The sequence below is a fragment of the Sciurus carolinensis genome, chromosome 8, assembly GCF_902686445.1.
Source record: "Sciurus carolinensis chromosome 8, mSciCar1.2, whole genome shotgun sequence".
In the NCBI taxonomy this organism is placed as follows: Eukaryota; Metazoa; Chordata; class Mammalia; order Rodentia; family Sciuridae; genus Sciurus; species Sciurus carolinensis.
In genome coordinates this window covers 68263467-68471326 of record NC_062220.1, presented here as the reverse complement: position 1 = coordinate 68471326, position 207860 = coordinate 68263467, and the positions used below count along the sequence as shown (strand labels likewise).

At 38.2% G+C, this 207860-nt stretch overlaps 3 protein-coding genes and 1 pseudogene across 6 annotated transcripts; 2 read left to right on the top strand and 2 right to left on the bottom strand.

The window, feature by feature from the left end:
* The first annotated feature begins 40990 nt into the window (after nt 1-40990).
* Slc26a3 (solute carrier family 26 member 3) lies at nt 40991-109072 on the top strand. Its single transcript, XM_047560059.1, has 21 exons — nt 40991-41269; nt 81211-81428; nt 81934-82073; nt 83568-83678; nt 83885-84054; nt 85360-85524; nt 87650-87802; nt 88251-88333; nt 91271-91418; nt 91536-91649; nt 91755-91832; nt 95195-95290; nt 96520-96626; nt 97768-97837; nt 97929-98021; nt 99469-99564; nt 99878-100111; nt 101607-101661; nt 104427-104569; nt 104695-104760; nt 106777-109072. The coding sequence occupies exons 2-21, from the start codon at nt 81298-81300 to the stop codon at nt 106798-106800; spliced, it is 2277 nt and encodes a 758-aa protein (XP_047416015.1). The 5' UTR covers nt 40991-41269; nt 81211-81297; the 3' UTR covers nt 106801-109072.
* A 3835-nt stretch (nt 109073-112907) lies between these two features.
* Cbll1 (Cbl proto-oncogene like 1) lies at nt 112908-128581 on the bottom strand. 4 transcript variants are annotated; one of them, XM_047560055.1, is made up of 6 exons: nt 128521-128581; nt 122954-123121; nt 118563-118663; nt 118130-118213; nt 117478-117551; nt 112908-114922 (listed from the first exon to the last, which is right to left on the bottom strand). In XM_047560055.1, the coding sequence occupies exons 1-6, from the start codon at nt 128564-128566 to the stop codon at nt 113887-113889; spliced, it is 1509 nt and encodes a 502-aa protein (XP_047416011.1). In that variant the 5' UTR covers nt 128567-128581; the 3' UTR covers nt 112908-113886. The 4 variants fall into 4 exon arrangements, with proteins under 4 accessions (XP_047416011.1, XP_047416012.1, XP_047416014.1 ...); XM_047560056.1 differs by having other exon boundaries at nt 118563-118660; XM_047560058.1 differs by lacking the exon at nt 128521-128581 and adding an exon at nt 127487-127808 and having other exon boundaries at nt 118563-118660.
* Nucleotides 128582-146661: 18080 nt separating this feature from the next.
* Slc26a4 (solute carrier family 26 member 4) lies at nt 146662-203742 on the bottom strand. Its single transcript, XM_047561604.1, has 21 exons — nt 203661-203742; nt 202750-202916; nt 200279-200418; nt 185074-185184; nt 183097-183281; nt 182212-182376; nt 175262-175414; nt 175082-175164; nt 169938-170085; nt 168945-169058; nt 165046-165123; nt 164809-164904; nt 163726-163832; nt 161373-161442; nt 159707-159799; nt 158251-158346; nt 156838-157068; nt 154098-154152; nt 152874-153019; nt 150537-150620; nt 146662-148042 (listed from the first exon to the last, which is right to left on the bottom strand). Exons 2-21 carry the CDS (start codon nt 202911-202913, stop codon nt 148019-148021), a joined length of 2343 nt encoding a protein of 780 aa, XP_047417560.1. The 5' UTR covers nt 202914-202916; nt 203661-203742; the 3' UTR covers nt 146662-148018.
* On the top strand, nt 189336-189678 carry LOC124990992 (eukaryotic translation initiation factor 1-like; annotated as a pseudogene).
* Nucleotides 203743-207860: the final 4118 nt, after the last annotated feature.

The window sequence follows — 207860 nt, the reverse complement described above, 5'->3', positions numbered from 1 at the left end:
AGACTAATAGTTTCCGTGGTCAACTAAATGGCCACAGTTAAATGCTATGTCCAGGGACAGAGCACAATGTGTATTCTTTATCCTTTAAGTTTCCTTCTGTGGCTCTTCCTCTACTTTCTTAAACAATGATGTTTCATGGAAACCTATTTTTAACTTCCTGCTGTTTGCATTGTACATAAGCATTTTGGCCATCTTATCCATTTTAATGGTTTTAGCTTCTACCTACATACACTTTTAACTTCTGTAGGCTTATCTCCACTCTACTTCTCTCCTAATCTTCAGTTCCACATTTTCAACTCTCTAGTGGACATGTGTAGCAGGCATCTAGTTTCAGTTAGGTAACATCTAAACATAAAATATATTTCCCCTTACAGTCATGATTAATGTTATCGCTAAACAGTCTATCATCTGCAATAAGAATTTTATAGCCATTCTCAACTTCTCCATTTATCTCAATATCTAAGTAATCACTGGTTAAATTGAGTTCTCCTAGAAGGGAATTGAAACTCAGATTCACTGGAGACCTTGTGAGACAGCAGAGAACATGCTGTAGAGATGTCCTACCCAAAATATATTTATCACCTTCTATTAATCATTGGTCTATACTTCATTGAATATTTTGGAACAAAATTACCAGGGGTTTCAACTACCTGGCACTTTTGGCCTGCCCGATAGGTGAATTGAGTGAGTACTCACAACCAGGGAAATCCCTCATGCAAGTCTTTGGTGCTTCCAGCAGGAAAGCTTTGGATGAGCATGCAGAAGAAAAGTGAATGCTGAGTGGATACAGGAAAGACACCAATAAGATCACCTATCATCTTGTCCTATCAGATTGTATAGTCTAATTCAAGTCCCAGAAAGAGAAGAAAGGAAATGTTGAAAATGACTCTACAGTTTGTAGAGTGAAACCCAATACAAAAATAGGCAACATAGGAGAAAGAGCAGCATTGAGGAAAGGTAATGAGTGAAGTTCATCGAATTTGAGAGGCCAGCTGGACAGTCTAATGGAGAAAAGTTATGGTAAACACATATCTAGAGCTTAGAAACATTAGACATGGAGTTAGAAATTCACTGACATATGGCACACGTGATATGTGTAGTAATAGATGACTTCACTAAGGATAACCTGTAAAAAAGGAGTTTATGAGGGAGAGTGAAAAGGTGCTGGGAAATTGTATACCCAGCATAGAGCAAGTGCCAATCACCATTTGTGAAATTATTTTCAGTTGGGCTTCATGGCCTTCTAGAAAAGGCTGTTCTGCAAACTGCCTCAGCAAGGGAAGAACTGATGATACCCATTCTGTGGGTCCCTAAATGGACCTCTGACCAAAATAGTTCTACTCTACTCATCTGCTACCCTAACTCCTGGCCTGAAAATTTCCCATTAAGATATTTGTTCCTATAGTTCCTTTTCCAAACATTCTCTATTAAACTAAACTATTAATTGCTGTCTATAATTCTCCCCTTAGGGAAAAGAAGCTATAAGAATTAACATCTTTTGAGCAGATGTGCTAAACCCTGTGCTGAGGGTTTGCATTCTTTCTCCATTTAACCCTCACCACAGCCCTGTGAACTAGTTTAGTGGCAGATTTCCTTTGGATGGTTGACCAAGGAAACAAGATCCTTAGGGTGAAGGAATTGTTCTGAGAGGTAAGAACCAGACTTCTGATGAGGGGGGTCTCATCAAGCAAAGAGCAAAGGCATAAAGGAAAACAGAAGCCAAAATAGATGAGAAGTCAAAGATAACAGGCTTGGTGAGATGCTGTCATGCCCAGAGCAGCCCAACACTTGCCTTGAGTTTGAGTACTGACCACTGCAGTAATGGTAATAACAACTATAATAATAACCTGTATTTTCTTTGTAATTTGCAAGCTCTCTATGCACTCCTTCACTGGTCCAATAATCACTTGGTGACCCCTATGTATTTGTCCTTGTGCTAAAAGCTGGGGGAAAAAATAGAGAGCTAAATCAGAGCCAGTCCCTGACCTTGTAGGGTTTGAATCCTAACGAGGGCATAGCATTAATTAACTAGTTCCATAATAAGATAGTTCCATGATAAGTTCTGTGAAGGGGTATGTATTCTAGTTGGGAAAGTGGAGACTGGCAGGCTATCCTGAAGAAGTGGTGCTTGAGATAATATCCAAACAAAAAGATTTAGCTGGGCAAAGAGGATGAAATGAGTGTTCAGTCAGTAAATGTTATCTTCATATTCATTTTACAGATAGGAAAGAATATTGTAAAGATGAACTGATAATTAAGAAACCTAAGTTCCAGACCTAACAGCTACTTCACTCTCTTGGCTTCCCAGACTTTAAGATACCTTCCAGCTGTAAAGCCTATTTATCTGAGTTGCTTATGAGCTGGCTTATGAATAAGTACATAATAGTCATAGAGCTGCATACCTATTAAAATGGTTATTATCAAAAAAGCTAAGACATAAGGAGCATTGCTGAGGGTGTGGAGAAAAGAGAAACCTTGTGTACTATTGGTGGAGATGTAAATTGGTATAGCTATTATGGAAAACAGTATGGGGATTCCTCAAAAATTGAAAACAGAACTATCATTGCACAGGGGTTCAAGTGACAAAAACAGGTAGACATGAGCAGTGGAAACATTGAGATTAAGGGGTTAATTCTACAGACTGAGACTATGTAATAACCCTGGATATGTTTTTAAAGAAAAAACTTATGCAAAGTCATTCTGGACCTGCTCTGACTTAAGATAATAGCCCATAACTAACAAAATATTATTCACAGCCAAGACTCCTCCTTTGATAAGAGGAGGACTGATTTCTCTGGCCTAAGACTACCATAAAATCTATAAAAAACAACTTTCCAGATAAAACTGGAATAGCACAAACCAAAATTACCTTTAGGTCCTTGGCATATTATTTAATTTTATTATAATTATAAATTTTCATGACTATGGGTTTCACATAGACACTTATGAGTGACATATATTCAGTAGGGAGTTTGAAACCTGATACAATTCAACTATCAATCAAAAGCTAGAGGGAGTGCTCTGGCGGGATCCTCTGGAAATTGCCAGTTAACCTCAATTAAAGCTGGGACACAAAGAAGGAAGTTTTCCATGTCTTCTTTGAGACAGCCCACTATCTCACTTGAGGGTAACTTCCTCCTCTTCTTCTTTCCCTCCTAGTAAACTTTGTTATACTTTTACTAAGTCTTGTGTCTTGCTTGAAATCTTCTATTGAAAAGACACAAGAGCCCAGAACACAATTCCAGTAACACAAGGTCTCCAAGAACAGAGAAAACCTCTATTGGGAACTTTCAGTTTCCTGACTGCATTGAACAAAAGAATTTAAGAATGGGTCATGTATGAGTAACTGTGCAAGAGACTTATGTGAAAGGGAAAGGGCACACTCAAGACTGGGAATATAGGTGATCTCAGAGATAAAGACTGAGCCTCCTCACCTTGGTCTTGGGTTTTAACATTTATAAAGGGACAATAGCTAGAGAACGGAACTAAAAGTGGAGTCAGTGCGAGGTGATACAATTTCTTATCAGTTTTTTCACATTACCCTGGCATGTTCTAATCATATTACTTCCTATATCACGTGTCCCATTAGCATCTTAAATCTCCACCCAGGGGTGTTGCCTTACTATTATAATGAAGCTTAAAGTCCGTTCTTGGGTATCGGTCTTTAATGTTCATGCTTCCTAAAGAGTGTTTCCTCCACATACCTTATGATTATCTTACAGTTTTGTTGCCTTTTCAGCCAATCAGTAAACCACAGGCAAGGTACAAGGACATGGATTGGGTTGTTCACAGGTTGTTCTGCATTTCACAGCTCATAAGTGTTTCTCTTTTTGAAACTCAGTGCTCTTTCTTTGTGTCTTTCATTCCTATCTCAAAACCACCATATGACCTAGCAATCAAACTATTGAATACACACACACACACACACGAAATGAAATCAGTATCTTGATGAGATATCTATGCTGCCCCCACATTCATTACAGCATTATTTATAATAGTCAATTTGTGGAAACACCTAAGTGTCCATTGGTAGGTCTTGTGGTTTAGATATGAGGTGTACCACCCTCAAACCTGTGTTAAGATAAGCGTCTTTGGAGGTGAAATGATTGGCAGGTGGAGCATACCCGAAACAGATGAGTCACGGGGGATATGCCCTAGAAGGCTTCCTCTTCCTGTGGCCCCTTGCCCTTCTTCTTCTTTCTCTACTTGCTGGATGCCACGAGGGGAGCAGCTTCCTCCATCCTGCCCTTCTGCCATGATGTGCTGCCTTATCTTGGGCTCAGAGCTATGGACATGGCCAACCATGGACTAAACCTCTGGAACCATGGGCCAAAATAAATTTTCCCTCCTCTAAATTGTTCTTGTTAGGTATTTTGGTCACAGTGATGCACATTTAACTAACACAGATGGTAAAGAAAATGTGGTATACACAAAAACATACACACAAAGGCATATTATTCAGCTATAAATAGAAGTAAATGCTGTCACATGTGAAAATCTGTATGAATCTGGAGGATATGATGCTAAGTGAAATAAGTTAGACACACAAAGACAAATATTATATGATCTCATTTATACATAGACTCCAAAAACATTTAATTCATTGTGATGGTTAATCTGGATTGTTGTTTATAGAAACAAGAATTGCCTAAGATTAAGAGATTTCTGGGTGGGATGAGGGTCTTTTCAGGAATGACTGGCATGTGGGACAGCAAACTAAGAGGTGAATCCACCCTAAATATGGGCAGCACAGTCCAATAGGTTGGGGGCCTGGATGAAACAAGAAAGTAGAAGAATGAAGAAGGATGGAGGTGTATCCTCAATTCTTGAGCAGGTGCTGAAGAAGAGAACTCTGACCAGTGAGTTTCCAGGCCTTCAAACCCAGACTGGAGCTGCTTCATTGGTCCTTCTGCTGAAGCTCCAGCTTCTTAGACTGAACAGCTGCTGGTTCCTCCAGCTCTATAGCCTGATGATGGCCATTGTGGGACTATCCAGCTTCTGATCCTGTAAGCCAACCTAACGAATAATGTGTGTGTGTGTGTGTGTGTGTGTGTGTGTGTGTGTGAAGAGAGAGAGAGAGGGAGAGAGAGAGAGCAAGGTATAATAGCACAAGGAAGGCATGGAAGAATGGTGAGATGTTAATCAAAAGGTACAAAGTTTCTGCTATAAGATGAACAATTCTAGAGCTCTAATGTACAGCATGGTGACCATAGTTAGTAACATGTTTGGTATAGTACACTCCAAATTTGCTGAGAATGGATCTCACCATGTTATCACAATCAAATGGAGTTGCCCATTGCTGGATATTCAGAAGATGAGTGTTGGTAGCAAGGAGTCTTATTTATTCAAGTCTGGCCCTGAAGAAAATAGAGAAAATGGTTTCTCGGAGCGCTGTCTTCCCTCTCTCATCGGGGGCACAAAGAGTTTTAGTGGGGAGGGGAGGAGGCTGAGACTGCAGGTTAAGAGAGGCACGTCTTTGCCAACAAGAAGTTGTCTTCTCCAAAATACCACAATGAATTTTGACCTCCTTGGGCTAATTATTGAAGGAGGGTGTTACAAAGACATCTGAGCTCTGTGAAAGCTTTAGCAGTTAACATCTTGCTGGGGCTTCTCTTTAGCTAAAGGAGTTGGGAGGGGTGGAAGGGCAAAAGGAAAGGGGAAGCAAAAGACAATTTCAAAGGAACACCTGGTACAACCACACATAAACAATGGCAACTATATGACAAGATAGGTGTTTTAATTATCTTGAATGTGGTCATTTCACATTGTCTACATATATCAAATCACATTGTACACTTTGAAAAAAAAAAATATATATATATAACTTTGTCAGTTACACCTCAACAAAAAGATATAATTTTTCTTGAGAGGGGAAATATAGTCACAATAGCTATAGCAGATATCTGTTACTTTGGGGTCTGTTCTCTATTGGAACCCCCTTTCCATATTTAAGAACTGTGTGAAACCAGCCTCCATTAGACTCCACTTCAGCTCTCCTGGTCTCCAGTAGATAGAACAGGAACAAAACCTAAGCTTTAGCTGGGCGTGGTCATGCATGCCTGTAACCTCAGTGACTTGGGAGGCTGAGGCAGGGGAATCATGAGTTCAAGGCCAGCCTCAACAACATAGCAAGACCCTGAGCAACTCAAGGAGACCTTGTCTCTAAATAAAAATATAAAAAGGGCTGGGAATGTGACTCAGTGGTTAAGCACCCCTGGGTACAATTCCCAGCATGAAAAACAAAGAAAGCAAAGCAAAACAACAACAAAAACAACCCTAAGCTTTGCAATCAGATACACTCACCAGGACTTGAATCAATAGTGGCACACAGAAACCATAACTATTTAGAATTAATGCCACTGGCAGCAGTAGTGACTCTAGAGTATGTGCCAGAGGTGGCAACAGCAGTATCCTGTTCAAACCCTCCTGTGAAAAATCTCAGCTGGGTTCATCTAGCTTCCTGCTAGTTTACCTAGCCTACTTCCCAAAACTTCACTGATTCTGTAGCTATCAGATAGCCTGCCAAATTCTGAGTAGGTAAACTGGAAATGATCTCTCAAAGGTTATTTGCTACCCAGAATTCTGACTGGTACCCTTATTGAAAAACTACTACATACCAGACACTTTAAATGAAATATTAATTTTTAAACCTTATCACACTGTGAGACAGAGATGATTAATGCCTTTTCATCGGAAAGGAAACAGAAGCCCCACATTTAAATACCTAACGTAATTAATATCTAAGGTAATTCATACCTAAAGCATACCTAAAGCAATTTAGTCAATAAGTGGCAAATTCCCCTCCATCTGCCCAAATTTCCTACAGTTCTATGCTACTCTTCATGACAGACACATTACTAATTGGTAAGCAATAGAGTCACTTGGCTTTTTCTCTCTATTATGTTTTTGTGACTGAAAACCTCATCTCTAGCATTGAACTGCTATAATTATAACACAGATTAACTTGGGTTATTTCCCCATCTATTAGGAAAAAGCTCAGCCCCAGTGGTTTTGGAGTTATTGCACAAGCCCACTCTTCTGGTGAGTGGTTTTATTGAGGGAATAACTACTTCATATCCTACGCAAGTGTTCTACCACTGAGCTATGTTCCCACCCTTGTGCTTCATATCCTAATCATCTTCTTTTTCCCAGAGAAATTTCATTTTCTTCGATGGTGCTTAAACAACAACATTATATCAAACTGCTAATCTAAGCAGTTGAGTAAATAAAGAGATATAGTTTAATAATATTTCATCATGTAAGTGAGATGAGAATTTAGTCAAAAGTCACTAGTACTATCTTCCCAGAAGGGGGCAGTATTTCCCCATTTAGTCATTCATTCTATGGCTATTGCAGGAAAAGCAGGCAACGCCAAAAAGGGAACATAAATGTTGGTAGGGATGGAAAGATTTACCATGAATGTTTCAAAATGATTCTAAATACAAAGATACAAAGCTACCAATGTGCCATAATTAATGAATCAACAATTACTAAGTACTGTTTGCCAAGTAACCCCTGGGTACTAAATATCGTGCAAGACCCTGAAGGAACACAAAAATGTTTTTAGCAGATCTCCCTGATTTCAGAGAGCCCCCAATTTAGTTAAGACAGACATCTATACAAGCAGTAAAGAAGCATCGCAGAGTGGGCCAGCCTAGGCTGGGCCTTGTGTGACGCATACCCATTCTTATCTCCTCCCCCAGAGAGCAAAAACCAAGTGAGTCACTCCTTTGCCTCCAGTAAGTCCTCACCCAAAAGTCACTTTCTCCAGGAGGCTGGTCCTGATCAGTCTAATTAAAATCACAACACACCCCATCTCTGACCTGAGTTCTTATTCTCCCTGGCCTGGTTTTATTTGTTTCCACAGCATCATTACTTTGATCTCCTATCATCTTCTACTGGCATCATTACTTTGTTATATTTATATCATCACATTTTCTGCTGCCAGTAGGATCTAAGCTCCATGAAGGCTAAGATTCCTATTTCGTTCACTGATACATCTCCAGTGCCTAGGAGAATGTCTTACACATGACATGCACTAAAAAAATTTTTTGTTCTGTGAATGAAAGTGAGTAGAAAAGATAAGTGCCTTGTGAATGAGAAGGTGGAGACATAATAGTGGTCTGGGGACCTGGGGGAAGTCCCATACTGTTGTACCTCCTTATCCGTGGGAGACTGTTTCCAGATCAACCCTCCTTCTCACAAACACACAGATGCCCAAATCCTAGGATGTTCGTAAATAAAATGGGCATGTAAAAATGGCATAGTGGTTGCATATAACCTATGCACACCTTCCTATATACTTTAACTCGCCCTTTGTCATTAATAATACCTAATACACTATGAATGCTATGTAATTAGTTGTTATTCTATATTGTTTAGGGAATAGTAATAAGAAAAAGATCTGCATGAGTTTAATAGAGATACAATTTTTTCCAGGTATTTTCTCTCTGCCATTGGTTGATTCCACAAATGCAGAGCCTGCGGAGATGGAAACCCAAACCTATGCTCAAGATATAATTACTTAAACTGTTTTCGAAAGGTGGCGTATTGAGCGGAGCTAAATTTATCGTGATTCAAGCTGTCGCAGGAACCCCGAGGTGGAGCCCCACATAACAAGATGACCCGAAGTTGCTCTGCAGTGGGCTGTAGCACCCAAGACACCGTGCTGAGCCGAGAGCGCAGCCTCTCCTTCCACCAAAGTTTCCAAACATTAATTTGGCTGGGATTAAAAACAGAGAAATGCAAGATTTCCAACTGATACCATACAGCGCTCAAAATGGATCAGAGCTGTTAATCGTGTGGACCCCAGAAGCAAAAAGATCTGGATTCCAGGACCAGGTGCTATACTGTGTTCCAAACATTTTCAAGAAAGTGACTTTGAGTCCTATGGCATAAGAAGAAAGCTGAAAAAAGGAGCTGTGCCTTCTGTTTCTCTATACAAGATGAGGACACAAGGGATTGTGGAGTTTAAATGACAGCTAATGAGTAAGGGAACTGGGATTCAAATCAAGATTCCTCAGGGTGTCCACCTTAAAGGTAAAGCAAGACAGAAAATCCTAAAACAACCACTTCCAGACAACTCTCAAGAAGTTGCTACTGAGGACCATAACTATAGTTTAAGGAGGCCCTTGACAGGAGGTGCTGAGAAACTGGCCGAGGTGCAACAAATGTTACAAGTGTCTAAAAGAAGACTTATCTCTGTGAAAAACTACAGGATGATCAAGAAGAGAAAGGGCTTACAGTTAATTGATTCACTTGTAGAAGAAAAACTACTTTCTGAAGAAACAGAGTGTCTGCTAAGAGCACAATTTTCAGATTTTAATTGGGAGATGTATAACTGGAGAGAAACAGCTGAGTACTCCACCGAAATGAAACAATTTGCATGTACACTCTACTTGTGTAGTAGCAAAGTCTATGATTATGTGAGAAAGATTCTTAAGCTGCCTCATTCTTCTATCCTCAGAACGAGCGGCCAGTGAGGCAGGAGGAAAACCAGGAGATTGTGATGGCCTGGAAGCCAAGTGTAGAAAGTATTTCAAGGAGGGAGTAGTCCACTATGTCAAATGCTGCTGGGAGATCAGATCAGGTGGTTATCCAAATGCAAACCCAGTCCAGGTTTCAACAGCAATATTTTTTCTTTTCTTCAACGAAGAGTAGAGAATGGAGACCAGCTATATCAGTATTGTTCACTGATCATAAAAGGTATCTCTCTCAAGGAACAACTTCAGTGGGATCCCAGCAGTAACAGTTTGCAAGGGTTCATGGACTTTGGTCTTGGAAAACTTGATGCTGATGAAACTCCACTTGCCTCAGAAACCATTTTGTTAATGGCAGTGGGTATTTTTGGTCATTGGAGAACCCCTCTTGGTTACTTTTTTGTAAACAGAGCATCTAGATACTTGCAAGCTCAGCTGCTTCGCCTGACTATTGGCAAACTGAGTGACATAGGGATCACGGTTCTGGCTGTTACATCTGATGCTACAGCTCACAGTGTTCAAATGGCAAAAGCATTGGGGATACATATCGATGGAGACAACATGAAGTGTACATTTCGGCATCCTTCATCTTCTAGTCAACAGATTGCATACTTCTTTGATTCTTGCCATTTGCTGAGATTAATAAGAAATGCATTTCAGAATTTTAAAAGCATTCAGTTTATTAATGGTAGAGCACATTGGCAGCACCTTGTGGAATTAGTAGCACTAGGAGAACAGGAATTATCATATATGAAGGGAATCCCAAGGAAACATGCATATTTGAAAAATCATGTATTGAAAATGAATTGTGCTGCTCAACTCTTTAGTGAGAGTGTAGCGAGCGCATTAGAATATTTGCTATCATTAGGCCTACCTCCTTTTCAAAACTGTATTGGTACTATCCATTTTTTACGTTTAATTAACAATCTGTTTGATGTTTTTAATAGCAGAAACTGTTACGGAAAGGAACTTAAAGGACCTCTATTACCTGAAACTTTTAGTAAAATAACAGGGTATTTATTAGATTGGATTACAGGATCCAAAGCCAAATAGTCCCACATTGGCTGTCTGCAGACTGGAAAGGTGGAAGAATCAGTAGCTGCTCAGTCCAGGAAGCTGGAGCTTCAGAGGGAAATGGACCAATGATGCAACCTCAGTCCAAGACTGAAGGACTGGAAACTCCTGTAGAATCGCTGGTCAGAGTGCACTGTGCAAGAGTGAAGGAGCCGGAGTTGGATCTCCTCAGGAAATTGCAGCAGCAATTCAAACACCCACTCAAGAAGAAGTGAGCTTGCATCTGCCTCGGCTTCCTCCTTCTTCCACCTTTCTTCAGTCCAGGCCCTCGGTCTAGTAGACTGTGCCACCCATATTCGGGGCAGGTCCCCCCTCCTGAGTTTGCTGTCCCACTTTCCAGTGATTCCTGGAAAGATTCTCATCAACAACAACCCCAGAAGTCTCTTAATCTTAGGCATCTCTTAATCCAATCAAATTGACAATCCAGATGAACAATTACAATTTTGTTGGAGAAGGAAAAACAGGAAGAATCTGATTTCTGAGGCAGGGGAACATTTGAACAAAAGTAATAATGAACAAAGGCATAATAATTGATAGCATGGTATATAGGAAGAGGTATGGTCTTTAGAGTCAGACCTACTGGTTGGAATTCTAGTTCTGCAATTTCTTTGCTTATACCCTGGGATAAATTTGCTGATCTCTGTAATTTGCTTCTCATCTATAAAAAAAAGATAATAATACTTCCATTGAAGAATGTAAGAAGGAATAGAAAAAACTTACACATAACATACCTGATACAGAGTAGGATCTTAAAAAGGAAAATTGTTATACTGCTATAACACACCTGACACTTATAAAAACTGTTGCTGAATTTATCTTCAAATGCATTTTAAGTCTCTTGACCTGAGTTTCTGCAAGTGTTTTATAGTGAATCTTCCATAAAATGGATTAAGGCAGTGGTTATGAAGTGTGTCTATGTGAGTGGCATTTGACAGTACACAAAATTCTGTCAAACACACTAGCACAGGTCTACATAGTGATCCTGATGTCAGTATGGTCACATCATAATTTCTGATAAAAAAGCAGGAAATTTTGGCTTTAATGAGATTAAGTTACTGGTCTAAACTCACAAGTCTAATAAGTGATTAAGGTAGGACTCAGATTCAGGATTTTGGATTCCAAGCATTGCTCTTTTCATGAACTGATTCTCTGCCACTAACCATTTTTATGGGGTTTGAACCAACACAATTATATTGTTGATCTGTTCAGTCAATTGAAAAAAATCCCATTGCCTCTCAAACCTGCAGCTGCCTCCTCTTCTCTCTGTCTCGCTCTTTCTGTCTCAGACTGAGATAAGAGGAACTGGAGAACTGGAGTGTATCTCAAGGCCACTTTCTGCCAGCTTATGAAAGAGTTCCTCTTCACAGTCTTTGTTCTCACAGATTTAAACTCCTTTAGGTGGAAATGGCACTTGAGGGAAATTCCCTTCTCTTCACCATTCAACATATTTCATTTGCTACTTCCAGTTAAGAAGGAATGCATTCCAGCCATTCATAAGTTGAAAGAAAGAAAAAAAAAAGCAAAATGACCCAAATGCTTAGGGTACACAAATAAATACACATTGATATGGGAGTTATTGCTATATGCAGGGATTAACAGAGCAAGAAATAATGTAGGAGGAAATTGTGGTATTAGAAAAACTATTAGCTTGCTCTTAGCTTGACAGTGTATGGAGAGAGATGGAGCGGCCATTTTTTTTTTTTTGCTGTTGTTGTTCTTTTTATAATACATGACAGTATTTGACATGTTATACATACATGAGTATCCTTGTATGTATTCAATTTTTGTGATTGTACATGATGGGAGTTATACTGGTCATGTATTCATATGTGAACATTGGAATGTTATGTCCAATTCATTCAACTGTCTTTCTCATTCCCATCCCCATTCCTTCCCTTTATTTCCCTTTGTGTAATTCAGTGAACTTCTGTTCTTCAGAGGGGTAGGTTTGAAAAAGAACTAGATGTAACAGAATTAAATGAAGATTGCATATAAGAGATAAAACTTCTGTAGAACTATAGCTATCCTTACTAATAGTAAGCAGGTTTTCTAATACACTATAACAAAGAACATACTTATCATCTGCCACAAATTGGTCATTTCTTTGATTCTTGTCTGTGATGGACTGACAGATTTGGATCCGTGGAAATGTTACAGGGCAGGCTATATGGGCAATGACTAAACAGACTCCATTTTGCTCTGAGACTCCATGTCATGTAGGAAATAAACTTCTCCCATGGGAACACCCCGCCTCTGTGCCCATCATCAGTTACTTAACATGTTTAGCAATACAAAATGACTATTTTTATGTGATGAAAAATTGTTCTCTTTTGATTCCTATTTCTCCTAAACAATGCACCATGTGAACTGTGATGTCAACAATGGTTGTGTGGATATTAGTGACCATTCTTTAGTTTGTACCTAGGTAAGGGTCATTTTGACCCACTTCCACCTCTGCTAATGATTTCATGATGTCAGTTTGTAATTTCGAATCATAGCAACAGACACCTATGATTGATGTGATTTTTTGGTATAAGAACCCCTGCAACCCTATGATTGGGGCTGTTCTCCCAATAGCCATTTTTGGGGCATTGTATGAGACAGTTAGCTGGCCGGCTTAATAAAGACTCTCAAATTTGGACTTCTCAGTGGCTATCAGTCTGTTCTTACGTCGCGCCCCATAACATTGTCCACAGGTTACATAGACATTTTAATTTATTTCTCATAATCAAAAAGAGGGAATTGGAGATGTACACTCAGTGGTAGGGTGTGTTCCCAGCATGCATAGGCTCTGGATTCAACCCCCAGCACTGCAGAGACAGAGACAGAGACAGAGAGAGAGAGATGCTCAAAGACATAATCTCTGCAATTAATCTTTTTCATGTCTCCTAAAGAATTACAAATTTCCCGTATACCACTGATGTTACACTTTTTCATTATTTTTCTGACAAAATTACCCTTGGCATGTTAAACTAAAACTTGCTCCCATCTAATTTTTTTCTGGAGGTATGTGCAACCAATTATTCAAGTTCACCTTTTAAAGAGCCAATTCAAATCCTCCCCAAATGACAACATCCTACTCCATGAAAGTACTTAAAAAACTGGTCAATATATAGTACCCACACTATGTCCAGCACCGCATATGACGTTATGAAGGACATTAAAATTTTTTTTTTTTTATTTCTAAGGAAAATTTCAAACACACACACAATGGACAAGAAAAGTATAATGAACTGTCATCTGGCTATCATCTGGCTTCAACAATTATCAACTCATGGCCAATATTGCTTCACCTTATCACTGCCCACTTTCCTCCTGTTTCATTTTAGGGTAAATTCCAGTATGCAATTTAATCTTCACAAAGGTGACATTATCATCCTACATTTTATAGCTGAAGTAACAAAGATGCAGAAATGTTAAGAAATTTGCTCCGACTTCAGGTATAGGAAATCTGCAGAAACAGAAAACAAGGATACTCACAATAGGTTACTGACTTGCATGAATGGTAGGGTGAGTTTAAAGGAGGGAGAAAACTATTGGTGCTACAGCAGACGGGGAAAATCATCCTGTTAGGCACAGGCATAAGAATCCATAAGACACACTCTTAAGAGTTTCCATGCTCTGTAATGAATGAGAATTCCAAAGAAAGTCATTTCAAGATGCAGTTGAGAAGATGTGCTGCCAGAAATAACAAGGGCTTTACCAAACACTTCATTTTTTTGTTTGTTCATGTGGCTGCAATATGTGTTTCAACCAATAGATGGCAGCAAGGTGGCAGCAACGGGAATGCTTCCCCATCATCCTCTCTAGAGGCTTTCCTTACCCTGGAAGATGTACTTCTTGAAGTAACCCAAGCAACAAGTGATGAATGTTTGAACCATGTCAAAAGAGGTAGAGGGAAGAAAAGAGATAGAGAGGTGGCAAGAATACACAGTTCAAGGACTAGTGATTGACTAGACATAGGATAAAAAAGAGAAAGATAAGAACGAGCCTCAGTTTCCACTGAGGATGCTTTGTTTGTGTTAATGCCTGTAGTCTAGAGGGAGAATAGGAGAGGGGCTGGGTGTGTGATTTTAGATTTGCTAGTTCATTTCTGTGCTCTTCTGGTGGGTGAGGATGTCCTTCAACTTTTCCCCCCTCTTGCACTACCCAAAATACTATTCCAAGAAGACCTCAGCCCCTGGAAATCTCAGGGCAAGAACTGAACGTCAGTCTCCACAATACAGGAAATCCCTCACTCTTTGGGCACATACTTCAAGTTTTCCTAAAAATGCTCAGCTGCCTCTTCACTCACAGCAGCACCACACAGGTCTGCACATTTGGCTAAACAGCTAGTATCCAGGCAGGGATTAAGAATCCAATTTCCCCTTCTTGTGGCACCTCCAGTCTTTGTGATTCTCTGGGACACCCACCACACATTTCTTGGGAATAAGGTGGGGAGAAACTTCTTGGAGGATGGAAGGATAAACTCACCACCTGAAGCCAAGAACTCTTGCCTTCTACTCCACCACAGACCATGTCCCTTTCTCCAAGCCTCTCCTTATTTAGAGGATAAGTGGTGTATGGGAGGTGGAAGATGCTATTACTGAGTATGGCCTGAGAGAAGAATATCACCATATTTTTTGGTGGCTTTCTTCAGAATGCTGGGTAAAGGGGTTTTGTTGTTGTTTGATTGATTGGTTGGTTAGTTCTTGCTTGGACTTGAATGAATGAATGAAGCAAATTTGGTGGAGCTGGGGAAAGAGCATTCCGTGTAGAAGACCCCAGGGTGGGAAAGGTCTCGGCATGCTCAAAGATCAGAAAGGAGACATAAATCCCAAGATACTTAGCATGACCTTTAATGGCCTGGAAACGGTGTCTACTGGTCTTTTCCCTTTTCTACCAATGCATTTCCCACTCTCAGACTTCTGAACACTAGTTGCCCATGGCGGCATAGCAGGCTATTCCAAAACACAATGGCATGCGGCAAGGAAGACTATGTCTCTTTATTTCTGTGGGTTGACAGGACTTGGCTGGATGGTTCATCTCCACCATGTGGTATCACTCATTTATCTAGAAGTTTAGCTGGGGCTGAAATATCCAAGATAGCCTCACTCACAGATCTGGAGATTGTTTGCTGACAGCTGAAGTCTTGGTGCTTCTCCACAGGGCTTCTCTCTCCAAGGGGCCTCTCAACAGAGTAGCCTACCCCAGGCTTCTTCACATGGCACCTTCTAGAAAGGTGGCAGCTAAACTTCCTAACCTTGGAAATTGTACACGATCACGTCCATTGCATTCTATTAATAAACCAAGCCGCATGGCCAGACCAGAGTCAACATGGGGAGAGAAACAGACCCCACGTCTTTTTTTAATCTTTCTTAAAATTTATCTTTTAATTTTTTACAGCCTGCATTTTGATTCATTGTACACAAATGGGATACATCATTTCATTTCTATGGTTGTGCATGATGTAGATTCATACCTTTTGTGTAATCATACAAGTACATAGGGTAATGATGTCTGTCTCATTCCACCATTTTTTATACCTCCCTCCCTCTTATTTCCTTCTACATAAAGTTCCTCCATTCTTCTCTCCCTCCTCACCCCCCCCCCTCATTATATATCATTCTCCACTTATCAGGGAAAACATTCAACCTTTGGTTTTTTTGGGATTGGCTTATTTCACTTAGCATGATATTCTCCAATTCCATCCATAAATGCCATAATATTATTCTTCTTTATAGCTGAATAGTATTTCATTGTGTATATATACCACAGTTTCTTTATCCATTCATCTGTTGAAGGGCATCTAGGTTGGTTCCACAATCTAGCTATTGTGAACTGAGCTGCTATAAAACATTGATGTGGCTGTGTTACTGGAGTATGCTGATTTTAAGTCCTTTGGGTAAGACTCCGTGTCTTGATGGAAAGAATAACAAAGAATTGTTATCATCTTTAATCTAGCACACTGGCAAAATCAAACAACTTACATATTTGTTTCATGAACACCATGCTGCTTCATTACATGTGTCTTTGGATGTAGAAGTCCTTCTCTCTGAAAATCATTCCCTTCTATTAATCTGTTATTAGTAAACTTATTAAATCAGTTGACGATTTTTATACTCCTCACTAACCAGTCATTGGATATAAGCAATGACCTTGTGCCAGCTGCTCTCTTCATAGGAATAGCTGCCATAAAATAGAAATCAATACATCATACTAAAGTCAGCTACTACGCAGTGGGGCAGAGGTATCTCTTGCTTATGCCGAGTGACCACTCTGATTGCTAAATATTTTGTATACAGTTCTGACCTAAAATTATTCTAGTCATATTGTAAATTTGACAGTTGTTTGAGTCAGTATTATGGATATTTGAATAAATAAAAACCTTTATTATGTAATGGGGGGACAAAGAAATTAGACTTACAAAAGAATTTAAACCATGTTAGATTTAACCTAAAAAATTAAACTGTGGTGAGGAAAAAACACTTATTAAGAGGAAAAGATCCTAAAATATATTTACATATTTCTTTAGGCTAACCCATTCACACTCATAAAGGCAATAAACTGTATTATAGCGTAGGGTGCAACTGATAACTTGATCTTAAGATTAAACTTCATGACACGAAATATTATCAATGACATACAGCGGATTCACTTACTTGGCAGGGTATACAGTTTGGATCTGGAATGTCCCTGAAAGGCCTGTGTGTTAAAGGTTTACTCTCCAGTTTGGCAGGATTGATAGGTGGTGAAACTTGTGAGGAAGGACCTAGGAGATGGTCTTCCAGTCATTGATGGCATGCCCTTGAAGGAGATGGTGGGTCCCTGGCTCCTTCCTCTTCCTTTATATTATGTCCTGGCCATGAGGTGATTGGTTTTACTCTGCCACGTTCCCACCATGATGTGCTGCTTCCCAACCAGAGGCCAAAAAACCAATAGATCCATCTGATCATGGACTGGAACCTCCAAAATTGTGAACCAAAAGAAACCTATTCTCTTTATACATTGATTATCGCAGGTATTTGCTACAGTAACAGAAAACTGAAAACACTCTAACACACTTGTTGTGACAAAACGCTCTTCATAGTCATAAATTTGTGCCCGTGCCCCATGTCTTTACTAAATGAGTTGGTGAAAGAGCTATATTCCATCTTTGCTGAATTTGTCAGTTCTAAAGACACGAATATTCTCAGTACCATGAGTGGGAGTCATGATCACAGAAAAAATTTCAGAGTAAATCCAGTTAAAGTTGTTTTAAATAAAATAATAAAAGAGAAACTACGCAATTCCCTTTCATTTTGTCTCATAAGTTGAAGCCATGACTGTCATATGTGGATAATGTCCTCAAGGGGGCTTTCCTTGACCACCCTTTATAAAATGTGATCACCAATTACACTCTATCTCAGCACCCTGTTTCTTTGTAGCATTTGTGATAATTTGTGATTATTTATGAGTTTCTGTTTTATCTCTCTGTCATCCTCACTAAACTCCAAGAAGTTCAATCTTTTGGCCTCTTGTTTGTCTTTTTATCTCTAACTCCTAGCATAGGGCCTGGCAGAAAAGAAGTCCTCAATAACATGTGCTGGATGGACAAGGGAATGAATGCCTGTTTACTTCTCTGTGTCCCTTCGCCTCACTCTAGGATATTATCAACTCTGTGAGGTGGTAACTATTTTGTTATCAATACTCTGTTCCTAGAGCCTAGTTCCATGCCTGGAATATAGTGAATATTCAACATATATTTGCTGAATTGAAGTAAAAGTTGGGAAATGAGTTGCAAAACTGAACTGGAAATGTGGAAGGGAGAGCAGCAGGCAGAGTGCACTTGTCCCACTTGCTGCTTGGAAGACTCCCTCACACTGGTCTTGCCTTTCCTATGTATTACTAGGTACGCCCTTATAAACATTCCCAGAAGGCATCTGCTGATCTTAAATCTGCCAAGCATGCTACTAAGTGAAAACGGCAAGGTGAAGAACAGTATGGAGAGTTTATTCTTATTTATATATCAAAAAGATGTATCTATACATTTATGTACAGAACATTTGACATACTCAAGACTGTTAATTACCTCTCAGGGAAGAAGAGTAAGAAAGTAGAAGAAAAATCTTTATTTTAATAGATATTCTCATTTAGCTTTTGTTTTTTGCCATTTAGCATGTATTACTTTTAAAAATATTAGTCAATTTTTTAATGAATAAAGACCCCCTTATAGGTTTTTGAAAACTGTCAGACTCAAAATAGAGTCACCCCCATGAAACCATGGCAAATGGAACCAAGGAAGGCCATGAAGGGAGGGCTGTCCTGCATTTTACCTGAAAACAGGAACTACAACAAGAAATCTTTCCAGACTGTTGCTTACTGCACAAATGACACAAGGACAGCCAGGAGCACAAGGACAGCTAGTGTTCTTAAGAACACTAGCCTGATGCAGTGTCTTGAGAGCTTAGTCCAATCAGTCTGCTCTGACTTCAAGACTATTTTACCCATCCTGGGAATGAGATTGCTCACATTGTGTTATGTACATGTACTAATGTGATATAATGGATCCCACTACTGTGTATGATTATAATGCATCAGTTAAAAAAAATTTTAAAGACAAGTTTTACCCAGTAACTTCATCCACTTGCCAGCCGTGGCTCATGGGTTCTTGCAAGAAGTCACAATACCAATAAGTTCTCTTTCAAAACACTTCCAGTAGCTTTTCTTTTTCTCAAATAAATTCCCAATATTCCCTTTGTTCCCCAGATATACCAGAGGTCACCCTACCCAGGGACATGTGTCCCACGTTGCAGTCATATTTCTTGTCTATTCCCAAATAACAGTAATTATTAGAGATTCATCTCTATATCTTTCTTGGATGTTCACATATTATTGACTTCAATTCTTATGAAGCTTAATTAATTAACTCAGGTGATATTCCCTAATGATGAATTTAAATAACAATGTTCAGTATTCTTCAGTTTCCAAAGCACTTTCACATGCACTATCTCATTACAACCTAGCAATAAACATATTAGTAGTAACCATAAATGAAGAGACATATTCAAGTAAACAGTGGGTTTTGGAATCAGGGGTCAAGGAGGTCTATGAACATCAAATGCTGGTCTTTTCTCTAAATCCAACTGCTTCTCTGTTCACCAGATCACTTGCAAAAGATGATTTTATGCTTCAACTTTAGGTTATACATATGCATTAGGTATATCATACATACCTGATTGCAGTGTGTATTAATTATGTATATTATATACATGCTATTGGAGTATTAGCTATCCCTTTAAAACTCTGTGAATGACTTTCAGGTTCCTTGCTATCCATTGAACATCCTGAGTAAAGAATCAATCTAGGCTTGATTTGTGCTGTTCTCTGTTTTATTGGAGAAAACCTTAAGACCTTTCCCTACTCCAGTGTGTGTTGGTCTGTTATCAGCTTTTGATTTTGTTGGTGGGAACTTCCCAGGAGCTAAGGTTCATGATCCCAACATTGCTCCCAGGCACTTGCTGTCCTGTGTGCTTTGTCATGGCTCTACTAGAATCAAAGTAGTAAGAATGGACACTTGACAGATAAAATTTCAGTCCTAATGATTTAAAATGGGAAAGGGGGCATCCATCTATTCTTTCATGTTAGTCCAGACTAATTGACAGAGCTTTTGGATGAACTGGGCAGATAGCCCCTGCCACAGCCAATAGGAAAGGGACCTCTTCCCTTGTCACCAGAGGTTCTCAGCCTGTTTGTACATTGGAATCACCTAGAGAGCTTTGTAAAACAAACAGACAAAAACACTACTGAGAATTTTGAGTCTATTCATTGGAGGTAGTACTTAGACATTCGTATCTTTAAACTTTGGCTTTGTCATAGTTCAAATTGTGTGGGGCTGCATTTGGCAGCTGACTTCTGCTGGGTCTATGAGGATGCAGAAGTAAACCTTAACCCCAGCCTCATCAAAGTCCCCAGTTGGCCTCAATGGTCATGGGCAGCACTGTCTCTGACACTGAATTCTGGGCCTCCAGCTGAGCACATGCCAAGTGGCATCTTGCTACATACAGCACCAGCCTGGCCTGGACTTTGCCTTCCTGCTGTGCACTCTGCAAGATGCAAGAAGGCTCTAGATCACGTCTTTTAATTTTTCTCAGCCAAGTAGAAACTTTACCCACAGGTGCACCTGGAATTTAAACCAGTTGGGGCTATTTTCAATCAGTAACAATTTCCACACTTCAAGAAATGCTAAGGAATCAGCCTGGAACTGTCTGCTTTACAGTGCTTGAATAAAATCTGGCTGAAATTTTAATCAAGTCATGTGAAACAAACACCCTTTTGGCTAGATTTCATATGCTCCATCATTGCACAAAGCCACACCTGTGCTTTTATTTTAGATTTCTATACAAAAGTCACCACAATGCCAACATTGAATAGTATGACCTGAGGTTTTTATAGTGTGTCAGTAAAATGAATAACTACATTAATACCAGTCCTCCAATTTTGAGTAAAACTACATTTGAAGACAATAGCTTCTATTTGGCACAGTGGACAATAACGATTTTGTTCATTTTATTCAATCAGCAATTATTCAATTATCCATCCTTTTTTGGATAGCTATCAGTCATACGGAGTTGGATCAAGTAAGTGTCTACACTTCTAAGAAATCACAGACTAATGTAGAAAACTGGCACAAACAATCACAACACAAGGAGCTGAGTACAAATAAAGAGATTAGTACAAGGTGCACAGAGGAGGAACCAGTTTCAACTTGAGCCAGGCAATCAGAAAAGGAGGCCTGAAGGAGTGAGGGGGTGGGACAGGAGCGCATGGCTGCTCTTTGCAGAAGGTTCAGGTTTAAATTTTAGAAGATAATTCTGGCCAGGCTTGGTGGTGCACACCTGTAATTCCAGTGGTTCAGAAGCGAGACTCTGTCTCTAAATAAAATATCAAATATGGCTGGGGATGTGGTTCAGTGGTTGAGTGCCCCTGAGTTTAATCCTCAGTACAAAAAAAAAAAATTAGAAGATAATTCTGGAAAGGGCGTAGAGATAGATTTATTTAACAAACACACATTAGATAGTACTTGCCATGACCTGAGCACTATTCTATATGCTCATGCACATTAAATCATTTAATCCCTAAAACAACTCTCTGAGGGAAGAATTAGTATCATCACAAAGGTTATGCAACTTGATTGAAGTTGTATGGCTGTTAAAAGAGCAAAGCCAAGATTTAGCTGCAGAGGGTTTGGCCTCAGAGTTTGTGCACTTTGCCATTACATTATACTATGTCAGGGAGAGAGACCAAGAAAAGAGGCAGGTGACCAGTTGTAAGATTGACATAGCAGTACAGTGAAAATGGATATGATGTATTTAGGTGGTGGAAAAAAGAGAAAAAAAAAAAACAGAAAAAATTGACCAACACTCATGTCTTGATTTCTAGCATAGGAAATTATGTAAATTACTAAACTCTTAACAGAGATAAGGAGTGTTTAGAGGTATAAGTTTCAGACATAAAGAGCAAAAAGAAGGAGGATAGGGAAGTAAAATTTATAGACAACATTTATGGGATACTTTACATAGGTGTCTCATCAGATTGTTAGAATTCTACAAGGTAGATATTAAATACATAGAGACTGAGGTTCAGAGAGGTGGTCACACAACATATTGGACATTTTCAGGTTTGGGCAGCCAGACTTCCTAAAACACCTGGTTTTATTTGGGGGATCACATCTCTTCCATTGCATGTGGTCTTGGTGGGAACATAATTCCAGGTGCCTGCTTCTGACAAGAGTCCAGCAGCTGCCTCATTTTCTTTCTGGTGTTGGTATAGTCCAGAGGTGGACAGGCTCATCAGAGCTGGTTTTGATTGCTTGCAGCTAAGAAATCCTGAGAAACACAGTAAGTGGCAAAGTCAAACTTCAAATCCCACTCCATATTCTCCTACATCCTGTAGTACCTGTACTTTCTGCCCTCAGAATGTGTGTTCCCAGTGACTGTTCACCAGAGGTTCAATATGGGAACCTTTCAGATGTTTATTCCAGGGTAAGTGAAGGTCTTTGTTAGGCAATTAAATAAAATCAAGTATGAGGTTTAATTTACATATGAAAATTTCATCCTGCTTAGTCAACCAGTTCTATGATTTTAACAAACATTCAGCCATAAAACTGCCATCAAAACCAGGTTATAGGGCTAGGCATGCAGCCCAGTGGTAGAGCACGTGCCTAGCACATGCAGGGGCCTGAGTTCAATTCTCAGTACAATTGGAAAAAAAAAAAAAAGTTACAGAATGGTTCCATCACCCAGAGTTCCTTTGTGTCCCTTTATGGTCAATCCCTGCCACCACTGCCCCAATCCCTGGTTATCATGGTTCTATGTTTTATCTGTATAGTTTTGCCTTTTCCAGAAGGTCATGTAAGTGGAATTTTACACTATGCAGTCTTTTGAGTCTCGTTGTCTTTTACTCAGCATAATGCAATTGAGAGTTGTTCACGTGGTTCCAGGATCATTAGTTCACTCATTCTATAAATAAATTTTACTGAGTGTTTTATCTGTTAAGTTGTCCAATAGTTAATAAGTATTTATTAATGCTTGGCACTGTTCCAGGTACTGGGGATATAGCAGTGACTGAAAGAATCTGAGTTCATGCCTTCAGTGAGCTTGTATTCCAGTGTTGGGAGGTACAGCAGGGGAGAACAGGGAAAAAACATAAACAGAAGTTTTGAAATAATGTTAAGTACTTGTAAGTGCCAGAAGCAGTTATAATAAGATAATCAGATAGGGTGGAGGTGGGCAGAGGGTGCTAATTTATGTAGGGTGTCTTGTTAAGGCCCATCTAAAGAGGACATGTGGATTGAGACTCTGACAATGAACTGAGACCAGCCTTGCCAAACTCGGCAAAGAGCAGACAGCAGAAGGAATACAAGTAGCAAGGCCCTGCGGGAGCCACTAAACAGGAATTAAGTTGCAGGTTCCTTGGGAGAACCAGGCAGGAGCTCAGACAGGTAGGCTGCATGAGCCAATGCTGGAAAATATGTTTTGATCTGATCGTAAGTGGGAGCCTTTGAGAGTTTGAAACTAGAAATTATGCGATCTGATTTATACTTTGTAAAGATGCCTCTGCCTGCTGTGATGGATGAACTGTGCCAGGCAGGGGAAGGGGTGATCTAAGAGCAGAAGTTCTGGAAGCTTTCTCAGCATTTAAGGGGGAGCTGCTGGTGACTTGAATCAGCCTGGGCCAGTGCAGATGGGGAGAATGCTGGGATCCAGTACTTTCATAGCACAGACAGCAATAGAGAAAAATCATCCCCCAAAGCTGTTGAATTTAGTATTTATTTTTAAAAGTTTGACTTTTAAAATATTTTTAGGGCAAATCTGAGGAAATACAAAAAAGTTTAAGACTCTATGTAACATAAGACCGGTTGGTGCTTAATCTGCACAGTGTGGGTGAACTGGTCTTGATAATCAAGGTCCAAATAACCTAAACTTGGCAGATTCATTTTATTTTACTGCATCCTCTGAGCAATAGTTCAATAAGCCAGTAGTTCACCCACCCTCCACTCCACTCTGCGATCCGAGAACAGATGGAAAGAAGCAACCAAGCTCCAGGGACACTGATATGACACCTAAACTCAAAGAACCACAGTATGTTGGTAAAAGGAAACAAACAGGCTCAAGCCATGGCTGTACCTTGTCCAGGTTACACACCACAGTTACCCTTCTGAACTTTATGGATTAAAGATAGGAAACATAAAGTTGAGTCAAAAAATATGGTCTCTCTGGGTGCGGTAGTTCATGCCTGTAATTCCAGCAACCCATGAAGCTGAGGCAGGAGGATCTTGAGTTCAAAGCCAGCCTCAACAACTTAGTGAGGCCCTAATCAACTTAGTGAGACCCTGTCTCTAAAGTGAATATAAAAAAGGGGTGGGGATGTGACTCAGTGGTTAAGCACCCCTGGGTTCAATTCCTGGTACCAAAAAAAAAAAAAAAAAGGGGGGGGTAAGTCTCTAACCAGAATAAACTATTAAAATCCATGCTTTACTGTGGCCTTTAGCTTTTTCTCCTCTACATCCTCCATTCTCTCTGGACATTAAAGCCCGTGGGGCCTGGTGGCATACACCTATAATCCCAGCAACTCAGGAGGCTAAGGCAGGAGGATTGCAAGTTTGAGGCCAACCTCAGCAACTTAGAGAGACCTTATCTCAAAATTTAAATATTAAAAGCTTGGGGATATACCTCAGTGACAATGTATCCCTGGGTTCAATCCCCAGTACTGGAAAAAGAAAACAACTTGTGCTCTCAGATTATCATTTTGATTTCTAGCTGACTTCCAGCAAAGACCAGCCTCCCTTACAAATACAGATCTGTTCATCTGTTTAGAGTATATGAAGGGATACATCTTAGCGAGTTGTTCTGTTTCTTTAGCTGTTCAAAGGATTTGAGGATCTTGTTTGTTTTGAAACAATTAACCAGTCTTCTTCCAAACCTCACAGGACAGCCTGCAGGAAGTCAGACCTGCAGAGCAGTCAGTACCAGAGTGAACTCTCTGTTGTTGTCCTGCCCCCGTCTTTCCTCTGTTACCTGTTTACTTATTTTGTTTTGAAGATGTTTCTATCCGACCTATTAAACCCTCAGTCTTTTTCTTGGAGGTTAATAGACACTCTAGTGTTAGGCAGAGAGCCCAACCAGAACAGAGCTCAGCAGCCTTTGAGACAGCATGTCAAGTCCGCATTCACTCCGCCAAGAGGCAGGAAAAGGAGATTGGCAATTGGAAAGTGACCATGATTGTCTGCAGGCTCCTCTTCTTCTTGCTGTGATTCTACTGTAGGACAGGTGGCTGGTTAAGGCTCTGGAAAAATCTCTGTGAGGTTTAGGAAGAACTCAGAAGCAGACCTCCCTGAGAAGAAAGCAACTGAACAGTCAGGAGGAGCAGTTTCCTGTGGTCCTTCAAACACCTGCATAAGGATATTGTCTCTTGATTCCTAACTCTTAAGCTCAAACCATTAAAGCAAGTACGGTCTTCTCAAAGTCTTTCCACAGTACAAACTTCATTCCTCCTGAAAACTTTTTGCACTTTAAAAAACTTCTTTTAAAAGGCAAACATAAAGTCACTAGCAACTAACGCCATAACCACTGCTGTCTTTCTAGATATTAAATAGCACTGATTGAGGTCAGGTATAGTGGCACACACCAGTAATCCCAGCTACTCAGGAGGCTGAGGCAGGAGGATGGCAAGTTTGAGGCCAGCCTCAGCAACTTAGTGAGGCCCTAAGCAACTTAGCAAGATCCTGTCTCAAAAGAAAAATATGAAGGACTGGGGATATGGCTCAGTGGTTATGTACCCTGGGTTTAATTCCCCAGTACTAAATAAACAAATAAACAATAAATAAAATCTATTGAGGATCAGAGTGGAATAAAAGAGACATATTCAGAGGAGAAAAGGGAGAGAAAAAGAAGAAAGGAGATTAATTGAAGAACTGAGATCATACCAATGTTTCCTTAGGATTACCCAAGCCACACTATTCAAAACTATTCTGTGAGAAACTCTTGATTCACATTTATTTATTTATTTATTAAAGAGACATTTTTGCACCTGAGAAATAACACGAGGTAACTCTTGGCACATTAGTAGATGCTAATAAATGTTATTTACTATTATTATTTCCAGTAGAATTAGTGCTGTTGTTTTTATTACTGTCCTAGTTTCCATCCTTAATGATCTTGCAGTCTGAAAGGCAGGCCGAATGAGTTAATGTGAGTTAATGGCAGATCATGGCACAGTGTAATCAGTTCTGAGCTGTGGTAGGTTAGACTTCTGTGAAAGTCCAAGGCAGGGGCATTAGCTAGGGAGGAGCAGAACTGAAGTCTGCTTGTGAAGAAAATAGTCATTAAGAGGAATCTTAGAGGCCTAGGGTTGTAGCTCAGTGGTAAAGGGCTCACCTAGCCTGTGTGAGGACCTGGGTTCAATCCTCAGCACGACATAAAAATTTAAAAATAAAGGTCTTGCTCCCACCTATAACTAAAAAGAAACCAAAATTAAAAAAAAAAAAGAAAGAAAGAGGAGTGTTGAGGACAAATAGAAACGACCTAGTATATCAGTCAGTCTTAATTGCAAGTTGTGGCAACAGACTGTGCATTCTAAACAGGCAATGTCAGGAGAGAATGTCAGGTGGCCACACAGTTTCTGAGAAGCCTGGAGAACAAGATTTAAGAAAGCAGCACCAACATTATGAGGATGCTACTGATGGCATGATGATCACAGACCACCCCCAGGAACTGCAGGCTGCTACCCCCTCCCCCTGCCATGGTATCAGTACTTCCCAATTCAACCTCCCAGATGGGTAGCTGATGGGCCAAGCCTAGCTTACCTGCCCACGCCTTGGCTTCTAGGGTAACTGGCAAATTGAATATGGAGGCTTCTTAATTCTGTAAAGGAACACAAGTGCCGTCTTCCAGCAAGGGAAGGAAAGGTCTCACGTAGGAAGAGGATCCAGAGCCTCTGGGTGAAAACATGCCATGTCTTTTACCCCAGATGGAGCAAGGATGAAGGGTGTGGAGGCAGAGGATCGGGGTGTATGGAGGGCTAGCCTGGGGGTGAGAGGTAGCACTGGGGCTCCAGGAGACCAGGATAATAATTCACTTTGCCAGGAGCACAGAGTGAGAGAGAGATACCTGAAGATGAAGTGGGAAAAGTAGACTGTAGTCCAAAAGAAATCCTTGCTGTCAAAACCTATGCCTGACCGGGCACTGGAGTGCACGCCTTTAATCCCAGCGACTTGGGAGGCTGAGGCAGGAGGATTGAGAGTTCAATGCCAGCCTCAGCAAAAGGAAGGTGCTAAGCAACTCAGTGAGACCCTGTCTCTAAAAAAAATACAAAATAGGGCTGTGGATGTGACTCAGTGGTCAAGGGCCCCTGAGTTCAATCCCTGGTACCCCACCCCCAAAAAAGCCTAGGCCTGTGAAGGAGTTTGGATATTTCATATTGTATATAAAGATATGACAATGTTTTCAGTTTGGAGGTGAGGGACAGGGTACCAGAGATGGGACAAAGCCTGACAAGGAAGATCAGATTTTTTAAAATTTGAGCTGTCTGAGTCTTACCAGAGCATATCTTCTCTACAGTGCTAGAATTGAAGATGTTTGTTTAGCCTTTGTGGGTGGTCATCTTGCCAACCTTGACTTTCCATTCTACCTGCTCTGGCTTAAGTTAGACCCACCTTTCCCAGATTGCAACTATCACAAAGGTTGATTCTGGGCTGTAAAGTCTTGAGGGAAACGTTGACATAGGCAGGTGGATTGCTGGAATTGTATTTATTTAGAGTCGATACAGGTCAACTCTAAGCTACAGCTAGATTTTCACAGAGGTATAAACATTGCTCTAGACCAGAGAGACAAATTGCTAAAAATAGACATCCTTTCAGAATCTTAACTCTTGGGAGAAAAATACAACATAGAGATGTTGTCTGTAGATGTCACAGAATACAGGGAGGCGTGATGAAGTCTAGCTAATTCAGGACTGATGTTCTGGTAGAATCTTAGGAATAGAGAAAGATTTCCAGGCTCCTAAAGATTTGAAGCTCTCTGGTTGTCCAGCCAGGAGAAACCATGAAAATGAAGAATACGCAGGGAAGGCAGCGCTCTGGGTCAGGCACCAGGAGCTGCTAAAGCCACAAACATTGCTGCCTGTGGCACTAATGGGAAAAGACCACAACGGGGAAATCCATTCCACCCTAGTGGATGCGGGGAGAATTAAGTAACTCAGACTCCGTTCAACTTGCCCTTCCAGTTCCCCACCTCTTGCCTGCGTTTCCCACCACACCTCCCCACAGAATAATTCATTGCAGCAATCTCTGTAAAATAGTCCCCAGTCCCCCAATCCAGGAGGAGGTGTCCTTCAGGGCTGTTTATGGGCACAGGGTTGAGAACAACACTCCAGCCATATGACACTGTTTCAGTGAGTCCCCACTCCAAGCCTCAGCCTAGCGGATCTTTCACCACCTTTGTTAATATCTAGAATTTCTTGGTAGTGACAGATAACAGCATCACAATAAATGGGGGCGATTCTTACACAGTCCTTACCAGCAAAGGATGCCCAGGGTAGAGTGATTCTGAATCTAGGAAACTCTAGTTCATTCGTGGGTTCTCACAAAAGCTTACAGTGAAGATGCTTCGATTGGCTACATTACCACATGTTTCCATGGGGATTTAGAGTTTATGAGTTTAAAGGGATCTTTAAAAATTTAAACCAGGATTGTATAATACTGAGTGTTGTCTTCCCTGTATTGTCTTCAGCTCTAACTGGATTACCTGGTTAGCCAATGAATCTAGCTGAGATTTCAAAATGCAATTTTTAAGAGGCAGAAAGTGAATCTCTTGGTTCTGATGTAGACCACATCCACCAGGTTGAGGTCAGACATGTACTTAGTGTATTTGTTGGGGGGCACCCTGAAAAACCACTCATACGCAAAGGGTGAAAATGGATATTGTAATCTCTGCTCCTCATCTCCTGGGAGAAGGTGAGAGTGGGGTTGATGAAGGTTCAGCCCAGTTGTCAAAACAGTACAATGACCTTGGGGGACATGGTTAATGGTGTATTTACACCATCACAGTTTTGTAGACACAGGCACAGTCAAGTGACCAGAGCCCTTCTTTGATTTTTGTTTTTCCTGTCCCATAAAAGTAAGAGCCATCCTGTCACTCTGGAACATTCTGGCTGAATCTGAGCAATGTGTTTTAGGGAAGTTTAGACATCAAATCATGCCTGAGCACTTTTCCACATTAAGAAATTTTTTAAATGTTTATTTTTTATTTTATACTTTACATTGAACACTTCAAGAAAGAAATAATCACAATGGTTTCAAAATGAAATCCCTGATCTCAATAAATAATCTTTATAATTATAACCAGTAAACACAGAAAAATGTATATTGACATTCAGCTTACAAACAAAAGAAGTAAAATAACTAAATAAACTATATATTTTAAGGATAAGGAACATACACTATCGTTGAAGTCCTTTTGCCACCCTGGTTATTTTAAAACACAATTCACAGTTGTGTTAATCACATACACATCCATCACAAGATAAAATGAGACTGCTGATTCTAACCACTTAAAACTGAGTGTCAGCAGTAATGTTCATGGTGCATCCATTGCAATAACCAAAAGGTGGAAACAGTTCAAATGTCCATCAATGGATGAAAAACAAAATCTGTGTGTGTGTGTGTGTGTGTTTGTGTATACAATGAAATATTAGTGAAGTGATACTCTCTTCATTTTCAGTGTTAAATGTCCTTTTTGATGAAATGCCTATGAAAATTGAAATGGAAAAGAACCAAAGTCCATTTTGTTCTGACCTGACTCCATTGTATGCTTGCTTACAACGTTTTCCTTTCAGCCTCCTGAAGCTGTATCTAGGTTGGCAGTGCAGTAGGACCTTCCCACATCCCTGACCATGGCCCTGATGTATAACAACATGACTCCAAAATGTATAATCAAAACAATTCTCTCATGTAATCAAAGTATCTGTCTGAATAGGGTCTTTCTGACCTACGTGTGCCTCAGTTGTTCTTGTGGTTTTTGTGGGTTTTGCCTTTATAAGCTGTGCTTCCAAAATTAGGTGCTGGGAGTTCTTTGAGGCATTAGCCTGCTCCCAGCCACCCACTTGCCTGGCATGCTCATTAAAAAACTCTTTTTTCTTTTCAAAAAAAAAAAGAAAGAAAGAAAGAAAAGAAAACAAAAGAAATATTACTCGGCCTTAAAAATCAGTGAAATTCTGACACATTCTACAACATAGATAACCCTGAAAACATGCTAAGTGAAATAAATGAAATACAAAAAAAAAAAAAAAAAAAGATTAGATGTGTCTACTTCTTTTACAGTAGTCAAATTCACAGACAGAAGGTAGAAAGATGGTTTTCAGGGACTGGGATTGCAGAAAGAATGAAGAGTTATTATTTAGTGGGTCATTTGTGTTTGAAATGCTGAAAAAGTTCAGGAGATGGATAGTGGTCCACAACAAAGTTAAAGTACTTACTGCCACTGAAAGTGTAAACTCAAAAAAGGTTAATATGTAAATCTTATGCATTTTTATCACAGTTTAAAAACAAAGCAAAATAAAATGGAGTCCTAGGAGTAAATGATCCCATCTACTGATCCTTTTTCTCTGTTGCTCAAGACCACCTGGCTTTTTTAAGACCAAGGTCTTTTCCTGGAACTCCTCCTTCCCTCTTTCTGGAATGCTCTTTTTTATTTTGATTCATTCTAATTAGTTATACATAATAACAGACTGCATTTCAACTCATTGTACACAAACGGAGCACGACTTTTCATTTTCCTGGTTGTACACAATGTAGAGTCACACCATTCATGCAATCATACATGTACTTAGAGTAATGATGTCCATCTCATTCTACCATCTTTTCCAACCCCATACCCTTTCCCCTCCTCTCACTCCCCTCTGCCCAATCCAAAGTTTCTCCATTCTTCCCTTGCTCCTCCCATTATGGATCAGCATCCTTATATCAGAGAAAACATTCAGCCTTTTGTGTTTTGGGTTTGTCTTATTTCACTTAGCATGATATTCTCCAACTCCATACATTTACCAGCAAATGCCATAATTTCATTTTTCTTTAAGGCTAAGTAATATTCCATGTGTATATATACACTGTAGTTTCTTTATCCATTCATCTTTTGAAGGGCATCAAGATTGGTTCCATAGTTTAGCTATTGTGAATTGAGGTGCTATAAACATTGATGTGGCTGTATCTCTGTAGTATGCTGATTTTCAGTCCTTTGGGTATAGACCAAGGAGTGGGATAACTGGGTCAAATGGTGGTTTCATTCCAAGTTTTCTGAGGAATCTCCATACTGCTTTCCATAATGGTTCTATATCAATTTGCAGTCCCACCAGCAATTAATGTGTGTACCTTTTTCCCCACATTTTCGCCAACACTTATTGTTGCTTGTATTCTTGATAATTGCCATTCTGATTGGGATGAGATAAAATCTTAGAGTAGTTTTGATTTGCATTTCTCTAATTGCTAGAGATGTTGAACACTTTTTCATGTATTTGTTGATCAATTGTATATCTTCTTCTGTGAAGTGTCCGCTTAGTTTCTTAGCCAACTTATTGATTGGATTGTTTTTTTTTTTTTTTGGTGTTAATGCTCTTAACCAGCGTGTTGCATAATCAAGTCCATCTTGACATTCAGATATCAACTCAAATTTCTCCTTCTCTTGTCTACATCACTTTTTCCTGATACCTACCTATTTTTGTTCCATCTGTCTTCCTTCACTGGAATGTAAGCTTCCAAGAAAGTCCCATCTGTTTTATTCCCTAAACTTAGAATGATCTGATCCCAGGTCAGAGTTCAATACATATTTTGTTGAAGGAATGAATGACTGAACTAATGACTCTGTAACTTAAAGCATCAGAGTGTATTCTCTATAAATAGACTCAATTGAAGTCAAGTGCACAAACTCCAGGCTGTGCCTGAATTATCTTGAATATGTATCATTGTACCTCTTCCTGCTTCCCATCTTCCGCTCTCAATTTTCCAGTCCTAATTCCATTTTTACATCATTTAAGTGAGTAATACTGAGCCTCTGTGAACAGACCTCACCCATGTTAAAGTCCATTATGTCCACACCTATCCTACCGCCCTGCCCACAGTGGTGAGATTGGGACTTTGAAGAGGGGAAGTGATTTGAAAGGTGGCAAAGTCAAACACCCTAGTCTGTGGGGCCTCTTGGGATGATGCCAGATTGAAGTGGTGAAGCAGCAAGCTTTCCTGCAGGGTACATTTTATTACAATCTCAGCTGGAATAGGCTCACCTCTTGCTGTGATGACTTAGGACAGAAAACACAGGTAGGAAAAACTAGGAACCATCTGAACTGGCCTCCATTCCAGTTTCAGTTCTCATGAGGTGATATCTGGGAAACCTATATGCTCCCACCCCTAGAGCTGTAATTTGCCAAGCACAGTTCTGCAGATGTGCCCCAGATCTGGGAACTGGTTGTGGAAGACCTAGGGATTCCAAAAACACCTGTGTTACTGGGAAGCTTTTATGTTCGGTTTAGCCCTTTTTAAGATCTATCATTCTTATTATTTTGGTACTGGAGATTAACCCAGGGATGCTTAACCACTGAACCACATCCCCAGTCCTTTTTACTTATCTAATTTTTTTTAGGTTTGAATTCTGTTTTCCTCCCCAACTCATTATTATTATTATTTTTTTTTATTTTGAGACAGGTTCTCACTAAGTTGCTTAGGGTTTCTTAGGTTGAAGCTGGTTTCAAACGTGGGATCCTCCTGCCTCAGTCTTCCCAGTCACTGAGATTATAGGCATGTGGTGCGGCAGGTTTAGCCTTTAGATGTTAATAAAAGAAAGTTACACATAATCACTGCCAGCAGCTATTAACCAAATGACCACAATCTTCAACTGTCCCCTGTAAGGTCAAAGCATAGATCTGCTCCACCACAGGTGATACAGCATAGGTAAGGTGAGAAGTGACATTTATTTCTTGTAGTATGCCTTTTCCTCACATAGGGGCTCTACCTAATCTTATTTAAGTTACCCCTGATCTTCTTTAATGATATACTACATGTAAGGGATCCCACGGAAACCATGCCGAACACGGGAAATCACATAAGGGAGTTTATTAAGTAAAAGTTGTGGCTGGGGGGTACCCTCACCCCTCAGCTGCCTCGAGGGTCCCGGATAAATCAGCCTAGGGGAACGGGTCTAGAGGACTCACCAACCTGAAGTCCAGTGACGAATGCAGAGCAGAGTGACCGGGCAGAATGGAAGGTGGGGCTGTGTCCAGGGGGCACTGGGGCTCAGATGGGGTTCCACTCGCTTAAGAGACAGTGGAAGATCCCATCCCAAGTCACAGCACCAATGTAAGGGATCCCACGGAAACCATGCCGGACGCGGGAAATCACATAAGGGAGTTTATTAAGTAAACAGAGTGTCTCCCTGCAAGGTAAGAGAGAAAATGGGAGGAAAAGAAAGGGAACGAGAAAGGGTGCACGCTAGAGAGAGTGTGAAAGCCAGGAGGATAGAGGAAGTGAGGAGGAGAGAGAGAAGGATGAGAAAAGATGGTGGGGTAGCTACAGTACAGCAATTGAATTCCCCGGGCTAACAGGGGACCAATATCAGAGAAGGATACTTGCAAGCTGACTGATGAACCAATAGCTAGCTAGGATGTTCACAGACTGACAAGTGGTTGGGAGGCGGGGAAAATGGCTGCACCGGAAACGTAGGAGGGAGCAGCTTTGTACATTACACTACAAACCATCTCTATCCAGCCATGATGCAAATACAGTTTCATTTGCACATGGGATACTAGGGAAAAATGAATTTAGGTGCATGGGTCTTGTGAAAACTATTCAAGGCACAAATTGGAGGAAGAAGTTGACAATAATACCTTTATTTTTACTTTTTTAAGTTTTTACTTTTTAGCATATAAAAAGTGGCACAAAAGGATGATTTTGTTCTAAGATGTGGAATTACTTAATGAGTCTACTTATGTATTTCCCTTCTCATAACCACCACCTCATTCTCTTCCCCTTCTTTTATTTGTCCATAAATTAGGTTTCTGTAGCTATCCAAGAGTAGGAATTCCTTTGAAATTTGCTAAATCAGTTGAGAGGAAGGAAATCTAATATTCTAAAAGTTACAGTGTTTCTCACACCTCCTCCATGACTCTGACCATATCTTCTCCATTTCTATCAACTGGGGAACCATGTTCTCCAACTCCAGTGACCCAGGACCCTTCATAAACAACACCAGTGGGCACAGCCCACATGCCTTTCACAGTTGTAAAAAACGGCATGAGCGTGTGTAGAGAGAGAGGTGTGTACAGATACGACACACAGAGTGAGTAGGTATGCCTGCGCCTACATCGTGACAGGTACTATATGACAGGTCTTTCCAGCATACTCCAGAAAGACATACAGAAAACAAGACATCTCGCATTTGAGTTTTGCATGCTTGAGTTGAGTGGTCAATTAGTTGTCATTCAAGCATTATTTAAAAGTAGATATTTTAAGTGTTTGAGTGATTAGATTTTGTAAATGGGATATACAATAAAATTTCCCTTATTGAAATTTTATTATTATTTTATTGAAATTTTATTCCCTTGTTGAGTAAAATATCAATTAATTAAGGATACTTCATACTACTATTATTTTGGGATATATATATCCCAAAATATATATATTTGTGTGTATATGTATGAATATATATCTCTCTATATATTATATGTACATACACTGTATGTATGTATATGTATACATATATGTATATGTATATATGCTTACATTGCAAAAGGACTTTGTAAATGTGATTAAGTTAAAGACCTTGAGATTAGAGGTTATCTTGGATTATCTAGATGGGCCCCACTGAATTACATGAGTCCCTAAAAGTGAAAGACAGAAAAGTGGGTCAGAGAGATACAATGTGAGAAGGACTTGACCTGCCACCGCTGGACAAACGTGGACAGCTTCTAGAGGAAAAGGCAAGACATGAGCTTCTCTGCTAGAGCCTCCATAAAGGATCACAGCCCTGTCCACACTTTGATTTTAGCACAGTGAGATCTATATCAAATTTCCCACATACAAAAACTATGAGGTAAGAAATTCACGTTGCTTTAAACCATTAAGTTTAAGATAATGGCCCATCAGAAAGAGAACACCACTACAGGCAGCAATTTCAGTAATGGCATTCCAGATGTCTTCAGCTGTCAAAAGGAGGGAAAAGTAGAAAATAGAAAAGATTTTATGGCACAAAAGAAGTCCTATGTATTCTTTGCCTCTATATCAGCCAATTTAAAATTTCATATTCAATTTTATATTCCCTTCTCCCTATATCTGCAGAAGAATATAGTTATCATGACTATCAATACTAAGCCCCAGCTTGTACTATGCACATGTATTCAGCACAAAAAACAGTATCTCAAGTAATCCTTGCCTTAACTCTCATGAAGAAACATTCTTTAAAAGCTGCAAAAATTTAACCAACATGACTTGTTAGAGATGGGCAAAACTGGGATTGAGACCCAAGTTCCTCTGACTCCAAAATCTATACTGCTAACACAAAACATAACTGACTCAGCCAGAGTTCCACTAGAGCTTTGTTTATTTCCTCCAGCCTCCTCATTGTTTTGAAGGCAGTTCTAGATGTATTCTACATGTAGCTCTAGACATGCTCTGCTGGGCAAGCATATCTCTTAGCTTTTCCATAACTGTTCTAATTTTTTTTTTGTAATTCACAAATATAATCCTTGTGTACTACTTAGGAATTAGTGTCTTGAGAATAGTCAAATTTATAGGTTTTTAAGAGGTTTATTATATACCAGCAGTCATCCTGGCTTATCATTTATAATTGAATTTTTTCCTATCTTTGCTTTAAAATATTAAGAACTTTAGACAAACAAATTGAATGTAAAGTAGATAAACAAGAAATATGATATACCAGTTTTTCCTGGGCTAGGTTATAATAAATATATAATGATTTGAAAAAGAAATATAACAATTTAGACATATTTGTGTAGTTGCAATAAGTTAAAGCAATTTTTTGACATTATTCATTAATTCATGGTAAAATAAATATTATTTCATTTATCATACATCCTTACTCAAATAATTATGTCTTCCTATACCAGGAAAATCTCTTCACAATCATTTTTAAAGACCATATGATAACCTGCTATTTGTCTGTATCTTATTTAATTTCTTTTTTTTTAATTGTAAACAAATGGGATACATGTTGTTTCTCTTTGTACATGGAGTAAAGGCATACCACTTGTGTAATCATAAATTTGCATAGGGTAATGTTGTTCGATTCATTCGGTTATTTTTTCCCTTCCCCCTCACCCTTCCCACCCCTCTTTTCCCTCTATATAGTCATTCCTTCCTCCATTCTTGCCCCCCTCCCTAACCCTAACCCTAAACCTAACCCTAACCCTAACACTAACCCCTCCCACCTCCCATTATGTGTCATCATCCACTTATCAGTGAGATCATTCATCCTTTGGTTTTTTGAGATTGGCTTATCTCACTTAGCATGATATTCTCCGATTTCACCCATTTGCCTGCAAATGCCATAATTTTATCATTCTTTATGGTGGAGTAATATTCCATTGTATATATATACCACAGTTTCTTTATCCATTCATCAATTGAAGGACATCTAGGTTGGCTCCACAATCTGGCTATTATGAATTGAGCAGCTATGAACATTGATGTGGCTGTATCTCTGTAGTATGCTGATTTTAAGTCCTTTGGGTATACGCCAAGGAGTGGGATAGCTGGGTCAAGTGGTGGTTCCATTCCAAGCTTTCTGAGGAATTTATAATAATCAGTTTCTTTGTCCTTAAAAGTCATCAAAATATCTCAGAAATCCTAAAGTTTAAATGGAAAGTGAATAGAGACTGCATGTGACATTAAACCACTCACCCACAATCTATCATTCTGGCAGGTGGGGGCAGGGGATGACTTCCCTGAGCACCTCCAGGTCACAGAATTACCCAGTGGAATTCCAACTCCAATTTCACAGGCAGATCATGCCCGATGTGGAATAGGGGCACTTCCGGAGGCAGCTGATACCTTGCACCTGGTGAAGGTGCCCTAAGGACAGGTTTAGGGGTGTGAACCCAATAAGACATTTCTGAGAAAGATGCACCACCTGCTGCTGGAGGTGGATGTGCGGAGCACCCCTGCAATGTCCAGAGGCTAAACATCTGTTCCTCATCAGTTGTGGATCCCCAGCATGCTGCTGAGTGATGAGGAAAACCAGGCTTAACTAAGCAAGGCACCAGTTTTACATTTTCTGACCCTGTGTATCTTTGCTGATGTATATCCTGTTTACTAGTTCTGCTGTGTGTTAACCCAACCCTTGACCCGGTGATATACAGAGCACGGTGTTCTTGAGCTCCATAGTATATCTTCTTTTCTCTCTCATTAAAGGTTCAAAGCCAAATACAAACAAAATAAAGATAAGTGAATAAATATTGTAATAAAATACACCAGAGTCCTCCAAATCATGTACCAAATCATATTACCTTATTTGTGACTCAGAAAATATGGCCCAGAAACCACCATGTCACCTAGCCCCTTAGAAAAGTCATGGCAATTTGATGTCTAGTGCAGCCATTAAATTCCACTCCAAATAAGTTGGTTAATGCATCACAAAATGAAGAGTAGATTGGACCCTAATCCTGTTCATTTGATCAGTAGGGCACCTCAAACTGGATGGCAACTCCAGATACATAACTTAGGAGTGAGCTCCACTGTGTGGGACATTCCTATGCACAGGCAACCAAGATGTGTTGCCATGGTGCCATCTCTCATTGAGCCTCAGCTGTTAATTCGAGGAAAAATATTGAACGAGGGGTGATAGGGGATGAAAAAAAGACAGACACACACAGAGAGAAAATGTTAGGGCTAGGTGGGACACTGCTCTCTGATAGAGAAACAGTGACCCAGAACTAGTACAGCACATTTATTATACAGTTTTCATCAAAACATTATTTGTGGGAAGATTTCAGCAAAGCAGACAATCTGAAGGACCCAGGACTGGCAAGATCTTGTTATGCTCAGAATTCTCTATCACCAGGAGTTGGTGCCTGAGTTCAAGGTCCCGACTAATATAACTCTGTGCCTTTGCACAGAGTTTACTCTGGCTGGCATCACCATAGCAACTGGGCCATCTTGACCTGCACCTTCCAACAGGAAGTTCCCAATGCAAACACAGCCACAAAGCAATCAGAAATCATGGTTCAAGTCACCACTGTCTACAATGAATGTGTATAAAGCCACATAATTGTCCTTCTAGAGTCCTCAAACCACACAGCTGAGTTCTGAAGCTGCCCAAATATGCCCCCCATCTCAGGTGCTTATGCAGGGTTCACTCTATCAAATTCCAGGCTCCCTGGGTATGATACTCATCTGCCTTAGTCTTACTCTGAACCCTGCAACTAGAGCATCCTGGGTTATCATCTGTCTGATAGGCAACCCAGACAAACTGCAAACATGGCCAGGACTTGGTGGTGGTCTAAGGAATAAAGAAGCAGGGTTATTTAAGCTCTTACCATTGCTTTCAGTTTGTGAACCAGTTATAATTCTTCTACTATTATGCTCAACATTACATTCTCTGCCGCATCTATTTCCTACCACTCCGACACTTGACAAAGTTCTGTTGGAGTAGAGGACTCAACACTTGACACCGTTCTGTTGATCATCCTCCCTCTTGGGGGCCATAGGTATGGCATGTCTCCATGTATAGTTGCTTTTTAATATTAATAATCAATATATCATTAGAAACTTATTGGAAAAACACTGGGAAGGTTTTACTGTATTGGGACACAAAATAGTCCACAATAAAAATTTAGTAGTAATACATAGATAAATTATATGAAAACAAACAATTGTAGCTATGCTCAAGTTAAAAGGAGCCTGTGATTTCTTTAGTATAATAATTTCTAAATATAGATGGATAAAGAGGCAGTCCTCTGAGCTTGGATGTGGTGTTTAGCCTTTGTTGCTTTCCTAGTTTTAATAGTTGATTCTAGAGATACTTTACATAATAAAAATATTTAGGTTAGTCATAAATGTAATTTTTCCTATGTTTAGTCTAATTCTTTGGAGAATCAAAATAAAATTGTAGTCCGCCATTAAATGAAATAGAATAGACTAAATATTAACTATAAGTTGATTTCTTTGCCCTTTGTTAATAATAGTAAAAGGTTTTCACTGTTAAACACTGGAGTTCATGGTGGAGGTGGTTTCTTAGAAAATCTAGTGACGTGTTTGTTCTGAAGGTTGAAGGTTGGTAGATCATGGTGCCCTCAGTTTAGCTGGGAGACAAGATTGTTTTACTTTAGCTGGGAGACAAGGTTTTTTTAATCTAGCTGAGAAATAGTTTGTTTTGGTCTGGGCTGTCATACAGAGAGAATGTATTTTGAGAAGAAGCATAGATTGTACTTTTGAAGGTTTTTCTTATTTTAAACTAACCATAAAATGATATAATCATTACTAAAAAAAAAATCTATAAAAAGTCTGGCAGAAAAAATAAAGATTCAGATTCAGCCTCAGAACACTTGGTGTCTCTGTCTGCTGTTTCTCCACCACACCGACGCCTCCCATTCACCTAGGACCCCCGACCACTGCTAGAGCTGGACCCCAGTACCGATACCCAGACAGCATAGCATCCTATCCACAAGTGAATATTATAGATTAGAAAAGAAAGGGAAACAATCACTTTTAAAAGAAAGCAAAAAAAAAGATTTCTGTTAACTGGAATTTTCATATATTGATGGTGGGAATGCAAAATGACAGTCATTTTGCAAAACAATTTGGCATTTTCTTATAAAGTTAAATATATATTATTACCATATAACCCAGTAGTACTACTCCTAAGTATTTAACCTAGAAAAACAAAGTATGTTTGTTCACACACACATGAACACAAGTGGATGGAAATATTGATAGTGACTTTATTCATCATAGCCAAAACCCAGAAACAACCCAGTGACCTTCAACTGGAGACTGGTATAAACCGCAATACATCCACAGGATGGAATACTAGTCAACAAAAAAGGAGCACTTGCTAATACACATGACATGGGTGAATCTCAAATGCATTATGCTATATGAAATAAGTTAAGACTCAGAAAGTATGATGTAGTATATGATTTCATTACATAAGATTTTTGGAAAAGGCAAAAGCTATAGGGACAAAAATTAGAAAGGTAGTTACAAACATCTGGAGTGAGGAGAGATTTTGCAACTACAAAAGAGAATTCTTCTGGGTAATGGAAACTTCCTATATCTTAAACGTGGTGGTAACCACACAACTGTTAATATTTGCCAAAACTCAGAAGTGTCCACTAAAACCCCTAAATTTCATTGTATGTAAATTACACCCCAATTAATCTGACTTTTAGAATAAGTGATAGCCTCCTTCATAAGATAAAGGCAAATCCCATTCTCTGCTCTTGTGAGATAATTTTGGACCCAAGCAATTCAGATGACCCAGGGAACACTGCTGCTCAAAACAATGAATCAGTTGACTGGATACCAAAACGTTGTTCTGTGCTCACTCACTTGTGGCCTCACACAATCTCAGCTTCAGCAGAGCATCCTGCATCCCACCACCTCCCTCTGCACCTGTGCTTTCTACACTTCCTAGGCTGGGGCTGCCCTTCCCCCAGCTGCTCACCTGGGGGTTTCTTCTGATGCTGCCAGTGTCTACTTAAAGTCGCCTCTTTAAAGAGGCTCTTCCTGATTCTCCCAAGCTACATTAAGTGCCCATTGTTCTTCTCTGCCACTATGCCCTGTTGTTTGCTTCGCTGATCATGATCTTAACTTTTTATAATGTGTGTGCATGTGTGTGTGTGCATGCATGTTTATAGGCCTGCTTATTGTCTACACTGTCCTGGAGAGGGAAGCCCTGTGAAAGCAGACACCATTTTTGCCTTGCTTACCCCAGCAAAGTGCCTTGCCAAAGTAGGTGCTCAGTAAATGTTTACTGAACCAAGGAGACTAGAGGCCTTGCCTAGGGCAAGAAGATCAAATCAGCAGCAGCACAAGTTTACCCAGCATTGTGATTATCTTCAGAACCAACAATCGTCATTTATCCTCTAGTCACAGAGGTACAATGGTGTCTGCAGCATGTGGAGCGGCACTAAATCCACCCTGTGTAAAACAGAACGTCCGCAAGTGCATTTCTTCTCTGAGCTGAAAGACTTCTGGGGTAAGTTCATGGGATGTGGGTGGAACCAAACTGTCATTGTGCACCGCAGCATAATGGTGATCTGTTTATGTTCACAATATCTTTGCCCTATGTAATACCACACAAACACCTCTAAAATATGAAAGAATTGGTTTTGGTTAATATATTGCACACAACCTTCTCACAGTCAGTAATTGATTAATTAATAAGTTAAAGCTCTTCCTCATGAAAAATGTGATTAAAAATTAATTTCCTATGTAAACCACAGCCCAAGGCTCAAATATTGATTTCTTCTTTAATAATTACAGATCAAATGTTTACATCATAAGCTTATATATTAATTAGGTATTTATCCCTCTTCATCCAAATCTATGTAAGAGTCACCAAACTGGGTATTTCTCGCTCAAGATCCTCTTAAACATATGTCATTAATTTGTTGTAATGGAATTTTTATACCTGTTTTTCCCTCTTCCCGGAACAATCTTCCCTGGTGTCCTCATGGCTTTCTCTGCCTCCCTCAAGACTTGGCACATAGGCTGCTCTTAATAGATCCATTCCTGATCACCTAATTTAAAGGTCCATCATAGTTCTCCCTACCTGTATTTTTCTTTCCTGCTTTACTTTTATTCATAGCATTTATCTCCATCTGTCGCACTATAAGTGCAACTTATTTGTTTTGTTTATTTCACTAGAATCTAAGCTCAGGAGGACACATTTTTTTTTCACTCCTTTATTTACTATTGTATCTCCAGGACCTAGAACAGGGTTTGACACACAGCAGGAGAGCAATAAATATGTGTCAGATGAATATTATATAAATTAATGCAATTTCTTTGATCAACCACTGAATACTGAATTAATGAAAATAATCATAAATATCAGGTTCCTTCTAGACAGTGTACTGTTGTTTGCTGTTGCTGGCATGTTCATAGCTCAGGAGCCACAAGGATTTAAGGGGATCTGGGGGACTAACGTTGGATATTTATAACTCCTGAGCTGTGGTCACCCACTGGGTATTATTTGAAATTCTCAACACAAACCAAGCAAGTGTCAGGTAAAAGCAATCTGATAGAGAGATATTGTCTTAGTCTTCAGGACTCACTATTCCCATAGTGTCAGGCAAGTCACCTAATTCTCTGAACTTCAATTGCCTCACTGTAAAAGAGACAATTGACAGGACTTGCTCTGATCAGGCTGAAGTGTGGGTGAAATGAGAACACCCCACCCCCAACACACACACACTTTCCTACCACATTCTGTTTACCTTACTTTTTGGGCCAGGATGCAGAAATCTGATAATGTAACCATAACTAATGGGTTAATGTGCCTGGGTTTTAAAAAAAATTAAGGAAGTCCTTGACCTTATTCTGAAAAATAATTTCAGAAACACCATGAAAGTACAAATTTCAGCCAGGGTAGTTAATTCTTTGGAGAGCAATGTTCCTTTTGGAATACACTAAATTAGGCTTCTAAACGATCCTAGGAAAAATAATCGCAGGCCCTAGAGAATTATTGATTGCATTCTTTAAGTCCGCAAATGTCCTGAGCACCTACTATGTACCCGGCACTCCTTTAAAAAGTGGTTACACCCAATTACCTTTATCTAGCCTACACACACAGGCTTTCAAATGGGTCATGTCTAAAGATTTATAATTCATTATTGTCCTGCTACCGAATAGCAAAGCACAGAGCAACTAAAAGAGAAACTTCTTCCCCGCCCTCAATAAACCCTCAGTGTTGTCTCTAGAATGATAGGTGTCCTGTCTCCAGTCCTGAGCAATATCACTATTGTTCTTATACATTTGAAGATACAGTGATTAAATGTACTCACCAGCTTCGACATTCTTGTCCTCTGTGTCATGGTAAATTCACCTTTCCTCCTGGTTGTCTTCCTCTCTCTCTCCTATGTCTGTCTCTAGGTTGGCTGTACCAGGAGGGGTATGGTATGGTGCTGGTGGGAGTGCATTTTAAATCAGTATACACCGCCACACTGCACATCTGCTCAAATCTCCTAGAATTGTGAGGTGTTGGCTTCAGGGTTGGGTTTACTGCATTCTTGGCCAGTTCAGTTTGTACTTCATAAGGAATGTCCCTGATGTAGGTCTGTGATCATGTATCTTTGCCCTTTGTTAATGCTACACAGAATGGTTATGATTAAGATCTTCTAAGACTTTCATAGAAGAGGGTTAAAAAAAGAATCAACCATTAACTCCTCTCCATATGTCTAAGACTATGAGAGAATGAATGAATGAATGAATGAAAGAAATTGGGGGTGTGGGGAACAGGATCTTGCTATGTTGCCCAAGTTGGTCTCAAACTCATGGGCTCAGTCATTATCCTGCTTCAGATGCCAGAGTAGCTGGGACTACAAGTATGGGCCACTGCAAACAGCTAAGAAATATTTTTATAAATTGGAAAACTCACCCTCCATCTAGATTCTCTGGCTTATACCAAAACCAAAACCAAAACAAAAACATAATCTTGATATTTAGAGCTTCGAAATCCAAGTTCATTCATTCAACAAAAATTAATTGAGAGTGTCTTATGAACCTACAGATTAAAGAATGAATAAGACAGACAGGGTCTCTGCTTTCCCAGAACTTCTAATAAGGGATTCTGGCGACAAATAAAGAAAATAAGCAACAGATAATTTATTGTATATTTCAAAATAGTTAGAACAGAAGATTTTGAATGTTGCCAATACAAAGAAATGATAAATGTTTGAGGTGGGAGATACACTAATTACACTGATTTGATCATTGCACATTGTATACATGTCAAAATATCACATTGTGTGCCATAAATATGCAATTGTGTCAATGAAAAAATTCTAAATATCTTTAAAAAGGAAAGGAAACAAATTAACCTGAATTATGTTAAATGCTGAGAAAGGAAATGACATGGGGACGGTAAAAGAAAAACAAGAGGGGGCTAGGAATGTGGCTCAGTGGTAGAGCACACACCTGGAACATGGGAGGCACTGGGTTTGATCATCAGTACCACAAAAAAATAAAATAAAGGTATTGTGTCCACCTACAACTAATATATATTTTTAAAAAAGAAAAGAAAAGAAAAGAAAAACAAGAGGAGTGAATTTAAAATCAGGGAGTAGTGCAGGGAAGGCGTGAGAGACCAGGAGTTGGAAGTCAACCAGGCCAAGGGAAACTAGTGCAGAGCTTTGTGTTGAGGCTCTGAGATGAGAAGGAGGCCAGTGAGGCTGAAGCCCAGGGAGGTGGGCAGAATGGAAGGGGGTCTTGGCTGGAGGGGCCAAGGCAGGACCAGGCAAGGAGGCAGGCTCTTCAAACTCTACCCCACCCCCCAGCCCCCAGCACTACTGACTTCCTCCCAGGGCCTTTGGGCAGTGGAGAACACAGTGGATTATAGGTACCCTTTCTACCCCATTTCTCAGGGCAACATTGATCTTTTTCCTGCAAATGAAGTTCCCATGCTGACTCACTGATATGGCAAGAAAAATGAAAGGAATATAGGGTACAAGAAGCTGAAAAATGTACAAGAGGTACATCTTCTACAGAATTTTAAATTTTGTATAGGTGTATTAAAATAAGTGGGATTCATTATGTCATATTTTTACATACATATAACATAATTTGATCTCTCATTCCCTAGTACCTTCCCTTTCCCTTAAGAGGCATTTTTTGATATGTAAAGCTAAAGACTCAGTTCAATTCCAGTTAAAACCAATTTAAACCCAGTTAGAACAAAAATATACTACTGACTCCAGAGAGCAAATGCACTACCTACCCTGGCCTTACTATGTCACTACCTAGCACCCTTTTTCCCTTTCTATTCCCTCAGGCTCTTTCCACAGGCCAACAGGCATCTTTTTCTTTTTATTTTTCCACTGACTATATCCTATCTCTAAAGGTGGTGTCAGGAATAAATGTAGCATTGGTGTGGTTTATTGAAGTCAAGTTCCTAAGACGTTGCAGTACTTGCCCTGGTCACCTTGCTAAAGGATTCACCCAGTGAGAAGCAGAGCCAGATTTATGAGAGAGGCGATGCTTCCCTGGCTAAAATCTTCACCTACCAGTGAGTGGCAAAAACGTAGGAGGGACTGAATAGTAGGTCCACCATCGTCCTTACCATGGTTTTGGGTTGGCCAGTGTTCACAATTCTCCTCCCTGGAATTAATCTCTGGAAGATATTTGTCAGGATGCCTCATACCCTTGGGCTACTCAGGTTCCCACACAGGAGGTAAAAGAGACAGATGTTTAGTAATAAAGTTTTAATAGCACTTTCGAGACAATTGGCATGTGACCTTGATAGCAGTACAGGAAGGATAACCTAGCACACAGTCAACACTTAGAAAGATAGCAATATCATGGCAAAGCCCACGTGATTAACACCTTGCTGCATTTATGACTAACTCAATTTCTCCTGCACAATGGGAAAAGAGTTCATCCACTGCAGGTGGCCAGAAGGTTTTTGCCACAACCTACCTCCACAGCTACCTGGTATTTGACCCTCACCCTGAGCTTTTGAAAAGAATACCAATGGTTTATTGACTGCTTATCATGAGTCAGCTAACCACTTGATCTCCTTTAATCCCCACAGCAACTCTGTGAGGCAGATACTAGCTCCATCTCTATTTTAGAGATGAGGAAAGATAAAGCAAGGAAAAGGTGTGAAATAACAAATTCATACCCCTGAAAATTGTTGGAGGTGGAGTCAAATTACCAGTGGAGTCAAGTTCAAGTAGCTTGACTCCAAACCCCTGCACTCCTCACTCTTCATACTACTTAGTGTCATCTCCATTTACTGGCACCACAGGGGACCTGTCAGGTACCACGGTTTATTACAGCCACCCCCCTGCCCCAGAGTAGGGCAGTAGAAAGTAAGTATGACACCCCAGGAACTGAAAGGTAATCTGGAGACTGGGCGAAGAGGAGGGAGGTGCTTTTGTGCTTCCCTCATTGTGGGAGTGAAATCTGCATTCTCCCTATTGGTTCTTGGATGAATCTCCTTAGTGTTTATGCCTGCTGCATTTTTTACTTTTGGGTCAAAAGGGTTATAGTGGCTTTTTTCCCCCAACCATATAAGTGGTTTCATGCAGATAATAAATTGTGTGAAAAGGAACTAGTTGGGTGTATATGTGTGTGTGTTAAATATATGCGTCTCCATTAGTTAGGAAAGAAGCTAAAAGATTTGCTTCACTCTTTTATTCCATGTTCTGCACTCAGATCACACACAAAAAGATGAACATTGCAGTGGCTTTCCAGCTTCTGAGCTTTTACCAGCATTGACTTTCTGTCCTCTTTGACCTCTTTTGGATTACTGTTTTAATTAGCATGCCTTGGACATGCCAAGTTTACCTTCCAAAGAATGGTGAGTTTTTGAAGCTGTTGCAAAGAACAATTTGTAACTCCTCTTAAAATTGCTTTGGAAAAAAAAAAGAAAACAACCCATTAAAACTCCTCTCCCAGGTGGTGCTCCATCTGTTTGGCCCAGAGCCAAGTGAGACCAGGACATGTGTAGAGGATCAGAATGGCCTGGTCACTGTGGACTTGGAGCTGCCCTGACAAGCAAAGAGGAATTAAAGAAGTCATTCTTCTACATCACCTCCATCTAGGGCATCTGAGGAGTTGAGAGAAGGGAAAGGGAGTCACAGTCTGCGTGCAACTCCCCTAAGCCAGGCATTGTGCAAGGAGCTTTTACAAATATTTCCCAAGTTAATTGTTACAATTTTAGAGCTAATAGCTAACATTAAGCACACCGTTCCAAGTGCTTTACTCATTTAAGAACACGAAAACTCCATGAAAGATATTGTTATTTTCCTCAATTTAAAACATTAAGAAATGGGATCAGAGAGAGGTTAAGTAACTAGCAACTAAGGTCGTACAGCTGTTAAGTGGCAGGATTGCTGTTTAAAGGCCGCTCCAGAAAGAAGAATCTCAACCTCTGCGTATGTTATCTCTCAGGATGGGTAAAATGGAGCTCAGAGACTGTCCAGTCCAAGGTCTCAAAAGTAGGATGGACTGATCTAGGGCTCAGAGCCCAGTTTTGTCTGACATCACCATACTTGAATCCGACTGCACCTCACTGATGGAAGTAAGACTGCTGGGACTGTTTCTTTCCACCTTGAGGAAGAAATTCAGATAAAACCTCCTTTTCTGATTCTGTTCTTTCTTCTTCATTTCCCCCTTCCTCTTTTCCTCCCCCCATTTCTCTTCTCTTCCTCTTGTCTTTTCTTTCCATTCTTCCCTCTGCCTTGCTCATGCCTCAAGTTTGCCAGTAACACTCAGAACACAACAAGGACATAAGAAGTTAATGAGTTCCAAAGCTCATTAATTCAAGCAGACTTTTATATAGCTTCACAGAAAATGCCAATCTGAACAGAAGCCGTTAATAACTGGAAAGTGCTTATCTCGAGAAATGGTGATGAATTGGTCCAATTGTTGGACAAAGAGGCATTTCAATTTTAATTACGATCAGTCAATCGACAAGATCATTAAGTGTTCACTGGATTGATTGTTTAATAATTTGGTCAAGGGTTTGGTTACTGACGTGGTTGTTCAGATTAACCCAATTACAGTGTTATCCTTAGGCAGGATCCCAGGAAGCCAGCAATCACAAAAGTAGAGACTGCCAACAAAGTTCCTAGTTTATTGGCCTAAAGACAATAAGGTTTTTTCAAGACCCAAAATAAAGGAATTTACAAAAGCCATCAATACCTAAAAGATTCCAGGAAACTCTGTCTATAATCCTTGTGGTACACGACTCCACCTGTACATCTTCTATTTACCTTCTAGTGCTGTCCAGGGCTCTGCTCTATCCTTTTCTTTTATCTACCTGCCTCCTTGTTCACCATGATACCTTCAAATTCCCTCTCATGCTGATGATTCCCAGAACTGTTTCTCTAGAACACACTCTCAACGGATATTTCTAACCATCTTTCTGAAGTCTCTACTTGGCTCTCAGGCATCTTAAATTCAACCAGAACTAAATTCCTTGCCCTCCCCCCCCCACCCCCATCCCACAATTCTATTCATCATAATTCTCAGCCTTACAAATTTGAATTCTTGGTTTGTCCTTGAGTTCTCCCTCTCCTACATCCCAAGTTCCTTCAGTTTGTACTAAGGAGGTGTCTTCCTGTTAGCTCCATTCCCTTATCCCCACTGCCTCTGTTCATTGTCTCTAACAGGATTATATCATTGTTATTCCCTTGTAACAATGTATTTGTTTTCTCTTACAATCTCTTAAGGGCTTTTGTTTTTGTGGGCTGGGGCTTGAACTGAGGGCCTTGTGCATGCCAGGCAAACATACTACCAACTGAGCCATATCCCCAGCCCTTACTTATGGGTGAGAATTGAGTCTCATTCATCTTTAGATGCCATAGTAGCAGAACTGAACTGGTTTCTGGCGCTTTAGTTCACTATTCATATTGCTGCAGAAATTCACTTTCTACAAATCAAACATCCCTTTTTTCTATGAGTCTCCTATTACTTACAGAATAAAGGCTAAGCACATTACCATGCCAAGGCCTTTCACAATCTATCCACAGAGTTTCTTTATCTACCTCCTGTTCCTACCATTCTTTTTCATCTACCTGAATTCCCAACTGAACCCAGATACTCTGTTTCCCTGAACACACCATGCTCTATGTGTTCCCATATCTTTACTTTTGCTGCTGCTCCTACAGGAATGATCTCCCTGTGCATCCACTCCAAAGCTGCCTGGAAGATGGTTGCTTATCTTTTAAAACCCAGCTCTGTGGTCCATCCTTCCCAGACACCTCCCAGGCAGCTCTTCCCTCTGCAACCATCTATCACCTTGATTCTTTTCTCCATGTTGATGTGTCTTGCAAAGATTTATTTACTTGTTTCACTGTTTGCATTAGTTTCCTCTGGTTGCTGTAATAAGTTAACCACAGACTGGCTAGTTTGAAATAATAGTTAATTTTTTCACAGTTCTAAAGACTAGAAGTCTGAAATCAATATCATAGGTTAAAATAAAGGTGTCAACAGGACCATACTCCCTCCAGAAACTGTAGCTGAGAGTGAGTTTCCTGTCTCTTCCAGCTTCTGGTGACTATTAGAGTTCCTTGGCTTATGACCACTTTACTTCAGTCTCTGCCTCCATCATTACATAGTGTGTGTGCACGTGCGTGTGTGTGTGTGTGTGTGTGTGTGTGTGAAGTCTCCCTCTACCTCCCTCTTATAAGGATGCATGTGACAGCATTTAGGTTCCACACGGGTAATCCAGTATAATCTCCCCACCTCAAGATCCTTAATCACATTTGCAAGAGTTTCTTTCCAAATAAGGATAACATTTACAGTTTATAGGGAGGATTAAAATCTGGTATTTGGGGGACCACCATTTAGTCCCTACACTGTCCCACCTGGAACTTCCTTAAAAGCAGGGATTGTGTCTTACTCATTGTTTATTCCAGCACTGAGCACTAATAGGCATTCAACAAATGTTTAATGACTGGAGAATAAATGAACTAAACTCTTGTCCTGAAAGGATTGATAAGACAATAACATTCAAAGAGCATTACTCATCATTATTCATTATTCATCCAATGAGTCTTTATTGATCATTTCTATGTACTAGATACTGCACGAGGCACAAGAAGCACATAGTTAACAACACAAAATCGTCATGGCATTTAAAAGGAACACTCATAAATAAATATATGATCACACTGTATATTAAGTATTGGGACAGAAAAGTGCAAGGATCAGTGAGAGAAAGTAAGGGGTGGAGATCAGTGAAGGCCTCTTCGTGGAAGCCTCGCAATAAGCCAAGAACTGAAGGATGAATACCAGCTAAGCGGAGGTGAGCAGGCGATTATTCCAGGCAAGGAAAACACCATATGCACAGGCTTTAAAGAAGTAAAGAGCTTGCTGAGTTCAAGAAACAGGAGTCTGGAAGGTAACAACCTGAGGGGGCTAGTGACTGGTGAGGGGACTTGTGGGGCAGAGCACATAGGCTTTGGGATCATGTTATAGATTTTGATTTTGAGTTTAGGGTTGAAACAACAGGAATTTAAGGTCAGTGAGTGATGTGACCAGATTTGCAATTACAGAAGATGCCTCTGGCTGCTCATTTGAGGAGTGGTAGGAGAGGTCAAGGGAAGAAGGAGGAGACCTGTTAGGAGGCCATTGCCAGAGTTCAGATGAGAGCTGATGGGAGGCTTGGACTAACATGGTAGCAGCTGACAGGGAAAGAGGGGCACTTGGGGAGGAGAATGGATAGGCCCATGCTTAATCAGAAATACCTTCTTTTTTAAGTATTAAATTATTTTTAAAGTTCACATGTCCATCTAGTCTGGTCTGAGCAGTAAAAGTACAAAAGTCAAAGAAATATGTATCTATGATGGTTTGACTTTCAACAAGATCTGTCAGTGGGGCAAGAGTAGTCTTTTCAGCAAACAGTGCTGGAACAACTAGTTTTTGACAAGGAAGAGAATGAAGCTGGACCTCTACTTTTTATTGCACACTAAATTTACTCAAAATAAATTAAAGATTTAAAGCTAAGCTAAGAATAAAACTCTTAGAAGAAAACACAGGGATAAATCTTCATAACCTTGAATTTGGCAATGAATTCTTAGATATAGAATCAAAGGCATAAGAAGCAAAAGAAAAAAATAGAGAATTTCATCAAAATTAAAAATGTTTATGCATCCAGAGTACTATTAAGAGAGGGGAAAGGCAGCCTGCCGAACTAGAGAAAGCATAACTGATAAGGGCCTAAGAGCCAGGATATGGAAATACCTCTTATAATAAAAAACAAAAGATGAACAACTCACTTAAAAAGAGGCAAAGGACTTGAACAGATATTTATCTAGAGAAAATAAGCAAATGAAAAGAAAAGTTGGCGACGTCATTAGTTTAGGGAAATGTGCATTAGAATCACGATGAGATACCACTCCATACATACCAGGATGGTCATAATGATTTTTTTTAAAAAAGAAAATAATAAGTATCAACAAAGATGTGGAGAAACTGGAACACTTGCTCATTGCTGGTGGGAATGTAAAATGGTATAGTCACTCTATAAAACAGTTTAGCAGTTCCTGGAAAAGTTCAACAGAATTGCTTATATAACTCTGCAATTCTGGACATAGGTGTATATCCAAAAGAACTGGAAATAAATATTCAAACAAATACTGGCACACAAGTGTTCATAGCAGCACTAGTCACAATGGTCAAAAGGTGGAAACCACTCAAGATCCATCAAATGATGAATGGATAAATAAATTGTGGCATATTTACAATGGAATATTATTCAGACATAAAAAGGAATGAAGTCTGGTACCTGCCATTTCCTTCTCTGCTAAGAGAAGAAAGCCAAACACAAAAGCTCAAGTATTGAATAATTTCAATTGAATGAGATCTCTGGAATAGGTAGATCCATGGAGACAGGAATCACATTAATGATTTCAAGGAGCTGGGGGAAGGGCAAAGGGAGAGAAACCATTTAATGGGTATAGAATCTCCTTTGGTTGAATGAAAATGCTTCAGAATTAGATAGAAGTGATGGCTTCAAGTTTATAAATGTACTAGATGCTACTGGATTTATGCTTTGAAAGAGTTAATTTTATGTTTTCTGAATTTCATCCCAAATAAATGTTTTAAGTCAATGGAGTAGACTTTTGAGTAGAATCAGATCAAAGAGATAGTCATGCCAGCTCCTTCCTTTCTCATTTTGTAAAGAAAACAAGTTTGATCCTCTGGGCATTTGAGATCAGTGGTGGGACCCAAGGAAGTGCTATGTTTTATAGCTGGCAAAAGGATCTTTGTGTAATGTTTTGTTTTGGGAACCCAAATTACTTATTTTACTGAAAAACAATGACATCATAAAATGAGACATGAGTGCTCTCAGAAGACACTGGTACATATAAATATTTGTTGACTGGACAAAGAATGAGACCATAATATCCCAAATTGGTAGGAGGTGGGGTGACAGGAGAGGAGAAATTTGTCCAGTTTTAATACCAAATACTCTAAAGTTGTATTGCTTCAGGGATTAAGGGGACTAGAAGGAATAGAGATCAACATAGAAGTGGGTAGAGCATTAAAGACAGATGCTTGCTTATTTCCAATTCTATATTTTTTTCAACTGTCAAAATTAGATCTACCTCAGCAAATTATAGGCCACAACAAGAATGCATCGAGTATTCCAGAGCCTGGGCCAAGATTCTATTTCTAAGAAACTCATTCCCAAATGACTTCATTGCATTCACCAAAAAAATACAGTCCACCAAAAGCACAAGTCGCCAATCTAATTTCAAGGAAAATATCAGACAAATCCCAACTGAAGGACATTCAACAAAATTCCTGACCAACACTCCTCAAAACTTTTAAAGTCATTGCAAAGGTCAGTTTTATATTTCCACTTGGCTGAGCTATAGTACCCAGGTATTTAATCCAATACTAACATAGATGTTACTGTGAAGGTATTCTGTAGATATGGTTAGCATCTATTATAGGTTGACTCTAATAAAAGGAAATTACCTTAAACATGTGGGTGGAGGCTCATTCAATCAGTTGAAAGTCTTGCAAGCAAAACCTGAGGTCTCCCAAGAAAGAAGAAATGCCGTCTCAATACATTAGCATTAACTATTGTCAGTTTTTGGTCTGTCCCATAGACGTCAAACTCAGGACCTGCAAAATCCACTCCTGCCTGACTTGTCAGCTGCCAACCTGCCCCACAATCATGTCAATCACTTCCTAAATAAACAAATAAAGATGGGTATATGGATAGATAGAGTCTTCTGTTGGTTCTTTATCTCAGGAGAAATCGACCAATACAGTCATCAAAAACAAGAAAAATCTGAGAAAGCATAACAACTGAGAAGATCCTCAAGGGACAAGAAAACTAAATGTACTCTGGCATCCCAAATGGGATCCTGGGAAGAAAAGGACATTAAGTAAATTATCTTCATAATTTGAAGAGAAATGAACTTCTGAAAACCTGAAGATAATATGAACTTTGATTAATAATAATGTATCAACATTATTGATTAATTGAAATAGTAATCTATAATAATTTGAGATGTAGTGGGGGAACTATGTGCATATGGGAAGTCTCCACTTTTTTGCAATTTTTTTAAAATTTATTTTTATTGTAAACAAATGGGATACATGTTGTTTCTGTTTGTACATGAAGTAAAGACATACCATTTGTGTAATCATATATCTACACAGGGTAATGGTGTTTGATTCATTCTGTTATTTTTTCCTTCCCCCCATCCCTCCCACCCCTCTTTTCCCTCTATAAAGTCCCTCCTTCCTCCATTCTTGCCCCCCTCTCACCCCCCTTTATGTGTCATCATCCACTTATCAGTGAGATCATTTGTCCTTTGGTTTTTTGAGATTGGCTTATCTCACTTAGCAAGATATTCTCCAGTTTCATCCATTTGCCTGCAAATGCCATAATTTTATTATTCTTTATAGCTGAGTAATATTCCATTGTATATATATATATATACCACAGTTTCTTTATCCATTCATCAATTGAAGGATATCTAGGTTGGTTCCACAGTCTGGCTATTGTGAATTGAGCAGCTATGAACATTGTTGAGGCTGTATCTCTGTAGTATGCTGATTTTAAGTCCTTTGGGTATAGGCCAAGGAGTGGGATAGCTGGGTCAAATGGTGGTTCTAGTCCAAGTTTTCTGAGGAATCTCCACACTGCTTTCCAGATTGGCTGCACTACTTTGCAACCCCACCAGCAATGTATGAGTGTACCTTTTTCCCCACATCCTTGCCAACACCTGTTGTTGCTTGTATTCTTGATAATCGCCATTCTAATTGGGGTGAGAAGGAATCTTAAGGTAGTTTTGATTTGCATTTCTCTTATTACTAGAGATGTTGAACATTTTTTCATATATCTGTTGATTGCTTGTAGATCTTCTTCTGTGAAGTGTCTGTTCATTTTCTTAGCCCATTTGTTGATTGGATTATTTGTATTCTTGGTGAGTTTTTTGAGTTCTTTATATATTCTGGAAATTAGTGCTTTATCTGAAGTATGAGTGGCAAAGATTTTCTCCCACTCTGTAGGTTCTCTCTTCACATTGCTGATAGTTTCCTTTGCTGAGAGAAAGCTTTTTAGTTTGAATCTATCCCAGTTGCAATTTTTCTGTAAACCTAAAACTGTTTGAAATTTTTAAAAATTAAGTAGGTATTTTTTTTCCCCTTTCCAAGGAACCAAAGTGAAGTTTGCATTCAAATGTGCCTTCCAGGGCTGGGGATATAGCTCAGTTGGTAGAGTGTTTGCCTCGCAAGCCCAAGGCCCTGGGTTCAATCCCCGTACCACAAAAAAAAAAAAAAAAAAAGTGCCTTCCATAGGGCTATAGCTATTTCACATTCAACAAAAAGTAATAAATATATATATTAAATTATGTATAATTAAATATTAACATATAAACATAAACCAGGGATTATTGTAATATTTATACCATTTAGCGACCATTGAATCAAAGTGACAAGAAAAATCCAGAAAACACCTTCACTAAACATTTTTGAGTTTGTGTCCCAGAGAAGGACCTCTTCTCTTTATGTCTATTTTTTCCATGATTCCTTATTTTGGCTTTGGCCTGACACAGAATGAGTGATCAAATAAATCTGAAAGGCACTGTAATTTTGAACAAGGTGAAACTGAAATATTAGTGTTCATACATAACTTCATTGGAACACAGTCTAGCTCATACATTTACATGTTCTCTATGGCTGCTTTGGGCTATAGCAGTAGACTTATGTAGTTGCAACAGAAAGTGTATGGCCTACAAAGCCTAAAATATTTATCTGACCTGTACAAAAGTGTGTGAGTCCTACAATTGGTTGTAGTCCATATTACCTCCTTATAAGTATACATTTGTGTATCTAAAATACTTTTCTTAGAACTGCAAAATATGTCTGTGTTACCAAACCTTGATTGTAAGCCTGTTTTCCACAGACCTTTCCTTCCAAAGATCATTAAGAGAAGAAATGGGAAGGAGACTTTCTGTGTTATCTAGACCTCTCTTGTATGAAAGTCACTAAACAACTTGAGAAATCTGTAGGTTAAATCATGTAAAAATCTGAGTTGTCCATTGAAGGCCCCACAATGTTAATACTGCCTTGACATTATCTGCAGGGTGCTTCTACATACAAATTATAGCAGCCTTCATATTTGTCAGTCAAACTAGTATTAGACAATAAATAATGCTATTTGGTCCTGCTCCCTTCCTTTCTTCTTTTCTTCTTTCCTTCCATCCTTCCTTCATTTTTTCTTTCCTTTCTTCTTTCTTCTCTCTTTCTCTTCCTTTTCAATTTAGCTTCTCCAGAGAGGAAAATGACCACCTCCACCTAATAAAAGTGAACTTGAAAAAAACCCGAAATTTTATTTTTCACAGTCTATTAAAATTGGAAGAAACTGTTTAGGAAGCAAAATGCTCATTGAGTGGTTCAGCAAATCAATGAGTAACATTTCCCCACGAAACCAACTAATTTCAGCTTAATGCTGAGCAAAGACTAAATGGCTAATTTTCCAGAACAGTATGTTTGGAGTCATCAGCATATGTATTTACATTGCAAGTGTTATACCAGGTGAGTATGTAAATGAGATTGGCAGGCATGTAATAAAACAGATATGTTAACAATATAATAATTAACATTTACAGAATACCTACTATGGACTGAGAACTCTGCTGTGATTTATGTACATTACCTCATATTACCTTCGCAACAAAGCTGTAAGGTGGATACTATTGTTTTCTGCGTTACAGATGGAGAAGCTAATGCTTAGTGAAGTTAACCTGTCAGGGCACACAGCTAATGGGTAGCAGAACCAGGGTTCTCAGCTAGTTTTGCCCATGTTATGAGGTCACCTTATCAAATGTATTGGTGTGCCTCTTTTTTTCTATGTATATATTATCGTGTTGCTTCATTTTTTTCTCTCAGATGAATACAACCATCTCCCTAAAGTACCTAAGGCATAATGAGGATTTGAATGAGCTGGAGATGGGGAGAGGTATGAGCTCAGGTTTGTTACAATGGGAAGGCAAAAGAGAGAGAGAGTTAATATTCAGCTTCTGACATCTAAAAGCAGATTCTCAATTCCTTAGCAAGGCAATAGGCTTGAAAGTCAAGCTCTGTCAACAGAGAAAGGGATTTTTCTAAATTCTCTTATCTCCTCTGTTACCGTGTCTGGGAAAGTTGTTGAGTGACTTTCATACAGAAGAGGTCTAGCTAACACAGAAAAGCTACCACCATCCCTTCCTCCTCTCAGTGGTCTAAGGAAAGAAAGGTAGAGTTAGACATCACGCAGGCGTACATGTTGAAATCTTCCCTTTCTGTGCCAATGCCCTTGAGAGAAGAGGAGTTGTAGATCAGGTGAAGAGAAAGCCTAAGTCTGAGAGGCTTCTGCTCTGCTTTTTGTGAAGGACTCTAGGAAGGAACCACTGTGTGAACTGTCCTGTACCAACATGGAGGCAGCCAGGTGGAAGTAAATTCAGATTGTAGGATGGTTAGGCAGGAGGAGAGCCTTACTTTAGTTCTCCTAAGTGATATCAGTCCCCCTTGGGATATTAGACACCGGGGCATCCACTATGGATGAGAATATAGAATCTACCTAAGGAATCTGCGAGAAGCTTTTGTCTCCAATGTGTCCTCAGGCTCTGTGAAGGTCAAGATAGGGCTGAGGCATTAAGAAGAAAAGAGCAACCTAGCCAAGCCAAGTGAGAAGCCCACTCTCCCTCCTCTGTCACCAACACCAGCAAAATACCAGGGGACTGGTCTAGTCACCCTTGGCAGCTGCCAGTCCAGGATGTGGCTCTTAGGACTTCATCATCCTCCCCAACAGGCAATCACATCACTCCCCTCCCCACCCAGGCCCCCAAACGTGTAGTAACATCTGGAAGAGAGGGGCCCAAAATCCGACAGATTGAGCATTGTCTCCAAAGAAACAGAATATTTAACTCTAAAGAGAATACTTCAATTGACTGAAATTAGACTGGGTTATTAAATTAAAGTACATTTTCTCCCACTGAAAAATGGGGAATTATAAAGGATATCATATAAATAAAAATCTTCATGTCCTCGGTGAGAATCTTTGGTCAAAATCTGAGCACAGTGTAAGTGATGTAATCACAAAGTCTGTGCTCTAGCCATGAATTCTAATGCCAGTGCAGGCTAATGATGCGACTTGGGTCAAAATCTTGAACTTTAAACATTTAAACATTCCTCAAGCACATTTTTTAATTGAAGTGGTGACAGAAGGTATAAAAAAACAATAATAATGGGACTGGGGTTGTGGCTCAGTGGTAGAATGCTTGCCTAGCACGAGTGAGACCCTGAGTTAGATCCTTAGCACCACAGAAAAATAAAAATAATAATAATAATAATGATTTTCTCATTGGATGGTTGTGAGAATTAAGTGCTGAGAAGACAGCCTGGCAAGAGCTTTGTGGCATCATCATTATTATTTTATATGGCAAATATAATAATAATTGACTTGCTGACACATGTTCCTTTCCTACTAGGTAGCAGTCATGTAGTTTAAATGGTATTGAGCCACCCGCAGCTTCACACATGGGTCCTAATTATTAATCTCTCAGATTACCAATCTATCCCCTTGCTACAGTGATTAGTACAGAGTGGGCACAAATCATAAATTGGCTTGACTGGAGTAAAAGCTGGCCCTTCTGTTTTAATGTTTTGTGGGAAAAAGCTCTCTATGTTGTGTGGTCAGTAAAACTATGATACAAAACTGCTGAGGACAATTTTGCTACTGTATTACTTAGGCTGAATTAGCACTTCTCAAATTTTCTGGACTGAGGATCATTTTATACCCTTAAAACATTTTGAGGGCCACAAAGGATCTTGTGCTTTATAGTTTTCAAAATTTACTGCATTAAAAATTAAAATTGATAATTTCTAAATTATTACTTTATTTAAAATAACAATAGTAAACAGGTTAACAAATAATAAAGTTTTAACTTTTTAAAAAATACTTAGGTTTCCAAAATGAAAGATAAAAATGAGAAAAGTAGATTTTTTACATGTTTTGCAAATCCATTTAATAACTGGTTTAATAGAAGACGATAAGATTCTCACATCTCATGCAAGAGGCTGGCTTTGAACTCATGATCCTCCTGCCTCAGTCTCCCAAGCTGCAGGGATTAGAGGCGTGTGCCACTGCACCCAGCTCAATCTGTTGATATAATATATCACATAGCCTTTGGAAAACTCCCCTGTATGCCTAAAAGAGAATGAGAGTGAAAACGACAAATAACATCCAAATATTTGTACTAGTTTCCTATTGTTGCTGCAACAAAGTTGCACAAACCTGACAGCATAAAACAACATAAATTTATAATCTTACACTTCTGAAGGTCAGAAGTCCAAAATTGGTCTCACTGTGCTGAAGTCAAGGTTTTGGTAGGAATGGTTCCCTCTAGAGGGAACCATATAGAGTCCTTTCCTTGACCTTGTTCAACTAATGGAGGCTGCCACTTTCCTTCACTTGTAGCGCCCTCCTCTGTCTCCAAAGCCGCCAATGTAGTATTATCATAGCTTCTTTTCTAATTCTACTCTCATTTCTCTCTTGTAAGGATCCTGTAATTTAATTAAATCTACTCAGGTAATCCAAGGATATATCTTCCCATCTCAAGATCCTTAACTTAATCACATTTGCAAAGTCCCCTTTATCACATAAAGTAACATATTCACTGGTTCCAGGAATTAGGGTGTGGACATCTTTAGGGGGCCATTATTCAGGCTACCACATCATTATTATAAAATAGTCTTGACCTCAGGAACTCCAGGGGTCCTACTTTTATGCTACAGAGACCTAAAAGAGCAGGGGTTTACACAAAATGAGTACCTCTTTTTTGTATTGCAAATGAGGCATAAGCCTTTAAAGGTTGTTACAGCTGTTCAACAATGTCAAGGATCCAGAATCCTTTAACTTTTGATATACCTTAATCTCTAGAGTCCAGATGATTTTGCCTTCAAAGGTGTCACCATCTATATGGTTCAAGGTGACTTATAACCATGTCCAAATTCTATACAGCAGGAAGGAGGAAATATAGAAGGAGAGCACTCTCCCTCCCTGCCTTCTGTACATATCCTATAAACCAGACCTGGTCATGAGGTCATGCCCAGCTTCAAGGGGGTTTGGAAAGGTAGCCATTAACTGACAGATAATGGATCCAGCTACAATTTCTACTGGAATCAATGAATAGTTTCTATCTCAGTTCTTAGGAGGAAAATCCAAGCGGGTGATGGAGATTACAAAGAACAGAGAGCCAAGAAATTCTCAAAAGAAATGAAGGCAACTCAAGCCTTCTTTGAAGCCTACATTTGAACTTTCCAGTTGCATAAGACATTACTTTTTCCTTATGTTAAAACCTATTTGATTTGGAGTTTTAGTTATTTGCAGCCAAAACTATCTGCCTCAGTAACTATCCAGTATTTTCCCAAAGGGAAAGAAGAAATGCAGGACATGATAGAATTGTGGAAAATGTTGAGGTGAAGGCATATTTTAGGTAGTTAACCAGTGCTGATAGATGGATGATAGAAGGCCAATCACAGCAGGCTTGTTAAGAAAATTGTAGAACAGATGCTGATTTCTGTTATATGAGCCAGAGATCTTGCAAAGATATTCCTGAAGTGCACAATAAATATGGGAATGTCTGATTCACATTCTTTGTTGTCAAAATGATTCCCTTTACAGACACAAGAAAAAAAATCTAAAAATAATCTAAGAACTATAATATCAGGAAATGAGTTTTTTCAATTCAACAGGAAAGAAAAATAGGGACAAGAAGAAACCCTACTATTATAAAAGGTCAAACACCACAGGGGTCTTCATTGCTGAACCCAGTCTCACTTAATGTCTGAATAACATGGTCTGAAACAGTAATCTTTATTTATGACAATGTTGTTTTGGAAAGTGAAAGGACAAGCCACTAAGACTGAACCTGTTTTGTAGTTTTCTCAGGGTTATATAGTTATGCAAAGTAGAAGATGAAATTTGACATTGATAACAAATTTAAATTAAGTGTATAAGATAATGAAATTTTCAGATAACCATTTTCAGTCTAAAGGGATGTAGAATTCACAATAGCCTGTCCTGATTTTGACTGCCTTTTCTTGCTGGGTTAACCTTACTGGTGTCATATTGAAGTATTGTTGAATGTTTAGAACAAAAGAGAAAAGCCAGTGGGAACTCAGTTTCTAATTTTTTAAAACAGCAATGCAGTGTGACTGCAAGTACTAAAAAGTCAATAATTAATTAGCATTAATAAATTTTGTCAAGAGAATTCTCTTTTCAATAAAGGGAGTTATCTTTTGCTCCTTTTCATGCCCAGTTGCCCATGATTTATGTGTTTCTCCCTCTGTTTCTAAAATTTTAATTACTTAGTAAAGAATAAAGTTCACAGTACCTGTCTATTCAGTCTCTTGATAATGAATTCAACAAAACATCCAAAGATTATAAATAGCGGGACAAGTAGTCCTTAAACTCACAATGGATTACATTCTCAAAAAGATATAATAAATCAAAAGATTAAGAGTTAAATCTGATTTTCTAATAGGAATGATGCCGCAATAGCAGGGTTATGTTTGTAGCCAAATGTCAGCTCCCATAATTTTTTTTAAATGACCATAGTATTCCATTCAATCAGTTCTACATTGTCAAGAAACCAGACAATAATATACATTTTAATGCATACAGGAATCAATTACCAATTCAGGCCAATAACCAAGTATAGGAACTGAACTTATTTAAGAGAGTCTGTGGGGAATGTTGATAAGATAAGAATAGAGGCTCTGAGGAAACAGCTGGTCACTCCAAGAAATGATTATACCTCGGGCTCAGGAGGCAGAGTGGTGCCTGGGAAATTACCTATGTACGGAAGAAAGAGGAGCCCTGAAAGACCAGAGCCGTGGAGGGAAGGTAAGATCATGGTTCAATCTTGAACATGAATTGGGAGGACCCGAGGGCAGCCCATGTGCAGAGGAGAGAGCCCAGAGGCCTAAGTGCCTGGCTGTACCAAGTGGTATTTCTTCTGCTCAGAGTGGAAAGAGCAGTGCCTCCTTCTTCTATTAGCATGTCTAGAAAATCAATTTCTGCATCATCCACCAAAACCATTTAAAAATAAAAGATTAGTGCTATTTAAAAAGCTCAAATAGATTATTATACTGTTTTCATCTAAGTCTACTGAAGCAACCAAAAATTTCATCTCAACTGACTTTTGATCAGCTTGTTTGTTAATAAGTAAAATTGGGGTGATAGGTGGGGAATTTCATTTTTATCCTGTCTTTCCATAACATTTATATTTTTACAATGAAAAAACTAAAATTTATTATTTGTTCATGTAACTTTTGTTCCATAAGGATTTTTTTTTCCATTTTGAAAATGAATATGGAAAGGACAGTAGAGAAATGGATTGACTTGAGTCAAATTAAGGGAAAGAAAAGAAAATGAAATAGAATGTTAGAACTAATTGATGCAAAATCTTGAGTGTTGACAGAGAAGTCAGGGCTTCCCCTACTTACCCATTGGTTTCTACTCAAATTAGAGTCATGAGTGTTTCAAGAACACTCACAGATTGAAAAGGAAGGGGTGTGACTTAAGAAAACTTTACTCCAGGAGTAGCCCAGAACTCTGCTTGTACAAGTCCACAGTGTCACAATGCCGTCAGGTACTGCTATACTTGTCTAGTTTATGATTCCAAAGTAGGCTCAAGGACAAAAAGGAGTTAACAAGGGGATTCAATGATTAAAACAATATTGTCAGAAAATTAACTTCGTGGGCTGGGGAGGTAGCTCAATTGTGCATGCTTGTCTCCCATGCACAGGCCCTGGGTTCAATCCTCAGCACCACAAAAAAAAAAAAAAAAGAAAGAAAGAAAAAAAAAGAAAATTAACTTCGTAACAACATGTAGTATGAATTAGAAGATTCAGTAGTAATAGGAAAAAACTGTGGAGATAAAGTAGAAAATAACATTTATTGAGTACATAAGATGTACCAGAAACTTCATTTTAAATGAACTTTATTTTAAATTCTAAAATAGCCACCCTCCCACCACGTAGGGGTTATTATTTCCATTTTATACATGAGGAAAGGAAAGGGTGATTAAGTGACTTGTCCGTGTTCTCTGTGAAAATATGTGGCAAAATATCAAGATCAGGGCAGAGAAAGCCACAAAGAGAGGGAAAGATGAAACCAAGAGATGCCTGGCGAAGAAAAGGGATTTAGCAACTCTATAATAAAGTCAGAAAGGAAAGAGGAATCGAGGCTGATTGCAAGGGCTCAAGCCGGAGTGATAGGAAATTGATGGGAATGAAATCAGGGAAACCAGGAGATTAATTTGTAGGGAAAAAAAAAAAAAAGAAGAAGCATTAAAAAACAACGTATCAACAACAAAACTCAACTTTCAAAAATCATGCAATACAGTGTGGTATACATTAAAAAGAAAAATCCTCTTCCTCTTTTTCTCAATTCTACTCTGAAACCATAATGATTATTTATTGTTTATTGAATATTCTTTCTTATAATTTATTTTTACACAAGTATGGTCACACATGACAACTCTTACTTGCATTGACTTTAATAGTATATTTTTAAGATAGAGCTTTCTAGATATACTTCATTTTTTTCTAAAGGCTGCATAGTATTCTACTGTATGGATGTATTTAATATATTTAACCAACTCTATACTGATAAGTAGTGAGTTGTAGTATGATTTTTGCAAGATGTTGTTCCTTGCTAATATTGCTGTTTGCAACCACAAAATACAGCTCCAATGCAAATTCTTATATACAATTTTTGACCTATTTATGAACATGTATCTCTAAGTTAAATTCTTAGAAATGGAAGTGCCAAGTCAAATGACATTTTAAAAATTTTAATAAATGTCTTTTAAATGTTGATAAATTCACCAACGAAACCAAACCTTTTCATTTTGCCAAACTGACCCATGAATAATGTTACCATGCTATTGTTTTAAGTTGCTATGTGAAATTTTAGACATTCTAAGTTTGAGGTGAGTCAGGGTCACTTAAAATGAGCATTCTTGTAGGTGGCCAAAAGTACAAAACTGCATTTGAATAAGAGTGATGAGTACAGATGCTGATCATGATCAGAAGAGAATGAAGTTTTCTAAAAGAGTGAGTGTGCAGTTAAAAGAGCGGGGAAACATAACTAAGCTCTGGGGAACCAGGAATAGTGGCAGAAAGAGGAAGAGATCTAAGGAGACTCATAAGAGACGGGGAAATCAAAGGAAATTTAAGATTACAGAAGGCAAAAAAGGAGAGTGCCAGAAAGGAAGTGAAAAGTGTCCATAAGTTGCATTAAGAACTAAGAAAATAGCCACAAAAAAGCCATTTGATTAGGCAAAGCAATGAAAATGAATTAACTCCATTTCATTATCATCCATATGTTGGGAATTATGGGGACACATCTATGTTAGAAATCTTTATTATAAAAAATCCCACCATCATGGGTTGGGGGGAGAGCCAGCTCTTTTCCAAACATGAAGTTGGCCCACTTCCAAAATGTTAAATAATATTGACAATAAAGTGAAGGGTAGTTTCAAAATGACAAATCCCATTTCCACACCCACATGCACACCCATTATTTTACTAGGAGTCCCACCTCTGAAATGAAGACTCTGGCAATAAGAGTGAGGTTGAACATGATGAGGACAAAAGGTTATCACATTGTATTTAAACATATAAAATTTAATCCTTCATTCCAATATTGCTATAAGAAATCTTATCATACTGCTACATATAATAAAATGAATTGAAATAAGAAGCAATAAAGGAAGTGTGACTTATGCAAGAAAGGAGAGTCATGAGCCCCAGGTGACTGTGGTCAAGATTGTACAAAGTGTACTTCCTGCAAGTGTCTCAACATCATGTCCCACTCCTTCCCTCAACCACCCCACCCGACATGTGTATCTGAGGATGACTTTGACTCTATGACGTCACTTTAAGCCAAACTCTTCCAGGGGAAGGAAAAGTCTTTAAAATTGTATTTTGCGGGATTGTTTCTCTTTTTCTCTTTATACTCTCAGTTCTCAAGTTTGATCAAATAAAATATATTAGAAAGCTTGATTTGTTTCTGATCAGTGGTTACTGATTAGTTTTACTGTTTTCTCTATATTCTGACATTTATGTTACCATCTGGTATCTCTGGACTTAATATTAAGAGAGATTAACAGAGCTTCATATTAAACTGGGGAATTGTTTTCTTTGATGGAATCAGTCTTTATGAAGCATATAACTATCCGATTTCCAAACTTCTCAAAGAAACAGAACAAGATGCTTTGTATGGGCATCTTTGTAAAGACAGCCAGAGTCTATTAGAAAAATCAGTTTGACTTGAAATCGAGACACAGATAGAGGAGTTAAAGTTTTGCTGTTCCTTCCATAACCAAGAGATTTGCCTCCTGATTTAATTTCTCCTTATTTTGTCAATGTTGGGCGGGGCGGGGGACGAGGACACATGCATCATGACAGGGAATTTGTTTTGATCTGGATATTGAACTCAGGAGAAGAAAAACCAAGTTAGTTATTCAAATAACCCCACTAAATTTTTTACACAAATCATCATAATGAATCTATATAACTACATTATTAAATGTATTAACTCTGCTCTATAACTCTTCATATTTTTCTGCCTTTGAGAACCTGATGGAAACTATGGAATATTTCACCTGGAAAATTCACACTTGTACAATCTCAGTCTCTCTCTCTCTCTCTCTCTCTCTCTCTCTCTCTCTCTCTCTCTCTCTCTCTCTCTTTCTCTCTCACACACACACACACACATTTTTGTAGGGCTTCAGTAGATTCTCTGAATTCTAATCACAGACCCCTGGAGGGTACCCAGATAAGCATTTCTACTACATTTAAACTGTGTTTGAGTCATGAACATTTTATTCAGAAGTTCTGGTTTTTAATAGAATTCAGTACAGTAGGAAGGCCACTTCTTTTTGTGCTGTAGAGTAAGGTAATACCACATTACTAAACAAAAAACAACTATCTCTGAAGTATTAAAAGTCACATAGCACCACATCAAAACAAATTCGTGAGTGAAAAACTCCATGGCTTAGGAGAATCCAGGTAGATAACAAAAATCATTTTTTAACAAATGTTAATTTTTTTTCTTTAATTAAACAAATACTTTCCACTGTAAATTAATAATAGAAGTGGATGGTATCTTAAACCAAATTTGTAAATGGGATAAAATTAATATTTCAAAATTTACACTGCAGCTTTTCTGTTAAAAGAGATTAGTAATTCTAGTTTTTTTCTGTGCATTAAATTAATATGCTTATGTTAGCTTATTAACAATAGCCTTATTAAACACTGGTTATAGGCCCAGCACTATGCTAAGCACTTAGGATAAAATATAAATAAAACATAAATAAATAAAACACAACTCATCTTCAGGAAGGAGAAGCATGTTGAGAAGTCAAGAGAACTATTTAAGTCAATCATAGCAATTACAAGGATAAAATTTGACGGAATAGAAAAATATTCATTTCCTGAATATATGGGTAAATTGTTAAATTTGTTATATTGTTTCAAATGTTGAATTATTAGTTTAAATGTGCTTCAGTAATTAGGTGCAGTGGCACACATCTGTAATCTCAGTGACTCTGGAGACTTCAGGCAGGAGGATCATGAGCTCAAAGTTAGTCTGGACAATTTAGTGAGATCTTGTATCAAAATAAAAAATAAAAATGGCTGGAGTGGTACAGCATCCCTGGGTTCATCCACAGTATTAAAAAAAAGTATTTCCAAGTTATGATCATATAATGGCATTAAAAATAGCTTGTTGGAGCTTGGATTGCAGCTCAGTAGTAGAGTACTTGCCGAGCATGTGTGAGGCACTGGGTTCAATCCTCGGTACCACATAAAAAAATATAAATAAAATAGAGTTATAAATTTAAAAAAATAGCTTGTTAATGTATAACGCCAAAGGTTTAACCCCACGAAATCAAGGCTGAACTTTTAAGGAATATTCCTTATTTTGTTGCTTGAGGGGAAAAAAATTAAAGAAATAAAACAAACATCCACCATAGGAGCTAAAATGGAAAACTGATAATATGAAGTGTTGACAAGGATAAGGAGTAACTAGAATTCTCATACCTTGATGATATGAATTTAAATTGATAAAGTCACTTTTAAAAAAATTTTAAGTTGTGGATGGATCTTTATATATGTGCTGCTGAGAATTGAACCCAGTGCCTCACACATGCTAGGCAAGTGCTCTGCCACTGAAGTACAACCCCTGCCCTGGTAAAACCACTTTTAAAAAACTGGTAGGCAGCCTTACATAAGTTAAATATATTTCTATTCTATGGTCTAGCAATTCTCACAGAACCAAAGAGAAATTAAGAAATACACCCACAAAATATTTGTATAGGAATATTTACAATAGTCACAAGCTGGAAACAATCCAAATGTTCACCAAGAGAATTATAAACAAAAATTGGCATAAACTTACAATAGAATACTATTCATCAATAAGAAAAGAATGGGTAACTGATACACATGACAATATAGATGAACTGCAAACATTTTAAGCTATAAGATCGAAGTCAGACACAAAGGAGAACATGTCCTTTATATGAAGTTCAAGAATAGGCCAAACTAATCAAGGATGGTAGAAATCAGAACAAGGATTGCCTCTGGGAGTTGGCTGGGATTAACTGAGAAAAGACATGAAGGCATTTTCTGGGGAAGGGGATGGAAGTGTTCTCTACTTTAATGGGGGGATGTTATATAAAGTGATAGGCAGAATAATGACTTCCAGAGGTCTCCATGTCCTAATGTACCAAATCTGTGAATATGTTATTTTATGTGGCAAAAAGAACTTTGCAGATGTGATTAAGGTTGAGGATCTTGAAATGAGAAGATTATCTGAGTGGGTCCAACCAAATCATATGAGCTCTTAAAAGAAAGAGAAGCTTTCATGACTGTGGTTAGAGGAAGAGAGAGAGACTGACACCAGAAGAAAGGGTAGAGATTGCTGGCTTTGAAGGTGGAGGTAGGGGTCATGAGTCAATGAATGTGGGAGGACTCTCTACACATTAGAAAAGACAAGGAAATTGATTCTCCTCCGGAGCCCCCAGAAACACAGCTCTGTAGTTACCTTGATTTTTGTGCAGTAAAAGTCATGTAGACTTCTGACCTACAGCAGTGTAAGATAATAAATTTGTGTTGCTTTAAGTCACTAAATATGTGATAATTTCTACCACTGAGCCACAACCCCAACCCAAACAAGTGATCATTTTTATAGGTTAAATAAAAAACTAATACAAGATGAGGTTATATGCATTTGTAAAAACTCATCAGAATGTACATTCCAGATTTTCCTGTTTCACTGCATGTAAGTCATACCATGTTTTGATTGAATTGTATCCTGCAAAAAAATATGTTGAAGACCTAACTCCCAGTACCTCAGAACCTTATTTGGAAAAGGGGTCCTTGTGGATGTAATTAGCTGTGCTGAAGTCATACCAGAATAGAAGGGGCCTTAATCGACAATGATGAATATCCCTAGAAGAAGGAGCAAAGACAGAGACAATGCTAACACCATGTGAAGGCAGCGTCAGACACTGGAGTGAGGAATGCTAAAGGCTGATGGCCATCACCAGAAGATGGGAAGAGGCACCCAACCTCCCACAGGAACACGGCTCTGCCGACACCTTCACTTCTGCCACCAGAACTGTGTTTTAAGACACTTGGTTTGAGGTACTTTGTGCTCTCATCCCTAGGAAGTTAATATATACCTCAACATTTTTTCACAATTCTGCAGTAAGAAAAAGAAATTAAACATTACAGATACAGTTGAAGTCCGTTTAGTCTTCCCCAGAAAACTCCCCCACTCTTCACAAGACAACCCTTATCTTAAATTTCTTTTTATATTTCTATTGCTTTGCATACATTTGATATATAGCTAGGACTCATAAACATTTTTGCTTTTTTAAATTTATTAGGACAAAAATATAAATTTCTGCTTCCTCTTTTTTGATAAATAAAAATTGTGTTTATTTAAGGTATGATGATTTTATATGTGTACATTTTAGGAAATGACTACAACAATCAAGCTAATGAACACACCCATCACCTCACATTGTTACCCTTTGTGTGTGTGTGTAGGTGAGTGTATGTGTGGTGACGACACTTAAAATCTACTTAGTAAATTTCAAGTATACAAGATAGTATTATTAACAATAGTAACCATGTTATATGTTAGATTTTCAGAATTTATTCATATTATAACTGAAAGTTTCTATCTTTTGACCAGTGTCTTCTCATTTTCTTCATTGCCAGTCTCTGGCAACCACAATTCACAATTCTACCCTTGTCTTTGTTTATTTGTTGTTTGTTTGTTTGTTTTGTCGTGTTTGCAGTATTGGAGTTTGAACCCTGGAATGCTCTACCACTAACTTACATCCCCAGCCCTTTTAATTTTTTTTTAAAAATTTGAGACAAGGTATCGTAAGTTACCAAGGCTGATATCAAACTTGCTGTCTTCCTGTTTCAGCCTCCCAAGTAGCTGGTATTACTTGCATGCACCACCACACCCGGCCTCTGCTCTTGGTTTTCATGAGTTCAACTTTATATTTCCTCATATAAGTGATATCATACGGTATTTGTCTATATGCATCTGGCTTATGTCATTTAACATTATGCCCTTCGATTTCATCTATGTTGTTGCGAATGGCCAGATTTGCCAATTCTTTATAAATGAATATTATTGTGTAAACATACCACATTTTCTTTATCCATTCATCTGCCAGTGGACACTCAGGTTTCCATACCTTGCCAATTGGGAATAATGCTGTCATGAATATGGGAGTACAGATAATTCTTGAACTTACTGATCTCATTTCCTTTGGCTATATACCCAAAAGTGGAATTGTTGTAAATTGGCCCAGAAATTGTGGAAATTGGTATGGCCATTACAGAAAACAGTAAGGAAACTCCTCAAAAAATTAAAAATAGAACTACCAGGTAATCTAGCAATCCCGCTTCTGTATGTTTTTAAACTTTCTATAAACAGAATATATTGTATTTGTTCTTTAAAAATTTGTTGACTCAATATGTATTTGTGAAATGAGTTCACAATACATTAATTTTCATCATTGTCTGGAATTCCATTTTATGAGCAAAGCAGGATTTCTTTTCAGTAGGATTTATTCATGAGAGCATAGAAACAGAACTCCTGCAGGACAAGAGGGGGCCCTGACAGGGGTCGCCCCAAGGCATGACTTCTTTATCCATTGTACTGTTAATTGATGTTGAGGGCATTTACTTATTTCATTTTTATATTTTTGCTATTACTGCATGAGCATCCTTGAACACATGCAATATTCCTTAAGGATATATACTAAAGACTGGAATTTCCTGGATCTTAGACAACATGTATCTTCAACTTATAAGAGAGTGTCTAACTGCTCTGGGAAATGACTGCCCCAATTTACACTCACAGAAACAATACAAAAGTTCCTTGTCACACAGAAAGCTATTATTTTGTACAATTAATATGCATTAATAATTGCTATAATTTTTTAAAGTATCCCCTCCGGATATAGAGTTCCTGTTGCTTCCTACCTTCTGTGACAATATTGTCAGGCTGTGTGTGTGTGTGTGTGTGTGTGTGTGTGTGTGTGTGTTTGTGCTGGGATAGAACCCAGGGCCTTGCACATGCTAAGCATGCATCTACCACTGAGTTACACTCCCAGACAGGCATAGTGTTTTCCATCTGATAGGCAAAAGCAAATTCACCATGAAACAAATGAAGTTTAAGCTTAAGGACACTTCATTCACATAGACTTCTTTGAAAACCTCATGGCTAATTTTGTATTTACAATTGTGTTTTCTTTTTCATAAAATGAAATCCACAAATTGCACAAGCTTCAAGTCCCACCAAATCTAGATACAGCCCTGCTGTTGATGGGTGTGTAATGTATCTCATTGTGGTTTCAACTTACTTTTCTCTGATGACTAGTGTAATGTTACTTCTTTTCATGTGTTAATTGGCACATCAAGTTTTCTGTGAATTTAGCCTTTTTGTCTTACTGATTTGTAGGGGTTCTTTATATCTTCTGGATATTAGTTCTGGACTTAATTGGGCAAATAACTTGTCCAGTATGGAGTCTGACTTCATTTTTGTTCCGATTTTACTTATAATGATGTTGGATTTATTCATCTCTTTTTTAATGATGTGCACATTTTTGTAACTTGTTTAAGAAATACTTTTATGACAAGGCTATGATAGTATTTTTTTTTCCTTCTAAAAGTTAAAATCTTTATATTTGGGCTTCGAGGGAACTTGAAAAAAAATTTGACATATGGCATGAAATTAAGATCTAATTATTATTTGCTGCACCTGGATAGCCAGTTGTCTCAGCACAATTTATTGAAAAGTTCATCATTTCTCTATTCCATGTAACCTCCATCATGTTTCAAGTTTCAATATGTTTCTAACACTTTTGTTAATTATTGTTTATACCACAAACCTGGCACTGTCATAATTGCTATAGCTTTAGAACTAAGTTTTGTATCAGGCAGAATAAGTCTCCCCATTTTTTCTTCTTTAAGATCATCCTTTCTTCAGTCCTTTGTGCTTCCATACAAGTTTTAGGATGTTTATCCACTTCTGTGGAAAAAGAACCTTTAAGAATTTTATTATAATAATATTTGAGTGATAGATTATTGGGAAAAAGACTCTTTAAATATCGAGCTTTCACATTCACAAGGATGTATGGCTTTAGAGTTTTCTCAAATTTTCCTTTTGCCCTTTAACGATATTTTGTAATTTTCTCATTAGCATTCTTATCTATCTTTAGATAAGATTTATTCCCACTAATCTTTGTAGCCATCGTTGCTATCATCAAAGGTATCTTCCTATTCCTACTACATATTCTATTCAGTTATTATTAATATGTATATGTATAGAAATGCTATTTATTTATTTTTATTTCGCTTGTATCCATTAAACTTACAAATCTCTTACTGGTCCTAAATAAGTTGTCTATTTAATCTAATAAGTGGTTCTGAGACTCTTCTTTCAGTTTTTTCAGCAACCAAACCTAAATACACAATTTGATCAATCATAGTGGTTCTGAATAGTTGTGCTGTATAGTTGTCAAAATAATCAAAAGCAGTATTATATGGTAGTCAAAGAAATGACAAAGTCAAGCTGCCTGGGTTCTAATTGGCTCTACCACTTAAAGCAAATCTTAACATACTCATTTGTAAAAATTGAAATGAAAATACTATGCTGCATATGATTCTTGCAAGGATTTAATGGGATAAACATAATAAATATGTTGTATAGTCTCTGGCCCATTGTAAGCACTGAATTAAGGTTAATTATTAAAAGCATGAGGTAAATGACACTATCGTTAATTACATAGTAGATTTATGAACCAGAGTTTAAAACATGGGTTAGAATAACTCAGAACAAACTCTAGTGACCTGTCCAAATTATTTTGCAACTGTGTTATACCAAATACAAATTATTCATTTAACTGTAAGTCAACTAATATTGCTGTTCCATTGTTGGTTCTTCTGTGATTGATTGAGTCTAGGTATTGGGATGTAGTCATGAGCACGGTGAGAGTCAAGGTTCCTGCCCACCTGGAGCTTTCATCCTAATGAAGGAGCCACATATTGTGTATTTTTAAATTATGCTGCTGTGTTTAGAAAAACAAAGCACAGGAAGTTACAAGAGAAATACTACAAGGGGGCATATAGATTGGAAAGCCAAAGGGAAGTAACATCAAAGTCAGACAGAGGGAGAGAAAAGTGAATTTAAGCAGAGAAAATGAGATCTTAAAGGAGCTGACAAATTGAGGGAACTAACAGAGACCAGTATGGCAGGCAGGGAGAAGGCAATGGTGAGAGTAGGGCCAGAGGAAGTTGGGCAGGGGGACATCATGCGAGATGTTGGAGGCCTTTTCTAAAATCATGAGACCCATGAAGAGGGTTAGCATGAAAAGTTTGTTGCAGCTATTGGTAGAAAAGAGACTAGGAAGGCTAAGAAAGGAAGCAAGAAGGGCAACAAGAGGCTCTTGTAAGAGGTGGTGGTGGCTCTGGCAGGGGAGGTGAGTGAAGATGAGGCAAAGTGATAGCTTTGGGATATATTTGGGGGGTAGACTCAAGAGGACTTGGTAAGGGACTGACAGGAATGGGAAGAATATCTGTGAGGGGAAGGGTCAGGGGAAGTTCCCAAGTTTCTGACTTGAGCACAGGGGCATGATCTTGACTGAAATGGGGAAGACCAGAGATGAAGCAGATTTGGAAGGGAAGCTCAAGGGGTCAGATTTGGATGGGTCAATTTTGAGACACCATCGGAGTATCCAAGTGGAGATGTTGAGCAAGGATTTAAATATATGGATCTTGAGGATGGCAGTTAGCTGTCTGAAGGTCACTGGGAACCACAGGACTCTTCTTTAGGACAAGAGGGAGAGAGAGAGAAGAGAACAGTCCAGGACAGAACCTTGGAGAATGCTGAAGAAGGACCTGGAGAGAAAAGGAGTTGGCAATGAAGTGTGGTGAGCAGATTTTAGAAAGAGGAGATTTTGAGGAAGAGTAGTAGCAGGGCCAAATGTTAAGAGGTTAAGTAGAATGAGGATTGAAAGTATTCACTGGTTTTAGCAACACAGGGTTTAGCTCTTAGCAAAAGCAGTGGTGGGAGCAGAAATTAGAGTGCAAACAGTGCTGTTGCCTGGAGCTGAGAGAGCGTTCCTGGCAAGGGCCTTTATCATATGAGGAGTCAACTTGTACACTACCCTTTTGCAGTTCCTAAGCATTTCATGGAGTCATCCAGCCAAGAAACAACACCTCTGCACTTCCATCTAAACTGGTTGATAAAATGTCAGGAAGATAACGCTGGCCAAGCTTTTTTTTTTTTTTTTTTTTTTTTTAACCTCTGTTGTGCAAATCTCTGCAAACCAATGAAACACACACACACACACACACACACACACACACACAAGTGCAATAGGTGGTTTAATCTCACAAGGAACTTAAGGAAGCTGTTGTCATCATCACTTCTGCTGATCAGAGTCTCAAAGGTCAAGACCACATTGGAGTCCTTCCATTGTTGTAAAAGTTAATGAAAGTTAATTATTAAAACTGACAGAAAGGTAATTAACTCACTGCCTTACATAACCTATATATAGACATCCCTGTACATATGGATGCATGCAGAACCTATAGACTCAAGTAACTGGACACTGCTTCTTAAAACTGGGCTGCTTTATCTCAAAAATTGTCCACTGTTGCTGAAGCTCCTCACTGAGTGTGTTTCAGGTAGGAACAAAACTTATAATCACTTTACTCAATCTGAATTTCCTATTCTTGAAAATGGCATTTTCCTTCTGATCAAGGCCTATGTAGAAGTTACTGTTATATTCTTGAGTTTATTCCATGAGCATGAATATTTTGAATGATTCCACTAATAGGCTGAAAATGTATGTCTGGAGCACTAGAAATGTGAAGTAAATATCTGTGTAGGCTTTAAGTTACCAAGTAAATTGTTGTGTGCATTGTTAAGGCTCAATAGCCTTTTCAAAGATAGTAGTGGGTTTTGCCTTAATTATGCAGATAATTCCTTCAATCCCCACAAAATCTGTATAGTTAGATCATCTGCTCTGAAGGCTAGCAAAGCAAGCAAGCCTGTAGGAAAAGTTTTCTCCAGGAAACAGTATCATCCTTTAGAAGATATTTAGAAAGACCATCTGGCCCTGATGTGAGGGATTTATCTGCCAGACACCCCAGAAAGTCTAAAACCAAAGGAAAGGGGGAAAGGAGAAAAGACAATAGAAGTGAGAAGGATCAAGAGTCAATAGGGAATAGAAATAGAGAAAAAAATTATCACTGGACAGTTGCAGAGAGCTCTGTGCCATGAGACATCTAAGATCATTCAGGGGTACATAGCCTATAGATTATCAACTCTAACTACATAAAATCTAGTTCATTCTTTACAATGACAGGAAAATAATTTATAATATTCTTTATATGTACAAGCGGGACACAATTTATTAAGTCATTGAACTAAATCATTCTTTTCTCCAAAGTAAATTTATCATGTAGATAAACAGTATGGTGAAAGTTGGCCACATAAAGATCATTCCTACTGAGAAATTAGGAAGTATCTATTTGATTTCAGAAATGAGTAGTTTATAAGGGTTAATACATACCTTACCTTCTCCCTCTGGATAAATGGATTAGTAATATAAAAAATAAATGAACAAATGCAGAAATAGCTTGTCTTCAACTAAGAAACAAACAATTCACAGAATGAGAATGGGTATTTATAAGTTATTGAAATAAATAAATAATATCATAGTTTAATATAATAGTTTAGCTCTTCCACACAATGAAGGTCTTTGAGTCTCCAAAGAAAAAAGAAAATGCAACTTCAGTTTTACTGTATTGAGGAGCTTAGGGGAGGATAAACCCAGTCATGTCATGAAGATGGAGCCCCAGGCTGCCCAGGGTCACAGTGTGTGTGTGATGTTAAGAGTACAGGTGAGTGGTTCCACTTTCAAGGACTAGGGTGCTAAGGGTGGCTCTCCTGGAACTCCAAGCATGTGCCTTGTCTCTCATGAAGATAGGGGCTAAGAGGTCCTACATTAACACAGCACAGAAAAACATGCAGTAAAGTGTCAGTTATTCACAAAACCTGGCTTCTCTTCCTGGCTCTGGCTCTGTCACTTGCTAGTTAGAGGTGTGGGTTTGTATGTTTGTTTGTTTGTGCAGTGCTGGGAATCAAACCCAGGGCCTCCCACATGCTAAGCAAGCACTCTACCACTGAGTTACATCCAAGTCATTTATCTTCTCTCATCTCAGTGTTTTCATTTGTAAATTGGTGATAATAATACCTACCTTTTGTGCATAGTTCACAGGGTATCACTCAAGGAAGAAAAGTGAAAGTACTCAGAAAACCACAAAGCCTTCTAGAAGTGGCTAGGAATTCTCTTTATTCTTGTCTGCACATATTGGACCTGAAACTTCTTACTATGGTACGTTTCTAATGATTTAGTCTTTCGGCCAACAAAGCTTTCTGTTTCCATTTTCGGGTCTCTCACTATCCTCTGGGTGTGATTTGCTCATTCCCTACTATCTTCTCATCATCCTTTCCAAACTTTCCTGTTCCATGAGGTCTAATTCAAGACCCAGACTTCCTTCATGAACTTCATTAAACAGTTCCTTGATGAAACTTTTCTCAACTCCAGCTTACATCCTTTCTTCTTTCAACTTACTATCTGGACCAGTCATTCTGGGTATTTCTCCTGTGTATGCAAACTTCAGATTTCAGGGTGATATCACTTATACATCTTTTGTTCACAGTTTAATTTATTCCAACAAACCTTCTTGCATACTTACTATATTATAGGACCTATGTAAAAGAGAAAAAACAGAAGTTGGCATTTAACTTTTGGGGGATTTAATCTTACAGGTGAGACAGACATAAGCAAATAATGACAATACAGTATCATATGGAATAGAAACATGTTCAAGGTACTTTCAAGAAGGAAATGATTAACTCTTTCTGAGGGATTTCATGAAACTTTACAGCATTTTCTTATCTTATACAACCAAGTTCCTGACAAACAATAGACCAATCAATGCCTGTTGAAGGAATGAAGAAAGGAATCAATGGTCTGGGACAGCTGAGTATTTTTACAGATGAATTGGAATTGAGCAGTTGGGGAGAAGAAGCCAGATAAAGGAAACTGTGTGTACAAAGACATGGAGATGTTAAATCATCATGGCATGTTAGGAACCTGTAATCATGAATAAGGGCCCAAGAACTTGAGACATAGGCCAGAGTCAAAATATAAAGAGCCTTGCCTGCCAGGCTAAACAGGTGAGATAGGTAGATTCTTTAAAAATTATTTTCAAATAAATGGGTGAGAATGGAAAACTGCTGCTTCTGGAGATAAGCTCAGAGCAAACATGCAGTCCTAGAAAAGGTGGCCGCATGAACATTTTCTAATAGGTTCCAGTTGATTTTGTAAATTGGGCCTACACAGTCAATCCTAAAGCTGTTACCTATAGAATCAAGGCCAAAATGTCTCTCTCTGCATATTTTAGCTTACCTTGACCACAGCCCTACAGCAAGATAAATGGTCTCCTCCTTTTACCATTAGACAAACTGAAACTGGAATCACTTGCTCATAACAAACACAGTTCAACAGGGCAAAGTGGGGATTCAAAACCAGATCTACTTAGTCACCAAATACTCAGTCTTTTCTGCTTCACATCTACCTAAATTAGATTTGACTTTGTTTTCCAGCATTATGGGTACTGCAGTAAGAGAATTCATTAAAAAATAATAATTTAGTGACTAAAATTAAGCCAAAACTAGCTAAGTTCCTAGAACTATATATTAACTAAAAAATATAAGCATACTTCTTAAATTAATAATCTAAGACATGTGTCATTGCCCACCGTGAACACTGAAATAAAGAAACGTGACTTAGCTACATAAATGTGGCTAAAGGAAAAAAAATCAAGAACCCTTTCTTTAACCATCCTGTCTTGGACATCTGGGGGAATCACTTCCACACCCTCAGGATCCTCGCCCAAGTCCCATCACATTTAAACAACTGTGTCGCCTTATTATCCCCTCTTTCCAAGGAACAACTTTGGTTTCAAAATCAATGTTGTGTTTGTGAGATGCCAATAGCAATCATCACTAAATAGCAAAGAAAAACACAAGTAGTTTTCATGTTCTAAATGATAACAGACACCTTATTTCTCCCCAAGAAACAGCTCAGGTGTACATTTATAATACAGCTTCTTTAATCACCCTACTGTGCTTCAAAAGAAACAGACACAGGAGAATGGTAGCACTGAGCAGGAAATCGGCCCCTTCTGACCTCTCTTCAGCACTGAGTTACTCTTCGTCACCGCTCTGGACATCTCCATGCTGCAGCTATGGTCTCCCTGCTTCCATCCAGCTGGACACCAACAGATGTGGGCTTTTTCCTGCCCTTGATTCTGGCTCCACTTTGGCTGCCGACTGGGATGCCTGTGGTGGTGATCACCGCAGCAGTTGTCCTGCTTGTTCTCCCAACCCTCCCTGTTCCCCCAAGGACTGTTATCAAAACACTGCTGGATTCCCCCTCTCCAAGGACCAATTCATGAAATAAGTCTGGCTTACCTATGGTTTTCCACTGATTGACTCAGGCTTATTTGAGATCCATGAAAAAGGAGTATTTTCAGCAAATTTTAGCCATAGTACAGCATTTTCAGTGATGTCTTCATGCAGACCCATGTAGATGGCTCTGGAGGGGTGGTGTCATGGAAAGCTACCTGGTGTTCGTTGCCTGGGGAGGGGCCGGGAAATGCTCTGCACACCTGGTTTCAAGTTATCACTAATTAAAAACGAATCCTAGCATTGCTCATGAGCATTTAGATTCAAATTAGTTGTCTCCCAGCAGAAAGGACAGACCTGTGAAAGTCTAGAACTCCAGATAAATGCTAAACTGTGGAAAAGTCAAAGCCGCAAGACACCTCTCAGAAGAGTAGGCGTTCAGAGTGGAGGCCAAGAAGGGCCCAGAGCTTAGGTTGGAAATGGGTGGAACTTGAAGTTGTGGATAAGGGGTATGTATACGACAATCCCTACAAGTATCAAAAAGCTATTTAAAAACTGTAAGAGTTAAATTGACGAATAGCACTTCAGAAATTAACCCTAGGATTAAAAATCTGCTTTTAAAAAGAAGCAGAGAATGACAAATGCATATGACTAAGACATAAAACCAAGGTATACAGAAATATGTGTATATACAAGTGTGTGTCTATGTATATAATGTACACATCCTAGAGACCAAAAAATTTAAAAGAGCACATCAGAGGAAAATGAATACAAATGGGAATATTCACAAATAAGGATCAGAATTCCAACATTATTGGAAAGAATAATGAATTTCAATTTCACAGAAACCAATGACACCCTAAGGAACCCAGAGAGAAATATAACCACAAAGATAAAACAGAACCTGAGAAGACATATATTAAAATAGGTGTAGTATTTGAAGATGGAATTGTGTTCCAAGAATCAACAAAAAAAATTTTTTTCCAAGAATTTCTGGGGGAATGGTAACTTGTTCAGGTGAAAAAAGTTAATAAAATCATCTTTGAATTCTTAACTAAAGTAGGTCGTTCTTCACAAGCTCAGAAATGATGAATGACATTCACTATGACTATCTGGAGCCCACTTCAGCAGAGGTTTCATCTGGGTGTTGGCTCAGGGTTCAGGTTATCTGTTACGTGTGGAATATGAAGTAGCAGATTTTGGAGCAGGGGCAAACTGGAATGTGGTTGAGCTGCCCTGATTCCTGCTCTCGAGCACTCCCCTTACAGGCAGTGCTGGGTGTGAGGAGGAGGCTCTTTCCAGTGTGCAGCAGGAGGGCCAGAATTCAGGCTCTTGATCTGATGGAGTATGAGGGAGCACATTACAGAGCCAGTCACAGTTCTCTGACGGAAGGAGCTAGATAGAAATGACGGGCTTTCTACCGTTATTGTCACTGGCAAAAAAATGTGTGTGTGTGTGTGTGTGTGTGTGTGTGTGTGTATAGGCTTAGCATAGAGAGTGCATACAACAGTCAAAGGAAGAAAAGAAGTACCTTCAGGATCTTTCTTAGGGAAGAGAACCAATGAGTTTCTGTGAGTTCCTCAGTGGAAATATGAATGAGGCAACCAGAGAGCAGAATTTTTCTTTTCTCTTACTTTCTTTCTGTCCATAGCAACACAGAAAAGTTAAAGCACATAGTACTTGAGTCTTTGTCCTAAGGCTAGCTAGGTTGGATCTCTCACAGGATTAAAGCTGTTCTTGGAAGACACTCTGTACAGTCTTTGCAAGAGACCCAAGATGTCAGCAGTCATTGACCATGGATTAGATCTTAAGTGTTAATGCCCCAACCGAGTTGTTGGTAATTGGCAAAAAATAAAGACAAAAATTTATGCTATGAATGGCAATGAGCAAGTTAGCTTCACTTAATGAACAAGTTCTTCTTTTGTAGGTACTGGGGATTGAACTCAGGGGCACTTAATCACTGAGCCACATTCCAAGCCCTTTCTGGTATTTTATTTAAAGACAGGGTCTCACTGAATTGCTTAGGCCTCACTAAGTTCCTGAGGCTGGCTTTGAACTTGCAATCCTCCTGCCTCAGCCTCCCTAGCCACTGGGATTACAGGCATGCACCACCATGCACAGTGCAAGTTCTTCTGATGATGGGCAGTACTGTGTAATGAGCAGGGTATGACACCTGGATGCAAGAATGGAAAGATGGAAGTGGGAATAGAGATGAGAGAAGACAAGCTGCTTGATGGAGGAAAAGGCTCAGAAAGAATAGCAAATGAGGATCTGAAAGTCGTAATAAAACTCAAAGGGTCTCAAATACTGGGGGCCTTGCTAACAGGTAACGAGAAGCACTTTGCTGTGGTCAGAGAAGACTAACACAGACAAAGTTAAAGGCACTAGAGAATTGAAGTGGGCGGGGTGGGGGTATCAAGAAATGGATGGTCAAAGAGAAGTCAGGTGAGGCCAAGAGTTGAGGCCATTGTCAGATTCCTGGTTATAGCATGAGCTCTGCGAACATGCTGAAAATGCCTTCAGGTATGAGAAGGCACCATGTAGCAACACACGATCTGGTGTGACATAATTCAACTAATCATGTGATTTCAGTCAGGGAACAAAACTCTGGGCATTATGGGTAATAATATAAAACCAAGTTGCAGGGGGGGTGATGATGGCAGAATGTACTTTGAATTGTTCTTATAGGACAATAGAGAAACTGCATGTTGTAAAAGAAATAGCAAAGTCTGAAAATGGAAGTCCCAGTTTTGACACCGCTAGTGGTCTGACTCAAGAAAAAGTACTTAGAGGGCTGGGGCTGGTGCTCCGTGGCAGAGCGCTTGCCTAGCATGTGTGAGGCACTGGGTTCGATCCTTAGCACCACACAAAGACAAACAAATAAAATAAAGGCGTTCTGCCCATCTACAACTACAAAAAATTTAAAAAGAAAAAGTGCTTAGATTTTGTCAAGGAGGTAGATGTATATACGATTACATTATTATCTGTAAGAGGAGGATAATAGTAAGGCCTTAAAGAACTGTGAGGGCTAAATTGGCAATGAGTATAAAAAATTTTTGTAAAATTGATCTTTTACAGGACTGAGATAAGAATTAAAAATCCAGACATACAATTTGTTAAAATAATAACTAGCAGTTGGAGAATGCTTATAGTGTGCCAGGCACAGTGGCAGATACTTTGAAAACATTTTCATTTAATTTTCACAGTCACCTTGAAACTTGGGTATCATCATCACAGGTACATAGATGAAGCTCAGAGACGTTAAGTAACTTGCCCAGGGTCTTTGCTTAGAAAAGATATCGTCACTTGTAAATTAAGTAACCAAGTATTAGTCTGTGCCATAGTTTCCTCAACTATAAATAATAAAACTTTATCCAACTCTCAGAAACAATAGGAAAGTAAACAGATTGTATCTTTTAATTTCACAAGTTAAAAGCACTTTATATGGTATCATAAAAATTCTGATGAGAAAATTGGAATATTGTTTGATCCTAGGAACAATGAACAGACTTCAATCTCTCCAAGTTCTCCAATGCCACACTTTGGAAACATTTCTAGGAAAAAAAAAAAGTCCACAAGATGATCTCACTTTACATATAGAAAAGAGACTCACTGGTTTGTACACTGAGTCAATTTTTACTGCTTTTAAAAAAATTAAATAAAAGCTCTTTGTTTACTTACCCAAAGGAGCAGTGTCCAGCTCATTGGAGGAAAAAGTGATATCACTGTCACAAAACACAATCTAGGTCCCTTAATCCTGCCTCTTTTGATCTCAAAAGGTGGTAACATTCAGTTCAGAGCTCACTCATCTGTAAATTGCATCACATTATCTCTGAGTTATTTAAGAAGCAAGCTCTGTTTGGTTTCAGGCATTTTAACCTGCTAACGGCAAGAAGAAGGGTTCCCCACATAGTTCCAAAGGTCTTCCACTTGCCACCAACACCAGAAGAAGTAAAATGATTGAACCCATAGGGAATCAGTATGTTGTGGCCAGGCCAGTGTACTCTGCAAACGCTTTTGGAGAAGAACATAAGAAGAAACACAGACATCATAAGACATTTCTGGATCATCTCAAATTGTGTTGTAGGTAAGATATTTTTTAAGGTATTGCCATTAGGAATAAATGAAGACTTTCTCCTAAATTGTCTAGCTTTCAAGCTCTCCTTTCTGGCTCTACTCCACACCCAAGGAGTCCTTTTTGTCTTCAGTTTCCAAATCTACTCCCTGCCACAGTCAGAAAGTTATGTCTGAAATGAATACCATCTCAGCTAGCCACACAATCTTTCCAAATCAGATAACTAACAGATGGGGACAGAGGCAAATTCTCAAATGAAATGTAGCACAGTTCAAGCAAAGGATGACAAATAAATCTTACTATGGCTAAAGAAAATCTGATATTTTTCTTTTAAAAAAAAATCCTTTAATGATGACCGGGAGCTGTCAACCTGAGTAAAGAAGTAAATATTCGTGGGAGTGATATTACTAGTTTAGTCTTTAATATATTATCATCTTTACCAATTTTCCACCCACAGTTAGGCACCGAACTTAAAATTTGATATTAATTGACTGACCTGTGGTTTTCAATGTTTCAGCTGTTCCACACAAAAGGCCAAGAGAATTGCCCTCTCTTTGTTCCCCATAGCATCTTGGTTACCAGCATATCGACTGAAGGAATGGCTTCTCAGTGACATCGTTTCTGGTATCAGCACAGGGCTGGTGGCTGTACTTCAAGGTACCCTTCTCTTCTTTTTAGATATAATACATATGCCATAAAATTCACCCTTTTGTTTGTGTTGTGTGTGTGTATGTGTGTGTGTGTGTGTATGTGGTGCTGGGGATGGAACCCAGGACCTTGCACATGCTAGACACACTTTTTACCCCTGAGTCATACAGCGGCCACCCCTTTAATGTGTATAATTCAATGGATTTACATATATTCAACAGGCTGTATATTTAACACCATTAATTCCAGAACATTTTTACCCCAAAAAAAGTCTCTTGCCCATTAACAGACACTTCACATTCCACACCCTACAACTCATCCCCTTGGCAATGACTCTCTGTCTCTATGAATTTCCCTATTCTGGATATTTCATAAAAATGGACCCATATATTACGGGGCATTTTGTGTCAGATTTCTTCACCTAGCATCATGTTTTCCAGGTTCATCCATATTGTGGCATGGACATATAATCTATTACGTGGTTATTTCATTTTGTTTATCCATTCACCAGTTCATGGACATTAGAGTTGTTTGCACTTTGAGCCTATTATGATTAATGCTATTATGAACATTAATGTACAACTTTTTGTGTAAACATGTGTCAATTACCTGATTATGTCCCTAGGAGTTTATTTGTTGGATCATATCGTAACTCTGTGTTTGATCACTTGTTGAACTGCCAAATTATATTCTAAGTAGCTGCTCTCTTTGCATTCCCTCTAGCAGTAGTGTGTGAGGGTTCAGATTTGTCCACATCCTTAACTTTCACTATTCATCTTTATTATGTTAGCTATCTTAGAATGTAAAGTGGTATCTGGTTTTGGTTTTAATTTGTACTTTTCCAATGACTAATGATGTTAAGCATCTTTTCTTGTATTTATTGACCAAATGTACATCTTTGGGGAAAATGGTTACTCAAATCTTTTTAAGAAAAATCCTTTTAAGAAAAATGGTTATTTGTCTTTCTATTGTATAGTTGCGAAGGGTATTTATATTTTATACACTAGACCCTTATCCAACATATATTTGTAAATAATTTCTCTCATTCTGTGGGTTATCATTTCAGTTTATTTTTTTTCCAGTGGTACTGGGGTTCAAATCCAGGGCCTTGCATATGTGAGGCAAGTACTCCACCACTGAGCTACATCTCCAGCCCTCGGTTGCTTAAAAATATCCCTTGAGTACACATTTTACAAAATTTTGATGAAGTCAATTTATTTATTTTTTCTTCAATCACTTATACTGTAGGGGGTCATTTCTTAGAAACCATAACCTAATCCAAGGTCACAAAAACTTATACTTGTTTTCTTCTAAGAGTCTTATGGTTTTCATTCTTATATTTGTATCTTTGATATATTTTGAATTAAGAAGGTAACTTATTTTATTTTATTTTTTAGAGTAACTTATTTTTAAAGGTTCAACCTTAAATATCAGAAAAACCTTATGAGAATTTCTGAGATTCCCTTGCACAAAGTAAGGATCCTGCTGCTTGTGTGTTTACAGGTTTAGCATTTGCTCTGCTGGTCACCATCCCCCCAAGATATGGGTTGTATGCAGCCTTTTTCCCAGTCATAATCTACTTTTTCTTGGGTACTTCTAAACACATATCTGTAGGTAAGTCAGTTACTGTGCTGATAAATTCTCTTATTGCTTTTTCTTTATGAGTTCTATTAGCCATTGTTTCCTGAAAGAGCTAGGACTGGAATTTGGGCAGAAGGGCTGGACTGTACAGTCAGGCTTTGTATATGCTCTACTATAGTATAAGACAACTGTGCTCCAGGGAGGCACATGCTGACCACAGTTCACCCTCTAATAATTAGGACCATTTCCAGTCCTGAGTATGATGGTGGGAGCAGTAGTTACAAAAGTAGCCTCAGATGCCAGTACCACTATGGACTTGTCCAATAGCACAGTGAATAACGAATCAATATTGGAGCAGAAGAAACTAATGGTGGCTACGACTGTCACGGTCCTTTCTGGAATCATCCAGGTGAGCACATTCTCATAATCTGCTTGTTTTGACTGGTGCACATAGTTCTGGGAATTTATTCCCCTCCTACCCACTCCTCATCTTCCCTTTGGTTTGTATCCCTTGTTCAGAGACCCAGAAGAAGTGATTTTAAAAGTATCACTCTCCACAACCAAAGGGTTGAGAAGGGGAGGCAGATCCACATTGCAAAAACAAGCGAATGTGCATCTGGGTAGGAGGGAAAGGGGAGCAGGGTGGTGCAACTGGCAAGGAATTCAGCGCTCAAGTCAATAAAATGATTTGGTACAGTTGTAAAATACAGCAAGTAATAGTGACACTAGTAACTTCAGAATTTTTTTCTTCCTAATTCCTCAATGACTACGAGCTGATTGGAAGGGTTAGGGGCTTTGCACTTTGAACTGTTCACATCAAAGATTTGGGGGACAGTAAAGAGAAAATCATTGTGGGACCTAAAAACTCACTCCCAAGCCACAACACTGATACCATTTTGAATAGTGAAAATCTCTTAGAAACTTCAGGATATTACCCAAGTTTACCGTTAGTGAATTTCTTGAAGAAAGAATAAATCAAGTTCTACAATACATAGTGTATGTCCTACTGACAAACCATGTGGTCAGTTGTTTGTAAAACATTTCTGAACCTAAGAACAGAAAGAGAACCCAATTGGACTTTGTGTACCAGAACTTTGCCTTCATTCTGAAGACATGAGTGGAAAGAAAGGCCAAATATCCAAGGGAAGGGAAGTCCATTCCATTCACTGAACTGAAAAAAACTGATGCTTTGTTGGGAATTAACCATCTTTGTTCCCCAGCTAGAACCAAGCACTTTTGATGTCCAATAGGCAGTTAGGTGTTTCCTAAGCAAGCCAAACAACTTGTTTGAGGGAATATGAATGGACACTCACCCATGCATGCTAGAAAGTGTTAACTTAAAATTACATCAGCAAATTTATGAGGGCTGATGCTAGATAAGATTCTGCTATAAATGGTTTATGGTGAGACTTCTAAAGACACCGCACCTAAAAATAAGTGGGGAGGGATAAATCTGATACATCTCGGAGGCACTAGACTTATGTCTTCTTTTCTCTGAACACCAAGGAACATTCAACCTGGGGATGGGATGGGAGGAAAGCAGAGGAAGGAGACCTGAATGTGAGTTTTCCAGGAGGAGAGAAAGTAGCTTCTTCAAGGCCTGTGCATGCAGGGTGAACCTCGATGTTTGAATCATTTCAATTGCTGATCCTTTAGTTTGCCAAGGTGAACTCCTAATCAACATTAACAAAGATTTTTGTCCTTCTCCTCCCAGCTGGCCCTGGGGGTTCTGCGGATCGGATTTGTAGTGATATACCTATCTGAGTCTCTGATCAGTGCCTTCACCACTGCTGCCGCCGTTCATGTTTTGGTTTCCCAGCTCAAATTCATGTTGCAGCTGTCGGTTCCGGCTTTCACAGACCCATTCTCGCTTTTCAAAGTAAGTAGTCCCCTCGCTTAAAAACATATTGAAATACATAAAACTCACCTCATGTTTCCTAGGAAGCTTCCTTTAGTGCCTTTGCTGTAGGACAAACCTACAACTTCCAAGAAATCAATGGGTTGTGAAATTGATTCACATTATGAAAGAGTTAGTGGAAAAGAGAACATTGAAAATCAACCCCATCTACCATGTAGTTAATGTTAACAAGAGAGAAAAATAAAACCACAATCTTAGTGTATTGTTAAAAGCTTTACTATTTTGTCCTGAGTTTTAAAATTTTTCCCCAAGCCTAATTTCAAAGAAATTTGCTTATTAACTTATTATATTTCCCTATTTCTCATAAATCAAGTCTTTTAGAATTGAAATCATTGAGTCCTTTATGCATACCTGTTTATAAAGCAAGAGGAAATTGTTCCACAGGTAGATAGGACAGTGGTTGTCCCCTCCTCCAGAGAAAGCAAAATAGAAGAGTTAAAAGATGAAATTACAATGAATCTAGTTCTGCAGATTTTAATTGATTTTATTTGTAATTCTAGAATCAAACAGTAGTTTGGACCAAAAATGGTTCAGAAACCTTCACCCTACCACACCTTCTGGTTACATTTGTAGTCAGAGAAAAGGAAGCGATATACAAAAGATGGAAGTAAGATGCAAAGACAGTCCGACTGGTTCCAGCTCACGTCTGTCTTATTTGAAGATGGTTTGAACTGTCAACCTCTAGTGATTAGCTGAGACTGGCTACTTGTTACAAGAGTAATTCAATCTATGTACACATGAAGTTATGTTATTACATGAAGAGAAATATTTAAGTACAATTAAACATGACAGAGGTAGTGTTAGGCCAAACCTTATTCCCCACTTTGGTTCAACCTTTTAATTTTGAAAGATTGACCCAGTTTTGAGGATATTGATGTCACTCTCTGTCATCATCATAAATGGACTTATTTGGTCTCAAATTCCACTGTGAAATAGCGGAACAGTGAGGTTGGTAAGGTGGGAACAAAAGAACAACAATACAAAAAAACAAAATAAAAAAGATTGGTGAAAGGTTGGTTACCTTTGGCTTAGTTTCTCTTCTCTACCCCAGGAGTTAAAGCAGAGGGGACCATATTATTAGGCTAAGTCAGACTGTAATCGCCTGCTTTTAGCAGGGGAAAACTGTTATGTTTTGAGATCTATCTGCTTTCTTAAAGTTTCATGCTGTAACATTCAGCATGAGTGACCCCATTTGGGATTGATCAGGTCTGGTGGGCCTATTGTAGGAGCTCAGTTCAAAACAATGACCTCCCATCATTCTGTTTAACAATAGACAGTGTTATTAGTACTTCTATCAAAACAATCTTGGAGACAGATATTACTACTTATTGGAACGAGCAATCCCTCACTTCTGTCTAGAGCAACTCCTGTCTTCGGCCCATGGATATGCAATCCACTGACCTCAGGAAGTGAGAGCACGCAGTTAAGGAACTATTTTCCAAAAGTGACCTGGAAAATAAGCCAAGAAATGTGAGGGTTTTGAAACTTTAAAAGACCAGGATTTAAGGGAATACATGCTTGGAAAAAAAAAAAAAACTAACAGGCATTAGAATTTATTCCTTGGATATAACAGCAGTGATGGTTGTGAATTAAAGAACAACAGCTAGGGGCTGGGGTTATAATTCCTTGGTGGAGCACTTGCCTAGCATGTGTGAGGCACTGGGTTCAATTCTTAACATCACATAAAAATAAATACATAAAATAAAGGTCCATTGACAAAAATATATATATTTAAAAAAAAAAACAGCTCAAGAGACCTACGTGCAGAAAAGACCTGTTATAAAACAGTGAAAAGTATCCAACAAAATTTGCCACTGGCCAAAGTGCTTCTCGGAAAACAAAGGACAGATGTCCCCCTATACCTGTATATCACCTCCACTAGGCTAATTTTTCCTTCTCATGCATATTTCCATGCTGGTCTCTACAATTTTGTAGTTCATGTTTAACAGGAGCAGAACAGAGAGACTCACTATTCATCCCTGCCAGTCCTTTTGCTTCAGTGTGTATTTTTATCTATTTGGAGATAAATGTTGTATCCAAATTATGCATTAATATAGGAGTTTGGTGTCTTTTTTTGTAACTGTAGGTACTAGAGTCTGTATTCACCCAAATAGAGAAGACTAACATTGCAGACCTCGTGACATCCCTGATTATCCTGTTTATTGTATTTGTGTTTAAAGAGATAAATCAGCGCTACAAGTCCAAACTTCCAGTGCCTATTCCCATCGAACTCATCATGGTAATTTATCATCTTAAGAATTTTTTTCATATTCTGGTGTCATCATGTCAGAAACCCTTCACCATCTGCAAATCAAGAGGTTTTAGTGGGGCAGATGTTATTTCTGCAGTTTCTGGGTATACTGTTTAGTATGATTTTCTATTCATTCAGAATTTAATAACTTCCTATTATGATTTTGGGCTTATTCCTTCCATGTAAGACAAAGAGAGTGCAGAGAGCAAGACCTCTAAGAAGACCAAACAGACCCATTTGAATTAAAGCTGTGGTTCTCCACCTCACTGGCAGTCAGGATTGCCTCAGAACCTCTTTTAAAAGGAAATAGCAAAGCCTACGTTGGAGAGACTTATTTCAAAAGTCCAGGGTGGGTTTTGGCAGTGTTCCCCCACCCCAAATTAAGACTCTTGGTTGCATCAAACATTTCTAACTTGGGCAATTTGCAACTTTGCAGACGGTGATCGCAACAGGCGTATCCTATGGTTTTGACTTCGAGCACAGGTTTAATGTGTCTGTGGTTGGGGAGATGAATACTGGGTAAGTGTGTCTTCTACGCTGGTGTCTCCGAGCATCAGCAGTTACAGAAGAGTGCAGCCCTGGTGAGAAGGCCCCATAATGCACATGCAGGAGGAAGGCTGGCTGCTCTCCTTCAAGGAAACAGCTACAAAAGGAGTCAGGGTTCACTGTTAATATCAGGAGGTTTCTCCGGGTTAGAACTCACAGCCAGGCCAGCAAGAACTCACATGAAAGTAAATGTTAAGAAAGTAGGGAAAGTAAAAATGTAGGCAAAACTAAACCAGTTCTTCTAAAGAAGCATCCACTAAAATCAGATTTCCTTGTCTGTAAATTACTGTAAACAGTGTGTAGTGCTTTGTTTGAGGTTGCTGGAGCCAAGTTCCGAAAGTTCAAAAGAAACTCTGAAGGAATACCTGCACACCACTTGAGCAATCGATAGGCACACTGGCACACTCTGTCCTTTCTCATGGCCAAGTTCAAAACAAAGCCAGAGCAGCTTTCCCTGTTAGTACAAGGACTTTGAAAATATATTCCATTACATTTAGCTGATGGAGAGGGGAGATCTCTTTTCGCATTGTCCTTTCTCTCTCTGCCCTCCAGGTAGCACCAGTTTCTTTCCATTTACTTACCGAGGAAAGATCTTACCTATTAAAACAAATGAAAGACTACTCCCCTCCCCATGCTTTACAAGTTTCTGAGAATGCCAGAAGTCAGTATTTTTATATATATCATTGTCTTAGTATAGCCAAATTCCTTGAAGAACAGATATATGTATATTTTTAAGCAAAAATATATTTTTATCACCAGCTCTTCAGGTGTTCCACTTAATGAATCTCAAACATCACTTCTATGAAGTTGTGAAGTAGAAAGTAGGCTGAGACTAAAGGACCATGTCTAGGTTTTCCCTCCACCCTGTAACTTTCAAGTGATTGCACTGTGTCCTGGTAGATATAAGCCAAATCAAAAATAAATAAATAGAAGCAAAATCAAAGAGGGTTTGGTGAGAAGCAGAAATTTTGGAAATAAATGATGAACTTTAAGATCATTGAGTGATATAATCCTAGAGACCTTATTTAGTAAATATATTTTCAAAGTCAATGGACCTCTCTCCACAGAGTGTGGGTGGGGGTAGAAGTTAGCTCACATTTGTTAACCATTACACTCTATAGAGAGGCAATGTGACCCAGTAGCTAAACTCACATGTTCTAGAAGCAGAGAACAAATTACTAAACTCTGTGCCTCAATGTCCTGGGCTGTAAAATAAGGCTGAAAATAATAGCTGTCATATAGGATTCTTGTAAGGACTGAACTAGTTAGTTAAGTGCATGGCCTACAATTAGTGTTCAAACTGCATTATGACTATTACTCATTTAGCATCAGAATTAAGTAAGAGGCACTTGATGTGCTTTTTTACACTGTCATATTTTTCCAAGCAACAATTAAGTGGGCATTTTACTTTCTGTTAATTACAAAAACAATATTACTGGAAGATAATGATCATTAATTATTGCCATTAATGCATATTAATGCTATTAAGGCATATGCCACTTGACAAATCATTTCATGAAGACACACACACTAAATGCAAATAAGTTGGCCAAAGGGAAGTGCTGGTTGAAACACTAGAGGAAACACAAAGGATGTCATTCAGATTCCCAAGGGATCCTGTTATAGTAGCTAATAGGCACTTTGTATTTCATGGTGTGTAAATAGCAGTCATAGTCATTATCTTATTTAATCCTCCCACAAAACTATGAAGAGTAAAAGAAGAGTTGTTATCATCCTTACTTTACAAAGGAGGAATCTGCAGCTCAGGAAGGGTGAGTGGCAGACCAGAAACGAAGACTTCAACTATAAATCTCCATCATACCAGTCTATGGCATCAGAAACCAAGACAATAGAATAATAGTAAGGTCTGGGCTATTTGACATAAAATGCAAAATTTAATTATATCACAAAACAGGGTTGGGGATGTGGCTCGGTGATAGAGCACTTGCTTAACATGTGTAAGGTACTAGGTTTCAATTCTAGCACCACAAATAAGAAAATATATAAATAAGCAAGTAAATAACTTCCCAAGATACCTTTCTAATTTATGATGTCAGTTGACTATGGAATAATGGTATTTCTTCCAAATTAGAACTGAAAATGTTTTATCAAAGATGTTTACAAGACATGGAATAGCAATTCAGAAAGAATTTATTGGGTCCAATTAACCCACTTCCAATACATTTTAGGTCAGAAACAGATGTTTATAAGAACTGATCATTTTAGTAAATTAAGTTTGAGATATGTGCACCTTTTATAATACAGCTAATAAATATATTTAACTACTCTAAGTTCATGAGGCATAAGCACAGAAATATTCCCTGTGAACTGAACATTTCCCTGACACTCTATCATTTTAAACTATAACCCACGTTCCTTGAGGGCCATGGTTGGCTCTGGTAGCTCTGTGGAGTGCAGGGCAAAGTCCAAGGCCCACCTGTTTGCTAGGGTTTTCCATGAAAGTTTATTGTTATCAATGACTTTTTTTTTTTTTTTTTGCTTCCCTTGTCTCAAAATTGTTTGCTCAAAGAGCCTTCATCCATGGATAACTATTGGAGGCACCATGGGTGATGCTTTGCAATGTAAAAATACAAGTGGAATGTAAAACATTTTGCAAGAAGCTTGTAGGGATAAAAATGGACATCATAATGTGGGTGTGCTGGCAAAATCACATCCATCATACCACTATCATTGAACTGGATTTAAAATCTTTTTACAAACCCAGGCAGTGTTGCTTTTCAACAAGGTGGCAAAATCCAAAGTTCTCAGTAGGACTAAATACTTGTTAAGTCATACTTTAGAGTGAGACACCACTCAGGTGAGATTGCATTTATTCCTTTATTTTTCCAATAATCACACGAATTTATAAGCTAGTTGGTGGCAATCAAACTTGCTGAATTTCAATTTCAGATTTGAGCCCCCTATTACACCTGATGTGCAGATTTTCCAAGACACCATAGGAGACAGCTTCGGCATTGCAATTGTGGGTTTTGCGGTGGCCTTTTCTGTTGCCAGCGTCTATTCCCTCAAGTACGATTATCCAATTGATGGCAATCAGGTAAGTACACAACCTACACTGGGTCCAATTGGGCAACTTTAAATAATATTTTGTGCACACAATATTCTTCTAAAACAGAATACTTCTAAGAAAGCTTCCTCCTTGTTCCCCTGTCAGGAGTTAATAGCTTTGGGATTGAGTAACATATTCACTGGATCATTCAGAGGCTTTGCAGGGAGTACCGCCCTCTCCAGATCGGGGGTTCAGGAGAGTACAGGAGGCAAAACGCAGGTATTTCAATATCTTTGCTGCAGGGGCCATCCCAGAATTAATAACCGGGAAACCCCAGCTAAGGGCAGAGTGCAGATTGTGAAGAAAATTGTTTTGTCTTCACAGGTTGCTGGACTCCTCTCTGCTGTCATTGTGTTGATTGTCATTGTGGCCATTGCCTTTCTTTTGGCACCACTTCAAAAGGTAACACTCCTCTCCCTTTAGGTAACATCGCTCTCCTTGGGGTGATCCATCAAGGGTCTTGGTTCTTAAGTTCTGAAAGCTTGAACTAAACTAGGGAAAATGAGGTAACAGCAAACTCTTGAATATTCTCTTTAGCCAATCCTCTATGGGTCAAAAACACTTTCTTTCTCCTGGCAGCATTTTATGAATGTTAGGAATGCAGATGCCCAAACTACCTTATCTGCTCTGCTCTGTGCATGTGTGTAGTACAGAATATAATTAATGTCTAAGTGGAAAGGCACCCTGGCACTGTAGCTTCAACTTGGATTGACTGAAGTGGAGATTTTCTTCAAGGCTGAGGTCATCGGGCCCTCTATCTAATGCAGAGAGTGGTGCTACCAGCCACACAACCTGTTCTCAAAAATACGCCCTGCAGCTCCTAGAGGTTTGATTTGACTCCAAAACCAACACTGTCAGCTTGCAGGATGGGAGCAAAATTTAAAGTTGCCTAATCAGACCCAGCGTAGGTTGTGTACTTCCCTGATTGCCATCAAATGGATAATCATACCTGAGGGAATAGACGCTGGCAAGACACAGACTTCACCTCTTCACCCCAGTGCTCTCCTAATGGTGAGGGTTTAGTTATATGCTTGTAAATTGCTGCAGCATCCCCACTTTAAAAAATACCATCCGATCCTGGAAAACATAGGATCTCTAGGAAACCAGATGATGGTAAATTTAATACATTGCTCTTTGTGGTTTGAATGTGATTCAGAGGCAGTATAGAAAGCACTGGGTCAGGAGCTCTGTAGACCTACTTCTAATTCTGGCTCTGCCACTTATTTTCAGTGTGCTTCTGTGCCAATCACTTAATCTCTCTGAACCTCAAGTTCTTTATTTGCAAAATAGAGAGGAAATTAGTAGCAACACACAATAGCAAAAATTAAATGAGATGGTATACATGAGGTACTTGACCTAGGTCATTAATATTATTAATAAAGTCATTAATAGTAGTAGTAGTAGTAGTAGTAGTAGTAGTAGTAGTATACAAACATTCTATTGTACTTCTGACTAGAAAGAATATAAAAGTATGATACAGCCCACCAATGTCTACTGGCTGTTATCTAGGCCTTCTTCCCAAGTTGGTTAGTAGCTGAAATGTGAATTTAGTTCCAGGTTTCTGAACTTCCATTGTGGTCTTCCCAAAGAGCCTCATTGGTCAAATCTGTCTTTAAACAATGTGGAATACCATTTGCCCAAAACACGTGTCCCCTGTATATTGAACTCTTGATTTCAAAATCAATAACATGAAAGAAGTCAAGAAATCACCACTAAATAAATAGAAAAATGTGTAACTCAATAAAATTAAATGTGTACACTCACCCTTACATAGAGAAGAACCCTACTGTGCATCCTCAGAATGTAAATGTGGGCTCTTCCTCCCTCAACAACTTGGAGACACTAAAGAGACAAATGCCACTTAAATTTCTCTTTCCTGAATAAACCGCACTCCAGGGCATTGTCCAGAATGTCAATCAAAGCACCTTCCTCAAAGAATCCATGTGATAATTCTCTTTAGATAGTTGTGTCAGGAATGTCATTCAACCTGAATAGCTTCTTTTCATCATATGAAGGAAAACCCAGCTTATAATAACTCAGACTACATTTGTTGAGTACTTCCTTAAGTATCAGCAGAGTTGTAAGCATTTCATACCCATTTAATCCTTTCTTTTAATTGCAATATAAATGTCAGGTTCCTGGTAAAATCATCCCCCTTTCTTTTCTATGATTTCTCAATGCTCTGTACTCTACTTTTAAAAGTACTTTATTATATATATAATATATATATATTTATAATATATATAATATATATATTTTATAATATATATATATATATATATTTCATTGTCAATTGCTTCAAAGTATTGTTCCATAGAATACTGACCAACTGGGAAATAACACCTAATGAAAAAAAAGTCTCTAGAGGGTTGTACTTGACCTATTTCACACTTATACTAAAGTTCTACAAAATGAGGATGTCCATTGTACAGAGTCCTGTGAGTCTCACACCAGCCAACCACAGTGGTGACATTTCTTAAAGCTGTAGTACACTATCAAAACCAGAGCACTGACATTAGTACAATATTAGTAAATAGATTACAGACTTTGTGCAACTTTCCCCCACTTCTTAACTGACATTCATTTGTATGCAATTTCCTTTTTAAAGTTACTTAATACCTTACTTCTTCTAAAAAATGATCTCTAGTCTCACAGTGAATCAAATGAACCACCTAGATATCAAAATATAAGGGTTACTTGTGAAAATTAGAAATACCTGAATCACTTGAACTATTTTCAAGATATGAAAACAAAAGTTGTGTTTCTTGGAATATTGTGCTTTCACGGTATGAAAGTAGTATACAAGTTTTATATTCAGAACAGAACAGCTCGTGTGGTGGGGGTATTCCTACGATTGTGTTAAAATCCAAATAAGGAGGCCTATCCTTAGCTATTGAGCAAGTTTCACCATAATTATGACAACTTCTACAAGACCAATTATGACATTCTTGGGTTCAAAGAACTGGAAGCCTGAAGCTTCTTGAGGAAGTCTGAGTTTACAATATGGGGTCATTTTAGTGAATCCATCATTCTGTGATGTCAACACTGGGGCTTCTGAAAATGCTATGTTGTCAATAGCAAGTACTAGCTTGGGGAATATTAATTTGTTATTAATCATTCAGCTGAATAATTTGCTGAATAATTGTGGAGCCCCTTCCATATATGCATTTATTATAGTACATTCTGGGGGTATGGCAAGAACAAGACAGAGCCAGTTCATGCTGTCAGAGAGCCTACCTCAAGTCTTGGTTAACTTTTTGTGATCTTCAGCTTCCTCTTACAAAAGGCACCTTTGCTGGTCTTCACCAAAGATTGGAACTCTCATTCCAGAACCTCAAGCTCCCTAAGTTTTATTTATTTTTTAAAAAGGGAAATCCCTATATCCTCAACTTCCATAAATAGATACACATTACATGGGCTTTGCTTTGGAAGAATTTATTCCAGTGCTTACCTGCCAAAGTTCTGAAGATCTACCTTTCTCTGTCCTAAGGTGCAGGCTAGTAAGTGCCATCAGATTATCTATGGCGTAATCACAAAGAGCAATTCAGCCTTTGTCACTGTGGGGACAATTTCATGCAGGGGCCAGGTCAGAGTTCCAGCTCTGATGTGTCTGTCTTGCATGGCATTACACACCGGAAAAGGGTGTATCCTTCAATATGCATTGAGGCCCGCTAAAGGACTCACTTATCTGCAGCCTTCACCTTTGCTTCTATATGGTTTATTTGATTAACTTAAAGTACATCTGCTGTCTATGTGTTTCACAGTCTGTCCTGGCAGCTTTGGCCCTTGGAAACTTAAAAGGAATGCTGATGCAGTTTGCTGAAATAGGCAGATTGTGGCGAAAGGATAAATATGATTGTGTAAGTAGATGCAATGGTACTTGAAAAAGAGATGAATCAGGATGATGGTTTAATGCTGATGCAAACTATCTATTTACATTGTAAACTATATGAAATTGTATGTCTGTTCAAAACAACCTCTGTTTGATTTATTTGCCATCTTTAAATTGCATACTCTAATGGACATTGTCTGAGATTTTAATATCAAAGGTTGGACTCCTGCAAGGAGAAAATGCTCCACACAACTCTAACGCAGGACTTCCTTAGATCTACCTATTTATTTATTTATTTATTTGGTACCAGGGATTGAACCCAGGGGTGCTTAACCGCTGAACCATATCCCCAGCCCCTTTTTCATATTTTATTTAGAGACAGGTTCTCACTGAATGGCTTGGGGCCTTGCTAAATTGCTGAGGCTGGTTTTGAACTTGTGCACCTCCTTCCTCAGCCTCCTAAGCTGCTGGAATTACAGAAGTGTGCCACCATGCCTGGCAAGATCTTTTTCTTGCAGTCATCATGAATGCCAAAGAAGCTCTGAATTTTAGGGTATACATTGCTTTTGTTCATTACACAATGTGTTAGTTTTCAGAGAATCTGTGAAGAATTGAAATTCTGAACATTCCTTCTGGAAAACACTTTTTCTTTTGATAAAGCTCCCCCTTGCTCTCAAATTGCCTTGCTGTGAAAAGCAGAGTCCATAATTTACTCAGGGTCAAAGTCTGTGGTGTAAAAATGCTTGTCAACATACACTTAAAGAGCATAAAGTAATAAGCTACCCTTGGTTTACTTTTGTTCCTGATAGATCATTGTGGGGACTTAAACACTCTTTTGGCATGCTAAAAGTCTCTTAGAAATAGTAGTCATTATTCAAGTCAGCAGACCAAGAGTTATATTGGTGTAGACTCTACCAGTTAATTTGCTGATTTTAACAAATAGGTTGGTACTGGAATTTTTGTTGTGACAATTAGACTGTTTCCTTTATTGGTTTAGAGGTGGAATTAGAAATAGATGCACTCTCCTTGGATCTTTTTATATTTGCTTGTGTTTCTGTGGCACAGACCCTGGGTCTGCAAAAATGACCTCTCAAGACAGGTGTCCTCATGTGTACTTTGCTCCCTGGACCAAGATAACAACTTCCAACCTCTGCTTTTGGCCCCAGAAGTTCACACGTTCTCATATGTCTGGATATAAAACATTGTACTTTACTCAAAGTAAATTAATTGTATGCGTCTATTGCTTTCTTTTTACAGTTAATTTGGATCATGACCTTCATCTTTGCCATTGTTCTGGGACTTGGGTTAGGCCTGGCAGCAAGTGTGGCATTTCAGCTCCTAACCATTGTGTTCAGGACCCAATTGTGAGTGCTCATTCTTCTCTGCATCCTGGAGGCTTTGACCTGCACAATCAGAAGAGTAAAAACTTTGTCAAGTGTTAAGACAAAAGTAGTTTGACTGATAGGTATACATATCTCTCAGCACTGGCAAGTACAGCCTTCCCAGATTGCTCACCTCAAGGCCAGAAGGGGATAGAATGGCCCAGCTATAGAGGGAGAGCCCAGGGAGAAGGCCTGTTATTGGTCTGCTTCTGGCTTTGATAATAATTCAGAGAAATCATTTCGATCTCTAAGTCTGTTTACCCACCTGTAAACCAGGAGGAATCTATGCCAAGTGGGTTTAATTTCATTGTCTCAGACTTGTTAAATATGGGATTGTGTTGCTGAGAAGACAGCGAGATTCTTCAGCCCTCTTCATAGGATGTTAGATTGCACTCCCATCTTAAAAGCATGGAACTGGGTTAGAGAACTTCTCAAAGGCCCCTCTAGGTCTCAACATTCCACAAAAGACTGGAATTATTCTTAATAGTCATCCAGTTCAAGCATCTTTCTGATGTTTAAATCTTTTTCATATAACACTACCACCATGTGGTGACTCCGCCTGTATTGTATTATGTGGTATAATTATAAGGAGTAAGAAGGCTCCATGGGAACTAAGGCCTTCTAGAGAAGAAGTTACCATCATAAAGTGATTCCTTGACTGATGGAGTATGCTGGTATTGAAATACATTGATATTGCTTTTGCACTTTTTTATTCATTTACATTTTTATTGGAATCTTTAGTGGGAACCCATCAAATACAGAGACAAACTAAATGGCCATATAAGCAAGTAATTTTACTTTTCCATGTCTTCATTCATATCACTGCCTTTTCTCCCTTAAAAAGCTGTGGTATTTAGAATGAACATGGCTAAAGCTTACAGCAGTGCTTTGTAAATTGGCAGATAGGAGGCACTGTTTTAGGATCTGTGGGAGAACACAAAGATAAGTAAGCAAGTTGTCTGCCATCTAGGGTCTCTGATGGCATGATGATTCCCTAGTCTTTTAAACTGAAAAGTGAACCTGTGTTGATATGATAAGGAGGAAAAAAAAAAAAAAAACAATGTTAGCTACGGGTCTAACAAATAAGCATGAATAATTTATTTGCTGTTGTTTTTCCCTACAGTCCAAAATGTAGTACGCTGGCTAATATTGGAAGGAGCAACATCTATAAGAACAAAAAAGACTATTCTGATGTAAGGGAGATTCTTTTTTGTCTTTGATTTGCTAAATAATATTATTATGACTCTATTGGGTACCATCTAATATCACTTCTCTGCCTTATAGATGTATGAACCGGAAGGAGTGAAAATTTTCAGATGTCCATCTCCAATCTACTTTGCAAACATCAGTTTCTTTAAGCAGAAACTTATTGATGCTGTAAGTTTGGGGTTGTTCTTTTTCTTTTTTTTACTTCTATTGATTCTCTGGGAATGAAATGTTTGTTCTTTAACAAGAAGGTTATTGACTTCACATATGCTGAGGCTGGGTTGTATCAGTGTTTTTTCTGTTCCATATCCCAGAACAGGTGAAACTGCCATATAAGAGATTCATTAATGTGTTGGGAAATAAGCCTCTTTAGATAGGTCCAATATAGAATCCTTTTATCGAATTCTGTTGTAGAGTAAAAAAAAGACTTACCACAGGTTTTAGGTTACTGGTTTTTAATAGATATTATCCTACATATTTTCTTTGGGCACCAACTTCAGAGACAACAGAGGAGCATTTAATGTTTGTATCATGGAAGAGATAACAGTTGTAAATGAATATTTAACAGTAAATACTGGGTGTTGGTACAGGTGACAAATGAACAGTCTTTAAAGTTGGGAAACAAAAGTTCAGTACTCTCCCTAGAAACAGACCGTTTGGTCTGCTCTGTGCCTTGCACAGGGTTGCCCTAAGCCTCATTATCATTTGGTATGCATCAGATATTATTCTACCCAAGTTGTTGGTTTTTTTTTTTTGGGGGGGGGTTGTTTTGCTTTGTTTTTTGGTACTAGGGGCATAAACCCAGAGGCACTTAACCACTGAATCACATCCCCAGCCCCTTTTTATACTCTATTTAGTGACAGGGTCTTGCTAAGTTGGTTAGAGCCTCACTAAGTTACTGAGGCTGCTTTTGAACTCATGAAACTCCTGCCTCAGCTTTCCAAGCCACTGGGGTTACAGGTGTGCACCACCGTGCCCAGCTCCAAGTATTTTTTAAAAGTGGGATCCTTTTGTATATATGGCTTTCTATATGGCTCTTTCCACTTAATCTAGTATCTTTCCCTCTAACTACATTTTTTTGGTCAAAGATTTTTATTACAAAATTTGATCCTCCTTTCTTACTACTCTTGAACTAAATGTTATAGCAATAAGAACACATTTGTGTTGAAAAGAGGGAAATGAAGTTTAGCCCCAAAGCTAATAATAAAATCATAAAATAAATTGATATAGGAGTAGGACTTATAAAATGAAATCATATAAATTATAAAGGAACAAAAATTATATAGAGAAGCAGACTACTCATTAGGTATCATCTATCCTCAAATAAAATTTCCTAAAGTAGTGTAGGCTCACAATACAAAAAAGACTCAATAAGGCTCAAATCCATTCCTGTATCATTTGTAGATAACTTCTGTACTGTAGGGAGGACTTTGAATGTTGATAACTGCATACAGGCTAAGCAAACCACAGGTCTGACAGAATGTTATTTAAAAACCATGTTTAGATCTTATCACAATATCCTTATTTTGTGCCCTCAACCCATCCCACCTAGTTATAAGAATTGTGCTATATAAGTAGAATATTCAATACTCTTGTGACATAGCAATGGGTTTTTCAGGTTGGCTTCAGTCCACTTCGAATTCTACGCAAACGCAATAAAGCTTTGAAGAAAATTCGAAAACTGCAGAAGAAAGGCCTGCTCCAAGTGACACCGGTGAGTGGCCCGGCCACACTCCATGTATTATATAGCTAACAGCTCAGTCAAATACAATTCAAGGTGTTAGTCCCATTCCTTTAAACAAAATGCCACATAAACAAGGTATTCCGTGTGTCATTGTCATTTTAAAACTGTCACCTTTGAGGGTCTCCTCAAGCTTTTATTGTCTTGGGAAAAGTACCAAAGACAAGTGTCTACAGTCCCATTGCTTGACCCAACTTTGAATCTACGCTTTAGAAACTCCTTGATTATCCTCAACATACACATTTTTCACAGTCAAAATTATCATGCTTGTTCTTCTCCCCTGCAGAAAGGATTTATATGCACTGCTGATGGTTTAAAAGATTCTGATGAAGAGTTAGACAACAATCGGATAGAAGAATTAGATCAGCCCATCAACACCACCGATCTGCCCTTCCAGATAGACTGGAATGCTAATCTTCCTCTCAACATTATGGTCCCCAAAATCAGCCTCCACAGTCTCATTCTCGATTTTTCAGCAGTGTCCTTTCTCGATGTTTCTTCAATGAGGGGTCTCAAAACGGTAATTTATTTTTTCTTAATGGAAACAATCAATCATTAACTAATAGCAAAAATTGTATTTATGGAAGGATGCTCCTCTAGAGATAACACACACTTAATTAGAAGTAAAATTTAATTTTACAATATTCCATGAAAGGGTTAAAGGGGAGGGGGTGGCGTGTTCAGTGAACTCTTCAAAAGTGCATTTCCCATGGAATTGTTTACAATTTCGAAGGCAACCAAACCCCATTCTAAAGTAGGCTGAACCTTCTGGCAGACAACTATGCTCACACTCCTGTCTAATCTGGTCACTGAAGATGGCACTTTCAAATCCTGTGGTCATTGTATCTAAATTATCCTGAAATCAGAGAAGATCTGGAAAGGTCAGGGAAACAATGGAATAGTGCATCCTTTTTTTTTTTTTTTTTAATCCTCATTCATTATAAGTTGATGAAATTTCACTTGGCTATTTAAAACTATATCTAAAAAAGATATATGAAAGCACAAGTGTCACATGTGATTTAAAAACAGGACAAAAACATTCGAATTGCAGTCTTTCCATAATTTCATTAACATTTTTTAAAATAAATGAATATGCAACAAAAATGCAGAAACAGAAAATTTAAGAAAATTTTACACTTTCCTTAGGTTTTCACAGAAATCTTCAAGTAACCTTCAGAATAATTCAAGTAACATGAATAAAGATAAGATCTATTAAATATGGGTGAACTGGACACAAAATTAGGAAATGTTATCAGTTTAGTTTTCTTCCAACTTAAATTTTTTTTCAAAACTAGATAATTCTCAAGACTGCTTGCTTTTTATTTTTTGGTTTCATTTTATTAGCTTTTTTTTTTTTTTAATCCCAGCATCTTAGCACAAAGGACAGGGACTCAGGTGTTTTAAAGCCCCAGCTCTTAGCTCAGTGCCTCCAGAGATTCTAAAAATGTTTATTGGTGATGGTGATAATATTCATGATCATCTAACCTGACAACAGTTCATAAAAACTGTGTTTCTTACCTTATATAATATTGCTTCTATAGCCACTGGTATTTATTTTTGGCCTAAAGACTTATACGGTGGATAAAGATTCCTTGGTGGTAGATATATTCAGTAGCTTGGATAGGAACAATGAGTGACACATGGGCCAAAGTGTTTTGTTTTAATTTTACATACACAGAAAGCTCTAGTCCCAATCATCCCCAATAATGATACTAGGCTAAAACAAAATCATACTTGATGTTGTGAGTTTGAAGCATGAAATTTTTTTCAGAATACTTTCCTCAAGAATGATCATTTTTAACTTCTTATTGAGAAGGGCTCTTTCCTCTAGGTTTATTTCTTTCTGTCATCGAGACTCTTTTAAATGTAGTATCTACTTATGCTATTATCTTTTCAAAATGTAAAAGGTTCAGAAAGTAATATATTGCCCATAGGAGATAATGATGATGGTTTTCCTTATGTTTCTGACAAGTGAAACTGTTCCCTGAAAAAAAGATGTACTTTCTTTCTAACAGATTTTACAAGAATTTATCAGGATCAATGTAGATGTGTATATTGTTGGAACTGATGGTAAGTTCTTTTATTTTTATTTTATGTTCTGAGAGTAACTGCAGGCTCACTGCCAATGCTTGATCTAGTCAGCCTCTCCAAAGAATGGGAATTTTATACAATTGTCATAAATAAAACCTAATTCGCAGTTGAGCCAATAAAATTCCTATGGAAACAGGGTAATTGTGTTTTAGTTATGTTAATACATAATTAAATGAATTTTACGATTTGAATTCTTAGCAGTAAGTGAGCACACATATTATTTTTCACTCTAAACTTGCTGCAAAAGTCTTGTTTTGTGTCTCTCTTCCTCCCCTCCCTTGCATTCCTCTTCTATAACATCTTGATTTCAGCTTCCCTTGGCTGATGAGAGTGGCCTTACCAATGTTATGGTGATGTCCCGCTCCTCAAGATTAATGGCTTCCTTGACCTCCTTTTCCAGGAGATTACTGAGCATTTGACCCTTTCATTGGCATTTGTCTTTGAAATTCATTCCCTTGACTTCTGAGTGTATTCTAATTCACCTCCTACCTCTCTAGTAGTTCCTCAGTTTCTGGTACTGGTACCTATCCTATCCCTTAGCAGTTTGTCTTTCCAGACTTCAACCTTAAACTCAGTAGTTCTACTTCCACGAACTCCTAGTCAATATCCTTCATCCTTATGACCTTTCTTCTGAGCTGCAGACCATGTATTCAATTGTCTGGGGTGTCCCCTAGGCACCCCAGACACACATATTCCTAACTATATAAATGACCCTTCCTTCCACACTTTTCCTTTCCTATGTCAATTACTACATCACTTCTCACCCAGTTGCCCAAAGTAGAAACCCCAGAACTATCTTAAATTTCTCCCTCTCTTTCCCATTACAGTTAGAGAGCCACCAGGTCCTAGAAATATTTCCTCTTAAATCAGTCTCTTCCTCTCCATTTCCACAGCCTCAATCCAGATCCTTATAAGACCTTCTAACTGGTGTACTTGTCCATTCCTAGAATGATATCTTATCCCATTTTTTCTGACCAGAAAATTCCTTCTATAATTTTCCCTAATAACAGTGACAACTTCTTCCTTCCCCAGGCAGTGCACTGGGACTTCAGACTGTTTGCATCTTAGAATGCACATCACATAATTCTGGCATTCTGTTTGTGTCCGCACTAGACTATAATCTCTTCAAGGGCAGTTAGTGTTTTTGTTTACCTAATTACCTAGTTTAGAACATGCCATACAATTACTGTTTGCTCTGGGTGTGGCTACAGCTGTGAATGACAAGTCCCCACACTTGTGGAGCTTATAGTCTCGTGGGAAAGTCAAATAATAAACAAACAAAGCAATACTTAAGATAGTGCTGTGAAGAACAAAGCAGGATTAAGGGATATAGAGCCATGGGCATGTTGCTATTTTAGACTAGCCATCATGGATGCCCATACTCTCAAGAAGAGACTGAAGTGAAATATGAGAGTCAACCTTCACAATATCTAAAGTGTATTTTAAGGAGAGGTGACAACTAATACACAGATCTTCCAGGGGACAGAAATTAGCATCTTTAATCTCTCCCACCTCCTATACCAGCTCTACAGATTTATTCAGTTTGAGGGTTGTTTAAAATTAAAAATGTTCTCATTCCAGTAAACTTTTAATTTACTGAACAATTTTATTTCTTCCCCATCATTCCAGACCATTTTGAAAGTGTCTATTCCTGCTGCCTGGCATTCCTTCTCAGTCAAACTGACATCACCCTCTTTGCCGTCCTCTCTCGCTCTCTCTCTCCCTCTCCCTCGGTCACCTGCCTGTGAGCACACTCCATACTTTTGCTCCTCCTCCTCCTCCTCCACCTTTTCCCAAATCAGAGATACTAGAAAATGATATCTGCTCAGTTAAGTTATCCGTGTCACCCACCAAGAGGAACAAATTTTTACCTACCATCTTGGACTTGCATAGTACATGTCCTGTATCCCTCTTCTTGAACAACAACAAAAATATGAATACCTACTATGTGCTGGGAATTATTTTTGAAACTTGTGATAAAGAAAAAAACTGGACTGCTCCTTGCCCTAATGATTTTATAACATTTTTTCCTTTCAGTACTACAATTATATATAAATATTCCCTGTTCCCCCAGGTTAGATTCAGATCTAATTTGTCTTTTGATCCTTTTTATCACTCAGTCAGAGCTTTACACATAGTAGACATGAGGTCATATTTAGTTGAATGACCTGTGCAAACAAATGCTGTTTAGTGCCTATGAGAATGGGATTTCTCAAAGATGATGGCAGGGGTAATATGAGACCTAAGGAAGATGCTTTCTGATAAAACCCAGTAGCTAAGGGAAAATGGGTTACAATTAAGTAACTGCTAAACAATAGGTTTGGCAATTAAAAACCACAGCATATCACAGATCTATCATGTTTTCTATTTTGGAAGGATACCAATTTTTAATAATAGTTATACTTGATGTTCTAGTCATTGAACAGGGAGACTAATTTACTAGGTTCCTGCCTAAATAAAAGTGGATTAATTTTCCAGGAACTACTAAAGGTTTTCCCATTTGAATCTTTTCCTTCTTCCTTTTTACACTAGGGCATTAAACAGGCATGTTTATTAGAAAGGCACCCTTTAATTCAGGAGACAGTGCACTGGTGATACACAGGTATTATACTGTTGCAAGCCATACTTAACTAAATGTCAGTGAAATGCACATTCGCAAATGGAATTTCAAATTATCAACCTCTAGAGGAAACCTGTGGCCAATAACTTCTTCCTAAGTGTTACAGTTTCTTTTTTCTCTTCAGATGACTTCATTGAGAAGCTTGCTCGTTGTGAATTTTTTGATGATGAAGTCAAGGACTCAATATTTTTCTTAACGATTCATGATGCTGTTTTGCATATTTTGATGAAGAAGGATTATAGTGCTTCAAAGCTTAATTTCAGTCAGGTACCAGTTCTTTGATGACATTCACATTTATAACCAACCATCTGCATTTCTCAATTTTTCATTTATATTTTAACATTTTTTAAAAAATTGGTCCCTAATCCACATTTTCATTCTCTTTTTCTTAGGAGAAAGACAAGAAATTTGATTTTACCATAAATACAAATGGAGGATTGCGTTATAGGGAATATCAGGTAAGAGTCTTCAACAAATTTATCTTTATCCAGACATCACAGCAAAAATAAAGTAATAGGGCCTCTTCCACCGTACTGCAGAAAGTCCCGTACTTGTTTGAGCCTCTGTGCTACATCCCTAGAAAACTGAAGCAATACCAACCAATCTCAGGGAATTTTGAGGAAAATTAACTCAAACCAATAAAAGCAAAACAACAACAACACACACACACACATACACACACACAAAAAAAAAAAAACCAGGACTGAAAATAGTGATGATAGATCTCTATTCATACAGTTTGACCAAGCATATCTTTTTATTTTTCAAACGACTTAACAGCCATAATCTTATGCTAGTCTTGTAATAAGTCATGAGGCAGAAGAGATATTGCTATTGCCATTTACAAATGAACTAATGATGCAGTTGAGAAACTAATACACACCTCCTGACATCCAGGTGCATGGAATGTCCCTAGCACAATGTCTAACTTAGCATGAAAGTTATATTCTTTTCCTTCCTTACTAGGATGAGTTACCAACTAATCACTTAACTGGATAGTTCCATTTCATTCTAGAATGTCAAATCAAAATGGGTTTCTGTTGCAAGCCAGGTATGTGGTGGGCAGATCCCATTCATTAATTCGACCCTTATGACAACATACAAAGAGGATATCAATATGACAAGTGAGGAAACCGGGAAACAGGTCTGAGGAGTTTAATTTGCTTAAGGTCACACACCAAGTGACAGCAACAGAATTTAAACTAGGACCTATCTGACGACAAGAAGACCTGAGCTCTGTTCACAGCACACTACTTCTATTCTTTGATGAAAGACTAATGGATTGAGGGTCCTACACCATGATGCAAAAACTGAATAAAACAATTACATATCACCCCATTAATATGCTCAGTTGTTATTTGTTAATTTACAATAAAATTTCAAGCTATTAATTTTCATCATATGTGTTAAAATATTTCAATAAATTTAATTTATAGATCTAAAAAATTCAATGAATGTCTTTAAGTACAGGTGACTGGTGGTATTTCTCTTAATTGAGAAAAGGTCTAAGAACAGCAAAAAGGAACATAGATTAGAAAAGAAGAAGATATATTTAACATAAAATAACCTGGACCAAAGAGTGATAGCAAAGGTCAAATGAAAAGGTCATCTCGGAAAGCTAGATAGACCAAAGATGAGAGGAGAGTCTGGTTAAGTACCATTATGCTACCTCCCAGCACTGGAGTCCACCAAGAAATACAAACTCAGCACTTGCCTGAGTACAGTAAAAAGTACCTGGAGATAAAACCTAAGAACAGTGGTTAAATATGATGTCTGATCCAAGCTTTAAAACTTTAAAACAAGGTACCATGCTACACCTTGCCTTCCCATATTAAAAAAAAGAAATATTTTGGCCGGGCACAATGACACATGCCTGTAATCCCAGTGTCTCAGGAGGCTTATGCAGGAATACAGAAAGTTTGAGGCCAATCTCAGAAAATTAGTGAGATGCTAAGCAACTTAGTGAGGCCCTGTTTCAAAATAAAAAATAAAATAAAAGGAATGTGGCTCAGTGGTTCAGTGGTAAAGCACCCCTGGATTCAATTCCTAGCACCAAAAACATAAAGTAAAATAAAATAAACACCACTCCTGACTTTGCTTAGAGGAAGTCAGCATTTGTAAATAGACTATCAGCAATAACTGGAGGTAAGAGCTGAATGTGGTTAGCCAGCACACAGGATTCCTTGGAGTTTGTGTTGTCCCTAAAACAAATATGAAGAAATATATTGCACCAAAACATTGTATTGTTATTTTGATTAAGCAAAAGTATGTCTTTGAAGCACACACATACTAAAAATGATATAACATGGATGTATGTTAATCAAGTAGTACAGGATCAATGGATTCTGATCACTAAAATTAAAGGTGAAAATATTTGTTGATGACTCTGGAAAATTCTAGCTCCTAAAATATGATTATTGAAAGACACAAAATTTAACAAATCTTTTTAAAACAAGAACTTTTTCTTCTTGCAGGTACCACTTGAAACAAAATTCTAATCAAAATATAATTCAGAAGGACCCTCATCTGACTGTCACATAAAGAACAACTTTATACCCAAAAAGTTATCAATAAGTTCATACATTGTATGAAAAATATTTTTATTTGACAGAATTATGTTTCAAACTTTGGAACGAGATTGTTCTAGCATGGTATATTTTTCACATATCTAGTATGAAATTATGTAAATAACTTAATTTTATACCTTGTAGATTTATCAAAGGAAAATTATTTTGTATATATGTATTTTTGTAGCATTGTCAGATTTCAAGTCACAACTTTTATGCTTTGCAGTGTATTTATACCACTGCTTTGAATCTCATAATTTATACAGGTCATGCTAATATCTCTCCATTTAAAAAAATTCAGTTGTACAGCAAATGCGTCATTTTATTAAATTTGTTATAAGCTTTCTGATACATGCTTGCCGTGGGTCCCTTTTATAGTGATCTGAATAGAGAACTGTTACATGAGAATCTTAACAAAACCCCTATAATGAGATTTCTTTGCTCAGATTTTAAGACTACTCCAGCTTTTAAAAATATCTAACCTACTATCCAGAGTGACACAATCCTTTTAAAGTCATATGTGTAAATATCATTAACTTTTGAGGCAAATCCTTATTTTCCCCTTCTTACTATGAAAAATGTATAGGCTAATATGGGCTATAAAATCACAAAGCAAGGTGAAAAAAGAGAAACCATGATGGAAAGTCAATTTGTCCTGGCCTCAATGGGAAGAAAACATGGTAGAAAAAGGAATGACTCTTTTTTTCACTGCTGGTCATTGTAACTTACAGGGCAGAATAACATCTCCAGAGCTCAATTTCACTGGAGAATGAGATTCAGTACCTATGTTTCTTTCTCACTGGCATTGTTCCAAATTCGTTGTCAATGGGAAAAGTCATCTCAATTGTTTTAGACTTAGCTCTCAACATTTATTGTCAAAATACTTTTATCCTTTGTTAACAGTGTCTTATACTGAGTGGGTTTGTTTACTGGACTTAAGCCCAAACAGAGAAGGGCATAAGAAAAGTTATTTACATAGCTGATCTTAAATCAAACTATAATATCAGCACTCTTTACAGTATTTCTTAAACAGTTTGAATCATGAACACCTTATACAGTCTCATGCACCTTGTGAATTTTAGGGAAAAAATATATACACATATGTATGTATGCCCTACAAACCTCAAGAGTAAGAGTTTTTCCTTGATATAGGGTATAGACTAGAAATTGAAAACAGGAATCTATTTTAGTGGTCATTTGACTTGGGTGGAGGACAAAAGCTTTATATACGTTGTGTCTTCTCAGGCCTGGTGCCCTCCACATTCTTGCCAACCAAGATCACAGGTAACAGGCACAGGCGCTCCAGTTCTCACACCCATATCACCATACATTCAATCTTTATATCCTCACCTGAAGTTTCTTTTCTTCTAGGTCTCTAAGGTGGATGTGCTTTGAGTAGTAGGAACACGTGGGCCTGAGCCTCTACTTAGCAAACAGTAGAATTTATTTACTTGTACAGAAATCTAATCCCTGATTTAGGATGAGGTTAGGAGATCATGTTGCAAGATAGAAATAAAATTATGTAAACTAGAGGAAGATGGAAGGAGAAAATACAAGTGGAAGACAGGATAATCCTGGGGATACACAAACACATTACTAAAATTAAGAAAGGTTGAGCAGTTTGTCTTGAACATCATTTTATGATAATTAAGCATTTGATACATATTCTTCATAGTAATTTGCACTTAGAAATATAAATAAAATGTTTTAAACAAAAGTCTGACTCTACACTGTATGAACAAGAATAGAAGAGGGATTATTGATTCACTTTTTTAGTACTTCCTTCTGGATTTCACCATGTTGAAACTGATCTGCTCCCCTTATTGTGCTCTACCAGCATACTTTCTGCTCCATGAATTACCACTCTTCAGGCTGCTCCAACTGACAAGTCTGTCAGGAAATCCTATTGACTATGTAAACATACAATCAATTAATTCTCAAAACAGCCCTTACAAGCAGACACTATGATTACACTCACTTTGTAGAAAAGTAAAACAAGGCTCAACAAGGATACGGCAACTAGTCTAAGGTATATAGTTGCAGAAACCTGCTCAGACAATACAACTCCAAAACCCAGGTTTTTTAGTTAACATTACCTCCCAAAGAAAATGAAAACCTGTCTAACAACTAATCTATTTTAAGGCAGGACATTTTTAAATGTTAAAAAAAAAAAAAAAAAAATCCTGGCCACTATAATGAAAAATACAAGAAAATCTCTTGAGGAAAAATTTAGAGGATGACTATCAAGGACAATTCCAAGACAAGTTAGAATGTGAGCCCTTGGGGCAGGTATTGTACCTGTTTTGTTCATTACTGCATACCCACATTATGTATTATTAATACACAATAGGTGTTTAGTTTTTATGTATATTTATGTACATTTATATCCTGCCACAAGTCACCCAGTTCTTAATGCCTACAATGCTACCACCATCATCTCTTGTATACATTATTAAAACACCCTTCTGACTGATCTCTGCCAGATTATTCCACTCTTTCTTTCAGACTACAATGGCTTCTCAAATCTATTAGAGCAGGATCTATTACAATCTAAAAGACCAAAGATCTCTCTATTCCGTTATTCTCTGACCTCTCCACACAAATACACACAGGCTATTGAACTTGTGCATGCTAAGAAAGTGCTCTACCACTGGCTTAAAATCCCTGCCCTTGACCTCCTCCTAGTATCATCTCATTTATTCTACCCCAGACTCCTTGTTCTTCCTCAAATATGCCAGGTGCAATCTCATTTCAGGTCATTACAGACTGTACCCTATGCTTCAAAAACTCTGATTCACATCATCTACCTGACTTTCAATCAATATTCTTCATCAAATGTCACTTTTTCAATGAATTCTATCTAGTCCGTTTTATTTAAAATCACAAACCACTAGTTCAATTACCCTTACTTTTTCTTTTCTTCATAGGATTTTACCACACTTCTAACATGGTATACAATCTAATGTTTATAAAACACTGTCTTTTCGTTTGTTTGGAATTTCCGCAATCCAACAGTGCTGGGGACTCGAACCTGGGTCTGGAGCTTGAGAGGCAAGCACCCTACGTGGTGGGCTGTATCACCAGCACTAAATCACTGTCTTAAAATGGTACAATGGGTGCTTGCTTAGCACTGTCTAGTGCATATTTTAATGAATCTTTATATTCCACAATAAGAGCTCAGTATATAATTACTGAATAGAAGTTATGAAATAATATATTTGGCATGGATTAAGATGTTTACAAGAGCATGTCTATTTCATTGTCAGAATGACAATGATTAGACATACAAGTCAGTTTTAACAGGACTTATCAGAAGCTCCTCACTGGGAAAGTGGCTGAAGGTAATTTTTGCCTTTATTTGTAATATTAGCTTGTTTCCCCACAGGATTTCACACTTGTATAACTGAAAGTGACTAAAACTTTCCAAAAAGTAAAAAATTTTGTACAATGAAGTAAAGTAAAAGGGAACAGAAATTTTCAATCTGAAGGAAGGCAAAAGAACAATTTTAAAGGCAGAGTAACAGAAATTGGGCTTAAATTGAAACTTAAGTTTGGGCTTACAACTACTTACAGTAGAAATGGGATATTCCCTGTCACAGAAAATATTTTGGAATGAATTATTTTTTTAAAAGATGGTCCTGTCCAATGTGAGAACGAAACCCATGACTTACTGTTCAATTCTGTGATACTGTAAAGCCTATAAACTCATAAGTTTTAGAGATAAAGAAATTACACTTTAACATGAGTGTTATTTTAAGCAGTCTCCCTTAAAGTATTTTTCAGTGATGGGAAACCCAAGGGACACGAGTCAAAACAAAGTGTTTGAAAAGGCAAGTAAATTTCTATTAGTAGCACAACCTAATATTTCATCTGGCATAGTCCCCATTCCTCTTTAAACTTAGTGTATTATCTAACACTCCTTCATTAGAGTGTGCATTTATTGTAGTAAGTAAATTCTGCTCGGTTTCTAGGTCATAATTTAACAAATTACTCAAACCAATGAGCAAAAGTAAATTCCCTTCAACCAGAATAGAATGTTCAAATAGGATTGTCATATTTCATTTAACATTAATCTACTAATTTGATGGATAATCTGAGAAGTATATTTGATATTTCTGAGTTTTTCCATGTACTTATAAGACTACTTCCAAAAATTCATGAAAGACAGCAGTGAAGGTCTTTTCCAAAAAAGATGAAAGATACTGTCCCAGAATATCATTCAGAGCAAAGCTTTAAAGTAGTTCTGTATATTTCATACAATAAGTAGCTACCTATTGTTGAGTTTTTAACTTAGGCTCAAATCTTTTATCTATTTATATTTTGGTTATATGTAATTAGTAGTTACATAATTTTGAACAAAATGGATAGTTTAAGGTCTACAACAGATCTTCCCCCAACTACTATATTATCGTCTGAACAAATATGCAGCAAAGAAATAAAACATACAATTTGTTGACTTTAATCTTTAAAAAAGTGAACGTGATTTTACTGTGGAAAGTTATAATAAACATGGAAAATTCTGCATTCTCCCAAGCGTGTAATCATTAGGTAAAAACTCATCTAGGCAAAATAGTATTTATGCTTCCATTTTATTGTTTTTAAGAATTAAACTGCCACCTCAGTAGTCTTAAGAGCAATATAATGAAACATACATACATTTAGACTTATGTCCATCATAGCTTCAAAGGCTTCCCTGAAATAAGGCTGGGATTCACATCTTTTTCCTTAAGAAACACTAACAGTAATTTTGTTTTCCTTCTACCCACCCACCCTCATTCAAACAATGAACTGATGAATTCATGTTTAACTCCATTTAAAATTTTTGTCCGCTACAAGACATTCATCTGATCTGCCTCCCTGCATATTTTTTAAACATAACTGAAAAATAAATCATTTTTAAAAGCCTACAAGAATTCTTAACATGTGGAATTTAATCATGATAATTATTTTTGTCCAAAACAAAGGCGAAGTGGTTTCTTGCCACATTCAATGCTAGTGAATTTCAATAAGCGCAGGAGAGCTTTTCATAAATATTTGAGAAGCTCTAAAGTGAATTTGGCTATTTTTCTAATTACAAGAAACGAAGAATGGTTTGGATTTTAACAGTAATATTTTAACAGCTCCTAAACAGGGGCATGAAAAGGAATCAAGTTTGCACCAGTCCAAGTACCTACAGTAATATGATAGATGCACTCACCACCATTTCACACTATTTCACTCCCATGCTTCTAATAACAAGAATTTCTCACTAGAAATAGTGCATTAACAAACTAGACTTTCAAACTGCTAAGTGTGAAAAACCACTTGCTTAAGAAAAAAGTGTATTACTTATTTTCAGCCAGTCAAGGTTGAAATGGCCATTTATATTATTTCTAAATTCTGCTCAGAGTTCAGAAATGATTTTGCATCTGATCATCCAAGAATGTTCTGCCTGTTCCTGATAGAATAAAATGGTAAATTAGCAATCAGCTTACCCTTTGTCAAAAAGAAATGTTCTAAATTTATATACTACAAACTATCTAATAAATGTTATCTGCATACTACACGTCATGTTTATATTATGCACCATTTTAGGGGGGAGGAAAAACTTCACAGGGTTTATTCAAAGGATATACAATAATATCCTAAGAAGGTTGATTTATACATATGAGATCTGTATAAACTGTAAGTGGTCATCTCAGCTGGACTGTAACAAGCCCCTATAATGCAAAAGCTGACTCTAAAGGCACCTTATAAAGCACTGAAATTCACAATTTAGTCATTACTTTTCTCTTCTCCAATACAAAAATTATCTGGTAGTCTTTACTGTTGACTCCATGCTAAAACGTTCCATGTTTAGACTGCTTTACCAAATAAAAGGAAAATAGTTTCAAGTTAGAGGAAAACCCCTTATCACAGAGCAATGAAACCTGAGCAAATGCTAGTTTGTGATTACAAGAAAACATCCTTCATTAATACATTATTTAAATTCCTCCACAACATTCCAATTGTAGTTTAAAATCCAACAAATGAGAACCCACAGAAGCACAGAATCAAGCTACCATGAAATGAGGATTTTATATAAAGCCTATTTAGCCCTAAATATTTAGCTTAAGACAATGAACAGAGTAGAACACATTTCATCTAAACAACACCATTTAAACAGTTCTATAAAATAATGTTACTTAAGATTAATAAGTGTGGTGCATCATGTGATTCCAAACATTCAGTAAAAAGCATTAATGAGTAACAGCATCCCCTCACCAGCTTGGAGCCTACGGAGTTGAATACTTTGGCCATATCTTTTCAAATAATCAGAATATCTTTTAATATTACAAACATAAATATATCTTAGTATTGGAATTCCAATGTATTTTGGTGCTCCTGAGGCTGCCTAAACATGAAAAGGCATCCAAGTAAAGTATATTACATACTTACTATACCATGAAATTTCAGTGCCTAAAATGTGAAATAATTCTCTATCATTTAACAGTCTGCCCTTATAGCAAATTCTAGTAGATTTTTACTTCTAGGATTTTATTGTAACTTTGGGAAATTAGTGGTAAAACATATGGTTTTATAAAACAGTATGTGGCTGCACTTAAATTCACATAAAAATAGCATTTTTACAACCATATTGAAATTTAATCCTTTTACACAGGTTAACAAAATGTATCACAAGAAAAACTAAACATTGGGTTTAACAAAACCAATACTTTGAAAGTGAAACAATGAATATTTTTTCAATTTTTTTTTTTTTTTTTTTTTTACAAATGGTCACTTCTGGGTCAATTTACCACCTAGGGAACAAAGTTGTTAAAATATAGCCGTGCTCAACTGAGTCACTTATCTGCACTATAGCATAGTACTTGAAATCAATCCTAAGGTCAAGATTTAAAACCATTTTAAGAGACAAGACCCTATGTGTTTTATAGCCACCTCAGAGGTACTTTTCCTTCCCCAACAGTCAAAGCTTAATTAAAAGATTGACTACACATTAAGTTTTTTTCCTCATATCTTCAGTTCAAAATACTAGTATCATTGGTAATAAGGTCTGTATCTTGTCTGATCTGGATGATGTGGTCCAGGAAGTGGGGTTTGAGAAGGCGGACCCTGCATTCGTGGAGGAGGAGGTGGCCCTCTCGGTGCAGGCCATATACCAGGACTCATTCCCCCTGGTTGTGTAAATGGAGGGCTCAGAGTTCCTTGATCTTCAGTAAATTGGGGTAAAGAATTTGGATTATAATGGTGAGGAGGGGGTGCAGTTACAGGTGGACCACCATGTTGAGGTGGGGGAGGTCCTGGAGGAGGATGATTCATATAAGGTGGCATCTGGGCAATAATATGTCCAGGGGGAGGGGTTATTGGTGGAGGAGCAGAGGTCATTGGTGGAGGTGGAGCTTGGCTATATACCAAGTGAGGAGTACCTGCAGCCTGGGGAGGATGTGGCATTGGATGGCTTATTGGTGGTGGAGGAGGTGGGGGTGGTGCATAATGTTGCTGTGGAGGCATAATATGATGAGGGTGCGATACCACTGGTTGACCCTGATATTCAGGATGATGGTGAGCAGGTGCTGGGGCAGGTGGTGGTGGTTCTCTAGCACCTGAATTTGAGTCATCCTGAATAGGGACGGTTATTAAATTGCTGTGTTTTCTTGTTGAAATGCGAAAGGTTTCCTGACTGACCGAACGAGGTGGAGGTGGAGCCATGGACAATTCTGCTGGAGGAGCACGAATATCCTCATGAGGCTGATTATAGTGCTCATGGGGCACATGTTGCAAAGGAGGTGGTGGCATCATGATGTGCTGCTTTGGCGGAATATGACTCATATGGTGCTTGTCTGGTGGCATTATAAAACGATCAGGGATGTCAGTTGGTGGTGGGGCAATAGGAGGATGAACATTTTCAAGTGAAGCACGGGTAACAGGTTTTCCAGCTCTCATATGACGATGATTGATATGAGCCTGTAAGTCTCTCTGAGACAAATATGTTCTCTTGCACCCTTGAACAATGCTACACATGAAGAGAGAACCTCGTGTACACTGTTCAATTCGCTGCACAGGATCACTACAGCTAAATTAGAAGGGAAAAAAATTTGATTTACTAAAAACAAGGTAAAAATAATGCACTTATTTAAAAAAACACACCTACTTTTAAAATGTTATATAAAACACAACAAAGGTTCACATTAAGTTATAGTTACTCCAAGTCAACCTTTAAGTTTCCCCACCTTGTTTCTAAACATCATTATTTCTGTCAACCTCAGAACTCTTCATAGTATTAGCAGAGTATATCTTAAGAGGAGACCTTCCCAACACCTAGAACTTATTTTATAAAGTGGCTTTTTATTCATTTGCCAAAAAAAAGAAAAAGAAATCCCGGAAAGACAAAGCTAAGGACCTATCACAACCAAGGAATTCAAACTTGTATTACTGAGCAGTATTTGCTGAGCAAATACTACTAAATGGAGGACAGTAAGTGGGAGATGCTGCAAGGACAGTAACAATCATTAGTGTTCTTAACATTAAACATAAAAAACAAATTTAAATCTTGACTACCAGAGTCCCTTAAGAAAGGTTTTTTTGAATTGTGAGATAAATTTACTAAAAAGTAGAATACCTTCCTGCCTTTTTAAATTCAGAGCACTAAATTTATCTTAACATTTTCTTAATGACTCAGGATCAAAGTTATAACTATTCTTCATTCATACTTAAAAATTGTTGCCTTTAAAGTCTTTGTGATATAGTGAAAAGAAGACAGAATTAGAAATTCAAATATCTCGGAGCTAGTACTGACCCTGTAATTGGGAAGTCATTTAACCATTTTAAATGTTTCCTCATTTGTCAAGCGAAATTAAAATATGCACTCTAACTCACAATGTTTTTGTATCTATTTCACCTTAAAAGAGTATTCTTAGGATCAAATAATGAAAGTGACAGTATTTAATCACCAGTTAAGTGATGCATGTTTAGATATTTTTTTGAGACAGGGTCACACTAAGATGATGAGGCTGGCCTCAAGTTTAGGATTGCCCTGCCTCAGCTTCCACAATCACTGGGATTATAGGGGTGTGTCACCATGTCAGGCTAAATGGCTCTTTACTCTTGATGTTGAGTTTTATTTTTCATCCTGCAATTCCTGTGGATACTAAAATGCTTTCCTTGAGTGACCATATAGCACACTTCTCATTTTTTACTATAAACTCAGAAACATCTCCACATTAACAGGATGTGAGACACTTTCTTTTGGGTGATGCTTAACAGCAGTAATATATAATGTTTAACTCCAGTTCCTGATCTGGGTATATTAATCCAGATACGCTCATGTCCTAAAATAACTAAGGACAACACAGGTGAGGTGCTTGCTAGTTATATTTAATACCTTGAAAATTAAATTTCCTTTTAAACGTTAGCACTGGAATACTTATTAAGAGAGGAAAGTTTTTAATGTCCCCTGCATACTGTTTTTTATCACATATGAAATTCTTTATCCAAAGGAAGTAATCTAAATTTACAACATAAAGTAAATGTACACTGGGTTGGAAAATTAGGCATTAGAGAAAACAACCAAAACAAGCAACATAAGCTTCTAATTTCATAACTTCTGAATTACAATTCTGCAGAATACTCTTAACTCACAGTACAAATTTTATAATGTTACTTTAAGCCAAGAAAATCAGTTGTCAATGGGTTGTCAATCAATCATTCCCCTCTCTCTCAGTAATGCCAATTTCCTACAACAATTCCCTTCAAATTCTTCACAGCTTTGTTAACAACCAATACTCCATGCCTTGGAGTGCTTCAAACAGAGGTTATAAGGAATCTAAGAATCCTAAGGCTGTTCCAAAGAAGTTTCTATTAGTCTTTCTCAAGTCTTCCTTATCATCAGGGGTTCTAAACTGATATAAAAATTTCTACTTCATTCTCAAATTCTTTAAGGTTATCCCAAAATGGACCTAGTTCTTCATAACTTGTTTGGGTCTATGTCATGACTGTGTTGAATTTGTTTCCTCATTTGTTAACTTAAGTTAAATAATAATCATATTTGAATAGCTTATATATATATATATATATATATATATATACACACACACACACACATATAGTTATTATGTTCTATCAATGGATCTGTCTTTGATGAATCCTAAAAGTAATCTAAGATGGCAAGTATAATTATCAATCCCATTTTATAAATAAAAAATAGCTTATGTCACACAGCAAATTAATGGCAGAACAGGAATTTGAATTCAAGAATTCTAATTCCAGGCATCTCTGTTCTTACTAAACTACCTCTCTAGTGAGAAAGAGGGAAAGAACCAAAAAAAAAAAAGACATCATTCTTTGGACTAAATGGACTCAGTTCTTCACAACCTGTTTGAGTCTATGAAAAGCAAGCAAGAAAATAATTGCTTTTGGTTTAGAATACTAACTCTATGATGGCACAGAGATTTTATCATTTGGGTCAATTTAAGTTACTGATGGTATTTTCCCATCATCTTAAGAAGGCTAAGGCCTTTAACCATGTCTATATATTTGGTACTTTGCCTGATTTACATCACACCCTGACCTTTATAAATCATTACACCACAAACTTTACCAATTAAAAATGTAAAGATGACCTTATCTTACCCTGGACACATCTTATCTCCCTTTTTTTCATGTAAAATAGCACAGTCATAGCAAAAAACATGCTTGCATGGAATCTGTAAATAAAGACATTATAGTTAAGCATACTGGAATTACTTAAAATATTTCCAAAAAAAAAATAACAATAAGCATAGTGACCTATACATAGAAAGCACATGAAAACTGTTAAAATGAACATTTAAGAAGTATTAACTGTATAAAAGCAATAGCTAACACCTTTTTTTAATCACAAAGGCTTGAGAATGTGTTGAAACTTTGGCCCCTTTCTTAATAATGTATACATAATTATTATTATTATGTATACATACATTATACATAATGTATACATATATCTGCTGACATTTTCTAGAGGTGTAAGTTCTATAAATTTCAAACACAGTCCCTGCTGGTTAAAAGTCATGAAGATCACTGTAACATGTTTTATCTTATCTTGTTTCTCCTGAAACTACTCCAAAGTAGTATATAACAATTATATTAAATTTGTTGTATTCTCTTCATAAAACTTCGCTTATATATTTCATACCTAAAATGTTAAAAACGTACTTATTAAACAGTGAAAACCCGTCCACTTAAATTTCTACCTCTATACAAATGCCTAATTCACAAAATTAGGATTTAATTTAATTGTACTTACCATTCGTCCATAGATTTTAATAGGCAATCCACATTTGTCACAGAAATGAACTGGTGTATCATCCTTTTCACCTAAGATGTTGATCTGTTGAAATGATACAATTAAAATTTCCTTTTATGCAATTCTAAAAATTTCATAATTCATACAATGGTATGGTTATAATTTTATAAACCTTTTTATAACAATTAGAGGTTTCTTAGTTTAATCCTCACATTACCTACCATTAGTTTGTTTTTCTTCTTAAATAGTGGTTATCGATTTTATTTGACTTCAATGAAACTCACCTCAAATTATTTTTGAAAATAATGGAAACCTGGCATTAATAAGCAAGTGATTTGTGTATGATCACAGATATTAAAAATTCATTAAAGACATTCTTCACAAATTATGCATTTCAATTATTTAATACTTAATTTTTTATTTTTAATTATACCTTAAAGTCCCAAAAAAGGTGTCCAGGAAATCTTCGCTGATTTCCAAACAGTTCGCCCCCTTTACAGTCATACCGCTCTTCTTCATTATAATCAAATCCTTCTGAGAAAAAAAGAATGTTACCCATTAACTTTCCAAATTTTAAATTTCAATTGGGAACTACATATACATGACAAAATAGGCCTATTCACTGAAAAGCCCATCTTATGTCTTTCAAAGTTCTTCTAAAAATAAGATAACTGAGACTAGTTTAAAACACCAGCTAAAAAGTGACCATCTAGTCCATCCTATTACTTTATAACTGCAGTATACTCAATAATTCAACATACAAGATTAGTGGAAGAGACAGGCATGGTAGCACACACCTGTAATCCCAGCTACTGGGGAAGGTGAAGCAGGATTGTTAAATGAAAGGACAACTTCAACAACTTAGCAAGACCCTGTCTCAAAATAAAGAAGTGCCCCTGGATTCCATCCCCTGTGTTTGTGTGTGGTGGTGGGGGGCGGGGGTAAAAGGGGGTTGTGGTAAATTAACAGCAAAACCAAGAATAGCCAAGATCTCTCGATTCCCATTCAAGTGCTCTCATCAATTCATCAGACTATCTCCAAGTGTAAAACTTTACTGATTGTAACCATCATGCTCACTGCACAATATTTTAAAACACTGATCACATTTATTCTAATCTGCCTACAAAAGTAGAAAATGCTACAATAAACTGATTTTATTGCCAAAAGAACATAAAAAAAAGAAGGAATTCTGAAGATTTTCTATGACAAAATTTTTCTTATGAAGATTTTCTTAGGAATCCTTCTCAGTCCCACACCGAGCCTAACAGTAGAATCAATATATTCATACTTCATCCTTTCAATTAAAACCTCTCCCTGGTTAATCACCCAAAGAGCAGGAGCTCTATCATTATTATCTGTGAACTTGAGACAATAAAAAAATCAAATAGTCTCACCTTCTCTGGCCTAATTAAAAAGTTGAGATAGTAATCCTCTCTATCCTTTCATCTCATACAAAAACACAGAAAACCAATGAAGAGTCTGATGGAAATTCTAGGTAGAATCCAATTTCCTAAAGTAAAGCTGAGAAGATAAATAAATATACCCCTCCTTCAAGGCTTCTCAAGACTTTTAGCCTTAGAACTGGTAAATACAGTAGCCAAAACACACACTTTTAATCTTACCCACATGGCTAAATACCAACACCTACGGACAGATGGACAGACACACTGGGACGGACGGACGGACGGACGGACGGACGCACACACACACACACACACAGACGCAAGAGTTTTGTGAAGCTGATTCATATACTCCAGTATACTGCTATTTAATTACCTCTAATACAAACATATAGTTCAAAGTAAGGGTTTTCTCATCAATTACACCCTAGGTTCTTATATGGTCACTTACACCTCATAAAAGCTGGTGTCATTTAAAATTCAAAATAAAGAAAATCATTGCTGGAAACCCAGAAAATTACCAAGATAAGTGACCAAGGAAATGAGAAGTACATTGTGACTTTTCAGAGTGGCTTAACCAGTACCCCATTAAATTATATATTTGTACAGATAACATACTAGCACCCAAAACTCCCTATTTTGATCAATGCCTTAGGGGGAAAAATTAATTTCTTAAGAATTCCAAGTAAGTGAATCCAAAGTATGCATTCATTACCTTCAACCTCAGTTTATGCTATTAAGAGAAACTTTTAACTCTAGAAAGAGTTATAGGATTGGGGATAAGGAGGGAACACCTAAGAGGAAACATGGGAGATTTTAGCTCTTTTGCATTGTTTGGATTATTAAGACAAAATTACTGTATATCATGTTTAGTTTAAAGTATTAAATATTACTTTTTTAAAAAAAGGAAAAGGGAGCCTAGAAAGCATAGTAGCTGCCCTAGGTTGCAACCACTATGATTTTTCATTGCTTTATTAATTGACTGGTGCTGGGATCCAACCTAGGGCCTTGTACATGCTAAACATGTGTTCTATCATTGAGCTATAACCCAGTTTTACCACCATGATTTACAATGTTTCATCTTCAAGAATATTTCTTTAGGTAGGAGAGAAAACTACCTTAAAAGAAATCATGTAACTATTTTATAAGGTAACTAGAACAGTCTGATTCTTAAAAAAAAAACAAAAAAAAGACTGCTAGAATAGAAAATCTAGAAACATAACTACTTTTAGAACTTCATTTTGTTGTTTTACTTTTGGTACCTGGCATTTAACTCAGGGGCACTCGATCCCTGAGCCACACTCCCAGCTCTATTTTGTCATTTCTGTAGAGACAGGGTCTCACGGAGTTGCTTAGCACCTCTCTTTTGCTGAGGCTGGCTTTGAACTCTGGATCATTCTGCCTCAGCCTCCAGAGCCACTGAGATTACAGGCGTTCACCACCATGCCCAGCTAGAACTTTAACATATTAAAGGGAAAAATCCTATTCAGAAAGAGGAAAATACACACTAATCAATGGTTGGCAAAATGGCTGATATGGAGAAAAATAAGTTTCTACTCTACACTTTCTGTTAGGTATTTCTGATGGTTTGTTTTTAGTAGCCAAACAGAGCCAGGCATGGTGGCACACATCTATAATCCCAGCAATTTAGGAAGCTTAAATCTGAGGCCTTAACAATCCTGGAAGGCCCTAAGCAACCTAGTGAGACCTTGTCTCAAAATTTTTAAAAAAGAGGGGAGAGGTGCGCTAGTCATGTAGTTCATGGTAAGTGCCCTAGGCTCAATCCCCAGTACCAAAAAATGAATAATAATAATAATAATAATAATAATAACCACCACCAAACACATATCCATAAATGTCCCAAAACAGGGGTTAGCAAACTTTTTCTGTAAAAGGCCAGGCCATAAATATTTTAGGGTATGTGGACCATATCGTCTCTATTGCTAATACTCAACTCTGCCATTATAGTAGGAAAGCAATGCAGCCACAGACAAAACTTAAATGAATGATCATGGTTGTGTTGTGATAACTTTATTTATAAAAACAGGACCAGATGTGGCCCACTGGCCAGTTTACTGACCTCTGCATAATAGTAAGACAGGAAAACTTTTATACTCATAGAATAAGGGAAGGCCTTTTAAAGAATGTCTTAAAACTCAAAAGTCCTAATAGCTAGACTAATTATCTGGCTACATAAAATCTTCAAGATCTTTACAAGTAAAAATTTTATTCAAATAAAATTCAAAAGGCAAATGGAGAATACAAATAACAAATGGTCAATTGCATTAATTTTCTAAAATCTCATTAAAATCAGAGAAAAGACTGTCAAAAAGAAAAACTGGAAAGAATATGCACAGAAAAAACCTAGGCAAGAGAAATGACCAATATTATGAAAAGATATACAATCTTACATATAATTAAAGAAATTTATATTAAAACAAAAAAAAACTTAAGTTAATAATACCAGATATTGATGTGTGGGAACATAAACTAATATACTTTTTCTGAAGAACAATTTGACAATATGTGTCAAATTCTAAAATGTATATTATCAAGTTTTTAAATGTCCAAACTTTTTGCAAAATATTAAGGTGTATATACAAACATTTACTGTACCACTGTTAGAGGAAAAAAACTAGAAAATTTGCTAAATAAATTATGGTACATCATAAATGAAATACACAAACCTACTGGGTTTTTTGGTTTTGTTTTTTTGGTACTAGGGATTGAACCCAGGGGCGCTTTACCACTGAGCCACATCCCCAGCCCTTTTATATATTTTATTTACAGACAGGGTCTGAGTTGCTTAGGGCCTCACTAAATTGCTGAGACTAGCTTTGAACTCTCCATCCTCCTGCTTCAGTCTCCCGAGCCACTAGCCAAACCTATTTTTTTTAAAATGAGGTACGTCTATATGTACTGATAAGGCAAAATGTCAAATGCACATTAAAGTACTGGGGTTATAGCTCAGAGGTAGAGCGATTACCTAGGCACTGGATTCAATCCTCAGGAACACATAAAAATAAATAAAATAAAGATACTGTGTTCATTTGCAACTTAAAAAAAAAAAAAAAAAAAACTAAAAAAAAAATGCACATTATATGAGAAACTACCTAGGGAAAAAACTACTTTTGTACAAGAATCTTAATAAAGATTATCTTTGGAAAAAAGGATTACAGAGGGAGAAGAACTAATTTTACTTTTATATTATGCTTTCTGGAATACTATTTAGGTTTATTTTTAAATAGAAAACTTTTAAAGGGAGAAAAAAAGCATAAAATATGTCAAAATGAAATACAAAGGCTGAGAATATGTAAGATTAAAAAATAAATAAAAGGTAGCCATAAGTAAATAAGATCACAGACTATATGGTGCAATCAGATAAACAAAAAAACTGTTGAACATATTAGGTGAAACAAATTACCTTCATCACCAGGTGGAGCCTTTGCAGGCATCCTGTTTATAGTTCTTTGAGTTCGAGGTGCAGGTTTGGCTTTGTTTGCTTGTTTGGAGATAAGTTTTATAGGTATTCGTCTGCGAACATCAAGACCACCCAATGATCCAGAACTATTAGTGCCTTGTAACTCATTGTCTATGGGGGGCGGGAAAGAAAGTTAATTTCTTTTAGGTTTTCTTTTTAAAGATTATTCCATCTCAGGCATTAAAACAACACAATCAACATGACCAAGGATTAACAGTGTTGGTCCTGATTTTAAATATTACATTAACATAAATTTACTGCTAATTTTCTTTATTTCGGATAAACCTTTAAAGCAATGCTTTTTAACCCTTTTTTGAGACATGGAACCCTAAGGAAAACTGATAAAGCTATAGAACCTTTATCTCTCCTAGAAAAGTGAACAATAAAACTTTTCATATAATTCCATAGTTTACAGAAACATAAAAGACTTCATGAACGCAAGATAAGAACTTCTGCTTAAAGTATAAGAAAAATTTAATTAAAAAAAAAAAGGAAAAGAAACAAAACTGTTCCTATCTCCTGTCTGATCATCAAGCATGCCAAGTAGGCATTCAATAAATTTGCTAAGTTTACACAACGGGGCAACCAATAAAACTGTGAACAAAAAACTAACCCTGATGAAGGCAAAATTAAATAATGCATCTGAAAATGAAGTCAGTTTTAAAAAGGAGATTATTTCCTTAAGCCTAAAATGGTTCTTCTAAAAAGTGTTCAGAAATACAGTAAAAATTTATTATACAATGTAGTAACAGAAACATGCAATGTTTGTACTGTAGCATTTCTAGAGATACACTGAGTTAGTCTTGACACTGTAATGGAAAATTATAATCCAGGAGGATGCAAGGTTTCTAACTCCATCTAAATCTAAACAAAAGAGATCTCTGCTTGTTATCATCCATGAAATAAATTATATTTCATTATTACTTCATAGAACCAACTCATGTAAGGCTTAAAGAGTTACCTTTGTTCATCAAAAGATATAACACAGAAAATATTCAACTTAACCTAGAGACAAAAAGGAAAATGCTCTAAAGTGAGAAATGCAAAGAAACAAAAATTTAAACGTTATTGAACAAAGTTTTGTAACTGCCTCTGCAAAAAACATTACAATCAAAATAAACCAACCGTCCATATTAAGTATAGGTAAAGACAAATGTGGAAGTAGTAACCTAACACCAATGACCTCCAAGGCTGTATTACAGACACATATTAAATTCACATTTATTTACACTTTTTGTATTAATGATTACTTTAAATAATTTTTCAGTCTACTTTCTACTCTTTTAATAGCTAATCCCTGAAAAAAAAAAATCATGGAAAAGGGATTACCTGGTTAAACTCTTGAATTAGAATAAATTCAACTTTTTCAGCTTTATCAACTTTCTCAACATTTCATTAAATGAACCAACAAGTTGATTACTGTATTTCATTCATTTTCACTGCCTTTGCTTATTTATGTAAAAGTACTTAAAGCAATTCAACAGCCAAAAGACAGATGACTGAATAACATTTTTCTTAAAAGTACTCCTGACTTTCCAATGAACTAAAAAAAGAGCTAAAGTTGTCCTTCAGCATTAAAAGGATTAAGGGTTTCGAATTTGTGAATGAAAATACTAACATTTCATTACAAGTTCTTTTCCCACCACCCTGAACATGTGAGGTCTCTTGTTCCTCCCATAGCCAGCTTACCATATTCAAGAGCTTGCTGCCCCTTAAAACTTTGCTGCTTGCTTCACAAATTGCAAGTTATAAAGTAGAACCCTTCATAGTGATAACAATCTAGGATTGTTTGAGGGACTTTTTTTGTTATTTTACAAAGGTGTTAAATCCAATAATGCATCTGACTGACCAAAGAATGAATCAAGTGTTGTTTCCTGGAAAACTTTTTCTCCTCAAAACACCTTCATTTTACATTTCAATTTTAAGCATGACCATATAATGGGTCATTTCTGCATAATACTCAAGGGTTTCACCAACTCTTCCAAAAACCTCAATTCTGATCTTAAAATCATTCTCAAAATGCCTATTCTGTTGTGATGTCTTCAACTAACTAGCTAACAGCATTTTCTCATTTGTCAATGGCTTATTTGTGATTGTCATCAAGTTCACGTTTATAAGCTTCAAGAATATCTAAAACTTATGCAAAAGTTCTTTCCTCACAATTAATGTATAGCAATTGGTACTGTCTTTTGATATGAAACATTAAGGAGAATGCCTCACAAAGAAATTAACTTTTACTTCCCATGCAACCTTTTAACTTAGAAAATTAGGATAATAAAGACTCTTACACATTCATCCTTTTTTAGATTTCCTAACATAACAGCTTCTAAACTGTGAAAGGGACTTCACTCCCAATTCCAGTAATAAGACCAAAGAAGAAACATTCTGCTAAAACTCAACATTTGTTACCCTACCTTCAATAACCCAGAGTTTCAACTCTACATCTTCCAAATTCTGGAATTCCTTAGAGCCTGGTTCTAGACCATCTTCTCTTCTGTATGTCTCTCACTAAATGATCTCACCCATGCTCAAGTTTTATATCAACTATAAGGTATTAACTTCTGAATATGTATTTTCAGTTCATATCTTTCCTCTGATCTCCATTTGGTATCTCCCATCCTATATCAATACACATCTCATACTCAGTAGTCCAAAACCAAATTCTTGTTCCCAAATTCCTAATTACACCTTTAAAAAATTGTTTTTCTCCTTTTTCTTCTGAGTTAGTTCCATGCACTACCAAGATGCTCAAACCAGAAACTCAGGCATTTCTCATTTCTCTCAGATACCTCAAAATCAATGCATTAGTAGGTGCTTGAACTCTATCACCAAAACATTTATTGCATCTACCCTTTCTCTCTCCTCATCCCACCTCCCTCCACCTTTCCTTATGGTGGTGGTGATGCAGGGGATTCAACATTGTGCACTGCATGTTAGGCAAGCACTCCATTACTTCATTTTCACTAAACCAAGCTTCCCTCCTGGTCTACTACAATCACCTCCTAAATTGTCTATTTCCTATTATTCTTGACTTCCACAGAATAGTCATTATACATTTTTTAAGGTTATTTTCCTTCTTTTACTTCTATTCAGAGACTTCATATTCCCTCAAACTAAAATTAAACTCTTTCCTGTACCTTTCAAAGTTCTGAAGGTGGTGACTTAGCCTTCCTTTTCAATCTCAACTTAGGGTTCTTTTTTCCTTGCCAACTAGGCCACAACCAAATAGCATTCTCTACATTTTTCTATACTGGAGTCTCTGAACTTGCTGAAAATGTTCTTCCTCCTGTTTTATTATGTGGCTACATTTTTCTTATCCATGAGTCTCAACTATTACCTTTCCAGAAAGACCTACCCTGACCACTCTCTCTGAAACTTCCTACTCTGCAGCATTTGTTTTTCTTCAAGGCACTCACCATCATCTGTAAACAATGAGTTAAACACACACACACACACACACACACACACACTCACACACATATGTATAAGAGGTGTGTGTCTGTCTTTCCCAGTAGGATGAAATTTCCACAAGGAAAAGGACTCAGTTCTATTGTTAGTTCCATCATTCCATCTCCAGGCCTGCAAGTATCCAGATATATCTGACATAAATAAACATGTATATACACACGCACAATTACATAATTAAATATGTATTTGATGACTGAGGGCATTCCAATCAATGCTTAAGAAAAATCTATTCCCCCCTACATGTGCTATGGTCGATATAACTGAAGCACTTACTAACTTCAAGTGCACTCATTCAATTTCCAATAACCACAAGAAAGCAAAGCTCATAACACCTAACAAGGTGGAGCAACTCTTGGCGAAAGGGAGGAGAATGTCTTCGTCTTAAGTGTTCCTATGAAAGTGGCCTCAAATGATGATGAGAAAGGACCACAGCCGAAGTGTGGGGATGCTTTGGGTTTAGGTGAAAATTTCTAGCTGCTCTGGTTATGAATTGGAAACTACATCCGACTCCCTTCGGTAACCTCTAGTCCATGAAGGACCGGAGAGACAATACAAGAAGTAACTACTGCAACACCCGCCTAAAGCTGAGAGCAGGAAGTCTTCAACTTACTCCCAGCTCAAGGAGGCTTCAATTCCCAATGGTATCCACCCGCCAGTACCCTCTAACCTAGGGCAGAGCAACCCTGTAGAGTTTAAAAAAAAAAAAAAGAGCAGTCGCTCGCCTCTTCCCAGGAAGCCTGCGCCGCCCACTGTGCCAGCTCCAAGCTCAGCAGAACCAGACAGAGAAGCGGCAGTTGCCGGCACCGAGGATGGAGGTAGCGCACCGGAGGGTAGGCCGGGAAGCAGCAGGCCCTACCGGACACGGGAAGGAGTCTATGAGATTTCTTTCTCACCGCCACACCCCCGTGCTGTGGGGCAAGCGTAACCCCTTTTGCCCGCTGGGCGACCAGTCCCAGACCAGCCAAGGGGGGCATGAAACTGGGACCCCCACTGCCTCCGCCTCCTTACCAGTGTGATCCATGATTCGGCTCGCAGGGCACAGTGGGAGCGGAAGTCAACCGAGCCGAAGTCGCGCGAGCGCGTGCGCGCTACCTTCCGGAGCCCAGGAGGCGGAAGTGCGACCGGGTTGCCCCACTTTGGCCTGCAAGAACTTCCTTCTCGCGCTTCCACCACCCCTCTCTGATGAGAGAATCAGGCATAGTCCAGGCAAAGGCGAGCGCAGCCAGGAGCTTCGGTATCGAGGTTGTTAAGGCTTCTCTTTTGCTTCAAGAGGAAGTAGCCTTTAGCGTGGGAAGGACACCGGTGGGAACCGGGGGGCGGGGAAAGCGGTAGTAGCCAGAGGAATAAGCTCGCGGCAGGTAAGGCGGACGCCCGCCCACACACTGAGTTGCCTTGTGGGACTTGTAGTGCCCTGGAACCGGCTGGCTCAGCGCGCATGCTCGGCCGTTGGGCTGGCCCCACCCCGGCGGGCGGAGTAACGGTTTGGAATCCCCCAGGGTCCACGAGCGCTTTTTTTTTTTTTTTTTTTTTTCTTCTTCCCCCTCCACCAGGTCTAGGAAAAGTGTAAACAGCGCGCTCCGGCAGGCGTCCTCCAGTGGGAGGCTGCCCAGGGAATGGTCGAGCTGGGGAAAACTCCCAGCTAGAGGGAGGCTCTGTGCTTATTGTCTAAATTTGGCATTGTCGTGACGAGCTACCTAGACCCATGCAGAGCAGACGTGGTATATGCCCCCGATCCCACCTCCGAAGTTCCTCTAACAGTTAAAACACGTTTATAATGCTTGACTACCATTCATTATCTAGGGAAATGCTGGTGGCGTTACGAACCCCTTCGATACCTAAAGGAGTGGGCAGTGCCAGGTCGAGGGCGAGCGGGGCGCCTTTGCCTCCTCTTTCTGGGACTCTAGCAGTAACGTGCAGAGTGAGGCTAAAGAAGAGGGGATGAGCCTAGGGAGGTGAAGAGAGCGCTAGGGCTTGACCGGAAGAGAGGTTAAAAAGGAAAGGTTTCACAGGAGGAAGAGAGAGTTAACCACAACAGGCAGTACCTAGTTCCAGTTCTTGGTCCCAGGGGTTTGTGGTTGCTGCTTTCATCTCGCTCAGCCAAAACAAAAGGAAAGTGTCAAATGGCGATTCCTTAGGACCTCCAGTGCAGTCTCCACCTCGCAGACTTATTTGTGTCCACTCCTTTCTCTAACTCTTTACACTTGATGCCCTCAGATGACTAGAAAGGAGCACAATTAGTGGAAAACACAAGCTTGGGAGTCAAGGGATTTGGGTTCTATTCTTGTCCCTTGGTGACGACATCATTACTTTGGGTTATTCACACTTTCAGTGCCAGAATTTCTAGATCAATAAAAGATTATTATATTGGCCTCTTACAGAAATGTCTTCACGGTACTGAATTCCTAATAAAGTTGTATAGCAATGAGCTATATCTATGTGGATATACTGTAACAAATAACTATGATGATCAGTACTGTAACTGCACCGTGTTAATTTGTGATTGTTTTAGTGGGATCTTTTTAAAGTCCCACTTTATCTGCAGTTTTTTATATACGAGATTGTACTTATACTCTGGACTACATGGATATTTATGAATAAAAGTCATTCTTGCTTTTGTTAAAATGTGAAGTTCCGGACTATTAAGTGTTTTTCAGGATGTTTTCAATTTTGGTATTATTGCTTGGAGTCTGGGGAAAACTTAAAACACTTCCCCCATGCCTCCCAATTTCTCTAAATGTGGTGCTGATATGGTTGACTATTATTCACCAATTTAGTGTTTTCTGGAAAGTAGTGCTCCAAAAAGTGTTCTTTTCCCCCTATCAAACTGATCTATCAATTAAAATTAAGGTTGATGCAAATCTCGGTTCAGAATAATGTTATTATTAGTGTCTGCTGATGCTAAAGAATTAAAAATTGTACTTCGGGAGGAGGTACTGGGGATTGAACCCAGAGGTGCTTAACCACGGAGCCACATCCCCAGCCCTTTTAATTTTTTATTTTGAGACAGGGTGTCCTTAAGACCTCACTAAGTTGCCAAGCCTGGCCTCGAACTTGCAGTCCTCCTGCCTCAACCTCCCGAGTCACAGGGATTATAAGTATACACCACTGCATACAATTTAAATTGTATTTTAAATGATTTAATCTGCAAATCAGAAGTTTTATAAGCATTTTATAGTGTATCAAGTTATGAAATTGGCAGAAAGAAGAGTTGCTTATTTTTACTTTGATCAAATATTAAACATTCATTTTATTTGACATGCTACTTTTTTATACATTGCTTTTGCATTTTGCTCTATAATCATCCCCCCCCCAGTTGTGGTTGCCTCACTTTACCAATGTAGTAGCACTGTGACAAATTGATGTGAGACTGCACAGAGACTTTTATTACTATCCACTAATGTCCCTTATTACTGACTTGTAAGTTGTAATCAGTCACAATTACTTCGATAAGAGTCAATGTTAATATTTATTTATATATGGGGCTGGGGCTGTAGCTCAGTAGTAGAGCACTTGCCTCACATATACAAGGCACTGGATTCAATCCTCAGCACCACATAAAAACAGAGATATTGTGTCTGCCTACAACTAAAACATTTTTTAAAAAATATTTATATAGAATGATACTGACATAAGGTTTATAAAAATGAAAAGTCAGTGCAGTGGACAATGTGAAGTACTGAGGTACATATTTTCCTCTTTTTGTTTGTTTGGTTTGGTACTGGGCATTGAACCCAGGGGTGTTTAACTACATACCCAGCCTTTTTTATATTTTATTTAGAGACTGGGTCTCACTAAGTTGCTTAGGGCCTCACTAAATTGCTGAAGCTGGCTTTGAACTTGGGATCCTCCTCCCTCAGTCTCCCAAGCTGCTGGGATTACAGGCACCCTGGCCCCATTTTCCTCTTATTGAATCTCCAAATTATAAGATAATGGTCTTCACGATGTTTTAGTAGTCTTCCATTTACTTAGTACTGTTTATGCTATGAGAAAAATAGAGTGAGTATCAGAGAACTACTGAGCAGTAGCTTGTTTCCTCAATACCAAGTCAGGGCAATAATCCTCATTTCCTACTGCTCTTTCAGTTGTGGTGCCTAAGACTGCAAAAGTCAAGAGTAGTGTAAATAATAGTCACTAACTTAAGGACCACACAGAGTAGCATTTATAGAAACTCGTAAAGACCCAGATAATCTCTAAATGTTTCAAGGAAATGCGATGCTGCCCATATTTAGAGAAAGTAATGAGCAGTATTAAAGTAGATATATGAAGTAACTTAAGCTGAACCTTGATAAACAGATAAAATTTGGAGAAGAGAGCAATGACAGGCATATCATTCAGGGAAGAGCAAGGGTACAGATGTAAGAATTGTTATGGCTTATATTAAAGACTGTAATCAGCTTGACTTGTACTTTTGATCCATGTTTGGGAGTATTAAAAGTAAGGTAAGATTGTAGGGAACCTTGAAAAAGCAAGATTTCAGAGTAAGATTTGGGAATAGAATATATAACATGTTGTGGTTATATAAACAACATAATCCAACAAGATACATTTAAAAACAATAAACAAATTTTAAATTTGGGAAGGGTATAGTAAATCAGTACTATTAGACTAAAAGAAGAACAGTTGACCAAGAAACCATGGACAAAATGCTGGCACTTCGAAAAGACCAGTTCGTAAAAGAACTGATCCAGTTCGGTGTAATGTCACATGCCTATAATATGAGCTACTTTGGCAGCTGAGGCAGGAGGATCACAAGTTGAAGTCTAGCCTGGGTAAGTTGGCAAGACCCTGTCTCAAAATTTTTAAAAGGGGTAAGGATGTATGTGACTCAGTGGTAGAACAATTGCCTAGCGTACGCAAGACCCTAGGTTCAATCCTTGGTAACACACGCACACAAATAAAAATGATCAGGATAAATAGTATTTACTTTGTGTTAATATAGTAGCATATAGTTACTATATGTTTGATTAAAATGGGTGAGTAAGATACACTGATTAGATATATGCCTTATCAAAGTATGGAAGTCAGCTTTCCATACACCATCAGATACTGGGCAAGAGACAAATTCAGAGATTAAGATGAAAATGAAGACTAATAGAACCGATTGCTGATTGTTGAAGGTATTTCTCATTTATTTCTTTAAGGAGATTACATCCTTTGGAGCTGAAACTGTATATGCCCATTTGGAAGGGACCTCTTTGAATTAGCAAGATCCTGCAACCTGCCTTCTTTTTTGAGAAGGAAAATTTTGCATTGGGCATCCTTTGAACTGGATAGGCCTGTACCTCCCTACAGTTTCTCTGCTAAGAGATGGTTGCCTTGCTTTTTCTCTAACCATTTCTGTTCAGCTCACTCCTGAAAGAATGTTTAGGATATTGCTGTGGTTTGAATATGTTTGTCCTCAAACATTCATGTACTAGATAGAAACTTGATCCCCAATGTGAAGGTGTTAGGAGATGGTGCCTTTATGAGGGGATTAGGTCATTAAGAGGGATTGATGTTTTTCTCATAGGAGTGAGCTCTTTCTTTTGTAGAACTAGATCAGTTATCACAAAAGTGAGTTGGTATAAAGCAAGTTTCTTGCTTCTTTTCTCCTCATGTGATATCTCCCCACCATGCTTTTCGTCTCCTCTTTACCATGGGACACTGTGTATCATGAGGCCCTTACCAGAAGCCAGTGCTGGCCCTATATTCTTGGACCTATAGCTGTATAGAGCTGTGAACTAAACTTCTTTTCCTTCTAAAGTATTTAGTCTCAGATATTTTGGAATAGTAACAAAGCAGACTAAGACAGGTATTAAACTGCTCTATAGCTATGCCAATTATGCTGTAAGTAAATAGTCTTTGATACTGCTTTCTATATTTGAGAAAATTTTTGTCCAAGTGCTCCTTGACCTTAAACTTAGCTGCCACATCATGCCATTTGAAAAAGGCATTCAGGCTTTCCTGATGATGTTTTGAATATCTGTGTCCCTCCAAAACTCATATATGACACTTAAATCCTAAGATGGTGGTATTAAGAGGTGGTGGTCTTTGGAGAAGTGACTAAGTCGTGAGATTTATGCTCTTAGAAAAGATGCTTCAGCGAACTGTTGGTCCTCTTTGCCCTTCAGCAGTGCAAGGTCACATTGTTCTCCTTTCCACCTCCTACCCTGTGAGGGTGGAGCAACAATGTGGCATTTTAGAAGCAAAGAACCGTACAAGATACAGAATTTGTTGATCTCTTTACCGTGGAATTCCCAGCCTTCAGAACTGTTGAGTAATATGCTTCTGTTTATAAATTATTCAGTGTCATGTATTTTGTTAGAGTAGCACAAATGGATTAAAACATATTTGGTTTGTAAATGAAAATTTCCCATTAGCAGGAGTACATTTTACATTATAGCCCAGTACCATAATCACAAATTCATCTATTTGAACATATACATAAGTGTATGAAACTTACTTTTATGCAATGGTCTCTGCTATTCCTATTCTGACATTTTTTCAAAATGTTGATCATAATGCCCTAAAACGGTACCGGAATGCACTAATTAATGGGTTATAATTTAAGCTTAAAAACCAATGATTTACAATTCCCCTGGTGTTTTGGAGAGTTTAGACATAGAACTAGCTGAGAGGAATGCTTAAGTCTTAGCACTGGGAGGACTTATTCCTTGTGTATCAATGCAAAAAGGGTGATGAAGAAGATAGATTTCAAGGCCAAAGAATGCCCAGAAGCTCAAGAACAAAACTACATGGAGATTCTTTCCCATAATTGATAATAGCTTACCTCCAGAACTGGAAATGTCAGGTGTGGATTTCTAATTCTTACTCCCACCTTGATACACACCAATCTGTTAAGGTATGTGCTTATATGCCGCCTCCACCAAGCTTTCGCTCAATTGATAATATAGAGAAAGAGCTTTGTAACCAGACAGAACTGGGTTAAAATTTCAAATCTCCTTTTGTGATATTAGGCAGTTACTTAAGTTCAATTTGCATCAGTAAAATGGGGGCAATGATAGCTTTCCTCAAAGTTCTCCTAAAGATCAAAGTAGATGACATCTATACCGGCTCTTTATTGCTTGCCAAATAATAGACCTTCAGTAATTGTTCATTTCCTTCATTCCTCTTGAGAATTACTACCCCTTCAGAACCACCACTTTCTACTTCATTGTAGCAACATTTATTTTAAACATTCTACAAGTTAAGCTCCTTGAGGATGAAGCCACTTGGTTATCCATATTTGTATAATACATAGTATTTAGCAGAAGGTACTCACAGAATATTTGTTGACCAACTAAAGAATGTCATCAAAGAAAAAAATTGCCACATCAAAATTTTAGAAAAAATGCAACTTTTGCACATGAATGTGGCAACTAACTTAAAACTTCTACGAAAAAACAGTTGTGGTACAAAGGCACTGATTACTAGACAAATTAGTAGCAATTTACTGTAGCAATCAATATTTAGAGTTCACTCAATAAAATAAGCAAAGAGCATCTAATGTTAGAAGATAATTGCCAGTGTTTACAGAGTTTCTGCTGGGGGAATTATGACAAAGAATACAAAGAATATTGTATCCAATAGTTGCAACTTTCCCAACTGTGAGAAAATGAGTTTCTGTTTCTACCACCAAGTATATTGTTGTAGCAGCCCAAGCTAATACAGAGTTCAGTACTGATATTTGGGGTAATACTATAAAAAATACCTAAATATGTAGAAACATCTCTGAAACTAGATAATTTGTAGAGACTGGAAGAGTTTTGTGTGATGTGGTAGAAATATGGATGGTAAGGGCAGTTCTGATGAGGTCTCAGATGGGAATAAGGAACATGTTGATGGAGGAACTTGTTAATTGGAGGAAAGGTGATCCTTGTCATAAAGTGGCAAAGAATTTGGCTTGACAGTGGACTACTGTTTTGTGGGAGGTAAAATATGTGAGACTGAAATTTGATATATAGTGAGCAAATTTCAAAGGATTCCTCCTGACTGCTTATGGTAAAATGTGACAGAAGAAGGAATAGTTAAGCAAAAGGGAACCCAAACTTGAATCGAAAAATTCTCAGCCTATCAATATTGCAAAAAGTGATTAAGCTTGTTCTGAGAATACTAAAAGTGTAGTCAAACTGCTAACAGTAAGCACAGGTTGTTTTTTTCTCACTTCAGGATAGAAATCATGAAAAGTCACAGTACAACTCTTTTTAATATTACCATCCTATATTGGCCTTACCAACTTTAGTGTTACCAGCTTATTCGAGGGTTCTTTTGCTCTACTTGAGGTAGATGTCATGAAGAAGCAAGCAATACCGTATAAACAGGGCTTTATTGGGGTTTGTGCTTAAGCATTAAAGGAAATAGCACACGGGTTAGAGTCCACACACCGCTCACTGAGGACACAGCAAAGCCTATATAGACAGAAAAAGGCAGGCTTGCAGAGGCACATAGTCAGCTGTTGCACATGATCCCAGGATTTCTGCACACATCTTTGTTAGTTCTTTGCTCTCAGCACTGCACCAGGTTTGTACAGCGTGGCAATCTGCATGTAGGCTAGGGTCATCTGCACCTGGTTCAATAAAGATCATGGAGGTGCTCGCTACTCCCACTCCAGGAACATTCATATATTGTTGAAGTTCGGATCCATTCACGTGTGAGGGTGCAGGTTATGGTAAAGCTTGGAAGAGTCAGCAGCTCCTGAACCTGGTCGTCGGTGCATACAGTTATTTCAAAGATGCATTCACTGGAAAACCTAGGTGAAGGAATCAGGGACCTCCTCTGCCTTGTCTCAAAACAACCAATTAATGAAAGATATGATTCATGGACTTACTCAGCCTCTTCAAGAGAAATCAGAAGTAGGGATGGTATTATACCAATAGAGACATTGCCAATTAGAACTGAAGGGGAAAAAGAAGTCTAGACACAATGAAAAGCTGGGTGTGGTGCTACACGCCTGTAATTCCAGCAGCTAGGGAAGCTGAGACAGGAGGATTGTGAATTCAAGGCCAGTCTCAGCAATTTAATGAGGTCCTAAGCAACTCAGTAAGACCCTGTCTCTAAATAAGATACAAAAAAGACCTGGGAATGTGGTTCAATCCCCACTTGAAAAAAAAAAAAAAAGACACAATGAAGGAATGCTGTCAAGGCTTCTTGGATTTTTTTTAGAACAGGATCATAGAGCTCTGTAGCTATGAACACATATTGTTTCTTATAGAAAAGGGAAGACAGATATCAAAGGCAATTCAGAAATGAGGGCTGCCGTTTCCACCACAGGCCTGGAGTATTGCTGAAGTCACCCAGTCTGTGGTGTTTTTTATTATGGTAACCCCAGCTGACTAATACGTCTGGGAATGACTTAATTTTCCTGAGTTACACAGGAAATTCTTAACAGTGTCATCAAGATATCCCTAAGGTCTACTCAACAGAAGGGATGGGCACTCAAGTGTAATGAACTTCTCATTAGAAACAAGAGAATGATATACTAGAATGATATACTCCCCTTTTATCATGAATAATCACTTCAGGGCTGGGGCTGTAGCTCAGTGATAGAGCACTTGCCTTGTACATGTGAGGCACCGGGTTCAATCCTCAGCACCATATAAAAATAAATAAAAACATTGAAACTTTAAAACCAAAGAATAAACACTTCACATTGTCAGAACAGTCTGAACTTTCTTCTTTACTATAGGAGGAGAGCATCAGCCTTCACTGTACTTCAATTCTTCCATTTATTGCTACAGTCTGTTGCTGTTTGCCTATCTGCTACAATAAGAGACAATAGAATTGATGACCTCACCCACCTTCACCCTTCCCTGAGTCACCAAAAGAATTCAGAATGAATCTTATCCACACAGGGTCCAGTGCAGGACATTTCTTGACCCCTTCTTAATGTCCCAGAAGATGGTCAAGCTGCTTCCTTGAAACCTATTAGTACTTAACCCTTCTTTAAGCCTTTCCAAGGTGCTGACCCACACCATCAACATCCACTCATCTCCCAATATACAAACATATTGTACTGATTTCTCTAATTATAGAGGTGACTCAGTATTTTAATATAGTAGTTAAGGGTTTAGCCTCTGGAATTTTAGCTCTTTGCCATTTACTTCCTGAATGACCTTAGATAATTCTTGACTTAGTTTCCATTTTCTGTAAAATAGGGATAGTTGTTCCCACCCATAATATTGTTTTGGATATTAAATTGGTCAATAAATTTAAATAAATTAACAGTACACCTAACACAATGCCTAACAGAAATAAGCATTTGATGAATTTTGGCTTCATCAACTTTGCCAAGTAGATAAAAATCCTAGACTCAACCCTGTTTAAATGATGCCCACTAGGTGGCACCAGTCACAGGTAAATAAAATCTTCCAAATACATTGTACTTCATCAAAAGTTTGGAAGTCACAAAGAGACAAAACTGCAATAGTAATAACACAATGTGTGCAAATAAGTATTAATGTATTGTGGACCAAAAACTAAGAGTCAAATCCATAATAATTATCCAATTATCTTACAAGTCAAACATTGTTTGTGATTCCCAGACCCTACAAGGTTTTGATGCAAGGGGTCAACAAATTTTGAGAAACCCTCTGATTCTGTATCCAAGTATGGTGGGACAAACAACTGAGGCTTTCATTGTGTAGAAATCTGTTTCTCCAGCTTCTATAGTATGATATGATTTGGAGAAGACCCTGCTGAATGTCAGAAATTTTTGTATAACCATTGTCTTCACAGACCTTTATTCAGTAATCATTGAGCACGTAAGTGTTTAACACTGTTGTGTGTACTATGATGTATAGATAAATGAGGTGCTGCCCCAAGGGTGTAGTCAGGTTTTAACAGTAGGGTTATCTTGCCTGGGGCCTGAACAAGCAGGATAGTGAGCCCTATAACATTGGTTGGTGGGACAGCAAGCACTTACGACAGTCTCACCCTTTGGCTACTGTGTTGTCACAAACTGAATTTCAGACTGCTTGCTCAAATACTATTTCATCAGAAAAGTAACAATTTTCCTATCAACATATTGTCCTGAATTTGCTGAAAAGGTGACCCTTTGGGAGGAAATAACCACTCCTTACGTTTCCCAACCTTCTCCTCCACCCCCAACTAAACTTCCCTTATATTCTCCTGGAGCTTGCTTTCTAGTGGGGTGAAACTGACAGTATACATGTAAACAAATAATTTCAGACCATTGTAAATGCTATAAAGTAAATATAGCAGGGAGATGTGATAGAGCAGGGTGGGTTTGTTTATATAGAATCATCAAAGAATGCCTCTTGGGGAAGATGATATATTAATCTGAGTCCTGAAATATGAGAAAGAATTAATCTTCAGTAAAACCTGGGGATGGGAGAAGCTAGGCAGTGAGAAGAGTTAAGTGCAAAAGTACCAAAGAACATGGAATGTCAAAAGAATGACTGGAAGGATAACCATGTGCCCAGAACTTTGTGATATAATGGTGGTTAGAACAAAGAAGTGCGCCTTGCTTTATAAAACTGGAGATGTTAATAGAGCATGTTTAAGTGCTAACAGATAGCATTCAGCAGAGAAGGAAGAATCAAGATGCAGGAAAGGAATCCTTGCACAAGTGAAGGTGATTACTTTGATAGGAGCCCAAACACATAAAACTTTTAAAGCTCTTTTCTCTCAGTTTTAATAATGTCACTCTCACTTCTGCCACAGTGCTGGGGATCAAACCCAGAGCCTTGTGGGACAGGCAAGCACTCCATCACAGAGCCACATCCCCATCTTCCACAACTCTTTTCTAATTATCCTCTAAACATTTTCTTTCAATAATCTTATCCCTAACCAAACCAGGCTATATCACTGATTTCATACTCCTATCCATTGTCAGATATTCGCTTTAATCTTCCAGGTTTATATCTCCAACCCTTGGCTGTCTTCTGAGCTTTTGATTTAGCTGCTTCTTTGACACCTCCACTTGGGCAAAGGCATCTTGAATTTAACATGTTCAAAACTGGAATTCTTCTGTATACACACACACATACACAATACTGAATAACAGGGATGCTTCAGGATGACCCAGTAACTATGTCTTCTCATAACCCCCACCCCATTCTTTGATACATAAATAAAGTATTGACAAACATTATTTGTGTTCACCAAAGTTTTTAATTCTCTTTCCCTTCCTAGACATTTGGAAGGATTATATTTATTCATCTCCTTTACTTTGACCACTGAAACGTAAATGAAAGTTACATGTTGCTTCTGGGCAGAACTCTTTAAAGCAGCTCCCCATCCCCTTCACTCCTCCCCCCCACAACTCCACCCCCCTTCTTCTGTACCAGGGTGATCATGTAGATGTCTAAGATTAAAACAGCCTGGAATGTGGGGGCATCACATGGAGGAAAATAGCCCAAAGTTTCTTGCAAACTTTGAGCAAGAAAAAAAAATGTTCTTTATATAGATCTTTGAGGTTTTTGTTTTTTTAAGTTGTGAAGCATGGTGTGCATGTGTACACACGTGTGTATTTTAGGTTACTGCAGTATAATCAAACATGACTGATATAAATGCTATGCAAATGCACATTTAATATATGTATCTCTCGGCCTCTACTTCCAACTAACTAGTCACCCATAAGCCACCCTAAATAGAAATTCTGGAGCTCTGTACCCCAAACTCCCTCTTAAGCTCTCCCCAATTTCAGTACTTATCATCTCCATTCACTTAGTTGCTCAATCCAGAATCTTCAAGCAAGGGAGGATTACCTCAGTTCCTCCTTTTTCCTTTCCTTTCTGATCACTAAATTCGTTCCTGAGTATGTTTCACATACATCTTGGGCCTCTACAGTAGCTCACTTCCTGTTCCTGCTTCCAGTCTTGGAATATAAGTGCCTTTCCATGTTATGGACTCAGGAGTTATTAAAGACTTAACAGTAAAATTCTGCTTCCCACTCTGTCCCCCCACCACCCAGTTTGTTCTGTTCCTGTGTATCCTTTGGGAGATACGCTCTGCACATAATAACAGACACGTCTGCATTTTTCTCAGAACAATCTTTTAAAATGCTAATCTGACCATATTTTCCCCAGTGTAAATCCTTTCAATGCCTTCTGGTTAACAAGATTTGCTTCTGCTTTGGCAGCCCCCTCACCTTCACTTCCTCTCACTACATTCCAGACCTGCTGATCTTTCTGTTCCTAGACAACACCCCTCCTGACAGTTTTCTCCGATCTCAAGATCCTGTGCAGTTCACTCTGCTGGAAGAGCTTTCCCCCAGTCTCTACATACTAATCCTCCCATAAATACTCTCTCCTTCGGGAGGAAGTATGCATAGTCCTTCCGCCCTTGTTGTTTTTGATTGTTGCCCTCCATGTGCCACCTTCAAAGCTCCCACAGGTGATCATTTATACAGTCAGCTCTCTACATTCACAGGCTCTGCATCCATGGATTCAACCAACCACAATGGAAAGTATTTTAAAAATGTGGTAAAGGTGGTTGACAACAATTCATTGGATAGTTCAAAAGGGGTAGAGAGAATTTATGTTCCCAACACAAAGAAATAATAAATGTTTGAGGTGATGAGTATGCCAGGTACCTTGACCTGATAATTATATACTGTGTATATGTATTGAATATCATGCTGTACTCCATATATATGTGCAGTTTTGTGTCAAATTAAAAACAAAATGACCAGGCATGGTGGTGCATGCCTGTAATCTCAGCAGCTCTGGAGGCTGAGGCAAGAGGATCCCAAGTTCAAAGGCAGCCTCGGTAACTTAGCAAGACCCTTAGCAACTTAGTGAGACCCTGTCTCAAAATAAAAATAAAAAGATAAAAAATGGGCTAGGGATGTGGCTCAGTGGTTAAGCACCCTATGTTCAATACCTAGTACCAAAAAAAAAAAATGTTTGGAGAAAAATTGTGTCTTTTATATACAGACTTTTCTTGTCATTATTCCCTAAACAAAATAACAGTATGACAATTGTATTTACAATAGCATGTACATAGCATGTACATTGTATTAGGTATTATAATTAATATAGAGATGATTTAAAGTATGTAGGAAGATGTGTAGGCTATGCAAATGTTTTTACCATTTTATATAAGGGACTTGAGCATGCATAGATTTTGGTATCTGGAAGTCTGGAACCAATCCTCTGTGGATACAGAAGGACAACTGTATATTTATTGTGTTTACTTCTTTATAGATTGCTTCACATTAAAGTTTCATGAGAAAAGAGAGCATCTGGATACTCATCAAAAAATAGGCGCACAGTAAACATTTGATAAATGAATGAATGAGGAATTGATGGGAAAACTAGTGCCCTGGGGGTGAGGATGGGTGGAAGCAGATGAAACAAAAAAGAGAAACTAGCCTTTGTGACTTAAGCAGGCAAATTTGGCCTCTGTGTTGCCTCACCCTGACCCCAAAGATTTTTATCCCAAGCTTCCTCATACGTGGCTGACTATGTGACTGGATAGGCCAGCCACCCAGTATGGAGAAGAGGGACTGAGGAAAAGCAAAGCAGAGCGTCACTCCCAAGTCTGAAGCTCTTTAATCCTTTGAGTTGAGGTGGCAGCAAACACAGAGCCCTCATTTGCCAGAGCTGGTATTTTGTCACAGACATTTAATAACTGGTTTAAAACAGAAATATTAAGCAATCATTCTTCCTTTGTTTTAGGGACTGAATATTCCTTTTTTTCTTCTTCTTTTTTTTCTTTTTTTACAAGCAAGTAAAACCAGAAAAAGACAGTGACTCCCACATCGAAACAACAACATATTTATAATGAAATATTAACTCTACCATCTCAAATCAGATTCTGATTTTGCATGCTGATTTTGCTTTATACATTTTAAATTCACATTTTTCTGATCATAAAATAAAGCCTCATGTAATTATAAATAATGTAATATTGAAATTATCTTAAAAGATAAACTATAGAAATGAAAATCACCATCATGGAACAAGCCCTTTGTTTCAAAATCACAAAAGCTTTCATCTCTTACTCTATCCTTGGAAACTAAAACACAAAAGCCTCATTCATCTAGTTTAATTTCACCTTCTGAATTTATTTCGAGGTACCCAGATCAGCTGATTGGATTAGTCAGGTAATGTAACCCAACCATTTGTGCCTTTATCTCTTACCAGACAAGAGGATAAAATCCAAGCTCCTTAATATAGTGTACAAGGCCCCTCATTATTTGGCCCCAGGCCACTTTCCAGCCTTATTGCTCACTACTTCCTTCCCCGACCAACTAAATTGGTAGCTTACTGGAGAAAGGCCATGAGCTCACAAGTGTGCTCTAATGATCCGTACCTCTCCTATTGGTGATATACGGCCAGAGTATAGAAGGATTCTCAGGCCTCTTTCTTTTGTATGTAGTACAAGCTTGGGGGGAATAATTTAAAGGATACTGCGGTGCTGATTCACACAAATTGGTGCACTAGGAGGTGAATTCAACTGGGGAAAGTAGGCTCGACTATTTCAATCATCATGCAAAGATAAGAACCGTCCTTAAATGCTGGACAGTGTCACCTAGTTCACAGATGTCTTAAAGAAAGTCATACCTGGGCTGGGGTTGTGACTCAGTGATAGAGTGCTTGCCTAGCATGTGTGAGGCACTGGGTTTGACCCTTAGTATCACATGAAAATAAATAAAGATATTGTGTCCATCTACAACTAAAAGAGAATTTTTTAAAAATAAAAAAATAAAGCAAGCCACACCTAGCCTCTTCTCTGAAGACTCCCCCAACTTGCTGTACTGTTTAGCCAAGGACTTATAACATTTCATCACATGTAAAGAGTGACATTTAAATGCTCCTGCTGTATGGCCTAGAGCTCCTCCATGCATCGGATGATAGTGGGTAGAAATTAAGTTGTAGAAGAGAGATATTTTCTCATTGGAGGCTCACTAGAAATCATTGTAAACAAGTTTTTAATTTTTTTTTTGTTTTATTCATTTTGGTTATATGTAATATTAGAGTTCATTTTGACATAATTATACAAGCATGAAAGATTTCAATTCAGTCCCCTGTACTTCACCTTTCAGTAGAGTACAGCACAGTAAAATAGCAGGCATTCAACTTAACCTGGTCGCAGGCAGTTGAACATCAGAGGTACTCTGCCAGCTCAAAATATTCTTGTTCAGCCATAGTCTGAGGGTGTTGGTGTGATGGTGTCAAGGTATATCTGCACATGGGAGTGCTTTTTAAAAAAAGCCCTGAGGAGGGACTGCGGAATGAACCTGACCTAACTTTCCTATGTACATATAGGAATATTCCACAGTGAATCTCACTTTCATATACATCTGTAAGGCACTAATTAAAAAAAAATAAGTAGATCAGTAGAGCAGAGAAAGTGGAACTGGTGGAGGGAAGAGGAATGGAAAGAGGAAGTACTGGGGACTGAATTGTAGCAAATTATATTCCAAGCTTGTATAATTATGTCAGAATGAACCCTAATATTATTTATAACTAAAATGGACATTTAAAAACTAAAAACTTTTAAAAAGGGGAGTCCTCAGAAGGAGTCTTGTAGTGTAGTTAAGCTTGATTGTGGTCCAGTTGTTTATATGAAGTTGTGCAAGGGATAGCATTGCATAGAGATACACACCTGAGTTCTGTGAAACTGGTGAAATGTGAATAAGCTCTATGGTTTGTACAACACCAACTTCCTAGGTTTATATTATACCAACATTAGGCAAATGTTAGCACTGGGGAGAGAAGAGTACCTGGGAAAAGTTTTAAATGAGGAGAAGGGAGCTCAGCACTGGAGCACATAATCTTTAAAAACACACTGGGAATGATCTTGAAGCTAGAGAATCTTATACAAAAACCAGTATCTCTGGGTCCAGACCCAAAGATGTTCCTGAAGAAAAAGATGGAGTGGGCTACTGTCACAAGCAGTGAGTAAGAGAGGAATCAAGTTTGGTTCCAACAAGTGGGTTTTATTCATGCAATGCACACTTAACATTCCTAATAATAGCAAGTCACAAATACATTGAAGATTCACTCCCTTGTTCAACTAGAGTCCAATCCCCATGGACTTACTCAATGCAACGCCAAGAACTCAGTCAGCAAGACTGAGGGGATTCTTCTCAGCTGTAGCCTCTCTCAGCTCCTCGGATGTCTTGGATGTCTTCAGGTGTCTGATAAGCTGGAGGCTGGGTGGCAGTCATTTGGCCTCGGTGACAATGGTCGATCAGCAATCAGTGATGTAGTGGACAGCGGCCGGGGCAGTCAAGAGACAGAGCAACATGGAGTCCTCTGGTCACGGTGCTGCTGACAGTTTACTCCAAAAGTCCAGGAGTTTAAGTAGTGATTTTCAGCCCAGTCATGCTCTGCTCTTCATCAATAAAGACCAGAACACGACTATACTAGGTGCCACCCCTCAAATCATAGATAAAGGTACATATCAGCATTGTTCAGGAGCGTCATTCTGCCACACATCAAGTTTGTCACCAGGTGCCTTTATTTTAGTTTTACAAGTTTAGGAAAATACCAAATACAGCTTCTTATTACTACACAACACACAACTATAGCAATTCCTATTATTTCCTTGTCTCATTACAGCTACCTCGGTCAGCGTATTCAAAATGAGTACGAAAGCTAAAAAGGTAGGTTTTCAACATCCTGAACAGGATGTTCTCTGTTAGCAGCCAAGTGAATCCCCAGCCCCTTTCCTGGAAGCTAGTAAGTAAGCAGGCAAGCAAGTGTATGGGTTATTGCCATAGGCCTTAGAAATAGCCCTAAAACCTGGGGAAACGCTACATTCTCATATACTTTGAAGACTGCCAGTCTCAAACCATGTTAGCCTGATTTAGCATCACTAACTGCTGCTTAATTCAGCCATCCAGAAATACTTATTGAGCACCTAATGTGTGCCTGGCACTCCTGACTCTTCGAAGTGCTTATGATATGTCCAGGAACAAAACAAAGAACTTTGACCTGGCAAAGCTTATGTTCTAGCAGAGGGGAGAAAGCAGGAAGAGAAAATAACTAATGTAAGTGAATTATAGAGCATACCAAAAGATGATACCTATATGGGGTAAGGGAATCGATCCAGGTCAGGGGGTCCAAGAAGTAGTATGGTGTGTAGGACAAGGAGTGTCACTCACTTCTCTGAGTCCTTAAAGGATAAGCTCATATTGAAATCACCCCTCTATTTGAATTTTCTTTTCCTGCTACTAAATTGTCTACTCCCTATTCCTTCTGTAATATTTTTCAGCACTGGGGATCAAACCCAGGGCCTTGAGCATGCTGAGCAAGTGCTATACATACTGAGCTACATGCCTAGTCTTTTTTATTTTATTTTGAGATAGGATCTTACTAAGTTACTTGGGCTGGCCTTGAATTTGGGATCCTCCTATCTCAGCCTCCCGGGTAGCTGGGGTTACAGATGTGCACCATTGTGTTCAGCCCCTAATGCCATTTTCTTATCAGTGATTGTCACCTTTTTTACTCCTCCAACCTTCTTTTCCTCCTTCCCTCACATTCGATTTTCTCCTTCTCCCACTTTGTCCCATTCACTTGTCCTTATGTAGCTTTCTTATGGAACTAATGTTCCTTTGGTTAAACTAGAGTTCATGTGCCTTGTGTTGCATTGCTTATTATATTGTTTGCATGAAAAATGCCTTCAATTCTAACTGATGTAGTTGGAGATTAACCCTAATTACAATGACTGTCATCTCTTAGGGCCAAGCCCCAGATAGAGGACCCCACCCCCAGATATTTCTGGAACCTGGAAGAGTACCTCACAAGAATGTTCAGAATTGCCCTATTCATGAAAACCCAAAACTGTAAGCAACACTAATAGCCATAAATAGTAGGATGAATAAATATTTAGATGGTAGAATACTATACAGCAGAACAAATTAATGAATGGTTGCTGAATGCATAATAGGGATGAAGCTGATGATGATAACATTGATTAAAAGAAGACACACAAAAGTGAAGGAGGAAAATAATCTTTGGTTTTCATTTATTGACATTCAAAAAATAGGTTTATGAATCAGTACAGTGATTATCCTTGGGGCATTTACTCGGAGGGAGGAGTATGGAAGGGCTTCTGGGTACAAATTATATTCTGCTCGTTGATATGGGCATGGGTTAACTGGTGTGCTTGTGAAAATTCTTCAAGCAGTACATTATGATTTGTATTCTTTTTATATGTACATTGAACTAGAATGAAAATTTTGCTTAAAATAATGAAAGTCAGTGTACAAAATAAGCTGTAAATATTTGGATAAGAATTACAAGATTTTACTGAGATTTGTGAGTAACATTGTTTATTGCACTGAAAAATCTACAAAAAAATTACATATAAATGGGTAGGGCTATGAAGAATACATCAAAATGATGACTGACAAAAGTAATGGCAAACTTGGAATGTGGGATTTAAAAATTATCTTCAATAGTTTTTCTCAGAAAGGAGACACCTCAGCAAAAGGCAATTTGCATTTATTAAATATATGTTTAAATATTTTTAAATTTACATGATTTGAGTTTTTCACTTGCTATTAAAATTCATATATAATACTGGAATCATCCTATAGGTTAAGAATATAACAAAGACAGTTTTACTTTCAAGTAAAATTTCCGTAGACAATGCAGAATTAAGGGTATACTTACTATTCACAAAATGTATAAGAGAGTATTTCTGGATCGTGCAGGTGAAACAAGTAAAACTGGTCTTCATAGACATAAGTGGATCCAAGATTTTACAAAAATTTAGATTTATAAAATGGAACTTTGGTATTTCCTTTAAAAAAATAAAAAGAGTAGTGCACATTTCCTCTATTGAACAGAGGTATTCATCCATTTTCTGCAAGACTATTACATTCACTCTTTACAGATATAAATTTTTGCCATTATAAGTAGGTATCACTATAAAAATGAGATAGCATTATAATTCTGATTTTGCCACGACCAGATATAACCACAATTCAGGATCACCTAATTTGATATGATCATCTTGCTCCAGATGTGGGAACATGGTTTCTGATTGTATTTAAGAAAAAAACAGAGATGACATATTGTACCTTTGGATAATCAAACACATTTGGGAATTTCACACACCTGTACTAAAGCGAAATATAGCCCTCAATCATGGAAGACACTGGCTCAACTGAAGACCTGAATACTTATTTGTCTCTGGAAATGAAATATGATTTCACTCCAACCTATATATTACACATTAATACCTAGAATTGTACTTGGAAAATACTAAGTAAAAATGCAAGATGTAAAATTTGCTGGCTTAAAATATGAATTTTTTAAAAAATGTATTTCCAATATGTATTCAAATCAATTTTCCCTTTTGAGTTCACTCAATGCTTTGTCTTTCAAAACTCATTTTAAACATAGACTACTATAGACTATTTTTAGATTTCTTTTGAAAAGTGATCAGAATTCAATGAAATATTACTTTATATACTGATAGAGAAAAATATAAGCTAATTTTAATCATCATGATCTTATATCAAAATTGGTTTTGCTCAAAATAGCAGTTTTCTTGTGTTAGACTTCAATAAATCATACCTATACATAGTTTCACACAATGAGCATTTTAAAAAGATATATGTTCTTAGTTGTAGATGGACAAAATACCTTTGTTTTATTTATTTATATGTGGTGCTGAGGATCGAACCCAGTGCCTCACATGTGCTAGGCAAACGCTCTACCCTTGAGCTATACAACCCCAGCCACACAACAAACACTTCTGTAAGGATAAGTTAAAACTGCATTTCTAAGCTAGAGATAGTCTGTCTCGTATTTTCTTTGCTTTTAATTGTGATATATGATTGTTGTCATATCAAAAAATTCTATAAGCCATGAAAATATCACTTCTCTACAATAATGTTTTTAAAATGTATCAGCTCTATTCTAATAGCTTTTAAGTGAACCATGTTCAGCATCAAAGAGATCCTGAATTCTAGTTAGTTATCTGGTCACATATAACAACACCTTACTACTAAGTACTAACCAAACTTGCATTTTAAAAACTTTGACTTATTTAGCAAAAAGGCTTTTATTGATAAAAGCATTAATTTTATTTCAGCATTTTCTGAATGTGCCTTTTACTCTGTGATCAGTGCAGCCCATGAATATCAAGGTCAGTCAGAAACGGATCTTTCTTTATGATTAGTCCTTCCTGGCTTACCTGCCCACAGAAGGTCAACACTTACTCTGATTGAACAGAAGTATGCCAGTACCCTGGTGCACATTGCCTAGCTCATCTGCATGGGAGATTAGCAGCATCTTATAAAATCAGCAGATCCTGAACATTACCAATTTTCCTGGGCAATTACCAATTCTTATAACATCAGCAGGTCCTAGACATTACCAATTCTCCTTATCACTTTGCACATTTTAGAGGTAAGCTGCTTGTTAAATAAATAAAGCACAGAAATTATCTTAGTGCCGTTCATTTAATGACTAAGAGGTTAAAAAACTCAAAGACTTAAACACAATAGGGAAAGAATGAGTGTTTCAAGTTCAAAGAAATAATCAATGCAGAAAATGTTTGCATAGAATGACATTGTTGGGTACATTATGCCTTGCAGTCCTTGCTTAAGTGAATGACCTCCTGATCCCACTTTCAGGAAGCAAGTCTACGCATAGCCTGTGGAAGCAAAAGGGAAACAGTGTTAGCACAACTGAATACTCCTTAGGTCCACATTATCCTCTTACAGTACAGTACTGGTTGCTTAATTTTATTCATCTTAGGTACATATCATCACAATAAAAGTAGAATAAAAATTGTGACCTTCATCATACTTTAATTGGATTCATATAAAAGCAATAATTACTATTTATTGAGCATTTACTATGCATAAGACACTGCTCTTGTTACTTCACATGTATCCTTCAAATTTTTACAACTCTGTGGTATTTTCTACTTTACATGCAGATACCAAAATAAAGACAGGGTAAGTAATGTACCCTGGCCTGTTCAGCCAGTAAATAGCAGAATCAGGACTAGCCCCCAGGTGTGTCTGGTCCTAACGCCTATGCCCTTGAAACCACTGTGCCATTACTGCTTCACCAACTATAGAAGCCCACCTGAATGATCTTTTATGTGGCAGTCAACAAAAATCCCATAATATCAAAACTTTTTAAGTTTTGATATATGAATTTTTTACTCAAACTAAGGCGGCTCTATATCCATAGAGCCATAAACTAAAACTGGAAGAAATTCTCAGCTCACTAGTGACTTTCCTAGGCTCATTAAGCTGGTAGGCTAAGATACAGGGTCTGTGATTCTCACCCTAGCAATACCTTTTTCAAACTCTCTGCCCATTGTCTCTATTGCCTGATTTTCTGACAGGGGTTTGAATGTTATTCTTATCAATAGTTTTTATCAGGACATGGAAAAATGCAGAGAAGGCATACTTATCTGACTTGTCTATGACATAGGTTGAGTTGGGGAGTTAATAGTTGATGGATAGGCTCTAATTACCAAACTGTTTCAATAAACTGGAACCAACAAGGTGCCATCTAGCAGAAATATGTGTAATCTTAAATTTGGAACAAAAATCAATTACATAAACATAAATGGGGAGCCCTTCTAGACCACAGTTTGTGTGAAAATGTCTTTAGTTGGCCCTGTTCAGTAGAGGCTACGATGAAAGCAGACATTTTTAAGTCACAGTAATAAAAACATCTTGATGAGATCAAGGTAGGTAGTGGTTATATAATGTCCATCTGGATCTGACCACCTTTAGGGGCTTTTGTTCCCTTCTTGGCCAGTGAAATATTGACAAACTGCATGTCTATGAGGAACAGTAGGAGGAATTGGAGGAATATTCCTGGAGGAGAGTCTGGAAGAGACATAAGAGCTATTCTTTTGAATCCTGCGTCCTGGAGCAACATGAAATGCAGCTGCCCTCTAGTCCGCCACCTTGAAAACCCTCATAAGAGCTATTCTTGAAGGGTTGAAGAGCTGTTAAATGAGAAGGTTTGTGTTGCTAAGGAATGCAGGTCTCATCTCACTAGGTGGAAAAGCCAAATTCAGGTTTGTAAGCACAATTTGCGTCCATGTAGCAAACTCCCTTGAGCAGTCCCATGTTTGGAAATGTTCACACAAAAGTTGAGGGAACATTCATTAGGAATGGTGCAGGAGGGATTTCTACATGGGGTGGGATGTGGCACTACTTTTTTTTTTTTTTTTTCCCAGTGCTGAGGACTGAACTTCAGGGCACGCTACCACTGAACTGACCTACATCCCCAGTCCTTTTTATTTATGTATTTTGAGCCAGGGTCGTACTAAATTGCTCAGGCTGGTCTTAAACTTGTGCCCCTCCTGCCTCAACTTCCCAAACAGTTGGGGTTACAGGCATGAGCCACCCTACCCAGCTAACTTCATTTCTAAGAAATCTTCCAACTTTAAAATTCTGTGATCTTGGGGCTGGGGTTGTAGCACAATGGTAGAGCGATTGCCTAGTATGAGTGAGGCACTAGGTTAAATCCTCAGCACCACGTAAAAATAAATAAAGGCATGCTGTCCATCTACTGTCCATCTACAACTACAAAAAAATATTTTTTAATTCTATGATCTTCCATTGCTGCTACCATTTTATTCAGGGGTGGAACCACAAAGTTTATTCAGACATTACAAGTTCAGACAAGTTTCCTAGGAGTAGTCCGGTGCCACAAGAGCATCTGAAATACATAGAATCAACCTCCAGTGGAGGGAGTATCTTTTTAAAGCCATTTTCAGTCAGACAAAGAGAAGTCATAAGGTTCCTATTCCTCAGTTACTATTCCTAAAGCTTATGAAATTCCTGGGTTAGAAATTCTCCCTATTATCCTTCTCCCTATCCCATGGCCTCAAGTCTCTGAACAAAGAAATATTTGTTGGGTTAGGTGTAAAATCAAGACTTGGCTGCTGCAAGTTGCTGATCATCTCTATATGCTTGAGACAAAAGGTCACCAAGTATTTAAAGTCTTCAAGGGAGAATTCTTGTTTTCCATTTTTCTCTCCTTTAAAGTCATCCTTTTTATATTTTTTGGAACTATTTTCCCTGAACAGTTCTTAATCAGACATAGTCAATATTTGCCTTACTCAGTTCACTCGAGATTTAATCCAAGTTATTTTCTTGAGAAAAGTATCATACCTCATCCTGGACATCAAGTTCTTCCTCAGTCAGCTCTGCTTCCATTAATTCAAGAGGATCTTTACAATCTTGAATGAGGGTGATCTTGACAAAGAGAACACACAGTAATTATTGGCAACATAATAGCATCCATCCATCTGATACTCCACTGAAAATGACTTGAAGCTTTGCTCATCTCTAATCTACAGATTTCAGAATCCTCTTCAGATTTCTTTTTTTTTTTTTTTTTTTTCCCACCTTACAATTTCCCCTATACCATTTTTTCACATTCAAGAGTGAACTGGTCTAGTTCTCTATTGTCCAAACTCCTTTTCAGCTCTCTTCTCCAACATCTGAAGTGCATGCCTCTCAACAGGGCACCCCCTGCCCAAAGGACTGAGTAGTCAATAGCTTCTCTTTCAACAGCTAAGAGTGCTCAGTGCAGCATTGAGCATGCAGTGAATGTGCTGTGAAGGGCTGGGTGACTCAGGACAGGAAAGGGCCCCCACTTGAATTGGATGAAAACTATTTTATTGGAGATGGAAACCAACAGGAAGCTCTGCTTTTTAGGGGTAATACATAATTTAACCTTCACAGGGAAACAAATAATCTGGGCATTACTGCATAAAGGACATTTCCAAAACAATTTCAAGTATATGCCAAGGCTAAAATGTCATCTTGTGGTACTATTTTGTTCTTTTTCATCTCACAAACAACCCAGTTCTCTTTGTTAGTGTGGAAATTAATTAAAAGATTAAGTCCCTGTGCATATGGTCATGACAGAATGGGAAAGGTACAGTGAAGTGTAACTACAAATTGGGACTGTTCTGGGAAAAAAAAAAAGGGATGGAGGATGCTGCATCTACAGTGTCCTTAACCTACAAATGACTGTTCTTGAAGAAAAGGAAAGTACCACAGGTGGGGTTTATCATCATTTATCATTTATGGAGCTTTGTACTAGACCCTGAGGACATGGAAGCGTAAGGTTCCTGATCTCACAAGCCACCACTAATGCTCAGCCCACTCTTCAGTGAACCAGGAAGTATGTCATGCAAGCATTCAGTTATACTCAGCCTAACATGCAGAGAAAAAAAAAAATTCATCCCCAGTCACTTGCAGTGTCTCTCTGATTGCAAACAAGATGGAGTCTAACACACAGGTGGGTGCACTCTTGGTTAGAGGGTTTTGTGACATTCATTGCCTAAGATTTTAGATCAAATGGGTGTTAACAAAAAATAGCTATTTTCATGTTGATAAAAAACTTGATATCTTGATTTTGCTTTTATCTTTAATGTGGAGTCTTTTTTTAGATATATGATTCTTCCCTTTTTTTGTCTTTGACTTAGAGAATTTAAAATAGAATAGAAAAAGGTTTATGAGTTTTCAAAGATGAGCAGCTTCCACGTAACTTTTTTAAAAATATACTTGTGGTTTTACTACTTTTTCTCTTTTTCATATTTAAAATTGACACTTTAATATTTAGGGCCTCTCTTTTCCCCAGGACCTTTAAGCAGAACAACCTCTCCACTGACAGAAGCGGTAAAAGAATAATGTAATACTTTATAAATTAGTTTTCTTTGAACATCAATTTCCAATCTACAATAAAGATCTACTTATCCTAATTTTAGAATAAGGAGAAGCAATTTAATATGCTTTATGTCCTTAGAATCATCATCTATCATTATATTTTTGTTGGTATTAGTTTTAGTTTCCCAAATTCACCGTGAAAAGGTCAGGGTCCATGAGAAAGAAGGTTCTTGTTCCAGGCCTACCAGTAGACTCAGGCAATGAACTAGACCAGAATGTACACCTCTTCTAGATATTTGACAGGAGAATTGACAAAATAAAATCGATAGGAAATTAAGGTCTATTCTATTCTGTGGGAGAAAATTAGCTCTAGGTTTATTTGTGGCTTTAATATTTTTTCTTTTCCAAAGATCCTTTAAGACCTGATGGATCCTATTCAAAGTCATTTATAATATAAGGGTTTCCAGATTGCTGAACTTTCGCTTGCCTTTATGTACACAAATCATGGAAGATCCAAGACTCAGTGCTATCTTCTAAAAAGGCATTATAACTAATGCCCGCTTTTATTAGTAAACCCACACATTGTAGAACTATTATGTACTAGGCAACCCAGGTATGTTCCTATGAAATATCTCATTTAGTCCTCATGTCTACTTAGCAAGGTAAATATTTTTACTTCCATTTCACAGATAGAGGCTCTGAGAAGTTATGCAGCTGGCCTAAAATCCAACAGTTATGCTGGATTTCAAGCTATATCTGTAAAATTTTTGCTATTTATAGAAAAACCAATAGTTTAGGAAAGATACAGATGCAGAAAGATTAAATATTTACCGTTTCTAAAATGGAATCTTGTCCATCTTGGGATTTAACCTGGTTCTGTAGATAGATTATAGCATCATGAACAGTCAGAAAGAAGGTGTCCTTTCTAATGTTATCATCAAAGAAACCACATTGCTCCATCTTTTCTATCACATGATCTACAAAAGACAGAGATAATGGTTAGTAGTTGCTAGGAAAAGGTATTTTTGTAACATCGACCAATACTGTTTTGTAGCTCCTCTTTTTATTTCTTATTTCCAGAATATGATCTTTTTCTAAACTGACTGAGTTTTTTTTTTTTCCCAATAGCACCCAAAATGGTTATCCCGTAACTGCTTGTAGATAGTCTTGGTCTGTATATCTTTTGCCAAATCAGTGTACCCATCCCCCAGCTGCTGTGAACCTTGCTGCTAATGGTTGACAACTGCCTTTCTCTGGGGAATTTTCCTTGGCCAATAGGAGCTGTCTTACCTGAAGAGGCCTGGAGGCTATACCTGCATATATGAGAATCTGCATCTTTGGTTAACTATCATGATACAAAGACAGGCCCCATGCTCAGGATGGCATAATCTCTGGTGGTCTTCCTGCTAGGAAGATCCCTATGCAATCAGGAATCTAATGTCAGATTTCTGAAACCACATCTTTGCTCAGCCTCTCCTGCCCTGTCCTGCTTTCTTTACTTCTTCACTTACACAAAAATCCATCTCAGACTCTGCTTCTAGAGAACTCAGCCTAAGCGCTATCGCTTTCCTACACACATAAAAAGACAGGAGACCCATGCCTGGTGAATCCTCTTGTTCCAAGGGATCTATGAAATCTCCAACTCTGTTGTCCTCATAACAATTCCCCCACCCCATTGATCTTACACTGCCACCAGGACATAAGTTTCTGTACATCCCAGACCAGCTCTGTGCACAAATTCAAGGTATTATCTTTGAAATAAAAAATGTTCTCAGAATTATTGTGTCATTGATACAGAGTTTCTGTCTGTGATGATAAAGAATTCTGGAAATAATGGGTGATGGTTGTATAATATTGTGAAGATAATAATGATACTGGATTAATTATACACTTAAAAGTGACTAAAGTGGCAAATTTTCTTATACAAATTTATAACAACGCAAAAGAGTTTTTTAGTTTTTTTAAAAGCCTTCAGACATTATGTGCCAATGTTCGAAGGTAGCAGAGAAAGGACTTAGGAAAAAGTCGTACAGATAGGCACATCGATGCATTTACCTTGAAGTGATGCAAAGTACACACTCACATCAATTCTTTGGAATTCCTTGACAATCTAAAAATAAAAACAAATTTGTAACAATGAATAACTTTACCCATGATTCAACGATATTTCAGTTTCTTGCTCAGGAGAAATGTCAACACTTTCATAGTTAATCAAAACTTTGAGGAAGGTTCATTATTGGAAAAATCATATAGGTTTTTGGCCTATAGTGATGGTATGTTTAGAGATGAAATGACGTATCTCAAGAAATGGCAACATCCACTGCACAATGGCACAGCACTCTGTAGCAAAGAGGTGCTTGATAAATATTTCTGGAAGGAATATTCTGCTGACTAAGGAAAAAAGCATGAGTTCACATCTGAGTGGAAGAGATACGGTGTGGATATGACACCACATTCAGACCAACCAGCCGGGTGCTGTGGCACACACCTGTAATCCCAATGGCCCAAGAGGCTGAAGCAGGGGGATCCCAAGCTCAAACCAGCCTCAGCAACAGTGAGGCTCTAAGCAACTCAGTGAGACCCTGTCTCTAAATAAAATACGAAATAGGGATGGGGATGTGGCTCAGTGGCTGAGTGCCCCTGAGCTCGATCCCCAGAAGCAAACCCCCCACCCCGCCAAAAAAAAAGGAAAAGGAAAAGAAAAAAACTGATCCAAACATTAAGATCTCTATTATGAATGTATCAATCAGAATCTTGACAATAATTTTGCACTGTAGTTTTACAAAATATTACTATTGGGAGAAACTGGGAAGGGGGTACATAAAATCTACTATTCCTTACAACAACACTTACAACGATCATAAAAATTTTGATCTTAAAAAAGTCAATGCACTAGACCTATGAGCAATATATTGTATATAATCATAATTGTATTTGAAAGTAACTATTTAAGTATGGGAAATATTCTGGCATTAATTATGTTAGACTCTCCTCAAAAGTAATTCATTAAACCCTTTGGCCAATACAATCTACAATGAATCTAAGCCAATGCTTAGAGTGAAATGAACAACAAAGAACAAGTCTTTGTTCTCCAAGGAGCTAATACCAGATGTGCTAAGAGAACAGAACCTTTCAGCATATTCTCACACTTTTTTGCCAAGTATAATCGCTTCCCTACCTTACCCACTTAGTACCCACTCCCTGGAATCATTTCCTCTCTTCGCAGAGGTAGCCCAAAAGCCCCCAGCTAAGCTAAATCTCTGTTAGGAGTCTGTTCTATATTATTTCATCTGATTGTCATACCTTAACCTGCTTACCTTTCTGCCTGATCCTCTTAATATCTACCTGAAGTTTCACCTAAACTTGACACCTAAAAGTGACATCTTTTTTTTTTTTTAGATGACTTCCTCTTAAAGACTTCTTTAGAGCACTTAATATGGTTGTTAAATTATCATATTACTTAATGTTTGCCTTCCCTCCTAGACTGCTTAGTCCCATGATGGTAGAGATCATGGCTACTTCATCACTAGTCTCTTGTGCCTGGAAGAGTGCTTAGCACATATAACGCATTTAACATCTTCCTGTTGAAAGAATGTGTGAACTTGAGCTTGCATAACTACTTTCTGAAATCATAGATGTTTTCACCCTGCATGGTCCTCAACTCTTGCCTTGACTCCCTACATGCCTGACCTTGCTTTCTTTTCTAACCTCTTAATAACGTCCAGCTTTTCCAGGCCTACCATGTACCTGGTATTCCTTATGCTGCTGCTATTCACATAAAAAGTAGAATATAATAACAAACTTTGCCCATTTTTCCTTCTTTTCATATTCCATCTCCTACACATTCTCAGAAAAATAAAATATAATAAGTGTTCATAGCTGGGTATGGTGGTGTACACCTGTAATCCCAGCAACTTAAGAGGCTGAAGCAGGAGGATCTCAAGTTCAAGGCCAGCCTCAGGAATTTAGCAAGGACCTAAGCAACTTAGCCAGTCCCTGTCTCAAACTAAAAAACAAACAAAAAAAGGTCTGAGGATGTAGCTCAGTGGTAGAACACCCTTGGTTTCAATTCCCTGTACAAAAAAGAAAAAAAAAAGTATTCATAATTGTGAAAGGGTACCTATGTGCCAGTCACTCTTCTGAACTCTTTGCATTTATTATCTTATTTAATCTTCATAACACCCCTGTGAAGTGGATGCAATCATTACCCATGCCTATGTTACATTGAAGGATGGAGACACAAACAGATCAAGCAACTTGCTCAAGTTCACAGTGCTAGTGCTAGTGATGAAGCCAGGATTCAACTCTGGCTCCAGAGCTTACACTTTAAAATATCACACTTTATAGAAGAAGGAGATCAAGCGGGAGGGAGGAGGGAAGGAAAAAGGGAGGAAATGAGGAATGAATTTAACAAAATCACATTATGTGCATATATGAATATACTACAGGGTATTTAAACCTTTATATGTATAAAGCACCAATTAAAAATGAATGAAAGGAAGATCAGTAGAGTAGAGGAAGGAGAATAGAAGGCGGGTGGAGGGAAGGGAAAGGAGAGGGAATGGGGACTGAAATGGAGTAAATCAAATTCCATGCATGCATGGTTTTGTCAAAATGAACCCAGCTCCTATGTGTAACTATAATGCTCTAATAAATAAAAATATTGCACTCCATCACAAAAGTATTCACTTAGAAAAATTATAGAGCCCATGAGTTTACCCTTTTGCAAAGCAAGAGAACCCATTTTACTCTTGTCAAATCTCCAAGTATATACTTCAAAAAACCAGAATCTTACCAGCCGCAATGACCTCACTCCAACAACATCCAGGAAAGATATGGCTCCACAATCAAGCACAAGGCTATGGATTGGCACCTTGGGAACATTCACTTTGACTGGAAGCTCAGAGTTCCAATCTACTTGAACCTCGATTTCCTTGGTTGGGATATCAAGTTCTTCTGGTTCTTCAATATCTTCATCAGGCTCGAAAGCATTATTTGATGAACCCGCATCACTTACAATGCCATTCTAAACAAAGAAAACTCTGCCAACTTAATTGCCATTGATTTGAAATGTCTTTCAAACACTTACTTCAAATTATGTACAAGTCCTGCACACAGTGTTCCTTGGTAAATAAAAATGTTAGGGGAATGAACTTTTTTTTTTTTGAACCTGGGATTGAACCAGGAGTGCTTAGATGAGCAACATCCCCAGCTCTTTTTATATTTTATTTTGAGACAGGGTCTCACTAAACTGCTTAGCGCCTGCCTCACTAAGTTTCTGAGGCTGGTTTTGAACTTGCAATCCTCCTGCCTCAGCCTTCCGAGCTACTGGGATTGCCAGTGTGTGCTGCTGCGTCCAGCAAGGGAATGAACTCTTAAGGAAAGAATTTTACCTCAGCCCAAACTTTGATGTTCTCTAAGAAGAAATGGAAGAACAAGGAGTCAAAATATTCTCAATTTCTGGAACTTTGTTAAGAGATATATTGGTAGGAGAATCTAAACAGAAGTTAATAGTTTTGAAAGTTTGTGAACTTACTGCCTTCTATTGTAATTTTCTGGAATTGAATTGGTACTTTTGAACCTTTAAAATTATTTTTGAAAAAAACTTATTTTTTAAATAAGGTTTTAAAAATAATACAGATGCTGTTCATGCTGAAAATAAAAATCATACCCTATAATTGTGAGGGAGCCCTGCTGATTTCATTTTATTCCCACCCATTTCTCTTGCCTACAAGGACAGCTCAGCTGTTCTTTGACATACATATATCATCTGTTCCCACACATCTGGATTACAAAGGGGAAAGATTTAATTTTAGACTATATAACTTCTTTTATCAGAGAAAGGAAAGAATTTAAGGGGGAGGGCGGGGGTTGTGGCTCAGTGGTAGAGTGCTTGCCTGGCATATGTGAGGCACTGGGCTTGATCTTCAGCACCACAAAAAAAATAAATAATTTGCCAGGCACGGTGGCACATGCCTGTAATCCCAAGGTCTCGGGAGGCTGAAACAGGAGGATCGAAGGTTCAAAGCAGCCTCAGCGAAAGCAAGGTGCTAAGCAACTCACTGAGACCCTGTCTCTAAATAAAATACAAAATAGGGATGGGGATGTGGCTCAGTGGTCAAGTGCCCCTGCGTTCAATTCCTGGTACAAGGAAGGAAGGAAGGAAGGAAGGAAAGAATTTAAGGGGGAAAGAAAGATGAAGCCTCACCTTTGTTGCCCTTAACTGTCCTTTTTTGATGAGTTTCTGTATTCTCCTCAATGCCTTCAGCCTCTTGTTATATACTCTAATGGCATCAAATCCAACCTTTGGAGATAAATGTCAGGTTACTTAAAATGTCTGGTTCCTAATGCTTATTAATGGCAATTGTTATCTGAACCATATTTCTCAAAAGATACTGTTCCTTTGAGACATCCTGCCAAAAGAAATTGTGTATTCTTATGAAGTAGATCCCCCTCCACTATCAGATCACCCAACCCCCACCAGAGACTTGGGGAAGACAGTAGCATATTAAAAACCCAAGAGAGTTTAAAAAAAAAAAGACAAAATGGCAAAAAGTAATACCTTTAACTTTAAAACTCTCTTTTCCAAATTTCTGTAACATCATAGGGCCCTTTTGTTATTGCAAAATCTATGAACATTCCTCTGAACTAGTTTCCCCAGCAACTTGCTTAGGAAAATACCAATTCAGAGACAAAATCCAATTTCAAGTTCAAAGTTTAGAGAGACATTCAGGAGATGAGAATGCCCTCCTTACGTATTCCTCTATTTGCTCTTTAACTGGGCAACAGTCCCCCCTACACACTGCTCCCAACTGTCTCCTCTCAGCTCACGTGGCTCCCAAGCACCTGACAGGATCCCCTTCCTTCCCGCAGCTATCTAATTTGTCCAACTAACTTGGATCTCTCCTTTCCACAAACATTTTTTCACATTGTTAATTTAAAATAATCATAATAAACCCAATATGTGTTAACAAAAATACATTTTTTAAATGAAGGAAACTATTTTTCCAAATAAAAATATTTACAACAGTGGCATTGTTTTGCATAGTTGTATGTCTCTCTTTGATATCTGCCTTCACAAATGGGCAACTGGATTCTCATATCTGCCTCTGCAGGCAATCTGTCACCACAGGACACTTCACATAGCCTCTGGAAATTTCCACAACCTTGACCTTCTGCTTCTTGGGATCCTGCTGGCCAAGGCAGCAACTTGCCCCGCGGCAGTGGACCCCAGGTGGCTCCCAGGGTGGCTGTAGTTCCTTGGGTGCCCGCAGCCTAATCTTCTGCCACAGACATTCTGGCAAACTTGGCCCAACTTGCCAGTCCTGTCCTGGTGGTATAGCCAGCACCCCACAAAGGAGCACTTAACGCTTTCTATGCTATTTGTTTGGAATTCACTAAATTCTGCTTGGACTCACCTCTAGTGTTTTTACCTGGCAGTTGTTGCTGGATTAACGTAGGGATTAAAATTCCCAATAGATGGTAAATCTTTTATTTTCCTATTCCTGTATTGTATAGTCTTTTGAGGGGAAGGATGTTATATAATTCTTAATGTCTATCACAAAGGGAATAGAACATAGGGCCTTATTTCCAGCTGGAGTCAAATAAATAAATAAGTGAAATCTCAAGGTTAGAAACCAGATTTCAAAGGATAAAACACTTACTGTGGACTTGATACATTTTTTAAAACCATCGACGTTGCCATAAAAGATAGGACTAGAAAATCTAAGAATCTTCACTCCTTCAAGTTCTTCAATCTAGCATTTAAGAAAAAAAATTTTTCTGAGGTTAAACAATTCTGGCATCAAATCATCCAGTAAATTTGTGGTTATTCTGCAAGGAGCCAGGACACACTTGCTTAGGGGAAATGGGTAGCAACACCCAACTTTTTTTTTTTTTTGAGAGTGAAGTAACAGGATTTATTAGAGTAATAGAAAGAAAGAAAATAGAACTCCCAAAGGGGAGGGGTCCCAAGAGATGGATACTCAACACTCAACTTTCCACAAATAGGGGTTTCATTCCACCTGGGAAATAACAGATTGCCAAAACTCTTGGACTTCCACAATGCCAGAGAAGGTCAAGTTTGAAAGGGCACTACTAGCCAAAGAAACTGAGGCTCAAAATGGTGAAATTGTTTGTCTCCAGTTCATACCACCTACCCTCTTGATTTTTCTAACATTCTGAGTAGTTGGGGGGCCAGGGGGCAAAATCAAGGGGTTTTATAGAAACTGAGGCCTATGGTGTCATTTGTTTATTTGTACCCTGACACACGGTGGCCATGCCAAGAGGAGAATCCACAAAATCACAGAATCAGGCTTTTCTGTTCCTTAGGAATCATAGCAGTTTTAGTCTGGCCCCTTCAGGTGAGAAAATTGAGGCCCTGAGATGCTGAGTGACTTGAACAAAGTCTCACCAAGACAGAGGCTAGATTTCAGAACTCCCAATATTCAGTCTAGGGTTCCCTGCCTCAGAGCCCAAAATTTCTCTAAAATCATTTTTAGCTCTTGATGCACTTGGTTCAACATAACAAAAAGATTGTGAAAATAAAGTAACAACTCCTGAGATTCCAGGTTCAGTGTCCAATAATTCTTTAATATTAATAGAAAATTAGACTATAACTTCCTAGGGCTCACATTTATACCTCATATGTCATTCATATATATATATATATATATATATATATATATATATATATGACATAAACACATCAATATGCATATATGATTTTGTTTTATTTGTAGTTAAATTTCTGTTTTCTTTAATTTGCTTTCTCCACTTTTTCATGTGCTTCCCCTAGCGGTCACTAAGCAATTGTATTTGCAGGCAACACAAGCCCATCAGTGGGATGTTTAATTTCTTTGTTTTTCATTTCCTGTGTCATATTACTTCTTCCAATTCCAAGGATAAACAAAATATCAAATAAGCTCCTAGTGATAGAGAACTTGAAAACCTCTTGTTAGAACTGAATGAAGAACATCTTACAGGGGTTTGAGGCATAGTCATAGAGGCTAAGGATTACATAGTGGAGAAATAAATTTTTGATTAAACACCTGGGAATAATCTAATTGCCTATTATTTTAAATTCCTTCCTGCAATGATTTTTACATTAAAATGACATTCAACTAGCTCAAAGTTCATATAATCCATATGTCAAAAGATACATTGAATCAAAGCGCTTATATGACACGCCCAGTGGACTAAAAGACTTTCCCAGCAGAAGTCTCCATCCTTGACCACCGTGCACCAAACATGATAATAGAGAACTATGTGACTCCTGGAATTGCAAGCTAGCAGACCCATTTCTAGTAAATGTATCACAAAGGCACTTACATTTTTGTAATGCTTGGTACTTTTGTAGATGTCTGTACTAGGGATGCTTCCAAGGCTATTCCATGAAGGACTAAAAGAAGAGAAGAGATGTTAATCAGGAATTTTTTGTATCAGTCATATTTTGCACTAAAAAGTTTTTTTAAAAATAACAGCTACTGAAGAGTCCATCATTCTGGTGTTTTGGACTCTGTCTTTATTGCAGGTGACATTTTCCCGAAACTAACTCTGAAATGAACAGCTGGTGTTTTTGTGGAACTAGAGAAGGAACTAACTGTGACTCTCTTCTGATAGCTCAGAGAAATAATGAGCATCGTGCTTTCACGTGCATAACAATTTATAGAAAAAGCAAAGAGCTTTCTCACATGTTAAATCTATTTGAAGCTCTACCATAACCTTGAAAGATCAGCGGTGTTATTCTTACTTTTATTGGTGAGTAAATTGAGGTTCAGAGAAGTTAGCAAAGTCCCAGAGGTAAAGAACAGCACAGCCTCTGTCTCTAACTCATGTTTTGTCAGTGCCTGATACTTATTTGTGACTTATGGCAACTTCCTGATGGATATGGAGAATCTGCGGGTGATCAAATTAGTCTCTTTTTATAGACACAGCAGGCTGGGAAGACCAGAAATAAGTCCTTCCTGTCAACCAGACTGTTGATTTCCTGTTCCCAATGCAATCAGATAAATTCCATGTTTCTTCAAGTGTGACTAGGGACATATGCTAAATGCAACTCCTGAAGAAAGACTATCTGTTTGGGGTCCTTTCAGCATTGTGCTCTCTGGATCAGCATTATAATTACTGGAATTTAAATACTGTGGAGGATACTGCTTTTTTTTTTTTTTTTTTTGCTAAAAACCTAGTTACCAAACCAGCAGCTAAAATGTGCCACCAATTTTTCCTTGACTTGCTGTGTTGTGCTGATTTTTAACATAAAGCTCATTCGCTAGTCTTCCTTTCCAAAATCCTTCTGTCTCAACCACACTCACATAAGAAAAGAAAAAGACACTGAGGCAGATAGATACAGGGAGGGACACAGCTTCTGTTTTTCCCCTTCTTTTCTTTTTTCTTGCAGCACTGGGGATGGAACCCAGTGGTACTTTACCACTAAGCTACACCTTCGGTTCTTTTTTATTTTTTGTTTTGAGACGGGGTCTTGCTAAGTAGCTGAGGCTGGTCTCAAACTTGCCATTCTCCTGCCTCAGCCTCCCAAGTCACTGGGATTCCAGGTGTGTACCCCTTGCCTGACTAAGAGGCAGCATCTTCTAATGGCAATTTCTGAGATATTTTCTAGCAGCAAATGAGGCACTTCAGGAGGTCACAAGCCCTTTCAGGACCCTGTGCTCCTAGGGTGCTGATGCAGAAAGCCACAGGCCTTTTGAGTAGGTGCCATGTGCTAGGGTAGGGAGGGAGGGTAAGAAGAACTGCAGGAGGAATAGGAGAGGGGAGCCTTTGCTAAGCTGAAGATGTCTGTGTTGATGTTTTTCCAGGTTTCTTCTTCCTTCGTGGCCCAAACATAGGCAGAGAAGAGGCCAGAAATCTGGGAGGACAATGGGAGAATTGAGGAGAGAGAGAGCAGCTCTGTTTCCCTCAAGGCCCAGGAGGACACATTACCAACCCTCTCCAGAGTCAAAACAAAACCAAGGACACCTTCAGGCTCCCTGACCGGCCCTCGCAGATTATTTTCCTTTATTTAACTCATGTCTTTGCTGCTTTTACTCTGCATATGAACTAATTATGTTTACTTTTCAGAATTGTATGACCTTGGGGTTTGTGCCTTATTTGACAGATTTGAATGTATTTTGGCTATAATTAGCTGTTCTAGAGTTCTCCTGTACTGGGTTGCATAACTTTGGGGTTACTAGCTTCAAAAGAGGAAAATGAGCTATAAATTTAGCGTTGTTTTGTCTGACCTTGGACTCAAGGCCCACCTTGCATCTTATTTAAAGAAGAAACAACAAAGCAACATGGGACTTTGACTGAACCATGTTTCTTTTAGTCTGACAGTGGCTAAAAGGGGAGTACAGTCATGGAGCATGTGACTACATGCATGGACTTTGGGGTGAGGTAATCTGGATTCAAATCTTAGCCCTGCCAATTGGTAACTGTGTGACCTTAGGAAAGATCCTTAGCCTTTTTGAGCCTAAATTTTCTAACCTGTAGAATGAGAATAATCAAACCTATTCATAGGATTTTTTTAAAAATTAAGTATGGTAAAGTCTGTAAAGCACTAGCGTCTTAATTCAAAGAATCTCTCAATATATAACAACTATTATCAAAAGAAGAAGTTTCATATCAACATAGGAAAGTGCAGGGTGTGTTGTCCTATTCATAGAAAATCTGGGTTTTAAGTACTCACAACTGAACTCGCAGGACCACAGTCAATAGACCAAATAGAAGGCCAGCTAGTAAGCCCAGGTCCAAACCCAGAATGATGGACATGATGCATGTAAATACCCAGATAACCTACAGGGGAATGGAAATGAAAAGAATTATATTGATTCATCAGGTACTATCAAGTGTTAGGCTATCTATAACAATAAGATCAATCATTCACAAGTATAGCTTTTTAAAATATATTCTGATTTCATTCATTTTCATTCATTTTATCCATTCATTCATTCATTCATTTTATATTTAAGTGAAACTGGAGCTGATCTTCCCAATAAAGACCAACTGTCCCATTTTATTTATTTTATATTTTTGAATAGGGCTCAAAAGGGAATTAATATTTAAGAGGTTTACAGTGAAAAATCTTGCACACAATCCTCTTCCCTCTCCACCCATTCCCAATCTTCCTCCCTACTTGTAACCTCTTTATTTCTGCACACAAACACACACACACACACACACACACACACACACACACACACATAAACACACACATTTTTCCCTAGCATTTCTATTCTGGTCTCTTTTTTACATATCAACATATAAGAAATTTTCTCTGAGTGTGTGTGGGGATGTGGGTGTGTGTGTATGTGTGTGTCTAAATTAGAGTATAACTGTAAAAGATCTCATTTCTGGTTTTTGTAATTCTTTAAAATAGTTGTGAAGGTCACTTCAGTCACAAAGTCAGCATGGAGTTTTGCATTTTGTTTTTGTTGCTGTTGTTTGGTTTTGTTTTTTTTTTTCCTTTAAATTATGTTTTAAAGAAAATGTGATGTGTTGTGCTTTGCTTTGTTTGGGCTTGAGAACGCCCAAGGCCTCATAAGGGATTTTTGCTAAAAATCAATCTTCCCAGAGATACAGGAGCTTCACAAATACAGTTTACGTAGAAAACATCAAGGCTTTGGTTTATACACACAATTCTAATTTCTGCTCTGAGGTTTCTAAAGAACAGGCAAGGCTTAGGAAACGGGGGAGGGGGGGACTTAGTGATACCACAGGAAGCATATAAAAAACAAATCTTATTTCAGATAATGGGTGGTGGGTAACTTACAGCATCAGTCTTATTCTGCCTCCACAAACGAGGAACATCACACACCTGCATAAACATCCCTTTCAGGTTGGCAATTACAACAGCTGCCAGGACCGACTGCCAAGAGAGACAGGGAAGGCTGTGTTATTCAGGGGAATAGCTTTCCATGTGATGATTTTTAAATCTCCTGTTGTTTCTCTGGTAGCAGAGTGGTGACAGGAAATTATGCAATTGGTATACAGAGAAGCAGAGTTATACCTTCTGCAAGGGTTCCAGAAGTTTCCCCAGGGCAATAATGGCGATCATCACAATCCCAGCAGAGATGATGCCAGCAATCTGAAAGATACAAGCCTTGCATGAAGAGGGTTCACCCTCCTCCTTAGAGTCTTCCAGCTCATCACATGTGCATGAAAAATTCTGCTCACAGACTCATTTGATGCTTCCTTGATTCCCCCCTCCACCACTTCTGCTTGATTTCGGGAGAAATGACATTATTTGCTAAAATAATACAAAACCAAAAAAAAGGAAAAATGTGTGTGTGCGCGCGCGCGCATGCTCGGGTGTGCACACTTTTGCGGGGCCTGCTGAAGTAAAGTTACTTTGTCGTGAATTTTATCTGGATATATTACACCTATTTGGTGTCAATTCAGGCCAACCTTCTAGTAGTTGCCAAGCCATGAAACATACCAACTCCTTCCTCAACTACAGAGATTATCATCATGTTCTTGGGAAATAAATCTAACAGCATGTATCTGATTCTTCTGCATTGTTGAAGCAGCAACCACAATAGCCACTCTGATAACACATTGTACTCATAGCACATGGTTCCCATGAAAGTCTCAGAGAAAATAAGTTTATCCATCCAGTTACAAATTCATAGTGCCACGTTGGCATACCGAGAGGTGGGACCATGTCTCCTGCTCCCTCTGACAGGTGCACAGATGCAGGCTCCAAATTTTCCCCAAAGCAGTTGCAGTGTTGGAGCAATAGCAGGGTAAAGAAGTTCAGAAACTTTACCTTCACTGGCAAATAAAAAAGAGCTCTCCTTAGGTCCACAAATAGGAGAGAGACTGAGGGGGCAGGGGCTATTCTCTGGTTTGATCAGATGACCAATGAATTCTCTGTTCAGACAGCTGGTGCATGGTCAAGGTGGAGACTAGAAGCTCTGAAACAGAGGAGAAAAGGAGAAGGAAGCCAGAAGCAAAGCCATCAGAGAGGAAGCAACAGGGAAGATGGTGCTGAGCACAAGCACTGCCTAGTGCAAGAGATCTGAGTTAAAGGAGGCAGGAGTCACAGCAAATAGAAAAGGAAAATCAGCATACTTAATAGAAAGTATTCACTTCATCTGGCAAATGATATTCAGCTTATGCTCATTTATGTTCAGCTTATGGCTGGGTCAGTCTGGGGTGTATCTGTGATGTACGAAAATGCTCACTTTGTTTGTCGAGCTCCCTACTCTCTGTTCTTCCTGGCACCATGCCTCCAGGTCCCCAGAAGTTTGGTGAGCTTTCCTCTTGCCTAACTAAGTGGAGAAGTCAGAACCCTTCCAATGACTCAAGCAATATTCACTGAGCCACTAGCATCTCACTGTGGATAAAGGGCTCTGTGAAATAATGAGAGAGATGGAGATTTAGAGACAGGAACCACAACCTGCTGCCCAACTCGGAACAAGAAAGCAGCCACCTATTCACCAGCATATATAATAAGTCTCCAAATATGGGGGCCTAGGCTAGTTTTGGACACCATTAAAATCTGCAAGGGATCAATTTCTTGTACTTAGGATATAAAGGATGGTTTGTGGGAAGTTCTGTAGATTTTATATCTATGAGCAGATTCAGTTACTAGAGAATTAATTATTCTGTTAAGTGAGAGAGTAATCAGAGCTACAGAGTAGTTTATAATCAGAATTGCTTTTTATGAATCAATAGGAGTAATAGAGAATGAGAGAAAGAACAGGTGGCCAACATTCAGCTCTTCTACAATGTACAGATGTGCTGAAAACACCAACACTCTTTTATGCATTCCTTCAGCAAATATATGCTAGGTGCTTCTTAATGCCAGGAATAATACATGTGTCATAGAGGCTAACATGCCATTCCTGCCTTGAGCTCAGCAATCATCACTCACTGGCATGTGCCAGGACTTCACAAACATTTTTTTAATATAATCTTCACAACATTCCTATGAGATGGATACAATTATTAGTCCATTGTATAGGCGCTAAAACTGAGGCTTCGACATAAGAAAAAAACATGAGAAGCCACACACGAGAAGACCTGCTAGTTTATTTGGTTACAGTCCAGGCACAAAGACTTTTAACCCCAGAACTTAGTATACATTTCAGTAATTAAATATCAAGCCATTTCTACACTTGTTTCCTTCTTCAGTGCTGAAATCCTGGCATCCGTCATTCCTAAATATAATGCACGCCAGTGTGTGGCAGAGGATATTAGCTTACCAGAATGCCATTATCCCTCAAGTCCTTTGCCAAGGAGGTTACTTTACATGGGCATTCTTACTAGGGCGGCCAGCCCATGACTCGTTTGAGCCTGGAGGTTACAGCAGGAGAATGAACATCACTGGTTTGGGATATGCCTGAACCCTCTTAGGACCACATGCCCTGGAGAGCTTGTCAATGCTCTGTCTCCAATGCAAGCAGCAAGAACTCTTGCTACTGACAGCTGCAACATGAAATAGGCATACCTTTGGAAATTGGCTCTGACCACTTCCTCTCAACAGCAGACCTCTGGTTATGCTTCCTGGTTTGGACTATATTATTTTGCCTACTCAGAGGCAAATGTTTGCAAAAACAATTTAAGAAAAATTCTGAGAATAAACATTAAATTTTTGTTTCAAAGGAGCCAAGATATTGGAAGAGACCAAATCTTCCAAGTCTATAATTATCATGATCCATTATAAACAGGCCAGAAACAACCTGTGTACCCTGGGGACAATTAAAGCACTCTGGGCAAGCCATTGTTGAGGTCTTTCATTTTCTCAGTTATTCTCTTTCATATTTTTTGGTGGGGAGGTTACCAGGGATTGAACTCTGGGCACTCAACCACTGAGCCACATCCTCAGCCCTTTTTTATATTTTGTTTAGAGACAGGGCCTCACTGAGTTGCTTAGTGCCTCTCTGTTGCTGAGGCTGGCTTCGAACTTTCTATCCTCCTGCCTCAGCCTCTCAAGTCGCTGGGATTACATGCCTATGCCACCATACCAAGTTCATATTTATTTTAAGTGTCTCTGACTTAATAAAATTCTATATGAAGATGCTGTGTGTGTTTTACCCTATTTAGTTTGGATCTGTTTTACTTTTAAGCCCGAATGTACTTTTTACTTTTAAATAATGTTTTTTTCTGTGGTAGGAGAATAAAACCCTTGTGGCATAATAGAAGCACAATTCCCTGCGTCTGCCCCTAGTCCAAGGTCACTGGTTTGGCATATTTGATTCTGTGCCTGACTTTGAGAGCCATTTCTGAGCTTTCTGACTCACTGGGACTGAGGGATTGCCCAAAGATTAATTGGTATGCTGGTTTTATGGTCATCTCATGAAGACAACAACTGACAGTCACATTTAAAATGGCAAGATTAAGTACACATTCAGAAATTCAAGAACAAAAATCAGACTCAGGAAGAAATGCCAAAATGTTACAACAAAAGATATTCTTGGCTAGCAAACTGCTGTTCTGTGGGAACAAAGGCCCCTGGAGGAAGTTCCTGATCCTGGTAAAGGAAATGCAAAGAGAACTTTTCACTGTCCTGCAAACAATAACACAAGCCATGAAGTGCTTTTACTGGGCCCTGGCTGTCCCCAGGTAAGAAACTGATAACAACCAGCATTCTTCATCACCATCCTTGGCAGTGACCAATGTCCCTAGAAAAGCACTGAAGTGCACTTCTCTGCCAGGTGAGCATTGACACAAAGGTTTATAGGAATTTCCATCTCAGAAAACTGTAAATGTTGCTTTTCAAGAAGTTTTAGATGAGGGGGTGAGTCAAAGAGATGAACCGGCCCAAGCTGGATCGGATGAGGAAGAACAAGTCCCTCTCTTCTCAAAGGTTAACTACCCTGCCTAGTTCTTGCATAAGCCTTTCTGAGCTGCCAATCCTTGGCTTGTTCTCTGTGATTGATGTTATCAGCTGTCATTCCATACCTGTGTCTTTCCCCCAGTGCTTTCTTGGACAGCTGTCCGGGACAAGGCAGTGGTGGCCACAAAACAAGAGAAGAATCCCGAGAAGATGTTGCTGATCCCAAAGGCAATGAATTCCTAAGGGAGAGAATGAATGACATGATGCTACAAACAGAATCTTTGCAAAACCCTCACCTTGTATTCAAAGGAATCAAATAAACCAACTCTGCCTGGTGGTCCAATTTAATTTGTACCATTAAAGGTATTTGAGGATCTTCTAAGACATCAGGGGTTTGGACTCCATAGAATTTAAAAGAAAACCCCCAGCTATTGGTTATTTTAAAGGTTGACAACTTCTAGCCCTTTTGCTAAGATGCTTTTGCACTGTCTGGTGAGTGGCACATCCACAACTCTCACATAAAGTTTTTCTGTGGTTGAATATTTGCTATAAAGCATAATATAACTAGCAGAGCTATTATTCTGCTCAATTACTAGTCATTTAACTGCTGTAATTGCTATGTTGTTTTCAGCAACATCCAACTACAAAACCTGCAGACTTATAAGCAGTGTAAAATCAGTTCACCTGGCAATGTATTATATGCTTACAAAATTGTCCTATATATATATTAACTGCACTGTGAGCTACCTCAACATAAAGTAGTCATGGCTATTAATTGTGATTTTTGCACTGTTTTATCATATTGTGCTGCCATTAAAAAGAAATGACCAGGAAGAATTCTTATTCTAATCTAAGATGTTAACTTTGGATGTTGTTTGTGTTGACTGAATTAGCTCTTTTAAAATAGGGCTACTTCGACCTATTTCTAAAAAGCAAAGTGATGCAGCATGCATATTTCAAAATAATTTCTAATTAGGAAGCGTAAGAGAGAAACCAACTCATTAAGGACTGCTAGAAAAACCCAAGCCTTACTTTAGCAGAAACCAAAGTCATTCCCACTTGTGTTTCTTTCTTGTTTTCTGCCCTATAAAAGCAGCTCAGCAAGAGGGCTAGCATACCTGGTTCCCATCGATGGTGTAGTCGTGCTTGGTGGCGTAGACTTTTCCTACAGAGACCGCAATAGCATAAGCCACCACAGCGATGGAAAACGATGCAGTCAGCATCTCAGAAAACAAGCTCACTGGGGGAAGTGCAGGAGGCAGAAACCTAGGGAGTTTTTAAAGAAAAATGCTGTGAAGATTTGACAACGGTTCCTTTTTCCCACCTCACCAAATGCTACATCCACTCAGGCACACGCTAGAATGAAAGGACATTATCCAAGAGAATGAAGAGCACACGAGAATAGCAGCATCCACGAAATCAGAAGTCAGTGCTATCTCACTGGCCGATTTCTTTGAAAGCTTCTCCTAAACTTCAGACATGAATAAACCTGCCTTGACTGATTCTTCATTGGCTATACATACAGCTCCATCTGTGCCACTTCACATATTAGGATTTCTCATTTCACAATTTCAACTTAAAGGTCTTTAAACTTAAAAGATATTCTAACCATGATGAGATTTACTCTGTATGAAGAGCTGTCATTTTGGTAAAAGAGACTAAGAATATATGATATTAAAAGAGTCCAGTAGAAAACTGGGTATGGTGGTGCCTGTCTGTAATCCTGGTGATTCGGGCAACTAAGGCAGGAGGATTGCAAGTACAAGGCCAGTCTGGGCAATTTAGTGACTAAAATAACCCAGTGATGTGTGGTCAAATGACTACTGTTTGACAAAACTGGAACTGCTCTATTAAACTATATAAAAAAACCTATAATTTTATGTTCATGAGATTGTCCCCAAATGTGAAAATTTTGGGGATGACCTTCATGTACCCATAGCTTGCTTGATAACTATCCTTATGGTGTAACCCCCGAAGCCCCCAACCATAAAAATATCTCCCCACCTACCTCATTTATGCTTGAATAAAGATAAAGTAGAAATTAGATTCTTAGAGAAAATCACAAATTTAGAGTTAGCAAGCATCCTAGATATTGCTGAATCTACCTCTCTCATTTTGTTGATAAGGGAACTGAGACCCAGAAAGGTCCAGATACGAGTATTAGATATTATGACTTTCTAGGTAACAAGATCTTTCTGGTTCTCTGCTCTCATTAGGTTTTCTCTGTCCAAGGGTACAGCGTTAACTTTTAGATGACTCTTTTCCCCATATCCCATCCTATCCTAGGTGTAGGCTCTAGCATGCACCCCATCTGTAGGCAGCCAGACAGGATGTTGGAAACCCTGGTCCAGCACTGAGTGATTCACCATCACATCATCAGCTAGTCTGGATACGACCTTGGACCTCACTTCTTAAAACTAGGCTTCTTCTTCCTGAGACCCAGTCAACCCAAATTCAGGTAACTGGGGAGCCTCAGGATAACTTTCCAGCCCTGCAAAGAATGTAGTTTTCATAGTAGCCTAATGCCCACTGTCTACACACTGCCTCCTTCTCCAAATATTACCTGATCCTTGATTACTTAGGGTGACAAAGCAAAAGGTGCAGACTTGAAATCGAAGGACCTCAATCACTCTGAGTAACTTTATGATTTGGGGCATGTTGTTTAAACCTGCCAAGTCTCAGTTTCCTCAGCCATCAAGTGGACTATTTGCTCTTCTCATAGAATTAACTGAGGTATCACATAGTAAGGAATTAGTGCCTATACACATACTAGGTGTAGTCTATGTGGAAAGAATCTAAATCTGCCACACTTTTGTACTATCTGCCACCTTTTGTACTATCTTGTTGGGCCTTAGTGGTATCAATTATTTGCCCCAAGTCAGCTGAGGCCCTGGCTTCTAATGACCTTTGCGTAAGCCTTTCCTCTAGTACTTGTCCTCCTTCAGTGGCCATAGCTCTTTCCAAATTGTATGCTCACTCAGTAGGACTGTTTGGCCCCAGCCAACCCTGTCTGACCTGATCACAAGACAACACTACCAAGAGACTGAAGGGGAGGGAGCATATGGACACCCACCAATTCGAAGATGAGGATGGGGAGGCTTGGGCCCTGAATGCCAAAGAACCCATAAAGGATAGTTAGGCAGGGTAAACACAGTGCTACCTGTATGTTTTTACTTCCAGTTGGACTTGAAAGTTTGACAAATGTGCCGCCACTCCAGCTAAAGGAAGAACATGGCCCTCAGAAAGCAGCCAGGGGAAGAACCTCCATGATTGTGTTGGCCCCCTCCCTACTCTGTGTCCTTCCCTGCACCACACTTTCATGTACCACCACAAAGCATATTACTTAAAGGCAAACAGGATTACAAGGAGCCCTGGCTCTGGTAAGAAGAGGACAAGTCACAGCTGAGAGATGAGGCAAGAGTTAATGTAGGGATTAAAATGTACAGGACAGAGCAAGAGCAGTCCATCGTGTTACAGGTTAAAAGACAAGCAATGACATGGACCTGTAATCCCAGTGACTCAGGAGGCAAGAGCATTGCAAGTTCAAGGCTAGCCTGAGGAACTCACTGAGACCCTGTCTCAAAATAAAATAAAAAGGGATGGGGATGTAGCTCTGATGGCACATTCTTGAATTCAGTCCCCAGTACCACAAAAACATCCCCACCCCCATACACACACAACCATGATGACAGAAGGGGCGAATGAAAAGCCTAGGATGTGATGAGTGAGAAACCGGACACATTAATAGCTGCAGGATCAGGATCAGCTGCATGAGGAGAAAGGCAGGCGATGCCTGGCTCTCGGAATCTGCTGGTTAAGAACAAGGTTTGACAGAGAATGAGGACTCCCTGTTAGTGTGAATCCTCAGACGCTAACTGGACATAGGTGTGTTTTGTTGTTGTTGTTTTGTTTTTTATTTGTAGAAAGACACAATACATTTATTTTATTTATTCTATGTGGTGCTGAGGATTGAACCCAGTGCCTCCCATGTGCTAGGCAAGCACTCCACCACTGAGCTACAACCCCAGCCCAGACAGGCATATTTTTACCAGGAAGGGAGTAGAAAAAAGGGCACAGAGGAGTCACAGCTTTTGTCTGCCTAGTGTGACATTGTTACTGGGAACCAAGCAATCCTAACATATGGCTCTGACCCTGAATAGGAGGTGAGAAGGTGGCACCTCCCCCACCCCTCCTCCGCCTTGCCCAGGACTCGCCTCAGCCACTTGAACATTCTCTTTCACTTGTTCTTTTCCAGTGTCTCAGGGCTACCCTTTCTTCCTCAGGTTGTTTAATATTAGAATTGTTTTCGTGCTACCAAGTGAGATCAGATAACAAAGGCCTTTCTTGTGGCTTGTGTATAATGACACGAGCTCAGGGATTTTACCCCTTCAACAAATACTTTCTGAAAGTCCTCTGTGAGATAGGTACCGTGCTAGGGAGACAGCTGAGCACCACAGATGGGCTTACTGCCCTCCTGGAAGAGCTTGTAGTCTTCACGGCCGGCAGGTTGTTTGCTGACCAAGCTGACCAGGTGGTCTGTCAGAGGATTCAGCTTGATTCAAACCAAGGCAAGAGGCTGGGGATCCATTCTCAGGAGAAGCCAGCCAAGAAAGCTTAGTAGAAGGCCAGAAGGACAACTAAGGGCAGCCAAACTGAGCTCCCCAATCAACAAATGGAACATGGCTGGGGGCGGGCAGGGCATACGCTGTGGACCACCGATAGTTTGTTACATATTAGGAGGCCTGACAAAAGGGATCTATGAAATATAGTTTGTGTAATTGTTTATAACTACCCCCAAAATCTAATTGTCAGGGTAAAAACTCCATAACTCAAGTAGCCACATTGCATTATTTTAATCATTAAATTCCTCCCAGCTTTAGAATTCACTACCAAAATGCAGATCTTCTAATACAGAGTTTCCCACATTTACCTGATCAGAAGAATCACTTGAGGCAGTTTTGAAAAATAGTGATTCCCAGGCCCCTCTTCTGAAACTCCTGATTCATTAGTTTTGGGGTGGGAGCCAGGAATTTGTGTTAAAACAGGTCTCACATGATTCTTACACATGTAAGTTTGAGAAATGCTGTAATGGGTAATAAGTGATATCCCATGTAGCTAGTTGCTTGTTTTGCAGTAGTAGGGATTGAACCCAGGGGTGCTCTACCATTGAGCTACATCCCAGCCCTTTTTTATTATTATTTTTTTTTTATTTTGAAATAGGGTCTTGCTAAGTTGCCAAGGCTGACCTTGAACTTGGCATCCTCCTGCCCCAGCCTACTGTGTCTCTGGGATTATAGATCTATGCCACCATGCCCAGCCATTTTTCTAAGATTTTCGAGCTGATTTTAGAAGAAATTGTGAGATTAATCAAATGGGAAGGTAGCAGTTTCCCGTGGAACAAGCCGTAGGAATTAGCTTGCCTGAGTAGTTTCTAACAGAAGCATGGAAAAACGAAGACTAGCACAAGGCGTCTCAGCTAGAATCAAGAGAAGAGAAACCAGTACTTACAGATCAGCCGCAAGTCTAGTCATAAATGCTATAAGTTAATGTTACAAATGTAATAAACATCTGGGATTCTTTTTTAATACCATATAACAAATTTATAGTGTAAAACATTTTGTCCACTCCATGCATTTTATGAGAGCTCTCACTGGCATTTCATGAGCTTGAGTTAAGGCTTCAGTTGTTGTAATTAGCCTTGACATATAGGCAACTTCCCCAGAGCCACACAACCAGACAGTGACAGAGATGGACTAAGGACCTTGGTCTTCCACTCTTCTAATTAACCAAACTACCAAGCTTACATAAAACTCCCCTTAAAGATAATGCAACTTATGTATGCATACAAACAATATAATTATTATCTAAGACAGATTAAATAGTGGAGAATTTAAGCCAGATGTCCCTTGATTTCTCAAGCAGATTGTTCACAGTGCAATAAATGCTACTGATCATAATTGTATTTCTATTGTGTTGTGGAGCTTAAATCAGGAGTCTAGTGTTAAATACGCATATCCTGCTACTTTTTAAGAAAATGAAGAAAAAATTACATGTAAAGGAACTGCTTTTAAACAAATGGCTTGAACATTATCCACACGTGTAGTTTGTTTGATGCTTTGCACAAATAGGTGCTTTTTTTAAGATCATACACAAATAGGACTACTGAAGGAGCACCAGTGAAATGAAACTTGTAATAAAAGACTTTAAATAGAAAGTACTGGCTTTATATGCTAGCATTGTCTAAGAGGAACGCCATACTCACCCCCTTGGGATGGACTTAACAATGCCCGCATTGTAATTTTTTTCTAAGTTGGCTCCATATGAAATGGCAGTGGCAATTATGGTCTGAAATAAAATAAAAGAAGAAGTGAAACAAAAAGTCCACAATCTCTCACTTTCAACATAATTAATGCCAAATTTTCTAACTATATACTCTACTTACCACAATTACTTCTATAGGAATAGGAACTGGGATTTTGTGTTTAAATCGATCATTTAATTCCTTAACTGCCATACAGATGACAATGGTGAGTAATCCAGCAATGAAATCTGCAAGATTGGTCTCACCAATATTTTGAAAAATCTCAACCAGTGTCTGTAAAGAGAAAATAATTTTATATACTTCCTGCTGCACAGACACACATGTACATAAAATCAATTCTCTTCATGGATTTTGCCACATGAAAAATCAAATCATTAAACAATATATGAAGGTTTTCTGTGAAATCATAATAATGTGTTGGTTAATACAGGGATATTAAGTACATGCTGTCTCTACAAAGTGTAGATGTAAACATGTGTATATGTATATATACACATGCACATATACATACATGTGTATACACACACATAGTTACTAATGACAGTTTACTTCAAGAAGTAAAACTATGAGTAGTTTCTACATGTTTATTTTTTATAATAAAAAGGGAAGAGCTTTCAAAGAAAATACTGGGTGGGAGGGAGGCAAGAATGGAGGAAGGAGGAACTTTATAGAGGGAAAAGAGGGGTGGGAGGAGTGGGGGGAAGGAAAAATAACAGAATGAATCAAACATCATTACCCTATGTAAATGTATGATTACACAAATGGTACGCCTCTACTTCACATACAATCAGAGAAACAAGTTGTACCCCATTTGTTTACAATAAAAAAAATCTTAAAAAAAAGAAAATACCATTATACTCTTGTTCTTGCTGAAAAGCTTCAAAAGTTTACATATTGAACTGGTTTTTATAGGTGCTATTAAGTAGCCTAATCTTCACCAGATAGGGAGTTTTTGAGACTAAAAGCTAACAAACAAAAAAGTCCCAATTTTTTTTGTAGGAGGGTCTCAGTAAGTCAGCAGCTTAAACAATGCTTTTCCCTAAACCCAAATGATACCGGTAATAACAATAAATAAATAGTCCTAAAATACTTCCATATGTAGATACAAGTGCACTGATTCATTCTTTCTTTCTCTTTCTCTTCTGTTTTCTAGTACTGGGGATCAAATCCCCATAGGTGCTCTACCACTAAGCTACATTCTCTGACTTTTTTATTTTTTATTTTGAGACAGGATCTCACTAAATTGCCAAGTCTGGCCTTGAACTTGCAATCTTTCTGCCTCAGCCTCCCAAGCTGCTAGGATTACAGGCGTGTACCACCACATCTGACTGATTCATTCTTTATGGCAAATGGCTATTAAATTGATATGTAGGCCAAATATACATATTTAGGAATTAATTTGGTACATAGTTCAAACTTGAACTAAGATAATGACTCAAGATAATTCTTTCCAGAGAAGCCAGCTCAAAAAAACAAGTTTTGTTTTGTAAATATGCAGTTTCTGGAATTGAGAGTATTCTTCAAGGAAATTAGCAAGGGAGACTCCAGAAAAGGACACTAACATCTTTGTTATATTTGTCCTGAGAAAGTCATGACTTAAGAAGACATCCCTTAAATCTTTGAGATTTGTAATCTATCAGTGAAGGTTACTTTTCTTTGAATGACCTTGTTTATTTTTGTAGGTAAGTAAAATCCTTAAAATAATTATAATGATAATCTGGTAACCATTATATAAAGAACACAATGTCATCTAAGAATCATTTTGCCAGCAACCTCAACTCTGGAACACATTCAAGAGTGAGGGAATGAGGGAGTATTTTGCAAACAGAATACATTCCACCAAGTGCTTGGACTGGAGCATAGGCATTGAGCTTGTAGGAAGCCTTTTGGACTTTCACTCAAAGGGGATTTTTGTTCTTATTTTAAACCCTGTACTCCTAGCAAGTACTGGGTTGTCTGCTTTCCAGAATCACTGAAAATTGCTGAAGGCAGATAAGCTGACAGCAACAAGATGAAGCCAGCAACAGCAGGGTGGAAGAGAAAGCCTACCACAACCGTGAGCAGACGCAACAAGAGCTTTGGGCATCACACACAGGAGCCAGCAGTCCTACTACTTACCATAGAACAGAGGCTTGAAGGTTGTCATTGCTGTTTGACCTTTAGAAAATCAATTTTCTAATGAGGACCTTCCTTAATTCATGAGCTAGGTATAATATTTTGATTAACTGTCTATACGATAAAGGTTTACTTTCCAACTCAAGATGGGAATATTCAAACTTAAAAAACAAAACATTTGAACTAATTATCCTAACCACAGAAACATTTTCACCTTGCAAAAATCAGTATAGGAGGGCTGGGGATGGAGCTCAGTGGTACAGTCCTTGCCTAGCATGTACAAGACCTTGGGTTCTATTCCCAGCACCACCACAAAAAAAAAAAAAAAAAAAAAAAAAAAAAAAAACCCACTACAGGATATTCCCATTTAATCTAAGAGTCACTTAGACCTTTGAATAAAAAGCATTTCTTGCAGGGCACAGTGGTACACGCCTGTAATCCCAGCAACTCAGGAAGCTGAGGCAGGAGGATCACAAGTTCCAGCCCAGTCCAGGTAACTTAGCAAGACCCTGTCTCAAAAAAAAAAAAAAAAAAAAAAAAAGGTAAAAAGGATGGGGATGTAGCCCAGTGGTACAGTGCCCCCTGAGTTCAACTCCTAGAACCACCACCAAAAACAAAATACCTCTACTCTATTAAAATGTAATATGAGCTGCAAAAAACAAAATTAGTTCATATTACACAATTGTATCAAACAAAGCATATATGTATTAGGTTTCCTACATACTGAGCAATCATTCAAGATTTCTTATGAAAAGTTCTACAGTAGGAAGTTGTATCTATATAGAAATAAAATTCAATCATACAAACTGAAACAGTCGTAGGAAGACAATGAATCTGACATAACTTTCCTGTGTACGTATATGAACACACCACAATGAATCTCAACACTGTATACATCCACTGGGATCCTAATTAGAATATGATATAGTCTATACTTATATAAATATATCAAAATAGATTCTACTGTCATGTATATCTAAAAAGAACAAATAAAAATGAAACAAATTGTAGTGAAAGATAGAGAAAATACACTCCAATGATACACTGAACAATAATACTAATTTAGTTTTCTATAAAGTACCAAAACATGAATAAACACATGATCCTGTATTTTAGTCTAGAATTCTAACATAGTTCAAATCATGTTATTGACTATTCAGTAACATACAATATTTAACTATATTTCTTATCACATTTGGAGAATTTTAGAACCATTCATTTAGATAACTATTCTTGCCTAGCCTTACCTGGGTATAAAAAGCCATGAGGAAAAAAAATTACATCTGATATTGTATATGATGAAATTTACTGGTTAACTTTGCAACTGAATTTATTTTAATTTATCTAATATCTCCATGAATATAACAAACCTTCATAATCACCTCTTGCCTTCAGGTACTTCCTGCAATCAGGTATTTTGTGTATATGTATATTCCCCCTTGAAGTGTTACTTTCTCTTTTACTAATGGTGTTAATTTAACATACTGAAGTGACAACTCTGAACATGCTAAGCTGTGGCTTTCAAAACTCTCAGCTTTGGGCAGAACTTCAGTGTGGTCTTCTTCCTCACCTTGAAGCAAGTAGCATTAATTCAGTAAGCAAACAGAGACAAACCATTCAAAGTGAATGGAAGAAGACAATCACTCTTAAGAGGACTGTGGCATTTACTTTAGCTACCTGGTAGCATTAGTGTTACCGATTCTAAATTGCTGCCAACACTCTGTCATGCTCCCTTCTGCATTCTATACTCAGCATCTCTGGCATTTGTGAATTAAAGGTTTTTCTTTCATTCCTAATAGTTGCTCCTTCAAATCTTGATTCATTACTTCTAGTTGTCAATACCTCTTTGAAGGACAGGGTAGGACAAACCAAAATGCACCCTTACAACAAAACTATTTGAAGTAGTACATGATGTTGTAATAAGTTAGTCATATTCCAGGCAAAGTATTTTACAACAATCTCATAATCTTTCCTAGAGGAATTCACTATTGATGCATTTATTGAAGGATTGTTTTATAAATGCTTGCAATAGTAATGTCATAAGCAAGACTCTCCATTCAAGGACCAAGTGGCTCTTTCAACCTTCATGCAATAATTTCCAGATCTGTTCATTCTTTCTTTTCAGAATAGAATGCTTGTTGGGCATGGTGATAATGCCTGTAATCTCAGTTACTTGGGAGGCTGAGGCAGGAAGATCTCAAGTTCAAACCTGCTTGGGCAATTTAGGGAGCCTTTGTCTCAAAAATACAATTTTAAAAAAGAGATTGGGATGTAGCTCAGTGGTGGAACACTTCCATAACATGCACAAGGCCCTGGTTCAATCCCTAGTATCGCATACTTTTCAGAATAGAAAGTTTATATTTACTGCCAAATAGGGATAATTGAAATCCTGCATCAAACTTGACTGGCCTATGAGGAATTTCCTGCAAAATTCTACAACAATAGGCTTATCAGTTTTAAGAAATGTCCCACTCCAGTGCAATATAGTGGGGAGGTTGGGGATGAACAGTGGGTAAATGGGAACTCTATACTTTCTGCTCAATCTTTCTGTGAGCCTAAAGCTTCTCCAAAAAGTAAAGTCCATTAAAAAAATCGTATGGCACATGCTAAACTGAAACTTCAGGAATAATATTCAATAGAAAATAAGTCACACAATGATCATGTTTGGTTTTAAAATTATGTTTGACTTTGGTCTTATATGTCCTGGTTGCTTTAGTCCCTGTGAAACTGGGATCATTAGCAGCAAGTTTCTTCTTAAACATAGTACTAGAAGACCAGAGGAATCATTTCTCCTATTCTCCAGATATCCAACAATGGCCAGGGTCCCAGGTCAAGGGTTGGCCTAGGCCTTCTGTGATCTGGATAGATGTAGGCCTACCACTGTTCTCAGAAGGAAGTGAGCAAGCTTAGTAAGAGATGTCTTGGGTTCAAGAGTCAGGGGGTTTGTAATGGGAGTGAACAGTAACTGGCACATTTGGTAGCTACTCAATAAGTACTTATTGTATAGGTCAACTGAATGGATGAAAATGAAAGAACAAATGAACAGTTGATGGAGAAAGTGTGAAAGCAAGCCAAAGATGTGTCAGGGGCTGCAAAAGTGACAGAGCCTGTCCAAATAAGAAGTCTGAAGGTCTCAAAAAGAACTGAGGACTTGGAAAGAGGAAAAAGCAAAAATAATCAAAAAAATTCTGAATCAGAAAGGAGGCTGTGCTAATGTATTTACATAGATTGGTCTCTGGGAGGTAAACAGTAAGCTCCGTGAGGTCTATTCTTCCATGATAATTAAAATAATAAAAATAATAAATCAAGTTCTTACTATGTGCTAGATCTTATTTTTTAATGCTTCACACAAATTTTCTTTTAAAACCCTTACAATTCTAAGAGATAGATACTACTATCACTCCATTTTAAGGACATGAAAGTTTAGGGAAGTTAATGTAGTTTTATTTGTTTGTTTATTTTGCAATACTGGGGATTGGACCCAGGGTGAGCTAGCAATGAGATACACCCCTACCCTCTTAATATTTTTATTTTGAGACAAAGTCTCATTAAATTGACAAGAATAGCCTTGAACTTGGGATCCTCCTGCCTCAGCCTTCTTAACAGCTGGGATTATAGGCATGAGCCACCACACCTAGCTAGGAAAGTTAAAAGTAATATGCCCAGTCTCATAGGTAGATGGTAGAAAAAAGACTTCAACTCAGGTCTGTTGAAGTTCAAAGTCCATTATCTTCATCACTATGTTGTTCTTCTCCTCTATGTATTTCCATAGCACAGCATAGTGGCAGGCTTGGAGGGAGCACTTGGGAATACTGTTGAATGGGTGGAATAATGTGGGATTATGGCACTGTTATGAAATTGAGCAAATTTCTGACAATCTCACTAACTCTTTGATATGTATACATAACCTTACATTGTTTTAGATGCTAATAGGTGGGTGATGAAAGGATTCAAACACCATTGGCACATTATTTTTGCATGGTATCATTCCTCTTAAGCTTAAGTGACATCATGTTACTATTATCACCATTTTTCAAGCATTAGTAACAGGCTTTATATAGAACATATATTTAGATCCAAGAATTTCTTCAAATCTAATTAGTGTGATCTATATCCTTCTTTTGCATCTCTTTTGCATGTTGAGTCATCTTGAATCTAATGTTTCTTTTCATTTATAATTGCTGAGACATTTGCACTATGCATTTTATGGACTCTCATAATTAGAAAGGGCTAGAGAAATACATTTCCAATCATTTCATTTTTTAAATAAGACAGAAAAGAAGCTTTGAAATAATAATTTCAAAATAACCATGTTTTAGTATTTGCTATGTGCTAGCCCCTGGACCAAGTGCTCCTCATCTATTCTTTTGTATGTGTGCCTGTGTGGTACTGGGTTTGAATCCAGGGACTCCCATATGCTAAGGCAAGCACTCTACCACTGAGCTATAACTCCCAGCCTTTTCTTCTATTCCTATTTAACAATCCAAGCAGGTAGATACCATTAACAACCAATTCTACAGGGAAGGAAACTGAGGCATAGTGAGTTGCTCATATGACTAGTAAGTAGCAGAGTCAGAATTTGAATCCAGGTCCATCCAATTCTAAACCTGAACTTTCAGTCATTACCTTACACAATGTATCCAAGGTCATTTGGCTTGTCATAGCAAAGCAGAGACTAGAGTTCAAGTCTGTTGCACCTCAGAACTATCTTCTTCAGCATATAACTTTTTTTATTAATGTTCTAAGTGCAGTTACATTTCTGAAACCATTCTGACCAGTCTAGAACAATGATTTGCAAAATCTGCCTTCTTAGATGTTTTTTCTGATTCTATTTCTTCTTTCAGAGAAAAACGTTTTCGGAGGTTACAAAAGTATATATGGGAAACAGGTTATCCAGGTTCAAGTTAAACAGAGAAAAACACTAACCCATACCCAGAGTAAGAAGCAGCACTTACATAGATAATGGAGAGAACTCCATTATAGTTTTTGGTTGAAACGTTGAGGACAATCTTTAGCTGCGAGACCAATACTTGGAAGGCAGCAGCTGTTGTAAATCCGCCAACCAAAGGATCTGCCAAATACCTCACTATGAACCCAATCTGCAAACCTCCGAATACCAGCTAGGATAAGAAGAAAGGAGAAAGTTAAATGTTTGCCTGAGAAGCTGGTATGGTGGCATACACCTATAATCCCAGCAACTTGGGAGACTGAGGCAGGAGGATCATTAAGCTCATGGCCAGCCTCACCAACTTAGCAACTTAGCAAGATCCTATGAAACTTAGCGAGACCCTGTTTCAAAATTTAAGAAAAAAAAAAAAAAAAAAAGGCTGAGGATGTGGCTCAGTGGTTAAGCACCCCTGGGTTCAAACCCTGGTATCAAAGAAAAGAAAATGTTTGTCTGAGAAAAGAACCAGCTTTCTGGAAATATCAACAAATTAAGCTTAAAACCAATTAAAACCACTTGAAATATAAACCTCAAAGTATTTCTGTATATGTACTAAGTAAAGCAAACATCATGTAGCTTTTTTCTGACTTCCAGGTCCCTGTGGCTCTGCTCACCAGTATATATACCTTCTTACTTTCATTCTCAACTGAGTCAAGCATGTTCATCTGCTTTTTTTTCCTTCTATCTCTCCTTTTGATAGTAAGTGAAACTTAATAAATGACATCTTTCAAACTATCTTAACATCTGGCTAAGACAATGTATTTAGAAAATAGCTTTTGGGTCTAAGAAATTACTTTGTTTTTCTTTTAGATGAATCTTTAAGTTTACATATTTTAAAGTTATTTATTTCAAATGAGAATCACACCAATCTATATTTTATATGTATGTCAATTACCTGTATGATTCCAACCAAAAGAGTAAGGGTGCTTGCAATCATTACTCTTGCAGTATCTCTGGCTGCTGTATCTAGCATGGTAGTATTCAAGGTACTTCCATTACTGCTGGTCATGAGAAAGTGTTCGTCGGGGGCCATACTTAGAACAACAGATCCCACCATTAAACTGACCACAGGGAAAGGTCCTGGGGAAAAAGTCTCTTGTCAATTAATCAATTATTAATCACAAATATTTAGACTCAACATATCTGTGTAGGATTATAAAGATATAAGAAATAATTAGCTCTATCTAGGAAAATACTGTTTGTTCACAAAAGAAGTTGAGAAGCAGGCATTCATGACCCAGAGATTGGTGCCAGAGACATGTCAGTAAGTGATCATTGTATCCATTCAGGATACTTTGTGAATACATAAGAAAGGTGCCTCGCCTATTCTGTGTGTGATCCTCATGTGTATGGGGAGTGAAGGAGGGGGTTATCAGTAAATGTTTCCAGGCATTGGCAGCATATTAATTGAATCCTTACTTGTTCCACCTCATTATCATTTCATAAAATAAGATTCATTTCCTCACGTGTCCAGAATCCTGATCTCTGGATCAAGGGCCTTGATTAATACCACAGGGTCCAAATTAGCAAAAGAAGTATATAGTTTCTCTTTTTGTCTTTGGAAGATAAATTATTTTTTCATGTCAAATGCCAGTCTTTAAGATCCTATGTTTTAAAAAGCTCTGTTTTCTTCCATATGTGGAAGCTAGAGAGAAAAAATTAAAAGAAAGATGGAGGGGGGAATCTCATTAAAATCAAAGGGAGATCAGTAGAACAGTGGAAAGGGGCTAGTGGGAGAAGAAGAGGAGAAACAGGGTAAATACTGGGGAATGGTATTGGTCAAATTATACTGTTACATTATGTATAAATATGTAACAAAAATCCCACCATTATGTATAACTACAATGCACCAATAAAAAATATAGGAAAAAAAACCTGATTTCTTCTAGGAACTGTTCCAGGTACTACTGATATTTGTACCCAAATGATCCTATTATTTGACCAATACAGGGCTTTGTGGGAGAACTCAGGATTCAACCTAGTAATCTAGAATGTCTAAATGTAGAGAACACTGAGGAGAAAATCAATTCCTAAGTTTCTTGCCTAGTCAAGCATTTGATACTGATGGATCTCCAAGGTAAGAAAGTTCTTTCATTTAATAACCTTTTTCTGATGTCCTCCAGGACAAGGCAATGAACTAGATTCTGGGAGAGCTACAACTAAGCACAGGGACATGGGTTGAGGGGTAGAGTAGGTGGTTGTATTTGTTTCAAGAGGATCATCCAGGTAGACATGTCTAGCCAACAGATGGATACAGGAACAAAATTATCTCTAGTGTAAATGTCAGCTTTGCACAAAATACCATTAAAACATTCATTTACTAGAACATTCTAACAAAAGAGAACTTAAATTTTAGAAATGGCAGGAAAACCTCTTATAAGTCTTTGCCAAGAAAAAATCAAGCTTGGGTTTCTACATTTTTTGGCAAGATTTTGCTAGTCTTCCAATTTTAGTAATTTAAAAATCAGTATGCTCTTTAATTTAATGAATATGTATTTGGTGAGCATAATTTAATAAATGCTAGGTTAATCTAGTAAAACACTGGTTCAAAGATCTTGTGAAGATTTGGTTCTCTATCATTTCATATTTTGGAGTACAATTTCTAAAGATAGAGTCAAATTTATTATATTTTAAAAATCAAAACATGCTAAGATCTAAAGGGAGGTTTTTTTCAGTCTTTCAATTTTATCCTCTTAATTTTAAAATGGTATATATACAGTTAACTAATTTTGTTGAATAAGAAGAGTAGGCAAAGCACCAAAGGCTGATTTCCTTGGAAAGTATTAACAAAGATACAGAGGCCTGATGCACATAATATAGTGAAACACTTTGAACATGAATGAAGACAATTATGAAATATGCTCATATTTACCAACTGAGATGTGTCTTGATGTTCCAAAGATGAAGTATGTCAGGATAGGAAAAAAAGCAGAGTAGAGGCCATATCCAACAGGAACTGCAGCTAGCAGAGCATATGCCATCCCTGAAATTACATTTAAAATGATTAAATTCACAAACAAAAGTTACAGTATATTTATACTACACAAAGAAAAGCCTTTTCATTGATATTCTCACATTTATAGGTTCAACACATCAGACTGTCCTGAGTGGTTTCTTTATCTTGCATGTAGACTGTGGCTAGGCTACCACGCAGAATATGATTTAAATTATTTGGGATAATGATTTCATCTATGTGCCTCACCTGCTCAAATGAACAGACTCGATTAGTAATTCCACCATTGATTGATCATCTCAATAGAGAAACAAGTTAGATATTGATTAGAAACTTAGTAAGTTCAGTCTGAAGGATCAGACCAGTTTTGCACAGGAACAATTTTGTCTGAGTTCATTATCCCTCCATGTTCAGTCATTATTGCATTTACTCTTTTCCTCTCTTTTTGGTGAGCAGAAGTTAGATATGAAGCAAGAAAAAAAAATGACAATTGTACTTAATAGCAGGCAAGACAACTCTATCCTGGTAAGGGAAACCAACTTCACCAGTAGGCTATGCTAGCAACCTGTGGGCCCATGAATGTTAAGCTATAAAGAAATCAACATTAGCATACATGGGGGTTGGAAGAGGATAATGACAAATACTTTTTCTTGGTTAACTACATAAGCAGTCAGTGTATGTTAATCCATAGTACCTCCCCTCCCCATACTTCAGTCTCAACAAGAGAAAATCAAGTCCTTGGACCCTGAGTCATTAGTAAAGGACTATAACAATTTTTTAAAAGCAATAGCAACCCAACCCAAATGACCTGGCCCACAGGCACTCAAAGCTATTTACTGAATGAATATCTATCTTGAAGTAGGGAAGTGGCTAGTTAAATAATACTTCATCTATGGTAATTCTATGTTGTTGATGTTTTTTGGTAGGGGGAATTCATGTAAACAAAATGTAATTGATGTGATATATAGAAGGACAGGGAAAGCTGTGAAGTAAATTGTTTTATAAGGTGAGAAAAATAAGGATTAATATCAAACACATGTACTGTTTGCTTAAAAGCATATTTTAATATGAATTCAGATATGCAAAAAGATAATGAATAATATATTAAAACACCCATGTATTCATAATCTAGCTTGAGAAATAAATTATTGCCAATACAATAGAAACTCTCTATATCCTCTTCCTCAATCACATTCCCTTTCCTCCCTCCACCCTCAAAAGGCAAACATTATCCTTAATCTGATACTTATTATTCCCAGGCATTTTGTATACTCTTACATTTTGTGTTAAATTAGTTACGTATTGTACTTAACTAATATATGAATGGGTTATCTATATGGTAGGATCAGAGAAAACTTCTAGTTTGTAGAGGGGATTTTTTTCATGTTCTTTATATATCTTTTCTAGTTTTTTACATGAGCATTCACTCATTCACTCAGCAACTATTGATTATGCACCTACCAGGCACAAGGTACTGTTAAAGTCTCTGCACTTATGGAATTTGCATTCTAGAAAAATATGTATTATTGCTGCAATTGTTTTAATATGTAAATTACAACAAGGAATTTCAATAATCAATAGTTCCAGGAACATGGAATAGAATGGAATAGATGACTCCACAAAAGGACAAGAAAGGAAGGAGTAGGGAATGAAAGCACAATCTGCTTCCTTGGTCATTTTTCAAGTCCTTCTCAAACCTCCATTTCCCTAAACTGGCCTCTTCAGTTCTTAATATGCCTGGAAAATGGGGACTTCTTCAGTTTTCATATAGAGTATCTATTTAGAAACACCTGCTACTCAAGTATATTGTAATCATCTTGACAACAAAGGAAGTTGGTACAAAATTTTTGAAATTATGCAGTTTGTAAAGAAACCTAAGACATTAATTTTAATTATGGAATCTCTGTGTTGGTCCTATGATATATAGGATGGTGGCATCACTGCTAAAGCAGGTGCTACTAAACATTTGGAAACACCCAGAAGGCAAGGCCTCCCACTACATGAGGACACAGTGAGAAGGTGGTCCCTCACCAGAAACCGAATCTGCAGGGACCCTCAAGTTAGACTTCCTGGCCTCAAGAACAATTAAAAACTAATTTTTTATGTTTATTAAATAAGTAAATAAGTAAATATCAAAGATAAAATGTAGATAGAAAAGGAGGACCCAAAATTGCATATTAGAGGCACCTAGCACTTGACCATTTCACCTGAGTTAAATCCCTAGCAACACACACACACACACACACACACACACACACACACACACACACAATTATTTGCAGTGGAAAACTGGACTGCAAGGCATAAGGGAACAGAAGTTTCCCCTTCAAAATTGTGGTTTGGAAAGCCAGCTGCAAAAGTCCAGGGAAATAAGAATCCATGTGTGATTTCGCTTAGGAGCTAAGTCATATTGAGTAGAGTCATGGATAGTGGATTGCAAGGGACCTGCCTCTCCTTTCTCCACAGTAGATATTTGTTATTCCATAGCTTCTACCTGCACCAAAGTATACAACACAAATAACTCCCTATAATATACTGTCCCTTAGGGAGTTCTGAGTTCTGCCCTAGTTCCTTTCCATGCACAGGGCCACTGAGAGGTATTGTAAATAACTCTGGTCACAAACCACTCTCGCTGTTCACATGGGAAGCACAACAAAGGAGAGAAGGGGTGAATACCACCAATCTTTGATTTCTCCAAAGAGTTCACAGCTTAAGAAGACAAGAAAAAAGTTATGATAAGCATGGGCTACAATCATCAATTATTGCCTGGAGGAGAAGAAATTTTTATTTGTATTAATACTTTTTGTTATGTTTTTTCTTCTCTCCTTTCTTTTAATTTTTTTCTTTTTCTCACTATTTTACCTTTCTCTTGGTTTCCCCCTTTTACTTTTTTCTTTTTAATATTTGAATTTCCTTATTTTTCCATTTTTCTCTTTTCTTCCTTTTTTAATTTTAATTTTTAAAATTTATTTTTATTATTTTTAAAATTTTTATTCTATATAATTTTTGTCCCTTTCTTTTAGGTTGTTGGTGGTGGTGTGATTGTTGTTTTCATTTGGTGGATTTTACTTTATTTTTTTAACCATTTTGTTGTTGAGGTTATTGTTTATTCTTTCTTTGTGGTGCAAGGGACTGAACCTGAAACTTTGAGCATATGGAGTGGGTGCTCTGCACTGAGCAGCCCAACTCAGAGAAATGGCACCTTACTCCAGTATGACCTAGTCCCACTGAAACCTTTACTAAAAGTTCAATTTAAAGAATACAGGAAGCTGGGTGCTGTGGCACATGCTTATAATCCCAGCAATTCAAGAGGCTGAGGCAGGAGGATAGCAAGTTTGAGGCCATTCTGGGCCTATCTCAATATAAAAAATAAAAGGTGCTGGGTCTATGGCCTAGTGGTAGAGTTTTCTGGGTTCAATCACCAGTACTGAAGGAGGGAAAAGTAATAGGGAAAATAAAAGCCTCCAATCATCAACACAGCACCAAGTGGTCATGGTGTGTGTGTGGAGTGGGAGGGGGGGGGGCGGTGTGGGGCGTGTGTACTGGAAGTTCTGCTTCTAGACATTCAACCCCATAGCAATGGCAGAGAGAAACAGCACAATGGTTGTGAACACCACATCTACAAGGGATCTCTGCATAGATCACTCTGCTACCATATCAGGCCATACATTACTGACAAGACTAGAGGAGTAACCACAGAGGGTGAATTCCATATATTCTGCTATATTCACTACATCTGCCTGACCTGCCAGACCAGAGGGATCCCACTTGTTTGTGACCTACAGAGGACACAGAATTCAAAAAAATGATTCTTAAAAAGCTCAATGAATGCCAGAAGGATATCAATAAATGGTCTAATTAGTTAAGGAAGACAATGCAGGATATGGATGAACAATTCGATAAAGAGAGATGTTGAAAAAGAACTAAACAGAAATTTTAGAAATGAAAAGTTCAATACATCAGATTGAAAATTTAGTTAAGGCCCCAGTCATGGAGCCACCCCAGAGGACTCAGAAGCCTCCCTCTCCAGCCAGCCTGCTTCCCAGAATTCCATCGCTGCCCCCACCCCCACTCCACCACTATCCCCGTCGCCCCCCGAAATGACCACCACTCCCTCGCCTGCATTCTCCCACAGCCACCTTCCACAGGCTGCTTCTGCGGAGGCAAAGGAATCATATAGTATGTTGGTTATCCAGAACCTACACTCTTTCAACCCCTTTGCTGATGCAAGTAAGGGAGATGACCTGCCTCCTGTTGGCACTGAGGATTATATCCATATAAGAAGTCAACAGAGAAATGGTGGGAAGACCCTTAGTACTGTCCAAGGGCGTCACAGATGATTATGATAAAAAGAAACTAGTGAAGGCATTTAAGAAGAAATTTGCCTGCAATGGTACTGTAATTGAGCTTCCAGAATATGGAGAAGTAATTCAGCTACAGGGTGACCAGCACAAGAACATATGCCAGTTCCTGCTAGAGATTGAACTGGCTAAGGACAATCAGCTGAAGGTTCATGGGTTTTAATTGCTTGTGGTTCACTGAAGCTTAAATGAGGATTTCCTTGCAATGAGTAAAACTTCCCTTCTGTTCCTTGTCACAAGTTTAAAAACCTCACAGCTTGTATGATGTAGACATTTGGGGTCTGCTTTTCACTTGGACTAGTGTTAACTCCTTCATGCAATAAACTGAAAAGAGCCAAAACAATTTTTTTTTTTTTTTTTTTTTTTTTTTTTTTTTTTTTAGTTAAAAACCTCACCAATAACCTCTTCACGCAGTGTTGGGAGAAATCCTAGTTCTTGGTTCACAAAAGTTTATGTCTCAAGTGTGTAAACTTGTGAAGAGGAGCATTCCACTCTGACCACCTAGGAATGTAAACAACTGCCCCAATTTGACCTAGTGTTACCAAGGGAACCTATATAGGGTCATGGTTGTCTGACCCCCTGTGGCACATTGCGATTGGGCAAAAAGTTTATAAAATGTATGGTTTTCCCTACAATAAATGAGTTTGCAGGTTGCTCACCACAAGCCTGCTTTTACCCAACTCCCGGGGTCTGGGTTTTGACTCTGTGGCTATTACCTGCACCTGAGCTAGCCTGGCACACCCTATAATGCAGAAGAAAGATTATTGGGGCTTGAAGACAAGATTGAGGAATTATCATATTTAGGTAGTAATAAAGGGGAAAAAAAGAAGAATGAACAAAACATACAAGTTTCCAGGACACCATTAAAAGATCAAACTTATGCATAATTGAGGAATTAGAACTATATCTAAAGTCACAAAAAAACCTACCTAGCAATGTAATAATTTCCCAAACTTTGGAAAAGACATGGTCATCCAGACATAGGAAGCATTTGGAGTCCCAAATATATATAACCAGAAAAGAACTTCTGCATAGCATATAGCTAAACTGCCAAGAGTACAGAACAAATAAAGAATATTAAAAGCTGCAAAAGAGAAGCATCAAGTCACATTTAAAGGCAAACCCATCAGAATAACAGCAAATTTCTCAGCAGTAACTCAAAAGTCCAGGAAAGCATAGAATAATGTATTCTCAAGCCCTGGGGAGGGGGAAACCCCTGCTAACCTACATTACTATACCAGCAAAGTTATCATTCAAAAATCAAAGCAAAAATAAAGATCTTTTCTGATAAGCATAAATATGAATTCATGATCAGCACCAGCAGTACAGAAGATAGTTAAGGGCGTCCTATACCCAGAAGAGGAAGAAATATAAACGCAATAATGAGAGCACAGTAAAGAATAAATCTCATTAGAAGAGCAGATATGCAAATGAGAATTAGGAAAGAATCAAATATTATTAACACAAAATCATCAAACTTCTAAGATGAATAAGAGATGGGGAAAAACCCGGAATATCCAAAAGAACCAGAACAAAACAACGAAGTGACAGGAATTAGTGCGTATCTTTCAATAATAAGTTGGAATGCAAATGATTTTAATTTTCCAACTAGAATATGCAGATGAGTCGATTATATTAAAAAACAAGCCCAACAATATGTCACCTTCAAGAAACTCACCTTACCAGTGAATATATACACAGAGTGAAAGTGAAGGATGAAAAATGGAATCCAAAAGCAAGCAGGATTAGCTATACTCATATCTGAAAAAAAAATAGACTTCATACCAGTATCAGTTAGAAGAGACAAAATAAGTCACCACATTTTGATAAAGGAAACAATTTATCAAGAAGATATAATGATTATTGGGCTGGGCTATGACCCCAGCCCTGATTGCCTACATTTAAAAAACAGAGATCTGAAATAATGATGCATTTCAAGGTCTTAGAAAAACCAGAGCAAGCGAAACCCAAGATCAGCAGAAGGAAAAAACAGTAAAGATCAGGCAGAAATAAATGAAATAGAGACTAAAAGAACAATACAAATAATCAATGAAACAAAGGTGGGTTTTTTTTAATTTGTTTTTTGTGGTATTGGGGATTGGACCCAGGGCCTCAAAAATGCTAGGCAAGTGCTCTACCAACAAGTAACATCCACAGAAGAACTGATGAACAAATTTAGCAAAGAAGCAGAATGCAAAACCAACATAAAAATTAGTAGCTTTTCTATACACCAGTGATGAACCCACTGAGAAAGAGGAACACAATCCCATTTACAATAGCATCAAAAGAAAAAGAAAAAAGAAATAAAAAAACAGTAAGAAACTTAACCAAAGAGGCAAAAGATCACTACAAAGAAATGGTACTAGAGAAAGTGGATACCACATGCAGAAGATTGAAACTTGACCTCTACCTATCAACCAGTACAAAATCAACTCATAATGAACCAAAGAGACCTCAGTGTAAGACCTGAATCTTTGAAACAACTAGAAGAAAACATACAGGAAACATTTTAAGATATTGGCCCAGGAAAGATTTCCTGAATAGAACTCCAACAGCTCAGGAAACAAAAGCAAGAATTGACAAATGGGGATTACATCAAATTTAAAAACTTCTTCATTGCAAAGGAAACAATCCACAGAGTAAAAAGACAACCTACAGAATGGGCAAAAATCTTTGCCAACCATTTTTCTGGCAGAGAACTCAAAAAGCCTAACAATATAAGAACAAGTAATCCAACAGAAGAAGCAAAGGTGACAAAGTGAGACATGCCTCAGCAATCTGGCAGAATGGCCTCTGCTGCCTCTGCTGGACCATGCTAGGTAAGCCAAGAAGTCAGACAACACAGGACAAGGAGGCGGTGAGCCAGTGATGTGACCAGCTGTCTGGGACTGAGCCGTATGGGGAGCCTGCTGGCAGCAGCCTGGCCTGGCCAAACTGGAATTGCCATCCTTGACCGCCCTAGGGTCCACATTGCCTTCCAGAACACTTATCACACAGGAAGAACATTTTCCTGACATTTAGGTGCTTTTATATTCTTCTCAAAACACATCCTGATCTCAGGACCTGACAGGTATTCCTATGTTGTCTTCTAGAGTAGGTAGTCTTGCTTCTTTTATCTAGCCACTTTCCCTATTGACATATGGATACCTTTCTACATATTACCTCTGTGGTTTGGAATGGAAAAGACTGATTTTCTTTTATTCCAGCTTTCAGATTCAATACAGAAAGAAGCCCTTAGCATGGAGTTATCCTGCTGCGTTCACCAAGAAGAAAAAAGTAAACAACTAATAATGGGTCTTCTTCTGAAATTTGCTTAATTATTGAAAAATTATTTTGCAAGCTGAAGGCTGATGTTTAATTTGAAACAGGTACTTAGGTTGTGATATTTGTGAATTCTTTGCCTTTTGCTCCAAATAAGAAGACTAAATAAATGGCAAGTATGGATGACTTCAGGTTTTTAAAAAAATGTTTTTCAGTTTCAGCCATTATAATAAGCACATTTGAGACAATAGCAGTAAACCAAATATTTGTTGTAATTTGAAAATAAAGAGATATTAAAAAGTCACATATATCTCTAAATCCTGGTTCATCTTGTGACATAGATTTACTGGGCAGAAACAAAGGTTCATTTTTGCAGTTAATCCTTTGATGTGATAAAGAAGTGTAAAGACAAGATATCTAAGACTGATTTCATATCTGAATAAACCTTCAGAGATTCTGAACAAATATATATTTTTACATGTGTAAATCTACATTTTTGTATGAAATGATGAATTTTTTTCCTGGAGAAAGAAGCTATTCTTGACTTTTTCCAAAATCTTGGGACATATTTACTATTTTTACATTTGCTATTTTTATATTTTTTCATTCGTCTGGGGAATGACCAGAATGTGCAACAGCTAACCTGTGAATGCACACTTACATTTAGTGCAAAGAATGGTAAAAACAAACAACACAGTTTAAGTCCACTGATGGAACCCTAGTCACCTCCCTAAGATGAGAGGCTGCTGTATTACAGTTTTCATCCTGTTTTGTAGAGTCATATAGTACAGAAGACTTAGTTTTCCATCTGGTCAAGGTTGGAAGACAAGTAAGCATGACTTTTTTTTTTTAGCTAAGAAGATGTGACGGACCCTATAGCATAATCTTCCTTCAACTTTGTACATAAAGGAATAGAAGAAAAAACTGAGAAGTTTCCATAGAACTCCTTTCTTCTAAGAAAAAGAAACAAAAATGTTTTATGTAGCATCATCTGACTTTTTTGAAATTTTATATTACATAGTTTCATTTTTTATAAAATTATTAGTAACTCTTTTCCTTCAACCCAGATGGGTACTTGGATTTATTTTTCTAGGTGATAGGTATAATGTTAAACTGAAAAGGTTGGAATTCAGATAAATATACCCAGTTGGAATTGGATTTTCTCATCAGCAAATAGGTCTTTCTCAAAAGCAATGTTCCCAATCCTTTGGTTGGGTCATTGTAGATTTAGGAGAAATTCAGGGTCTGGAAAAACACTCAAATAAGAAAAATAGTTCCAATAAGAAGTGTGAATCTTCTGCTTGGTTCATTATAGATTTAGAATAAATTCAGGGTTTGAAATAAAAACAAGAAATACATGTCTCCCTGTTTTGTTTTGTTTTTTTCCTTTAAAGATTATATGATGAACAGACTGTAGTGGAAACCTGACCTTAATTCTAAATAAACAGAGGACCATTATATGGGGAGTGCGGAGAATAAATAATACAATAAAAAATGGGGAAATGATCTGAACAGACACTTCTCAAAAGAAGTATAAATGGTCAGTAAATATATGAAAAATTCTTAGTATCTTTAGCCATCAGGGAAATGCAAATCAAAATTACACTAAGAGGTTGGGGTTGTAGCTCAATGGTAGAACACTTGCCTATCTCATGGGAGGCACCACATAAAAATAAATAAAATAAAAGGTATTATGTCCATCTATAACTAAAACTATTTTTAAGAAAACTACACTAAAATTGCATCTTTTTCCAGTCAGAATGGCTACTCTAAAAAAAAAATAACAAATGCTGCTGAGGATATGGAGAAAAAAGGAACACTTATACACTGTCGATAGGAATGTAAATTAGTACAGCCACTATGGAAAACAGTTTGGAAGTCCCTCAAAAGGCTAAAAATAGGGCTGGGGATGTAGCTCAGTTAGTAGAGTGCTTCCTTTTCAAGCACAAGACCCTGGGTTCAATCCCCAGCACTGCAAAAAAAAAAAAAAAAAAAAAAAAAAAAAAAAAAAGAAAGAAAGAAACTAAAAATAGCTAGGTGTGGTGGCACATGCCTGTAATCCCAGTTACTGGGGAGGCTGAGGCAGAAGGGTCACAAGTTGAAGAACAGCCTCAACATCTTTGCCCAGCATGCATGCATGAAGTCCTGAGTTCAATCCCTAGTAATACAAAAGAAAAAAAAAAAAAAAAAAAGATTATATATGATCCAGTTCTACCACTCCTGGTATTTATCTGAAGGAAATGAAGTCAGAACATAAAAGAAATACCTGCATACCCATGTTTATTGTAGTACTATTCATAATAGTCATGATATGGAATCAGTCTCGGAATCAGTCAATAGATAAATGGATAGAGAAAATATGGTATACATACACAATGGAGTTTAAGTCATAAAGAAGAATAAAATCGTGTGATTTTCAGGAAAAAGGATGAAACTGGAGATTATCATGTTAAGTAAAATAAGCCAGATACAGAAACACAAGTATCACATACTTCCTCTCAAATGTGGAAATGAAAAACAGATACCCCAGATGCAGAGGAGAAACTATTAGGGGAAAGTATGGGGCCAGGGAGCATGAGCAGATAAAAGTGGGTGGATGTGAACATGAACATTTCCATCTTTGTACAAATTGTTAAGTTTCACTGTTTCATTTACATCTTTGTATGGAAATATCAGAGTAAAACTCATCAACTTGTACAATTATTAGGTGTTAATACTTATAATAAAAAGAAAGTAGATAACAAACTCCCCATAGCTGTTTATAAAGATAGCACTAAAAGTATTGCATAGATGTTTTGTTGCCAAATAGGACTTCATTTTTTTTTTTTTTTTTTTTTTTTTTTTTGGTACTGGGGATTGAATGCAGAGGTGCTTTACCACTGAGCTACATTCCCAGTCCTTTTTATTTTTTATTTTGTTATAGGTTTTCACTAAGTTTCTGAGACCGGTCTTGAATTTGTGATCCTACTACTTCAGCCTTTGGAGTTGTTGGGATTACAGGGATGCACCACCATGCCTGGTAGGAAGTTTTTTTTTTTTTTTTTTAAATAACAAAAACTAAAAAGACCCCATTATCATTAGCAACTCCCTGGTTTCTCAGGAACCTGATCCAGTCATCTGTCTGATGACTTTCCCATAACTCGCAGCCACCCAGTCAGCGCTTAGGTCACAGAGCTCACCATCACTGGAAACTGCAGCATTGCCTCTGGAATCTTCACCTGGGCTACCCCCTCTCCAGCTGCAGCCTTGAGCCTTTCAGCGCACCCACTCCAGAATCCTTACTGCAGCTTTTCTTTATCCCCATAAGGTTTTCAGTTCTGACTAATCTGCTCTTTCCTGATTGTTGATACCCTCCTGTCCTTACTATTATCCTTGCCCAGCACAGAGTCCATGAATTTTACAAACACTCCCTTGCTTCTGTGTTTTTCTCTGTTCTTCCTTTTATCTGGCAAAAGCTGGAGACAGCAATACAGGGGGATCCAAACATCCACCTTTTCCACAACTACTTTCTAGCAGTTATACAAACTGACCTGGGGGTTACACTTAGACTGAACAGTCCCACATGGGCACTCAAAACTGCCTGGTGAACCAGTTGTGTTTTCCTCTCAGACAACTTCTCAAACCTCCCCTGCTTTCCTCAAAATGACCATCTCCCTCTTCACCAAAGTAGAAGCTAAGAGGCACATCTTACCTTTCCATTGAAAACACGGAATCCAGGAGAGAGGCTCCCAGGTTTCTTTTCAACAGAATTTCAAGCCTCGCAGAATCTGCACACTTTGAGCCAATTACCTTCCTTTGAAATAGAGAAAATCTCCTTTTTGTCCTAAAGGACTAATATTCCCACTTCTGTCCAGGAACCCATCCACATTTGCCCCTTCTCATGAATTTGCTTCTAGTAGTTTCTTCTCTACTTCTTGAACCACAGATCTCTTTCTTTCTATGACATTATTCCTACCTGTATGAAAAAGGAAAGCAGATCTTTCCTTCACTCCACCTTTATCCTTTATCTCCTTCTACTTCACAGCAACACTTGTTAAAAGCAGTCTGGAGTTTCTATCAGAAGTTATATCCTTTTTTGTTTTAAACTTTTTAATTCTGGTCGCTCATTTCTGTGATTGTATCTTTTTCTCCACCTTTCTCAGTCCAACTTCCTCAGATTCTTTGTCACCCCTTCCTCATTTTCCTGACCTCTAAGTCCTCCAGCCCTCTTCTTCTCATCTGTCCTTCTTTCCTATGTAATTGCAGACATTTCCACTCCTTTAATTCCCCCCCCCCCCACTTTTCGGGACAGGGATTGAACCCAGGACCTTGTGTGTGCTAGGTGAGTGTTTTGCCACTGAGCTACATTCCCAGCCTCTCCCTGCCACCTATTCCTTTAAATATCACCTCTAAAGTGAAATCACACTCTAAAGTGATATCACATCCAGCCCAGGGCTTAACTTTGATCTTTAAACTTGTAATAGCTCCAACTTCTATTTGGAGTCTCCACTTAGGTGTCTCATGTGCATCTCAAACCTAGAATGTCCAAAAGGAAACCCTTGGTTTATCATTCCAAACCTGCTTCCCAACCAGTCTCCACACCTCCACACCCCACTGCCCCACCCCTGTACTGGAGATTGTACCCAGGGCCTTGTGCATTTTTTGCAAGTATTGTACCACGGACTACAATCCCAGCCCTTTTCAATTTTTTTGAATCAGGATCTCCCTAAGTTGCCAAGGCTGGCTTTGAAGTTATGATTCTTCTTCTGCCTCAGCCTCCTAAGTAACTGAGATCACAGGTGTCTACCACCACACCTGGCTCAGTCTTTGCCATTTTAATAAATGATATAACCATTTACCCAGTTGCACAAGTCAACAAACAAGGAGTTGTCCGTGATTTTTATATACACTTATAAGTTATATTGATGATTCTTGCTGCAAAAAATACTTCAGATATTGCAGATCTCACCAAGTCCTGCCTGATCTGGTTCAAGCTGAAGCACCTGTATCAAGGGCTGGGTTTAGGGTGAGGCAAGTGAGGAGCCTAGGGCACAATATTTAAAGAGGCTCCCTGGGAGCAAGTGCCCCTCTTGCCTCGCCCTAAACCTGGCCTTCCTAACCTTATCTCATCATTACTCAACTTCCCTCACTGCCCTCCACCCAGACAAGAATTCTTCCTTCTCCTCCCAGATCTAGCCCAGGCCCTGTAAAAGAAGAAGCACTTTTTGTCTTCAGGGAATTTGCATCTTTACCTGGCACCCTCTTCCTCCAGCTTAGCACCTGGCTGCCTTCTTCTCCTCTTCTGGTCTCTGTCTAAAATTCTACTTCTTCAATATGACCTTCCTAGACTATTATATCTAAAATAGACCTTTCCTCCCAAATTAATTCCTATTTTGGCATTTCAACTCCACAGCAATGATTATCATGAGCTATAAAATATTTTTCTATTTATACACGTAATTATTTAATTCTCAGAACTACCAGTGGAAATGAGCCTCATTAGGTCAGTATCTATACCTGTTAATAAATCACTGAATCCTCATGGCTCAATACCTGGCATACAGAATATTGATTACACAAATGAATAATAAACAAACATATGAATGAGTCAGATTGACCTCCCAGAAAGTTATTTTATAAAGACAACTTTATAGATATAATGTTTCTGGAAAACCTGCCTATAAAGTAAGGAACAACATACAATGTACATGTTAAGATCTTAGAAATTAGACTCTGAGTTCACATTCAGCTCTACCACTTGCAGCTCCTAGACCTTGGGGAAGATCTAATAGATTTCTCATCTATTGAAAAAGGAGATGATAATAATACCTACCTTTACCTACCTTGCAGGGTTGATGTGAGGATTAAATGAGATAACTAGCCAAAGTCCTTTTTTTATAGTTTCTAATACATACTAAACAAAATTAATGAATAGGCCAGATACTTGTCTATGAAAACTGGGGAGACCTGGAGCTTAAACTATTATTTTCATATCTAAAGATGATTCATTATCAAGAAAACAATTCAATCCTCTTCACTAAATATTTATAGAATCATCTATTATGTACCAATTTCTGTGCTAAACAAACATGAACTGCTAACCAACTACCAAGCAAATATGAACTTAGACATGGTTCCTGTTCCCAAGAGTCATCCGATGTTGCTAAGTTGCAGCCATTAAAGCCAGTTGTGTAGAGCAATGCCCCATCCTGCTCTCCCTCCTAAGGCTTTAGGATTGAGAACATGCTCAATTGAGACTTCACATTGGGACCCACAGACCATCCTCGTCTGTGGGAATCTAACTGTCCTGCTCTGAGTAATCTGGAGAGTTCCATAGACACATTTTAGCTCAACACAATATTGGTCAACACTTATTACTAACTTCTCAAGCAGTCTATTTTCAAGTCATCTTTCTGCACACGGCCATACCCATAGACCACTTCCCATCACCTGAGACTCAGACTTAACCTTCAGGGAAACAGCTCTGACAATGTGAGTTCCAGGAAGTCATGCCCATCCTCTGACTGGGTTATGCACTCCTCAATGGCACTCCCTTAGCAGGCAACGTTGCCCCTATCACAGCCTTTAGTATACTGAGTTGTGAGCATCCATTTCTCCACTGGACTATGAGCCCCTTGAAAACAGGTGGTGCATCCTATTCTTGTCATCTTACCTACTGCCTGCCACATCCTAAGGGCTCCATAAAATCATAATAAATAAACTAGACATTTTTTCCAAGACTCAGAGACTTTGAGAAATTGGACAGGGTGGTGGTGTGGACAGTGAAGTAACAAAATTGTGAGGATGAGGGACAGAGGAGAATACGTATACTGTTACACACCAACTATGCAACAGATTTCAAAAATGCTTATGGAAATATTATGAAATAATCCAGTTCCAAAACAAAAACAAAACAAAAAATTCTCACCTATGTTGGAACATTTTCCCATAAGATTAAGATAAGAGGATGGATAAAAGGGGAGTGGGGCAAAGATTATTCATGTGTAGTCCAAGCTAAGACACTTTGTTCAATTTCCTCTAAACCAGTTTCACACTACAGGTCAAGATCCGTGTGTGAAATGTAAAATAATTTCATGAGCAAAAATAAATTTTTTTTTAAAAAGCAGAGTATCATAGAACATATTAGAATGTATTACTTATAGTGAGAATAAACATTACCTCACAAAACTTCAAAAATGTGTGTGTGGCTTGTGATATAATGCATATTTCTTACACTAAGTCATGGTTTATAAATGTGGAAAGCCATTGCTTGGTATATGCCTCTAAGTTGAAGACACACAACTAGAGAGGCTGCGGCATTTTCCAGGAAGACAACTCTATGAAAGAGGAGCAAAGAGGTGAATCTTCCCATTGAGGGACTCAAGAAGAAAGATGAAGTTCTTGAAGGGTGAGTAAGCATTTGGTACAGATCCATGGTAGAAGATGTGGGGCGGGGGGACTGTGGACTACAACAGGAGACAGTATCTCTCAATCACTTGGGACCCAATCCACCAACGTCTTACCTTGCAGCGTACCCACAAGTCCAGTACTAACTCCTGAAATGATATCACTAAGCAGCCATTCCTTAATTCGGTATTTGGGGAGCCACTCCAGGACAGGCAAGAGAGTCTTCAGTACACCAAAGGCTCTCTTTCTTGAACAACTGTCAAAAGCAAGAAACCTGGGTTTCCAATCCAGTTTTAGTCACAACCAATTGTAAGTCATAGAATTATATACTGAACTCTGCTGATGTTTATAACCATTTAGAAAAAAGGATTTTATGGAAAATTCTAACACTGAAGAGCTACCACAATTTTGCCAAGAATTATATCTATCCTTTTAAATGCACTGTACTAGGAAACACAGGATTAAGTGTCCCCTCCCCTTTTCCACCTTTTTAATCCTGTGAGAAAATATCCCTACACAAGAACCCACTTTCTGGTCCAGCCAAAGAGGGATCAATGTGGAGTCTGTACGTGGAGATTAATTTTTAGACTTCTAATCTAGGTACCACCTTCTTCTTTTCTTTAAACAAAAATAAACACACTGTATATTTTGGCAATACAAGCTTGGAGTCAGTTTTTACAAAAACTTTAACATAATAAATGTATTATAGCTTGTTACTTAGCAACTTTAAATTCAATCTATAAATAAGAGGAAAAAATATCAATAAAAATAGGTAGATATTATTTGACTTCTGATTCAAAATTGTTTTTAAAAAGTATGACATTTATAAAACAATTGGAAATGTTCAATGCTGAGTCAATGTTTTTATGCTAAGGAATTATTTTTAGGTAGATAACAAAGTGTGGATATATGTATAGAAAATAAATAAAGAAAATATAATGTATATTTTATACATTATATGCTTCACACATATTTTATATATAATCTTATAGAATACACACACACGTGTGTGTGTGTGTGTGTGTGTGTGTGTGTATCCTTTTTTTTTGGTAGTAGGGATTGAACCCAGAGGGACTCTAGCCAAACCCAGGCAGGGCCTTGTTAAGTTGTTGTTGCTGACCTCAAACTTGTGATCTTCCTACTTCAGACTCCCAAGTCACTGGATTACAGTCCTGGGACACCACACCTGGCTTGTGGTTATAATTTTGAAGAGTGCTTAGAGGTGCATACTAAAAGATATATACAGTGGGTCCTCCTTTTCCATGTGTTCTGAGTCTGTGGATTCAACCAACTACAGATCAAAGATCAAGTGAACCTGTAATCACAGCAGCCTGGGAGACTGAGACAGGAGGATCGCAAGTTCAAAGTCAGACTCCGCAAGGGGAAGTCTCTAAGCAACTCAGTGAGACCCTGTCTCTAAATAAAATACAAAATAGGACTGGGGATGTGGATCAGTGATTGAGTGCCCCTGAGTTCAATTCCCAGCACCTCCACCCAACCTTCCCCCAAAAAACCCCACAAAAAAATAGGGGGGAAAAGTGTCTACATTGAAAATATGTAGATTCTTATTTCCTAAGTAGCATAGCATAACAGCTATTTACACAACATTTTCCTGACTTTAGGTATTATAAGTAATTTGGAGGTGATTTAACGTATATAGGAGGATTATATAAGTTATATGCATTATAGCCATTGTATATAAAGAACTTAAGAATGCTTAGACTCTGGTAACTTCTGGGTTCCTGGAACCAAACTCCTATGGATGTCAGGGGGGACTGTAAGAGACAAAAAGATACAGTCTGTGGGATTTGCCTCAAAATACCGGAGGGGATAAGGGACTGGTTGTAGGTAAAACGGGATTAACTGAATTGATCATTGTTGAAGCTGGGTGGTGGGTAAAAACTTGACAGGGGGATTATTATACCTTTCTATATATTTCAAGTGTAACATAATAAAAGGGTGAAAAGAACAAAGAAAAAATTGTAATTAGTTGACTTTTCTAAGTTCTTCATCTTTGGATTATTTAATTCTGGGTGGCACATTTGGGTTTAGAGACAAGGTGGTTCTCTGTAGGGGTCCCCCTGCCTCCTGGTGAAGTAATTGAAGCACACCACTTTCACCTGTCTTCTTTCATCCGGGTCCCTAACTGAATTAGGTATCATGCCTGCATTCTGTTGAGGGTTTCAAAGACTCCTGGCCAGGTGGTGGGTTTACCCACCATCTCCTTTAAACGAGCCGCTTTCTTCCTTTCTTTGCTCAAGCTGTCCTTCACAAGAAGGCAGCACAGAGACCTACAGTACCTCAAGGTGCACTCCAGGTTTCGTCAAGAGAGGGAAAAAGAGAGATGGGGCTCCGGGAATCCACTCTCCCCAAAGGCGAGTTTCCCCAGTCAAGAGTTACAGTGATTCCTGGCGGAAGACTGATGGAGCCACCAACGGACCAGGAAGGGTGGCACTGTGGTCGTGAGGCTCAGTCAGTCTCTCATAGAAGCGCCGGGCAGTGCCGCCGGGCAGGAGCCCCACTCGCACCCCCATCCCCAGCTGCCAAACGCCCTGCTCCACTTCTCTCCACGCCTCTAGTCAACTACCTGCAGCTCTTGGCCAGACTCTCCCGAAGAGTCTTGCGCTCCTGCAGGCGCCGTTCGTGCTGCTGCTGGAAGGCGAGCTCGTTGTAGACCGGTCGCGACACCACGTAGCTGCAGCTGTACTCTGGTAGCTGCCGCGGATCCGACCTGCTGCCCGGCGCTGCCATGACCTGAGAACCCGAGGACAACCCAGAGGACAACCCAGAGGGAAGAGTAGCGGCAAGGGAGGACAATCGGAATGGAAGAGCAAGAAAGAGCCTGTTAGCATCTGTTAGCTGCCTCCGGGCGCCACCTGTGGTGGCTGACCCTGGCGAACCTGGTCTGCGTCCTGCAGCCCTCCGCGCCAGCGACACGCCGCTCCACGGCACACACGGCCAGCCTGGAGTGGGGCACCTGAGCACCTTCGGGTCCTGTGGCCTGCACCTACTGCCGGAAACTGCCCACTCTGAAGAAAGTGCGCCTTGTTCTGGGGGCTTCCAGAACTCCAACAAGTCGCCGCCTTGGGCAGCTGGGGCGCTGTCCGCGTCCTGAAATCTCCACAAACCAACTCTCGGACAGGGCCTAGGGAGCTTGCAAGGGGAAAAGCGTCCCTCCCTTCCCGCACCCAACCCAGGGCACAGTTCCAGGAACGTAGTGGGAGAGAAGCACCGGTATCAGGGCGTGGGACCCTCAAGGCGTGCTCCTGAGGTCCCGAGGTTGCGTTCGCTGCAGGCAAATTCCAGCAGTGGGTCTCAGCTCTCCCGAGGGTAGAGGAGCAGGTCCCCACGTCTTGTTTTTCTGACCTCACTCTCAGCTTCTCAGAAAGAAGGCTGTACTGCCCCCTGCCCGCCCTCAGCGTGCCCCTAGACTAGGCTCATCCCGAGGGAGTGACGCGAGGGCGGGCGGAGTGAGGTACATCTTCAGGGTGAACTCACCTGCTTTACTCGTGCGCTCCGCCCGGAATGCCCCGGGAGAGCCGCTCCGCAGCCTTTATAGCGCAGACAGACGGCAGTGAGACGTTTTATTTATGGAGCAACAGAGACACCTTGGTCAAAAGGAAGGACGCAAGGACTGCGGCCCTTCCCCACGGATTCTACCGGGAAAGAAATCCTTTCCCTGCTGCGTTCTTTCCCTTTCCCGAACCTGGAGGGCTGAGAGTGTTACTGGCTGTCACCCAGGGGCCACTCAGATCTTCACTCACCCCCCAATTACTAAGGCGGGCGGCGAGGTCAGGGGCGGGGCAGCCCCTGCGGTATTCTTTTCCGGAGAGTAGCGCCAACTGGGAATGCTGACCTTGATTCCTAGGTTGTGTGAATCCACGCTCCACAGTCTAGCACAGGTGCTCTCACGCGGTGTGGGGGTGGGGAGGAGAGGAGAAGTGGTTGGTTTCCTGTATTAAGACTCTGAATTTCTATAAAGTTTTTACCAATACCCAGTGGGTGGTGGCTATAGAGGTCATAATTTACTCATAGATTTTAGGTATATATTCTGTGCACTTTGGTGCATATATTTCACAATCAAAATCAAGTGTTCAGGTGGCCCTTTCTTACTTGACGTTTTGGTTCTTTATTTCTTCTCATGCACCCGGACAGTCAGGGAGGGAATAAACTGGACTGGACAGGAATCAAGACTAGTGGGTGAGGTGGAGTCAGATCTACCCTACCTCATTAGTGTGTGGTCTTCTGTGGGTAAGTACATGTTGGAATGAATCTTGCTAAAACTGATGCATGGTTAAGATGAACGTCGAAGGAAGGATTTGGTAAACCAGAACATTGTCACTTGAGTTTCAGAGTTTTGAGGTCAATGAAGAGGAGGCTCCAAAATATGGACCTTCTGGATACCAACGTCAATTACCCAAGTTGAAAATACAAAACATAATATATCTGTAAGCTCCTAGAAACAGAATTCTCTCAGGAGAACCCCAGTGTAAATCCCCTAGTCAACACTGTACAAGCATGTTTGTTTTTCTGAGGTATGAGTCAACAGCTTTCAACAGATTTTCAAAGGCTTACTTGACCCAAGGAAGTTAAGAACCAGCTGGGTGTGGTGCCTCTGGCCCCTAGGCCCAGCCACTCAGAACGCTGAGATGGAAGGATCACTTGAGCTGGTGAGTTTAAGACCAGCTTGGGCAACACAGTGAGACACTGTCTCTGAGAAGGAGGGAGAGGAAGAAAAAGGAGTGAGGGGAGACCATTAAAGAAGGAACCTAAAAAGAAATTCTGGTCATGACATGGATCTTATCCACTTGCAGAGAAGAGGGAAAGAATCACTTGTGGATATAGGGGTTATGTATATCAGAGTTTCTTAACTAAAGGCCATTTTGCCCCTCCCACCCATGGAATGTTTAGAGACATTTCTAGTTATTACATCTGGAAGAATGTTACTGAGATCTAGTAGGTAGAGATCAGAGGTGCTTCTAAACATCCTACAGTGGAGTTCATCATCTTGCTAAGGTTTTGTGTATGATTCAAAATGTACATTTATTAATAATTTCTCATGCATGTTAAATATATGCATATTTCTATGTATTTGTATGTATTTCTTACCAGTAGCACATTATGGTTGAATGTAAAACTCAACTCCACTGAAATAGAGGCAAATGTTTGTTTTAAAGTAGATTCTGAATATATCTACACTATATACCCTCATGCATACTTTCAAGGTCCAGTTAAAATGCCATCTCTTCCATGAATACTCTTTGATGCTTTCAGTCAAAATTAATATAGTCCCTATTCTGGTTTCTATTGGCACCTTATCTGATTCTCCCTTAAAGTGTCTCTCACAATTACCTGAGTATCATATTTGTATTTACCAATAAGTCTTAACCTCCTCACTAAACAAAAATTTCTTGAGGCCTAGCAAATATCTCCCTCCAACCATTATTACCTTTTATCATCTTTTCTAAGGAGACTTACCTATAGCCCAAACATGTTTTTTAAAACTAAAAATTATATTACATCTTGGTCTACATTTTTTTGGTCAGTTAAGACTATGATATGGATATCTTTATAGATAAGTACATGTGGGCTTTTTCTAATCTGGGCCAATGGCTGTCTAGGATTCCAGAATATCAACTCATATACACAGCATCACAGGAACTCACCTAGATGATTCAAATCTTTCTTTAATTTAGAATTATTCTGTGCAGATATAAATATAAACCATATATTTACTTTAGTCTGGTCCAGTCAGCCCTGTGAATCACTTTGCTTCAGGACTTGGCAATGGCTTGGTGGTGATAGTGATTTAGAAGATTAAGGAGTAGGATACAGGTGGCAGGACAGAGGAGAAAATAGACTATCACATAACACCAGGACTCAATGGTGTTAATTTTCCTGGAGAATAAACAGAAATTTTTGAAATTCAAATGTATAAAAATTTGGTTCAGTAATCATACTACAATATGTCCTGCATGTATATGGAGGAAAATATTGCTTTTCTTCTATTAAATACCTTTCTTAAAGCAGAAATAAGTGGTGCATGAACAGAATAGCATTTCCATTACAAAATTCTATAAGAGGATAAAACTGCTTTTTCATAGGTAAGAGAGTCTGTGAAGTTGGCTGTATTTTAAGAACAGAGAAGAGTAGGAGGTGATAACAGCTTTCTCTCCTCGCACAATTTACTTGTTATATTAAACACATCAGATTACTCACTTGGGCTTTACAAATCAAGCTTCACCTGTTTTACACAGAGGTGGGTGGTTCTTATTTATCAGAATTTAATCATATCCATGACTCTTTCCAAAAATATAGATGTATCACTTCGAAATAAATGTCAGACAATAATATTGTTACTTTAGATATTTAATTAGCAGTTAATGCTGATTTGAAATGTATATTCTGATCTATTATATCATTTGGAGTGTTAGATATACACATTCGTTCATTCAAGGATTAAGAATTTGTTTGTTGGTCACAGATAGAATGTTGAACAAAACCATGCACCTGGCCTCATATCTGTAGGTGTAGTAGACACTTATCAAATGGTCACAAAAGGTTTATACTATTTCACTGATTTAAAAACACACATTTTCTACATTTTATCCAGTTTCATCTTACAATTGATGATGTGCAATAGTTCAACTGGCAGCACTTTTTCTTTCTTAGTCAAAAATAATTTTGAACTTTATAATTAATGTCATCCTAAAACTAATGAAATATATATTCTATACATTTATAAGTATGTCTACACTTGTAAGTGACTATTTGTGCTACAAGAATGATTGATTAGAGTCCTTTGTTAATTTAAGAGCAATCTTGTTACATTTTCCTTGTCTAAATAGCAAGTAATGTAGCGTAGATTTTTTCTTTTTTACAATTTAAGATGTTCTCTAATCAAGAATTGCAAGAGAGGGGGCTGGGGAGATAGCTCAGTCGGTAGAGTGCTTGCCTTGTAAGCACAAGGCCCTGGGTTCAAGAATTGCAAGAGAAACATTCAAATAATGCCCAAAATGCTACTTTCAAAAGCAACCCTGATTTTGATTCTTATCGTTTTCTACCTTTGAAGTGTGATATATAAAGCCTATTTATTATTATTTTTTTGTGAAGTTGAATCATTTTTGCTAGGAGGCAGTGTTTGGAACCCATGGTTTTAATAATGCTAGGGATCAAACCCAGGGCCTCCTACATGGTAGGCAAGCAGTCTACCATTAAGCTATATCCCCACTTCCCTTATCCACATTTAAAACTGAAACACAAGTTGCAGATTGGCATTCATGGTCAATAAAAAAACATCAAAAATTACTAGGGAAAGAGGTAATTTTCCCCCAGAAAAATTTAATCCTAATTCTGATCTTTTATTTTTATTTTGCTTGTTAAGTTTTATCTCTTGACTTTCCTGACTTCTCCTGCTCTGAACAACTTACTGAGCTTATTTTCAATAAACATACAGTTTTTCCCTCAATTGTTTTGTTTCCTGCATGTTACTTTTTCCCCTTTTCCAGTTATGCTATGCCCCCCTTTTTTTTTCACTTGTCGATGGACCTTTATTTATTTATTTTTTTATATGTGGTGCTGAGAATCAAACCCAGTGCCTCACACATTCTAGGTGAGTGCTCCAACACTAAGCCACAACCCCAGCCTGTTACACCCTTAAGGACATAAAAATATATATATATATCTTTTATTATATTA

Bases quoted from the DNA above. Each gene is read 5' to 3' on its own strand.
- Slc26a4 (XM_047561604.1), bottom strand. From the start codon at position 202,913: ATGGCAGCGCCGGGCAGCAGGTCGGATCCGCGGCAGCTACCAGAGTAC. The intron at 185,185-200,278 runs GTAAGACGTTGG...ATGTAATTTCAG, and splicing joins ACTTGTGGGTACGCTGCAAG to GGATGGCATATGCTCTGCTA. The intron at 183,282-185,073 runs GTAAATATGAGC...CTTTTTCCCCAG, and splicing joins ATCAAGACACATCTCAGTTG to GACCTTTCCCTGTGGTCAGT.
- Slc26a3 (XM_047560059.1), top strand. From the start codon at position 81,298: ATGATTGAACCCATAGGGAATCAGTATGTTGTGGCCAGGCCAGTGTAC. The intron at 81,429-81,933 runs GTAAGATATTTT...TCAATGTTTCAG, and splicing joins CATCTCAAATTGTGTTGTAG to CTGTTCCACACAAAAGGCCA. The intron at 101,662-104,426 runs GTAAGTTCTTTT...TTTTCTCTTCAG, and splicing joins GTATATTGTTGGAACTGATG to ATGACTTCATTGAGAAGCTT.
- Cbll1 (XM_047560055.1), bottom strand. From the start codon at position 128,566: ATGAAAGCAGCAACCACAAACCCCTGGGACCAAGAACTGGAACTAG. The intron at 117,552-118,129 runs GTAAGTACAATT...CTTTATTTACAG, and splicing joins TTAAAATCTATGGACGAATG to ATTCCATGCAAGCATGTTTT. The intron at 114,923-117,477 runs GTAAGATAAGGT...CTTCTAATTTAG, and splicing joins GGAGATAAGATGTGTCCAGG to CTGTAGTGATCCTGTGCAGC.